Raw genomic sequence first — 249,576 nt, 5'->3', positions numbered from 1 at the left:
CGTAACGCTCAAGACTCGAAGTGCATTGTGGGACTGAGGGCAGCGCTCCGCGCTCTGGTGTTTGATGGACGTGCAGAGTTCGTCCGCTGTAACAAAAAAATACGATAATTAAAGACCATTTTATTGCCGGTTTAGCTTTAGCCTTATATTTTCACTTCATACACCCGAGTTCTTGTTTAAAGACCTTCTTGTTGAGCTAGTTCTATGAAATTCAGACTTTAACAGGTGGGTTACAAGTGACGTAACGATTGTTTTGAGCGATACAGGAGGAATAACGTATGCCTACCTTAAATTTTATTTTATGAGATATTTTTATTTTGGGGGGTGGAAAATGTGCACGGTAATCAAAGAAGTTTCTAATTTTGGCAATACTGTTCATTTTTGTATTTCTGCCATGAGAATGAATATTTTTCCTTATAATTTTTTGTTTTGTTTGCATAAGGTCATAATAGTCTTACTTAATGGTAGTGTCTTGTAATTGTATTGCAAATATTGCTTATTATTTCTTATTTTAAAGTTGATTATTAATAAGCGATGCAAAGCTATTTTTATTTGATCTGTTAGTGTGGTCTTTAATTCATTAATAGACAGATGAAGGAGCATTTAAGCAAAACATTTATGATTTGTTTTTCTTTCAACAGTAACTGGATATTGAAGAAAGTGACCAGAGTACAGATCGGGCATCGTCAGTCTAGGCAGGTATAGACTTGCTGCTCATGCATCTTTTGTTCATTGTCTGTCTTTGGCTGGTGGCATAATGTTCACGCTCGACCTGATTTTGCCAAGTGATTGATGTCCACAGGATAACATACTTTGTTGACCCAAGGATAATATTATTATAAATAAAACCTAAACCCACACCAAACCCCAATCCTAACCATAACCTACCCCAAAATCAGAGGGAAATGATAATGAAAAACAATGGTCTAGAAGCACCTAATCCTGGTTTGAAGTTTAAACTTAAAATGAACTGTAAACTTATTTCTGAAATCTAATTGGTTGATTTAAATGTTGTCCCAGGGTCAACATGATATTAAGCACTTGGAAAAAAAATGGAGAGTCCAATGTTCACACACACACTTCCGGATCAATATGTGCTGGTGCTGTAGGAATCAGCTCAACCTGCTTACATCTACCTTGCTGACTTTGTTTTACTCAGACAAACTGCCTGCTCCTGCAGTTGGCCTATGTTGTGTGGACTGCTATCCTGCAGCACGAGGGCGCCATGTGTTTCCCAGAATCAGCATTTGAATGTAATTTAAGCTTATGTTTTCTCTGAGTGGATGAAATATTTTGTGCATTGTGCATTTACTTTAATTCAGTATTCTGCAGGTATTTTTTACAATGAGTGAACTGGTCTACCATGACTAGCTTTAAATACTTAAATAACCCTTAAATAAGTACACTAATAGACATTGTCTCAAATTGTAGTGAAGTAATGCTTGTGAACTTTATCTACTAAAACATGCAGCTTCTACAATATGTGAACTTAACTGACTTTGACAGTCGCTGGGGAAAAAATAGGAGTTGACACTAAATGTCCTGTTAAAATGAAACGTGCATGGTACAGAAGTAGGGTTTCGTCACAAAGTAAAAATGTAGACATTTAAAACGTCTATACCTGTTTAACACTGCAAGGGTGCCTTTTTTATCAATCAGCTTTTGAATGTAATTTAGGCTTCAAATGAAGCCTTCCCCTCCTTGAACTGCCACCTTACCGTGGTGGAGGGGTTTGAGTACCCGAAAGACCCTAGGAGCTATGTTGTCCGGGGCTATATGCCCCTGGTAGGGTCTCCCAAGGCAAACAGGTCCTAGGCGACGGGTCAGACCAAGAGCGGTTCAAAAAAACCCATATGATGACTACAATTTCGAGGACCGTGACGTCGCCCGGTATGGCGCAGCCGGGGCCCCACCCTGGAGCCAGGCCCGGGGTTGGGGCTCGTATGCGAGCGCCTGGTGGTCGGACCTCCCCCCATGGGGTCCGGCCGGGCTCAGCCCGAAGGAGCGACGTGGAGCCACCCTCCCGTGGATTCACCACCTACAGGAGGGACCGTAAGGGGGCGGTGCAAAGTGGAACGGATGGTAGTCGAAGGCGGGGGCCTCGACAACCCGATCCCTGGACGCGGAATCTAGCTCTAGGGACATGGAACGTCACCTCTCTGACAGGGAAGGAGCCGGAGCTTGTGCGTGAGGTTCAGAGATTCCGACTAGAGATAGTCGGGATCACCTCTACGCACAGCTTGGGCTCTGGAACCACACTCCTCGAGGGAGGATGGACTCTTTACCACTCTGGAGTTGCCAAGGGTGAGAGGCGGCGGGCTGGTGTGGGTTCGCTTATAGCCCCCCAGCTCAGCCGCCATGTGTTGGAGTTTACCCCGGTGAACGAGAGGGTCGCTTCCCTGCGCCTCCGGGTCGGGGATAGGTCTCTCACTGTCGTTTGCGCCTATGGGCCAAATGGCAGTGTAGAGTACCTGGCCTTCTTGGAGTCTCTGGGAGGGGTGCTGGAAAGCGCCCCGACTGGGGACTCCGTCGTTCTGCTGGGTGACTTCAACGCCCACGTGGGCAGCGACAGTGACACCTGGAGGGGCGCGATTGGGAGGAACGGCCCCCCTGATCTGAACCCGAGTGGTGTTCTGTTATTGGACTTCTGTGCGAGTTACAGTTTGGCCATAACGAACACCATGTTCAAGCATAAGGGTGTCCATCAGTGCACATGGCACCAGGACACCCTTGGCCGGAGGTCAATGATCGACTTTGTTGTTGTTTCATCTGACCTACGGCCGTATGTCTTGGACACTCGGGTGAAGAGAGGGGCGGAGCTGTCAACCGATCACCACCTGGTGGTGAGTTGGATCCGATGGCGGGGGAGGAAGCTGGACAGACTCGGCAGACCCAAACGTACTGTGAGGGTCTGTTGGGAACGTTTGGCCGAATCGCCTGTCAGAGAGATCTTCAACTTCCACCTCCGGCAGAGCTTCGACCAGATCCCGAGGGAGTCTGGAGATATTGAGTCCGAGTGGACCATGTTCTCCACCTCCATTGTCAACGCAGCCACTCGGAGCTGTGGCCGTAAGGTCTCCGGTGCCTGTCGAGGCGGCAATCCCCGAACCCGGTGGTGGACACCGGAAGTAAGGGATGCGGTCAAGCTGAAGAAGGAGTCCTATCGGGCCTGGCTGGCTTGTGGGACTCCCGAGGCAGCTGACAGGTACCGACAGGCCAAGCGGACTGCAGCCCAGGTGGTTGGGGAGGCAAAAACTCGGGCCTGGGAGGAGTTCGGCGAGGCCATGGAGAAGGACTATCGGTCGGCCTCGAAGAGATTCTGGCAAACCGTCCGACGCCTCAGGAGGGGGAAGCAATGCCCCACCAACGCTGTTTACAGTGGAGGGGGGCAGCTGTTGACCTCGACCGGGGATATCATCGGGCGGTGGAAGGAATACTTCGAGGATCTCCTCAATCCCGCCGTCACGTCTTCCATTGAGGAAGCAGAGGCCGAGGGCTCAGAGGCGGACTCGCCCATCACCCGGGATGAAGTCACCGAGGTAGTCAAGAAACTCCTCGGTGGCAGGGCACCGGGGGTGGATGAGATCCGTCCTGAGTACCTCAAGTCTCTGGATGTTGTGGGGCTGTCTTGGCTGACACGCCTCTGCAGCATCGCGTGGCGGTCGGGGACAGTGCCCTTGGACTGGCAGACCGGGGTGGTGGTCCCCCTTTTTAAGAAGGGGGACCGGAGGGTGTGCTCCAATTACCGGGGGATCACACTTCTCAGCCTCCCCGGGAAAGTCTATGCCAGGGTACTGGAGAGGAGAATCCGGCCGATAGTAGAACCTCGGATTCAGGAGGAACAGTGTGGTTTCCGTCCCGGTCGTGGAACACTGGACCAGCTCTATACCCTCTTCAGGGTGCTGGAGGGTTCATGGGAGTTTGCCCAACCAATCCACATGTGTTTTGTGGATTTGGAGAAGGCATTCGACTGTGTCCCTCGCAGCATCTTGTGGAGGGTGCTCCGGGAGTATGGGATTCGGGACCCTTTGCTAAGGGCCATCCGGTCCCTGTACGACCGGAGCAGGAGCTTGGTTCGCATTGCCGGCAGTAAGTCAGACTTGTTTCCGGTGCATGTTGGACTCCGGCAAGGCTGCCCTTTGTCGCCGGTTCTGTTCATAATTTTTATGGACAGAATTTCTAGGCGCAGCCAGGGGCCAGAGGGCGTCGGGTTTGGTGACCACACGATTGCATCTCTGCTCTTTGCGGATGATGTCATCGTGCTGGCCCCATCAGACCAGGACCTTCAGCATGCACTGGGACGGTTTGCAGCCGAGTGTGAAGCGGCTGGGATGAGAATCAGCACCTCCAAATCTGAGGCCATGGTTCTCAGCCAGAAAAGGGGGGCTTGCTCACTTCAGGTAGGTGGAGAGTTCCTGCCTCAAGTGGAGGAGTTCAAGTATCTGGGGGTCTTGTTCACGAGTGAGGGAAGGATGGAGCGGGAGATTGACAGACGGATCGGTGCAGCTTCTGCAGTAATGCAGTCGCTGTACCGGTCTGTCGTGGTGAAGAAGGAGCTGAGCCGCAATGCGAAGCTCTCGATTTACCGGTCAATCTACGTTCCTACTCTCACCTATGGTCATGAGCTGTGGGTCATGACCGAAAGGACAAGATCCCGGATACAGGCGGCCGAAATGAGCTTTCTCCGCAGGGTGGCCGGGCGATCCCTTAGAGATAGGGTGAGAAGCTTGGTCACTCGGGAGGAGCTCAGAGTAGATCCGCTGCTCCTCCACATCGAGAGGGGCCAGCTGAGGTGGCTCGGGCATCTTTTCCGGATGCCCCCTGGACGCCTTCCCGGTAAGGTGTTCCGGGCATGTCCCACCGGGAGAAGACCCCGGGGAAGACCTAGGACACGCTGGAGGGACTATGTCTCCCGGCTGGCCTGGGAACGCCTCGGTGTCCCCCCGGAAGAGCTGGAGGAAGTGGCTAGGGAGAGGGAAGTCTGGGCATCCCTGCTTAGACTGCTGCCCCCGTGACCCGGCCCCGGATAAGCGGAGAAAATGGATGGATGGATGGATGAAAAAATGTACCACAGAATAGAGATTGCTATAGTAAGGTTCAAAAACACTATAGTATCTAGGAATTTTACTACAGTGTACAATAGTACTTTTTCAATGTAAGTGCTGGTAGATATAAAAAACAAAAACATTTAGTTGTTTACTGTTTTATATGATTTTGTTGTTGGCATGATGATGTTGAAGTCCAAATAAAAATAAAAGATACATTGAAAATAGCATCCAAAATTTAGAACAAAGTAAAAGCATGTTTAGTCATAGAGAAGGTAACAGAAGTGTAAATTAGGCCGATAAACAGATATATGTTAATCATTTTTAGGGATACATAGATGTGCTTGTTCTAAAGCAAGGATGGGATAATACTTGTTATTCATGGGCTTTATGAGTTTTGGCATTGCAAAAACAACAGGCATCCAGAAAGTTAAAAAAGCTAAACTGTTTTTTCGTCGGTAAATATAGTTGAACGAATTCAGTCCCTAAAATCAACTTTAAACTGAAGCTGAACTGTTGGCACTAACTGTGTGGCAGATGCTGGCATTAAGCAGAGCCCTCAGCTATCTAGATGGCACAGGGTGGCACAGGAAGGGAGGGGAAACAGGAGGTCAAACAGTGTGGTCTATAGTAGGTAGTTTCAGTCGGGCAGATTCTTTTCTCACTATCATGTGCCTGGAAGAACCATGTGTAATTCTTTAGTCTGTTATAAAAAAATATGACGTCAACAAGAAATTACTCACAAATACAAATGCAAATACAACTACAGCTCTGGTGGTTAGAAGAGCACAGTCATGTTTTTATTTTTCAGTTATCATTATTATCATCATCATTATGTTTCTTATGTGCATCCGCTACATGACTCACATTTAAGATACCAGTAGACGTGGAAAACAAAAGAGTTAATGTACCATGAGTGAAAACCAAAACTAATATCACAGCAAATCTTCAATAGCTCACAGTAGATTTGGACAGAAATTTCACAGAAAGGAGAAATCATTTGAAGAACAACATTAATTGGTTTAAAATGTATTCATAGTTAACCATGACAAACACCAGACACGGTAAAGAGCACTGCTGATTTCGTCTTTTTTTATGCTTATTTTTTGTCTTTTCACCTTTTTTGTTTATTAAAAACCAAATACAAGAATTGCATGTCACTAGAGCAACACCCATAACAGGTTCATTTATGGTGGACCCGCATTGTTTTTGGTAAAGCAAACTTCAGCGAGGAAAAAATAAACCTAAGTAAAATCTTAACATATTTTAACAATCCAATATAAAGTAATAAATAGAAAAGATTAAATTCTAGGCATTTCTTGTTCATATGAATACATAACATCTACACCTTGTAAAGTTAATAAAGTCGAGCTATGGTATATAAATACATCACCAGCATGCACAATATTGTATTATCTGTAATCGTCCTACACCGAGAAACAGTATAACAGGCAAGTGCATTTCAAGAAAAAAAGGGAAAAAAAGAATCACAAATCTCAAAGCTCAATTTCTAGTGCACTGTCAAAAACGCTTTTTTGCCAAAATAAATAAACCAAACTAAGAAAAGTCTATGGTACCTGTTATCGAGTGTGTCAAACCACAGGTCTGGGTGATACCTTAACAGTGCCAGGATTTTATTTGTAATTTCTTTTTGCAAATTGTATATATTTTTTACCTTTATTTGTCTATATTCCTGACACAGAATACTCAATTTAAATTTGAATTTTTTTTTACAATGTGGGTCAGGCTTGACGCAGTATTTCACTTTTGAAACACTGTCATCGATAATAATGATAATAATGACGAGTTTTCCTTTTTTGACAGGAAGTTACATGTAACCCGGGAAATCCAAACAGTGTTACTGCCGCGCACCTAATGGGCATAACTGTAATACTGTCGTTCAATGGTGAGATGTGTATTTTTACGTGGCACTGAAAACCAGTTTGACGTAAATGACTTACGAACATTACTGGGTGGAATTCTGAATCTTTACGTACGTATATTAGACATTAACGCGATCGTTCGCACCCGGTGCAGCCATAATGTACATTAATATATTCAGCCGTGTTACGAGAACAGTCTCTATGCCGTGTTTGTGTGTGTCGTAACCCTTCGTCTTCGTACAACTCCTGACGGACCGACTGACAATCGTCTTCCTCAGTGTTGTCAGAACTAACCGAAGAAATATTTCAATAAATTTTTCCTTTTAAGCTGCGTATATTTTCTTTAATTCGAAGCATACCATCTTTATTTAACTATCAATTTCTTACAACCGTAATTTTTTCGTGTGGAAAAATAAAGAAAACTGCGCTGCTTTACCATCGGCAAACGTGGCGGACTGCGATCCAACCATGCGCCCTTCGTGAATTTTTCGTTTAACGTATACTTAGATTTTTTGTTTTTCTTTATTGTGTGAGCACGCTTGTGATGTTACGGCTGAGAGGAAAGGGTCTCAAAGATCTACTGTTTTCCACTGCGTTTAGTTGTTGCCCTCACCGCCCTCGTCGTCCTGCTGATCGCTCGTCCAGAGCGTCAGGTTGTCTCGCAGGAGTTGCATGATGAGCGTCGAGTCTTTGTAGGAGTCCTCGTTGAGGGTGTCCAGTTCGGCGATGGCGTCGTCGAAAGCTGTCTTGGCAAGATGGCAGGCCTGATCGGGCGCGTTCTGGATCTCATAGTAGAAGACGGAGTAGTTGAGCGCCAGGCCCAGGCGGATGGGATGCGTGGGCTGCATGTGCTCTTTGCTGATCTCGTGGGCCTCGCTGTAGGACTTTTCAGAAGACTCCACGACTGTGGCTTTCTTCTCACCCGTGGCCACCTCCGCCAGGTAACGGTAGTAGTCGCCCTTCATCTTCAGGTAGAAGACTTTGCTCTCATGCTGGGTGTCGCTGCAGTTCTTGATAAGGAAGTTGTCGAGGAGGTTGAGCACGTCTTGGCAAACGGTCTCCAGCTCCTTCTCGATCTTCTCTCGGTAGGCACGAACCATCTCTATCTTTTTCTCGTTGCCGTCGGCGGATGTCTTCTGCTCGATGCTGGAGATTACGCGCCAGGAGGAACGCCGTGCGCCCACCACGTTCTTGTATGCCACGGAGAGCAGGTTCCTCTCCTCGTTGGACAGGGCCTCATTCAGCTCTGTTACCTAGGAGACATGGAGAAGGTGGATGGGTTATGTACCACTGCACATCAATGATATTTAACCACAATTTCTAGACAAAAACAGGTTTCACAGTCAAGGAGATATCATTAATAACTTAGCCTAAATGGTGTTCTTCATGGAGAATGATTTCATCTTGGTTGAACAAAAACGTTTTATATCCACAAGGCTGTACTAATGATAGTATAGCTTTGATCTGTTACGTGTATGTTGTCAATGGTAGCACATTGTGCATTTGTGAGTCATGGTGGCATTTGAATGAACAATTTGACTAACCTTTACTGTGGTGGTTTGATGTATAGCCGTAGTAAATTTATTCATAGAAGCATTTCAGAGTTTCTCCAATGCAATTTTTTTGAAACACTGATAATTACTGTATGTCGCTTACAGAATCACATGAAGGTGAAAGGTAGTCTGTGCTCTCTTTATAACCCAAAATGCTGGGTTGTTTAACCCACGGTTGGGTCAAATATGGACGAACAGAATATAAAACATTCTAGGCCATATTTGCAAACCAACATAGCAGTACCCATGTGAGAATAAAAACATGGCAGCGATTCAGCAGTGGGTGGCTTCAGATTTGTTTTATCTCTCCTCTACTATATCGGATGTCATGTTTTGTGGAGAAACTTTATGTTTGAATCAGTTTTTTGCTGTAGCATCTCATACTGCACATTGACCGTGTCTAATAATATAACTATATTTTATTTTATTTATGTTAATATTAACTGATATTACTATTTAATTGTTTAATAATTGTATTAAATAAAGGATTTGTTCAATGGGTCCCATATTTTTGTCGCATTTAAAGAAAACGTACAGTATCAGACATTGAAATCTAAATGTAAAATATTGGAGAGGCAAGTTTGGCCAAGTAATGGTTCTTCTTGGTTTCATTTGCTTGTTATTAAAAATAATCTACAGGCATTGTATTATTTATGAATGAGTAATGAAAGTTAAGGGCAGTCCACGAAAGCGCGCATGTCCAGTGACTTTTGTTTTTGTTGCTTTGAAACCGTATATGATCATCTGAGACACATCATAGTATGTTCCTATTTCTGATCATGCTAAGCAATACCTCTTCATTCATTGTGATAAGTGATACAATGAAAAGCTTCATTACGTTTTGAAGGGGTCATATGACACAGCTAAACCTAATACAATTTTTTGTTTTAGATGTAATGCAATGTGTATACATGATTTCCACATACCCTGCATGTTTGTATCTCTTCTTTGCCCCCCCCCTCTCTGAAATGCGCAGATATTTTACAAAGCTCATCGCTCTGATAAGCGAGGTGTGCTATGATTTGCCAGTTAACCAGTGCGTAGTGATTCCTGAAATACTGCAAGTATGTGACAGAAATGTAACGCCTCTTACATTTTTTGGAATATCAGTTCTGAAGCAATTGTACTGACAGATACGACCATCTTACTCGCGTTTACATTTGGGCGTTCTAAGCCAAATCATATCACGAACTGACGTAGATTTAGATTAAGAATGCATCTTTTGTTTCCGACAGTTTTTTTTTTTTGCAATTTTACGTGTCTAATACATGCATGGCCAATTTGTAACACACCAAAGACACCGAAAAACACTTATTCACGTCATATGACCCCTTTAAGTTTGTTCTGGTTTAGTATGTTTAGAACCAACAGATGTGGATCGTAGAATATAATCAATATTGTTAGATTGAATACGTTTATTGTTAAACTCTGTATTTTGGTTGTTCTTTATGCTCACATTCTCTTTCTCCTGCAGAAGATCAGTTTTACTGATCAAATATTCTAAAACCCACATCATTAAGCAATCTGATCCTGCCGGGGGACATTGGGATGACAGTCAGAGATGCATACAGTGCTTGTGTTGTTATGTTACCATTAACACGCGCGCATGTTATCTTATGCAGGCAGTGGGGGGTGTGTAAAGAGAAATCTTCTGTTTCCATAGAAACAGGGCAATCATCTTTGTTTGGACGCAATCGACTGTCTCTGCTGCTACCGTGGCAACAGCAGCAATGTCCACGCTTTTTGCTCATGTGTGTGTGTGTGTTTGATGATCAAGTCTTTTGATGTGTTGATGATTAGTGTGTGAGAATGTGATGGAATATTTGTGTGTGTATATGCGTGCACGTGTGTAGGCGTGTGGGTGTATGTGACCTGCTGTTTCGCTTGATCAAGATGTCAAGCATGAAATCTGTCAGGTATTTGTTGATCAAGCAGAGCATTTATAGAGTGTTACTGCTAAAAGATGCTCAGTATTGTAAACCTTCATATTTCATATTTTTCAAGAAGTACAAGAGTATGTGCAAAACAACAACAAGACGTGATTCTCCTGTCAGGTTTACATTCGTGTGGCCGAAAAAATGCACATGTTCATTTTTTGTAAACAAAATTAAGAGTATTTGTTAGAAAAAAACATTCCCTGCATTGTTTATCAATACCCCTCCAAAAATGCTTTAAATCTGTTGTGTTTGTGTCTTTGTTTGCGTACAGCTGAACTACTTTGTGGTACTTTACTGTCAATTGTTTGTGGTGAACACCCCAAGTTTTTTTATTCTGTGATGTTGTATATGTAAAAATAATAGATCTTATACATACTTATTTTTTATTTGACAAAAAAGAAGGTGAATAAATCAACTGAGAAATTTTACTTTTTTGTTGACTATTTTATTTGTATTTTAAGAGGAAAAATCCACTTCATGATGCTGTTTAAGTTATGATGGATGTTAAGGATACAAATGGATGGCAATGGTCAAAATATTTCCCTTTTTACAAAACCTGGTCCACTTTAAAGCACTTAACCGCTGTGATGCCTTGTCTTTATAAATTATTATACACAATCTAATAAAGCAAGCATGGTAAAGCTCTTCATTTTTTTCGCCCTATTTAAACGCAATGTGCAGTTTTGCACAACAGTGCTGTGACAGTACAGCGATATAATTGCGGCAGTGTCTTCATTCTGTCTGTGAGCCCTTCGAAGTCAACATATTGCTAGGGCACTTGAATTGTGTAGAATACCAAACAACTCATAACATGTTTGTTAACTTTGAGCCCTTGTTGTTGTAGACTATGACAGATGAGGGTTAAGAAAGTGAGGTCACGGTGAGAAGTAAGATATAAAAGAAAGGATATTGTAGTGAAAATAGCTCTGATGAGGGTAAGTAAGCTGGCAGGTTGTGTTATATGGACGCTTTGAGAAAAGATAAACCACAACGCACCTACCACGATTTTGCTGCATCACTTATTTTATTTATAACAATTTGTGTAACGTGATTAAATGTCAACTACCACAACTCTTGTTACACCATTTATACCATGGTACGTATATTTGCATGGCCGGCAATATATTTGCCAGGACTACTTTACTCTTCCAGGAACAAGTTTTTATCTTTGACCTGTTTCCTACATCATTCTCAAACGTATTTAGCAAAGTCCATCGTTCAGATGAGCAGAATGATTGACGAAGTCTTGCAAAATGCTGATGCGTTACTGGAAAATGAACCTGTGTTGTATCGTGTTGACATGAATCATGATCACACAGTGGCTCTTTGTTTCATACTGCCCCTCAGTTATTCAAAGCCACTCAAAAATCACATTTTATACATTGTAAAGTCAACTTGAAACAGCTTTCACAATCTCATAATTCATGTGATTTGATATATTTCTAATATTCAGGATAAATGTGAAGAGACGTTTTATTGCATGCCGGTTTGTGATGTCATAGAGTTCTGATGTGTGTACTTTCCTCTGTCTCTCAAACTCTCCATCGCTCTCAAACTGATACTAAAGATGATAATGATTACATCTCTTGTTTCTCTTCTCTTACTCACTAGAGTGCATGAAGACAACCATCCACAGAGAACATTATAGAACTGACGTACAGACTAAAGTGTTCTTATTCTGCGGTACAACTGGAGCACGAGGCACGAGGAGAAGGAACGGATGCTGGAAGGAGTGGAGGATGGGTCGCTTAGAGATGTTGCTGAGGTGGAAGAGGGGATTCTTGCTGAAAGTAGCTTGATGTTATATAATCACAGAGTGACTGGAGATGTTTTAAAAATGTTGGTGCAGCTGCTACAGGCTGCTAAAAATAAAATGCATAAAAGCTTTATAACCACACAGTTATGAAATAAACATCAGATACTGTTTTACAGCCACATCTATGGTAATATCAGATGAAAGACAGTGGATGGAGGTGGATGTGGGTGCACAGCGCAGAGGTTTGCTCTTCAATGCTCTGTACTTCAGCTGGCATGCAGAATTTTGCAATTGTTTAAAATATTAGCAATCGGAACACAACGGAGGCTCAAATTTAATGATGCATAGGCTACAAAAATAAGCCCAAATAAGCAAAAAAAACATTAAAGCTGTATAAATTACACCTTTAAAAATAAAAGTGCTAGTGAGGGTTTTTCAGAGCAATGTTTTAAAGGAAACATTTTTGGATCCCAAAAGAAGGTTCATGAAAAACAATTTATTTTGTAGCTTTATATAGTCTGTTGAACCTTTTGTGGATGTTAAAGACAGCATGACATCAAAATAAAAAAAATCTATTTTCTAACAGAATATTGTAGTTTTTTTAGGAGGCGGGAACATGCAAACATTCAAAAAAAGTTTAAATAAAATAAACAAACAAAAACACGGAAGTAAAAGGCCGGCAGCCACCTCACGGTCGACTGCCGGCCATAAGAACATAAATACAAACTAAACACATGTACGGGCCCGGTCCTCTCCCGGTCAGCAGTCCTGTCGCTCGTCCTCCCACCCGATTTCCTCCGTGAGATATGCGGGACCGGTGTGCGCACAGCTGATTCCAACTATCAATCACGCCACCGGCCCCGCCTCGTGGCTCTAGTCACACCTTCCTCACCACATTTATTTATTAATGCACCCTCATAATCTTTCAACAAAAACGTTAACCTCCTCCCCCCCTCAGAACGAGCTCTCTTTACTTCCGGTCACGAGGAGTGGCACGTGGAAATCAAATCACTCTGATACATGTCACGATCAATTGCTGCTTCTGTGTCATGGTGACGAGGTTCTTTATAGAACCGTACAGGCAGACATAGAACCTTTGCGCACCTTTATTTTGAAGATGTTAGAAGTGTGGCAATATACTGGTATTGACTGTTATAATAATAACCATGATTATTGATTGTGTTTATACTACACATTCAATAATATTGTAAATAATTCAGGACCTGTCTAAAATGTTGACGTTACAGCCACAATGGTTTCAAACACTCTCTCTGACTTCCTTTGCTCATATTTTAAGCATAAAAAAAGAGATAAATTTGAAGTTATTATTACAATAATGTAAAATTATAAAATTTATTAAAATTATTTATCAGAATTTACTAATTAAAGAAAATTTCCATAGATATTTCAAATATATTGTTATTGCGTATTCACTTGCCCAAAAAAATATTAATTATAATATACATAATATTTATAATATAATGTAATATTTTATAATTCTAGAAATCTAATTTAAAGTGTTTTAAATTATACATCACTGAATGTAGAATAATATGATGATTAACATTTATTTTGGATTTTAATTTTTACATTTTTCTATAAATATCAATAACATCTATAAATAGTTTTATTGAATAGAATCACGCCTTCTCTTTTAACAAAAAACAATAACATGATTCATAAAAGCAAAAGAAATGTAAGTGGTTTAAGCCAGATTCAATTCAAGGGATCGTAATCCCAAATAAGATATAGTTAATCAAATGACTGATACAACAGCGAAAGATTTAAAGTCTAATTTCTGAACAAACTAATTATCTAGGAACACAACCACTGTTATCATGAGAATGTTAGTGGTGTGTCTAGTATTGATCAGAAATATAAGCAGTAAAGAAGCATTTTACATCTGCATCTGTCTGCGAGTGTCTTGAATTTAATTCCAGTTTACTTTCTTAGACCGCTCTGGGTGTAGGCTGTCATCAGGTGCTGGGCATTGCTGCAGAGACAAGGGTGAACACACACCCCTCAGCTGCAATGGGACATTTCATCTAGCTTTCCGGTCAGCTGAGAAGCGGATCAATTCATGGGCTCATCGATCCGTCATCCGGTATATCTCAGAGAAAGAGACGATCCAGGAAAAGTTTATTTTTGTGTGAATAAGCCCGCAAAATGCTTAGGTTAAATATGTTGTCAATACTGTTTGCATGGGATCAAGCATGAAGCTGTTAAATATTTAAGTGTTGGATTTGGGTGAAATGAAGTTATTCTTGATTGGCATGGGAGCAGATGGATCCAGAGATCCATCCGGCGGGGGGCAGGGCAAATGGCATTAATGGTGTGTCAGAATTATTTATTAGTATAGATAAAAGAAACCTGTTCAGAACTGCAACAGAAACGTGTTGGGTCTTAATTATAATAGGCCTACCTAATATTTGTAATGTATGGGAGAGGAACCAGTTTGTCAAAGTAATTGTCAGAGAATGAACGTTGTTGAGCAGGGGGGATTATATTAGTAGCCTTATAATGGCAGTTCCGTGTATCAAATGCACAGTGCAGCAATATACCTCATCATATCCCCTCAGTAACACGCCATTTACCAGAAGCAGATGTCAGAAGATAGCACAACCAGACTATGACAGAGCACATTTAATACCAAACTGCATCCAGCTAAATGGAGCAATGCAGTTGAATCAAAACCTCACAATGCAATTTACTGATCAATGCTTTATGCATGATCCTGTGTGAATGAATGGCCATCAGGTTTGCAACAAGGTAACCGGTAGATGTCTTAAATGCTAAGTGTGCACTGCAACTATTTGTTTAGTCATTCTTAAAAAATCACTACGCGAGAGACTGAGAGATAATAGAAAGAGAGGTTTGTGATCTAATGGCAATGGATGGAGCATGATGAATAGGACGAAATGGTGCATTACAGGCGCTGCACCTTGGCACACGTTGCGACACGCCTATAGGAGCGAACCAGTGCGCTTAACTGCTTGTGAAAACCACACGCGTTCGCTTTAATCCGACTCTGATTTTGATAACATCGGGTGCCATTATGTTGCGTTATGTCAGCAATATGACTGTACTTTTACAGAATTGTTATATATGGACCTATGAAGACTGTCAGCGCTGCGCGTTTGGTGACTGTTGTTGAGACAAAGAGCGCAGCGCCGATGGGCCAAATGTAGCGTCCACGCATCCTTAACAACCCATAACCATCACGAAGAACACAAAAAAACGTTATAATATAATAGTAGAGAAACTGCGGTCGTTTTCTTTGAGATGATCGAAAATGTCCGCGCATTCATTAATTCGTTACATCCTGTTGTCTCCATAGACGCATACAGCATTCTGGATATCATTACATCTCAGTAGATTTCCTATCTAAACTGTCTTGTCATTGTTTCCATCTATAAAAATTACAAATACATCTTTCGTCATATTGTCTGGTTTGATTAGATTGAAAGGCACCGCCCCAGTGCGCAGTCACTCCCGTTTCCAGTTAATACATAAAAAGAGGGATTTAAATGTCTTTTAATGATGAGTTTAATGATGATGATGACATTAATGCACACTAATAATCTAACTCATCATTCTGTCAGTGGCTGTGTAACAGCTTAAACATGCCTTGCATTAAAGAACATGCCTTCACTCTATGGATTTTGCCATCAATGCCACAAAGTATCTTCAGAAAGATTTCATCACCAAGATCAGCAGCATTTCAAATACATTGCACTGCAGAAAGTTGCATTAGCTCTACATCACTGTTAGTTTAACGGGGACACAGAATCTCCACCCGTGCGTCCTCCTTAACGCAGCACAGTGGAATTTGGCATTTGGCGAATAATTGCAACAGTTGCACTTACCGATTTCATTGCGGCAGCCATATCATCATATCTCTCCGCCTGCTCCGCCAGTCTGGCCTTCTGCACCAGCTGCTCACGGTCCACCATGTTCGCGGTTACGGTGAATACAGACGTCTGCGCGCGTTATCAATGTGCGTGTTTGTGGAAGACGCGCGAGCTCCTCTTGCCGCTGCAGCTGCTCTGTGCTTTTTGCGCGTGCCGGTACGACAAGCCCCGCCCACGGCACTACTGCCCCCCACACGCTTTCACTGGATTGCGTCATCAGTAGGGTGATGCCACGTTGGGTGACGAGAGATAAAAGTATAGCAAAATATATTTTATTTGAACACTTTTCAATTTAAACTCGTATTAAATTAGAAGCATTGGAGAGAAAGCTACCATTACTGTAAGTGCAGTAATGAGAGTTTTACAATGCAAAGATGCCAAAAAATATGAAATATGATAAAAAAAACTAATATTATCTGTACAAAATATGATTTTTTCAAAACACAATGAATCTGTTCACAGGCTATTGTCCTGAGAACATGGTTTTTAGGTTTTCCTGTCATATATGCCATTTGTTTGTGTTAACTTAAATATTCAACTGTTTATGATAATGGGTGTTTTAGTTTCAAATCTCGAAAGCAGTTTTAATTTAAGAACTAGATGAGTCATCTCTATAGTTGGTCACCATTAGATGACAATTACCTCCTGTGAGTCATTACTCTAGTCAACACCCAAAACGTCTAATTTTCTCTCCAAATTCTCACTCATGGTTCTTGGTTTTGGAGTGACACTTTTACACTTGCATCACTGTAAAGCCTTTTTTGCATCTCTTACTGTACTTAATGATACCTACATCTAGGGGGAACTTTTCTTGCCACTGTCAGATTTCTATTGCTCACTGAGGGGTTGTCAACCAGGCAACCTGTTCTTTTCTTTTCCCTTCTTTTTCTAGATTTTTTTGCTAAATCTGCTGGACGTTTAACCAAAGAAAATCAATGCAGAAAGTGCAAAATGATGTCATAAAAATCATTGATCTATAGACTGTTTCAGCATCAACAACATAAACAAATGTAATGTGCCCCAGACTTAACTTCAGGTAGACCTTGACAAAGAATCAATTCTCATTTTTTCCATTATCACCGTAGAAAAGCATTTACCAGCAGTACAGTACATTAGTTTTAGTTTGCCGTATTTAAGTTGGTGTGTAAATGGCTTGGTGTGCTCCGTCTCTATCAGTGACATCCACATGACACTTATTATGATTCATTAGGAAAAAAACTACTGTTTTTTTACTGCATATTAACAGATTACAATATTTTCACTTTATTCATACACCTATGTGTACATGTTCTAAAAGTTTATAAAGTGCATAATTAGAATTTCCATCCTTAATATTTGTATAACAGTTATTTATATAACAGTGACTAGCATAATTTATTTCTTCTTTCACACCCAAAATGTATTTCTATAAACGTAAAATCTATTCTTCAGTATTGGTGTGAGCTGGTATTTACAAAAATGTATACAAGTCCTGGAATCAAAACCCTACAAATCCACTCCGACCACACAAACTGGACCACGAAGATTGTGGGCGGGGTCTGTGATGGGTGGAGTCACAAGAGTCCACACACGACGCTGGCATCCTCAGAGTGGTCACAGTTGTGGACGTTCCATGCTATGTGAGAGCACTGAAGGAGATTCGCTTCCGTGCCGGTGCATTTCAGGTTGTCCAGGTGGATTGTGCCACGACCCTGCCCGAAGAAAGCCTGCGCATGAGCGGCCCTGGGCAACCCACAGCTCATCTGCCTACACACTACCTTAGCATCTAGAATATCCCAGGCATCATCACACACTGTGCCCCATTGACTTCTCAGGTACATCTCCACACGGCCCTCGCAGCGATGCTGGCCCCCCACGAGTCTCATGGTACCTTGAGGAGGGAAGAAAAGGCCACATGTACATTTGCATCCCAAATTATAGTGTGAAAAGTATGTTTCAAAGATGTAACACATCTGTGCTGTGTTTTTACCTTCCACTGCTGTTGTAGTTGAAGCTGTGGTTGGAGTGATCTTCTCTGTTATTCCTATTCCAAAGTCTCTTTCCATTCCCCCAAATTCCTCAAATTGCAAAGGAGCTGAAAGAAAAATACATGCTTATATGCGTTGTTGAAAAAAAAGATGAATATCATATTTACATATAGATGTACAGTATAGTATATTTAATATGATTCATCAGGACTAGATAACTGTAAATGTGTGTTCATTTATTGATGTTATGGTGGTCTCCCTCTCTTACGTGCACAGATAACTCCGGCGTCCTCGTGATGTCCACAGTTGTGCTGTCCCCAGCCCAGATTGAAGCAGTCTGTCAGTTTCGCCTCGTTGCCCCGGCAGTCAACGTTATCCAGCAGTATGGGACCCGAACCGTAGCCGAAGTAAGCCAGAGGTTTGGCTGCAATAGGTGGGCCGCATCCCAGCTGTCTACAGACCACCAGAGCGTTATCCATGTCCCAGTCATCGTCACACACTGTTCCCCATATTGTGTAGTAAAGTACCTCCACGCGCCCCTGACAACTGCTATTGCCGTTTACCACGCGGATGCTAGATTTTGCTGGAGGGGTGAGGGATCAGAAATGTTTAAGAGATAGATGGAATACAAAAGAATAGAATAAAATAAAATAAAATAGAATCCATAGGTATCCACACTCTCTTTTTCTATTTCTATTTGTCTGCCTGTTTGTGTATTTCTATTCGTCTGTCTCTCTATTTGTATATTTCTCTATTTGTCAGTCTTTCCATTTGTCTATCTCTCTATTTGTATATTTCTCTATTTGTCTCTGTGTCTGACTATCTCTCTATTTGTCTGTCTGTCTGTCTATTTCTCTGTCTGTGTGTCTATTTCTCTATTTAGCTGTCTATCTACACAAGATTATAGGATCATTATTACCTTTCGTTGTTGAGGCTCTGGTAAGTGCAGTGGTAGTTGTTGAAGTATCTTTTACTGGCATTTCTGTCACTGAAATGAACAGACAAACATGGCTTACAGTGAGAGAGGAAGATGATGTTCAGAAACAGCATCATCTGCTGGTACTGTACAGTATTTCCACTGCATGGCCGTCATGTTATCAGTGATTCTACAGCAGTGTGTGACAGATGGTCTGTTTGCTTCAGCTGACAATAAATGCCAAAACTAAAGGCCAGGCACAGCTGTTTAGACTCAATTGGCTTCTACTTCAAGCATGTATAATTGAAAAAGCGGGTAAAACTATAGGCCTATGTACAATGGTATTTTGTTAATACCTGCTGTGCTCTCTGTTGGCATAGATCCTCGGCCCATAGTCTCTGTGTTGAGAGATGGGACTGTGGTGGAACTTGAACCTGAAATGTGAGAGAGATAGAGTATTATTGTTTATTTATATACACTGGGTTCCAAATAAATAAAATAAATAAAAAACACATTTTTAGCACACTACATTTTATAGTATTTATGTCTTGGTTTCCAGTACAAATATCCAAAATTGAAGATAAATTAACATTTAAGTTTTTTCAAAAGGAAGTGAGTTTAATGTTTACAGAAAAAAACATCTGCCAATGAGGATAAAAAAATAAGGCTCAATTAAATTCTTAATAAAGAGGTAGTGTTTGTTTTCTTTGGTATATATTTTTTCTTGTTTTAAATAGCAACTCCCTAAAGACTTTGTATCTTAATTTTGCTTCTCAAGTAAATGTGTCATGATTTATGAATTTATGAAAAAAAAAAATTATTCTTCCCTAATGCGTTCAAGGCCACTTATTAAATGTAAGCGAATTGTATGATATTGACCATGTTTTGATACTTCTTTGGACAAATGAAAATAACGATTCATGTTATATTGTTAGGCTAATCATATATTTTGCAATTAAATATTTTGCCCTAAAGAATTTTAGTGGCATTTCACCAGCAGTTTCAGATGTCTGGACTTTCCATTTTAAGTTACCAATCACATTTATCTAGCAAAATCTAGTTTAGTTCAACTAAAAGTATACATTTTCTTTGCATTGTGGTTACAGAAAGTGTCAAACACACCTGAGCAGATGACACCTGCATCCTCATGATGGCCACAGTTATGAATCCCCCAGCCCAGACTGTAACAGCTGGCCAGGCTACTCTCATGCCCATTACAGTTCACATTATCCAGCAAGATCAGTCCTGTGCCATAGCCGAAGTAGGCGTTGGTTGTTTCGGTGACCGCTTCCCTGCAGCCTATTTGTTGACACACGACTGCCGCGTCTTTCATGCTCCAATCATCATCGCAGACGGTTCCCCAGTTTCCCTGATAGTAGATCTCCACCCTGCCCTGGCACTGGTCCGGACCCCCCGCCAAACGTATGGTACCATCTCCTACACCACAGGAATGACTTTAAATATGCCATATATTTTTTAACACAATTTCTGGGAAATAACACAAAAACCTCTTGAAAGCGTGTAAAACTACCCCGAAACTTTATGAAAACATGAAATACCCTTTCTTTGTCTAACACAAATCCCGGTATAAATTGACTTTTGACTGGGAATTCATTTCATTTAATCTTGTGTTTAGGGTGTGGGCAGGTTTACTGTAATTTTAGTCTGCTGAGCTCAACACGCCATTCAAGGTAATGCACAACAGACGTCTACAGTTTCAACCACACACATGCTGAATTCTCTCATGTTCTATTCTTGGACTCAACTAACACTTGGAAACAAAAGGGTTTCCCATCACAGGACGAACTCACGATTCCATACCGTGAAAATGTCATGAAATTCCCATAGAACTCTTATTTTGTTACGTTTTGACATCATAACCTATGAATAAGATATGGGTGGATATGAAAAACAAAAGTATAGGACGAACAAAGATCTAAATCCACTCTGGATTTTTTAAGTAAAATAGAGGATGCTGGAAATTTGAGTTGTTGAACATGTAAATTGTATATTCAGTATCTGACAATTTGAATTTAGGTGTATATGTGTTAGATAACTTACTTGTTCCAGAAATGATTTGTGATGGTGTTGTCGGTTCCAGACCTCCCCGAGACTCCACAACACTGGCTGTGTTCAGAGAGAGAGAGAGAACTGTATTTTACTACATTTCTTATTCTGTAGATCTTAAAATATTTCTCTTAAAGGGACAGTTCAAGCAAGAATGAAAATTCTGGCACAATTTACTCACCCTCAGATTGTACCAAAACAACAATTGTAAAAACAATATTTGTAAGAATGTCAGTAATCGAACAGATCTCATCCCAAATCGAATCCCAAGTATTAATTTTTCCGACTATGGCAGAAAATGGGGATGAGATCTGTTTGGTTATTGACATTCTTATAAAATATCTTCTTTCCTGAGGATAAGTATATGATGACAGAATTAAATTTTTTGGGAGAGCTATCCCTTTCAGTTAAACACGGGTGATTTCTCTCATCACACCTCTACAGATGACTGCCACGTCCTCATAGTGGTAACAGTTATGGATTCCCCATCCCTGATTCCCACACTGACTCAGGTCTCTTTCTCCCCCTTTACAGTCCACATTGTCCAACAGGATGGGACCGGAACCCTGACCGAACCTGGAGCTGCTCCCCACGGTCATGGCTATTCCACAGTCCAGCTGCCGGCAAACCACGTTGGAGTCCACCATGTCCCAGTCATCATCGCACACCGTCCCCCAGGAGCCGTTATGAAGGACCTCCACACGACCTTCACACTGATGTCTGCCGTTGATCAGCCGTACTGTAGCTTTGGTGATTAACAACATCATTACAAACTAACTTTATAACAGTTTTCATGATGTCACCATGGTACTTTTTGATGGGTCATGTTAAAGCAATATTTCAGAGGCAAACAAAATTTCCCCATGTTTTACTCACCCTCAAGTAGGGATGCACCAATATGTAAATTTTCGCCTATAACCAATCATTCTTGAACATTGGAAGCCGATAACCGATAGATTGGCCGATATATAATATCTAAATAATATGGCGTTTTCTGAGACTGAATTTTTATTTTTTTCTGAAAACCATGTACCAAGCCTCCTTTTCACTAATTGAAGATTCATGAACTTTAAAAAATTTCTGGATATAATGTTTATTTAATAGACAACTTAAATATGTTCTTCCAGAGCAACCCAGAAAAGTATTCTCAATAGCCAGAAGTCTAACACGTCACAAAAGCATTCAGACAGCAGTCGGCTTCAAAAAATATGCTTTAGTTCCTATAATTTACATATCGGCATACTACGTCAACAAAGTTTTGCTAATAGCTGTAAGAGAATGATCATGACAAAGACAGTACTGTGCTGAACTTTAACTGTCAGCAGATGAAGTGGTTCAACCAGATGAAATGATTCATAATTCATCAGCTGTAATATATCGGCCTACATTTGACAAACATAAAAAATACCGATACCGATATGGCCGATAATTTATCTTGCATCCCTACCCTCAAGGCATCCTGACTCAAGGCATCCTGACTGAATATAACTTTGTTCTTTAAGAATAATGCAGTCGGAATTAGAAAACCACGTCTCATTTTTCAAAGTCTTTTAGTCAGGATGCCTTAAGGTTTAGGAAAACAATGTTTTTTAGCCTCTGAAATATCGCTTCAAGGCCTCTGCTGGTGAGGTTTGTTACTGTCTAACCCCAGATAAAACTCAGCAGCATGACTCTTATATAATGATATAATGGACTCGGTAAGAATGCGCCTAATCCCCTTCAATTTAAGGCGCAACAATAAGTCCAAATATGACATTTGACTCCAAAAACTGAGACGGAAAGAGAGAGAGGGCATGGTATAGTGAGCAAGTGGAAGTGACCTTTTTTCTTTTGTGCCTTAGAGGCCATCACATTCTGTTCTTTATCCATCTTCTCTCTTACAGACAGTGCATCGCTGCCAATGGGCGAGGACGCTCTTAACGTTGTGCGTGCTATATGAAGATGTTAAGATTCTCACAAAATGCTCACCTTGCGGTGGTGTTGTCATTGAAGACGTGCTGTTATTGACTGTGAGAAAAAATAGGAAGAGAAAAGAGGAGAGAGAGAGAAAACACAGCGATTTTGGTCAAATTATTTGTTGAAAGGAGGTTCTTGGCCCTCCATACCTACAGCTCTCTATATCTACTATATCTATTTTCCTGTAATTTTAGACTCTGTAAAACAGAAGAAAATTCTGCTCTGTCTGTGGTTTACCCAGATGGCTCGCTGAACAGCAGAACTATGCAGAGAAATACTATGTGTGGGATGCTAAAAACATATCACACACCTCTTATAATGACATATTTCTATCAAAGTTATTATACTTTTATTAATAATTTCAATTGGCTTTTATTTTGAGCTCATTTGTTTTTATGTTAATTTTAGTTAGATATTGTTAAATATTAAATATAGTTATTAGTGAAATAATTGTCATTTTATATATAGATATATAAGATTCATTCCTTTTTATTTTAGTTTTATTTTAGTTTTTGTTTATTATTGTAATTTTAGTGATTTAACTTATTTCAGTTTATTTTTGTGGCCACATTTCAATTTTTCATGTAGTTTAATTTTAATTAATAATAATTTTTAGATCAGTGTTTTATTTGATTTTAATGAACAGAAGCCTTTTTCAAATTGTTAATTTTAGTAAACTGAAACAACCTTGATTTATACAGACTATTATTCAAAAGTTTAAGGTCACTTATTGATTTTTTACACATCTATGGGAATGATGTTGTGACTCAAAAAATCTAGAAAAAAAAAAAAAAATCTAAGGTAAAAATCATTTTAATCACCTTTAGTGGAGTCAAACATTTTAGTATTGAAATGCAAGAAACTGTTTTCACAACTGCATCTTTTTCTACAAATTGAATAAGCTATAATTTCAGACATTTAAGCACAGACCAAAACATTCAGATCAAGGTTGTAAGGTTTTGCATTTCTGTAGCTCAGTGGTAAGAGCATTGCGTTAACAACGCAAGGTTGTGGGTTCGATCCCAGGGGATTGCAAATACCCAAGTATAAATGTATAGGATAAAGCAATGTAAGTAGCTTTGGATAAAAGCGTCTGCCAAAATGCATCAATGTAAGGTCAAGAGAAACAATTTACTCAAGTGACCCTTAACTTTTACCAGAAGAATTCACATAGTATGTGTAAATATATATACAGTATATCGTTGCTGTCCTTCTGATATTTTGTATGTCCACATAAGCTGTTTTCCAGGGAATGAAAAAAACAGTGTACTTCTACATTTTACATTTTATGCATTTAGCAGACGCTTTTATAGCATTGCATTATACTATACTGAGTTTGTGCAATCCCCGGGATCAAACCCATGACCTGGCAATGCTAACGCCATACTCTGACCACTAAGCTACAGGAAAGCATTAAAAAAATTGACTTTTTTCCCAGATGTGATGGCAAGGCTTTGCGTATAGTTTGTTTAGCCAATACTTATATTGCGTTTATTGAAATATGACCGTACCTGTAAGCATTTGAGACCGGTGATCCCGAACCGAACAAAGCCTAAAATTACATATGAGCCCACCAAATCACAGAGATCCCGATTCGCACGGGCTTAATATCACAGACAACCTCTGCAATTAATACAAATGACTAGAGGTCCCCAGGTAATACTAATCTCGGCGAATAGTGCTCAGGGCACATCAAGCGATCTCTAACAAAGCATAGTGACGCATAGTACAAAAATATTTTACTCACATTAAGGGTGACAAATAGTTATGATTTTTTGCAAAAATATGGAAATATGGAGGTACAATGTTTCAGAAGGACAGCAACGATATATATAAAAATACTGTATATTATTTAGTAAGTAAAAAGTACACATGCATACTGCCTAGGCAACTTTGTTTGTTTGTTCAGAATTTCTTTTAACAAATCCAGACCATTCTTTCTCCACTGACTCTCTGGTCACTTTCACTCAAGACATTGTGTTTCTCTGTTTTGAAGTTTTGAGAACGCTAATGTTAAAGGCTATACAAACTGTTGTATGAAACTGTGAATCAATGGTGTTTGATTTCAATGCCTGACAAAGACAGCGGAAAAAACACCTTTTACCTACATATCCCATGTAGGTCATTTCACAAGGTTCTCTGCTTATTAATGTCTGTCCCTGAAATATCAGTCCCTCAGTGTATGTGGCTTGTGCTCTATTCATATAAAACACTCTTTATGCATTTGTGGAACTGCACAGCTGAATACAAGTCAGCTAAGTGTTAGTTGGTTTAATTTGATTTAATTGATAAAAGAGCTGAGCGTGTACTGTACTGTACACTGAAAGTAAAGCAGAGGTTTTATTGTACTTACAGTAGACTGTTGATCTTCGTGTAAGCTTGAGATCCCCTGCACACAGAATATAAAAAATAAACTTCTTTTACTAATTTAACAATCAAACACACATTATCAGATTGAGGAGTCTGGGTCTTTTTTGTTGATGGCATATCTGATAGTTTCCATTTGTTCTCCATTTAATCTTACTTGAAAGATCACTCATCTCAACACATAACTTATTTGTGATTTTTCTTATGGGAAAATATAACTCAGGTTCCTCTATTAAAATCTGTTATTTTGCAGTAATATTGGAAAGATTTTAATATCTTTTAACCAAAAGTCAGAACACAGAAGCCAAAAACTGAAGGTGAAAATTATTCTTAAGGAACAAAATATACATATTAAATGTATAATGTAGGAGTGTCCTATAATTTAAGGTTCAGTGTCACACACAACACATTTTTTTTACTCACCAAACTGAAGGACGGCGATGACGGTCAGGATCAGAAATGAGACTAATAGACAGGTGAGGGTCCAGACAGCGGATCTCCAGCGTCTGCGCACACCGTCTGAAAAACGCTGACCTTGCATGGCAGAATGGATCTACACAAACCAACACATAAACTCCTTCAGTCTTGTTTGTGCCACCTTTCAATGTGCAATTTGTTCTCTTTCATATCTGTTGTCCCTCTGTTACTGCGCTCTCTCCATCTCTCTCTCACTATATTGGTTGTGGAATTCACAAGGTCACTACAGTATCTAGGCTACTACCAAGTCTGCTTATTAGTTATTGGTTAGCTTCTCTCCATCATGCAGAAAAGAACCCTGCATATAAACAGCATCAACAACAACAAATGGACACAGCCTGCAGGCAAGTGTCAGACATGTATTGATAGCAAACCAATAGTTTGTGCCCATGCGTTCTCTGTTCACGAGACCCCTCTAAAGATTTTGTAAATATAACATTTCTGCTATGAATCTTTTGATCTTAAAGTGTTTATATGAGATGCCGTGAGATGTTTTTAATGTTTTACAATGCATCAATTTTTAGCATGCGATGCTTGAATTGTTTTTTGAATGTTTCTGATTGATTTTGATGTTGAAGTTCTTGGTTTATGACTCGAGCATGATGTCAGACCATTTGCCTGAACCACTATATGCTGAGGTAAACACACGCATAATCAATATCTAGAATTACAGAGTTACACTTTTCGAACAATGATGTTTAGGAGAAATAAAAACACAAACAAAATGGACAATTATTAAAATACATGAAGGGTACTGAGGTGTGAAATCAATGTAGATTGTAAATTGTAATTGATGAGAAATGTTTGACTTCCATATTCAGATATTCAATAATTCTGACTTTTGATTGCAGACTTGACAAATCTGAGCTCAGAGACACATTGTTGACATTTCTTTAAAAACTCTAATGACATGTGTGAGATTTCTGACTCTTTTTCTCAGGAGAAATATCTGAGACGTAGGACGTTTAAAGAAAAGTTTCCATTTGCTCCTCATTTAATCTCATCAAGTTTAGGAGAAAAACTGAGACATAACAGAGATCTCATCTGAGATTTTTCTTTCTTATTGGCTATTAAGATTTTTGAGCTTTGAATTACATTTGGGATGAACTTCACGTTATCAGTATTTTATATCTCTTGTTTATATCCTGAGAATCAACAAGATTTTCCCCATTGTTTCCTTTTTCATTTTATTTGCCTAAATCCGTCCTGACCTTACACTGGAATGTGTATAAATGGTGGGATACAGCTCGTGATCGCAGATCTGGGAGAGAATATGATATTCCGTGGAGCAGATAGTGAACATTCCGGGCCGCGAGCACACAAAAAGACATTTCTGCTGTCTGTGCTCCTAAAGCGCTGCTTCCTGCGAATCTGTCACTGCGACTTTCCAGAACGCTCAGTGAGTTGATGACACTGCTGGGGCGCCTCTGGTCTCTGCCCTGGGACTGAAGCCCTGACGGGTGGAGGGGTGGCTGTGGGGGGCAGTGGAGGTAGGTGAAGGCAGAATGGTAGGAAGGAAACCTTGTGGCCCTATTTATCTTCAGTCTTTAAGGATGTAAAGATACCCAGAGGAAAACATATTGCTCTTTTATAACTTTTCAAATACGCTTCATTTTAATATCAACTTTGTCTGGTGTTTCTAAAAAAAATCTTAAACTGAAATTGACATTTCATTCTGACATGAGGTGTAATATTATAGGACTATAAAACGGTGGGGATCTCAGCTCTGTTTAATCGCTTGTGGAATATTTTATCTGTTTGATTATAAATGTTTGAGTTTGTATGAAGATATCTCTAAATGCAGAGTTTGGTATTTTGGTAAATTACAGTTTTTGTTGACATCTTTTGAGAAACTGTTGAGATTACAGGGTTTATTCTCGAAGAGCAGAGAAACCAAAGCCAATCTCAGTGTCTCTCTTTGCTGTTTAGATAAACAGTTGGGGATGTGAACAAGATCTGGTTTATCACTATTTCCTAAAGGCACTTAAAGGACACCTAAAGCCAAAAAACAACTTAAGCTCCTGGAAAAATCTTCTTTACATCCGACAGTCTTTAAGAACCGTCCACTTTCCTTTGCAGCAATTGCGTCTTGGATTAAAAGGCCCCTGTTGCTCTCCAGACCCTCAGAAAGTCTATTGTCTGGTCAATTAGCTGCTAAAGACTTTCTAACAATGTTTCTGTACTCGTCTCATGCAGCCGTGAGCCCGCAGGTAAAATGGTTTGGTTGTGAGGCCTGAAAATGAATCTAGTCACCAATATTATGGTTTTCAATACTCCATTCATGGCTGGATGCTGCATGGATTCACAAGGGAATAATGTTGTCTTTTGTGTTGCCTGATTTCCCCTCCCTCTCCTCACAGTGACCGAGAGCTGACAGATCCAAGCGCTCACAGAAATACACCGATAAACCCCAGAGGAACTGTCACAACTTTCTTATGCTTACAAGCTGGATTTTTTTTAATTTACTGTTTAAATTCACTTTGACATTCTTATAGCAAACTGTATCGATAATTGACCAATAAAGCATATATCCCTAATAACAATAAATAACTAAGAAAATTTATATTATAGTTTTATTTATGCATTTGGCTGATGCTTTTGTCTAAAGTAACTTGCATTCAAAGCATTTGTGTTATTGAAACATATTCTCTGAAAATTTAACCTGTGACCTCGGTCGGTGCTGCTGAAGGAGCATTGTTATATAATTTCGAATTAAAAATTTAAAAAGTCTTTAAATATTGTACACTTAAGACATTGCCTTATAGCATGATTGAATCTTTCTTTGTTGTCCTTAAACATGTTTGTATTTTTGTGAAATAACTAAATGATTCTCATCAACATTGAGCAAGATGAACGTACCTCTGATGAAAAGCAGTTTCTTCACATGCAAGATAAAAATAATAAAATTTCCCTCAAAAATGAGTTTGTCACAGATAAAACAACAGTCCTTTCAATTCAGTTCCTGAAGTCAGATGATTCGAGCTCACAGGACAGTGATCCAACTGTAAAAGTTTGGATAGAAAAAGCAAAAGCGTTCATCCGTCTGAGGAGCCAAAAGGTTTGTCATCTCCGTAACCTTGTGAGACTATAAGTACCTGCTTTCTCCAGTCCAGATTACGTAAAACACAAAAAAAGTCTCCAGCATTGTATGTTAATGTAGTGACACCTCATCCGTGTCTGCTGTGTGTGGAAAAGAATAAAGAGGAAATGGGAGGAGAAGTTAAATCCAGCCCTTCACAGTTATCCCAGCATCTCTAGTTACAGGTTACGCTCATGAAAGGTGCGGCCCTGTTTGTCTCAAACACTGTACGGTAACCGCACAGTCTGTGTGTGCGTGCTTCACATTTTCGGTGTACCCTTCACTCCCTCATATTTAACCTCACAAATTGTATGTTTTTTTTGTAGCCTGTATGCTCCAAACGTCACGTGCCATGTGAACGTCTTTAAATAAATAACATTATTATATTTTTGGAGCATTGCAGTTCCACTCCATAATCGTTTCCTTTTTTTTTCGAGCACCCACTTGAGGTTGATGTGCGTGCTTTTGTCTTCTTATTATGACTTTTTTCCACTCATTCCACATTTTACTTTGGACACCAAATATTCTATTTTTTCTTTATTTTTATGATTGCATATGTAATGCCTACATGTATATTATAATGCATATAAAGCATTCCACCTAAAACAATTCTGTACATAAAGATCCTGTTCATCCATTTCATAAAGAATTTTATTCAAAACATTTTATACTTTAAATCATAACAATATTTATTTTAGAGTGAATAGAATACAATTATTTTTTCAATACATTTCTTATAACAGTAAAATCCTAAAACAGTCTATTCTAACTATAACTGTAAATCTGTAAACGTTAATCCTTGTGCACATCAAATCCACAATGGGAAAAAAAATGTTCAGGTCACATCTTTAGGGTTTAATATTTGCTGAAATATTTAGTGTGTTGGTGAAGAATAAGTGGATGTTTGATGATGAATTAAAATCATACTTTTAAACACTAAATTTCTTGTTAATTGTACAGCAGACTTCTCATTCTTTGCTGTATTCTTGTTTGGCCGAACACATGTTTAACGTCGAACAAAGAATAGAATAAAAAAGTGGAAAATTATCTCTGTTATTTTGATCTCTTTTGATCCGCTTATATCATCAGATAATATGAAATGAGAAATTCTATCTTCAACAGGGAGTGTGATGGTTATTATTTGATGCAGAGGTTCCGTAATCGAAGATAATTGAGGAACTACAGAGGAACCTTTTAATCTGGATGTATGCCAGATGTGTAATTAATGATTATCTGTGTTTTTCTATTCTTCTAACACTGTTAAAAACAGTGCTTTGTCAATTCTGTAGTATATTGTTTTACTCTTAAAAATACTCTAAGACTCTTGGTGCTTGATTTAAATGTCTGCCAGAACTTCCACCCCCTTACTTTTAGGGCCAACCCTTACAAAAAAGAAGTATACTTAAGGATTATTACATTTTATTAAAGGTGGAGTGGTTGATTTGGAAAGGCGCTAATCTTAGACTGCTAGCACGGAAATTATAATTCTCTACATGGTTTGCCATCCAAAGCAACGCCTCCTCCAAACACATGAATGTATTTTGTGAATCAACGTAACAAATTACAAACTAAATCCATTAAAATCTTCTCGAAACATGGTCTATCACACCCTTTGCCTGCCAGAGCTGTCTCTGTCGTGTAAAAGCTGAAATGATGTTAATTCAAGTTTTTCCTCTGTCATGATCCAGACATTTTTTCCTCACTGCTTTTTCAAAAACTTACCTTCGTTTTGTAGATTTACTTGTTCTCAATTCCTGCAGGAAAGTTTGATTGTTGCTGATTGTCCGACATTCTCCCTACATTGACACAGCGGACGTGAGCGTGCTGATGATGGTGTGCACAGTAGTATACAAAATACTTTGGCTGAAAATGTACACATGACCAGTCAAGGCTTTTTTCACAGTTTTTTGGTTATACTCCTTTCACAGACGAAATATAATTATAAAAATATTGTTTGACCGCTATACTTCTTGATAGCTATCAGGATGTAAAAAGATTTCCAACCAGCATGACAAAAAAAATTCTGGACAGGATCACCTACCATGCCTTTAAGTTCAGGTAGCCTATATTTTTTATTGTATTATTTACCTCGTATAACATATACACACACAAACACACGTGTGTGTATATATATTTATATACAGTATTTACAGTTGTGTTCAAAATTATTCAACCCCCACTGAAATTGATTGTTTTGGTCGGTTTGACATTGATTATGATCATTCAGTCATCCTGCTTACAATTAAATCAAAGAGGTGTAGGTCAGACAAATATAACATAACATTTATAATGAAATAACCAAAAATGTCTTTTCTGAGCTCACATCATTATCAGTTTTATTCAACCCCCAAGTGACATTCAATCTTAGTACTTAGTACAACATCCTTTTACAGTTATAACAGCTTTTAAACGTGAAGCATAGCTTGACACAAGTGTCTTGCAGCGATCTACGGGTATCTTCGCCCATTCATCATGGGCAAAATCCTCCAGTTCAGTCACATTCTTAGGCTTGCGCACTGCAACTGCTTTCTTTAAGTCCCACCAGAGGTTCTCAATCGGATTTAAGTCTGGTGACTGCGATGGCCACTTCAAAATGTTCCAGCCTTTAATCTGCAACCATGCTCTAGTGGACTTGGAGATAGGCTTGGGATCATTGTCCTGTTGAAAGGTCCAACGTCTTCCAAGCCTCAGGTTTGTGACGGACTGCATCACATTGTCATCCAATATCTCCTGGTACTGAAGAGAATTCATGGTACCTTGCACACGCTGAAGCTTCCCAGTACCTGCAGAAGCAAAACAGCCCCAAAGCATGATTGACCCCCCGCCATGCTTCACAGTAGGCAAGGTGTTCTTTTCTTCATAGGCCTTGTTCTTCCTCCTCCAAACATAGCGTTGATCCATGGGCCCAAACAGTTCTAATTTTGTTTCATCAGTCCACAGAACACTATCCCAAAACTTCTGTGGTTTGTCCACATGACTTTTGGCATACTGCAGTCGACTCTTCTTTTTCTTTGGGGACAGCAAGGGGGTGCGCCTGGGAGTTCTGGCATGGAGGCCTTCATTACGCAGGGTGCGCCGTATTGTCTGAGCAGAAACTTCAGTACCCACATCTGACAAATCTTTTCTCAGTTCCTCAGCAGTCACACTGGGACTTTTCTCCACTCTACGCTTCAGGTAGCGCACAGCAGTCGAAGTCAGCATCTTCTTTCTGCCACGACCAGGTAGTGTTTCAACAGTGCCCTTTGCCTTGAATTTGCGAATGATGCTTCCTATGGTGTCTCTTGGTATGTTTAACATCTTTGCAATGTTCTTATAGCCATTGCCCTTCCTGTGAAGAGTAATCACCTGTTCTCTTGTCTTCCTGGACCATTCTCTTGACCTCACCATGTTTGTAACCACACCAGTAAATGTCTAGAAGGAGCTGAGTATCACAGTCATTTTAAAGCTGCCTAATTGGTGCTTATAAGCCTTTATTGCTGCTCCCTGATATCCACAGGTGTTTTCAATACCTGATTGAAAACACTTCATTGAACCTCTGTTCTTCAGAGTGGTAGTCTTTAAGGGGTTGAATAATTATGTCAATGAAGAATTCACAAAAGAAACATTTACTACTGTATTACAAAACTAATTGATGTCATTTTAGTTGCATATGGTTCTTTAAGAAGTCCTTGTAGGATTTCATTCTGAATACAATTACAAATGTACACTAAATTCCCTAAAACCATTTACAGCATTGGGGGTTGAATAATTTTGAACACAACTGTATATAGTATTCACTTGTCTACACTATGTATGTTGCTATGTTTGTGTGTGTGAGCGTGTGTGTTTGCGTGTATATACTCTTTATACTAGTAGTAGTACACACTTAAGTATTCTACAGCGTGTGTGTGTGTGTTTGGCTGGGTCCAAATACCCCCACTTGAGAGCGCGTGCATGAGACGGGAAGGAAGTTTGCAAGTGTGTCCAATGTCTTAAAAATGCCAAAGGGCAATGCGCTTAACGCAAACTAAACCCACACAATCTTGAATACCGCTTCGGAGCGTCATTAAGGCTAGGCTTATCCCATCATGCATCATGTTCTGGATACGAATCATGAGACTTTTTGCTCTGGTCTCGCGAGATGTTGTGGAAAGCTTTCTAATGCATGCTATACTATTACTTTTTAAGGTTATGTCTTTGTTTATTCTATGTTTGGCTAACATGTGTTTTCTTTTGTTTTAGTTTTTTTGATACAATACAAATAAAGTGCTATAAAACTGACTTGACTATTACATATAATTTCGTAGTAAAACGTTGTAACATATATTAATGGTGAAAACTCCAGAATTACGTATTTTGTAAAACTGCTTTTTATCTCATAATTGAAACCCCACATTAATTAACGTTATATGTTTGCACTTGCTAAGTGTCCCATCGGGTTAGAAATACTACATGTTCAATTTGGATCTTCACGCCCACAAGAACAATAGTGCCAAAAACAGGAAATACGTCATGAAAGTAGTCAAGTGGTCAAGTGCAAAGACCGCAAGTGGGAGTATTTGGATGCGACCATAGTGTGTGTGTGTGTGTGTATACTCTGTAGTATATACTAGTACACACTTAAGTATACAACAGTGTGTGCATGTGTTTGTGTGAGCGTAAATAGCCTACTCTACACAGGCGTACACTTTTTGACACTTATATTAATATCAAAAGGTGTCCCAATCAACCTGAATTCACCCCTACTAGTAGTATACACTTAAGCATACTACTAACTGTCAGTATAAGTCAGGTACGTTTAATCACTTTTTTTTGCATGTAAAGTACGTAAAACTTGCACTGAAAGTATACTTTCTTATTTTAGGTTTAAAAGAAGTATAGTACACTTGATTGAACTACATTTTGTAAAGATGAATATGCTACAATGTGAACCTTGAACAGGAAAAGAGCAGAAAAGGTGCCGTACTCTAGATACAGTACAGTACACACACACAGTAGATAATAATAAAAGTCATCTGGTTCCTCTGCAGACTGATCCATGATACCCTCGAAACAAGCGAATCTGTCTTGAGCTGGAGATGAGCGTGCCCATGCTAAGGTGTTCTTTTGTCCTGGCTGTTCACGGCTCCCTCGGACTGTAGTGTCCAGTCATACTAAAACTGATTCAAGCTACTTCAGCTTTTGCCTGGTTTTGAGGTGAGTTGCACTCTCTTTCCCAGAACACCATTGGGCTGGGTGGATGGTTGTAGGGAGTTTACAGCTGCGCTGTAAAACTAATCCTAGATTTCCTGCTACAGATGCATACATGTTCATTCAAAAAAATGATTTGTTGGCGTAACCACGCCCCCCTTGTCAGCACCTGGTCACAGATTTTCCTGCTCACAATCCCCAGACTTCTGATTACACCAGAACCTGCCCATAATTCCTAAAGATTATTTATACCAACTTGTTTTAGTGTCACTTCGTGGATGATTATGTTTCTGTATGTTCTAGTTCGCCTAGCCGGTTTACCTTTAAGAGTCTCTGTGTATGTTTTTTACTTTTTCTGACTCTTTTGGATTGTTGCTTTATATTTGGAGAGCTACCCTTTGTTTGTTCCCGGAGCATCTGATTATAAACTCTCTTCACTGGTACTCTGTTGTTTGATCACCCTTTTCTTGCCAAAAGTGTTATGGTTGGATTTACTTTACAAAAAAGTAGTGTCAAGTGGTTCAACACATATGATGAGTAGCTTCTACAATTAACAATTTAGTAAAACGATCAAAAGAAATTTAAGTACAGTTGACTAAACGATCCCAACCATCAGATTGTACCAGTCATTTTAAATTAATTAAACTCAATATGTATCCTTATCAATGGTCCCTTTTGATGTCAGCTATAAATTATGTACTGCCAAAACGTAATGAGCAAATCAAATGAGAGGCATTTCAGTACTAGCATTAGCGCAGTACATGTTCATTGCATGATGCAATAGATATCATTGACTCTAAAACCTCTCACAGCCTGAGCACATGTTCCACTTTTCTAAACAACGGTAACCCCAAACTCAAAAATACAACAAACTCTTTTAAATCTCAAAGATAAATGAACATTCAGCAGAAACAGTCTTTATCTTTACTGAAAAACACTTAAAATAGCATAAAACCTGTGTCCGAAATCGCATTCTGTGACAGTGGGCTACATACTGAATCTGAATAAGTACCAACAGTACCTATTGGCCATTAAAACATTACAATATTGCATGAGTGTATTAAAACATTTCAAACATACTGCGTCCACCATGTTTTATTGTCATGTGACCCGTATGCTCTTTGACCTATGACGTTTTAACAACAACCTATAGTGTTTACAAAAACACAATTTGGTCACGAGAAATTCATTTATTGGCACACATTAAATTGGTGTTTGGTGTTGTTTACAGTCTGCCTTAAAGTTTTCCACTATATTTACTTGAATTCCTTTTGAAATTTGTCAGTTGCTCAGCTCCTGTGGCATCATGGGATAGAAAAGTGTCCATCGATCCAGACTCACGAATCTTGGTGGAAGCAGTAGACCATCCGGGTTTTTCTCGCCTGCTGTTTTGTGCATACTGAGGTTTCGGACATACTATTCATGACTTTACTCATTTTCACCTATTATGGAAGTAGGCGATTTCAGAGGCAGCATAAATTTAGACATTTACTGCCTAAATGCAGTCGTACGCAAAACATGATGGGAACTAAAAATCCCCCAAACAAGTGGTGTTGAAATAACTTGTTTATATTTAGTAAACTCAACAATAGGTCCAATATTGCGTTTTACTCAACAATGTTAAGTTGACCAGTCAAACCCTTGCTAAGTAAAGCCGCCAGTACTATATTTTTTGTATAAATAACATAGTTAAGTTACGTTAATAAAACTGTTGTTAGTAAACTTAAGTAGTACATTCTTTATGTACTGTGAACAAGGATGGGTTTAGTTAAAAGTTTTCTATAAACAGCACCAAACACCAATTTAATAAACTTCTCTACAGTCGTGCACAATGGTGACATTGATAGCACAACTTCACATGTTTGATCTCTCATGACCACAGTTGTTTAGTTAAAGTATTTAGGTTTCGGGGACGTCGCTTCAGGGTGAAGTGTAACTTTCTTTCATCGTGTGTTCATTCTCAGATCTCTCTCACCCCACCTCACATTCAAGGGGAAAATTCTGATCTCAATAATGATCTAAAGTAAGTTTCTACGTTCTGACCCCATTCGATTTCTCACAGTAGACTTCAAAAAGGCCCCAAAAAATGTTAGGATCCTGTCTCACACCTCTTTGAGGTCGGAATGTTTTTGCAGTAAACAAGTGACAAGTGATTCTAAGATATAAGTGATTCATTGCATTTGAGGAGAAAGAGCCTTTTCATGACGCATTGTAATTTTTATGTTCTTGATGGATTTTTTTGCTGTTGATTGGTTACTTGGTTATTTTACATTCATTTTTTTCTTTTAAAATTGAACTAATTGATATCACAGTGACATTACTGTTAGACCTTACATCATATCATGTAGTATTTAGTACCTAATCTGCTTCATTTGTTAAATTCAACATTAAATGCTCATTCAGATCTGCATAAACCAAAAACTTTTGCTGCTTCAGTTCAGAAGACAGTATACCAGCAACCAACACACAACAGCGATCTACTGCATTACAAACGTCACCATTCTCCTATTGCTCTTTTTTAATCTTAAATGTGAAATTATATATTCACAGTCACACCCAAGATCAAACAGTAACGTGTACTGTACCAGATCCATTCTTTACCTGTGTCATGTCAAACCACATGGAAATAAAGCAGTACATTACAGATTACTCAGATGTCCTGCAATCAATAAGCATATAGTTGTTATGGAATCATTGGCCTGAAGCTACAGGATCTCTGCTGTGGTATCACCGAACAGAACGGTTGAACTGTGTAAACTTTTGTGAATTGCTACCGTGTTGATACAGTTGGTAAGTGGCAAAGCAAGAATCATGTGTGTCTTCTGGCTTTGCAGGAGGTTTAATTAAGACAAATAAACACAAGGTATACACTGAACAAAGTAACCTGCTATGTTGGAAATGTAAAGAGTCCAAGTGTTTTTGTGTTTAATATATGGGATAGTTTTTGTGAGTGAATTGTCTGTAAATGATCAAATATTTTTCCGGTAATGATAAGTGATTGAAATCATTGTGGAATTGTTTATTTATCAAAAGGTTTGAAATTCCTGTAATGAACAATAAACAGTATCATAATTTACTCCTATTCTCTTTTTTCACATTCTCTGTTGGCTTCATTCCCAGATATTCCCAGATTTGATTCACCCCCCACAACTTCATGTCTGCTTCTTGTTCTTCCTCTCTATTTCCTCCTCTTTTTTGTGGTCTCTGGAGCCTTTGTCTGGTGCCTTTCTCTTCTTTATCTGTATTGCTCTCTTCAGATTTGTCTATCAGTATCATTTGATTTGTTTACTGTCTCCTCCTCCTACGCTTTCTCTTTCCTCTTCCATTATCTCTTCACATTGTTCTGAACCCAAGTTGTTTTTCTCCATTTTGTTTCCTCTTAAAAATTATTGATCATCATTATTTTTTAAGAGATGTTGAGCAGAAAAAGTGAACAAATTAGATCTTATTCTAGTAAACTATATAATAAAGCTAGATTTTAATAAAAAGCTTGATCTGCGTTCTCAAGACAAATGTTAGAGCAAATTGTCACATGTATTTTGTTTTTTATTTTAAATGTTTTTATCACAGTATTTGACTGTATCTTAGCACTCTTGGTTTGTTTATGTATTAATAAAGTTCTGTATTTCTTAATTTTAATCTCTTGTTTTTTTTAATTTTACTGACATGATAACAGTATGCTCTTTTGGCCTTTGGGGCATGTTGTCACAAAAGATCAATATGTGCACAATGAACTGTACCCTATTTTTTTCCCTTTTCAATGAAAATTGAAATGATAAATTATTTAATCTCCTTTACTTGTCTCATTTGTTGTCTACTGCGTATAATTTTACTTCTTGTTTTAGTTCAAAATCTTAGTTTGTATTTAATAATACATGAAACATAAATCATGACATGTATAGATCAATATTTTGTCTTGTGTTTTTATGTGTAGTAGCCTACTATGGTTCTGGGGGAACGTGTCAAAACTGCTTATGACTAAAATCACATTACCTCTGATTAAAAATTTAGGAATTTAACACGACGCAGTATCACACAATGTCCACAAGTGGTCGCAATAGCCCCCCACACGTGCGCGCGCGCAAACACACACACACACACACACACACGCTTTACTGTAGCAGCCGGACATTGAGTGTAGAGGGCTGAATCAACTGGTGTTTTGAAGCTCAGGCTTAACTGTGCGTTTTCACAATTGAGACAAGAGAAATATCACGTCGATCGGTTTCTCGATTAGTAATCACCTCGTATATTCATCCAGCAGTCACATAAACAAAAGGAATAAGCTCATCTTTAAATGGTCGTAAGGAGGAAGGTAAGCGTGTTTATATCGCGTTATTTCGTCTCCCATAAGAGTCTGCGTGTGCACATTTTCTAACGCATTGAGGAGATAAAGCTTCCCTTATCGTGTAACGTTGATATGATATGATCGTGGATGTTTGATACATTGTGTCAGTGTGTTTGTGTATCAATGTAACGGGTGCACGCGGCGGCTCTTTAATCTACACTTGTTGCTTTAACTCATTGTGTCCCGTGCTTGACACTTAACCTGTTTATTAATAGATTTGTGTATATATTTTTTACTTCATTTCATTTTTCCTATATCCAAACAAAATGTGTTTAAAGTCTGCTTCACACATTCATTCTAATGTAGTGTTTACGCTGTTTAAATGGATAAAATGCAAATTCTAATGGATTTAATGTTTATAATGGGAATTCTATTGATTTTAATGGAAACTATGTTGCTTTCTGTGGACCTCTATACTGGTAATGTGTTTGGTTCTATTAGTGGGATGTTATCTGGTGGATGGGAATCAATAAAAAAACATTAAATCTTATCCTATATAAAAAAACTAAAAGACACCGCATAAAGACATTTTGTATTAAAGTGAAAAAGCTGATCGTTTATAATAACACTTGGTATGGTAAATAAAAGTTGAATTGTCTTTCAGCAAGGTAGAGAGAATAAAACCGTTATGAAGATACAAAACTTTACTTCACTCTATACTGCACAAAACTGTATCATTTATTACTGATGCTTCTATATGTGTGCAAGTTTTAGCCTACAATATATTTTCTAATATATTGTATACATTATAGTTCAATCAAGACAACCTTGCCAAACTGTCACTGTTTTTTAATATACTGTTACTTTATATATTATTGCACAATAATTATACCGTATTATTATTATTGCTTGGCTTTATATTTAGACTGTACTGTCTACTAGCTGAACATTTTAATTTTAAATTTGGTGCACTAATAATCTCTCTTTAGAAAGTATTCTGCAATGACATTTTGTATTGAACACAGATTTTTATTCATTGCAGGTTCCTGCAGAATGGCGACGTTAAACATTTGAGGAGTGAGAACAGGTGAGAACTAGTGTACATTCGTGTCAAGATCTTGAAACATTCTTCTGAGCGAGGATAAAAATAAGCAGCTACTTTTGGTTTAAGCAGTGGAAGTATTTTCTGAACCCCGCTGTGAAGTTTTGCATGTTTTTATATGTTTTCATAATATAGAATATGTATTCGTTTTCACTTCATTTAAATCTTTAAATAAGTGAATGATCTTTCTTTCAGAGTTTGGATGATGATTTTCATGTGTTTGCAGTTGGCATGTTGTTGGATCTCTCTGTGCATGCTGTGTGCTGTGTAACATTACATGCGTCCTGCATGCATCTCTGCTCGTGCTCATTCCAGCTGCATGTTTCCTGTCATCCATGAGTTCACATCTCCGTCACACCTTCCATTAACACCATCATGGACAAAATCTGTGATAACAATAATAACGCTAATGTTCTCTTCTCCAAGAAGGGTCTGACCAAACACACCTGCTGCAGGTCCCGACCCGGTTCGGGTCCCGATCTGTTGCGTGATGTGGAGCGCCTCCGAGCCGCGTTAAGCGTGGAGCACAGTCGTAACCAGCAGTCCTACCGGCGCTTCTCTCTGGAGCTGCGCAAGCAGCGCGAGGAGGCTCGGCAGGAGCGAGAACGAGCGCTGAGGGAGCTGACGTACCGTCTTGAGCAGCAGAAAGCGCTCGAGTTGTTGCGGCAGCAGGAAAGGTTGGGCCGCGAGCGAGCAGTGGAGGTCCGGCACCTGTTGCGCTGGCGGGGTCAAGAGAGGCAGAAACGGACCCAAGAGCTCCAGCATCAACTGGCTAATGAAATTACTGGGATCTGTAGTTCAAAGGTGTCCGCCAGGGAGTTTGGATGTAAAGGTAATGTGGCAACGTACCGTAAACTCGAGGAATTGTTGAAGATACTGTTTGCACAGGCAGATGGAAGGCAGGTTGCTATGCTTCAACGACTCCAGCAAGAAGTGGACTTAGAGAAGAGCTTCTTTCTGTGCCACCTGCTCGAAGCCCATGTTCGCCCTGTTTCGGAGGATAATGACGACCAAACAGGGTGTGTTATAAACCGAACCAGGCCGAGGTCAAAGAGCTGCGTGCACCTGCTTAGCAGCGTCCAAAGTCAACAAGAATCTTCAGGCAAAGGAAAGCTAGGTCTGTTTCGTTCTGGCTCCCTGTCCCAGACTCCTCCGAGTGCTTCTCCTCAGCTTTTGAAGAAGGACTCTGAAACGCCTCCTCTCAGTTCCTCTGCACCAGAAGAGGAATCATGTAAAGCAGATGTTTCAGGAGATAAACCTCAGCTATGTTCATCGGATGAAGAAAAGGACCTTCAGACTCCCAGCCTGTCGGAGAAGCAGAGGAGCTCGCCGTCCAGATGTTCAGAGGAAAATATGGATATGGTAAGACTTTTATTTTGTAGCATTTGACCAGACTTGGCTTAGGTGGAAAAATACACAAATGTTTGATCATGTCAACCCAGTTCATTGCGATGACAAATTTTGCCTGTTTGAGATCCACCCAGAAAATGTAAAAGGAGTTTTTTTTCTGCTAATGCACGGTTTCCCAAACTGAGGTTCGCGAACCCCTGGTGGTTCACGAGGGAGTTACAAGGGGTTTGTAAGGTACCAGTGCATATACAATTTTTTTTTAAATTAAAATAAATAAATGTTTTTGAAGATAAACATGCAAATGATCTTTAGAATTATAAAAAGATTTACTTTCTCGGGGCGTTCTTTAATTAAATGATTTTAAGTCAAAGGGGTTCAGCTGACAAAAAGTTTGAAAATCGTTTGCTAAGGAGTTCAGATATGAGATACAGAGGGAATGAGGCAGAAACACAGGCCTCCTCGTTTCTGGTCTCTTTGTGCTGACAGTGTGGTCCATGGAGCTTATGAATAATTCACATATGCCACAAAAAAGAACCCCCACAATTTCTGTGTACTGCCACAGCAATAAAAGACACATTAAACCATGAAATTCAAAACTGTTTTTATAAAACAGTTTGTGCTTCATAAAGGGAAAGACATCATATTTAGATGTGTTGATGTAGCATAGAAATATTCCATTTGTGAGCGTTTAGATGTTGTGATACTTAGGTTAATATTTAGGGATAGTTCACCAAAAATTGTCATAAATTATTTACTCATGACATTGAAATGAAAAATGTATGTGACTCTTTCTTCTGTGGAACAAAAAATATACTCTGAAAAATGTCTTAGTGGTTCAAAATATCTTCTTTTGTCCTCTGCACATGAATATAAGTCATACATGTTTGAAATGAAAATAAAAATCCTTTTTGCAGGCTTTTATTTGTTGTTTAAGCAAGACCTATATGGCTTTGCACACATGGATGTTGGATTCTGAGCTGCGCATGGAAAGGAAGTGTAATGATGTCATTGGCCATATTTTCCTATGATCTTTTTGTCCTGGAAGTGAATTTCAATGGCTCTAATGCTTAAGGAGTGTGTGTCTCGGATATCTGCATAAACAATGATGTCAGAAATGTTGAATAAGGTTCGAAAATATATATAACACAGCTTTTGCATGAAGTTGAATTTAGGAGAATTAACCAAACCTGCCAGTTTATTAATGCATGGTTTGTGAGAGAGATTGAATGATGGACTGTTTAAATGAGTTGGAGGTTAATGTAGACGTTTAATGGAACACAAATCTATCAGAGCGACTGCAGAAGAAACGGCACAGTTGGATCACATTAGATGAGATTAGATCATCTCACTCACTAATGTCTCTGATGGCAGCTCTTGATTTTATCATTAAAGTGTGCACTTCTAAATGTATCGTTTTGTGAAGTGTAGTACTGTGTGTGTGTGTGTTATTGATGAGGAGTGGGGGTTCTGTGTGTCGCATAACTGGGTCACCCCCTCCATCCTTATTCTTTGGGGTTACATTCTGCATTATTAATATTAGTTTGAGATCAGATCAAACATCAGTCGCTGTCACATGTCTTTACACGACAAAGATCAGATGGATCATTCATGTGGTTTTGTGCTTTCTGTGGCTAGAGATGATAAATCGTCTGTCTGGTTGTGCAGCGCGGTAGTGCAAGAATCAATTTTGAGAATTTTGTGAATGTTGTGCAGGTTTCAGTTTGTGTTTGAAAGGAGTTCGACCAAAAATATTTTTTTTAATAAATAACTAATAAAGTTTTGGCCTTTGTAGAATGTTTATCATTCTGTTGTGGGTTTTTTGCTGGTGTTTTTACAGTTTCTGTAAAAATATTCACTGTAGTTTGGATACAATTTCTGGTTTTGAATATGTCTCTGGTTTTGGCTTCTTCCTCTGATTGAATCTTTCTAACAGACCCATAAATGGATTGCTGGCTTTTGTGAAGTCATGGACGTTTGTGTGGTGCTCAAAACATCAAATGAATTCTCCACAGCTCTGGGATAAAAGACCAGTGGAAAGAACAAGAAACTCTTTCTGCTCTTTTATCAAATGCTTTTTAGTTCACATGATGTTTCATTTTACAGGCTGTACAAATGCGTTAATGTTAAACATGTAAATATTGTTATAGTACCATTCTGTCAAGTGTGTGTGTACGCATGCGCGTGTGTGTTATGAGTGTTGTGTGACTATTTGAAGTGCAAATAGAATAAGATCTGTATATTTGTGCGTGTAGGGGTTATTGTTTGTGTTTTGAGTGTTTTTGAGTTTGTGTGTTATAAGTTTTGAGTGCGTGTTCGTTTTGTGTCTGACACACAAAAACAGCAGCACTTGGTAAAGTGTAGAAAAAAATAAGATATCTCATCTGTGTGCTGTTGTTTATATGACAAAATTACCTTTAACCTGTACTTTTAGAACTGTTTCCTTTTATAAATTGTTGAGAAGTTACTATTGCCATGTTTTTCAGATGAGGGTTTTGCTTTCGCAGTGTCTAGTCAAGCAGATGTTAATGTTGGACGCTGCTGCGTTGGCATGAAAACAGTGAACATGATCTCAATTATGTTGGGTCGGCGATAAAATCTAAATCTTCTATCACGATAGATGCAATTTTATCTTCTAACAATACATCACAATATACCAACTTTTATATGAAAACACATAAATAAATATGAACATACTGTTTAGTCTGAGTTAATGTTTTAATGTTCCTACCTTACTTATTAGAAAAAACAGAAAAATCTTATGCATGTCTGTACTTCAGGTGACTGTACAGCAGCCCTCTGGTGCAACACTAATAATAATTTCCCTCATATTGTATTATTGAATAAAGCATTTGAGCAGACATCAGTGCATTAAACCCCACTGAATACAAACTGGTCATAAGTAATGAAGCAGCCAGCAGTGTGGCAACCGTCCCGTGAAATTGTGTCTCTTTGTATGAAGACCTGCCGTCTAATGAGATGTTAATGGACCTTGTGTTTTACCTAAGACAGCTGTCTCACACACACACACGCAAGGGGGGTGTTCATTGACTTCAAGTTATTCTCAACGGGAGGGTTACACTCTATCTGTGTGTGTTTGCTCAGTGGAAAGGCAATTAGAGACGCCTTTTTTCCATGAGAGAGTTTGCCAGTTCAGCCCCACAGAGATGGGCAGAATTACAAGATAATTTTATTTGAAAACCACCGAGAGTTTGTCAGTTTCAGTGGGTGATATTTAGTCAACATGTATTCCCAAGCCATTCAACTTCCATATTGTGATATTTTTTTGGAGAGCGAAACAGTAAGGAAGCAGATGGGTGATGTTTTTTCATTCGATCTTAATTTGAAGGGCTTTTGGGTGACAGAATAAAGACAAAAGCCCTCCTGAAACTCAAGCACACACTTTTGTTCAGGATGTGTAGACTGAAGGTCAAGTTTATCCTCCAAAGCATCCTCACGTGTCTCTATGGTAACACATCTTTTTTCATAATTCTTTTGCCCTTTTTTTGTAAAACAATGTGCATTAATGAATCGTGCAGGAACGTCTGTTAAGATTTTAAACGGGGTCCATTTTAGTGTCATTTTGGTTGCATCAAAACATGTGAATTGAATTTGGTATTGGAGAAGCCCTGTATGGCAGGTTGTGCTGTTTATGTGTCTTCAATTCCACATTCCAGATCGCAGGCATCATCTCCTGCTTTGTCTTTTCATGCTTATATCACAGAAAGCGCGCATGGCTTTCATACGGTCGCTTTCCGTTGCGTGGCGCTGCCTCGCTTGATGATCAATAGAGAGACATCATTCCAGCGTCATCTCTATGGCAACCGTCCTGATCTGCAGCCGGGATTGGCTCTTTCCCAGAGCCTGCGTGAATGTGATAGGAGGACCCAGCCCCCTCCTCTCATCACAAACACTCTTTCTCGCTCTCCTTCTCCTCATCTTTATGTTGTTATCACACCAAACACACGTTCCAGAGCCAGCGTGACCGCTGATGCAGCGTGGGATCATTTGCTGTCGTATTCCTTCACGATCGAGCAGAGGAGGTGATAAGGATGGAAGACTGGTGCAATGAGCCGAGCGCAAATCCGGTCTATAGAGAGAAATTAAAGAGACCTGTTTTAGAATAAGACGTCAATGTCTTGGCTTTAAACTCTTGTCTGTTCATGGCTGTGTCACATGGATGTCTGGCTGCTGACTCTTCTGTAACGGCAGCAGCGGAAGGTTGAGGAGACGTTACTGCATCACATGGGGTGGGATACATGTCTTGATGTGACTGAATATCATCAGAACATCATCTGTCAACCTCTCTGTGTCTCGGACTGTACCATGCCAGATTTTCGTTTAGTTTTGGAGATGATGTTTTATAAGACATAGACAGCAATGTTTCTGTCTTTTGTGAAATGCTACATTTGGAGGATGTTTTTTTATTGAGACTTGAGGTAATGTGGACGTCTTATTTCTGGACTGTGTCTTTAAGAATTGGCAACAGCTGTGCTGCCGTTTCGTATTGCGTCTTTGCTTTTTTACTTGCACAGATGAATCTCTGTTTTGTGGCTTTCTGATCTATTTGTGTGGCGAGGAAGATTTTTACACGGCTAAGTGAACTTATTTTTACCCTAATGTCAGTCCTGCTTCCTTAGTCGGGAATATATACTTGAACTTGTGTTATGCATGACCTGTGCACTAGGCCAGATCACCCCGAGCCCACACAGAATGGTTCCCCTACACCGGACACAGAGATGAGTAATGGTGATCCCGGATCTCCAGCTGGGCCTGGGCATCCGGACAGAGAAAATCCATCGGAGAGACCAGAAACTCTAAGTGTGACAAACCTAGGATCTTCTTCGATGAATGGAAATAGCATGACGGTGCCGGCCACCTTGCTGGGAAAACGTCATCATTCTCTGTACGAGGGTCTTAATGGATGCGAAGCAAGAGGCTTTGGAAAGGTACAGTATTTCTGTCGTGTTAACCCTCATTCATTCCAAACGTGTATGACTTTCTGTCTCCTGTGGAACACAAAAGAAGATATTTTGAAGAATGTTGGTAACCAACCAACACTAACCCCCATTGACTTTTATTGTGTTGACACAAAACCACTGAGACTTTTCTCTAAATATCTTTTTGTGGGTCACAGAGATGTACAACATGAGAGGCTGTAAAGTTTTGTTTAGATTATAATATGACAGCGGCTAAATTCAGACGAAGTGAGTGACCTCAACCCACATTCCCCGCTGCAGATTAAATGTAGGACAGTGCGGGATTCATTCCGTGGGGCCTCATTGAGAATCAATAACTGCTGCGGATTCACTTGTTTCTGTTAAAGACCTGATCACGATGAAGGTGTGAGCGATGGGTGGATAATGCATCCCTGTTGTAATGACATCATTTCCTGTTTCATCAGATTTACTGTATGGCTCAGGTAATTGGCTCATGTAAAACGTGGATGTGGTGCTGATCATCCATTGGCAAAGATGTCGGTGCACTGTTGAATGCACACATTTTTCTCCAGGTATTCTAGAGAACATTACTGAGTTTGTCTGTAGATTTTCAGTACCTAAATTTTGGTAAATCTTGTGTGTAATATGAAGCACTGATTAAAATTCTAGGTAAGATTGGATCAGTATGTGGATTTGAAAATCTATTCACTGAAAATCTTGACTAGTTTGGACTAGGACTGTGACGATATCAGATTTTTATCACTTCATGGTTATCGTTCCCTAAAGAATTCCCATTAACGATATTATCATATGTATATTTGTTAAGAAGTAAAAAAAATATGTTGTCAGTTAAATTCAACCTTATTTGTTTTGTATTTTCTTATTTTTTGCCAACATATCGCACTTAAAATTTGTGTGTAAGGAGTAGAAAGAGAGTTTGTAAACATTGTGGTTCCTAAAGTGATACTTCACCTTCAAGTTATTCCAAATCTGTATCATTTTCTTTGTTTTGCTGAACACAGAGAAAGATTTTTGTAAGAGTGCTTATAACCAGTTAGATTTTGCCCCCAGTAGACTCCCATGTAGGAAAATATATAATGGTGGTCAAAAGTGCCCCAGAACTGTTTGCTGTCCAAAATTCTTCAAAATATCATCTTTTGAGTTCAACATAACATAACAAAATAATTATTAAGTATATTTTCCTACTTAAGGACTCAATGGGGGCAAGATCTTTCAAGATATAAGCATTCTTCCAAATATCTTACTCTGTGTTCATCAGAACAAAGAAATTTAAACAGATTTGGAACAACTCGAAGTTGAGTAAATGATGACAGAATTTCCATTTTTGGGTGAAGTATCACTTTAAAGAAAATATTTAATCTGGTGTGTAATTACTTAAGATATTTTCATATATATATAAATAACAAGACATTTTTGTTTTGATATCGCGGTTAATACCGATACTGGTATATTGTGACATCCCTGGTTTATGAGAACACAAAGCGTTTGGCATCATTGATGTTAATTTGTGTAGGTTGTAGGAAATTCTCATTTTGTTAGATTTGTAACGAAATGTGGGTGAGTGTATTCAGATTTTGAGTGTAATTTTAATATTCATAATTCTAAGGGAATCAGAGTATGAAGTCTAGCTACAGGGCCAAAAACCAGGATTGAGGGATGAAGGGGGATATTTGGACATGAAGAATTGCGATGGTAAGAGAGGGCGGATAGGGGGCTTTTTGAGAAATGCTCCCATGGGATTCTGGAAATAGGGATGGATGAATAGAAAGATGGATTTTGGCTCATGCATGATGGAATTCATGGCAGGCGTGTGGCGTCCTTATATCGGCTGACCCCTTGCTCATGACTTCCCTTTCAAATCAAAAACGCAGCCCTGCCGGGTCAGCCAGAGTTCAGACACTGTCTGATATTTAAATGCATTTTTAGAGGACGTCCAAATCATCCAAAGGACATGCCAGCACTTATATTCTGGTGTTACACCTTCTGTTGTTCTCATTGATGGGGGTTCTGTGTAAGAGTGGTTGTGGAGTATATGGTCCTTTCTGAACATCATTGATGTCTGTTCTTATAGCAGCTCGGAACACAGCAGCGTGAGCTGATACCGTGTTTTTCTGTCTTTATTCTCTTTTTTAATCACTTGACTTAGATAATTGTGTTTTCTTCAGGAAATCTTGGGTTGCTCATCTCCACAAAGACAAGAAACAAATCCTCTCCATCCATATGTCTTGTATGTTTGTGTTTTGAGTGTTTTGAAGCCTTATGATGGATTAGGAACAGATTTAAGTACTTGGTTCTGCGTCTTTCTTTCTTTCTTTCTCTCTCTCTCTCTCTCTCTCTCTCGATCGCTCTTTCTGCCAGAAGATCTTTAGCAGTGTTTCAGGGTCCGGACGGGGTCTTAAAATGATGAATTAGGGATTGTTCTCTCGAGCTGTGAGCTCTGCAGGGGCACGAGACACAGCGTGGGGTGTGTGTGAATTCTTATAAGCATTAGCAAGTGTAATAATGAGCTTTTGCATTATTGAGCTGTATGAGCTGTGTCGTCTGTCTGTAGGTCACATGACTAAAGATGCCTTTTCCCACTAGATTCAGGTTTATCATAGTGTGGAAACAGAGCAGAGATATGTGGCCATGTCTTGCTTCTTTTTCAAAAATTCTTGTAAACAGCATTATTTGTGTGTGGCTACGTCTTTAATTTATAGTGAAACGTGGTTCTGTTAGATTTGAAAAAGCTTTGAAGTGTATTTGACCAGTTTTGATGTAACGCCTCAGGCCATGCGTAAATAGACCGCTCTCTTTCTTTCTCCTCTTCACCTCATGACTATAATATTTTGTCCCTCATAAACATGAAGTCTTTAAAGGAGTCCTTCTACGATGTCTTTGTCTTTCCTTGTAAGATGGCCAGAAACAAGCTTTAGCAGCTAGAATCACAAGAATCTTTAGCACTTTAAATCTTGAAGTGTGGTATTAACCAGCATTTTTGATTGAAATCTAGCATTTGGAAATCTTTATATTTACTGCAGGAGTGTGCTTGGGGCCATACGAAGGGACGTTTCAGTACATGACTGTAACCCGTAGTCTCGATCCAGAACAGCCATTGTCAGTTATGTTAGTGTTTCTACAATAGTGTGAAAATCACCCCTGTTGTATGCTTAAAACAATTTCAACAGAGCTAAAACTAAATGAGCTATATATTTTTTAGCTGTTACGAAAGATTACTAAGGTCAGAACAGAAGGAAGTCTTTGACATCACGAGCGATCGTTGTTATCTGATTACTAAAGTCCTGAACTGAAATACACCTATGGGAGCTGTGTGCGCGTGTGTGTCTGTGTGTGTGTATTGATCTGGATTTTCATTTCACGCTGGGAATCTCCTGGAGCTCTTGGAGTAGATTGATTTCAACTTTCCCAAAAACGCAGTTGTTGTTTTTTTAAATTCTCTTTCTTTTTTTTGCCACAAACGATTTTATAGCAGTTTAAAGCAAGCATCCCCTGCTTTCCTTCACCATTATCTGTATATTCACTCGGCAGCTGTCATGTTCTTCAGATTTGATGGATTCGGATCAGGACTGAATCAATGATATGTTTGACTGTGTTGGTTTTGAATTGTGTTAAAGGACATATTAGGATAAAAATTGACATTTCCTTAATACATGTACAAATATTACTGTTCTTTAAAAGTGAATATGAACTGGTTTTCTTTACAGTATTTGAGGTCTGAAAAAATACAGAGCATCTTTTCTGTTATTTTGACCTGTTTCTCCAGTTTTTATTTTCAGCGGATATATTCAGATATAACAGAATATTTTAAATTGAAATTTTGTAAAAAAAAGATTGTAAGTAGTTTGCAGAATGAAACAAAAATGAAAACTAGTAAAATAGTACATTTTTAAATCAGAAAAACTTGAAATGCTCTCTAAATTCTTTCCACGGCTATATATAGACAGGCTGAATGTGGTCACCTTAATTCAGGATGGATAGTACACAGATTCCCAGGAGGTACTTAGTATTAGTTGATATTATAAAGATGTTCTCCTGTTTGTTGTTTTGATGTTTTTCATGTATCTGATGCGACTGGTTTACTGCAGCGCTCTGAGAAACTGCAGTGACCCACATTTCTCTGCATGACACTCGCAAGACAAGTGGAGCGATGCTTCAAAACTCTGCTTTCATCCAGGTGTGTGTGTGACTCTGTGTGGTATTTTTATTCTCTGTTGTTCCACTGCCCGGTCAGTCGTGCTTCATGCTGTTACAGATACGCAGCCTGGCTGTAAGTCATCAAAGCTCAGCAGGTTTTACCGCTTCTCTCACTTCCACACACACACATGCTCAGTCATCAGACAACCCCAAAAACATTGCCCCCCTCCATCCCGCATAAAAAGGGCTTTTACATTTTGGGAAGTGAACTGTCAGACCAGTCGACTGCATCCTCTCCCCGTTTGGGAACGCATTGGATGAGTTTTGAAGGAAAATTTCCATAACTTTGATTAGGACTCCAAACGTTTCCCCGAATGCTTTAAAAGCCCACAGAGCACAACAAAGAGAATTCTGATGAGTCAGAGTGAATCTCATGGGAAATGTCTGGCTCATAGTTTACCTCATATTTGAAAGAAATAAAGGCAATAGGAAGTTGTGTTGTGTGGGGAAAGGAAGCCAGATTTAAGGATAACTAAGAACTACCGGTATTAGGATCCTTCCAAATTTTCCAAACTTTATTCTATTTTATGTTTTAATTAAGTACTTTATTTTTGACTCTGAGAACCACAATTCTTTATTTTTATTGAATACAGTATTACATTGTAGTAATAAGGATTTTTTTAAGTTATAGTAATGAGAATCTGTAAGGGTGTTATAAAGTAAGTTAAAATGAACTGGTTTGTTTTGTCCGTTTGTATAAAAGCTTCGGCTAAATAACTAAATGTCAATGTAATTTTGTCATGAAAATAATGTCAAAATGCAATAAATAAATAAGACATTTTTAAGTATCCTAAATAAACCTCAATTTTGACTTTTTCTTAATATTTCAATATTGAAAGAGTTTATTGCAAAACACAGATAACTATTTTTTTGTTATTATTAGTTAATCAAAACAACCCAAATGCATTTTGATTGATTTAACTTGGAACACACAATAAAAAAACATGATTTTTGAGTTACGTTATGATGTTTTTATTGTGTTAGTTAGCTGTATTTTTTTATAATGGCTTAAATCAAAACAAACCAACTTCAGTTTGATGCAGTTTTTTACTTTTTGAGTGACTGAGAAGAAGTTATTGTGATCAGTTATTGTGATCAAAACATAATCTAACAGACTAAAGGAAATCATGCGAGAGAGATTGAAAGTAATCTATCCAGTGTCAGTGAGGGGTGTAGTAGTCGGTGATACCCTAACTGTGGGGGCAGCTCTGATACACACACAAACTCATTATACGCTATTTAAGCTCTTCTCATTTATGAAAAATTCACACAGCTTAATTCTTTTCAAGAGAGATCAAAGAGCTTGTAGCATTATTTATTTATTTACACGGCACCTCAGAATGCAGCGTATGCATATTAAAGATGCCTCGCTGTGCTGTATATATCCCTCAATGATCTCTGTCTCTCTCTCACTCTTTTTGTCTCTCTCACTCTTCCCTGTCGTTTGTTTACCGTGCAGTGAATCCAGGCAGCTGAAATGTTAAAAATAATCTTTTTTGTAGGGCAACACACTGGATCGTGTGAAACACTTTGAACATCACAGCGATAAGAAATTGTGTTCAACGTGTGTTTCTGGAAACATCCACACTGCAGATAAATGCTTTTGTCAGTCTTTCTGAATGATTGATATATGTTGTCCATGCTGTTATTTATATGAACTACTAACATTTGTGGTTCTTACAGCTGTGAGATGCCAAAACATCTCTGAACGTGAACTCTCTTTGAAGTCTTGTGCGGGTCATGGGCACAGCTTCTGAATGCAGATCGTTTTCTTTGTGAAGCTTATTTTCCCATCAGGCCGTCAGTCACTGTTGATGTATTTAATGGGTGTGTCCATCTGTATTTTTGTTTGAATGGTTCACGAGGGATTACTTGAGACCTGAGGACCTTCACCACAAAGACTGATGATGTCAAGAAGAGAAACCATATCTCACCATGCAAAACACCTTTAGCTGATGTTCAGATCAGATTGTAGGGCAAATCAGGTTGGCAATTGTTCTTCAAAGAAGATGAACTCTTTGAGCAGTTGTGCTTTTGTACAGTAGTCAACAAGGAAACGGTGTTTTAAATTGCATTCACACAATAGTTTTTTATGGGGTGTCTGTGTCTAGTTTATTTAGAATATTGTGAAGCTGAATTTATGATCATTTGAATCAGAAGAACTTGTAGTTTTGTCTACGGACATAATGTGTGGGTGTTCCTTGTTATATTAAAATATGCAAAGGGGTGTTTCATCCTAAAGTAAAACGTTCTATCGTCCTTTAATCATCCTGATTTATTTTAAAGACCTGTTTGATCTACTTCTGCAGAACATAAAACGATATTTTGAGAAATGTGTTTTGTGCCCATACAATGGAAGTAAAGAGGGTCAATTTAGTTTTGGTGACCAACCTTTTTTTAAAAGATCTTCTTTTGTGTTTTGCAGAAGAAAGAAAGTCATACATATTTGTAATGACATGAGGATGAGTAAATTTATTTTTAAGTCCTTTTCAAATGTTAATATTTAAGATTTTAGCTTTTTTTCTCATATGAAGGGGTGACTAATGTGTTATGAGTGTGTAGGGGCATGTGTTGTGATGAGGGTCGATGAGAAGGTGTGTCATGACGGATCACCTAACCTCTTGGTTTTGTCATTCTCATTTGCTTTGTTCTTGATCTTTGACCTCATATGAGCCACCAATATCCTTACTAGACAAGAGGGCACACACGCACAAGAGTGGGGGGGGATTGAAATGGGAAAGCCAGTTTGGTGACAATAGCACCATTTGTTGAAGAATATGTTGTGTCTGTGACTATCCTGGAGTGACACTGTCTCATTGGTTATGCGTCTTGTGTAATGCATGAGTGGAATTTTATATCGCATTGTGAGACAGAATACACACTCGGGTCGTAATGTAGCATCAACGTGTGGATACTTCTGCCCACCCGTGACTCATAAAAGATCATTATTGGGTGTAAGTTGATGAAACTTCTTGTCTATTATGGCTGTAGTGGGAATATGTGTTAGTAATAAGCAGATGGGAAAAAAACGCCACTGCTATCATCTCACCGTAGACTCATGGGTAATATGTTGTTGCCTTCTGTCTGCTGGTTGGCACTGTGCCTGTGCAGGCGGTGATTATTAATCAGAGGTTTGCGTTCGTGCTGTCCGTTGGGTAAGATTAAATGCTCGAATATTCTCCTCGTTTGTTAAGTTATTAAGACGAACCCCCCATTTATGTCGGTCGAAACATCTGGTTATGCAGATTGATTCTTTTTATTTCATATAATGTCTAGATTTACCTTTCTTGTACTGTATTCGTTTCTGATATAAATATACAGAAGTGTTGGAGCCTCCTTAAAGGGATAGTTTAATCTAAATTCTCTCATCATATACTCACTCATATGTCATTCCAGATGTCAAAACGTAAATCTTCTGTTAAATATACCATCATTATCTTGGGGTTAACATTAAAGTAATCCAAATAAGCTTACTTGGCAATATGGCAACATACACATCAGCCTGATAACATATTAGCTTTGTTTTTTGTTTTTTTGTTTTTCAAGTTAATTTTGTTATTTACTTTTGTCATTATATGTATTTATTATATTTAATTATTTATTTATATTATTTTCAATTATTTATTTTTTAAATTGTACTTTTAATTGAGTTTATTTAGTTTTATTTATTTTAAGTTAAAGGGGTCATATGGCGCAAATACGTGTTTTTCTGTGTCTTTGGTTTGTTATAAGTTGGCCATGCATGTATTAGACACACGTTAGATGGCCAAAGTTAAAGTGTCGAAACAAGAGATGCATTCTATCTAAAAGAGAATGCTCACCCAGACCTGCCCAGAATGCCTCTTGTAGCCCCTCCCCCTTACAAATCTACATCAGTTAGTGGTTTGATTTGACTAAGACCGCCCAAATGTATAAGCAAGTAAGGTTGGCGCAGCGGTCAGTATAATTGCTTTGGAACCTGATGTTATGGTTAGAGGCGTCACATTTCCATCACACGCTTGCAGTATTCGACCAATCACTATGCACTGGTTATCTGGCCAATCGAAGCACACATCGCTTTTCAGAGCGATGAGATTTGTAAAAAAGTCTGGGCATTTCAGAGAGTCGTGACAAAGAGGAGATACAAACATGCATGTGGAAAATACAGCGTTTTTGAACCTTAAATCGTGTATACGCATTGCATTACATCTAAAACAAACGAAATTATTTGCTTTAGCCATGTCATATGACCCCTTTGATCATTTTATTCTCCCATTTTATTTCATTGCTGAGCCTAGATTTCTAATATTTAGGCCTATATTTTATGTGATTTCGTTTATCTGTTTCTTAAACAATCGTGAAGAGTCTTTGCTGGGATTTTGCCAGCGTTTCATGTCCAAATGTTGTTAAAGCGGCCCTAACACATGGGTTTCTGCCAATCTCATATTAATCTTGAGTACCTATAGAGTAGTATTGCATACTTTGTATCTTCGAAGAGTATTTAGTTTGATCAGATTATAAAAGATAGATACAACTGTACGATTACTTCCGTGTGGGGGGGGAGGGGTAGGCTGAACTAAAGCACATTGTCAACAAACCACACAGACATCAGTTTCACTCACAGCATGTGGTTCATGTCCGGCATCTTTAAGCACTGGGACGGCTCCATATATCAGTTTCAAACGATCTCCAAACCCTAGCATTATATCCACCATTTATATAACATTGATCACCCAAATGCAGTTAACAAACAAACAAACACCTGCGAACGCGAACATATGCTCTCTCTCTCTCTCCTGCATACAAGTGAAAGTGACGTCTGATCATGCTCCTACTCCTGCTCTCCATGCTACTGCTTGGGCGTGCTGCGTGCTTTTCCGGGTGAATTGTCCAATAAGGGAATCGTTTTTTTAACAAGTTGACCATGTTAAGCAAGAGAAGACAGCACGTTTAACATTGTAAAGAAGTCAGAATGCATGACACATCGTTACAGCACCCCTTTAAATTAATTCCATTGGCTGTGAGTACCTTTGTCTTTATCTGTCTCTCTCTGTTTTGGTCCATTAGAGGCTCATTTAACCCCACATTAATTCAGACGGTGCTGCTGGGACTCCCATCATGCATCAGTATTCTGTAAAGATTGTTCACATCTGTGCTGACCGCCTGTACTGAGCAGATCTGTACTGAGGACTAAGGATCCTGTTTTGACACTTGGCGATATTTCTCTCCCACACACACATAAACATGTGCACACACATATACACCCAGGTAATGGGCAATAATCGTATTCTCAAAGGAATTGCACAATAAGACCAGACACAGATGGTCAATGAGCTCTGCCTCTTTGTTATTTTCACAGGTTAGAGTTAAGACTTGATTTGTCTAATAAAGATGTTTGTATTGTACAGTTTGTTGTTTCATACATTCTGTAATGAAGTAATGAAATTGAACAGTCTTCTTCGGACTGAGCTGAATTCTGTTCCTACCTCCAGCAAAAGCAATCACAGTATTTACAAACCATGGTAAAACCAACTCACTTTTTATGAGACGATTGAGTTGCAGTCATTTGGTCCTTGAACGCTTTCAGAGGGGTTGAAGCAAAAATATTCATCATTATAAACGTAAGTAAATCTGCCGTGGGTCTGACAGCGTTTGAAGGATGATGATGTTGTTGTTGGCAGTCTCTTTGTTGACAGTGATGATGGAGTCTGGTATGTGTGATTGACAGCTCCGTTGGCGTCAAAACTGCTGAGAACTGATACATTTAATGGAACTATTTGTGTGATCTGCTTTATTTTGGTTCAGCAGGGGTCGTCTTTATTAGATTAATGGACCGAACTTGTCCTTGTGAATTCCTTATAGTATATCGCTTGCCGGTTCTAGCAAAATACTTTGGTTACCCAGGTTTTTGTTACAACAGTGAAATGAAATATATTTAATAATTTTAATTTCTTCCAAAAGTTTAAAGAATCTTTAAAATATATGTCTTGGTTTTTGTTATGATGGTTTTGATAAAACAGCAAGGCATAAAGTATATTTGGGAAGCAGTCTTTGGCATGATGTGGAGTAAACCAAATCCCGTTTCTTCCTGGCTGTGTTTTAATGACATTCGGGATTCAACATGCATTCGGTTTATTTTATACATAAATGTGTTATTATTAAGTGAAGTGAGAAGTTCATTAGAATAGGAGATGAAGACCTGCATCAGTGCTGCGATACTCCGATGGAGGTTCATCTGTTAAGAGCCGCAGCTGTGAATAATGTCTCGCATCCGTTACTGTATCATTACTTCATTATTTAGGTTAGGAAATGTCAGAAATCCCTCAAAAGAGATGAAGGGCAAAAAAGGTTGTGGGGTTGCAGTTAAATATCAGAGCTGTTTGAAATGCTGTTGGTTTAATGACCTTTGTCTTTAAACTATGTGCATATATTTAAAGTTTAAAGTGTGCTTACACCTCACACTTTTCATGTGTCGCCTGCCACGCTACTGTTACCACTCTTACAAATACAGTCACAAATATATGAGTGCGTGTGCATGAGTCACTGTAATTCATCTGTATGTCCAGCTGTGACGGTGACATTAACCTCTCAGTGTGGGTGATGTCAGGTGTTCTCTGAAACCCATGACAAGATTAGGGGCTTGTGTGCGTGTAAATCAGCTGGAGGTCTGGGGTCAGTATATGTGTGTGAGAAGGGTTTAGACAGATCATGAAAGATAGAAATTGACTATGTTTGGTTTGTAACAGCCGTCAGGCTTCTCATGTCTTGACCACAGCTTCAGTTCTGCTTATTGTGAATTGGTGATTATTTATTGGTGAGTTTGTCGTTGGCATATCTCTGAGCATTTATGTAAAAGCACACAGTGAACAATGGGTATATGCTCTTTCAAGAGAACGCAAAGACCACTGAGCCGTGTGTGTCAGTTTAAATTAGTCATTATTTAAGAAGTGTCTGTGGTATTTGCTTTATATTTGCTTGTGATTATGATCCAGGGACTGCAGTAATAACTAAATTATCATCTGCTGTGCCCGGCCGTTTGATTTATATGGTTTGATGGTGTCATACGTCATTATCATAATATGGATTTGAATTTGGTTTGAAGAGCTTCTGGAGGACTGAAAAAATCCAGGATAACTTGTTGATTGGCCAACTGAACCTCTCATTAAACAAAATCTATGTCAGTTGTGAATCGTAGTAAGGTACAATATTAAAAGAATAGTTAACCCAAAATAATAATCATTTAATTGCCCTTATTTATTGTGAGCCTGCTTGTATCAGTCATAGCTTTTAGTGGTTTTAAGGGATCAGAACTTAGAAGTGAATTGTTTTGACATTTCATTGTGCTTTGTGTGTGCTGCTCGCTTCAGTCTTTAAATGTGAAAGTGTGGTTTTAATAGTCTTTCTTTAGTGTGTTGTTTCATTTCTGCTTGCACAATTTTATTGTAACATTGTGAGTGACCAATAACACTGCGCTTCTTTCCATCCATACAGCAGTGACTGACACCCGTCTGACTGTGTGTTTGTGTGTCAGAGGAGATGGTGTAATCTTGAGCTTTCTGTAGTTCATCCTGTTCAGTGTGAAGCATCATTAGGGCCTGAGGGAAGTGTGTGTGTGTGTGTGTGTGTGCGTGTGTGCGTGTGTGCGCGCATGTGTGCCTGTGTATGTTTGTGATGGGATAAAACGGGATGGAGAAATATTGGATGAGATGTCTTTGTTAGTGATGCTGATGTCTGCATCTATTACACATACACACACAGTCAGGTGACGGACGCCTCTGAATCCATGAAAGACCTCAGGAGGGACCCCAGCAGCAGGGTCTCTCTTTATGACTTATAGATGAGTTTTGGGTGGCTGAGGTTTATTCTCCCCAGTGCGACTGTAACCCCTCTGATCAATACTTCACAGATTTAATTTCGTTTTATAGCTGGTGAGCTGCCTACCTAGACAGCATTTTATAGCATCATGCATCAATTACATATGTGCATTAATTATAATGTTAAATTAAGCTGTTGCATACATCAGCTCTTGTGCTTGAGTGTTTCTTTGGTAAAAAGATAAAATGTTCAGTAATACAGCACAGTTTGGAAAATGCTCTGAACCAGATTTTGTAATGAAATGGTTTAGTGCCTCAGAGATCTGACTGTTTGCGGAGGAGGATGCGCTCATGTTCATTTTATTGTTTATTTATTTTATTGTGTGGGGGTTGGTGTGCATTTGTACGGTGTGTGCATGATGTTGAGGATTTTTCAATAGCTCCTGGCTAAGCTGTTATTTAAAGTGCTGAAATTAATCATTTGTGCTAAATGTATCATTAAAATGAAAATATTCTTGTGTATATTTGACATACAATAGTAAAGAGAGTTATTAAATTGTGTAAATTTCTTTTATATTTTAAATATTTGAAGAATGCTTCTAACTAAACAGTTCTTGCATGGCCACAATTGATCACCATAGTAGGAAAAATTGCTTTCTAAATTTCTTTGTTCTGTTGAATACAACATTTTGAAGAATGTATGAAAGTAAATAGATCTGGGGCACTTTTGAGAACCATTGTCATTTTTCCTACTATGGTAGTCCGTGGTGACCAAGAACTGTTTGGTTACAAGCATTCTTCCAAATATCTTTCTCTGTGTTCATGAGAACAAAGATTCAGATTTGGAACAAATCGAGAGTGAGTAAACGATGACAGATTTTTAATTTGGGGTAAACTGTCCCTTTATAGTAACAATACAAGGTTTTTCGGAGGAACTATTGACAGAAATGCAATTTAATATACAAAACTATTTCTTCAGAGGTGTATAAAAACCTAACATAATGAACTGTTATGTTTGTAATACCTTAGAATAAGCTGTTCATATATACATACAGATCAGGCCTACAAACATTGAATTCGCCGCCATGTTTCGGACAGCAGCCCTAAACGGACAAACAACTCTAAAATGAGCGGTTCCTCTCCCAAGCGGTATAGTGGTGAAACGGATCGTGGAAGGTCCGTGATCCGTGGATGCATGTGACCGGCGGATTAATTGTACATTTATTCATCACTGAGTAAGAGAGTAAAACGCTCTTTCTCTACAGTTTTAGCGCATCACGCTCTCTTTCTCCAGTATCTCAACGAGAACAATATTAAAGCGGTTCCAGATAATCAACGCTCTGTCACAACATATCTTGGTTCTAACAAACATAAAAAACAATGTTACTCACATACTTATCCGAATCAAAGCAACCTCCTCAGGGGTGATTTTAAGACGATCTTTCTCTCCAACGACTCTTTGTTGGGAAGTATCTCCATAGATATCTATGAGTATCTCTGCTAAAAGCCTTAATACCGCGGGTTCTAACGTGTCTCTGCTGGAAAGACTTTATAAAATTAACGCAGGTCCTAGCTCCTGCCTGACTTTTATCCTTCTTTTTATCCTTAAAATCCACAGACCTTTTATTTTATGTAATAAATAAGACATCGCTCTTTCTACAGTCTTTCTAATACCGGTGTGATCTCTTCCTTGCGTCAACATGAGAATTACATCATTTTGTATTATGGTTGGCACCATCGTGTTTGGACTGTGCCATTCGTTGCAAATATATAATACAACGCTAGTGGCCGCTGTAATTCAAAAACTGCGCCTTTAACTGGCTTAAAACAAACAAACAATGAATAAAAATCTCTCTGCTACATCATATTATAAATATTCATTATATAAAATACAAATCTTACTAGATTTTTGCCATGTCACACTAAAGGACACATGCGTAATATATTTTTAAAACAGTATGTGAAACAGTATGTATAATGCAATATTGGGTACTACACTGCATTGTGCCACGATCCCAGTCTGTGTTCCCCTGTTATTTTGCACTTTTATGTTATTTTCTGTTGCGTGCCATGTTTGTAGTCCTTTGTAGTTTTTTTTCCTAAGTATCCCCTAGGTGCTTCTTGTTTCCTTTGTTACCCAGTGTATTTAAATCCTAGTGTTCCACATGGATCCGCTTCCTGCTGGATTACTCAGGTTGTTACAGCATGTTTAATTCATGAGTGATCAACATTGCTTTTTACGCTTTGCATAATATAGTTTTGTGTAATAATATATTTTTTCATGGCAATCTGATGAAATAATGAGTAAGATAATATCACAATGCGTTGCGGGATGAGATATATATTAACAGTGTGCTCTGCACAAAATAGTTCATCAGACGTATAGGCATGCAATGCATTCTGTTAATTGTTTTCTAATGCTTTTTTCCCTTGTTAAAATCTAATCAAAAGAATTGACTGTATTGTCTTAGATCTGATTCCGTCTATCAGCACAAAAGTAAGCAATATGAGCATTTCTGAACTACACATTATTCTATATGACAAAAAAAATCCCCTGTCTTTCTCTTCTGTTCTGTAATGCAGTTTAGTTTAACTGTAACATCACTGTCGGAACAAAAGACCATTACTAGGACATCCATATATTTTATTTTATATTTGAAGGGCATGTTTTCAACAGTAAATAATAACAGGCCGTCTTTAAAGTCTGGATAGGCTTTACTGGGCTTCCTCAAATTCAATTAATCTTTTAAATGAATTAAATTCTTCAGTGTCCAGACATTTCTTTTGTTCAGACGATTGTGTGGTGCCCGAGGCGTCTCTTCAGATCTCCCCATCTCATTCACCCACAGGAGAAGAGCTAGACTCCAGATCCAATTTAGATGGAGAAATGAAATTTCTCTCCTTCTAGCTAACTGAAGGCATTCTGACAGGATGTGGAATACCGGCCTTTATAGCAATTCCCTTGAGGGGAGGGGGGATTCTGGAGTCTCTAGGAAAGATCCCTGACGATGATGATGGATCAAAACACGCCGCGGCTCATTGATATGCAGATGTGAGAATTGCTCACATGGGGGGTTTTGATCCGTAGACACTCGCTCAGACTGTAATATTTAATCCTAATTTATATTCTGCCGCTTTAGAGGGATGCTGTGTGGCCATTAAATGGCAGTGAAATATAAGGACGTGTTTTGCTTGAGTAAAGCCATTTTGAGACAGTGATGAATATAAAGAGCTCTGTTGTCTGGTCATTAGACTTTGTCAAAGAACTTGTGGGGTCTTATCGTAACCGTGCAAGACTGTCTATCAAATTAAACACATATATCATTATGAGGTGTTCATGAACACATTAGTGTACATTAGCATATACAGCTGCGGAAAAATAAAGAGACCCTTTTAAAATATTTTCCGATTTTCTGAATTTACTACTGTAATTATAGGTGTGTCTTTAAGTTAAAGGGTCCTTTTTGATCATTCTATGAACTACTAACAACATTTCTCTCAAACTTCAAAAAAAATATTGTGTGTATATGCATTTATTTGCAGAACATTTTAATTGCAGAAACAGGTGAAAATAACAGAAAAGATTTTCTGTATTTTTTCAAACCATACAAAGAAAACAAGTCATATTCACTTTTAAGCAATACAACAGTAATAATGTATTTAGGAAAAGTTCCAAAATGATTTTTTATGCAACAATCTAAAAGGTTTTTTACAGTTTAGTTCAATGTTTACGTTGACATTTTTTCATTTGGCAGATGTTTGTTCTCCAATTAATGGTTTTTTTTAAACACTGAGTGTAAACTACAATCAACAACAATACTAGTGATCCTAGACTTACCAGAAACAGCAAGCTTTCTTCTTATTCAGTGTCTTTTTTAGAGGACAGAAGCAGAAAGTATAAATTCAGCTTAATGAGCCTGGACAAAAACCGACTGAAATAATTCATCTGTTTCAGGAAGCCACTGTAATAAAGAAGTTGGATTCTTGCGTCTTTGTCTTTTGTAAGTCTGAATCGTTCAGGACGTCTCTGTAGAATTTTATTGTTCTGTGAGCAGACGCTCTGCTCTGTGTTTCTCATCTCTAGGGTCTGATGTCGGCAGCACGGTTGTAAAACGCTGAGGTGTTTGTTTTCTTGTGACCTGCGAGACCCGTTCATATTTCCTGTAATTTAAGAAGAAAAGAGAAAGAGTGTGTGCATTCCTGATGTTGCTGTTGGTATGAAGCTATTGTGGTGTAGTTTTTTTTTTATAAGTTAAAGGAGCAATGTTGATATTTTTGTGACATCTCGTGGTGAGGTTTAGTATTACAACCAACGGCTCACTCCACCCCTCCATTTCGAAGCACTACGGTGCCTGACACAGAACTAAGATGTCGTCACCTTTTGCATCTTTGATGTAGGAGATGACGTATTTATGAAATGCGCTCTGTAGAGCAGTTTGTCCATTTAGGGCTACTGTAGAAACAACATGGAGAATTACATGTAAGGGGACCCACAGTGTATTTACATAGAACTTGGTCATTCTAATAAAAACATAACACTTCATTATGTAAGGTCTTTTTATACACCTCTGAAGACATACTTATGTACATTATATTGCATTTCTTTCAATAGAAAATGACACACTGGACCTTTAAGCGTCACTATTACAGTTACTCATACTGTAAGACTGGTTATTTCTTTGTGTTTTATTTATTAGTTCCACTTTATGCCATCATATCATACTGTTCGTTTCTTTAATCATGAGTATTTTTTCATTTATACCATCAAGTGTGCTGAGTCACGCACAATATGCCGCTATTATGAGCTCAAATACACTTAGACAGACTTTTGTTAGAGTTCTGGCTGCGCAATTTACTTCCCATAGAGTTCTTGGCTGAAATGTTGTAATTTGTTAATGGCTGAGTCTTTGTCTCAGGAATCCCGGAGGCCGACACACTGTTAGGAAAGAGCCCCGAAGCATTTGCGTGTAGATGAGACAGTTTTAACCCGAGCTGAGAACAGTTCCACCTGTGTCGCTGGGGGTCACCATCTGTGTTTCATTCATTACGTATTTGTTAATGTTATTTCCCCAGAGAAACAAACTCGATGGCCTTTAGCTGAAACAGACCATGCTGGCTTCAAAACAGCATCGCCATGGAAACCGCTTCCGGGCTTGTCGCTGGGTCAGGGTGTGTTTGGAAGCGGCACGCAGTCTTCAATTATCTCTGTTTGCATCTATGTTGATGAGAGAGAGAGAGAGAGAGAGAGAGAGAGAGAGAGAGAGAATGATGTCTTTGTGTGTGTTTCTGAAAGTAACAACAAATTCATACCTGTTAGTTTATCAGCTGTAATTGGTAATATGGACTGACCTAGCTACAGTAGACATCTCTCTTAAGGTGTCCTTATGTCTACATTATTCGGACCAATGCAGATGACAAACCCCTGCTGACTCCCTTATGGTGAAAGTGAAAGTTTGGTTTAAAATAGAGATGAGTTTAATGGAGATTCTTGGCAGTGTCAAACAGCCCAGCCAATCAATAATCGGCACAAAAGGATGACGAGCAACCACCACAAAGGCCTCAGTAATGAGAAGACATCAATTGTATCTGACAGTCCCGTAGAGGGATGACCCCGTCAATCATGTCACAGTTAAGTGAGCTACTGTTACCAATGCAGTTTGATTAACTGAAGGTACATTTGATAGGTAAATAATTGGATGAAATATAATTTGAAACTGTTTTTATTCTGTTAGATTTAGCCAATTGAGTGGGAAAAGCAAGTTATATTTTTGATATATATATATATATAATATATGACTATATTGTGGTTGTTTATTGTTTAATTCAAAAGAGACCGTGTACATTAATAAACATCCAAAGATGTTAATGTACCCAAATTGCCAGAAGGCTAGTCTTCATTAGTAGTCCCTTTGCTAGATGCTATTAGGCCAAGACACTTAAGAAGATAATAGAACAAGTCAATAATAATTGCACATAAATCCACCTAAACCTAACCACAAATTCAGTTAATAATTAAGGGAATATATATATATATATATTTTTTTTTTTACGTAATATTACAAAGAGAGTATTTGTATAGATATATAACAATATTAAAAGGGACCACTTCTGTGTTCAAATTTTTTATTGAACTAAAGACATTTCTTAAAATTATACTTAAACAAATTAAACAATGTACACTCTCTGATGGATTGTGGTATGGTTTTTCACTGATGTGATGCTCTGAAAGAAAAAACATATTGACCAAAATAAGTATTTGTATGTCTGTATGGCATCTTTACTTCCTGTCTGTGTCATCTGAACTTCCTGTCTATCTGGCATCTTGACTTTTGTCTGTGTGTCTATTCAATATTTAAGGAACTGTTCCTGGTCCTGTTGAAATTGGCTGCTTGCCTTTGTCCTTGAGGTTGTGTGTATGTGTGACAGTGTGAATGTGTCTCTCTGTCTATGTGTGTGTTTCCATGTAATGCTATCTAAATGTCAGTCACTTTATATTTGGCCACTCATCATTACACAGGCTCTTGATGATGCAGCTACTTTAAAAACTATTAAAATGTACATCTTTTAATTGTCCGTCAGTGCCAAATGATTTCATACTGAAAGCAAAGAAGCCACCCCCTCCCCATTCCTGAAATGATACCAGCTGGCATTACAGGAATGAGAACCCACATGCTCGACTGCGGGCAGCAGTGTGTAAAATCAAAGCTGTCACCCTTTACATTCAGCCAGCGGGCCGAGTGTCTTAACTGAGGAGAAATGCAAAGCACATTACAGAAATACAGCGAAAAGTTTTAAAACTAATGACTTCTGATGTTCATCTCGCAGATTATAAATCAGTATGGTCTCAAGCCATATGGTTTATTAGATTTTTATTTGCTTTGTTTTCCGTACTTTGTATGAGCATTTTTTTGTCATCAGAATTGTTGGTTTCCTCAGCATTCTGCTGTATATCTGTCTGTCTTTTATTCTCTTGCTGTCTCAGCAAATGAATTAAGCCGAGACGATATAGACGAAGTGATAAATGTTTAGGGTCGAGCACTAATGGTTGCATATGTTCCTCCAGACTCACTTTCTTCTCCTGTATGTGTCCAACAGAGTGTCAGGGATTATGGTTTTCTCGTGCGGCAGAACTCTGAGCTTCTACGAGCTCTTGAGGAGACGGAGAAGACCTGCAACAACCTCAGAGAGGAGAACAAGATCCTGGTGAGTCCCTTTGTCACCGTAAAGATTCTTTTAGCTCTTAGGATGGGCCAGGTTTATACATTTGTATTTATGAAGGGCTAATATCATATATATATATATATATATATATATATATATATATATATATATATATATTAGTGCTATTTAATTGTTATTTAAGTGTTATACTATGACTATCCATTATACCTTATAACGTTTTGTGTCAGTTTGCAGATGAGCTTGTCAGATTTGTTGTCATTGTTGTTTAATATAGTTTTCAATAGCAGTCTTGTTATAAAGCCTAGATTACATTGTGGTACATTCGGTATGTACATTATGTTTTAATCGGGGATGCTTTTTCCTATCTTGTATAATTAAGCACATGTATATTAGTTTAATTTAATTTACCATGTACCAAGTTCATCTTTAAAGTGATAGTTCACCCAAAAATAACATTTCTGTTATCATTCACTCACCCTCTTGTCATTTCAAACCTGTGTGACTTTCTTTCTTCCACAGAACACAAAAGAAGATATTTAGAAAAATGCTTTTAACTGGACCCCATTTACTTGCATTGGTTTGGTGTCCATACAATAGAAGTGAATGGGGTCCAGTAATGTTCGGTTACCAACTTTTTTAAATATAACTTCTTTTGTGTTCTGTGAAAGGAAGAAAGTCATACATTTTTGAAATGACAAGAGGGCAAGTAAATGATGACCGAATTAAAGATTTAGGTGAACTATCACTTTAAGTCAAGTTTATTTTTAAAGTGCCTTTCTCAGTTTTGCCTTGGGCAAGGCAGCTGTACAGAACACACAGTGTGGACGGAACAGAGAGCAAACAGGCATTAAATAAAGTTATAATATAGAAGAAGAAAAAAGATATCATAATGAAAAATAACTTAAAAATGATTAAAAAAATATCATTAAAGAATAGATATTTAATTGTTTTTGTCAATGCAAGTTATTGTATTTTAATAATAATTAAAATGATAATGCACGATGACAAAATAAGTCAAAAATGTGTTCTAAATAACTTTGCTTTAATGAATGTTACTGTCCGACATGCTGTTGGGACAGAAATGTGAAGATTTAACACATTAATGTTGTTAAACATTTAATTTTGTATTTCACTTCTGATCTGTCGTTGAGCCTCTCTAACTCTTGTTCACTGTCCCTCTCTTTTCTTAGAGGAAGAGCAGTTCTCCAGAGACGGAGGAGAAGGTGAAGCGCCTGAGAAAGAAGAACACAGAACTCGCCATAATCGCCAAGCGTCTGGAGGAGAGAGCTCGCAAACTGCAGGAGGCCAACCTGAAAGTGGTAAGAAGTTATTCTGCACCTTATTTTCCTTTCTTATATTGGACGATTTCTTGTAGATGTACTAACATAGGAATTTAACTTTTTAAACAGGTTTTAGTTGTCAGTCTATAAAATGAACATTCTGTAGTCAGCCCCATGTTAAGATGTTTAGCAGAATAAACATTGGCCATAAATTGAATGTATATGTCAACAGCATCAAAAAACACACTTCCTCACATGCAAGTCTTCTAAAACAATACATAAGATCTAGGTTAACAACTCTGACAAATCAATATGCAAGTCCTTTTGTGGCATTTTGTCTGTCTGATCTTTCTTCTGCTGAAAACTGAGACCAGTAATTCAGTGGCCGTGTCCCTCACACCCATTGTTTGCACTCTTTCAGTCCAACCCAAACCAGACTCTGAGGTTTATGAATAGTTGTTTGAACAGCAAAAGTCTTTTGTCCCGAATCGCCATGGATATTTGCAGTAGAAACATTAAAGATTTTTTTGTTTACAATGAGATTTACCTTCACATAACACAAGATGAAACTACCCACAATGTAGTTGAGAAATGGATGACGTTAAATTGTGTGTGTGTGTTAAAGAGTTTGGACAGAAAGTTTGTTCTGGTCATTTAAGTCCTTTATACGTGTGTGTTATGCTGAAACTCTAATCCACCTGTGCGGCCACCTGTCAACTCGCTGGTGCTCATGGGTAATGGTGACAGCGTGACACCTGTTGTCTGTCTGTGACACACGCACACACACGGTCACTCCACATTTATTTCAAGATCTTTTTTCTAGTTTATAAATAGCGATGTTAAAATCATGCTTTTTTTAAAGCCTGTTATAAATCAATTGATTTACTATTATAAATAGTTTGGGAGCATCCTCAGAGGTGAAAATGATTTATAAGTTATTAAAAAGTTAGCATCAGTAGTATCTTTAGTCAGTAGCTTTATAGTTATAAAGACATAAAAGTTCCTTTATCAATTGTTTTATATTAATTACACGTTTCACAACTTTCACAGAAAGTATAGTTGAAAGTTGAACTTGCTAGTAAAAATGTGGTCATTGTATTACATTTGTTACTGTAATCTGTGTTTTGATTGGTGAAATATTTTGTCTGACAGCTTGATTCAAGTTTGTCTTAAATTCTCTCTGTGTGTCTCTCGTGCTGTAAACAGGTAAATTCCCCCATGCCTGTGAGAGCGGGTGCAGTGGAGCAGTACAAGCGTGCATTTGCCCGTCAGAGAGCCAGAGACCTGGCGCAGCACGCTGACACGCTTCTATGTAAAGATAAACAGATCGCATCACTGCAGCACGAGTGCAGACAACTAGAAGCACAACTGCGGCCGGGGAAGGTGCTCGACACACACAACACTGTAGCCTATACAGACAACATGCACAATATACACAAAACAGTCATTACACACACTCTCTTTAGATTTCATGATGTTTTTAATAAACTTTGCAACATTTCTGCCTGGTCAGATGTTTGCAGTATATAATTAATTTAGTTGCTTATGCAAGTTAGTTGTTAGGTCCCACATGCCCTTTTATTATCATGACTGTTGTCGCCCCCTGCTGGAGAAATGTAAACCAGGCGTAAACTGCACACGCTTTATTTTGAACCTTTGAGACCATTTTCAGTTTTTCATGTTTTTGTTGAACTACAAACTATTTCTCCCAAATTATAAATACAAATATTGTATGTGTACATAATAAAGTGAAACTGGATAAATGTTTAAAATTATTTTTATGTGATAACCGGGATTTTGATCACAGTTTTCATGCTGTCAGTCTTTCACGTTGCTGTTGGATGACTTTGTCGCTCCTGAGGTTTGATTTTGTTGAAACTCAACAGACACTGGACTGGAATGGCCTCAATACATCCAGAAATGCTGCTTTTAAATTAAAATTTGGAATGGTCCTTTAATTTTTTCTTTGGCTGTATACTCCTCATTGCTTCTAAAGAATACTGCTAACTGTTTATACAGAATAATTCAAATATTTTGTGTTACCAAAAGTACAAGCATTAGATTTTAAACCGTTCAGGTTTTATATAAATGTAACCTGTGAAAAACAAAACAAAATGCATAAAAAAGAGAGTTGGTGCTGTCAGTTGATGTCTCTCTCTCTATGTCTCAGGTTCCTGTGGTAGTGAGTGACTTTGAGCGCCTCCTGAAGGAGTCTCAAAAGGAGGTGTTACGTCTGCAGAGACAGCTGTCTGTCACCTCCAGCAGAGATCAGAGCGGTGCGATAGGTGAAACCCCTTCAGACAGACATGACAAAGGGGTCGAGGTGAGACAATTAATGATGATGTTTTAAAGGTTTTGAAATAATATTTGTGTTTATTAAATTGTATTTATCCTCTAGAATATCAGCTGTAGCTCATACACATACTTACCATCCTGACATAATCTTCTCAATGGACTCAGTCATTTCTCTCCAGTCTTAAGTATTACTGATATCATTGCTCTTCTGGAGGATTCTTTTTCTCTTCGGAATAATTTCCTCTTTGAAGGGGGAGGAGGATAAGTGTGTGTGTGTGTGTGTCGGAGTTTATTGTGTGTATACAAGGCATTGCATGTTTTTAAATGTTTATGATCTTTGTTTTTATACTTATGTAATCATAATCTGTAAACTATAATCTGTAATACTTGCTAATGAGCCAAAACTCCATATGCTTAAGCAAAATCAGCGAATAAAAAATAGAGACAGAGAGACAGAGAGACAGAGAGACAGAGAGACAGAGAGACAGAGAGGTAGAGAGAGAGAGAGAGAGAGAGAGAGAGAGAGAGAGAGAAAAGCAGCAGATGCATTAGGATAAAGCTTCTCATAGGGCCTTCCAGTAGTTCCTCATATTCAGTTAATATATATATATATATACTGTTTATACCAAAATATCATTTTAATGTAGATTTAAAAATGACATTATATTCATTTTATAAATATTTTCACTTATTTGTTCAAACAAGTTCATGAACGTTATTTAAAGAGAACTACAAAAATGTTTTCATGTCAGTCCATTCTTCCAAAAACAGAAAAAAAGGATTACTACATAATTCCATGATAAAGAAAATATTATGTATAAATTAAGTATGTGTCTACTTTTGATTGATACCTCTATCCTCACATGACGCCTGCAGCGTTACGTCCTGCACACACAATTCACCGGCCGGTTTGAAGTGTCAGTCTCAGTTGTCCCTACTGTCCACGTAAAGCCCGGATGAGAAGGCCAGTGTTGGTAATCTGGTCGCACATACACATGCAGAACGGAGGCATGTTGTGTGCACTTTAATCCCCTGTGACAGCACAATGGTACGGTCCCATAATCCTCCGGCTGTTACCGTGGTACCGTTGAGAGGGTTTTGGATGGTAGGTTCGACTTTACCAAAAGCAAACTGAAGGTTTTTGCGGCCGTCCCTGCTCTGGGTCCATGGGATGAGGGACACGTACTACGACTGAAACGCTTTGCTATTCAAGGGCCTGCAGTAGAGGGGTAGGTCACATTCGTGTGTGTGTTTCTGTCTGTCTCTACTATGGTACATACAGGAATGCATACACACGCTATAAACTAGCAATTGAAATAATGGAATGATGCCATGAACGGTGCACTTTCACTCCGAGAGAGATTATAATGCTTATGTATGATTACAACCCTTTCAAGTTCTTCAGGCTTCAGTAAGTAGATTTGTGAGTCCAATCGTATGGATCTTTTGATCGCATAGTTTGGTGTCCTACTTTTGTCCCACGAACAGTTGCATTATTGCTGAAGGGATGCATGATGTTTGGATGATGCATGTAAAATGCAGCATTTTTTTTTGGAACAGACAGCGGTTGGGAACATGGTGTCACGTTGCAGAATGCAACAGCAAATCTAAGGCGTGTGAAAAGATGCTCGTAGCTTTTACCTTCCATAGGTGTCATGCACATACAGCAAGAAAACCAGCTGCAAGCAGGCCAATCCATTAAGGTGCTTTTTAAAGAAATGATCCAGTTACCTGTATCAGGAGTCCGTGGGGATTACAGCAATGTGCTTACAGCCAACGGAGGTCTGCGTCAGGGATAGAAGCGCCCTCGTAGCGCCGCAGAGCTTGAGAAAATAAGACTTGAAGTGAATGTTTGCATTCACATAAAAACCCAATTACCTCCTGTCTTTATTTGATAGTGTTCCAGGTCTTTACAGAGCTCTTGTGAGGGATGTTGAATGAGTGTTCGCATTAGTCACCCGCAGGCCTTTGACATGAGAGATGAATATAATGTCATTTAGGCCAAAACTGCTGTTTGTCATGGTTACTTGTGCTTAAAATTTACAATTAAACACCAGATTAACCTTATAAATTTGTCAGTCATCATCACTACTAAAATAAATGATATTTTTTTTAATATATGGATTTTCTCTAATTATACTGTTTCATAGCATTTCTTTTAGCATTTTATAGTCTCTACGTGTATGTCTCTACTGCTAAAATGTAATTTTGTAAGAATTCAGGAATGTAGTATAAAAGTACATTTGAATGGAATTATCCAGAGTAAATTTTTGTCTGTGTTGTATATGAAATCATATTTGGATGCCCTCTAGGTTAAATGTAGATTATGGTTAAGTTATATTTATGAAACGGTTTGTCCGTCTAAGGAAACAAATTCCATGCAAGGGGACCCACGGTGTATGTAGATAGAAATAGCTCATTCTAAGATATAATAAAAACTTTACGCTTCATTATGTAACGTCTTTATACACCTCTGAACACATAGTTATGTATATAATATTGCATTTCTGGCAATAGATCTTCCAAAAAGGACACACTTGACCTACATTTCTATAGGTTCTTCTTTATGGGAAAAACACGCATGTACTACAGTATTTCAGAGTTTGTTTTTTGGCTTTTACACAATTGCCAGACTCTTTTATCCAGAGCGACGTACTATACATTTGTTTCTGAGCACATTCAGTCCCTGGGAATCGAACCAATGACCTTGGCGTTGCTAGCGCCATGCACTAGCCACTGAGCCACAGGAAAGCTTTTATTTTTATTCTTCACTGTCAGAAGAAACGATCACAAAAAGCCCTAGCTGTCACTTGGCGGTACCCCTTAAAAAGGACCTTATGTGTACCATTTTGGTTACAGAACAGTCCATTTGGTACCAGTATGTAGTACCGCTCCAGTGACAGCTTAAGTTCATTTTCATGAACCTCTGAAGAGCCACTGAAGCACTAAGATATGGTTCTATACACTCTTAAAAATAATAGGTGCTTACAAGGTTCTTCACAGCGATGCCATAGACAAACCTTTTTTTGGTTCCTCAAAGGACCGTTCTGTCAAAGGTTCTTTATGGAATCGAAAGGTGTTTATATGGCATCGAAGACCTTTTAGAACAGGGGTCTTCAACTACATTTCTTTGAGGGCCAGATTCGAAAGTACAAATAGGATGCGGGCCAGTTTCTTTACCATTATTTTGTATTTTTGTTACTTAAAGCATTTTGTTCCTTTTATGCTGTTTTTTGTTGCTGTTACTTATAGGTCACATATTAAAACATGCACACAAATATTGCATTGCAGATATTTAATTTAAAGGGATATTGTCTTTTTAGTTTTATTTTGTATTCCTTGATGCATTAGTTTAGCCAAAAATGAAATTGCTGTTAAATAACTCACCCCCTGTCTTCCAATACATCCCCAGTACATCCAAGATGTGGGTGGCATTGTTTTTTCAAGAAGTTATTTATGAAGATATTTATTAGAATTAATTAAAATCAAATCAATAAAACTAAAAAATGCTAATACATTCAGCACAAAAGTTATCCATGCCCCTTGTGACTGGCAATTTATATAAAGCGAATCAATCTGTGCACGAAACGGAACGCTATTATCTCATCTTCTGGTGAAATCCCATTCATGTGCCAGGGCAGATCCTTTGTAGTGCGAGTTCTAGAGGGAGATGAACAGCTGTTTTTTCGTAAATATAGCCGTTTAAATCATACATAATGAACACATTAATAAAAACAACACAGTTTAACAACACAAACACAGTGACACAAAAACAATAAAAACAACACAACATAGTGTACCATTCCTGCGTTTTGGGACATGATTGCCTGTGGCTGTAGATTGCCAGTTATAAAGTTGTAAATAAAATTAAGTTTCTTAAGTTGCTTTATTGGACGTCAGTGTATTATTGTGAGCTGCAGGAATTACTTTTGTATTGAATGTAGCAGCATTTTGGACTTTCAAAGATGGCATCTCAGGACATTTCTTTAAGCCTATCGTACTTCAATTCTCTTCACTTAATTGATATGTTAAGGGGGTAAAGATGATTGGCGGGCCGCCAGTTGACTCGTCCTGCTTTAGAAGCATCTTATTTAAAAGTGTATAACACTTAAAGTGGTTCCCCTTTGATTACGAGCCAAGAACGACTGTAGGTGCTATATAGCACCATTTTTTGAAGTATAAGATTTTTACTAAATGTTTGTATTGGATATGTATGTTATATTTAAATTGAACAGTTATCTTTTAGAACAGTGGCTCTCAAACTGTGGTACGAGTACCACTAGTGGTACTTGATGAGACACCTAGTGGTACGTGACACGACAGGAAATTAAAAACTATTTATATTCATTTCGTGTTTTAAATACAATTTCAAATGTTATACATGATCGATAAATACGGAATACATCTTGTATAGCTTATGTGCAATTTAATTAAAGTGGTATGAATTTTTGTTTATTTATATTTTGTCGATGCGTGAGAAGCAGCTCAAACACGGAGCGGGAGCAGACAGATGTAACTCGTCCTTTAATTGTGATTCTGTTACTGTCTCTCTTCCAATGAGCTGCACGTAGATTAAGCTTCTTGTGTATTTCTGCACTTGAACAGCTGTTTAAAGCTGTTGTTAATGCTGTAAAAATTCAACACGCGTCTCCATCTAATCAAGGTTAAATGTTGACGCTTCGCTTTGACCCAAGCCGCTGCAGTAAAGTGTAAGTCTAATAGACATTAAAACGAGACAAATGAACAAATCACCACTTTATAACACACCTGTCCCATTAATTATCTGATCTCTAGATATCTGTTTGTTATATACAGCTGTTCTCTGCATGGATTTATAATTATCTTCCGTGTTCGTATTCGTTACACATTATGTGGCTTTTTATATTGGTTTATTGTCTTTCAGAATGACCCCAGAAAGCTTATAAATCCCCCATAAAAGTGACTACAGACAAGTGTTTTGTGGCCACTGCTGACTAAACTTGAAAAAAACAAAGTTTGAAAATGACTTGTAAATAAAATATGTATTATTAAATGACAATTGAAAGACGAGGTGTATCTAATCATGAGGCTACTATTACTATTAATTTGAGTGTTTATTCATGTGTTTTTTATGACGGTCATTGGATGGTACTTGGAACAACTAATTTTATTAAAGGTGCTACTTGTTCTGAAAAGTTTGAGAACCACTGCTTCAGAACATACAGTATTCTAGTCTGTCCTTTGTAGAACAAGAACAGGCACTTTTAGGATGTATTTTGTTGAAAGTGTGGAAGGCACTGGATGGTCAGTTGAATATAGCGGTTGGACTGATGGCTGAATTAAATCTGTCATCACGCAGGTGTTTCAGGGACATTAGCGTATAACCTGGTCGTCTGGATAAATGCCATTGCTGCACTTTAAATTGATTCATGTGGTTCAGCGTATTGCAAATGACTTCAAATGAGAGCCAGATATTATTATAGCAAGATTGGTATGTGAAATCGAACTAATTCATACAGTTTGCTTTGCAGTTTAGGGTACAATTACCTTGAAGAGTTCATATTCTTTTCATGTTTTTAATGTCATACTCACTACACAGTCGTTATATTCTATGATGCTAATACATGATCTGTTTCGTTATGAGAAATGTATGCAAGTCTTAAACTGTTTGCACTATTGTGATCCCATCAGTGCACAGTTTTGCTCTTATGGTAGCTGCTTTGGCATGATGCTAATAAAAATAAGGAATGAAACCACACGGCAGTACATTAACACAATTCTGGGTTCGGATGAAAATGACGTTCACATGCTAGATGTGTTGAGCCGTGCTTGGACCAGCACACTGATAAGCCTTCACTTTGAGCTAATGAGGATTTTTCATACTGCTTGTTCATATTGCAGCCGATTGTGAGCAGTTTAAGCAGATTTGTCACTTAAAAATGCCGTCTGCCTGTTATGGCATGACCAAATTATATTTATTACTACCGTTGTGATCGTATAACGCAGCTTTTGCCATGATTCACCGTTTGTCTGTTAGCCAGTAAGTGAGAGTGTCGAAATGCTTACATGTGACTTCTCTATTTCGCGTTGGCCATCTGATCCTGTTAGCAGGTTGTGCCGTTGGCCACCGTCAAATACGTCCAATTAGAGCTCGAGCAGAGGTTACTAAAATTAGCCACTAAGGCTTGACCCTTGAACTTTTGAGTCAGTAAGAGCGGAGTGACCAAATGACTGAAGTTTCAAACATTACATATAAAGAGTGCAAAGAAAAGTGAATCCCACAAACCTTTCGTAAATGTAAAAATGTTCTTTTTAGGTCGCCTTTGAAACCCCACCGTCAATTGTAGATGAGGCCCCTGTTGAGGGGGAGGAGACTCCTGGTGAGGAGGCGGAGTCAGAGAAACAACTGAAACCAGAACAGAACTCAAGCCCCACCCATCAGGAGGAGCAGACCGCAGAGGACCACCTGCAATTATTGGTAAGAGAGGTATCTTGATTTCAATATAATGCAAGTATATGCGCATTCATCCTGACGTCACAGGCATCAATCTTCTGTGCTGGTTCTTATTTAGAGCAGAATTTTGAAACCCAAAAAAGACCACAAATGACATTTCCATGTGAGTGAATAAGCTGCGATGTTTCCTCAGGAACGTGAGCTCAGCAACAAGAGGAAAGAATGTGAAGTTCTGGAACATGAAGTGAAGAAGAGACGGAAGCAATGTCTCGATTTAGTGAGTTTGTTTACATTTTAATATATATATATATATAATTTTAAATACATATATATATTACTAATGGTAATATGTTTGTCTGGATACCGTGTGTGTGTTACAGGAGAACCAGCTAGAGGACGAACGCTGCAGGAATGAGAGTTTAGTAGAGGAGGCAGAACTCCTCAGGAGGAAAGCTCAACTGCTTGAGCAGGTGTGTGTTTGTTTATGTTCTTTATTGTCTCCATCACTTGGCTTGTCATGCAGAATATTATTGATGTTGATACAAAGTTCAGTGCCACGTCCCAATTTACCCACTTTTACTATGAACTATGAGATTTCGTATATTTATATTAGTGCACAGTAAGAGTAAGCAAGTACTTGGACATATACGCAACAGAAGTGACTGCTGTTAACAATCAGGCACATCACAATACAACAATATAACTTGCATTTTAGCTTTTCTTCATTCATCTTTTCTTATGTACCGTTTCTATATAACTTCATTTATTAACTCTGTGTTGAATCACTAAACCCCGTCCACATGCAAAGAGTTGTGGGTAGTATGAGGAATTATAGTGTTACTGTTATCAGTGTCATCGGTACTTTTTCCAAATCGATATAATTATAATATATTATGATAATTCATATATATCTCTATGCATGTACACTCTAAAGTGAACATGTATGTCTTCTTTTACATACTAAAAATGCACAAGCACAGTGATGCTAGCCTCAAAATTGAATATGGCTTTGGTTGCTTTGATTTCATTTTAGGCATGACTACTTAAAGACAAAAAATAATCTACAGCAAACTGCAGTTTTAAGTGTTATTAAAATAAAAATTTAATAGCAAAAGCAGGCACATCAACTTAATATGGGTGCTCGACCAAAAACAACTCTATATATAAACAAAACTCCAAAATAATATCAATAGTTTAATAGACTTTCAGATAATGTGTGACAATCTGGCATTCAATTCACATGACGTACTACTAAAAAAATAGCAACCACCAAAAATGTATATAAAAACAAGGAAAATATGATCGCCAAGGAAAAAAGAACATAAAAAAAAAGAAACCTATAGTAATAACTTTGCCGTGTGGACAGTGCTCTATACATGTAGTGCATGTCCTTTCCCAATCCTGCCCTCTCCTCCCCATCACTTCCTATCTGTCTTTACTATATCTGTCCCATCAAAAATGGAAAAGCCCCCTCAAACAATTAATATAAAATAACTTTGCTCTATAAAGTTAGGTAATGTTGGTGTCTGCTAGGTCAAGCATCCCTATTTCTCTTTCTCATACTTGAGACTTGAACGTACCGCTGAACCCTAATTTAAATGTATGAGAATCTAGAATATATTTGGGACTAAAAAGCACAGGTTCCTGAAGTAATCAAATCAATCTGGTTCATATGGTGTATTTCTGTGTTGTGTAGTCTCAGGCTGAAAATGAGGAGCTAAAGGAAGAGCTCTGTGTGTTGAGCGCTCAGCATCGTTCTGTTCTAGAGGAGAACCAGCGACTGCGTGCAAAGCTGGATAACCTAGAGCAAGTCCTGAAGGTTTCGCTTTACACGAACAGCTCTTAAGACTGGCCAACATAGTGTTTTCAAAGCATTTTTGGTGGATAAATGTTTTTGTGTGTTTGCATGCGGCCGCAGCACATGCGAGAGGTCGCCGAGCGCAGACAGCAGCTGGAACTGGAACACGAGCAGGCACTGGCTATCCTCAAGTTCAAACAGGATGAAATCAAGAGGCTACAGCGGGTCGGTCACACACTGTTGTCATTCTGCCTTAGCTTTAGAGGGATAGTTCACCCATTTATTCACCCCCATATCATTCCAAACTTTTATGACTTTTTTTTGCAGGACACTATAGAAGACTTATTTTGTTGATTGACTTTGAAGAACGTTAATAACCAAACAATACCTGAACCTCATTAACCTCTATTATATGGACACAAAACCACTGAGACATGTATTAATAAAAAATTTCGAAGGTTTAGAACGACATGAGGGTGAATAAAGGAAGCCAGAAGTTTTGAGTGCACTATCCCTTTAATGCCACTTTGTTATATGTATATACTGTATACTCTGTTTTTTCTAATCCCCCAATAATAAATGACACAGATTTTGTTGACCGCCATTTTCTTGTAGATCTTTACTTTACTTTGTGTATTTTATGATGGATCTTATTTGATGTTGTAATTTTTTTTCATGGTTTTACAGGCTCAGTTATTTGCTAAGCGAGAACATGAAGGCGTCGTGCAAATGCTGGAGGTGAGTTTCAGACCGCTTTTCTTTTGTTTTGTCTTGTTGTCTATGCGTTGTGTTAAAAAACACTTTGACAAAAACTAAAGGTGTGTGTGTAGTGGACACTAGAAACAGATGGTGTGTATTGTGATGTTTAACTGCATCGTCTCTTTCTCAGGATCTGGTGCAGCTTGTATTGCACAGAGAGCTGGTACAGTACAAAGTGTGCACTTCCTGTTTGATGTATTCTACTTCCTGTTCCTCTCTCTCTCTCAGAACTACATCACTGATGATTGCATCATCATCCTGCAGATGGCTCTGTTTACCTATTTGTCCTATTTATTTTTCACAGTGCATTATTAGTTTTTACAAACGATTAATAACAGTAGCTGACAAGACTTAGGTAGCAATAAAAATAGTATATATTAAAATAATTAGTAGAATATAAACATTTAACTTTAATATGCAGTAAAAGGTTGTATTGTACTGACAGGCATTAAAGGGATAGTTGACCCCACAATGAAAATTCCTTCTCATTTATTCACCCTCATGTCATTGCAAACCTGTAGGACTTCTGCATAACACACAAAAAAAGGTGTTTTGAAGAACATTGGTAACCAAACAACATTGGATCCCATTGACTTCCATTGAATGAAAACAAAACCACTGAGACGTTTCTCAAAATATCTTCTTTTGTGTTCCACAGAAGAAAGAGTCATATACCAGTTTTAAATGCCATGTCAGTGTGAATAAATTATGACAGAATTGATCGGTTTTCCTTAAAAATAGCAACAGTTGGCATTTTATGGATTTGCTTAATGCCTTTATCTTGTATATCAGAAATCAGAAAGAATCAGAAAGAGCTTTATTGCCAAGTATGTTTGCACATACAAGGAATTTGTTTTGGTGACGGGAGCATCCAGTACACAGAATAAGCAACAACACAGAGACCATCAAACAATACAAAAAACAGTTACACAGATGATTTAAATAAGGGCCTATGGGTATAAAAATTAAGAAATACAATACATAAGGAACATAAGAGTAAAGCTATAGAGAGTAAAGTTATGTGTGTATGTAAATATGTACAAGTAAAAAATAGAATAGACTATTTCAGTAAAAGGTATGCGTTATATACAGCAAGATGAAATATAATTTACAGAAAAAGTTGTATAAAAAATAGATAGTGTATTATCTGAAGGATATTGAAGATTGCACTTTGTTATTATTGCACAGAGTTAATTGCACATAAGAAGTCTTGCACGCAAGAAATTTTTAAAAAATAAATTAACTGTTCAAGAGGTAGATGGTCTGAGGGAAGAAGCTATTTTTGTGTCTGGTTGTTTTGGTGCTCAGTGCTCTGTAGCGCCGACCAGACGGCAGCATTGTGAAGAGATGATGGCTTGGATGAGACAGGTCCAGGGTGATTTTCTGAGCCCTTTTCCTCACTCTGGATGTATACAGTTCTTGGAGGGTGGGCAGGGAGCACCGCTATACAGTTATATATAACTGTATAGCGACATCCGTTTGTGTTTTACTTTGGGTTTAGACCCACGACCATGACTTTGCTAGCATCATGCTCTGCCTGCGCAACAGGAAGAGTCATGCAGATCAAATTCAAATAATGCCGCAACACATACAGACTGAGTCTCCTTTCCTCGCCGTAATCGCATTTGTTTGCACTCTTACAAAATATGACCTAAGGTTTAAAAGCTTTTAGAAATATAATCTTTTTGAACCATACATAACTGAACTCTCATTCTGAGGGATTTAGATGCATCCTCCAGTGATGTGGTTTCACAGGTCCTGGATTGCAGCGTTAATAATCTAAACTAATATCAGATCTGACTGCTTTTGAAATGCATGATGTTTTTTTCTTCTTTTTCTGTCCTATACTCTGTGTTTGGTTGACCACTAACAAGAATACACTGGACTGCATGCAGGTATCAGACACCTATCAAAAACACTTTCATAATCCCTGTGCATCCCACACAGTTGACAGCCGCCCGTGTCCGTTTAAAGCTAAATGTGGCTTACTTTTTCCAATAGTAGAACTAGAACCTTACATCTACACTGTAAAAAAAATATCTGTAAACTGGAAAAACAGAAATATACCATAAAAAATCTGTAAAATTATAGGATACAAGTATATATATTAAATTGTTTTCCCCTTTTTTCTTATAAATGTGTTGTGTAATTTTATAATTTTTGACCGTACTTCAAAAATAAACTGAAATTTTCTGGGGTGCCAGAATTAAACTGTAAAATAGCGTAATTTCCCTGTGAAATTAAATTTTACAACTTCAGTCATTTTAAATGTTTTGCCCATATTTCAAATACTACATAAAAAAACTGTGAAATTCTGTTTTTTTACAAAAAAATTTTTACAGTGTATGTAACAGTTGTTGTTGTTTTTTGTTGTTGTGCACAAAAACTCATACCCTTTAAAGTCATTAACTCGAGCAATTGGTAAATCTTTAGTGCTCATATGAATTCGGTGTTGTACAAATGTTATAAATGTTATAAAGTTAAACATGACATGCAGATATCAGAGGTGAGAGTTTTACAGGAAACTGGTTTTATTTTTAGAGCTGACAGTGAGTAACAGAAGTTCCAGTCAACTGTGTGTGTATATATGTATGCGTGTATAGGTTTAGCTACATTTGTGAGGATCAAATGTTCTCACTAACATAGTAAAATATCAGGAAACCATCTTGTGAAGACATTTTCATCTCTTCATAAAAACGCACATACACCATTCAAATCAGGTTTATCTTTCAGTCTAATGCTGTATGCATGTTTGGCGAAGTCATAGAACATATCATAAGCTTGAAATTATATTAATTGAAGTCTACAGTATGAAATGACCTCACCAAGTAGAGAAACAATTGCGTGCGTCTGTGTGTGTTTTTGAGCCTGGTGCTCTCGGTTTGCCAGGAAACTAAACCACATAGCCGGAACTGAAAGCATCTCTCTTTATGCTCATAAACTCAACAGTGCACCAGAGTTTTTAAAGCCTGTACTGCAGACATGTAATTTACATTTTGCACATTGACTTTCACTCATTTCATTTGCTCACCTGCTGCCCACTTTTACTTACCAGTTATGTTACCACATCTCTGTTTTCCTACAAGACCTATTTTTAACCAAAGCAAGTTAAATAAAGGTGCATAGGTCAAAATTTTGTGATTCAAACACATTTGTTTTTCTTTAACATTGTCTGTTTATTATTATTAGTGTGGATTTTAATTGATCCCCCTGACTAAATAATAAACAATTGTGATTGTCAGATTGTTCTTTAGCATAAAGTTAATATCTTAGATCATTTTGATTCTAAAGTAAATAAAAGATATTTGTTCTAGACAAAACAATCTAAGTGAGAAAATTAATTTTTGCAGTGTGTATTGCCCAGTCATAAATCACGTTTATTGTCATTTTGGCAATCATACATGGTTTGCTAATGGCACCTGCTTTGCTTTATCAGACGAACGTATATGCTTTGCACATTAATGTAGCTTAATATTAATTCTATACAAATTGGTTTTTGCTTTTCATGCAGACAAAAGTTCGGGAGCTGGAGGACAAATGTCGCAGTCAGAGCGAACAGTTTGGACATCTCTCACAGGAGCTGGATAAGTTCAGAGTTCAGACATCAAAGATTGACCTGTCAGGACCCGGCCTGCTGTCCAACTCCAGTCTGGACCAGCTCACCAATGGCATGGGCTTTCCTGGTGACACAGGTATGCCCAACATTTTTGTTTGTTTTTTAAGATTTGTAAAGATATTCTCTTTCAAATCAAACTTTGTTTTGTGTGATGAGATTTGGAGCTTGTTAGTTTGACTTTAGGGTTGTGCAAAAATCACGTTTATCGTAACCAGATTAAAAGTCTGTGTTTACATAATATATGTCTGTATTTATAAACGCATACAGATACTGTAAATAAATGAAGGGTAAAATGCACATGTATTTATTTAAAATATATAAATATAAAAATCTATTTAGGATTTTTAAACACAAATGTGTACATGTATAAATTTATATATTTATATAATTATATTTTAAACATTTATTGATTTTTATATTTTTCTTAAATATATGCATGTACACGTATGTGTTTAAAAATACAAAATTAACATGCAAAGTGGACGGACATATATTATGTTAACGCAAACTTTAATCGCGATTAATTGTTGCACAACACTATTTGACTTAACGGGATAGTTCATAGAAAAATACAAATTCTGTAATTATTCATTTATCCTCATGGCATTGTTTGCTTACAAGCATTGTTTAAAATATATCATTTTGCGTTCTGCATAAGAAAGAAAATCAATGTTTAATTTTGGGTGATCTCTTCAAGGCTTATGACTCTTGATTTGTAGAAATCATTTTACAGATATTAAATGGCTGAAATAAGCGTTATTTAAGAGCAGTGAGAACAACAGCAGTCTTGTTTCCTCAGGACCGATTTATTCAAATGATTGACAGAAACTTCTGAAGATGCACTAGACAGAACAATGCCATGCATTGTTTAAATGAGAGTGTTTGGGTAAATAAATGAGAAGGAGGTCAAAATATAATAAAAGTTTTACCAAAAGACTCAGTCCTATCCAGACAGGGTTTGATTTCTCAGAGTTGGCCTAAGAACAACAGGTCCCTTCAGAGAGCCCTTGAGTGCATTGTGTTTGCATTATTCCCTCTTTTCCAGACACTAAAGCATCATGGGAAGACATCACATTCTGGAGTTTGGAGGGTAATGAAGCCCTCTGTGATGCTACTGAGCCTGGTACTATACCTCTTGCCTGCGTTCACACTGTTTTTGCCCTAAATGGAAGACAATGTGGTCTCCATTGTAGTTGCATGACTGACCTGTAACATGTCACCACGGAGTGAACGATGCTCTGTTGACTCCTTTAGAGGATCACGTGCAGTGGTCACATTTATGAAGAGCCTAACATAACCTGAATTGTCGATTTGTAAATGGATAAATGGTCTTTGTGTTGAATTTGACCAACTTTGCAGTCTTTAATGTGAAGCTTTGGTTCATATCGTCTGAAAACGGTCACTTTGGTAACACACTGCATGTCCCTCAGCTGTGTGAGAACGCAATTGTCTGTTTTATTTTGCTGGCTGCTGCTGATGAATGGCTTGGACATGTTTGGAATGGCACCCTACTCTACTACTACAATAAGAAAAATGTGCTTATACCGACTCTATTAATTCAGCGTGAAGGTAGAATATTTTTTTGGGAATCGCATATGAAAGATGATCATTGAAGGTCCTTGAGGAAATGGTTCTTTCTACTAAGGTCAGGACCTTGCTGGCTGTCCATTCCCAACATAGTCCTTTTTTTCTGCTGCATCATCCTGTACATGAGAAGAACCTAACTGCATGCAGAACCATTAACAACATTTACATTGATGCATTTGGCAGACGCTTTTATCCAAAGCTACTTACTTTGCATTATCCTATACATTTATACTTGGGTATGTGCAATCCCCTGGGTTCGAACCCACAACCTTGCATTATTAACGCAATGCTCTTACCACTGAGCTACAGGAAGGCTTTTTATTTCATGCTGCACATTTGTACATTATTGATTCTTTTTAAAGAACATAAGAGAAACTGGAAATTGGAAAAGTTGATCGGATTGTGATTTATGGTGGTTTCAATAGATGGTATTTATTGAATTTTCTCTGACCTTGCCCTTATGGGGGTAGGGGTCAACCACGGTGCACACAGATGTATCAGATATAAATATACACAGTAAATTTAAACGGATCTATGTTTGTATATTGTTCATCTTCATTTTTATTTTAAACACTCATACATACACTTCTTTCGTGAGATGTAGTAAACAGTCACATGGCAGCATCCAAAAGGTCTTACGATTGGTAAGATCTAAAGACACAACTGTCTTTTGAAGACAACTAAACAGACTTCATGTGAAATCCAGTGACGAAGCTAAAGAGTTATTTGAAAGAATTATTCACATTTCTAACATGTCACGAGATGTTCTCTAAAGCATCATTTTATCTCATGTTCATCTGCATTTGTGTTAGACGTTGCTGCCGTCCTGCGTTCGAGTTCGACTCCGCATGCAGCAGAGCTGTCGCGGCCCGAACGCTCGCCGACCATCAGGCACAGAGAGCTTCCGTCCATCAGTGGGAAATCTGGCTCCACGTCCAGCCCCACGCCACCCAAATCTGACTCCACCCACCTCTCGCCAAAATCTGCCGGGTCTCACCCTACCAGTCCAAGAAAGACCAGCCCTACACATGAGGTGAGACACATGCACGGTTGAAATGATCTGGTTATGTCTGGCTGGATTGTTCCTTTCAAGAAAAAGTTGTGCTTTCTGCTCAGATTTTTACGATTATTTGTGAGTTGTAACTGTTCCCGGGTCAGATTGCAGTGGCAACCCGGAGCGTGCAGCTGTCTAAGCTGATATCGAGTGAGATAATCTGTGCTGTGCTGGATTATGAAGGTTGTAGTAGTTGTAAGTGATTATCCGTAAAAGGGTTTTACCCTTGAGCTATAAATACTGCCTGCATGCTTTACTTTTACTCCGAGTAATATCACTAGATTCACACGCTGAAGAGGCTTTGCTATATTTTGATATACACAGACTGGTTGTTGGGGGGTGGGGGGGGGGGGGGGTGTGTATGTTTGTATTAATGTTTGTGCATGTGTATTCGGTCCTGGTAATTCTTACACCGAAAATACCGGCAAAGATGCGACAACCAGTCATTTTTGACCTTGAGTGCCATTTTTAATGCCCATGAGGAAAACCGATTATAATTCAAAGTAAATGATGTGCATTTGGAAATGTGAAAATGCAGAAAGGTTCAAGTTTGGTTAGCTGTGGGGTAGGGTGAGGGGATAGATCATAAAGTTTCTTGCAGTTTAAAATCATAATGTGTATGTGTGTACATCTGTGTGTTTGCGTGCGTGCGTGTGTGTGTATTTATAGAATTGTTTGTGTAGAATATGCATGTGTGTGTTAAGGATATGTCTTTGTGTATTCTTTCTCCAAACTGGAACGTAGAATGCATTTGATTCGACATCTGACCTTTAACCTTTCGACCACATACAGAAAAGTGATATTTAATATGTATAAATGTGTTGTGTGTGTGTTTCAGGTGGACACTGCTAGTGAGGTTGAGGATCTGGATGTTGACGTTTCTCCAGCGCCGTATTCGGTCAGTAGAGGAGTGGCTAAACTTCAGGTCTTCATCGCACGTTACAGGTAACCAGCATTACAGTCGTCTTGCATCGTGTTTGGTAAGGGACGTTGTACAGGCAGCTGGTTATTATCGCGGAAATAAGCCCCGACTGTGTGATCAGTCTTGTCCGGCTGCTTGTTCATTATCCTGCTTATTACACGGCTACTTGCCACATGAGGAAAAAGTTGAACACGAAAGGTGAATTTTAAATATTTTATTAGCTCATTTTTACCGAACGCAGATCTTCCGCGAGGAAAAGCCGTTTACTTTTGGGCTTATGGTAAAAAACGACATTCAAATGTCACAAGGCAGGCAATTTGGTTGAATCATTGGTAAATATAATGTCATATATGTTATAAAAAGACATATTTAATTTGTCAAAAAAAACATTCAAAATGATTGGCTGCACCCGGTTACTGTGCGTTATTATTTTTGAGCAGTTGTTATCTGTGAATAACGAACCTGCAAATGTAGCGACTGGCAAATCAGAACCAAGCATTCCAATGAAGCCATGTTAAAATATTCAATTCATTTTTCTATACAGAAATCATGTGCTTATTATTGTTCTGCTGTTATGAAAATGTTTGTTCTAATATAATTCTTTGTTAAATGGCCATTTTGTAATGTTTGGTCTCGTTTCCGAACGCAGCTATAATCCTTATGAGGGTCCTAATGATAACCCTGAGGTGGAGCTGCCCCTCACAGCAGGAGAATACATTTATGTGTATGGAGATATGGACGATGACGGCTTTTATGAAGGTGAGTTTCATCTTGTATCATTCAATTCATGTACGTAAAAAATAAAAAATAAATTCAAGCTTATTCATGAAATAATATGTAAAATTTATTATGCGGCTCGAGTCAGTATTAAAATTGTCTGTATAGAATTGTATTGAATGGTTCATAATTGTGCTCTTTGTAATTTGGCTGCTGTAGGCGAACTGATGGATGGTCGGAGAGGTCTCGTTCCCTCCAACTTTGTGGAGCGTGTTTCTGACGACGACTTCATGAGCGGGCACCCTCACCAGGCAGGTGATACATCCCATAATTCCTTCCAGGAGAGCAGCTTCCACAGTGGCAGCGAGCGGCTACACCAACATCACTTACGATTCGCTCAGAGCATCTCGGAGAGGACGGAGACCTCCACGACGGCTTCTGTCCCTGGTGACAATGCCAAAGCGAACCCCTCCGCCCCCTCTCCGGTCGGCCCGCTCACCAACGGCTTGGACCTGGATCTAGAGGAAGTGGGGGTGGACAGCGTGCCTTACCCCCGCAGACTAACACTCATCAAGCAGCTGGCCAAGAGCGTCATCATCGGCTGGGAGGTTCCGGTAATACCAGCCGGCTGGGGTTCTATCTTCAGCTATAACGTCTATGTGGATCGTGAATTACGACTCAACGTGCCGTTCGGTACCCAAACCAAGGCGGTCCTGGAGAGGCTTGACTTGACGCAGAAGTCGCATCAGATAGCGGTGCAGAGCGTTACGGGGCGCGGGAATTCAGATCAGCTGCGCTGCAGTATGCTCGTCGGGCGGGACGTCTGCGTGGCACCGACGCATCTGCGTGTCGAGCGCATAACTGCTACCTCGGCCAGTCTGACCTGGCTACCTAGCAACAGTAACTACGTGCACATTGTGTCGTTGAATGACGAAGAGTGCGAGTTGGTCAAAATGGGATGTTATTCACTGTGCCTCAGTAACCTCACGCCCAGCCTGCATTACAGCGTTAAAGTGGAGGCCCGGCCACACCGAACAGCCTGGGAACTGCCACCGGAATGCAGAGAACGCAAAACCGCACTGACCTCTTTCACCACCCTGACCGAAGGTGAGATATAAATCATCGCTGTAACACAGTTTACCAACATGTTTTGTGATGCACCAGCTGTCGAGATATCAGAACTTCACTACGCAATTATGATGGCCAGAAATATTGACAATAATGATATTATGCAGTTTTATTTTTAGTAAAAAAAGGGCAATTATGGAATGTGGGATTTGAAAGACTCTTCGTGTGCTTTGTGACATCATCTAGATGTCACAAAGTTGTTGCATACGCAGAACAAGCTCTTATATTTTGCTGAAAGATTATGAAAATAAAATAGTGTTTTTAAAGGAGACATATGACACGGCTAAAACGAATATTATCATTTGTTTTAGATGTAATGCAATGAATATCCACGATTTAAGGTTAAAAAACACTGTATTTTCCATATACTGTGCATGTTTTTATGTCCTCTTTGCCCCGCCACTCTGAAACCAACAGATTTTTTACAAAGCTCATCGATCTGAAAGCGAGGTCTGCTATGATTGGCCAGTTAACCAGTGCATAGTGATTGGTCGAATAATGCAAGTGTGTGATGGAAATGTAATGCTTCTTACCATATTTTGAACATCAGGTTCCAAAGCAATTGTACTGACGGTACACCCACCTTACTTGTGTGCACATTTGGGCGGTCTTAGTCAAATCATACCACAAACTGACGTAGATTTGTTTGCCTGTTGTTACACGAGGCATTTCAGTCAGGTCTGGGTGTGTATTCGCTTTTAGATAAAATGCATCTGTCGTTCCAACATTTTACATTTTGCAATTTTACATGTCTAATACATGCATGGGCAACTTATAACGCACCAAAGACACAGAAAAACACGTATTGGCACCATTTGACCCATTTAAGTCATTTGGCTTGACCTTTGACCCTAACCTGTAGGTCCTCCTGATGCTCCTCTGGATGTGCAGCTTGAATGCGGTCCGTCTCCGGGCATCGCTCAGATCAGCTGGCTGCCCGTCACCATAGACGCTGCCGGGACGTCCAACGGTGTCAGAGTCACTGGCTACACCATCTACGCAGACAAGAAGAAGGTCAACAAGTTTATACGTTTATTCCCCCCAAAAATCTACATCACTCAACCCCATAAGAAAAGAAACATTACAGATGAGATCTGTTTAAAATCTCATAGACATCACTGAGATTAATTGAGAGCAAACAACTCTCAAAAATGTCTCCATTAGAGTGTCATAAGAGATCTGAACAATGTTTCAAACTGAGTTTAGATTTGTCAAGTCTTCAATTAACACTCAATATTATTGAAGATCTCAATATAAACAAATTTCTCATCAAATTGACCCAAATCCAGATTATTTTACCTCTATAATCTACATTCATTTTACACCTCTATCACTCTCCATGTATTTAAAGAATTGTGGTATCTTTCTTTATCTCCTTAACAATTTTCGGAGCAATATCTGAGACTAAGTTAAGACTTAAATTAATAAGTTATTTCTTTATGTTATTGTTTTAAACACATATATTTTTTTAAAGGTCCTACTTTGGTTTATGGAGTGTCCAAAAACAAGTTTACGTGCCACATACACGGTGTAAAAACACTTTCATTTTCTAATAATACACAGTTATTGTTACCTTACTTATTGACTGACTCTCAAATGATTCCTTCGGCGATTCATCTGTCTAATCCCCTCCATTCTGTCAGCCCACTCTGATCTGATGGGTCAGATGGTCTAGTCTGCTCTGATTGGTCTACCGCGTGCAGTGTCGTAAATGTAACGTATGTTGGCGTTACGAGTGACACAAATCTGACCCGGAACTGAGTTAAGAACGACAGACGACTTGTTCGCATGATTCAGAGTCGACTCATTTTTTTCCAAAGCCAATAACTCAATAACTCACTTTTGGCTTTACAACAGACCGCTCACATTCACACACAGAAACATACACACTGCCTGAAATGTCATTTTAAGGAGAATACTAATATTTACTTTAAATGTCTCCTTTCAGGTGTTAGAGGTGTCGTCACCCACAGCAGGCAGTGCTCTGATTGGCCCATCACAGATACAGACGTTACAGGCGGCCCGTGAGCTCACCGTACGAACCATGTCTGCATTTGGTGAATCTCCGGATTCATTGTCCGTGAATGTGCCATTCAAACTGCCTGCTATCATGTCCGGAACCTCACTGCCTCAGTGCCAGTCTGTGCCAGCGGACACCAGTCTCCTCAACACCGGTGCCAACCCAGAGCCTGCTGTGTGTGCCACGTTATCTGCTGCCAAAATGCCCACGCTGCCGCATGCTGCCACACTGGAAGAACACTCCACCGGTCCTGTCAGGGGAGCCTACGTCAACACCCCTAAAGTAGTCGCCCGTGAGATGCCTCAGCACTCTGCTTCCTGTGTTGAAGCCTGGGCCAACCCAGCATCTGGTGCCATGGCAGCACAGGCGACTCCATCACCATCTGCCTCTCATAAGAACTCAACTGTGAGCTTTGAGTAATCATACATGACATCTTATTACAATTCTAGTAGTTTTTAAACATAATATTTGTGTTTCTGTGATGCATCAACAGGTGAGCGTGCCTGTGCCCGTCGTCGCACCTGCATACATGGTGGCTCCCCTGACCCTGCCAGCGCCTGTGGCCCCATCAGCCGCTTCTGCCCCTCCTATGCCCATCGCTTTACCAACACCTGTGGCCATGCCAGCGCCCCCATCAGCACCCCCGCAGAGCAGTGCACCCCCCGCTGTGCTGAACCCAATCAGAGAGACCGACTGCTCGGGTGCCCAACGTACTGTTGCCTCCATCTCCGACTTCCTGGAGGACTCCCGTGCCAAACTTCACACTCCGCCATCTAGTTCCACTTCCAAAGTCAACATCCCAGGAAAGGACCCTCTGGATGTCCCGGATACACACCCTCTGAGACCTCCCAATGCATCGCCCTTTGAGTCGGAGACAGAGGAGGAGCGAGAGGGCAGCAGGCTGGTGTCAATTGAGGAGTTCCTGCGGCCTGTACCTCAACCACGAATTAAAGTCAGTCTCCAAACTTCCAAATCAAACTTGTCTGGAGATGTTTCCATGGTTTTAAAAACTGCAGAGTTATGAAGTAGTTGTTGTAACAAAGTCTGTTGTTACAAAGGTTGTAAAGGATGTCCGTGAATGGTCTGAAAAATCACACTAGTTTCTGCAGTTGTAAAGTTATTTTTCTGGTTTCAGGTGTATGCCGGAGGTCTCCTGGACCCTCCCCCAGACTACCAAGGAGAGAGCAGTCGATCTGATCTGTCCGACATACTGGAGGAGGAGGAAGATGATCTGTACTCTGAGCCCCTCACAGACGCCCCCTCAAGGAGTTACAACAAGGCACCTACAGGCAGAGTATGTTCACACATCAGCTCCATGAATTGAAATGAAAAAAACTGCATTCATTTAATTGTCATTCATCAGAAACAGGTCTGTAACGATATATTGTAGCATGATATATCATGATGCAAAAGATTAACAATATGTTTTACTGGGCTATGGCATTTTTTAACGATATGATGTCTATTTAATCCTATTGGTTGGGCTGCGTCAATATAATGTTTTTATATATATTCTTTTGTTTTGTAATTTTACCACAATAAGAGGTTCTTTCTTATGGTTTAGCTTTCTTAAAATCTTAAATTTTACTTTTTATTATTGACAAATCTATTCAATTGTATTATTATATATTCAGAACAATAAAATAAACCTTGACTGCTGTGAATTTAATTGAACTTTTTTTTTAATTTTGCCCAAATTTTTACATTTATTATTAAAATGTATTTCTTTCTCTTTATATTAATTAAAATGTATCAGTTTCTTTAAATATTTTTTTTTTGTTACAAATGTAAAATATTTTTATTTATTTTGTAATAGTGAGCCCAGTATTACATGTTGTATCAAAACGTATGCCATGTTTATTTTTACACTCCTTTGCGTGACAGAACAATTGTCTACTCTCTCTGTGACGTCAGCCTGAATAGCAACTCCGACAGAGAAATCTCATTGGTCGAATAAAATTGTATAGTAAGGATAATATTTGTACTGATTGGCTGTCATATGGACAGAAACGAATTGACAGATCGATGGATTGTGTGAGGGATGCTGTGTGTCAGCCGTATATTTCAATCATTTTCCTTCTTTATGTTCTTATATTTCCTCTGTTGCATTTTAATTTTCTTCTCTTTTTTCATTTTCTACTTTCACACCGATCAATATCAACTTGTACCTCACCTGTATGTGCGTACACATACTCGCACACTTCTCAATCCCTTACCACTCTGATAACCCCATCACTCCTCTTCAAAAATCCAGTCAGAATATTGGGAAACGGACAGTGATGAAGAAATCCTGGAGAGGATTATAAAGCTCCCCCCTCAGGCCTACCACAACAAGCAGCTCTTCAGCATCCCAGAGGTCACAGAAGAGGAAGACAACACCGAGTCTGAACCCCACACCAGATCATCCCCAAAACGGACTGCCTCGGGCGACCCGCGGCACCCACGGGGACGTGAGGGTCGTCGTCGATCCCCCAACCACGCCAGTCAAGGACACAAATCTGTTTGGGCTCTGGTAAGATACGGAGGCAGAGAACCGGTCCGGGTCAGACCTAGAGTGCACTACGCTGACGCGGTAGACACCATCAACTATCTGGACGAGGAAGATGTGGAGTTGGACACCGACGGAGGTCTGTACTCCCCTCTCCGTACGATGCACAAAGGACATGGCGATAGACTCAGAAGAGAGGCTCTGCTTCGCAGCAAGATGACCTGTCACATGGCCGGGGTCGGGCCTTGCTCGGAAACAAGGCAGGGGCCGTATTTACTAAGCAAGACCGTGCACCGCATGAAGTCGCCCACCGGACCTTCGGCGGAGATCGATGTGGAGTATGGAACGGATACAGATGAGCCTCAAGTTTTTGATCCTGGAGAGATGGTATCAGAGCAGATGACCTCAGAGTGGTGGGTGGAGGGCGGTAGACATTACAGTCGCCATCTTCCCGTGAGATGCAGACCGCAGGCAGAGCTCACCCCAGGCGACCGCTCATGGGTGTGTTTTATGTCCAGCCATCTCAGTTAACCACATCATCCTTTTTGAATGTGGCTGAAACCTTTTGCACCTAAAAGTGATGAACTTGTTCTAACGCATCTCAACACATTCTGTTTAAGAGCTGGGTCTTGATTCTCGCGTTCAATATTTTTATGGATTGTGCCAGGACACAGAGAGCATGTGCTTTGCATTTGTCTGATATAGTAACTGCAATATGTGATTCATCCAGGCACACAAGCTCTGATTTCACTTTTGCAAAAGGTTTAAGCCCAAGCGTCTGTGTTCCCTAAACCCTGTAGTGATTTTGCTTTTGGCCGTGTACTGTGTATTTGTCGTATTTACAGATATTCAGTTAGAACAGTGCTGTACGGAGATTTGTAGTTGTGTATTGTGCCTTTATGTATGCCTCTCTGTATCTGGACCAAAAGAAAATGCTTCTGGCTTGTCTGTTGAGTTCAGATTGTCCAGAGATTGCTGCTAAACTGGACAACACAGATGTATAGGAGTGTGTTCCACCTGCTTAGAGACAGAGTTCCTTTTCATCCAAATACTGCCTTTGTGTTATCACTACCAGCTAGGGATGGAAAACGATTTTTCGCGACTACTTGTTTGCAGAATAACAGTTTTCGTTTACATAATATATAATGGTGTACATTGTGTTATGTAAGGGATGTTGTACAGGCAGCTGGTTGTTATCGCAGAAATAAGCCAGTGTGATCAGGTGAAATATTATATTAGCTCCTTTTTTCCGAAGCATTAAGCAACGAGCCGTGATATAATTATGTACATATAGTACACACACATGCATGTATATATTTATGAAATATTTGAAGAGTGTGGTTCCAAAATGAGATTAAAAACTCAGTTTAAAAAAAATCATGTTTATTGAATTAATATCAATCAAACTGCAGATTTGATTTAAGCAATAATTACTCAAAAATTACAGGTAAATATCACAATAAAAACATGATTTTTAAAATTGTATTATCTCATTTTGAAACAAAACCCTTCATTTACATGTGTACATACATTTTTATATTTATACATAGTTTATATTATATATAATATATATATATATATTAATATATATTATATATTAAAAAACATATTATATTTTTTTTCTTTAAATTTTACATGCATGTGTGTGTGTGTATTTATACATACATAATTATTATACACAGTTAGTCAACATATATTGTGTATGCAAAGACCTTTATTCTGCAAATAATTAGTCAAATCGTTATGCAGCCCTACTACCAACATCTACCTACAACCAACTGCTTTCATTGCTGATCTCAGATCAGATATTTCTCAAGAAATATTGTGTGTGTGTGTGTGTGAGATTGTTCGTATGAATTTCCAGGGCTCTTGAACTGAAATGTTCAGATATTCCTTTCTAAAGAAAGTAACAAAAAAATAGGCATACATCAGACCTTCATGTCAAACATTTATTTCATTATGTTGATGCGTTTCCCATTGAAACAGGACGTTGATGGGCAGCGTGGATAGTTGAGGGACATGCTATTCTGTATAGTACATTTTTTAACAATCACCTGTCAATGTAAAAAAAGGCTAAACTTGTGTATATCAGCCAGAAGTTTCTGTTTTCATCTACTTTTATGTGTACACTAATGTAGAGATGCTGACTTCATGGGGTGTTAAATTAATTCTTTGATATGGACTATTTTGATTTTGTAATTTAGTGACCAAAACTCTTTTAGCCTTAAATATGTTATTTTGGTAGCAAGTGGCTGACAGATATTTGTATTTGTTTGTGTGATGTTTATATTTATTTGTGAAGGTGTTGAGGGAAGTCTCTTCTATCAGGCTGTAACCGGATGTTTGTCTTATATCAGGAGCTTGGAGGTAGAGAAGAATCTCTGGCAGGTGCAGCCTGGTGCGGTCCATGCGATGTTACTCCTAAATCCACACGCTCTAAAATTAAACTGGCCAGAGGTGAGACTCTTTGTGTCGTGTACAGTATATGCTTTCATTACTGCAAATATTATACACGTGTTGGTCACTTGAAATAAACATTCTATGTGTTTGTGCGGCAGACCTTAGAGGGACTGAAGAAAATGAGGCGAGGATGTTTGTTGCACTGTTCCCATACGACCCTTCGACCATGTCACCCAATCCTGATGCTGCAGAAGAAGAGCTTCCCTTTAAAGAAGGGCAGATTATCAAGGTATAAAAACGTCAATCTGATGACTCTTTCACATGTTTTAGATGTTTAACTGTATGCTTGTTATGTGTAAAAACTGTAATCAAATTAGAAAGAGATGGATGTTAGAACCAATGTGGGATAAAGTAATGCAATAACAAATAATTGCGATAAATACATGTTTCTGCTATGCTAATTGAATCAGCTAAAAATAAACATTTGAAATATTCTATTCCAAATACACTGCTTGTCATTTTGTGGTATTCTGAAGTTTGTTATTGTTGTTTGATCTCTGCAGGTTTACGGGGACAAAGATCCAGATGGGTTCTATCAGGGTGAGGCGGGCGGTCGTCATGGTTACGTGCCGTGCAATATGGTTTCAGAGATCCAGGTTGAGGATGAAGAGACCAGAGATCAGCTCCTGCGGCAGGGTTTCCTCACCACAGAGACGTCTCTGGAGAAGATAGGTGTGATTTTCATTGCTTACACAACACTCCTACAGTCACATCTGAGAATAAAACTGGTTTTGTTCCAAATCTTAGTGTTCTCTTCATCTAGACAACATCATTAGGCATTTAGGCTTGTGTGTCGAGGTAGGCAATTTTGAGCTCATATTAATAATACAAGCATCTCAATTATATCCTTTCCTAGTTATTTATGCTCCAAAATCTAAACATACTGTAAGTTCCTGTGATGATCTGATATGTCCATCAATATTCCATTTCACCCAAGAGTTTTGTCACACGCAATCGACAACATGATGCGTTTTTACGGTGCCAACATTCTGCTGCTGTCGTGGTGATGTTGTGGTTTTTGTGGTCACTGTTAGAGCACACAGCCGTCCCAAAGGAAAGATTCTGAACAAGCAAAGCTGATAGTGGTCACTCTTTGTCTCTCATCTCCCAGAATGCTTTGCAGCTGTGACGGTTCAACACTTTCCTCTGGCTGTGGTGTCTCGCTGCTAACGCTTATTCTCTTTCTTTTCAGCTGTATTACTTTCTTTCTAGAGTTTGAGTTTTATTTTGGCTTCTCATTCATTGTTGTCTGCAACTTTTGTTTCCTCGTTTCCTGTTTAAATTTCATAAAGACGCCCACTTACATGCTCAGCCTCCACGCCGCCCCGTCCCACCGCCGAAACCTAGACGCTCCAAGAAAGGTGTGTGTCAGCGTTCCTCCATCTTTCCCTGGAGAAAGTTTGCTTTTCAAACTTGACATCAGCTTTTCTGCATCTCGCGCTCTGACCAGAGGGGATCATTAGATATTCACAGTCACAACTGTTTTACAGTATAAAATTTTAACATACAATAAAAAAAGGAAATAAGAAAGTAAAACCCTAAAATTAAATCATGTAATACTGTGTGTTATTTTGAGTTAAAATGATAAACTACATGATGCAGGTCACGTTTTTGCAGATTATACAGATGTCATATTTTAAGAAAATCATAATTTTTAAAAATACATAAGATCCCCGTTGGTTAACTGAGCATCTCGCTGTGTGTGTGTGTGTGTGCGCGTTTTTGCGCGTTTGTGCTGAGTCTGTGGCTCTAATGGATGCTTCATTCTTCATTTTTCAACTCGCTTTTAGCCATTTTGTTTTTTTCCGTAAACCCAAGTGTCAATCAAGGTTAGGGCAGCCAATCAGATTGTGTCTAACCCTTCCCTCGTTCCTCACCTCTGTCCCTTAACAGTGGAGTCAGCAGCGGTGTGGGAGAACACGTCTGTCATCGACTCGTCCTGTCAAGGTTGGATTGGCTCTGCTGTCTTTCATCACCTCATCCCGTTTTTTCTTTTTCAGCCTAACCGTGTGTCTGACATTTTAACCGCATGTTCATGTGCCCATGCACTCATGCAGCGCTGCATGCTGTTACCATGGAGATGCCCTCCTACTGTTCTAACCATTGATTGTCTTTCACATTTTCGTTTGACAGTTTCGTTTGCGACTTGTTTGTTTGATGATATGTTTTGCTTCACTTTGTGACATGCAATTTTTTCCCCCACATGAAAAAATATAGTAAACTATAGTATTTACTCTAGTAAACTGGTAAATTGTAGTAAAGTAAGTAGTATGAAAAACATCTGTTAATACTGTGGTACAATTTAGTATGTGTTATAGATGAGTTTCACTGAACATACATGACTGGCCCGAAGTTCACTTTTGGTCTGTGTTATTTAACCATTCATTTTTTTCCTAATTTATATTCATATTCATTTAAATTATCATATTAAAATTATAACTACTCAACATTTAACGATTCTTTGCAGAGTTCTACCGGAAGTTAAATTTGGTCCACATAACAGTTGTTTATGTTGTTGACGCTGTTACGATGTATAGTAAATAGTAATAAACTTTCCAAATTACAGTCGTTTTTTTTACCTTACTATAGTAAATACTACTGTGTTTACTACAGTTTTTCCATTTACTCCAGTTAGTACTACAAAATAGTAAGTATACTATAATTTACTACAGTTTACTGTAATATGTACTGTAGTATACTAAGTATTTGTTCATGTGGGCTCTTTCATATTTTTCTTGAATTATGAGTGACATTTTCATTTAATAAACTTGTTTGCAGTTTGTTTGTCATGCAAAGGGCGGAAAGGCCTTTTAAGGTCCATAAAGATATGAAATCTGTTTTTGGATATTTTTTCTTCAGTTTTTAATTTTTCATGATGCCTGCATACTGAAGACATTCTTTTCTAAATGGAAATTATCCATGGTTGTTTCAGTGTTATAAAAAAGTATTATATTTAGATCGATTACCGTTTATTACCATAGTTTAGTAAAAAATACCTTGGTTAACATGGTAAATTAGAGACCCATCGAGTTAGATCAAAGTACATCTGTAAATTACATTTTACTACAAATAAAACCAAAAATGTTTTAAACTGTAGTTGCCATAACGAAACCATGGTTAATTTTTAAGGCTCCTCAGTGTAATATGCTGATATATACCACAACAGGAGTTCATTCTAAATATTTTGGGGGTCCTTCCCTGACGCTTCATTTTCCGTGATGATCAGTGATGCGTTGTTTGCCCCTCAGATCTCAGTCACTCCGGCAGCCTGACAGGAAGCTCGCGACCTCGCAGGATGGTCGCCATCTTTGATTATGACCCGAGAGAGAGCTCACCTAATGCAGATGTAGAGGTGACACACATTACACCTTATCATTCATTTTATTCATAGAGAAATTGATTATCACAACACTGTGATTGATGTAATACTTTCTGTCAATCACTCCAGGCTGAACTTACCTTCAGCACGGGCGACATCATCTATGTGTTTGGTGATATGGATGATGATGGCTTCTATTACGTGAGTTTCTTTCTCAAGGTTGAAAGTTTGAAAAACGTTTCTCATTCCTGTATGATAAGCTGAATGCGGCAGCAGTGCATGATGGGAGTTTGTGACGTTTCAGGGGGATCTGAACGGACAGAAAGGCCTTGTGCCGTCCAACTTCCTACAGGCCTTTCCAGAGACAGAAGAGGAAGCCGCGAGGTCTGAACACACGACGGCAGAGAGCCGCAGAGATTCACAGGTGCGTGTTCTGTGTGTTTTCATGTCATGCGTTGCATGAACGTTTCTATCATCAGTCTTTTCATAGTGTGCCGTTTTGTTTTTGCATGTTGTCTTATGTGTGCTGTTTCTCTCTCTCTGTGTTTATTTAATTTGTCTTGCATGTTGTTCAGAGGCACAAGAGAGCAGTTCATTTTGAACAGTAAGTGTTTCATATATCTGACCCTCTGTAGTGTCTCCTCTTCTGAAAATCTCAAAGCAGCATTTTCTTTCCTGATTTAAATTTCCAGTCAAAATTCGCACTTCTGTCAGGACCACTGTCATCAAATATTAACAAATACCAATATTTAATGTTGGCGTAATGAAACCATTCTGGGCAAAGTCTCCGCCTGTCCATGCAGCCTTGCATGGACAGAGCAGGAATGCAGCAATACATGTCCCCCCACCTGGGCAACCAGAACCGTTCATGATACGAACAGGTTGAAATTAAAATGATCCGACAGATACAGGCAGATATGGAGGAGATGGGGATGAAGGTGGGTTTTGAGTGCGTCACGATTAGGCCCTATTCACATTTCAGGTCTAAAACCTCGTGAGCCGCTTTCTCTCTTCAAATGACCCTGGTGCACGTGCGGCACTCCGAAAAGATGAACTGTTTCCATCTCGATGCGGCACCGACCCACCTAGAAAAATGTGCATGCCACACGCATGCACCCCCTATTTGCGCGTGCCTATCACACTTCTACATTTACAAAAATGAAGAAAAGACGCAAAATGTGAATCGGGAAATAAGCAAAGAGGGCATCTTAAATAGGACGCAGTATGTAGGATGACCACCACCCAACAAACCAAATGTGGGACAGGTTATATGTTTGTGTGGGACAATGTTGGACGTCACTTAAACTTAGCTTAAAACTGTGATATAATAACAGAATATGCCCTACCTTTTAGCACTTAAAAATAATTGGTTATTTAGTCCATGTCAACTACAACATAATAAAGGCATAGATAAAATGTTATTTAACATAAAACAATTTTAATGGCGATTACAATTTAGGTTAACTGTTTCTTTAATTTTTGAGCATCAGATGCGGACTTATCATAGGCTACAAAGGTTGTACACTTTTCAAGATCTTTTCAAAAAGAGAAAAGTGAAGGAATAAAGAACGGACGAATCATGAAAAATACTTTCTCTTTAAAATGTAGTAATGTAAAATAATGTATTTCATTATTTGCAAATATTTTTATTTTAAGACGCTTACTACAACCTAGAAACAGTTTTAAAGCCACACAGTTTACAATGTTTTAGTGACTTATCCAGCAGGTTGACCTACAGTTTGATTGACAGATATCGCAGCCACTTGATGACCAAATTCACTGCTGTCTTATCCACTGGATAAAAGCTAGACTTTGAAAAATAGTTTTGTTTGTATGAGCTTGTGGAGACTCTTGTGTGCACAGCGCTGTTAAATTGTTGACTTGACAACGGTGCAAACAAGCGTCTCGTGTGTGTTTGTTAATGTGACATCTAAAAACCAACACTGGTGAAAAATATGAATTTTCTCAGTTTGCGACGTGTGGGAAATGGGGTGAAAATGCTATGCGGTACAAGGCGAAGCGAGATGGGTGGTCACCCTACTAGTATGTGTTGTTTGACTATTGGTTAACGCTGATTAGCTGCACCTGATGTCATCGACTGATAACAGCTAGACTCACGTGACCTGTCAGAACTGATGCTACGCTTGATTTGTCTTATTTCTCCACCATTGCTAAATGTTTGATCATTTTATTGTTTTTCAAAACCTGCTGAATTGATTATCACTTTTAAGTTTTTAAAGTCATTTTAAAAGACTAGTTTATGGATAAATTAAATCATAAATAAAACAATCATTGATTATTCACCTTTATGTCGCTAAAACCCCCAAACGCTGTCTTTGTTCTTTGGAGGCAAAACCATTGTCCTTTTTTAAGTGTTGTTTTGTTTCATAATTGGATTGGATTGTGACATACTCTTTAAGCTTCAAAAGGACAAAAAAGTGTCATTAAATCACTCAATCCAACTTCATGCCGTATATCTCAAGAGTCCTTATAGCATATGAATTTTTTTTGTGAAAAACAAAATTCAAAATCTAATCCATTATTTAATGCTGAAAAGTGGGTCACCATCTGCACACATTGTAAACAAAAACAAACTTATATTTTGGTTCTAAAAATCTGAGAGGAGCAATAAGGGTTTAAAAGAATTCAGGGTAAATAATCACAATGTTCTCATTTTGTTAAACTATTCCTTTCAGCATTTAATCATAAAACACTCCGCTATCATTTCACCATCACTGTGTGATGTTCTCACAGGTGAGCCAGATGGAGTCCTCAGAAACGCCTGATCCTGTGAGCTCCTCTCATCCTGACCCTGCTCCCCCGGTCCTGTCAGAACTGAAACCGGACCCGAGCACAACTCCGCCCGTGACCTCCACGCTCCCCGAGAGCTCTCAGCCGGAGAAGAAAAAGAAAGGGTTCTTCTCCAAAGGCCGGAGGCTCTTCCGAAAGCTCGGCTCCAGCAAAAAGGAATAAAAGCAGCGGGCTGTGACCTGAAGGGATTTGCAAATTGCACATTTTCATGTTTGAGAGTGTGTGTTTGTGTATGTTTGTGTCCACAGAGGCACTCTATGCTTCTGCAACTCATTGTGCCCAAATGGTTTCGTCCTGGGCTCTGTGAAAATTTGCGATGGACGTAGTTGTATGCGTGATTTGTATGTCTACTTGAATGTTAAGAGATGTTTATGAATCTCTTACTTTTTGTTGTAATGACTGGGCAGAGAATCAGCAGCACTCCTGTGTGTGTGTGTGTGTGTGTGTGTCTGTGTGTGCCTGTGCGATTCTTCTGAAAAGTTGTTTGTTGCTATTTAAAGCTGTGACTTAGGCTCATGTCTGTTAAAAAGCTTCACATTCGTAAGAAAACACAAATTTTAATAATACCACTTGTAAAAAGGAAGTGAGATATTAATAATCTCTGGTGTTACAATAATGCAAAGTCATGCAAACGTCAATTACAGCATGTAAATGTATTTTATTAGACTTCTTCAGCTAGTATTCACAGCAATCGCAAGCACACTTAAGAGAAGACAAAATGATGGAAATGCTGTGAAAAATGTGAACGAGTGACAACATTTTTGCACTATAAGTGGGTCCAAAACTCCAAAAGTGTGTGTTTCTCCTGGTTAACGCTGCAGGATGTGGTGTCACTACCGCAAATACTAACCTGCTGTTTTTATCAAAACTATTTTGAGGTTAACACTCCATCTTTCAAACTAATATTTGAAGGATCAGGAAGCAGAAAGCTTCTGGTGTGTTCGGTTGTGTGGCACTTACAGTTGAATTTATATTTTCTCATATTTCTGTTCTAAAAAAATGATGTGCGACGCCTCCTGATAAGTTTGGTTTTGTTTATAGGGATGTAGAGACGTTCGGTAGAATTTTTGTGTGTGACTACAGTTCGCAATATTTTTTTATTTATTTAATTTGCTTGATGTCAAAAACACATGTTTATCAGCATTGTAGGTAAAACTATCATACTATGACAGCGTTTGACCCACATTCGCTCTGTTACTCCTCCATGATGATTCAAATTGAAACTCTTTATCGCATCATTTGTATGCAGAATACTCATTCTGAACTACAAACTTTTGATCTGTTTCTCTGAAAGTGCACGTGTGTCAGATGAAGGTTCACGTGTGTCTGGATGCTTCATGGTTTCTACAGATCTCAACTGCATCTCCAGCTGGATTTGACTTCAGCTTTGCCTTTTCTGAAACACAGTGACGTGGAACTCTTTAAAGATGTAGCATGTTAGAATAACCCTCTTCATCATCAGTTCCTGCTGAACTTTATTGCAATATTATCCGCAGTAAACGTTTTGTTGGCTGCCTACATTCTTATTCTGTTTTTTGGCATACATGTGTTTTGTTTGTGTGGTTTACAGGGCTCACATTGAATCTCATTTCTCGGGTTTAACTGGCTATAAGTTTTGCATCTTGAGCAGATCCTCGCTGATCTAGACAGTCCAAACCACAAGATTGCCAAAACCTTTAGGTGCTCCGCATGTCAACGTCTAGAGACCAATCAGCGAACGACAGGCGCTTAGAGGGCGGAGCTAAGGTTCAAACATCACGGAGCGGAAGTAGGCCAAGCTTTCAACTCTTAGTTAGTTAGTTCAACTCTCAATAGTTTTACTTTGTTTTTCCAAGAGAAAAGTCACACGGCAATGAATTCATACGCTTGTTTTGATTATATCTAAATGAAATATTTCTGTGGGTCTAGTAGAGACCTTCCTCCTAGCTGCAATATATCTGAATAACACACTGTAATCCCTGCCACGGCTTAACTCCACCCAAAGGCTGCAGATTGGAAAGTTTTCATCGCTATATCAGCAAGTAGATCCCAGGCCGTGATAAACAACTAGCCTTACCAGACTTTATTAGTCTTTTCATACAGACTTGTGTCGATTGCATGCATGATGGCCCTCCATCTATATTCTGCCTTATTTATTTAAATGATGTGTAGTTGTATTACTGTAGATGCACGTACTTTTCTAATAAATGTTTTTGAGGCTCTGGTATTGTGGGAAATGCATAGGCGGTCACGTCTGCGGTGTGAGAGCTGTTGGTTTTTCTGTATATGGTGGGCAGTGTTGAGTTTGATGTATTTTTGTGATTCTGAGGTGTGATACTTTCATATAGTGAGAAAGAGACTTCATTCTTGTGTCTGGGATCTTTGGCAAAGTTGACTGAACATTTTTGTACATTTTTGTAACAATCTTTTGAAAATCAAACATGTATATAATGCTTCTAAGTCTTTGTGTTTGGTTTGTGTTTGCATGTCGGAATCATGATTTTGGATTGGTGACATGAGCAGTCCGCGCTCTTGAAAAGTTTAACTTGAAGACTTGTTGCAATATGGACTTTTTACAGAAATAAAATATATTTTCACATAAAATGTCTGTTTATGAGTTGTGATTGTTTGACTCGGAAGAAAAACACTCTTTATCTTTTTTTATTTGTTTTTATTGAAACTTTGAACAACTTTAAACATTGGATTTGAACAACAAGACACGCATCAGTGAAACATTCAGAGGAAGCTGGCTTTGGTTTCTGTAAGCGTACAGCCATCTCACGTGGACTTGCATGAACACACTGTGAGATCTGCACAACTTTATGAAACAAAGCGAGTTCCTCTTTTCTCTATTCCTGCATGAAGTCTTCGTCTCACGACGTTCTCCCAGCAGCAAACAGTGCACTCATCCATAAAGTAGGAAACACTACACGGTGGCGAGCGGTTTAGTAGTGCTTTCTACTTTATGGATGACTGCACTGTACATCCAAACGCTGTCATCTACTCGCAGGTCTTCTCGGAGGTCTCTGGAGATCTGAAAGCCACCGTCACACAAACGCAAACAGTTGCACTTCTGCCATGTCAACCCCACCCAAACTCTGTACTTACATTAAACACGGCTAATATCTCCTTTCAAATATAAGTGATTATAATTATTAAACATTAATGCAAACCTAATGTTAGAAACACATTATTCTTCATTGAATTAAATTGTCAACTTGTGAATTATGGGTACAAACATACAACAAATCTAAAGCAACAAACTTTGTCTTCAATTGTGTGATGTTTAGTTGTTTTGTACAGGAATCATGTTCATGTTTGCAAATAGGTGTTTGGTATAAAAATGGAAGAATATGGGAGAACACGTCATTCGTCTTTGCACCGGCTGCGTTGCTCAACGCTTCAGCCATTTTGATCTGCATGAGTAAGCTTTTCATCCAAAAGAGACAAACTTTTGCTTTCATATTCTATTTAACCTATTGTATTGCTTGTTTTTGTTGAATGTTTGTAGACGAAACGGTAAACTACTACACAAACTATAATGATAAAAACTAAACATGATGATTTTTAAAAGTAGCATTTCAAGGGAACATGAGCAGGTTCTTGTTTTAACTAATACTTAAAGACAAGTTTGACATGTTTTCATGTTTTGTAAAAATTAAACAGAAATTAAAATAGGAAATTCCACTGCATGGAAAAATATATATAATATCAATATATTGATTTTTATAACAAAAAAATGTTTTAAAGTTAATTGCATTTAATATGTACAAATCCAACAAAACCATTTTCCCTTCCACAAAGTGAGAATTCAAATCGAAAGGCAAAACATGTTTTACATGAATGAAGAAATAAACTAAACTAACACAAACTAAAATGAATGTCTACTGACTTCACACCAACTACAAACTTATATTTTTAGTATTAGAAATGTGAACCCTCAGTTTCATACATACCTCTTTCAGTCAAGCCCATCATTGCATTTATCGTCACCATGTCTCCGTAGATGTGTTCTCAGCGGGGTCTTTGGTGTCTTCCTCCTCAGCCCAAGAAGAAATGGGCCTAAGATGGAGAAGTCCTCTTATTTAACCTTCTTGTCAATCACGTGACTCTGACCACACAGGAAGAGGTATAACAGTCACTGCCTCACGCTTTTCTCGCTGCTCTTAGCATATGTTAATGTCCAAACATATGAGGATATGCTTCAGTTGACCTTTTGAGCATTTCTTTGACTCATGGTGTCATACAATGTTTCAGGTCATTCAGGTGAATGCAGATCTTTACGATTAAATACTAAATGTTTTAAACGTGTTAAAAAAGTATAGACTATAAATGTTTCATTAAGACTTTGGGTCTGTCAGTTCTGTAGTGATCGTAAAGATCTTTTCCCCCAAAATAAAAATCCGGTCATCGTTTATTCACCCTCATGTCGTATAGCTTTTTTTCCTCTGTGGAACAGAAATGGAGATATTTTGTGATGCTCGGTAGTTTTGTGTTCATACAATTGAAGTCGAAGGAGGTTTAATGTTGTTTGGTTACTAACGTTCTTCAGATATTGTTTGTGTTCTGCAAACGAAAGAGGAATGTTTTCAACCTTAAGAACCTGTTTGTGTTAAACAGAACACTTGCACAACACAACCTAAACCAAACTGTTAAACACCGTCAGCGTTTCTTTTATCATAAAGCCAAACAGCCCTCATCTGCTACTAATAGTTTGTCTCCGCCTGCACACGGTCTTCTTATCCTGCGTGGTGTGACGGGTTTTAATGCGTTTCTGTTCTCCTGAGATCTCTCGCTTTCTTCTCTTTGTTTCTTCATGCTTAACAGTTGCAACACAGGAGGAAATGCCAATGTATCTCTGAAATGCCCTTCAGAGGGAAGTGATATATGACCAGTGTACCTCCGGGTGTGTGAGTGAGTGAGTGAGAAACTTCACATCTGAATGTGTTCAAGAGGCCACACAGAATCTAAATGAATGTATTTAGTTTATTTGTCAAACAGTCATATATAGAAAATAAAAATGCATTTTGTTCTGTGAGTAAATGATGAAGAAAACGGTGCAGATATGATCAGATCAGGCACAGGAAGTAGCCGTAGAGCTACTCGAGCGTGTTATTTCCTGCGTGCACGCCTGCAACACCTGCACTGAAGAGTCTCTGTGCATGCAGTTAAATAGGGCTGCTTACTGTATGTTTGGTTACAAACATCTTCGTTGTGGCATTTAGTGTTTGTCCAATCATTGTGCCATTTTTTGTTTGTCCTATCAGCAAAAAATGCTATTCTCAGCAAACGGTTGCATGGAAGGAAAATGCGACATGAGATTTTGATCATCATAGATTGACAGTCTGATGAGATTTATAACTGACCCCAGCCGTCTATGACGTTATTGACATGTACTGTATCATTCATCATCGCCTCACCATGCCGGGCCTTAAAAACTGATGTATTATCTCAACTGAATGGAGAGAACTGGGAGAGAAGCATGAGGTGACACGTGATGTACTGTAGATGAACAGCAAACAATACAAAAAACACACAAGCCTGTGTATTTATACAAAAGTTTGTGATTATTTTAAGCTGTGATCTGTGCAGTCTATGAATTCTCTTTTAGTAAACTCTATTGTCATGTCTCAAACCAATGCTAGTATACCTTGTACCGACGGTTACCAATTCATTCAATGTTCTAATGATTTCTCCAATCTTGTCGTGGAGAGTGATATGACCTTTCTTAGTGATTTTTGTCACCCAAACATCTCCGACACCTGAATACGACACAGACTCAACCTTTTATCTTAACAGGAGATCTGTGTATGTAAACAGACTAAAGAGTTTGGGGCCGTTTGTGTTTGAAATGTTAGTTTTAATACAAGGAACGGCGGGTGGGTTTCAATTCCCCACCTCAACACTGTCAGTCAGCACAACCTTTAGAATCTGTTTGCAACCATGACAACCCGACCCAGCGAGGCCATAGTTTGAGGAGACGGGGTTTTTCAAGTGTGTGTGTGTGTGTGTGTGTGTGTTTGAGGTCAGAACCACATGGGTTTTGAACAATTATTAAAAGCAGCATGGAAAAAGGTGTGGTGTGTGAGAGATGTGTTCTGTCGTTGAGTTTAGTTTCGCTATGAGACACTTTCCGGCAGCCAGGTCGAAGACCTTTGTGCCTCAAAGACGAAAAACGAATTGACAGGTTTGTGAAGAATTACACAAAGAATTGTGAAATGATCATAAATTAATTTTGGGTTTCTGTACATCACTTGGTAAAGTGCGGTAACAACACAAAGGTCATGAGTTCCATACACTGTAAACACACGAACTGAAAATGTTTAAGTCAATTTAAATAAAAGCATATGCCGAATGCGTAAATGTTAAATATAACAGATGCATGAAAATATTGTTTAAAAAGAAACCATGAACTAGAAATGTACATTAGATCATGTAAGATTTTTGCCACATGTATGTTCAGAAAGATGTTTTTATTTTTTATCTAGATGTTAGAGTATTACAAGAGACTGTACAAATCTTGCTTCCGAAGAAGATCAGTTTGATCTGTATATACACAGTTAAAAGCTATGATGCAACAAACAGAAAGTTTAAAGATGAGGTATGACATGAATATGTTGGTTTAAATACAAATTCTCTAAAAACTGGAAGATACTTTCATGTAAATAAACAGTTACACAAAACTTTGAAAACAAACTACTCTATCGGACTCTAATTATTTAAATGTTAAACTGTTCTAAATAAATCTTCTGTAGTAAAACTATAAAACTTCTAGAACATGTGTCTTTGTTTGCCCATTGCAGGAGATATTTTTGAGTCCATCTCACTGGCACAAATTGCTTTGTGTTAGATGTCATCATTTTGCTTGTTTTCCCTCACATGCCAGGAAAACAAAGGTAAACTGGAACAGTCAGACAACCATGGTGAGAGTTTGTCTGTCACCACTTTCTCATGAGATGATGAGCTACCTTCTTGATGTCCGGTCATGTGAGGCCAGAAAAAAATGGATAATGATGATCATCCTGAAATATAAATACAAATAAATATTAATTTATAATAATACATAAATAAATATTTGTTTCAAATGAAGTTTGAAATTATGAAAATAAAAGATGTACATTCATTTATTTACAATTTGCTATTAAATTCACCTTTATAGAGCTTTATCTAATGTGTCTTATGTACATTTTCATATCATTTTAATCATTTCATTTATGCATTTGGCAGACGCTTTTATCCAAAGTGACTTACATTGCATTACACATTTGTTTCCAAGTATGTTTAAAGCATATACTGTACCAACTGTCAGAGCAGGAAGTGACCTGTTTGTATGCTGAAAGCTGATTGGCTCACGGTAAAGTCTCTCTGTTTGAGCTGATAGACTTTATCTGCTTTGGCAACAGCTTCCCCTCAGCCCCCCCTTATTTCTTTATACATCTTTGTTCCCTTCTTTCGTTTTGTCTTTATCTTGGTCTTATAACACAGAGCTCTGACCACTGGTTTTGAAGACTGGGCCGATGATTCATCATCATTTCTTACTTCCTCTGTTTATGGACCAATGTTCAGGGTTAGGGCGCTTGTACACATCTTTTTATTTCTCTGTAAGTTTAAAGCGGATTGTTCTGGTTTTTGGGTCTGGTTAGAGATTGGGTTCGATTACTTCGGCAGAATTGTATATTCCAGGACAAGGAAGAGATGTTGAACCCATAGTCTTACTTAGCAAAATCATGCACCTGAGCCAGAAACCTGAACATGACATTTCTGAGACATTTTTTGATAAGGCCTGTAAGCACAAAGCGTTTACACATTAGCAAACGCATACAATGGCTTGGTTACCACTTGTGACACCTTAGCAATGCCAAAACCCCTAATTGCAACTGAGCATCATGCTGACAGGTTTCACACGGTCAAACATTCACATTTATGAGGTGAAAATCTAGTTCAAATCAATCGTCTGCACTTTGTGTTCACATATCACCAAATATGGGCATAAAAGGAACTGGCCAATAGCATCTTCCTTCTCATTGTCGATAGAGAAGTGACCGTCCGCTCGACAGGAAGGGACTCTTGGTTACAAATGACGACTGTCGTTTTACTTCAAACCAACTTTTTTACTTGCACCTGTGGTTGAAACACTTATTTAGATAAGTGGTCAGATACTGAGACCTGCTGATGACCGTGTATGTGTTTGTGTGTGTTTGTGTGTGATTGTGTGTGTGTGTGTGTGTGTGTGTACGTTTGTGTGTCTGTGTGTTCGTTTCCTCTCCAGATGTTAAAATGATGTAATATACTATATACTGTTTAATAAACAGCCTGGAAGCTTCGACACTCATCCACGAGAAAGAAACGTTTAAGGTTGAAGTGAAAATGAATTTGAGATACAAATGTTAACACTAATGTATTAAAGACCATGTTATTCTGTTAACTTTTAAGTTTATTCCCTTTAAAAAAAACAATATCACTTTTGTCAGGTTTGCTTAAAGTGCTTTGGATTCTTTTAGCTGATTGGCTTGTTTCACAAAAAACAAAATTCTTTTGTGAAGATTTTGGTTATTTTATATTCATTTTATTTCTCGAGTGAAAAGTGTCTTTGTGTATAATGAGGTCAACTAGAGCACGCTCAGGGAAATAACATTCAATGGTTGATTTTGAAACAGGAAGTTGATGCGGATCTGAGCTTCAAGTCTTTTTTATTTGATTATCAATCATGCTTAAAAAACATAGTGTCGTTTTTATGAAATGTTACAATCCATTGTAACTCTGTTGTCAAGTTGTGTGATATTTATTACAAAGTACCCTGTTTTGCAATATTATGACATCACCTTCAGTTGTTGAAACATTCGATGTTTTAATTTCAAGCACGAGTGTGTAAATACATTGTGGAATTCCTCTGTGCTGAGTTACTGCTTTTTTCTGTGAGTAAAGTGGTGCTGTAGTGTTATCGAGCGGGTGTGTTTTGCACTCTGTGTTGGGGTGTAAACCTGGGTGCAAAACAAAAAGCACTTTGAAGTGCACACATTCAGCCTACATAGTGAGACGATGTTATGTACCTGCGGTTAAACCCAACAGAACTCACAATGGAGGGGAGGAACGCTTCGCCCAAATGTGTGGTGCGTTTGAATCTTAACAAGATTTCAACGCTCCGGTTAGAACCAAAAGTCCTTTTGAAGCAGACCGGGGTTATTGACTTAAGCTAATGAAACTCAAATCAACCAAGAAACGTCCAGTTCATTGATTCACTGTTGCCAGTCACTTTAGATTCAGGTGTCTGCTAAATGTTTACATGTTCAACCAGAAGTGTCTGTTTATCACCGTTAGAAACAAGTCATGCTTTTTGAGAACTTTTCTGTTGTTCAATTTTCAATCCAAACATGGACACATGAACAGTTTGGAATCATGTGGTCAGATTGATCTGGTATGGCAGAGCTTTGCTTTACAACTTACAGGCGAGTTTTCAGACTTAAATCTTGTAAATCTATGCAAACATCAACAGGCACATTAACATTTTATTTATAATATTTATAATGTTGTTTCTGAATCACCTTTAGTTCATCGTTGAGTTGATAATGACAGAATCATTATCATGGGGAATACAGTGTAGCAGGTTTGTGACCTTGTGACCAGCAACTCAATAAAGTTCCTGTTCAAATGTACCTTCCTTGACTCATCTAAACTCAACCAGAAACACTATCAAAAATAAAGTTTGATACAGAATGATCCATTATTAAAACGTTTTCTGTCATAAGAAACATCAGATATTATAGCTTTTGATCCCAGTGGATTGCACATAGTCAGAAACAAAAAAATATATAATACAATGCAATGAAAGTCGCTTTGGATAAAAGCATCTACCAAATGTGTGAAGGTATACTATATTAAAATTGTAGGTAGTTAAAAGGTTATTCACAGCAATGCCATATAAGAACCATCTTTGGTTCCACAAAGAACCTTTCAGTCAAAGGTTATTTAAAGAACCAGCACTTTTTTACCTTTTTATAATCTGAAGAACCTTTTCACACCACAAAGAACCTTTTGTTATGTTAAAGATTCTTTATGGAACCATTAAGACAAAAAATGTCTTGGAAGGCATCGTGAAGCACCTTTATTTTTAAGAGTGTAGCCATTAAAAACTGAAAGAGGATAAACGTATATATTCTAGAGATTTATAATCTCTAGTTCTTTAGAAACACATCTACTAGGCATCAAAAATCTATTTGAACACGTGTAACATTTACGACATTTCTTAACTGTGTTAGATTAGTAAGAGCTTTTTAACAGCTGTTCTAGAGGTTTATTGGATGTATGATGTCAGTCCTCACAACGGTGGAGCAGAATAACCACCGGGCGTCACAAACAACACTGCTTCTGTTTAGCATTTTAAACCGAACAAACTTCTGTTTGTGATGTGTGATACTATACGTTAAAAAAAAATTGCCCATGTAACATCTTGAATTTTTTCATCTTCATAGAAACTAAACACTTTCTGAAATCTGTAAAATGCTGGAAAACAATGTGTAAAGTTTGTGCTGTTCTTTGAGCTTGTCAGTTTGCAGAACCATTAAATTGTGCAGCTGCCGTACCTTTAAATGTTAAACAGTAATTATATAAATGTGCCTCCTCTACTCCAAAAAAGGAACATGGATCAGCAGATTTTTAAGTATACCAAGCTAAAGACACAAAATGCGCACTTTTCCTGATCTGTTCAACCTGAAGTACTCCAACAAACCACTGACAAATTGAAGACAAATATATTCCTTTTTGTTCCAAGGGTTTTGTGACACATCTTTGTTTTATCTCATCATTTGGGAGATCTGTGACATTCCTGAACATCAACTGAATGTGGAACTGATTTTGTGATTTAGGACCCTTTATGAGTCACATAGTAACTGTGATAGTAACGTTATTGGTGTTTCTGTAGCTCAGATGCTGGAAAATGATCCTACAATGGTAAGATCATAGGTTTCGTAAATGCGTATGTTTAAATTTTAGTGGTTTGTACTAGTTACCCTAATTATAAGCAAAAAAGTTGTGTTCCTCACTTTAGAAATCACCACTAATTCTTAATCTGATGAAATGTTCCACATATTGCACTATAGTTAAAGTCAGCAGATATCTGAAGCGTGATAGCGCCCTCTACTGTTGCTCTGTGTCTAACACTTTTATTCACATTTAAATCCTTTACATAGAATAACCAAAAAAATCTGTATCAAATGCAAGCCCAAACCCTAGCCCCCGACCAATGGTTGAATATTCAACATTATTTAAGACGTGAAACACTGAGATGCATGGAAGAATAAAAAAAACAGGATGTTCAATATGCAGCAACACACACTACTTTACAAAAATCGAATTCATAATCTGTAATGTAAATCATCCTCATGTTTTCACAGCAGTGTCTCTGGAGCGGTAGATGACCCCTCTGCTCTTCAGCTCTCGCACAACACCTGATAGAAAACAGAATAAATTTTAGTTCTAGATTATAAATAAGATTTGATATCAGATTCATTGTTTGATTTTTGGTATGTTTTGGGTTACTCTGTTTTTATGTGACTGCATGTTTAGGGACAGGTCAGTCAAATCATCAGAGGATTAAAATCTGACACTTACCTGGTGGTAACCGGCCTGTAACTGTCACCGCATAGACACCTGGCTTGAAGTTGCCTGAGAGAGACAGAGCAGTGAGGCAGGTAAGCAAAGGAGCTTATCCTGACGGTAGTTATGGACCCTACGTGCACTTAAATACTCACCAATTCTTTGCCATTTTGCCACCCAACTGTCTTCTGGGCTCATCATTGCAATAACACTACGAAATAAATTACACATATGAGTGGTCAGATTCTGTATGGCTTAGTAGGAATACTAAACCCAAATACATGAAGTTACTCTCAATCAAATTATTCGTGTTTGGCTTAATAGTTACGTAAGAACAAAAAAATATGTACACACCCATCAAAGGAAGAGCTTGTGCATTCATAAACCATCTCTCGATTGCCCTTCATCTGTAGATATGACTCACAGTTGTCACATCCATCGTACTCAAACTGATCAATAGTCTGGAAAATAATGTCACAGATTTCAATCAAACATACACATTTCCAACATATCCTGCGACAACATTTACTAGCACGACTTAGATATGGTTTCTAAAGTTCAAATGCAACATTTAAACTAATTACTGTGTTAGTGTGATTTTTTTAATTGTGGGCTATTTATAATTTTAGTATGGTGATACGCAATAAATATGCATTTTAGGACAAGAAGAAGAATAATGAAAAAACAATATAACGTTATGCTAATGATTCATTTTTGTGAATACGGGTGCTATCTGTTTACCTTGACCAAAGAACACAGCAGACACGCTCTCAAATGACGAAGGTCTTTTGGGACAGTCTCCAGAGACATTGCTGTACGTTATTGAGATATATTGCAATTTACAAAAGAAATTAATAAATGTAAACGCTTCAATACAATGGAAGTTGTAAAGAACAAGATTGTAGCATTAGCACTGGGTCCACATAAGTTAGCACTTCCGGCGAGGACTAATGACATCATAGACACGCGGCGCTCGATCGCTTTGATAAACTGATTTTTTAATTTTTTTTATTAAACGTCACTGGACCTGTACGTTATATTTAAGAATTTAGTACATACATCTTTATTATAAAAGCAAAATACACAGTACATTTTGAGACAAAAACACTACATTTCTAAATCCAATACCACAAAATTCTTTTCAACAGAATGATAGAACTGAGATGTAAGAATGAATAAAAGCACAAAGACAGATATTTCCTTATTTAAAGAAAACATAATATATCAAATCTTTCGTCAGCTTTCGAATATGACGTGTAGTTGTCATGACAGCCTCTAGCGGTCGTTCGCTCATAACGGTCCCAGTAACGGTTCTGCAAGAAAACGGTAACGTAACTAGATAAAAAAGATTGAAATCTAGAAAAAAAAAATATTTTGATCCATCTATTAATTTGATCCTTTAATATTTTTTATTCTAATATGACCACATAATTATTTCGATCTTTGAATAATAAGATTAATATGTTTTTATATAAAAACACACTGCCTTTTCTGTACCATGTTGTTACCTTGTAAATTGATATTGTTTCGTTATAGCCTATATCTTTATATTGTTAACATTGTTTATATTCTTTTTTGTATATCTGCAGATTATTAATTGACCGATTAAACATGGCAGATATGAAGATTAATGTGTCTGAGTCAAATTCGTCCACAAACGGCAGAAATTTCCCCGCTAGATTATGGAATCTGGCCAACGATCCCGAAAAAAAATCTGTCCTCTGGAGCCCGAGCGGAGACGGAGTGATCATCAACCAGCATAAGTTTGAGATCGAGCTGATGTCTCCTGAACAAGAGTCCAAATTGTTCAAGACTACCAACTTCAACAGCATCGTTCGACAGCTCAACCTGTACGGCTTCAGGAAGGTGACACACGGGCCCAAAGACCCTAACATTCATCACTTTCAGAATACCAACTTCAAAAGGAGTCAGCCAGAACTTTTGCTCAATATGAAGAGATTAACTATTATTAATAAGGCCAAGATCCTGTTAGAAAAGAAGGTGACATGTCGAGCACCCAAACCACTTTGTCTAAAATCTCAGCAAAACACCGCAACTAAGAAAACAGGCCAGTTCAAGTTCATACTTTTTGTACGATATGAGTTATGCAGTTATTCTATTGAAGACTTCATTTTTGTGAACACCTGATGTTAACATCCCATGTCCTAATTGCCTGACAATCACATTTTATTTTAGGTTCTGTACAGCACCACAGCACTGACTCCCATCAGCTGTATGCGTATGACCGAACCCCAATCCACCCCGATCCTGGATGTTTCACCACGGTGATGTATCCCCGTTCTACACCAACACGGGCTTCCCGTTTTATTCTTTCAGGGGATATCCACCCAACATTCCTCATGGGATTGTGTCTAGTCCCACCACCGTGTTGCTTCATCAAGAGCCTAAATACACATACCCCTCAAACTATTACCCACCAGGTATTTTCTCTCTTTCTCGCTTTCATCTGTCTGCTGTTTATCTGATTATTATATTTAATAGCAAATAGAGATTTTTGCTGAGGTCTCTTGCTTTGGGTTTTTAAGTGGACCACAACCGTGTTTTAAACCATGAGCACATTGCTGAGATACAAGAAAGAAAAGTCAGACATCTCAGAACTTAAGATATTTTCTTACAAACCAAAAATTTTTAAGAATGCGTTTCTACATATTTTTTAGCCATATACTTTAACAGTATGTCAGCTGTTTAATTGGAAGTCCTAAAGTCTAATGAATGACTATCTCATGTGATTTTAATCTGTTTGATTTCAATTTGTATGATTTTTTTCCCTCAGCTATTTGTCAGTATTTCGGAAGTTGCATCATGGAAACAGACAGAACCGTCTCTGATCAATATTCATATTCGCGTTACCGTTATTTCCCGGTGAGAAGTGCAAGCAATATCCATTTAATTTTGAGCATTAATGTAATAATTGATTTGATATAAAAATCATTATAGACCTAAAATGTAGCTTTGTTTTCCTTATGCTTCATTTCTTTGATGCTGAAGGAAATATGACCTTCACATGTTTTTATTCAACGTTTATTGGAATTAATTGCCTAATGCACTTTCATTATCTTTTTTCTAGCATAATTATTCATGAGTGAGCCTCAGAACTACATCCAGACTCAAGCACAGATTCCAAACAACTGGGATGATGCATACCTTGAGAGAGCGTTTCACATGGTGGATGAGATCCAGAGTTCACCTGATATCAGCATGGTCAGAGTGGGTTCTCCTGTGAAAGCCCACCACTCCTCCGGCTTACCCGAGTCCTCTGAAGCCGGTCTCTACACATCCCCGGTTGCATCCAAGCTCGACTTTTTCAGTTCCAAGAGCTTCTCGTCAAGTTCTGTGTTAGAACTGGATTCCTATGACATTGCTTGTGGCGTGAGCACTGCTTACATCAAATCAGAGCAAAGAGCCAATCAAACCAAAGGAGAGTCAGCTGCATCTTTTCAGTCTCAGGAAAAGGTTAAAAAGTACACCTTTAAACTCAGGACAAAATGTTTAATATAGCCTTCTTTAGTTGTTAGGTTTACATTAGAAATATTTTAAGGACATACTCTACATACAAACTGATGTTGTACTGTGTGATTTAGGTCTTGGATTCGTCTGTTAAAGATCAAAGACCGGACAGGAAAGCAGAATTCTAGGAAAATGTTCACTGCAACGGCACGGTAGGACGGTTTTAGGAGTCACTATTTTTGTAAAGTATACATAAGCTTTTTATAATGTTGTGGTTTTGATTCCCAGATGACAAGTGATGTTCTCCAAAATATGCTCATGACACATTAATATGAATTTAAATATTTAAACATTTCCTCAATATGTTTCCATGTTAACAAATCAAAACCAATATAAAAGTTTGCAATTTATTGTACAAATTATATGATCTCAATTTAAATAAACCACAAAAAAATGTGTCATTGCGCTTCAAATGGTCTGGGGTATTTGGTTTTCTTATTTTGTACCCATTAAAGTTACGATTTATTTTTATTTAATAAACATTTGTAAAATTGAATGCAGTTAAACCACATGCGAGCAAAAGCAGCAAAGCAAGACTTCAAATAGTTTTACATGCTACAAAGTTTATTAAAGCACAAGTGAATTTCAAAACACCTTTAATACTCTTCCTCATCCTCAACATCATCTTCAGCAGAATCGGCACCAACCTCCTCGTAATCCTTCTCCAGTGCAGCCATGTCCTCCCGTGCCTCGGAGAACTCTCCTTCTTCCATTCCTTCGCCCACATACCAGTGCACAAAAGCCCTCTTCGCATACATCAGGTCAAACTTATGATCCAGACGGCTCCACGCTTCAGCAATGGCCGTGGTGTTGCTCAGCATACATACGGCTCTCTGCACCTTGGCCAGATCTCCTCCAGGAACAACAGTGGGCGGCTGGTAATTAATGCCGACTTTAAAGCCCGTGGGACACCAATCTACAAACTGGATGGATCTTCGCGTCTTAATGTTGGCTATGGCAGTGTTAACGTCCTTTGGAACAACATCACCACGGTAAAGCAAACAGCAGGCCATGTATTTGCCTCGGCGAGGGTCACACTTCACCATCTGGTTTGCAGGCTCAAAGCAGGCGTTGGTGATCTCCGGCACGGAAAGCTGCTCGTGGTACGCCCTCTCCACAGAGATGATGGGAGAGTAGGTTACCAGCGGGAAATGGATGCGAGGGTACGGAACCAGGTTAGTCTGGAACTCCGTGAGGTCCACGTTGAGGGCCCCGTCAAAGCGCAGAGATGCTGTAATGGAGGACACGATCTGGGCGATGAGCCGGTTTAGGTTGGTGTAGGAGGGACAGTCGATATCGAGGTTTCGCTTGCAGATGTCAAAGATGGCTTCATTATCCACCATGAAGGAACAGTCGGAGTGCTCGAGGGTCGTGTGCGTCGTGAGGATGGAGTTGTAAGGCTCCACCACAGCGGTGCTGACCTGCGGGGCAGGATAGACGGAGAACTGCAGTTTGGACTTTTTACCATAATCTACAGACAGCCTTTCCATCAGTAGAGATGTGAAACCAGAGCCTGTTCCTCCACCAAAACTATGGAAGATCAAAAAGCCCTGAAGACCAGTGCACTGGTCCGCCTAAAGGGAAAAGGGGAAACCATTTTAAATATGGTCAAGGATCCTGTAAAAGTCTTTAAACACTCACACTCACCATTTTTCGCATGCGGTCAACCACAGAGTCTATAATCTCTTTACCGACAGTATAATGACCACGGGCGTAATTATTAGCAGCATCCTCTTTCCCACTGATAAGCTGCTCAGGATGGTAAAGTTTTTGATAGCTCCCGTTACGGATCTCATCTACAAATAAACAGTCACCATGAAAAAAAAAGCTTGATCTCAGTGGTTTAACAATGTCACACAAGAGAACATATTGACAGAAGGACTTACCAACAACAGTGGGCTCAAGATCGATGAACACAGCTCGAGGAACATACTTCCCAGCACCAGTTTCACTGAAGAAGGTGCCAAAAGAAGAATCTTCCAGTGAGGTGCCCTCAACAATAACGGTTCCATCCGGATTGATACCGTGTTCCAAACAGTACAACTCCCAACAGGAGTTACCGATCTGGACACCCGCTTGGCCAATGTGTACTGAGATACACTCCCTCTGGGAGAAAAACACAGGTTACTACATTACAGGTGCAGAAACACTAATAGTCCCAGTGATATTAGCTTGAGAAATGAATCTCACCATTGTGCTGAAGGGACCCAGTTAACACATAAAATCAGAACCTAAACACTGGAATCCTTATTTATTTAAAAACTAGTCAATAATTGGTTATTGTTTGAGGAAAAAAACACTTCACCTTCAGCTCTATTCCAAAGTGATCAGCTGGCCTTCATTTACTTCCATCAGAAGGGTGTGGCTTTCATTAATGATAATGACCCGGTCACCCTGTGGATTCTAGAGAACCTCACAACATTTTGTTGCATTTTATAGCTCACAGTGTTAAAATAAAGAGGATAAAATGTAGCTCAGTTTTTATGGCTTTCGTAAGATTAAAAAGTGCTTTCTTCACAAACAGATTCATCATGGGTGAGTTTAAGGTGAAGTAGCTGTAGTTCACATTTTAACCCCATTCTTCCCTGTAGTTTATTTTTGTTTCAATGTGTTGTAAGAGATTTATTTGAATTTATTTAAAACAATAGACTATTACAAACAAGGAAACAAATTACTGTGACTAAAATTATAACGGCTCACAATGTGCTTGAAGTGACAAATGGTTTCAACCAATAAACACATCTGAAACATGAAGATGCTGATTTCATTTTCCAGCAGAACTTGACACCTGCCCACACTGCCAAAGGTACCAAAAACTGGTTCAATGTTCATGGTGGTACTGTGCTTGATTGGTCAGCAAACTCGCCTGACCTGAACCCCATAGAGAATCTATTGGGTATTGTCAAGAGGAAGATGAGAGACACCAGACCCAACAATGCATATGACCTGAAGGCCGTTATCACAGCAACCTCGGCTTCCATTACACCTGAGCAGTGCCACAGTCTGATTGATGCAGTAATTCATGCAAAAGAAGGCCCAACCAAAATTGAGTGCATGAAAATGACCACACTTTTCAGAAACCTGACATTTATGTTAAAAATATCCTTTTTTGTGTTGATCCTATTTACAGAGACACTGAATTTTGGGTTGTCATTATCTGTAAGCCATATATTCATATATTTCACTGTATGTGTAATGAGTCTATATAATGTATTGGTTTTACTTTCTGAAATGAGTGATAATACATTTTACAAATGAGTAAAATATTGACCTTTTTAACAATATGCTAATGAATTGAAACACACCCGTATATAATATAGAAATACAATTTCTAAAACCGACATCAGTATATTTGTATTATAACAAAATTGATCATTCAGATCATGTGTTTTGCAGCTGTTTTTATAATTTCTTTTGTCATTTTTAGTATCGGTCTTAGTCTTTATTCATCAAAAATATTGTAACATTTCCTCCAGTAGAATTCTGCGCGCACACACAAAAACATACGTGTATATAGCTCTTTAAAAACAAATAAATTGATAATTATACTACTAGGAGTCCTTAAAAAGGCCCGTTTGAGTGTTTTTCGGTTTTGTTTACAAAGTTAGGTATGATGGGAAATATTATTGACCTCTTGTTTTTATGACGTGGCTGAGATGTCCGCCAGAGGGCGCAGTGTCTGTGGCCTTAATTGGTGGGATCAGAGAAGTTCTGCTCCACCCTCAGTGTCAGTCCCACAGCAGGTACACTCTCACACACACATACACACACACGCCAGAGTTACTCACACTTCAACTTTACACTTTTCCAGCGATCCTTGCCGTTCGGATAAGCGACACGCGGCTTATATATCAAACCAAGAACACCGCCTTTGGGATTTCTGCTCAAGAAATCACTGGATTTCAGGACATGAATCTGCTGAGAATCTGTTTTAACGTGAGGAAGAACTGAACGGCGAACGGGCTTGTAAAGGCACAACAGATTGTTCATCTTAATTCATTCACGACCGTGGAAGTAAACGTTCGTCAACATCGCTCTTCAACAGGCGAATCGCTCGGCAAAACGTTTAGCAGTTTCGCCGCTCTTGTTTTACTCAGATAATACTTTTTTTCTACTTTTTTTTCATTTTTCTCGCGGGACCTGACGGGGAAACTTTACAAGCTGTTATTTTGTCGTAGGCTTTGAGTCGAGCAACATTGATACAATGTCGCATTGATGGATACAATCTTTCAACCTGTCGCGCGCTGGAATGTCTGGAATCCTTTGAAGTGGACGCGACGCGAAAATGAGTAATTATGGCGTGACTTTATCAATCACTGCGCGCGGGAAACCAGACGGAAATCATAATGTGCTTCTGATCATATAGATCTGACCTCAGGTGATCGGACTCTATGGGTCACCTGTGCGCGATCCCATCTGTCCACTTTGGATTAATGTGCGCATGTCATATTTCACGTTTAGCTGTCAGTGACACGGGCCAGCTCACGCAAACTAACATTTAATCGATACTAAACTGCCTTTTGATTACGTGTGTGTGTGATAACAAGTGATATCAGTTTTATAAACAGTATAATTGTTTATTAACTATGCTTTTGTTTGAAAGACACCACTTTAAGTAGGTGTTGATGAAAAAGACATTAAAGAGACTTCAGAAGCCACTGACATCTCTGGGCACGTTCAGTGGATAGCTGGGAATTCTTTATTTTAATTTTTTTGCTGGGCTCTGATTGGCAGCTCTGTGGACAGTGCATCATGGATGGCCGGAGCCCGCCCCTGCGCCCGGGACAATGAGGGTTCCTGTGTGGCGATTGGCCGGGCTCTGGCCGTGGCTACTCATGGCCACCTTGCAAGTGGCGTTGGGCCACACGGGTTTGGAACTGGCTGCTGCCGTGGAGTCCGAAAGGTCGGCACCCAAAGCCGTGATCAAAGTGACCCTGTTGAAGCAGGAGCCCACCAGCAGGCCCATCACACTGGAGGGGGTGTTTGCCGGAGGCAGTGCTGGCTATGCCGAGGGAAAACTGATGCAGGTAAGCATTGGATGTTGGTTGCAGTGCTTTGCTTTGGATGCCTAAACCTACAGGTGATCTGGAAAAGGGTCTACACTAGATTTGTGAGAAGATGAGCCCATTTTAGCAGATTAACATAGTCTACCTATTTAACCCACAGTCCTCTGTGCTCTCTGAAACACGTCATCCTTCATCTGAGAAATGTTGCTGTCCAGTGTGTCGGCCTCCTCGAAGAGGAAGCCTTTGTGTGTTGCTTTGAGTGCCTAAAGCTCCACCCAGGCTTATTGGAGGTGATAGATTTGTGGTCTTGAAAACCGTTTGGTCTGTTCTCCGAGGCCATACTGCCAGATGTTGAGTCTTTGAAGGTTGCGTGCAGAACAGTTCTCTGCGAGAGCGATCCAGATAACGCCAGAGGGAATGCGCTAACTGTAAATGTATCTTGAAAGCTTTTTCCCTGAAGGAAAGAGATATTACACCATAAAATAGAATAAAGACCAAGTTTCCACAGTGGGGTGTGAGTTGTTGTAGTCCATTTTATTTATTTTAAATTTTTACTCTATCAAAATAGATCACTCCAAGTCTCTTCACTTTACCTTACATAACCAATCAACCTTAAACAAGCCACATGCTTATAGGACTCATTCATCCCTTTCCAAGCGCTGCTAACTAGTATCTACATGCAAAATGTAATTTGCGAACGCAAGCCCGAGCAGAACAGAATTGTTACAGAACTGGGCTAGTAACTCAAAGGTTGAAGGTTCAGGCCTTCTCTGGGGGTCGTAAGTGTGATCTGCATTGTGTGGAAAATAATGGGTAAATGACACAACTTACCAGAGTGTATGTTTGCGTGCATGAGTGTTAAAAGGTGCTGCTCTTTTTAGCGCAGGGCTTCTTTACAGAGTGTGTCGCTGTTTTTGTTGTAGCGTCGGCCTGTTGAAACAGGTCTGGGTTGCCCCGGCGTTTTGTCCTGCTGCACAATGTTCCTTCCTTTAGGGGAAAAAGTGATAGATTCATGTGCTTTTTTAGCCAGATCTCTTTAATGCTACATTAGGGCTGTTGTCTGTTTTTAAGACGAATGATGTTGAATTATCTTGAGCATTTTACTTGTGTGTGAAGGGTTGGGCGATACAGCTTACAAATATAGTCCCATATTCTTCTATGGAGGGTTGAAAATATGATTTATGTTTTGATCTAAAATGGCTTGATTTATTTTTTAGTTATGTAGTTGTAGGAATGCTGTTAAATATATTAAAAGTGATATAATATGAACATCCTATCAAAATTTGAGAATTTATTGAAATGAACAATTTGAACCGATGTATGACCATTAATACAACACACCAACTTTAATGGCAATATTGTGACAAAAGATATTAAAACTTTTGTGTAAAGGCTTTACATGGTGCACAAGGATCACCAAATTTAAAAATGCAATTCTTTATCGTCATGTCTGTTTGAAACATAAAATTGCAGTTTACTTTACATCTTTGTGGGTTGAATGACGTCAAACTGACTCTTTCCCCCAAATCTAATCCGACATTTCAAATGATAAATCACTTTTAAAAGCTTGAATCAAGGTTAAACCAGGCAACAGTTTTAATCACTTTAATGTTCATTTATAAAAATAAAGATGCTTCACAAAACAATAACCTTTTAAAAGATAAGAACCTTTTTTGTCTAAATGGTTCCATAAAGAACCTTTAACATCCAAAAAAAACTTTGTTTCACAAAAGGTTATTTGTGGCGAAGGAAGTTCTTTAAATAATATAGAGGTGGTTCTTCAACTGTGTGGTTCTTTGTGGAACCAAACATGGTTCTTCTATGTCATTGGTATGAAGAACCTTTTAAGCAGTGTATTTACTTTATAATTTTTCTTTAATTTTTACAGAAAAAAGTTACAAATTGCAGCTTTAAAATAATACTTTTTTTAATGGCCTGCACTAAGGATCGGATAAATCGCCCAGCTTTACCATGCAACGTCGGTCCAGAGAGTTATTAAAAACTTCACGCTAAACAGGGCGACCGTCGGATAAAAGGTTTTTTTTCCCGTTTCGTGCAGGCGTGTCAGTCTGGCTGTCCTCAGGCTGCTTTGAATTTGCCTCGTAGAGAATGACAGCCAGTTTTTATAACCACCAGTAATTACACATCCACTGGCCCATCTGATGTTCGTGAGCGTGTTGTTTCTGCAGGCCACAGGTTGGCGAGCTGCTCTCCCCAAATTTAAATGTCTTTTCTGGGCTGCTCGGTGGATCACAGAGCAGGAAAATACAAGATCAGACATGATGATGATGGTGGAAAGGTTTTATTTAGGGAGAAAAGGCCTCTCCTCTGAGCCACTGCCCTTTAATGCAGGCACATCTAATGTGCTCGGTTTATTTTATGATATAAATGTGGAACCTTTTTATTTCTGTGTAAAATCGTTGTATGTTGGTTTATATATATATTCTATATTCATTTTATGCTTCAGAATTTGTGCGTGTGGTTGTGTGTCAGTGTTGACAGCGACTGTATATAATAGTGACTGTATAGGATCTCAAGGAATTGTTCTTGCTGTCAAGGAGTTTAACAGAAGGTCCTGTTCTGAGGTCATTGAAGGCCAGCTTCAAAGTGTTTGGACATGTCAGAGGGGTCAGGCGTTCTGATGGTCCCCTCGTGAAGTGCCAGCACTTTGAACTTGGATGGTTGTCCTCTGAGATCAGCGAGTGAAAGGCTCCAGAGGTTTTGCCTGGCACAGCTATTAAAGTTTTACTCACTGATGGCAATTTATTCCCCCCAGCCAGTTTCATTCAGCTCAACATTTTTCTCACAAAGATGCCTATTGGTTTATCCCAATTGTTTCATAGATGTCTGTTCAATGCTGGATATTTGTGTGGACTTGAGTGCTTTACATTACACATATGAGTGTCACAAAATTAAATACAACACTACATTACAAAGTTGCTAAACTGTGTTTTATATTTATTTCATTTGTGCTGTTGCAGTGTGTTTATCGTCTGATTTTACATAAGCTTTGTATGTGACTCATTCAATCAGATTAAATGTATACATTTCTATTTAAATGTATTGGCTTTAATGAAGGACTGACCTCATTGACTTTCCATAGTAGGAATAAACATTACTATGGGAATTGAATGGAGGGAATTTTGAAATTTAAAGGGATACTTCACCCAAAAATGAGAAATTCTGTCATCATTTAGTCGAGACTAAACAAGACTTGAAAGGAATACTTCATCCAAATTCTTGTTTTTAGCTCAAAGCATAATTTGTCTTGAATAATCGTATTTTTTGGCTTGATTATATTATTTAATCACATATTAATCAAATATATATATTTTTCATTTGTAGGATTTACTACTTAGTATGTCTTAAAAAATGTTTTTTTCTGGATTCCATGTTTATATTGTAACATTATGTATAGCACAATCTGCACTTTGTTAGCTGTGCAGCACTACTTTCTGGCTAAATACATTTGCCAGATTCCATGCCAATCCGTGTTATATAGCAAATTTAGTTTTTATTTCTGGATTCCGCATTTCTGTCCACGTTTTCCGCATCGCGGAAATCAAAGGGCCCTACCAATACACAGAGTGGATTACATTTAAGAAGTGATTTTCATTTTTTATAATGTTATGTACAGTAATAGTGATTTTTAAAGCAAAGCATTATTGCATGCATATTTCATAAAGCATTATTCAGGAAATGATCACATTACATTTTTCTTCAATGTCATCCAACCATACATGTACTATTACAGTATTTTACAATTAGTCATACCGTAACCAGACTGACAGGTAATGTGTGCAGTGACAGAAATCGATTATTGAGTTAAACCGAGCGTGACAGCAGACGTACACATTAGCTAAGCAAACATGTTGCCAGCCTCTTATCTATCGTGTAACTCTCCACTTGTAACTAATGTTCAGTTCAAAGAATGAAACTCCCTGTCTGATGTCTCAGGAGTGCAGATGATGGGGAGGAAGAGATGGACGGGTTCACGAAAGGAGAACTTCAAAGAGCACGCAGTTGAAGAAGCGAGTCTAGATGATTAAAAAGAAGTTTGTTTACTCTGTGTTTCCGATAGGCTTCCCCTCCCCTCATTCAGATGGATTTCCTGTCTGTATTTCCCCTCTGGAAACTGATAACAGCCTGCCCGCCCCTCCGCTCGCCTGCCGACCTGTTGATGTTTGTCTTGTTGCTGTTGTCATGGTCGGCGTGCTGGTGGTTGTTTCTCTGTGAAATTTGAAGGTTTAATTCGAACAGCTGCTGGAGCGTTAGCATCTATAGTAAAGACATAAAGCAATAGATCTTTGATCTTTGAAGAGCATTTTAATAGGAAAACCATCAGATCCAGTTACAAGGGTAATGGGAAACTTGGACATTTAAGGGAATAAAAAAAAATTGGTGCGGCCAGGCTCGGACAAGTCTTGCAAAAATACCATGAATCTCAAATTTTCCTCAAGAACTATTAATATTAATAATATTTTTAGATTTTTTTTAAAGAACGTTGGTAACCAAAGAACATTGGTCCTATTGATTTGCATTATGGACACAAAACCAAGACATTTCTTCTTCAGTATCATCCATTGTGTTACACAGAAGATATAAAGTTATATAGACCGTTTCATCGGACACGAGCGCACCTGACCCCAAGTTAACTTCCGGTTTGTGTTTGGCGAGTGTCTAATGAAATAACTATTTATCTTTTATCTAATATATGTTAATATTAATTTGTATTATTATTTAACTGTATCATAATTGTATTAAATAAACTGGTCCTGTAGTTTTGACGCATTCAAAAAAACGTATGGTTCTTTGACATCTAGCGGTGGTATCGCAGTCTAAATTCTAAATATTGGAGAGACAAGTTCAGCCAAGTAACGGATATTTTTGGTTTCTTTTGACTGTTTTCAGAAGTAGTCTAAGGGTGCTCTTTTGTGTGTGAATGTGTAACGGAAGTTAAGTTGAGGGTCGCTAAAGTGCGCATGAGCAGTAACGTTTGTTTATGTTGTTAAGATGAAACCTTCTATAGGTTTTGAATGATGTGAGGGTTAATAAATGATCGATTTCTTATTTTTATGTAAACTATCCCACTTAACTCGATGGCTGATGGCTAGTGTTGTATTAATGTTGTGTCGTATTTTCCTGCAGCTGGAATTACGTTTCACGCTTTTATTTCCCAGTAACAGCTTGTTTGCTTTGTGCCATTGAGGAATTTGTGAAGACGAGAGGAACAGGAAGATCTTTCTAGACCCTGCTGTCATCTTACAGAAGACCCTTTGTTCCTTTATCATGCCGTTGTGTAGCTGGTTAAAATAACATTTCTATGTGCTGGGATGATGTTTTCTTCTAAGGGGCTTAAGGTTTTATCATATAAATGGGCTTTTTGTGAACCGTAGATGTGTAAGGTATTCGGTTAGCCGTGCGCGCGTGTGCTTGTGTGTGTGTTATGAAGGGTTGAAGTGGAGGGCAGGCAAAGCTCTTAAAGACACTGGGCCGTAGTCTCTTGTTTTAGTCATTAGAAGAGAAAGGAATGCTGGGATGTATTTGTGTCTGTCAGTGGCACATTGTACAACACATTCCTCAAGGGTTTTCAGGCAAACAGTGGGAAAGAGGGGCTTTATCACATTGTATATGCGGTAAACATAACTGTATACTGTCCGCAATGCAGCTAAATGCACATAAAGCCTTTATAAACTTTAATTTGTTTTTCAGCCAAGGGGCATTTTTAATCACGAGTTAGTAATTCATATTGTATATTTTAGGCGCTGAATAAGATGTAATGTCATTAGAATACATGCTTGCATTACAATAGTCACGGGTGTTTGAATGGTGCAGTTCCAGCATCTGGCCGCAGGGGTTGGAGGTCAACTCTCCGACTTGGCCAAAGTCTGTTTCCGGAAGTCTTGCCACTCGATGTTCATGTTTGTAACGTCTCTGGGAAATTTTTTACGCCATAGTAAATCCACAGTCCCATCTACTTGAAAAATCACAATTAAACAGCTTATTTACATTTACGCATTTGGCAGACGCTTTTATCCAAAGTAAAAGTGGTGTGAAAGTGACCTATTTGTCAGGTATGATGACCCATACCCGAAATGTGACCTCTGCTTTTAACCCATCCAGTGAGTAGTGAACAAACACACAGCAAGTGGTGAACACAAGTACACCCAGAGCAGTGGGCAGCTATCACTGCAGCGCCCGGGGAGCAAGTAGGGGTAAGGGCTCGTGCTCAAGGGCACCTCAATTGTTACCTGCCAGCCCTGAGGATCGAAGCGGCAACCTTCTGGTCACGAGTCCGACTTTAACCATTAGGCCCACTTTTTTGCCCACTTACAGCGACTTGCATTGTTAACGCAATTCTCTTACCACTGAACTACAGGAAAGCTGATTTCCAATCAATAATAAACCATGAGATGAACTGTATCATAACTAGGGATATAACGATTCTATCAGCTCACGATACGATTCACGATTCTGATCTCACAGTGCGATTTAATCAAAAGATTTTTTACAGAATGAAAGATGGACACCTGCCCTTAATATTTGTCTACTGCTGCACAATTCTTTCTAAAATAATTATATATTATAATTTTTTTTTTTTTAAACGCCTCGACTGATTTCGTCACATTTTATAATCGATTTTCAACCGGCTCATGGTGAAAGGTTACATCCCTAATCATAACTTTGGTTTGTTTAGCTTAAGTAAAAAACACTTTTTTACTGCAAGTGCCGCACGAGAGCCCTGTCCCAGAGAATCGTCCGTCTTTATTGATTGCTGATTGGCTCGTTTTACTGGAAGGCAGGACTTCCTTCGCTAGAGCAGCCATATTGAGAGTTGCATTCCTCCCCATTCATTGTAACCGCATTGGTGCAAATTGTTAATATAAATATCTTATCTGGCTAATCGCACTGTAACTACTTTTACAAAAAGGCAACACTTATTCACCAACAGCTGACCACTTCCTGTAACTTTTCTAATCCAGATGTAATAGCGCTGTAGTTAAGCATGTAGGAATGTTTCTTAATGCGAGTCATTTGTCTGAGTGCTTGTAGGTCCAGTAAGATTGCTTGGGTTATTAATAGGCGACTTAATTAGTTCTCTCCCTTCCTGTTGTTAATTATGAGTTGATAGTTAAAGAAACATGTTCTCATCATGTTCTCATCATGTTTCTCATCAAATCAGGCTGAAGTTAAAGACCCAAAATGCTGCAAATTATTGGTAATTTAGATTCATTAGTGTTCGAATGTGTCTTAACGCCTAGATCACAGACGATTTGTAATCCCCATATTATTGCCACTAAGTCAACATGAAGAGGTATTTTCAAGGGCCTTTTTCTGCACGTGGTTATAATTTCTTTTTTCATTTTTTGAATATTTCTCATTGCTGTCTCATTGGTGATATAGATCTGCATCATGTTCACAGCTGTATATCTGGTGGATGAAGAAGGTGTCTGCTTGTGATTGGCTTAAATTTAAAGTGGTATGTGATGGTCTTAAAAACATTTTTTTTTTTCATCACAGGTATGTGAATGTACAGTAAATAACTGTAATGTTGTTGTGTCTTCTTCATGATAGCTGTTTGAGAGAACTGTGCAACATGGGTTGTAAAATATGATTTTTGTAGTATTGTGATCTGAAGAACTCAGTCCTGTAAGATCAGCAATGTTTCTGGATCCCCGACTGTAAGGGAGGATGAGATTTATATATGTTATGTCGGCGTTTATTGAATCATTTATTAAATGAAGTGTCAAACACAAACTACTCTAATCATGTTTTGTATTTTTGTCCTGTTTTTAAGTAAAAATATCTGAAAGTCTGAAAACAAGTAACAGTTTAACTGCAAGGAAAATACAAACTTAATTCAATATATAACACCAGCTGGTCTGGTTAGGCAAACAAATTTGTTTGTAAATTTGTTGATCTCTGTGTGATTGTCTAATCGTTTTATTAATAGCCCTAATCATCTTCCTCTGGATGTGTTTTTCCATTTGAACTGGATGACTATAATACAAACAATAACACGCATTGTGTAACTTTCTTTCATTAGCAATCATCAAACGCAGAGTTAAAATGTAGAAAGATGGTGATTAGAGAAGGAAAATCAGGACACCGGACTGTGTGTGTACATCGGTATTGCAACACAATGGTTACAGGTTCCAAATGCAGGTAACGCACATGCTGATAAAATGTACAGCTTTAGTCACTTTGGATTAAAGCATCTGGATTAAGAAGCGAGAGTCACACTGAAATGTGGTAGGGATTGAATTTTAAATTTGGTTTAAATCAAGTGCGGTAGCTGCTTTAACCAAGTGTCATAGATATATTTGCTTGAGAAACGTGTGTGTGCGTGCGTGCGTGAGTGAGTTTGGTTGGTCTTTGCCGTGTATCATTTACTAAACTCAATTACCTCACATCAAAGCATCTCAGATCTTGTGCAATTCTAACAACTAAAGCCATATTGTGCTGAAAACGCTTTATGCTTCTTAAAAGCACATGCTCGCCGAGTTGCCGTACAGACGACCAATGGCGTGCGCTCTGTCCCACATCTGACCTTTCCTCTCCGTTTCTCTCCTTGTAAAAGACTTCAGAGTTGACTGTCAACTCATTTGTGCCAACCGTGCCTTTCTCAAACACTCCTTCAAAGTTTCCAAACAGCCCCGGTTCAGGCCTCAGAAAAGGTGCCGTCCGACGAGGCGTTTGTAACCATGGTAATGTTTTTTTTATGCTTAAGCAAATAACTGGGATTTGATGCAGCTTGCGCTAGCAGCGAGAGGTCGACGTGTTGGAACAAACTGTTAGGTTTGCTTTAGTTTTTTATGTGAAATGGGCATTAAGTTGCCCGAAACGTACATTACATGAATGCAAATGTTTCAACTGAAACAATTTCAGAAAGATTTGGTTGTTTTTTTGTATAATATTATAAGAGGCAGATGTTCAACAACCGGTCTTTGGCTGTAACATTGTGAGACTGAGGATAAGCTCACATTTGTGTAGTTTACAATGAGACCATATTATTTTCAGGTCTCCAAAATCTTGATGCCGTCTAAATGAGCGGATAAAATGCATTAGGTTCTTTTCGTTTTTAGTTGAAAACACTTGTGTAAACGCCCCCTGAGATATTCGTGCTGTGTCACGGTCTGAAGTGGCTGTTTTTACACTCAGGAAACTATGTGGGGATTCCTGAAGTATTGATTTTGTGAGCTACTTCTAACATTACAAGGATCTTCAGAGAGACACGATGAGCACGGACAGAAAATCTCTCTCCCAGTCGCGCCCCCGAGTCACATGATCCTGACACTGGCCTCTCTCTCTCGCTCTCTGTGCTGGTGTTGGAGGTGAATGCTTTGGCACACCTCAGGAATGTTTAAGGACCGCTGGTCTGTTGGCTTCTGTTGCACAGCTCAAATGATTGTAGCTTCACAAGTTACAGACAGCACACACGTTTAACCCTCTCCTTACGGGAGATTTCATACTTCCCTTGTCGTCTGAGCTTGTTAGTGTCTATTTGTCTTTAAGCACTAATCTTTCTTTTTCCCTCGCTCCAAAGTCCAGAGCGAAGGGCCTGGCGGGCATCGCGCACTGCGGCCGCATGGCATGTGAAACCTGCAGCTGGTGTAGAGAGGAGCGACTCAAGCTTTGCTGTTTTGTGTCTTTGTCTCTGCCACATCAAGGCCTTTGTTGCATGAGCCAAAGTGAGTTACAGTGTCACACTGCACTTTCTGGGTGAATTTGAGCCGGAATAAAAATAAGACGACATTCATTATTTCGAAATGAAGCCTGATTTAAGGCTATTAATATTGTGACCTTTAGTTGTTTTCTGTATTGCTAAAAAAACATATTACATTTTTGTTTCACGCAAGTCACATTTAACAATCTTTAACAATACTCATGAGTATTCTGTTGACTTCTACCTCATTAAAATTACAGAAGATTTTGTAAGAATTTAAAGTGATATTTTATGTAAAGTGATGGTGGATGTTAAATGATTGGTGCATTTAAATTGTCTTTTGGAGTGTTATATGTAATGGAAATAGAGAGGGAAATGTGAAAAAGTCACTGAGCGGTTGACCTGGATGTGTTCTTATTCTTCAACCGCACGCGTTTTGGTGTTAATCAGTTGTGTGTGTGCGCGTGTTTTTCCTGTCCCAGTTTGTTCGGCCGGTTCTCTTCAGATAATGATATGTCTCCCAGAAGACCCTGGACTGTCTGGAACGTCGGGCAGCACATATGGCCTCCACGGGCCTGTATTGCATTCCATACACGCACACACACACACACACACACACACACACACTAGCCTTCACCTGTTTATTTACACAGACACGGTTGAATTTCATGTTATTGAAGTTTTGTGCATTTACTTTTTGACCTCTATAATCTGGTTGGGTGACATGTAGCAGTCAATTGATAAAAGAGATTACCTGGTGAGATTATTAAAGACGATTAAAAACTATTATTAAATAATTATATAAAAAAAGTTAGTTTTTAATCTAAGAAAAATATGTCAAATGTTGCTTCCGTAGCTGTCACCTGTTCCGTTTACGAGACACCTAAATTTGCATCAATATTGTGCATGTAATCGAATAATGACAAACTATATATCATTGGAAAGTTCTAAGACTCTAGAATAAAGATTTCTTTATAATTTATGTAGGGAGAGTAATTGATTCTTTTTTATAAAGAGTGTGCTTAGTTTTTTTGTTATACTTTTGCGACCCGTATTTTTTAATGTATTTTTTTATCAAAGAAAAACATAAACTTTTTTAATTTATTTTTTACAATAAACCAAACAACATACCTGTAATTTACTTTTTGTCTGTTTAAAAAAAAAAATACTACTAAATTTTAGTTCCAACATGCGTTTTCATGTGTAGGTTTCAATTTACTTTTTATACTAATGTATACTAATATACACGTTTTTCATGTCTGAAACTCATCAAAATAGGTTTTCAAAACTTTTTGTTAAGTAACCGCAACGCGCCACTCGTCAAACTTTAAAATAGTAAGCTGAAATGATTGTATTTAAATAGATTTTTTTTATAGAAAATATATTTATGCAAACATTTTATATGTATTGTTCAGTATTTAAGCAATTTCGATTCTTAACTATTTCCGGTTTCGATTCCAAAATGGTAAAACATGTATTAAAGCATTTAGATATCAACCTGTATAGTCATTCAGCCTGCTTATTTACTGGTTTGCTATAGGTCTATATATATATATATATATATATATATATATATATATATATATATATATATATATATATACTGTAGTATGACTATAGATAAATCAAATATACATATTGTAGTCTTAAAATAGGGTCCCGAAATAAAAAGGTTTGGCAACCGCTGTCAGAGAATGTTTTTGAAAGATCAGCTATTCATGTAAGCGATTAAACTACAGTGAAGGAGTTTCAGGTATTCTGTTTAGTATGTTACCTACTGTAACATCACCTTTTAGGTATAGAACACTGATTAGAACTGAAAACCTAAAAAGAGTATTTCAGTTATGGGGTTCTTTTGAATTTGTTTGCTGATGGAAATGCTATTAATTCCTGTCTAGAGATTGTGTGTTGAAACACCTTAATGTTTTTTTTTTCTTTGGAACTGTCTATTCCCTCTAGGTCCTCTAAAACCCGTTTCCCTGGTCCGGATCTGCTGCAGGCGTGGCTAGGTGGATTGCTGTAATGATAAATTTGTCTTTTGATCTGAACATTCCACACTTTTATTATATTAATGCGGGGGCTCAATTAGTGATGAGTGCGCTGTCAAATTTGCATTCCTTCCTTTCGACACACGTTTCTGGACCTGCGTCTGTTCGGACACGCTCAGAATGTTTCTTCAAAGAGCTCCTGAAAGTTTGGCCACGTTGATGTGTGCATGCTCGACTCTGACAGCGGCGAAACCATTCGTGACGTGATTGCTTCATACTCGGTTCAGGTGGCAATCCATCTTCTGAGCAGATATAAGAATATAGTGGGAAATCTTTGTATTCATTAATATGGAGGAATGGAGGTTAGAGGAGTTTTTGTAGTTGTTGAGCAGAGAATTTATTGTACTTAACAGATTTGGTTGAATGTGTAGCTAAAAGGAAAAACAATGACTATTTAAGTCTAAATGGGGTGTTTTCGGACAGTACAATAATTTTGATCCTAAATTCCCTAATTTTAAAACCAGATGCTTTAAATAAACTAAACTAGTTAGACCGTAGTTAAATATATCTGTGAATCAATTTTTCATCAACCAAGAAGAAAGAGAATCCGGTAATAATCATAGATTGTGTAGGATATCAGTTTTACTTGCCCTCTTTCTCTGTGTTTGCCGACTGTTAACTATTACCAAAGCATGTGTAATTTGGCCGAATCCCAACACGGTTACACACACACACGGGCAATATCAAAAGACTCCGACATTATGGACCGAAGGCGTTCAGAAAAACACCCCCATTGAGATGCCATTGTGCCACGTTCTTCCTCATTCACCCACTTTGGTATGCACGTTTGTGTAAATGTCTGTTGTTCTAAAAAGTCTATAAACACACACAGATGTCGCTGTTTGTCTCACCTGTAGCTCCGCCCACTCTCTCTCTCCGGTTACTGATGGAGGGCTGATCAAAGGCTTGCCGCCGGCAGCACAACTTTACTCCGTTTACTTACCCTAATATCTCCTGTGTTACATCAGCCGAACTGTTATTCATTAATTTCTACTTTCCCTCGTGTCACTGGGCTCTGTCTGGCTTTTTCTGCTGTCTATTGAGTCATACAATTTTGACATTTTCAATAAAACGGCTTTGTCAATACTTTCAGTGTATTTAAGTTTGACAAAATCTCTGTTTTGTGTGTCATACCGGTGGACCACAGCTTTAAAAGATGATGCCGATTATAAGTCTTGTAAGGTCTCATAAGCCTCTGTCGTGTTGCCGTGCGTGTCTTTGTGTCTTTTAACACTGATTCAACACATCAATCAGTCAACTTGTGATAAAGATCCTCTGGGGAAAACCCTTCCTGGACCCGCTGTCTTTCTCCCCTGCCTCCCCGACCATCTATTTGCCTTCGGGGCTTCTTATTGGTTGATAGCACAGCTTTATCGCTTCAATCGTTCTCCACTTCCTTTTGCTAGTGCCGAGGCAGTTTTCATGCAAAAAAGACTCAAACTTCATCACTTGAATCTCTTACCTGTTGCTTAAATCAATGGCTTTGAATGTGTACGTTAAGTCACCGCGGGCTAGAGGAAATGCACTGTAGGTTGAGATTTTGTCTTCTGTTTTGTTTAAATTCTTTCAATGTTGAACGTTTACATACACCTCAAAGAATCTGACAGATGTTGATCATTTGAGAAAAACAAGAAGTTTCAAACTTATCACATATCCGACCCGGTCCTAAAGTTTACATGCGCTTGATAACCGGGATGATCAATGACTGTTTTTATGTTTTTGATAGTTGTCTATGAGTCTCTTGTTTGGAAAATCCTCCAGGTCCGGCAGAGTATTTGCTTTTTCAGAATTTTTTGAATATTTACGATATTGAAAACACATATTTTCACATCAAGGAAATGTATAAACTCAAATGTAACTAATCTATGACGAAAGATAAATAGGAAAAAATACGCTAAGAATCCAGCTGGATGTAAATGTCTTCTGGATCTTTTTTAGCTTCTGAAAGGCATTGCGAAATAAACATGAGATCTTCAAAACGAAATCATAATTTACACCAATCTTCCTGTTCATCATTTCATGTGGTACTAAACCATTCATTTCATCAGGGTCTATATATTGTCTGTAAGATCTCTACCACTTGCTTTAGGACAGGCGCTTGTGTCACGTTCTGGTTGACCTTGACGTTCATTGAATTGTTTTTCTTCGTCAACATGTCACGAATCTGCTATATAATATTTCTAAAGTGCCAGCTGCAGCCTGCCTTTGTGACAGACTGCTGAAAGGATACCATGTCACAAACACTTTCAGAAGACATTGTCCTCGATTGAGATTCTGATTTCAAACTGTAGTGTTCGCAACTTGTAGAAGGATCCAAACAGACTGCTTATGTATTCCAGACAAGGAAAAATACTATTGCAAAACAAACACAATTGTGTATAATTAAATATTTAAATATTATTTTGCATTCTTATTGTTTACAGTTATGACAGCACTGTTAATGTTGCTGGTTTCTAGATCGAAGGTTTCATTGGACGCATTGTGTTTGCTTCTAATATTACTGATTATTATATAAATTAATAATATTAAAACTACTTTATTATTGTATTTGATTGAATATTAATTGTATTAAAGGCATAGCTCACTCAAAAATGAAAATTCTAGAGTTGAACCAAACATTTTGTTGTTTGGTTGAACGCAGAGAGAGATATTTGGACAAATGCTTGTAACCAAATAGTTCTTGGACCCCATTGACAAACATAGTAGGAAAAATGTCAATGGTAGTCGAAAGAACTTTCCAACTTTTGCTTTCCTACATTGTTCCACAACATATTATTTTGTTTCAACAGAACCGAAACAATTATAAAGTAATTTTTCCTACTATGGTAGTCAATGGAGTCTAAGAGCTGTTCAGTTACAATCGTTGTTCCAAATATTTGTGTTCATCAGAACAAAGAAATTTATACAGATTTGGAGCAACTTGAAGGTGAGTAAATGATAACAGAATCTGTATTTTTGGGTGGACTAACCCTGCTTAAAATTAAATCAAAACAGTTATTGATTCTTTGCGGAGGCCTCCCGGAAGTTAAGTTTTGGCCACGCCCACGTAACATTTTTTTTTTTTTTTTAAACTGTCTATAGTACATTTTATGTTTTTGTTCTTATTTCTAGATTTTTTTTTTCAAACAGTGCTGACATGCAGGGTTGTCTCGCATCCGTTATTTGTTTTGGGGCATGTTCACCCTCTTTTAGAACAGTGACAGTTAAACTGTTACACCGTCTGTCTGATACAAAGAGAGAAATTTCCATGTGTGCTGCACGTTAGAAGTGCCGTCCCAAGTGAATACCTCCGCCTGTTTTTCTCAGCTAAGATGTGCTCGTCTGGTTATGTTATGTGAATGGTATGTGTATGTTAAACAAGGTTACAGTAGGAGTCACCGACAGCTGGTTGTGTGCATTGATGGTGCATTATAAGGTCAAAGTTTAAGAGTGTTTATTTTTATTTATCTTACACTGCGTAATGGAGGAAAATCATAGGCTAGTCCCTTTAAGGTGATAGTTCACCCTAAGGGTACGTTCATACAGTCACTTTTTAGGATTGACAACCTTATTTACTTACGGGCGGTAGTCTCGAAATGTCCTGTTCACACACCGGTTTAAAATTGCAGCTTATATGCTATCTGTTTGAACGAGCAACCGAACTCAAGCCTAAATGGTATTCGCACGCGGCGCTTGTTACCATAGTGACGGACGTATACATGAAAGATGGTGCATACGTCACTCATTATCGCAATGGATTTAGTGCTATATAGCAACATAGGCACAATTTTAATCGCAAACAAGTAATAAACAGACACCGATGACGGCTGAGACTATTTTTTTTTACTTTAAAACATTTTGTTTTTATACACAGCACCAACGGCTGAGTGCACAATGTGGGTTGCTCCCATACAGCAAAATATTGGGAGCAACTCTGGTGAAAAGAGAGTGACTGCCAAATTAAGGCCTGGAAAATAAATTGACAGAGAGCGAGAGAGACCGACACGCCCTTGTGATGAGGATTGGGTTTCGGTAGCTGCATTTAAAAAAAAGACAGCGCAGGTAACTGGAACCACATACATTTATTTTGGCTCTGGCACAACACGCATGCATTGGATGCAGTTTGGATCACCTTCGCTCTCGTTTGCAGTTAACACCTCTCTATTGTGTTCATATGTGAGATACGTCGAGTGTTCAGCTCAGTTGTATGGCCAGATTGCTTATAACATCAGGATAAATCTCACACTGGCTTTGTATACAAATGCATTACGTGCTTTTCTGTGTCAGGAGGGCTACATTTTCCAAGCTGTCATGCCAGGCTCTTAACAACAATGATTCTCAGCTAGCGGCTAATCACCAAATAAATCTGCTCTGATTGCGTGACGGACAGTTAATTTTTTTTACATACATTTTAATTAAATAAAAAAAATCATTGTGTATTCGTGCTTGTAATTGTTAGCATAGAAAAATTGACAGGCTTGTCATTTTTAGCCCCAAAGGCCGTTGTCATATGATAAACATTTGCTCTTAAACATCATAAACATCGTTCTCCCACATTGAAATTAGTCTGACATGATAGTGAGAAAATGATGAAATGGTATTGCAGACCTGTTTGACTTTCTTCTTCAGAACACAAAAGATTTTTTGAAGAACCCTGGTAACCAAACAACATGACTTCCATTATATGAACACAAAACCACTGTGACATTTCTCAAAATATCTTCTTTTGGTTTTCAAGAGATTAATATACACTACAGGTTTTGAATCAATTATTAGGTGCGAGTTCTTATTTTTGGATGAACTATCCCTTTAAAAGAATTTAAGAAGTAAAATGAACTAAATTGGATTTCTCACTTTCTTAGTCATTTTACAGATTTTCTTTAGTCGGACATGTAAAAAAAATCCTACATTTTAATCAAATTTATACATATTAATATAAATTTAATTAAAAACAGTATTTAGTTGACAAATTATATTTTTAATATAGTCTTAAATGGATAGTTTACCCAAAAATGAAAATTCTGTCATCGTTTACTCACCCTCGTGTAGTGTCATACCTGTATAGATATCTCATTATAAAATTTACTTTCTTTTTTGGAGTTTAAATTGTTTTACATAAAATCACAGTTAAATATTTAGAGTACATTAGACATATTAACATCGGATACCATGTGCTGACGGTACTGTTGGTTTCTGTAGTATTTTGAAGTCTAAGTTTAAACGGTAGTCCTGAAGAATAAAGATGAAGTTCAAGAGCGTTAATGTCTTTGAACCCGCAGACAGGGTTCGACATGTCCTTCGCCACAGCAGCTGTATAAGATTGAGTTTGATCTCCTGCCAGATGTGTTTCATGAGCGTTTGACCTGTATTCTATTCCGCTCGGCCCTTATTTCCCTAACCTTCCCCCTCGCTTTTATCTGCGATGTGGCTGTGCACCGTGCGATACAGGACGACATTCAACCTCATTGTTCTTTGTTGAATTGAGATCTTAAATGCTAATCTAATGTAAATAGAAATGAACCGTGTGCTCCATTTACGACCGCCATAAAGCCAGTGCATCAGAGAGAAACGTAAAAACTTTGAGCCAGATATTCAACTTGAGCGTGGCCTGTTCTTGTATAAAATGAGAACGACTTTTTCTTCAACAAGAATCGCTAGACTAAATGGAAATTGGAGTGGTACTGTACCACATGCACCAGTTGAAATATTCAAATAACCACGTCATATTTTGGTTTCCTCCATCATTGATGTTCTGCATAACGCAGTCACGCATGATGGAATAACACGCTTCATCTGCACGAAAGATCAAGATGAGAACATCAAAAGATTTTTTTTTGCATAAACACACCGCCGTGTCCTAGCACAGAGCTGCATTACAAACAAACAGACAAACATCACGCTCGATCTAGTATTTGATAACCTGCTTATAGCCAGTAGGTATGTTGATGGGTCTGTCCCGTGTCAGATCTCGTAACACTTTCTTTATCAAGACTGATATACTGTATACAGACTCGCTATCTGAAATTGTCATGACAGGACCGCGTAAACAGACATCTGTATGTTTGGACATCTCAATATAAACAAACAGACATTTTACTCTGTCTGCCATGTTTGTCTTTCTCCATCTTTCTCTACTGTATAATAACAGACTTTGGTGAGATCAAGTTGCTTTTCTGCTTTTCGTAATCTGGCAGGTGTAGATGCCATTGCAAACAGGTATTGTGAGCCATTCAATGATGTTTCTATTTCGTTAACAGACCAAATTTGTTGTATAAGTCACGATCTGTGTTTATTGACTAATATACTTTTTTTCAGCAGTTATTTGCAATAGATTGGTGCAGGTATGACATAATTCTGTAGGCCAACATGTACTGTTTTTTTTTTTTCTTGACCGAAAGCCTTTGGATTTTTCCCATAGACTTCTAGAAGATCGTAAAAAATAAGCTCTGTGATAGACAAAATATGTAAGTATCATAAACCTTTGTTAGTCAAGTTTATATTTACAAATTAACATAATATTTGCCTTTTTTTAAGCCTAAATACAATTCCCCGTAGGAAAAAGCTAACATGAGGCTATAAACACTACACCCCTATCGCTCGTAATTAACATCATCGCCACCAAGCCTTCAACTTCATTGAAAAAATGTATTCCCTGGTAGGTAATTCCTTTGAATAAATCCCCATCCACGATATTACCGTTATCGAAATTAAGTCTATCACAATAGATATTGTTATCGAATTATTGACCAGCCCTTTATGAACATCAACTCTGGCCGTTACAACACCTAACTGGTCGAAATAACAGAATACAAATAATTGTTTTGGTGTTGAACGGAGTGTGTATGAACGTTTGGGATTGTCTGAGTTAGGTTTACAGGAGGGATCATTGAATGGCCGTAACATGTAGACTGATTTTGTGTGTTGTATGATCATGGTCCTATTTATGGTTAGATTGGTGTTTGTGAGGCAGGTGATGTGATAAGGATGTCTGTGCCCTTGTGTGTGTGTGTTTGTGCCACAAAGCGCCACAGTCGATCTGAATCCCAGAAAAAGGCGGCCTTGATTTTTCTGCTTGATAGAAGAAACACATGCACGAAAGGCTCCAGGTTTATCCTAGGGTTTAGTTTAGAAGATCAAAATATCATTAGCCTGATATGAAGTCTATGAGAGTTTCTCAGTGACATGTGCGTGAGCTGAGGTTCTAGGCCTGCCAATGTCACCCCCGTCTTTCTCAGCTGGTCTGTATGATGCATTTCACACACATCCAAAGTCTTATTCCTCTCACGCTCTCCTTCGCTTTTGTACGGGTGATTCAAGGGTTGTCATGTAAGACCAGCGACTTTATTTTCCAGCGGGGCGACTGCTATGATCCGGGCCTGTACGGGCTCATTTATTTACCCTGATGACTCTGCACTGCGAGACAGCCGCCAATATGACTCTGGAGCCGAGGCCAGTTCGTCTGCTGCAGACATCTTATGAATATCTCTGTTTACCATTGATTTTCTTTTATGCAACATGTTTGACAATAAAGAGATTTTAATCTAGCTTTTTATTTTTTTGCATGTAGTTTCATATGTTGCGCACTGAGAAACTAAAAGACGTCCTGGTTGAGTTTATTCAAAAGGTCATTACACGAAGAGATCAAAGCTTTTGACAAAGATCATATTTTAATTTCCTCACACGTTTTGTGTGACGTCTTGATTTCATGTATAAAAATGAAGCTGTTGATGTAGTCATATAAGCATTATGTGATGTTGTTTACACGTTCAGTAATATGATTTATAATGTCACTCAGAGCACCGAGTTCTCTTACATGCACAATGTGCTTTTCCAAGTGCATCTGTCATCTGTTTTGCTTTCGCGCGCAGTTGGCTTGCGCTGTCAAGAAGCCAGAATCCGTATGTGTGCTGTTCTCACACACACTTCCATACACACACACACACTATTGGAGTGAAATATTAACTGCCTGCATTAAAAACTGGTCAATGGAGGACCAGCTGTTCCCCAGAACACGCACGCTTCCCAAATCTCCACTCCAGTTATGCCCAAATTCCTCTGCCCGTCTTTTGTGCTCTCTATGAGTCTAAAGCCAGAAACATAGTTTGCACAACCATGTGAATGCAGAAGCGAGTGCTTGGCATTGCAAGCAATTTGTACATATCTGAAATGTGTTCCGCCGTTGCTGTGATGGTAGCAAACTTTGAAGCCGAAGCCGGCCGTGGAGTTCCCTTCAAATGGCATTAAAGGGGATAGTTCACCCCAAAATAACAATTCTGTGATCATTAACTCACCCTAAAGGTGTTCTTAACCCTATATCAATTTTGTTGTTCTGCTGAACACAAAGGAAGATATTTGGAAGAAACAAACTGGGTTGCTATTGACTACCACAGCGGTTCCCAATCCTGGTCCTCGCGACCCCCTACTCTGCATATTTTGTATGCTTCTCCTACCGCTTCAGAGGTTTGTTTAATACGCCCATAAGAGCCCTGCGAAGTAAACATCACTAGATATTCTGCCATAAATCCCGTTCGAAATGTGGATAATGTTGCGCAAATCTCAAAATTACGGTTAAATTACCCTTCAATCTTCCGTAGTAAATTTTGTTCTTCGTGTTCTTAAGTTAACGTCAGCCGATTTCATGTGTGCAGGGAGTAGAGAGCAATGAACACAGTTCAGGGAACACGTAATCGGAACGCGGTTCATTCATTAAGCTCTCTTCTAATGAGCTAGAGATTTAAATCAGGTGTGTTAAACAAGAGAGATACACAAAATATGCAGAGCGGTGGGTCGCGAGGACCAGGATTGGGAACCGCTGGACTACCATACTGAGAAAAACTACTATGACAGCCAGTAGTGCATCAAATTGGTTTCCTCAGAATAGCATATTTTATATTCAACAGAACAAAGAAACTTATTCAGGTTTGAAACAACTTGAGGGCGAGTTAAGGATGACTTGAATCAACTGTCCCTTTAAGACAGATGTGTGGTTGTGCTGAAGATACATATACAGATTATTGTTAATAACTATTGTTTATGTGAATTTAATGTTTTTGAACGTTCTATCCAAATCATATCTTTTTTAACTGGGACAAAAGAAAATCACATTTAAAACAAAACCACAACCAAAAACATTTTAAGGACCATTCATCCAAAAATGTAAATTCTGTCGTCATTTACTCACCCTCTTGTTATTTCGAACCTGTGTACTATCTTCTTCTCTGTTCTGCAGAAGACAATCAAACGATTTTTTTCATTTTCTGGTGAACTAGCACTTTAAAGCATGTACTTTTTTTTTGTAAAAATAGAAAGAAATTAGATCATGTTTTACGCATATCCCTCAGCCTTTCTCACTACTGTTATAAACAAATATTACATTTAACTAAATTCTCTATAAACTCTATGAAAAAAGTCATGAAACAGACCCAAAGAAGAAAACTAACCTAGTTAAACATTCACTTTAGAATTCTTACAATGTATATTTGTGTTGCATAAACGTTAATTTAAGGATCTGTTGGCCAGCGTGGTTCCGTGTCTCCTGAGAGAATGACTTTAACCATCGACACATCATCCGACGATCTGTTTTCTTTCTGTCTTTCTTTATGGTGAATTATACAGTAGTTTGTGCAGGTCGTCTGTACCGTATGTTTAACTGCGGGGTCAAAACTGCACTATAGACTTCAGTTTAACTGCAGGCGCTTATTGTCTCTTTAACTTTAGACAGCAGTTAAGGATATATTGCTTTCTGCATGTAAAGGTTGTTATTTTTCGAGGCCAAAAGCGGAAAGTTGGCAAAGGAACAAAGTTCCTTAAATTAAATGTTTTTATATGCAATACTTTTTTTCCCCAAATATATTTTTATAAATGTTTGTACAGTAAATATTTTACATATACACTTCCGATCAAAAGTTTAGGATTTTTCCTGTATGAAATATAGAGATGTATTTGTTGAATATTGTGTAGGCATGTGTGTTTAATATAATGTTTTGTGGTAGCCTATCTCAAACTCATGCTTGTAAATAGATGGCAGTATTTTGACAACTTGTCCATTCGGCTGTGTTGCATTGTGGGATGGCTAAAAGCATCAGAGATTCGAGAACATCTTTTACACTGACATTTATGCTTCTGTTTTCAATTGATTTGATGTTTCTCTCTCTCTGTCGGTTTTGTTTTAGTTTTTTCAGTCTGGCATATGACGGCCGGCTCAGTCTTTTGTTTCTGAAGTGTCTGTTCGCCTGCAGCTGTCCGCTTTGGCAGCGGGCCGCGTTCCACTGCTGGAGAAAGAGAATGAAGGATTGCTGGAGAAAAGACACGATGAGGGCTCCTTTTGTTTTCCTTTAGAGTTGATCTCCAGATACGGCCTATCTAAGGGAGTCTAACACTGTTGAAGTCTGTTGAAGAAGAACATCATTATAGCACCCGTTACCAGCAACTACATTCATAACACACTTTTATTTGTTGACAGTCTCATTATGTAATGAGGTGATGGTTTTACTGGATAATATCACAGAAACATCAGTTAACTTGTCAGCACGCGGCATGTTTGAATTTGTTCAAAGGACTTGTAAACATATTGCCAAACATAGACCCTAGACTTACAATGGACGTTTGTTTATTCTAAATCAGATACTGTCTATACAAAAATGTTTTATCTCTCTGTGTGGGTCTGCTGGTATAGATCTGTGATTTCCACTGTTCTCTGTACGGTCACACACATGCTTCTTTTACATTTAAAGTGATAATTCACCCAAAAATCTAAATTCTGTCATTACTTGCTCACCCTCATGTCATTTCATACCTGTAAAAAATATTTTTATCACAAAATGTTGTTCTGATGAACACAGAGAAAGATATTTGGAAGAATGTTTGTTACATCATTGACTGCCATAGTAGGAAAAATTAAATGGTTGTCAGTGTTGCCCCAGAGCTAATTGTTTTCCTAACTTCTTCAAAATGTCTCACTTTGTTTTCAACAGAACAAAAAAAGATACAATATTTCTTACAAATATCTTTTTTGGGTTTAACAGAACAACAACATTTATATAGGTTTGAAACACCTGAGGGTGAGTGAATGATGAAAGAATTTTTCAAACTTCCGTTGTTTTATTACAGCCTCTATCTCTTAAAGGGATAGTTCATACCAAAATGTAAATCTTGTATCATTTGCTCACCCTAATCTCATTCCTGTATGACTTTCATTCTTCTGCATTTGTCTCACACAGAAGAGTCATATACAGGTTTTAAATGACATGAGGGTAAATAAATGATGAAAAATGGCTCCTTCTTCCCACCAATGCAAAAGAGCACACTTTTTCCGAGATCTGTAGCAGATGTTAATGGTGTTGTAGTTCCAGTGACAGATTTCGTTCAGGACCATCAGCACATCTGAAACGGGCTAAATTACACATTCAGACCGAAGCTCAGAGAGGAAGTCAAGCCTACCGGCCGTCACCTCCAGCAGAGCCCGGTCACCCGCTCACTGGTGAAGGAACGCTCTTTTCATCTGCAGCTTTCATCCACAACGTCTGTTCTTCAGGCGGCCATCTCCTTTCTCTTTTTCTTTCATATCTCCTTCCCATCTGTTGCTCTTGGTGCGTTTTTGCAGGTTAAAGCTTTTGTTATTTATCAGCGCCATCTCTTATCACCCTGTATTTGCGAGGTCTTTTTCTCTTTATTTTGACTTTCTGGCAGGCTTTTATTCGAACTTAAAATCCATCTCAAGGTCTCTAGAGAAAACCTCTCCTAACAATGCTATTCAAGAGAGTCGGCTGTACTGTTTACACTTTTTTACATGCTGCATGAGAATACTTCATTCTGATTGGCTAGCGGCATAAAACTTTCTGATCGGCATATGACATTGAATGACTTCACTGTCACACTCTTCACAGCACTGCATGAGGTCGAACATAACTATTATTTCGTTTCAGGACATTTTGAAGATAATTGGAAAATCACCATAAACGTCACTGTATGGAGAGGATGGTGAAGTTTTGTTATATTTTATTGGGTGAGACATGGGTAAACAATCACCATATTCAATTTTTGGAGACGCTGTTCCTTTAAGTACTGAGAACTTGTTTGCAGTTACAGTTCAGCGAGTCATAAACAGTCCCTATGTCGTAATGTGAACCTAACGATTATAAACAATGATTTACTGTGATCCCACATCCAAACAGCACCGCACAAGAGTCAAGAACAGAGGAAGTGGCTGTTACAGTGTTTATCATTGTGTGCTATGACCTGGAATAGTTCTCTGAATGAGTTTCACCCTCTGACCTCTTTCCTATGATCAACTTTCTTCCAAGTGCAAGGAATCATGGGAAGTTAGATAGGAACCGCCATGTGCTCGGATGCACTATATGTTTGTTCATTGAACAGTCAATGAGGGGCAAAATCTGTCTGGTTATAAGCCATTCTGCCAAATATATTTCGTTGTATTCATCTGAGCAAAGAAATTTATACAGATGTGGAACAACTCAAAGGTGTGTAAATGTCAACAGAATGTTCATTTTTGGTTGAAGTATCCCTAATATTGAATACTATTACGTTGTATAGACTCATGAGATCTTTAACATCAGTGGATGTGGACTCGATCTTTCAACCCCCCCACTCATCTGCCCCACAGACTCCACCGCCTCACCCCCGGGGCACCTCCATAGACACTCGGATGACGGGTTTGTTTTGTGAAGTGTTTATAGAGGCCCTGGGCTTTTTACACAGCGACTTTAAGCTTCAGAACTTGCATGTCTTTTTTAATGCGGTCGCAAACCGCAGGGAATAACAACGCTGCAAATAATACAACTGAATTTATGGTGCACATAAGATAGCAATCTAAACATTATTTGGTTTCGACATGTACACGTGATGCAAAAATACAGATGGGAATCACTAATGCATTTCATGCAACGACACATTTAAAAGAGCTCGAGTGGATAGAAGTGTTTGTCATACTTGTGTAGAGTTGTGGTGATCCTGAAGCCGTTGTGTAGTTGTAATGCCTTTAGATATTTTGACCAGTTTACGTTAGTGTTGTTGGCTGGAGTTGTGGTGGTTAAAGAGTGGATTTGTGTTTCAGAGTTTGTGTGTGAGATTTTGATGGATCCTACAGATGAAGTTTCATATGTGGCATCCACACTGTGACAGCTGGGATAGTGATGTGCTTTGATATTGTGTGTGTGTGTGATGTGGAAAGCACCCTGGCCGACATCCTGTTCGTCCTCTGATGTTAGGGCTTCACTTACATTCCACTCCATGGACAAAAACAAGGAGTACCTTCAGAACTATGGGAGATATTTTCCTGCCTGTTGTTGGTTTTTCTTAGACGTGTAGTATTATTTAATGCTGTGCACGTGTCACTAAACAGTGCTGTAAATATAAAGACTGTTACTTATTTACTGTGTTACAGGTGTTTTGAAAATCTTCGGTGTTTTTTTCTGATCCGTGATTGATCAACTGATCTAATTTGATCTAAATACATTCTCATTCCTTCACACACACACACACACACTCACTGTCATACACGCGCTCACATTTGTCATACACACGCTCACATTCTCTAACACCCTCTCTCTCATACACACACATTCTCACTCTCTTTCACACTCACTCGTGCACACTTACTCGCACACAAACACTCATTGACACACAAACACACACTCAAACATATGCACACACTTTCTCTAATACTCTCTTTCTCTCACACACAAATTCTCTCTCTCAATTCAATTTAATTTCAAATAAAGTGTGCTTTATTGGCATGACAAAATGTACATTCGTATAACAAAGCATTTGCAGCTGGGCTACGTACAAATAGTGGAAGTATTTAAACCAGCTGACAGAGAGGATTCATTTCTTTGCTCACCTCATCCTTTTCAGGGCTTTATAATAATATGAGTTGGGGTCACTGTGTTTGTTGCATGCATTGTTTGTTCTGTGTTGGTGCACTCGTAAGATATATTTTTACAGAGTTCTAATTTTACAGAGTTGGATGTTTTTCCTCTTTAGTAAAATGGGAATTCTCTATTTCTCTCTCTCTCTCTCTCTCTCTCTCACTCTCTCACATACACACACATTCTCTGCGTTTCACACTCGCGTACACCCACTCTCTCACAGACACTCGTACACACATGCACACACTTTCTCTAACACTTTTTGTCTCTCATATGCACACTTACTCACTGAAACTGTCTCTAATTTTCTCTCTCTCTGTCACTCACACACATCTCACTCTTACACAAACACACACACTCAATCTGGCACACACTTTCTCTGACACACAAATTCTCTCTCTCTCACACAAACCGCTTGTCTGGTTAACTCCATGATCACGTCAGTGAGTTTTGTTCTTGTTTCAGAAATTTTTTCTTTCAGGTCGTCTGAGATTTTGAGGAAACTTGTCTTTGAGGTTGGAAACACACACACAATGATTGAACAGGTTAGAGGAGGATGTGCACCAGACGGCCGTGTTTAAATGCCCAGAGGTGTTGCATGCTGGGACATACAGCAGCCTCATCTGTCCGCCCCTCTCCTCCTCTCTATCCCCCGTGGCCACAGATCTCTCTTAAAACTGACTTTCTACCCCCTCCTGTGACTCAAGTACTGTTGGCATTTACTGACACTTTCAATTCAGACATTTTATCGGTTTCCTAAATCCAACAAGACATCTACTGCTGTCCTGTGCTCCTCATTTGAAAAAGAGTTTCATCAATATAATATGACATCTTAAAATTCTTTGACATCCTTTCAGTTTTCCCTGCTTCCATGTTCCTCAGAACCTCTGAATCTCACGTCCTCCAAAGCATGGGTCAAGGGGCCGTGTTATAAATCCGGGAGTTAATATGTTTGAATAAATATGTTTGAGTACTAAAGGCGGGTCACGGTCACATGTCATCACGCACATTGAGACCAGTGTTAGTGCTCGGAACCGCAGAAAAGAGCCGAAATAATCATAGGACACATGAATGTGTGGAATCTCACCTGAGGGTCTCAAATGAGTCAAAGTGAGTCAGACGGTACTGAAGGTTACACCACATAAAAGCACAACTAGTCTAGGGACTCGCAAGCTAACTAGATTAACCCAGACACACTCATTCATACACAGCGATTCATTCCTGTTTTTACAACTCAGTCATTTCATCACAGAGACGCGATTCATTATCTTCCATCCTGTTCAGCGATATAACAATTACCGGTTTAACAATAAACCAAGATAAAATCATCCAACGGTTAGTAATACCATTTCATATTTTAGTTATCATTAAACCGTACCAACCATCATACTAACTGTAAATACTTTCCAGCGTCAGCCAAAGTTTGCAACAGTATAAAAGATGTGCAATATGAAACACGGGTTTCCATCATTTATGTTAGGAGTTCAAAAATAAACAAGCTAAATAATGTTATTGATATGAGACATACATTAACATCCCTGTCTGCTCCCGTTTATTTGTGATCAAAGGGCTTTTAATCCAAAATGTGCATATTGAGGAAAATATAGATGTACTGAAACATGTTTACTTCATATTTCGGTAAAACTTTATTTTACGGTGCCCTTGTTACGCATGTGACATGTCTTTACTATAGTATTTACTACAAATGATGCATAATTACATGTAACTAACCCTAATCCTAGCTTTAACCCTATAGTAAGTACATGTAGTTAATATGTTTAACTCCATACTTAAAAGTATAATTACACTGTAACACGGCCACTGTAAAATAAAGTTGAACCCTTATTTCTTTAGACAGACTGATGATTGTGTCTGTTTCTTTGGTGATTGCTCTTATGACTGCAGGTGTCTCCTGGGTCCTAAAGTACACCCGATTATACAGGACACATGCAGACAGATGATTTTCTGATTTGTGTTGCGTTTAAATTAATGTCTAATTTACTTACGGTTGTGTTCAACCTGAACAAGAGAAACATTTCCCTAATGGTCCCATTGTGCCAGAATTAATGTTCATGTTATTTATTTGATGTTTATTGCAAGTAAAAGTGCTTTTAACAAGTAACATCAATGTAAAACTTTGTATCAGAACTTTTTGGATATTTCCAGCACATTGTAACAAAAACGCGATAATGCTGATAACCGTGATGAATGTGTTCACTGAAACCGTGACGTGAAATTTTCACACCGTTTCATCTGTTTGTTTTTCATGTTGGTTTGCGTTCTTAAGGTTTGATATATGATTGTATTTCATCATCTCTTCTCATGTTTTTTCCCTCTCACATCTAAACAGAGAATCCGAGACGTTGCACGTGACAAGAGTTTATTCTGTCTGCGTTCGGTTACGGACAGTAATGCCGCAGGGAACGCTTCTGTATGTTTTCCTAACCTTTCATAACATGAGTTTCTGGCACCTCTGTTGTTAAACTCTGTCCAGTTGCCAAAATACACACATGCACAATCTTATCGCCTGTAGTCACGCTGGAGAAAGTCGTGCACTATCTGAAGCGGCAGAGTACCTCGCCGACCTGTTAACATCAGAAGTTAATATTCACCGCAAACAAAACTTTGAACTGAAACATTTGCATGTTGTGCACGGATTCGCACCATGGACAAAGATTTGAATGTTATGACCAATCACTCGCAATCGTTCAGAGCCGTGCAGTAAACGTGTACACGATACCTACACACGTGACAGCTTAACTGTTATGATTGACAGTTCAACTTTGGTTTTAGTGTAAACATCTCTCCAGAAATCACTGTTTTGTGTGTTTTGCAACGTGTATAATTATTTTATGATTAATCGCGTCCAGAATAGAAGTTTGTGTTACATAATAGATGTCTGTTTACTGTGCATATTAATTTTGTAATTTATAAAAAAAAAACATGTAGACAAATTTAGGAAATGTGTAATATTTACATGAATTTCTTTATATTTACCATTCATTTAAGTTATTCATACAAATTTAGGAAATGTGTAATACTTACATGCATTTATTTATATTTACCATTCATTTAAGTTTTGTATACAAATTAAGGAAATGTGTAATATTTACATGCATTTATTTATATTTGCCATTCATTTAAGTTTTTTATACAAATTTAGGAAATGTGTAATATTTACATGCATTTCTTTATATTTACCATTCATTTAAGTTTTGTATACAAATTTAGGAAATGTGTAATATCTACATGCATTTATTTATATTTACCATTTATTTAAGTTATATATTAATGTTAATTAATTTTCAGAATTTATATTTTTCTTAATCGTATGCATGTACTTGTATGTTTTTATAAATACAAATACAACATTAATATACACTGTACACAGACATGTATTATGTAAACACAAAATTTTGTTCTGGATGCGATAAATCGCGATTAATCGTTTCATAGCCCTGACAATTAAATGCAACTTCTTTAAGTTATATACACATATTGTGTATTTTTTGTGATTTTTGTTGCGTTCGTACATTAGGTCATGTAAAGATCGGCAGGCGGTCATTGAAAAGAAGTGATAGGTCGTAAGGTCAAATCCCATGAGTAGCTTGTGATCTTAACCCCAGTCTGAGCCACTTAACCCTTAGTTAACCTCCTCTAATAAATCTGCTGTGATCAAGTGAAGCATGCTTCTGTCAGCAGGTCGTCCTGACTCAACCCAATCCAACCCCACCCCACCCTCCCCTCTCCTCAGACGCCGCACGCTCACAGAAGTATGGAGAAATGCTGAGCTTTGCCACATTAACGGAACTGAAATATATCTTTCTCAAAAACATTGTTTTCATGTGAGATTAGTCCATAAGAGCTTTGCTTACTGTAAGCATCCCTCTAAGTTCCCGTCGCAAGCATTAATGAGTCTTTGTTTAACTGAACGTGCACTTGGTGAACGAGATTTCCATATGAACCGTGACCAGGCATGTAGAGAAGTGTCATGAGTCAAATGTTCTTTGCCAAGCCACCAGGAAGGAGAGAAAACCTTCTCAGCTTCAGTTCAAAGCGCTCTATTGTGTTTGTCTTTCTTGTTTTTTCCCCCACCAGGAACGTTCTATAGTTCTGCATTTCTCTTTTGTCTGTGCTGTCTTGTTGTCTCTTGCGGTGAGCTCAGCACAGGTGAAGTGGCTTTTGAAACAGTTCTGGGTTTATTCAGACTCTGTTTGATGTGTTGGTCTTTTGCTGTGGTCTCAGGACACAGCTGTGGGAACATTTTACAGCTTGTAATGTGCGTTTTTCAAATATGCGAACAACGTGCAACATTCAGAAATGCATAATATTTCAGTCAGTAATAAATGTGTGTTAAAGGTGCTGTGTGTTATTTTTTCCAGGATCTATTAACAGAAATGCAATATAATATACATAACTATGTGTTCAGAGGTGTATACGGACCTTACATAATGAAACATTGTGTTTTTATTATATCTTAGAATGATCTATTTCTATATACAAACACAGCAGGTCCTCTTATACATGAAATTCGCCATGTTGTTTGTACAGTAGCCCTAAATGGACAAACTGCTCTACAGAGCGTTTCATATATATTTGATCTCCTTCGACAAAGAAGAGAAAACGTGACGACATCTTAGTCGTATGTCAGCCACCGTAGGGCTTCAAATGGAGGGGTGAGAGGGGGAGCCATTGGTTGCACTCCACAACCTCACCACTAGATGCCGCTTAATTTCATCCACTGCAGCTTAAAAAGGGAAAACAGAAATGAAATAAAATGGCAATGTTTTTTACAGTTGAGTTAGCAGTTTTGCTCATTTTATTTTGTGCCAGCAGTGATTGAGAGTGAGGTTTGTGTTGTGTGTGTGCATGTGTGGCCTGTTTGTGAGATTTGAGGAGGGTCTTACAGCCCACCCATGTGCAGATTTTCTTCACCTGTGCACTGATTCATGATTTACTGCGTTATGAAGTTTTACTGATGTGATCTCTGTCATCCTCTCACTGCCCGCTGGTGCAGGTGTGTGTGTTAGATCTGAAGTTGTGTCCTGGCATGCCTACAAAAGCTCGGGGTTAAATTGAAGCTGGAATTTTCTTGAACGTGTCCCTTTGTGCCCGAACCCCCCACCATGTTCCATAACACCCTGGAACCATAAAGCAGAGTCTGTTTTTTGTCAATGTGTCTTGTTTTAGGACCATGCAGCACAAGCACACCCAGATTAAAAATAAAAGAATATTTAGAAATAAATTAATTTTTATTATAGAAATAAAAGGTGCCATAAAATAATAATTTTCCTATCCAAAGAACCTTAAAGGAACAGTTTATCCAAAACAGAAATTTCGGTCATCATTTTCTCACCCTTGAGTTGTTCCAGATCTGTATATATTTTTGTTCCGATGAACAAGATATTTGGAAGAATGCTTGTAACCAAACAGTTCTTGGACCCCATTGACTACCACAGTAGGAAAAAAATATTTATAGTTGTTTTTGTTCTGTTTAAAGGAAATCAAACAGTTCTTGTGCACTTTTGACTACCATTGTTATTCTTCCTACTATGGTATTCAAGAACCGTTTGGTTACAAATATCTTTCTCTAGGTTTCTTTAGAACAAAGACATTTCGACAGATATGTAGCAACTTGAATGTGAGTAAATGAATACGCAATTTTCATTTTTGGGTGAACTGTTCCCTTTAAGTCACCTTTGTGTAACAGCACCAAAAACTAGACAGAAAATATATTTCATATACGATGGTATGTTTTTCCTCTCTAAACTAGCCTATCACATTTTAAAAGTCATCATTTTTTCCCTCTGAATATCCTGATTCGGTTGTGAAATGAAGGGATAGTAAAATTGTCATCATTTACTCAACCTCATGTAATTCCAAACCTGTTTGACTTATTTCTGCATGACACAAAAGAAGATATTTTGAAGAATGTTGGTACCAAACCACATTGCACCCCATTAACTTCATTATACAGGTTTTGACAAGGTTCTAACATGAGGGTGAATAAATGATGACAAATTTGTATATTTGGACGAACTCTCCCTGTAAACCAATGAAGATAACTTAAAACAAGAAGTTACGCAAAGTTGTATTATTCTGCTAGATTTGCTCTTGTGCAAAAGAATAACTGGACTAAGTTTATTTAAAATACAATAGTGTGTTTTATATTCCTGTAGGCGACGAGCAAATCATGAAAATTCCACAATCATGTTACGCCAAATGTTATTTCTAATTGTTTCTTTTCTATTTAAGGGTGAAAAGATCTCATATTTATAACCATTCACACACACACACAAAGTCAAAGTGTTTCAGTCGCGGCGTCTCCATCGTCCATCCCCTGAGGACATGAGAAGTGCTCACTCATGGAGGAAGTGAGACGCTATAAGTGATGACCGCCTTCAGCGAACAGCTCTTCTCACATTACAGAAGCTGACTTGAGATCAGTTCTGAAGGTGTGTCGGAGGTCAAACTCTATCCTGGCTTCCTTCCCTCTGCAGATGCCCTGGTTTTACCTGAGGCGAAGGCAGATTCTGACCCTATTGTCTCCGCGTGGTCTTTTGTATTCTCCGCGACGAATGACGCGTGAAACCAGCACCTTTTCACAATAGAGCCGGTCCGTAACTCGCAACTGTTGACCCGATCTGAACCCGCTTAATATCATTTATCTGTTCCCCGCTGAGATGAGCCGGTTTCTTGTGCGGCTTGTTTTAGAACGGCAGCACAGGTTTGACGTGCACGTTGGCATGCGTTCAACTGCGGGATGGGCTGTTTTTCGCGAACGTGTTTTCAAAATGAAACTTGAACCCTCTAGCTATTACCGCTGAGCGTTTGACTGCTGTGTTTTCGTCCCTTTGATCTGCTTTCAACCGCGAAATGGAAAGAGAATAGACGCTGAGGCAAGATGACTGATTTTTGGAAGAATGATTACACACAAAGTTCCTGCTTGAAACCCGTGCGGTTGGTTCTGGGGATGTTGCTATTGGCAGCAATTGTCAGAAGTGTTAGCTGGGTCTTACTACATAAGAGAGAAATTCAACAGAACCCGGTACATGTGATCTACAGCAACCAAAACAAAGTTCTGAGAGTTATTTATACATTTGTGTACGCTCTGTATACAACTTGTGTAGTTTATTCTGATGATTTTGCTTCAATAGCAGAACATTTTATAACAGGTCGATCTGTCATTTAGTTTAGTTAAACTGTTTTGGTGTTTAAAGCTGTGTACTTTCCTTACACCTGATAACAACAATAAGCTTATAATGAGGATTTATAAGTGAAGTTGTTAGGTCATATCTTGTGTCGAAATGTCAGTTTAGAATTATTTGACTTCGTCCCACGTAAAATTTACCTGCAAATTTATGTTTCAAACTGAGATGGCGACAATGAGTCTATAGTTTCAGATCGCAGCCGTTTTAGACAGTTCATTCAAATATAAACATTCTGTTATCATTTACTACCAACAAGTTGTTCCAAACCTGTTTACATTTTCCCGGCTGTACAAAGATTTTCGGAAGAATGTTTGTAACCAATCAATTCTGGGGCACCATTGACTAACACTGTAGGAAGAAAAACTATTATGGTAGTCAATAGGGCCCCAGAATTGATTGGTTTACCGCATTCTTCAATATATTTTCTTTTGTGTTCAACAGAACGAAGACATTTCAATAGCTTTTGAACAACTTTAGGGTGAGTAAATTATGACAGAAAGTGTATTTTGGGGCGAACTATCCCTTTTAAAATAACTAGCCGGTTTTTAACATCTTTAAAGCGATACATCACCCAAATATGAAAGTTCTTTCAACACTCGAAACCTTCAAGTTGTTCCAAATCTGTATAAATTTCTTTGTTCTGATGTACACAGAGAAAGATATTTTGAAAAATGCTTATAACCAGACAGATCTTTCTCCCTATTGACTCCCATAGTAAGAAAACATACTTTAACTTTTTTTTTGGTGTACACATAAGAAGAAATTTTGAAGCATCTAGGACAGCAAACAGTTCTGGTTGTTTGTTTTTCCTACAATTGAAGTTAATGGGGGGCAAAATCTGCCTGGTTATAAGCATTCTTCCAAATATCTTTCTCTGTGTTCATCAGAACAAAGACATTTATACAGATTTGGAAGAACCTTAAGATGAGTAGATGGTGACAGAAATTTCATTGTTTGGTGAACTATCACTTTATGTTAATTTCACAATGCTACATACTGTAAGTCACAAATTCAAACTGATTTTCTGAAGTTGCTCTTGTTTTGTGCTTAAAAGCCACATTGTCGCCAGGTTTGGTCGGCTTCCTAAAATACATTCAAATCTTCGACCTGTGATATTCTGCAGGCTGAATTTCTGACCCAAAATGGTGATGAATCTCTCAATACTTTTGAAGCGATGTGAGTCTCTTTTAGAGGATATACAGAAAAGGAATTGCGATTGAAATACATATGACAGAATGAAATTAGTTAAGGAGCCCTTTGGAAGCATCCTGGGCTGGTTTTGTCATATGTCTGACCATTTTTATAGAAGCAGTGAAAGTGTAGACTGTTTTTGTCTGTCTTTGTTTAGATGGTAAAGGAGGATACAGATTTAAAAACTGTTTACAGAGAACACCTGGTACACACGCTGCGCCGAAAACATGAGGCGTGTGTGTCTGCTTTTGTCGTTATCCAGGAATCTTGTCTATGAGAGAAAGTATTTTACCTTTTGTGCTCCAGAAATGTCTGGCTGGGATGCGTAAGAGGTTTATTCGTGTTGTTGTGTTACAGTCATCTGGGGGATAGGCTGTCATTAAAATCAGTTTTTATTTATTGAAGAAAAAAAGTTATCTGAAAAAACTGCATTTTTATGAAAAAACTGCATCGGTCACAACATGAATTTGAGTTTTCTTTTTGTTTTTACGGTGGAATGCGTGTGGAACCTGTATGTCTTTTTTCTGCAGAAGACAAAAGAAAATATTATGAAGAATTTTGTTAATCAAACAACACTGGACCCTATTGACTTCCATTGAATGAGCACAAAAGACATTTCTCAAAATACCTCCTTCAATGTTCCACAGAAAAAAAGAGTCATAAACAGGTTTTGAGTAACACGGAGGTGAATAAATGATGACAGATGTTTTATCTTTGGGAGAACTTTCCCTTTAAGATGCAAGTGATACAGTACATGTTGACCATTTTATGTACAATTTTACTACGATTAGTTTTCCTGTAAGTTTTAATTGACCAAATTTGATGCTTGTAATTTTTAGACAGTTTATTTGGACAGCACCCAGACTTTCGTTCCAAGCAGGCAAAGAAAAGAAAAACAAGTGCTGAGAAGCCTGAAGCAGCAGCAGGCGGAGAGGAAAGTGCTGGTATGGTCAGAGGAGAGATGAAGGCCTGTGTTTATGTGTTTGTCGCTGAAGAGGGACGAACGTTCCGGTTCCTGAAGATGACTTAAGACGCTTCGCTCTCTTCTGTAATTATGTCAAAAATACACTTTAAAGCGGAATGATGTGGGGCTGCGGGTGCAGAGGGGATTTTCATACGGATTATTTTACCCTGCGCCTCTGATGGGGTTTGGGAACGCTTGCCAGAATGGCCCGTCACACATGAGGATGGAGGGATCATTTTATTTTCTCCTCTTATTCTTTTATTCGTTTTTTCAGCTCTGGTTGGGCCGTCTGCTGGTGAAAGGCAGACGCGGTGTCTCCTGTTTCTCTCGAGGTGGTACAGAGCTGTGAAACTGAAAGCCGTTATGAAACCGGTGTGCGTCCTGCATAGCTGCAGCTGTTTATATGTGGGAGTGTGTGTGTCACAAGCTTTAAAGTTGCAAAAAAAAAGATTTTATGATCCAAACAATGTAGAGGAGCTTGGCAGTTTAAGAAATGATGTCATTGAGATCCATGTGTTCACAAACAACGTTAAAAGGATCGTTCACCAAAAATTAAAAATTCAATTTTGAATGATAAATGATTTACTCAGCCTCAGGTTGTTCCAAAGGTGTATAAATGTCATTGTTGTGATGAACATGGATAAATATATTTGGAAGAATGTCTGTAACCAAACAGATCTCATCCCCCATTACAACTACGGGAGTCAATGGGGGATGAGATAAGTTTGGCTACTGACATTCTTCCAAATATTTTTCATGATATGAGAAATCCTGCATCTTTACTCTGCGAAACTCCTTATTACTTGTGATTTACCTTGTTTTTCAATATAATCATGTATACAATTGTAGAACTTAATATATTAACTTGAGAAGCACAGAATTACACAATAAATTGGAGTGAGGTTTGTGTAATTTTGTGATGCTTAAAACAGGAAAAAATACTTTCCATTTATTTGTGGTAAAAACAATCTTGTTTTTCTTGTTAAATTGGATTATTTTCCGTACCCCTTTGGATGTTTCTGCAAGAACATCACAAAACTTTGTATGCTTTCAAAGAAAACTAACAATCTTGTGTCCTTGTGGCACTGATGTGAACACATTTTGTTTTACAGATGGTTAAATAAATAAATAAATTGGAAAATAAGATGATAAAAAATGTGTGTACAGAAAATAGATTTATTCACATTTTACTGGTCTGTAATATTTCTGTTAGCATCTTGTTTTAATCTGTTGATACTTTTGAAACAGTTAACACTTTAATCAAGTAAATCTGTTTTGTTTTTTATAATGAATCCTTTGTAGTTTTATTGTTGAATGAGTAAACCTGGCTCTCCCAGTGAACAGATATAGAAGTTGACATGGTGTTAGAAAATATATTTTTTTTATTGGAAAACCACAAATAAAATGGAGAGTAACTAGCATTACTAGTGCGGTGCAGTGTATGACCACATCTAATGCTTTAAATAAATCACTAATCCAAAATCAAAGCAATCCTGATAGTGATGTTTGATTTAGTAAATCTCGAATAATTGAGCAATTTCACACAGTTCACGTACACACACGCTTCACAATTCTACAGTATGTTTACTGGGGTCGTTTCAAACGTGTCTTCCTCATAGAGAGAGGATTGTTCTGACCGCTCCGTAAACTCCTAAGCCTCCTCTGAGTGCTTGCGCAATAGAAACAGGTGCAACTGTGAGTGCGTGTGTGATAGATACTGTAATGAAGAATGAGCTTTATTTCCTGCTGTGCGCTGCTGTTTTTCTTTCGCTTCAGTCTGTTTTGATCGTGGGCGAGATAAAGAGGATTTTGTTGTAGCGATAAACTCGGAACATCAAAGCGCGGTGGCAGCATTCCACAGTCCAGCAGTGTTTACAGTGGGAGAGCATTCCTGTCGCTCAATTTTCCATGCCATTCCCCTATGTGACTCTCCCTCCTGCAGCAAATCCGCTCGGAACATTTGATACGTCCCTCGTAACGTCCATCCGTATGAGCAGATTTATTAGAAAGCAATTTTAGACGCGTAACATTGTATTTGTGTCACACCTCAAGAATTGTCTTATTCTTATTGCGTAAGACAACACAATACCAGCATAAGTGACATTGTCAAATAAAGAAAGAGTGCATTTTCAAGCAAAAATAGATTTTTATTTATTTATTGTAATGTAGAGAAGTAACATCGGACTGCAGTATGGTTGTCACAATACCAGATTTTCACTACGTGGTATTACGGCCAAAATCATTCACAATACAGATATAACCATCATATCTATTGGATTATAAAATAAATACTTTCAATTCATCATTTTTTTTTTGGTCCAATCAAAAGACATGTAGAAACATTACAGTGCATGTCAGTCTCATCTTACGGTAAACCTCAATTTCCTCTTTCGTTATATCTTTTTTTATGAATGTGTCATTCATGACCACAGTAATGTTTGATTTATCAGCCACTACCAATAGTCGAAAAAAAATTGGAGATTACTAGTTCAGCTGTTAATTGTCTTGTTTTTGTAGGTCAGATGGTTGTTTAAGCATCCGTGATTGGTCGGTTGTCAAAGGTCAGATGGTTGCTATGGAGTCTATTTGTGCAAGCAAGCCGTGTTTACACTCAAAAATATAACAACAATAAAACAAGCAGCCTTTGATGTGGTTGTTTTGGATGGTGCTCTGTGTACGGATAGAGTTTACCACGACTCCAAGATTCCCTCTGACACTCCCCGACAAACAGAGAGAGAGAGAGACTAAGGCTGCGTCCGAAATCGCCTACTTCCATACTATATAGTCTTTGAAAATGAGTATGAATAGTATGTCCGAAATCTCAGTATGAAAAAAACAGTAGGTGAGAAATACCAGGATGGTCTACTACTTACGTGGAGATTCGTGAGTGTGGATCGGATGGACACTTATCTATCCTAGATGCCACGGGAGCTGATCAACGGTCAAATTTCAAAAGTAAATCAAATAAATATTGCGGAAAACTCCAGCTTGGACGCAGCCTCAATGCAGTGGAGTAAAATGACAGTGATGGGGTTTATACTTATAAAACTTATGAAATAAAATGATTTTAATGCATTATTTGAAAAAACGTTTCACAATTTTGCAAAGTGAGAACGAACAAAAATTCCAATGGTGTCGAAAGTGAAGAAAAAACTTGGGAATAAAGCAGACCGAGAGAGATGCATAAGAGCTGTTGCAGAGGCCGTTTCTCAATTCCAGGAACGCAAAGAACGGACTTGTGTTGTAGTGAAGACCGGCCTTGCGAGGCAGCCTCGAAAGAACGATTTTGGATGGACACGCCTTAATGGCTGATCGGACTTCAAGCGGATTCCGTTGGCATGCAAGGTTGCATACGATGCATCCTTGATATTGAAAACACATCCGTGTACTTTTATGTGTACCATTCTCTGTTCTTGTGTTCTTGAGTATTGGAATTATGTATAAGAAAATGTTTTTGTTTGCATTTGAGGCAGGTGTGCATGCTTTTGTGTGGTGTGTCGGCGGTTGAAGGTAGCTGATGCATTCATTTGTGTCCTTGTTTTGACCCTGTGTGCATGCATGTGCACGCATGTGCAGTACCTTCATACCCCCCTCTGGTGGATGGTTTTGTGCATATTGAACTTTAACTCCCATTGTGATCACAAAGTTGTCTGATCAATGATGTTTTCTCTTTATATTCTTGTTTTAAACCCTACCTAGACACTTTCAATGCATCATATTGAAGCCTCAGTATGAAGGCTATTCCAATCGCATAATGCACTGTGGTTTTTGACAGAGCCTATTTCTGATCTAGAAGACCCCCAGTCTGAGGAAACCAAAGATTAACATTTTAGCCTGAAAGTCTAAAACAGAATTCCATGAAAGGCCTTGTGCTGTAGAGTGATTTAAATATGGTTATTTAAATAGAGTTTATGGTACTATTTATTGTGAAATAACTGTAGGGCACTACCTCAAAGTCTGATGACTCAAAAGCAACAGCACACCTCTTCTAACAAACCACATCAACTGAGGTATAATTTATGTCCGTAGCACAAATAGTGCCGGATGAGTAACACACTACTTAGGGTTCTGGATTTATTTAAGTCACTAACCCGGATGAGGGAGTCATTTGTAATAATTTAAGGATGGATTTATGTTGTTTTGGATGTATCATTGTGGCGAGGCGCCGACCGAGGATCAGCGTCGCCCTGGAAACGGCCCGGCAGCTAACGCTGATTGCGTCCAGCTGACGCTGATTAGCTGCCGGGCATAAAAGAAGCGTGCTCACACCACTAAGGGTCCTTGGTTAGTCGCACCCACCGCTGTCCTCGTTTGACCCCCAGCGCGAGAGAGTGAGAGGACAGCGAGGGAGACACGAGCGTGAACGACCTAACTGCACGAGCGCGGACTTTATGTTACGAGCACCCTGGGTGAAACCTTTTATTTTGTTTATTGTGGATTTGTGCAATAAATGCCCCAGTGGGGTTGTTGTTATCACCCCTCCTGTCTGTGTCGTGTCTCTCACCCCGTTACACTGGTGGAGAATGCGGGCAAAGAGAGACCGACTCGGCAGGCGTTCGTGTGGTACGTGTTTCCTGGGTCCATCGAGGGACGGACACGCTCTCCTCATCAGCGTCCAACCCGGAGGAAACCGAGGACGACGAAGAGAGAGTGACAAAGGTATCGATGGCGCCAAGCGGAGGGACAATCCCAGCCAGCAGAAGATGCTGTGGAGCCGACCGAGAGCGCGGTCCAGGTACCAGATAGTGCCGCCCAGCTGCCCGACAGAGCTACCCAGCCGCCAGAGACCGCTACTCAGCCGCCCGACCGAGCTACTCAGCCGACAGGAGATGCGGCCCAGCCGTCATGGAGCGCTGCACAGGTGGGAGTCCCGTTCGGATGCCAGCCGGCAAAGTGTACCAGGAGTGTGCCAGCCGGCGATCCAGTTCCGTCCTCCAGCCGGCCTTTCCAGTCCGTCTTCCAGTCGGTATGGGTCGGACTATAAGGCGATATTTTCCCTCCCACCCCTACTATCGTCCCGAGGTTCCTGTAGGAGCTGCCCGGTTACCAGGTCGACGCTTGGGGGGGGAAATGTGGCGAGGCGCCGACCGAGGATCAGCGTCGCCCTGGAAACGGCCCGGCAGCTAACGCTGATTGCGTCCAGCTGACGCTGATTAGCTGCCGGGCATAAAAGAAGCGTGCTCACACCACTAAGGGTCCTTGGTTAGTCGCACCCACCGCTGTCCTCGTTTGACCCCCAGCGCGAGAGAGTGAGAGGACAGCGAGGGAGACACGAGCGTGAACGACCTAACTGCACGAGCGCGGACTTTATGTTACGAGCACCCTGGGTGAAACCTTTTATTTTGTTTATTGTGGATTTGTGCAATAAATGCCCCAGTGGGGTTGTTGTTATCACCCCTCCTGTCTGTGTCGTGTCTCTCACCCCGTTACAATCATCTTAAAGAGACAGTTCACCTAAAAAAAAAAATTAAGTCATCGTTTATTCACCCTCATGTGGTTTGAGACCTGGGACCAGTTGCTTAAACTTAGCTGCTAAATGAAGACTCCGTCTTAACAACTAATCGCACTTACTAGCAATTATTTAAGACCAATCAGTCTTTCTTTTCAGATTTCGATTAGACCGATCTTCCTTTTTATGTAACTGACTTTAAGAAGTTTTTTAATAAAAGTAGTTTATGCAACCGACCCCAGTATAAGACTGTAAAACACAAAAGAAGATATTTTGAAAAACGTCTCTGGGGTTCAGTGTTGTTTTGGTTGCCAGCGTTCTTCAAAATATCTTCTTTTGTTTTCTGTAGAATAAATGAAGAGTTTGGTTCCAAAATGAGTTAACTCCGATTTTTTTAATTTTTTTTATCATGTTTTTTATTGTGCATTCCAGTAATATCAATCAAACTGCAGTTGGTTTGTTTTGATTTAAGCCATTATAACAAAAAAAATACAGCTAACTTACACAGTAAAAGCACGTTGGCATAATTAAAAACATTTGAAAAATGAAAAAAGCCGTAGTTAACTCATTTTGGTACCAAACTCTTCAAAAGAAGTCATACAGGTTTGGAATGAAATAAGGTTGACTAGATGAAAAAACATTTTTTTTTTTCGTTTTTGGGTGCACTATCCCTTTAAGACCATTACATGATTGTGGTACGTTTGGCAATACTGCATTTATTTGATGTGTGGTCACCCACAGTTTTGCTTTCAGTTAAAAGTGAGTTCGCTCATTGCATGTGATGTTATCTGTTTTATGAAGACTCGAGCGGTAATTCATTGCAGCTGCAATTCTCTGGCTCATTCAACAGTTTTCTTTCAGCGTCTCAATGAGAGAAACTTCCTGACCGTTTCTGCAGGTGAAGTTACCCAGACTCCTCTTTCGGCTTCCATTTTTGTCATGTCTCCTCCTCTTGTCTTGGAAGGCACCACAATGCCATCTAATCCTTTTCATTGAGTCAGTAGACAATCTGACTCGCTCTCTGTCATTATGGCTGGCTCATTATGGTGTGGGTTTCCGTGGCTCAATGGGAGACTGAACGAGCCAATGAGGACGACAGCTGTAATCTAAGCCCGCTCCTGTTTTGACAGCACTGGAGCTCTAATACCATCCCACAACTCATTTTTCAAGACTCTACCTCTCTCTCATGCTCTCTCTCGTGATCGCCGTAGTTCAGCGGTTCTGTCAGCAGCCCTCTGATAGTGTCAATGCAAATAATCAAATCTATATTATAACCTTATTTAAATCTTTTTCAAGATGACATTTTCCGGACTGTATGACATCAAAAGCTGTGCATCTATTCAATCTCAACAGTATTTGATAGCGCGTTCCTGTCTCAGTTAGTAAAAAAATGAGGTAATATTAAACCAAAATAGATGGATATCAGCACTTATGTTGTGTAGCGTGCTTTCAAATCATGAACAACACAATGCAAGGCAACAAAGAATATGACTTAGACGTTGAATCAAATATGGGTTGGGTCACATTATAATTCAGGTTTATTTCTAAAGCTCTTTTCTCGGTGTGCATTGTTTCAAAGCAGCTTCACAGAAAAGGTTTTTCTGTACAAAAAAATTCAACTATTGATGTGTACTTCATTTGCTGGTGTCACTAGTATAAGTCAAGCGTCACTAATTTTATTGTTCATGCTTGTATGAGTTGCAACAGCCATTTCTGCTATAGACATAAAAGATCCTCAGATGCTATTTTTGTAAGTGAGCAAACATCAGGCAAGAGAAAATCTTGCACTTGAAAAAATCTTGTGAACTAGAATATCACAAAGGCTTGAGGGTGGGAACGTTCAGCTTGGGTGAGTCAGCCTGTAGACTTCAGTCAATCTTAATTCATATAGCAGACAACCATCTGAATAACTTTCTCGCTCTCCCTCTCTCTCCTTGTGCAGATGTTCTCATTTTAAACACTGGGCCAGCATGATGCTTTTTCTTGAAATCTGTATGAATTGGCTACTAAACAAACAATACATGACAATCCCAAGTTGTTTTATGAGATGGTCTGTAGTCTTAGTGGCATGACCAAAAACTCCTCGCTGACTATCTCGTACGTCAGCTCCAATCTGATTGGCTAGATTTAAACTACATTTATTTATCTTGATTCAGACACTGCATCCGAATTCGATCACTTGTTCATTCATTCACTATTCCCTTTATAGTTCCAAATAGTCCACTATATAGGGAAGAAGTGAAAAAAAATTGTGAAAGAATTCGAACACCGACTTATACAGCCCGCGTCGGACTGTTGCAGACATTCGTTTTTAATACTTAGCTTATATTAAGCCTGTGTGGCTTTATGGATTGTTTTGTTTAATGCTAAAGTTCATTTTTAACTTTTATTTGCCACGTTTACTGTATTAGTAAATGAACGTGACAAACAGTACAGAACAATATTGCTCTTTATTATTACATCTAAGAAATATATTTAATATATTTAAAAAATATATAATTTGTACAACACAACATGGTTGACACCCGATATAGTGAACTATTTAGGAGATCAAACGTTTGCGTATAAATAAAACACTACTTAACACTTTCCGATTCGATACAATATATACGCCAAATTCAAATTTTGAAAGCATGTGATCGATATTCCTTCCCATTAACGTCTGTGGAGAGCAAATGCGTGCAAAAAAGATTTTATAAATACGTATTATTCGTACTTTAATAAAACGATAGTTTTATTAGAGTTTTATGGTGGACGGAGAAGGGGATTGCTTTTAGGTCTGTAAAAATAGCATCTGTTGCCGTACCTGCCTGCTATGTGTTGTGTTTTATTGTATAATATACAAACTATTAGTCGCGTCATTGGATGCATCTGCGGTCTACAGACGTTAATGGGAAGGACGTGCGTATTGCATGCATGCAATTTTTTTTTTTGCCATAAGTAGTAAAAACTTGTTATTTTTACGCAGATTTATGAGATCAGGATGAAGGGATAGAGACGCTGGTTTGAAAAGCTTCGTTTCATAAACTCTTTTTTGATTTCTGAAAGTTGCAGTATGTTTTCCCAATGCATGTTTTCTTAAGAACAGAAAATTTGCTCATCCTTTAGAACCTCTGACATGTCATTGTGTTTTGATCCCACTATGACACAAGGTTTAGTGAGAGTCACAAAAGCAGGTTTTAATAGAGGAAAAGCGTGAGAACAACCTCCCTGTCTGTCCGCCTTCAGCCAAGTGTAATTGAAAGGTTGAAATGAGAGGTATAGAGAAAGTGGGGCATCTGATCTTAAGCAAGAGACTCGTGCGCTTAAGCCCTGGCTGGCGGTAAATGAACAAGCTTCTTTACTGGCAGCAGAAGAAAGAAGTTTCAGAGGGCCAGCGGAGAGAATAGATGTCCTCGCCACAGTCGCTATTTACTATCTCTCCTGTGTTTGTTTTCAAGGCTGGTGGATCTGGAGTATTTTTAGCAGGTGGACTGTGGTAGAGATGGCACTGGAATGTCTTATGTGCCACTACAAAGCTTGAATCATGCCCTCCCAACCCGGCTGCGGTTGGAGCGTCAAGATGGATGGCTCGCACTATTGTCAATAATCTGTTTGTGCGTGCCACCGTTTCATTTTTATTTCTTTTATAGCTCTCTGCTTTCGAATGTGTCTTTTGGGGTCAGAGAGATGTTGTATGTCGATGTCTGAGATAAAAATACCTAGCGGAGATGATAGTCTCCTGACGGTAAATACAGTTGGCATTCGCGGGACAGAGATAATGATTAGCTTACACCAGACGTCAAAGCGTGCCTGTGAAACTTCTGGCTGGTTTAGTCGCCCTACAGCCTCGGGAGAATCAATGAAAACGGCCCTTTAAATGAGTTCACTGAGGCTCTCATCCGTTCCTCTTTCTTTTTTTTGGACATAAGTCCAAATTTCCTCTAAGGTTGGTACAAAAAACTTGGAGAGAAACTTCAAGCCTGGAATTTTATGGCTGTCAGTTACTGAAACAAGTCAAAGTGAAGAATCTCTTTAGCGCTGGTGCATTGAAAACAGATGCGGTTTAATGCCCCTGACATCCTCGAGCTTTTGTAGACAGACGTTAAACTGGAGTATATACTGAAGTCAAGTCTTCGTGAAGTTTATTCTGACCTTGATCATACACAAGGCCTTCATACAGATGCTTTTAGCAACAGATGAGTGCATGACCAATAGAACGGAGCATGGAACATGACGGAGGGATGGACGGATGGATGGTTTTGATCTATGTTTTTCACGTACTGATAAATGTAAAGTTTATTTTATTATCCCCACAACTATTTCCATTTTCACTCTTCCTCTATCTTTTTCTGTGCGTTGTCTCTCGCTCTCTCACTCCCTCCTCTTGTTTTGATTGACAGGCACCAGCCCATCTGTCTGAATGACATCAGCCTCTCTCTGCTGATGTGCCAGGTGCTTATGTCACCCCGCGCCCCATCCCCGGGCTCAGTTTCACGTTGGGATTTCCGCTCGGATGGGTGGGATGAGGGGCACTGGCGGGTGTCTCACCCAACCCCCAGAGCTGAGTAACGTGGGTCACGGCCCGTCGTTGTGTCCCGCGCGAAGCTTCCCACCGCGGGAGGCTTGTCTTTTCAGTCTTCTGTAAATGCACGGCTGTGTCATAATTTGCATATTTTACTGCACAACCAAAGTATGTACTTCACGGGTGATGGGAAGAAATAAACTTTTGTACATCAGTGTTGGAGCACTTTGTTATATAGGATGTCCAATGTTTTGGCCTTGTATTTGCTTTTATACAACTGAATCAAAGGGTACAATTTATCATCCTCATTCAATGTTCTTTAAGATCTTTTTGAGTCATTACTGCATTTAGTCAAGGGCTTGTAAAAGTAAAATGCTGAGTTCTCAGAGAGCATTTTATGGGACACTTTTTTTTTATATATTCATAAACACATGCTTGGAAGGACAAACTACTCCTGAACCAGAATGAAATCAACTTTTTTTTGTCTAAATTGCTTCCAGAAATGAAGTCCATTTGTGTTGAATCATGAAATGACAACAAAGATATATGATGTCCTGAAACTTCTTTATTGTGGCTATTTCAGTCCAGCGTTCATTGAATTTCAACAATACCAAACCTCAGAAGTGACATAAAATCATCCAACATTAATGTGAAAACATAAAACACATGATAACTTTTATAAGTTTTATAAGAATATTTTTCTTTGCATAATTTGAGGGCTGAAAAAATACAGAGCCTCTTTTCTGTTCTTTTCATATTAATTAATTTTCTGCAAATTAAATTTAATCTAAACGATAATTTTATTGAAATGTGTGAGAAATTTGAAATCCTTGGTGAGATGCCAGATCTTTCATTGCAGAATTTGGTGTCTGAGTGCTGTTTGAGCACCCAGCAGTATTCATTAAGTTTTTGTTTGTTCTTTATTGAATCTAATTGAAATATTAAAGTGATATTGTCACTTTTCAAACATCACAGCGTAATGTTTCATCACGCACCTGCAACCCTTATAATAATATTTTATTATAACTGTAAAACTTGAATGCAACATCAGTGAAATAATATTTCATAAGTCAATACGGTTTAAAATTTGTGCCAGTTTGTTGTGGAGTATGATATTCGTGTGTCTCCTGATCTCTTTCCGTTGTACCCTGATAAGGGGACGATTAATCAAATGTGCACACACAGGAAGAGGATGTTTATCTGTTCATCAAGAATATTAAAGACTGATCTCACGAACAGTTGGAGTTATTAACTCTTTCTGTGTGTGTGATTTAAATCTGCCACTTTTCATTTTGATTTAGTCGAACTTCGTATGTTTGCGGGCAAATATGAGTGGCCTCATTTTCTGCTTTTATCAGCCAGTGTTTCTGACATCATATGTGGTGGTCTTGCTTTCTTTTTAGCCTCCTTTTTCAGAGATGTCAATCTACTCATATTGTCTCATTTCTGATTTCTATTTATTCTTACATTTTAAATAAAGCCGAAATATTGATTTCAGTTTAAATAACTGTATCATGTGAAACTGGTACGAGAGACGAGAAATGCACACCACTTTGTATGAAATCGGTCGCCTGCGGTCTGTTTGACATCAGTGTACAAATGTACTTGACCACAGAACCCAATTGACCAATCACAATTAAGCATAATAAAGAGCTATTACCCATGTTCTGTTCTCCATTAGCTCATGAGTCACTTTTGACTTTATACAAATCCTCTCTCTCTCTCTCTCTCTCTTCAGTCTCACCCACTGTCTCTGTGTAACACCAGTGAGGACGAGCGACAGGAGAGCATCTTCATCAGCATCGTCAAACTCGAGAGTCCGGAGAGCAAAGTGCCACAGTGTCAACCGCTGCTGGACAAAGTAAGAGTCACATTATACCCTTCTCTAGAAATGTCAGTACATCCATGTGTAAAGTTTTACTCTTTCTCTCTTTGACACATTAAGTATATCTAACAAGACCGCACAACAGAAGTCTATTTGTGTTTCTGATCCCAAGGTTCATTAAATAATGTTGTTCACTAGTGAGGGAACTTAGCTTTTTGTCTAGATAATATGTCAACTCTCCCTGTGCAGACGTCTGTCTGGTTTAATAGCGATCAATGTTGACTGTAACTAGTAACTAAGTAATTAGTTACTGTAATTTAATTACTTTTCCCTTGAAAAGTAAAGTAAGGGTCATTTTGAAGTAAACTATCCAAAACCACTAGGCCAATGTTATATATTTTCATCTGAGTACTTACAATATCTCAAATGTTTCCTATTGCATTTAAATCTTGATAAATTTAATATCCGCGTTAATTTTTGTTATGGCCATTACTGAAGTAGCAACTGCGTGACACTGTCGTAGACAGATGCAGAAGTAGTTTTTTCCGTCGGTCCGGCATTATTGCAAATGATGTGGGTACGTTCAAAATAACTTTTACTATGATTGATTTGAACACTTAAAACTGCACAGTGTTATCACACCATCGAATTGGACAATTACTGTAACATCTATGGCTAACAATTTAATTTTTAACCTTACATTACTCTGGTGTATGAATATGGAATTAGTAACTAGTAATTAATTACTTTTTTAGACTAACTTACCCAACACTTAGAGCAATACACACAATTCTATTATAATACACAGTATTTTTTGTAGATGTTTACATACAGTTCATGTATAGTTTGCATACTTAAATTGTAACTTGTGGTAAACGACAGAATTCCCATCACCGCTGAGCATGTGGGAAAGATGGTTATCGTTATTTCTCACCCCTGTTCTTCCTCTCGCTTTTGGCACACTAGCTCCACCTAAGATCTCTGTGGCTGAGTAAAGGAGGGTGCCAGGCAGAAGTTTGGCATCCACAGAAAAATGTACTCATGGCAGGAATGTTGTTTATTGAGCTAAGATTAGCCGGGCATCACCACAGTGAAGCTGAGATGAAAGGAGTTCATGGTGAGCTCATGATGAGTTTGGAGTGAATGTATGAAAGGAAAGATGATTAGGATATGTTTTCTGGATTCTGGTGGACGTGAGAGATTTCAGTCTCAAAACTTCTGTTCCAAAGCTTAACAACCTATACGAAATTATTTATAATGGGGTATACTGGATGCGCACGGGACCATGACGTACTTCCGGTAAAATCTCAGCCAGCTTGATCACTTCTGCTCTCATAGCACTAAGGTGTGTTTTTCACCAAGTGATAACGATGTGTTTAGTAAAAAAAAACTTTCATATTTGGGATGGGAACAAAACAGATGTGATAGACTAGTTGACATTTTAGCAGAAGTACGTCATCGACCTGTATCCATATACCCCATTCAACATTTCCCTTCTAAACCAAGCTCAGTGTGATGCGTTCATGAATTATTGCATCCATCAAGGATCTTTGTAACATCACCCTAGATTTTGGCTCGGATTTATTTAATTTATTTACATTTTACTCGCATCAAGGCCAGGAGTTTCCATAAGGAAAGTAAAGAGTGTCACATTAACTTTCATCTTGACTTACGGCATGTTCACACTAAGGATTCTAACTATAAGTTTAAACATGTATACTGAATTTAAGAGAATATCAACTTGCTCACCCTAACTATAACAAAACAGAGGAACGGTATTATTACAATATTATTAATCTCTCTACGGGTTTCTTTTAACCAAGCATTGGATCAAAAAACTTTTTTTTACCTGTGCTGGGTCATTTTAACCCATTATTGGGTGAGTAAACTCTCCTTTTTTGACCAAATACAGGGTTGCAAATAAACCAGCATTTTAAAAGTGTACAATCATTTCCAGCTTGTTTTTCCCCCACCTGGTTGACATTGAACCATTGACTGGCAATTCAAATCTTTTCAAATTGGAAGTGTGTGTGCATTAAAAATGTGAAACTGCAGGTCACGAGTTTAGAATAAATATGACGTTGGTATGGACCCTTAAATCTTTATAGTTATTGTTTTTGGTGTGAACGGCCATTAAGGTGAAGTCTGAGCTACATGCGTGGGCATCTCACTATGTTTAGGATCAGATCTGAGATCTAGATTTAAAGGAACAGTTCACCCAAAAAAAGAGAATCTGTAGAATCTGTATAAGACACAAAAACGTGGGTTTATGTCCATCCATTGAAGTCAGTGCTGTTTGGTTATCAAAGTTCTTTAAAATATCTTTTGTGTTCTGTAGAAGAAAATAAAGTCATACAGGCTCGGAATGACATGAGGGTGAATCAATGATGACAGAATTTTACATTTTGGTTGAGCTGTGAACAGTTCACACCCTGAACATCACTCAGTTGATCTACACCTACGAATAGACCAGCAGAGAGTCTGAACAAGTTAAGCGCAGTTAATAACCCGTCTCACACGCCGCGTGTGCAGGCGTCTTCTTCATTGTTACTCTTTGTGCTTGTTTATGTTTTTTATAACCGCCTCATCCTAGGTAGTTATGTTCACCTCAAAGACCTATCAGATTACAGAAGACTTCATTTACTGAACCAATTACTATAAAGACTTCCCATTATAATCGTCCTCGATTCACTCAGTAAATAGATACATGTAGAATTTGAAACATATATCAGGTTGTATTAAGGAGTTTTTTTAGTTACGTTCACATGATGTGACTCACGGAAGCCCTTAAGATCTCTTTTTGGAATGTAGACATCGCCTGTCATAAGAGTCGGTGATATCCAGACAGCGTTTTCTCTTTTAATGCTGATTTACGTTTTCGTTGTTTTATTTTGCATGAGGGCTCTAGAGATTTGATGGTGGGTTACATGGTCTTGGGCCACAAACAACCTGGAAACCACCCACTAGCACAGGCATCTTTTACGGTCCCTCACATCAAGGCGGTACCGTGGATAATGTTTGTCCCCCTTCATAAAATGTCCCACCCGAGCTAGTCCAGCAACGCTTGTGACGGAATGAAAAGAGTTCCAAATATTTACCTAGAACTCTTATAGTCTCCCACACAATCCAAACATCCCCTGCGTTGCGGGTTCGGAGTTCCGCTCAAAACCATCAAAGGCGTATCCCTCCGATTCCAGCGTTTTGTGAGCGTTTCTCCAAACAGAAGCAGATTTGTTTGTTCAGTACTTGCAAAAAGGTTTAATCCTCAAAGAGGCGTTTTATATGGAATGAAAGGAGCGAGGGCTTAAGTGTGTTTTTTGTGAGAACATGAGTCAAAGCAGACAGGAAAAGACAAGAGCCGTGTGCCTCCACATGCTGCTCTTAATAGTAACGTTTGTCTGTGACGGCCCCTTTTAAACAAAACGCACCACTGGCCCGCAGCCAGACCCTCTTTACCTTTACAAACCAAATGTCAAAAGATTGGAAAATGAAGACGTGCTTGTGTATCTGTGTGTGTAGTGATGTGTTATATATGTGTGCTGACGTGTGTGCGCTATGTGTGTGAATATTTGTTGTGTACTAGCAACTCAGGTCCAGGCCCAAAGGCAAGAACGTTTAACCAGGCCCCATCTTTCCGTTAGCGACATATTACTGGACATCGGTTGTTTACTCGGGTGACCCCAAGGGAGTGCGAACTCCCAACCCCCAGAAAGAGTGAGAAAGCGACGAGGCCAGCGTTTTGCAAGTTTTTACACGCAACATGGGAACGGCCCTAACATTTATAGTTGTCAAACATTAAACATTTAGTTACTTACATCGTGCTGGCTCTTTCACTACTTCACGCTTTGTGTCTGACAATAGCAAATCCCGCCTTCTTTCATTTGATTGGACAGTAATCCTTGCCTTCCTTTAATTGTTTGGCCACCTCGATCTGATTGACATTGACGAGCTCATTCGGAGTCCATATAAATTAAACTTCATTCCGTTTTGACACAGCAAGGTAAACAAACTACATTATACATTACACAATAGAGTGTAAATGATTATATTTATTAAAATAATTAAATGGACGGCAACTAATTGGGACAATAAAGATCTCCCTACTACCCCTAACCTCACCATACACTTTGTTTTTAAATATTTTCTTCATTTAGTTGAAAATAAATACATGTATGATCTGATATGTGATGTGAAAATAGTTGCCAATAGATGGATTAATTTTCCAGTATTTTCAAAAATAATGCTTTTCTGTAGCGGTTGGCGCAAAGGTCATGGGTTCCATCCAAGGGGATTGCACATACTCAGATACAATGTATAGTATAATGTAATGTAAGTCGCTTTGGATAAAAGCATCTGCCAAATGCATTTAAATGTAATTGATTCAAACTTCCTATATATACCATCAGAACTACTTGTCGTGCATCTTACCAACTACGCCTCCGAAGCTGCTGGTATAGCGTCGTTGTTTTTACACTCTAAATCTTGTTCTGGGGTTGGACACACTCATATATGTCAACATACCAGATCTCAGATCAGTTATCTAGTTATTTTCTGCAGTATTGTACGGCCATGAATAAAACTTGGAAGCGGGCCCCCAATCTCCCGGGCCCATATGCACCTGCATACCCAGACGCTATGCCACTGTGTAATGTGCTGGTGGGGTTTGTGTTTTGTGTGGTGTATTGTCTATGTAGGGTGTGTAAGTTGTAGGCTTTTGTGGGAAGCTTGCTGGTGTGTTACAGTTTATGTACTTTGTGCATGTGTCTGGTTTTTGAGCACTTGTGTGGTGTTTTTTCTGTGTGAATGGTTGTTTGTGTTTGCAAATTTGTTGTTGTATGTGTAATATGCTGGTGTGTTGTGTTTATGGGGTGTATTTTGTATGTGTATATATGTGGTGGCCTTATGTGTGTACTTGGCTGGTGCATTATTTGTTATTTTGCGTTATTATGTGTTATTTTTTTCTTGTGTATTTTGTTTGTGTGTGTACGTACGCTTGTGTTTTATGTGTGTGTGCTCCCTGTTTTTCTGTGCGAATGGTTGCTTGTGTGTGCGCATTTGTTGTTGTATGTGGTTTCTCTGTTCTTGTGTTCTTGAGTGTACTTTGTGCATGTGTATGGTTTTTGTGCGCTTGTGGTGTGTTTTTTCTGTGTGAATGGTTGTTTGTGTCTGCAAATTTGTGGTTGTATGTGTAATATGGGTTGTTGGCTGTATTTTGTATGTGTGTGTATGTGGTGACCTTATGCGTGTTGTTTGCTGGTGCGTTATGTGTTTTCTTTCTTGTCTATTTTGTTTGTGTGTGTATGGTGTTTAGGCGCTTGTGTGTTATGTGTGTGTGCGCTCTGTGTTTTTTCTGTGCGAATGGTTGCTTGTGTGTGCGCATTTGTTGTTGTATGTGGTTTCTCTGTTCGTGTGTTCTTGAGTATTGGAACAGACTTTGAAGGTCATTGATGATGTAGAGGGAGAACACAAGGACACAAGACCGCTGAAGAACGCATATTGAGAAACGGCCAGTGCTTCACTAATTTGGACTTTAATCCAATAATGTGCACATTTGTGGAAATGTAGATATACTGTGACATGTTAACTTCACTTTTCTTTATACAGACCCATCATTTCTATACATTTTTCATTAAATGATGTGATATGATGAGTTTGAAACTCCATTCAGCTTGTTTCTTCTGCTATGAACGGTGTTATGAGCGCATATGTCATTCCGCTTTCTCCTGGGTCCTAAAGTACACCCAATTTCTCACAACACATGAAGACAGATGATTTGGTGAATTGTGTTGTTTATATGAAATCTGATTTACTCACTAAAGGCTGTTAAATCTGGAAACTTTAACCTCATGCCACCAACATGCCATGAATAATAATAAGTATGGAATAATGTACAGGCGGCTGGTTGTTATCGCAGAAATAGGCCCTGACAGTGTGATCGGAACCCAATGCGAAGCGGAGGGAACTTGTATCACACTGAAGGGGTTTATTTAGACATAACAGCTAGCTGCTTGTACATTTTCCCGCTTATAACACGGCTACTTGCCAGATGAAATGTGAATTAAAAGTATTTTATTAGCTCAGTTTACTGAATGCAGACCTTCCACGAGGAAAAGCTGTTTACTTTCGTTTTTTAGGCAAGAAACGATGTTCAAATGTCACTAACAGGCAATTTCGTTTAATCATTTGTAAACATAATATCAATGTTATTAAAAGATATATTAACATTTAATTTGTCCAAAAAAATATCTCAAATCGTCAAAATGATTGGCTGCATCTGAGTTGCCATGTGTTATTAGTTTTGAGAGGTTGTTACATTTGATTTGTTTATTTGATTAACATCAAATGAATAAAACATTATACACTGCTTGTTAGAATGCTTGTTTCTGATTGGCCAGTCGTGACATTTGCAGGTTATGTGTGTGCTTGTGTGTGTAGTATGTTGGTGTTTTTTGTGTGGTGTATTTGTCTGTGTGCATGCTTGTGTGTGTTGGGGACTAGTGTGTTATTTGTTTGTGTGATGTATTTTCTGTGTATGATGGTTCGTGTATGCATGCTTGTTTGTGTGCGTGCGTGTGTGTAGTACGCTGGTGTGTGTTTGTGGTGTGCTATGTTTTGTGTTGTATTTTGTGTCCTTGTGTGTGCGCATGTATGTATGGAGTGGCTATATAGATGTATAGTGTTCGTGTGTTTGTATTTGCATCCCTGTGTGTGTGTGTGTGTGTGTGTGTGTGCGTCCCCGCTTGTGTGTGCATCTGAATGTCAGTGTATATTTATTTTCCATTGTTTAGGAAATTCACTTATGTGACATCTGTCTACAATACACATGCTTGTGTTGTATTCAGGCCTTCAGATACGAATAAGATCTGATTTGTGATATATGTTTAAGATTGTATGGATGTTGTGCATATGTGTATACTGTATATGTTTGCGTGACCAGTGGTGATTGAGGCAGGAGGAAGCGTTTTTAAAGAGGGATATCCTCCAACAGAACCATCAATCTCTCTGTTTCTCTCAGCATGAGGCAAATCATACCTGATTCTTTACTTAGATGTTTTAATGACCTATTCTTCTTTATTTATTTCACTGTCATGGAAGTGGAAATGACCACACGCCACCTGAGGTCACTCAGAGGGGAGTTTCTTCACACTCATGTCATCCCTGATCTATATGACTTACTTTCTTTAGCCGAACACAGTTAAAGTTATATAAAAAAATAATTTCCTTTGTAATGCCATGGTTTAAAGCTCCACAAAGCACATTGGTCTGACATTAAAGACTCCAGGTGATTCATAAGTGTCTTCTAAAGTGAAACAATGAGTTTGCGTAAGAAACGTATTTCTATTTCAGCCTTTCAGAACTACAAACATTATATTTCCGGGAGTGACAACAATACAGTAGAAATATGTATATTTTACTTACACAAACCCATCATTTCGCGTCAGATGACGTTTATTAACCCACTGGAGTCCCACGGATTACGTTTCATTAGCACAAATCTCAACCACACCTGTGTAAATATCTAAATAATTTCAGTATTATAGTGAAATTATGTTTCACTGGAAGTTTTTGCAAGAAAATGGAATGAGAGGAGTCATCTAAACATCAAAGAGTAAAAAGTGTTTCCTTGTTGTCATATTAAACGGTGCTCTTGCTTTCTGCTGTTTTTTTTCTTTCATTAAATAACTGGGTTGTTTTGTTTTTACATATATTTTGCAACTCCAAACATATCAGGGAACTGAACTTTGGAGACGCACGTTTGCCTGCATCTGTGTCAGGGGGTGATCTGAGGTCAGATTCATATTTCAGATGTTTTAACAGGGCTGGAGGCTTTTTAAATATTAGAAAACATCTCGACTGTCAAGCACTTCACATGCGAAATGGGGGCTTTGATGTGGATTTGGTATTTTGTGGGTCCATTCTCTCTCTCTTTCTCTCTCCCTCTCTCGCTCTCTCTCTCTCTACACAATTATCTGGAATGATTTCACTTTATGACTTTACTATTATTCTTCATTTAGTAAAATAAGAGCAGGCATGTCCGAACTTTTAACTGGTCATGTGCATTATCATCATCAGTGAATATAAACAAGATCGTAAAAGCATCCGTATTTGAACGTTCTACTTATCTTACCCGGATTTGTTGAACTCAAAATAATGATTTATATGTTGTTGGGTACAGTTGGGTAAGTTTGACATCATTTACTTCAATCCACGTAAACATACGTATGCAAAGTAACCTGAAACGTTGTACAAGTATTAATGATTGTAGTTACAGATTGTAGCTTAATGAAAGTTCACTATAAAAGGATACACTTTTAAGAGATTTTACTGTTGGTATGTTTGTGTTTCCAGTTAGCTCTCCTCTCAGTTTTTGTCACGGGCTGATGGTATCAGAGCAGTCGAGCCGTTGTGTGATAAACAAATAAGAATGAAACGCTTTGCAGATTAAACGTCTTTATTATCACTCCATCCGAGTGAGACAGAGAGAGAGACGGAGAGAGAGTCTGACTGCAGATGGAATGCATTCATATGGCCGTACGGGAAGAGCCGTGTTTGTTTTGTAGGTTGTGGCTAAAAAGTTTGAAATGGTCCCATGCATGTCTCTTTCACTTCCACACTTCTGTGTATGTGTGTGTCTAATTTTGTGTGTGTGCGTGTTTTGGTCCACGGGTCGCTGGGGAAAGGTCTCACAGTTGTTGTGGATTCCAGAAGTTCATCTGTTGTGTTTGAAGCTCAAGGTCGCCCGACGGGGCGATAAGTCTTGTGTTGCTGTTACATTCAAACAAGCATTGACTGTCACACACTTTGTGTCATGTGTTCACATTGGAATGGGTTCCTCTCAAGTGAAACACTCGGACCCTGAACTCTCCTATTACCCAAATGATGATTTTGCCAAAACACTCTCAATGCTAAGTCTTTGCAGTTTTATTACAAGAAAGTTACTGTAAGTCTGCGCTCGATTAACTGCAACATCACACATTCGAGTCACATGAGTGTTATGGGTCTTTACGTCCCGTGTCCGTGATCCATACAGGCGACCCAGAGCTGTTTTTCAGACAACCCAGTGTCCTCTTTTATTGAGTCTGTGTGTGTATTGTATTGCACTAACAATAGTATGAATGCTACTGAGAGCATGAGCGCCTTTGTGTTCTCTTCAAAACAAGCACATATCTCTCTTCTTTTCAATAGAGAAGAAAACTGGAGAGATTCTGTGTGTGTGAGTGTTTGTGTGTGTGTGTGTGTGTGTGTGTGTGTGTGTGAGAGAGAGAGAGAGAGAGAGAGAGAAGAGAGAGAGAGAGATAATCTGTCTATTGACATGTGCAGGTGTTATAGAGGGAATGTTCCAGTAATGGATGCAGGAAGCTATCTTAGAAGAACCACAGAGTAAAATGGTGAAATGGTAAAATGGCCACTTTTTGAGTGTTCATGGTTCCTGAAGTATATTTACTATAGAGGTTGCTTTTAAAATCACATTGAAATATTAATTCTAATGGTTTTCATTACAAACACTATTATGTACTATCAGCTGTTTACTATTAAAACCACTTCAAAGTTTTTTAAAGTATGTGTTTAGGGGTATTATTCCAGTAGGATTTAATGGTATTCTATTGGTTCCAATCCACCACATAACATCCCACCAATAAAACTCATCACATTACCTGTAGAGACACACAGAAACCATTATAGTTTTCATTAAAACCAAACCAAATCCCATTATAACGATTACACCCCTTAGAATTTCTCTGATGGTTTAGTTTGGTTATTTCAGTGGGGATATTTGGGTTCTTTTAACCCTTTTTCTGAAAGATATAGAGTAATGCTTGACCAATGAAAACCATTTTCACTGGGTTGCTAAATTGTTCCTAAATTGAGGTGGACAGAACTTAAGTATTTTACTTGCAGGTACATTTTCAAGTATCTGTACTTTACTCACCAAGGCTGTGATGTCCGATCTCTTCCATAAAGTCTTAACATTCAACATTCTGTGAATGAAGACTTGAAACGAGTCGGATACGTTTTGTTTTTTGCGTGTATGATAGTGCATAATCGGCTCTGTGCTGCCGTGTCTCCTAACACTCACGTGCGATCACTCCACTGACACGAAATGAAGTCTTCAGTGTTAATGTTTACACTCTCTGGATCAACCCCTATCTCCCATCTAGTGCACTATGTGTCATTCACCATGTAGGACATAATAAATGTGTGAACAAGTGGCTGATATGAGGCAATGCTTCAGCAGCTCTCATAGTAAAGGGGGCGTGACTCTAAAGCGGATTTGATTGGACAAAAACTAAAGAGGCTGAAGTGTACCGTGATGTCATAGAATTTCTAGATTTGTTTGAGCACACGTGCCAGATTTCGGTGTTCATGAAAAAATAGGCATTTCACTGGGACTTTAAGGCTCACTCATTTTTAATAAAAGGAAAAAAAATGTTCTTTTGATTTCACTGGGGCTTTAAAAATGTACTTGCAAGAAAGAACTGTCCACCTCTGTTACAACGATCCCCGAGATGTAAACTGATCATCAAACATACTTAATATTTGTAAACAGTACATATTATATAAAGACAAAGAGAGTGAGAGACAGAAAGAGAGACAGAGGTGTGAGGAGGCTGCATTTGAAAACCGGTAATATAAAATGTTTGCACCTAGTCTCATTCTTGCATAAATGGATGCATGTGTGTTTGGGAGAATGCGGCTCTTAATATAACTCCACGAGGCGTGCAGCAGGGACACAAAGTGAATTACTACTAGCATTTAATCACTGTTGAATTACAGCTATTAAAATACCTCCCATATTCTGCCGCTCAACCTCGCAGCTCTTCCAACTGCCTGAAAGCTCAGGGCGCATTTCACAGCGCGTTTGAAGCATGCAGAGAGAATGCGCCTTTGCCTGCCTGCTCTGGTTGTTCTATGGCGCCCTGCAGGACCGGTGGATGGTTTGTACAGTCGTCATTTTTCAGTCTTTGAAGGTGCAGTGAGTGTTGGTAGACGAGCGGTGTTTAATTGGCTGTGAATGTGCAGATCAGGCCCAGGCCTGCGCACAAGGCAGAGAGAATTAAGGCTCACAGGAAGAGGAGCACTGGAGCGGCGGACGTGAGAAAACAGGAGGATGCTTTAACCGTGGGTTAAAAGTTTACACCGCTCGACAACAGGATCAGCTTTGTAACCAGGGTGCACATTGTGTGGACACGATTGAAAATTAAATGTTTTATTTCATGCTCTCATGTTATATAAAAGCCATATGATATTTAAAAAAAAAGATTGTGCAAAATCCTTCTTTAAACTAAATGCCACTTGGTCTGATATTTTGTCATCTTATGCAACAACACTAAGAGTAGACGTCTAAGTGTATTTTAATTTAATCTTACCACTTTGTTTTAGTGGATCATTGAAGTCATCTAACTGTATGTAAGGGAATCTAATGCATCTTCTAAAATATACACGTTATACCGAGCTGGTTTTTGCTGGTTTGAAGGGTAAATAACTGGGCTGTTGCTGTAATAAGCACAGGATTTATGGAGGTGATTTTAGTATTCTTTTTCTCCTGACCAAACAGACTCTCCATCACTCTACAGTCTGTATTTCCAGGAGTCAGTGGCAACATCTTGACATGTGAAAAGGAGACTGAACTGCAAATCACAGATTTATTTATGTCGCTTTTTCTTTGAATTATAAATCTAAAGTCTGCAAATTAAATCTGAGTTGGAGATTGATGTTTATTTGAAAAGTTTTTTTGGATCCTAATTCTAAGAGACACATGTTTGTAGATGTTCAGCTTTCACTTTGGGATACATTCTGCGATTGGACATTAAAGAGACAGTTCACCCTCATGTCTTTCCGAACCTTTATGACTGACATTCTTCTGCAGAATACAAAAAGTAAATTTTGAAGACAGTTTGTAACCGAACAACACTGGACCCATTGACTTCCATTATATGGAGACAAAACCACTGAGACATTTCTCAAAATATTTTCTTTTGTGTTCCACAGAAGAAATAGTCATATACAGGGTTTGAATGACATGAAGGTGAGTAAATGATGAGTTTTATACTTTAATACCAGAGGGGAAGAGAACAGAACACAATGTGTGTCAAGTTCAAACCTGTACCTGCTAAATGAGCACCACGTCCCAGAAGCAAATCTTTTTAGAGAATTATTCAATCGTAACAGCAGCCGCATACTTTCAAAGATATTAGATTTGATCCGAGAATTTTTGGCTGTGATGTCGAGAAAGTTATAGTGTACACGAATACACGGTTGTTTACTTCTGCTGCAGTTAGTTTACAGTAAAATCAAAGTGTGTGTTTAACTTATAAAATCTCGGATGAAAGTGAGAACAGATGCTGTGTGTTTGGATCAACCCATCAGGTGTGTACACACACATACGCACACACTTAAAGTGCTCGTCTTTTACATACACATGGAGCAAATGATATCATTGGTTTATCAGCGTTTGATGTGTCATTACCACATTAAAGAGCAGCTTAGAAAAGCAGATTCCTGAGCTCTGATTCCTCTGTGGCCGCCATCTCTCTGCTTCTCTCTCTCTCTTGCTCTTTTAAGATGGAATTCCTGAATCGATTTCTAAAGGAAAACAAGTTAAAGCCCTGTGGAGACGTACAGAGAGAAATGGAGATGGTTGTGGCAGCAGGGAGAGGGATGATGGATATTCCTCACGGCTGTTGGGAATGGGAATTATTCTCAAACCAGTGGCATGTGGTGGATTTTTTTAAAAGAGGAGATAAAAGCCACGGTCCAATTGCTAGTTAGTGCCCTATTTAGTGAACCACACATGATATTTAGTCATCTTTAGGGAGGCAATGTGAGCAGTTTATGACAGAAAGTGGATAGAAAATTAGCATTGAATTTTGAAGTATTCCTACAATAGAGGTTTTGTCTTTGACATGGTGTATGAATTATGTTTATAACATTACATACATGTGATGCATTAAAAGTGAAATGTTTCAAACATTCAGCATTGCAACTGTGATACATAAACAGAATAGAACATAATAAAATAAAGAAAAATATATGTATAACATCGAAAATAGGAAGAGAATGTATGAGGCATTAATATAGCACTTTATTGTGTATTGCTGTACACCCAAAGCACTTTACAATCATATGAAGGGGGTCTCTCCTCACCCACCACCAGTGTGCGGCATCCATTTGGATGATGCGATGGCAGCCACAGTACAACGGCGCCAGTGCGGTCACCACACACCAGCTATAGGTGGAGAGGAGAGAGATAGAGCCAATTCAGAGGCTGGGGAATATTAGAAGGCCATGATTGACAAGGGCCATTGGAGAGAATCTGGCCGTGACACCAGGGTTACATCCCTACTCTTTACCATGGGATTTTAATGACCACAGAGAGTCAGGACCTCAGTTTAACATCTCACCCGAAGGACAGCACTTTTTTGACAGTATTGTGTCCCTGTAACTATACTGGGGCATTAGGACCATAGGGTGAGCACCCCCTGCTGGCCTCACTAACACCTCGTCCAGTAGCAACCTAGCCTTCCCAGGAGTTCTCCCATCCTGGTATTGACCAGGCTCTGCCCTGCATAGCTTCAGTGGGCAACCAGTCATGGGCTACAGTGTGATATGGCTGCTGGATGTATAATATATCTATGTATAATAAATATAAAATATGTAGTAAAATAAATGAAAGATTAAATTAAATTGATCGCATGATGCCTTGTCTTCACTATTTTATTAAAATAAATGTTTAGTATTGTTAAAATAATGGTATTTGTAATAAATGTTTTAATATGTTAATAGTATGCTCAGTTATATTCTGTCTCCGATATAATTTTAAAGATTTAAAATTATTTCATTTTAAATAATTTAAACAGGTCATATGGCGCGAATATGTGTTTTTCTGTAACTTTGGTGTGTTATAAGTTGCCCATGCATTTATTAGACAAGTAGCATTGCAAAAATGTAAGTGTCTGAACAAAAGTTGCATTCTATCTAAAAGCGAATGCTCACCCTGACCTGCCTGACACCCCTCGTACAACCACACCCCCACAAATCTGCGTCAGTTAGTGGTATGATTTGACTAAGACCGCCCGAATGTATACGCAAGTAAGGTCGGCGTACCTGTCAGTACAATTGCTTAGGAACCTGATGTTCAAAATATGGTAAGGAGCATTACATTTCCATCACTCACTTGCAGTATTCGACCAATCACTCCGCATTGGTTAACTGGCCAATCATAGCACACCTCGCTTTTCAGAGCGATGGCCGTAACTCAGACAGTTTCTGCATATCTCATGTTAATCTTGAGTACTTACAGAATAGTATTGCACCCTTCAAATATCCGTAGAGTATTTGGTTCGATCAAATTCATAAAGAGAGATACAGCTGTATGACTATTTCCGAAAACATACGACGTGTGCGGTGGGGACTTGGAACTAAAGCACATGTGCATCCATTGCCACAAAACACAGACAAATCACTCAGTTTCACTTCACGCCTGCGGTTCATGTCCGGCATCTTTTAACGCTGGGACGCGCCATCTATCAGTTTCAAACGATCTCCAATTCCAGAGTTATATCCACTTATTTTCCATATCATGACCTATAGTGAAACAGAAATGACAAAAAATGTAGGACGGGACTTGATTTCATCCACAAAGAACTGATGGGATTGTTGGAAATGGCCCTTGCAAACAAAATGGAGGCAGATTTGAATGCAATTTTCCAGTCAATCGTGGAGGATTATTCCCGACCAGACTCACCATCTGCGCCCACATAAAGAAAGCTCCGCCCTCGCGCCATTCCTCGTGATAGGAAGTGATCAGAAGTTATTTCGATGGGGGCAGTAGGGTCAACGTTTTTGATTAAAAAATTATAAGGACACATGATCTACAAAAAAAGTTGTAAAAATTTACATATAAAATCTTTGATTGAATAAGCATTTTTAGTTTAGCGAGTCTAAAAAGTTGACTAGTAGTGTTTTAGTCTTGTAGTTTTGTTTTGATACTTTGAAAATTGTCATACTTGAACGTTTGATGTCAGTGCAGTTATTCCAAACAAAGGTATTTTCTCAAGTATAACAAATGTTCAGTGTGTAGTGAGCAGTGAATGCTGCTGAAGACTCCTTCAGCATCAGAGAAAAGGTTCAGTTGCTCTTTGGATCTTCTTGTGTTGATTTTGCAGCAGGTACAGGCAGAGACACGCACAACCGAGCCCACAGACGGCTTCAGCTCCTCCGAGGAGATTAAGTCACACCTTACTATGAAAAAGACGTTTCCCCTTTCTTTTTTGCCCTCATGCCTGGGCAAAAACTCCCACAATCCCCCTCGAGTGGGTACAGGAGAGCCGCCCTGTCAACACGTTCTCCCCTCTGCACCTCTCGGAGATTACCGTGGGTGGAATGTGAGGGAACCGAGCCCATGATGCCTGCTGTGATCTCCCGTTGAAAGAGGATTGCGCACTAAAACACGCCCGTGGCGCATTCGTGTAGAATGCACGTTCACAGCTGTGTTTGTCATTTTACAACAGAACGATGATCAAACTGATGGAAAAAATGATGCATCACGTCGCTCAGCCGAGCTTTAATGTCGCATGCCTTTTTATGCTAATATAATTGATCAACTCTCCTGTCGATTTCTCCCTCACATTCGGCACGTAAATTGCTGGGAAACAGTCGAATGTTGGGTGGCTCAGATTGTCAGTTCTGGACGAAGAACAGAACAGTCGGGAGTGTTTTCATGTGAGGAATGAAAGTTCAGAAATTGGTAATTAGTTTTCAGCTCAGAGTCTGAGCCCGCGGCAACACTCATGACTCATCACACACGCTTGATGTGTAACTATTTATGCTGTCAATGAGATCCTCGCATCAAACAGTTTATCGCTGAGAAACACAGCAGGAAGAAAAACTCAGACTGCAGAGGCAAAGCTTAAAGTGTCGAGAATCGCTAAACACACCGTTTTTAACTGAAACATTATTAAAGGAACACATGATGTTTATTATTCATTGTGTAAGATTATAATCGCTGTTTAAAGAGCGTTGTGTGTCTTATTGGTCAGCGTGATGTTTTTTGGCTGTAGCACTTTAGTAGTAACTGTTTTTACAGATTGGATATTAATAGGACTTGTTGAGTTGACTAATGAGTCCTCACCAGTGTTGGGTGTAACTAGTTACTAAGTAATGAGTTACTGTAATTTAATTAGTTTGCCCTTGAACATGTAAAGTAAGGGATTACTCATATCTTTCCTGTAATTTAATTATGGTTACTTCTGATGTAATTAAACTTAATACTTTGTGTAATATAAGTGTACAATTGACATAAAAATTCAAAGTCTAAATTTAAAATCTGTGCTTTAATGTATAGTTCTCACATTTGTAATACTTGGGTATATTAAAAATACTACTTTATGTAGTTTTAGATTATTTATTTGAATGAATTAAATTTGCAGTTCCATGTCTTTCCTTAAATCACTTAACCAGTCAAGGTTGATGTAGGATATAGAATGTAACTAGTAATAAGTTAAGAAATACTTTTTGGAGAGAGTAATTTGTACAGTAATCCAATTTCACTTGGGAATATGTAATTAATAACTAGTAATCAATAACTTTTTCCAAGTAACTTGCCCAACACTGGTCCTCACATGAATTCATGTGAACTCTCCATTTAAAAGCTCTCTTGATTTAAATGATAGATTCATGTGAACTGTTTATTCATGTGCACTCTTGACCCGTGCAAACTCTCAATTCATTTGAATTCTTTATTTGAACTCTTCATTTGAACTCTCGATTTATGTGAACTCTTGACTCGTGAGCTCTCGTTTCACTTGAAACTTGACGTGCCCCCTCAGATTTTTGAACAGTCAGTTTGCATGCAACATCCAAATGACGAGTTAGGCATCTTGGCAATTCCAGTGTTATGGACGTGACATAAAAATGCTCAGAGAATGAATTTGTAATGTTCATATTGAACCATCTGTTTATATTTTACTGAACCCTTGTGGATAGAGTCTAAACATCAAAAAATGTCCGTCTAAGAAAAAAAAATCTTAGCAAACTTTAAACGACAAACTTTGTAGGATTTGCACAATCCTGAAGCAATAATACCCAATGAATGGATAAGGGATGGCTCTTTATAGAACATAAAATAGTTACTTAAATACATTTTCATGTGTCCATTTAAGAGGAATATGTAGCGATGTGGATGTGACAATCCTGAAAATGGCCTTACCTGACTATGAAAACTCATACACTAAAAGATCTCACATGGGTATTTGAACCACCAAATGTTAAAATCTGTGCTGTTACCATAGTAAAAACCACTGGTAAAAACTTCGTGGTAAGGTTGACATTTTCACGGAATTGCCCATCTATTTGCTTTCAAATGGCTCGTTGGTTTAGTATGAGCAGTCAAACACACCTCTTGGCAGTTGGCATGCAGGTAGCATCGTTTATAGTGAATAAAATAAAATATATATTTCTCTAAATTACATATTAATAATTTATAAAAATCAATACATATATTGCTACATTAGTTAAAATAATATATATATTAGATTTGATTTTTTTGTTTCACAATTTTATAATCGACAATAAATTTGAATTAAAGTAAGGCTGAAACGATTCCTTGAGTAACTTGAGTAATTTGAATATAAAAAATCAACGAGGCAAATTTTTGTTGCCTCGAAGCTTTGTTTAATCCATTTAACAACAGTACACAGAGGCACTGCGTTTCCCCACGGACCGTTATTACTAACGCACCGCCTGCTAAACTCTATACATGTACAGGGCTCAAGTCTCACGGAGATGCATTTTAGTCTATTCACATGCTCACATGTATTTCTCATGCTGATAAATAACTTAAAATAAGTGATTGCCTATTTAACTTAGTTTTAGTCTATTTTGCGAATGAAACTTATTTTCCGGCAGCATTGAGTCCATAAAACTAGATGCGGAGTAGTGGAGACGAATCCTGTTATTTACACCTGTATGACATTTGGCTATTCTGCGTGTATTAGTGAATGAACTGCACAGTTTAAGTGCTACATGCGTGATGCTCATGAATTTGTCTGCCTATGTGCTTTATGAGGACATGAACAAATGAACTTCATCTCCAGAGTTGCTCTGAGTGCTCTGAGTTTATTTCACGGACATTTTATTGTTTGAGTGAAGAAACAGAGATACAAAGAATAAGCGTCTTTCGACAAACCGCCAAAATAAAATCCAGTTAACTCTGTATTTTGTGTGGACAGATATATTACTATTTAATAGTAAAAAAAAGAAACTTAAACAAATTTAGATAAACTAAATGCATCATGCATAAGCTGAAGTTAGTTGTTTACCTTTGAAAATATTCTTTCTAGTTTCCAGTATTAATGTTTCTTATTTATAAATTTGTATTATATTGCATGTTGAATGTAATATGGCAATGTAATGTATTAAATGGGTTAACTTTTCACAGATATTAATGTATGCAATTTCAGCAATATATTTAAATTTTTTTTAAAATGGAGAAGATGTGTTGTTCATTTTTAGAGACCTGTCTTATTTTCTCTTGTATATGTAGTATTGCTCTTTAATAAAGAAAAGGTGTTCATTATCTGAATACCCGATGGAAAAATCGATAGAAAAATCAGTAGAATACTCGATTACAAAAATAATTTTCAAATTTTTTGTATACAAACAATGACTCTTTTGCTTCTAGCTTAAAATTGCATACAAGATATTTGTTTTCAAAATACACCATATTGATGCCTTTACCTAAAAATGCACATCTTTTTTTAACAGGGAAAAAGAAAATTGAATAATTTCAGAAATCGATCAGATGGTGTTATAAATGAAATTATCTCAATGATTTTTGCGATGTTTCGATTACACTCAAGAGATGTACTCAATAATATTGCTTTAAATGTATGTATTTCTACGTGCAGGACATGTTTCTGTGTGATGTGCACACTGTGCCCCCTTAAAAAAATTGGGTGCATGACGCCCCTGCTTGTGATTATAAAGTTATTGTGCAGTTGCGATCTGTGTCGGTAAATATTGGTTCATTCAGTGCGATTGAGTAATGAGTAGTTCATGTGAACTCGCGATTGATGTAAACTGTCGATTCATGTGCGCTCTTGATCTTTGTGAACTCTTGATTCATGAAAAATCTCAATTCATTTGAATTCATGATTCATTTAAACTCTCGACTCATGTGAACTCTAGACTGGTGAACTCTTGATTCATGTGAGCGCTTGATTCATATGAAGTCTTGTCTAATATGAACTCGACTTGTGAACTTTTGATGTGAACACACGATTCAAATGAACTCTCAGTTGATGTGAACACTCGACGCACGTGAACTCTCTGGTTTATTGTTTGCTTCTTTGCAGATTCTTTCAACTGTCTGTTAACACTCTGCTTTTGTGGTAATCACAACCTCATTCAACATTTCTTTGATGTCCGTTTATCAGACTAGTTTAACTGTCACCTTTAAATTTCCTTTTCAAATCTTGGTTAGATAGTAAAGAATTTAGAAATTGATTAAATGGCGGACAGTGGGCGTGTGCATATGAGAGGTGCTTAAAGGGGAGGAGCTTATTGCAAGAGGGCTTGATGATGTCATTTGAAGCGAAGCAATTTTCAGAGCAGGAACAAGTGAATCTTCTCAAACACTTCATTCTGAGCCTTATAGAAAAGAGAACATGCATGTATGAACATATTTACTTATTCTTGAATCATTCAATGATATTGATCAGGATTTCTGTTATAATACTGGCAATGTGACTCGATGTCGTAATGCTGGGAACTCATTCTGAGATCTCAGCGTTTCTGTCGTCCAATAGAGACGTCAGTTTGTGTGGTTTGAGTTAAATACGCATGTGAAACACGCCAGATTAGTAAAGTGATGGCTGGTGACTGTCTGTCATATAATATTACTAATACACATCTGAAGTGGAACCTGCGGTTTCCTCAGTAGAAAGTCAAACCTGGCCCGTAATCCACCATATAATCCATGTCATGTGTGAAACATTGAGCGAGCTATAGAGACATCAACGACAGACAGAAAGTACATGTAGATTGATTTTATACATATTTATTTGTGACAAAAGTCTGATCTCGGCTGTTTTAACCATATCGGTCAAAATGAATTCAGTTCCATTCATTGGAAATCCTAAAATAACTTCTCAACTGTAAGTCTCTCTGAATAAAGTATGGTTTTAATGTGAGGTTATGTGTGTCTTTCAAGTCACTACATCCTTTTACAAACCTCTGTGACTTTTACAAACAAATGTGTGTGCACAAACTGAGCGATTGTCTTAAGCATGACAGTCATACGGTAAACTTTGAACTCTGAACTCTACGATGTTTGGCAGGAAAAAGACTTTCAGAGAATTATGGTTTGTTTTGCAGAATTCCCTCCTGTACACGCCAACATATGCAAACACACATGTAAGATCTCGTGAAACAATTCTGTCCTAGCGTGATTTTAATAGTCTCTTGTTGTTTGAGGTGTTAAAGTCAGGTTATACATGTCAGCTGATAATAAATCATGGTTTTGTGGTTTTTATTTGTTTGTGCATGAAATCACGCAGAGAGACTTGATTCAGTTACACCTCAGCATTTTCTGAAAATGACAAAATATAGTTGTGTGTGTAAAATCGATTAGTGCACTTTTGCGTTTTGCGCTAAACTTTCCTTTCTTAAAAATATGGTTTAACTTGCATAATATATGGATGTTATATTGTGTTACCATTTTTTTATATAATGTAAATGATATATGTTTTTAATTCCAGTGTTAACCTTTCATTTTAACACACTCACTCTTCACAGGGGTCAATAGCTGCTCTGGATGAGATGAGCAGGACACGCTGTCTCTAAACACTGCATATGACTGCCATCTGCTGGCTAATGGGGGATGTCTGCGCATCTAATAACTTCTGACTTTCTCTCTCTCAGGCTAGATTGGCTCTTCAGAGAGGGGCTCAGGCTGTTATCTTTGATATTACAGATGATGGCAGTGCTGCTCAGGAAGTGAGTGTCTCACAGAAATGTACCAAAAATCCATATGAACCCTATTTTCTATTAACAGGTTTCAGAATTATATTGCCATTGTGTGTAGGGTTGGGTATTGTTTGAATTTTAATGATTCCGATTCTCCTTACTGATTTAGATTCTTATCGATTCCCAGTTTCGATTCCTAAGTTGGAGTAATACATTTAAATATCAATCTGTATATTCATTTAGTCTACTTATTGACTTCTGCTAAAATACATACAGTATATTTTTGAGCACCGTTTGGTGTATATACACATAACAACCATGTTTTGTCTGATTTATTACAATTTGTGTTGCCATAGTTCAGCTACATCGTGTTTAAACTGTAGTTACTATAATGAAACTAGGGTCAATTTGTGGTTCCTATGCTATACTGCAAATACTAAAGTTAAACTATACTAACTATTGTAAAAATATGGTTCATTTTCATAAGGGCTATTATTGAGGAATCAACAGGTTAACACGTGCACATTTCTGAAAATAGACACACAGGAATTGATAAGAGGAATTGCCAATTTAATATCAAGTATCCGATTACTATTCTTTCCGTTCTGATTCCGAGTCTTTCGAATTGGAATTGGAATTGATTTTCGATCCCCAACCCTAATTCATGGGATGGTTTTCGTTACAGTAAAATCGCTCTAGTGACTGTAAAAGTTTCATATTTTCATAATATGTGCTCATTGTTGGTCTTTTATTGAAATTATATTTTTATTTATTATTCATTATTATTTGACTTATATCATTTTTATTTTTATTCATGTTATTTTTAGTATAATTTTAAACTCTTATGATATGTGCTTTTTAATTAGTTGTCTTTTTATGTCGGCATGTAAATTTAATACATTTTATTCCGGTTATAGTTAAAAAAATTTTTTTTTATTATTTACCTCCTCATGTCAAAATTATTTCAGTTTATTTCCGATTTCTTTTTACATCGTTTTTGTTTAGTTTACGTTGTTCAAAAACTATTTGGGATTATATTGTATTTGATTTCAATTAATAAAAACGTTTTACGTGTAATGACTTTAGTGTTCCATTGACTTAAAAGTTTAACCAGTGTGCTAAAACGTTTGACCAAACGTGTCTATAGACAGCTGAGATTCCAGCCAGAAGAAAATTCAGAAGAAAAAAGTCTTACAGATACGATTGAGATTTCATACCTAGTAGACCACATCGAGAGATTACATAAAGACGTGATGAACAGATGATCTTAATTATATCTCATTATTCTAAAATTCTCTTGTATTCTCTCACAGCTGCGTGACTCTGGTTCTCTGCCGCGGCCGGTCGTGTTGGTGAAGTCAACAGACGCTGAAGAATTGATGGGTCTGGTCAATAAGAACGAGGAAGCCATGGTGCTGATAGACATCATGATGGAAACTCCTAAATGGGTGAATAAACAAACACAGAATCAATTATGTTTTGGCCATGTAATGGAGTTTTGTGTTTGTCGTTTAACATCTACTGTATCTCACTTCAGCCTCACTATGATGTTGGCATTCTCCTGACCGTCGCTCTGGCTGTGTTGGCCATCATCATGATCTTTGCTCTGCGATTCCGCTGCAGATCCAACAGAACCTGGGTAAGAGTTATTCACTGATGCTTTCCAACGTGTCTCTATTTGTCTTTGTAATCACATGGTGATGAATGAGAGACCTCTCCACCCGCAGGACTCCGTGCACCAGCAGACCATGAGAGCCATCAGCAGATTGGAGACCCGCACGTATACGTCTCCAGGCTGCAGCGGATCCCAGGGTTCCCATGGAGCTCTGGGGTCCAACAGCAGCTCCGGATCCAGCCCAGTCTGTGCCATCTGTCTCGAGGAGTTCATGGATGGCCAGGTATCATTAGCGTTCTGTTTCTGAAAAGCATCGATGCCGTTTTTGAGATTATTTTGATAGATTGTCCTTTTGTTTTTGGTGGTAGGATTTGAGGATTATCTCCTGTGCTCATGAATTTCATAGGGAGTGTGTGGACCCGTGGCTCCTGCAGCACCGCACATGCCCGCTGTGCATGCACAACATCATGGGTAAACAGCCTCAGGGTACATATACTGGATATTTCTCTAAATCTCTAAAACTTTGGAAACGTGTCCATACAAGATTTATAATGTCATGAAGTTCTGCAACAGGACCAACGTAAATGTTTAATGCTTTTCTAGAAACGTCAAACCAAATTTTGATAATGTATGTTTGCATGCTGAATATTGATTTAGTTATCTCCTCTTCCAAATACAAATGAACTTCTTTAGTTCTTTGATGTGACTACTTGATTTCTGTATGATTCTACTGTTGTTCCGCACAAATTAATTACATAAAATAAAAATCTATAAAAATTATGTCTCAAATCAGGTCCAGAGGTGACATCCCGTCAGCCACAGAGATCCCGCCTCCCGCCCCCTCCACCGGACCACCACAGCCAGGCCTTTCTCCTCCCTCATCACTATTCAAACCCACACCCTCACCCCCAGCACCAAATCCCCTTCTCCATGCGGCATCACTATCCCCGCACCCCCTCTGGGCCATTACCCCAGTTTGGCCATTATGGCAACTCTCCCCCACTCCATCCCCGCACCCTACGATGTTTTCCCAGCACACCGTTGAGCGCTAGTTGCGTTTACCATCTCGGCCCGGAAGCCCGTCACGGACGCCCGCACAGAACAGGAGGGCACAGGTGCCGGGCCGTAGGGCATCACTACGGTCCTAGACGGCCGTGCACCCGCTGCCCCTCAGGGGTCCCGCGGAACCCTTCGGGCTCCCGTTCGTCACCCGCAAACCACGCGGCCCACCATCACGTCCCACGCGGTGGAGGCACGCACGGTCGCCAAGACGACGGCAGCTGCTCAGGAGGGAGCTACCGCACGGATCGCAGCGGTTACCTTCCCGACGTGCCAGTTAGCGATTCCAGTTCGGGATCGTGCCACGGCTCGTCCAGTGACTCAGTTCTAAATTGTACGGACATCAGCCTGCAGGGCGTGTACGGCAGCTGGTCCACGTTTCGCAGTTCGCTCAGTAGTGACTATGACCCGTTTGTGTATTGCGGGCCGGGCAGAGGGAGTGCAGAGGCCACGGAAAGACCTCGATCTCTGGACTCGGTAGTGAACCGCTCGGGAAACGGACCTGGCGTTGATGGGAACGCGATGTGCTCGGAGGAGCAGCAACAACAGGTGGCTGTTTTCAGTCACGTCCACTATCACAGACATAGACACCACTATTATGAGGAGGGAGAGGTGAGTCAAGGGCCAGGCCGGGGCTCGGATGAGGAACAGGGGGCAGCGGGTGGCCCTTCTAATGCAGCTAAAGACAAAGACTCTACAGGGTGTCAGATGCAGCATCTTTCATGCAACTGCCCCAAAACAGACATGGGTTCGAGGGGTTTTGAGGACACAGACCCCTCCGGCCACTCCGTGGTCGTACCTTCCTCTTCTTTCACCTCTCCGTCACCCTCTTGTTTCCACAAGGGCACAGCATGGCCCACCAGACGGAAAACAACCAGCTGTACGTTGGAAGCGACTCCCGGACCTTCGCCGGTTGTTCATTTCCATCAAAACTTGGACCTTCAAGAGGATTGTAGCCTTCATATTCACTACGGACAGGGAGCGGGAAGCTATTGCTACTCGCCTCCTCCAGATGTGGCCCCCACGCTGCTGCCGGTTCCTCTGATTTTGGACTCTACGGGAATGACGGACTGGCCGTGTTGTGGGGGGGCTCACGTGGTGTGGCAGAAACAGGTTCAGCAGGCCTGTTCAGAGCCTCAGCTTCAAAATTCTGCCTCTGCGGTGGACAGACCCCTGTGTAGGGCTCATCACAGGCCAGGGGACGAACTTCCTAGAGACATCTGCCTGTACTGCCAAACTTTACACAATAGTCAGGGTGAGTATGCTTTTTTATATAAAATATATTAAAATATCTCATTCTGAAATTCTTTTAAAATCGTTTTTTGTGAGGTCGTTCATGACTTTTCAAATGCAGTTCACATTAAATGGGACACTCATAAAGGGATAGTTCAACCACAAAAAAAATCCGTCGTCATTTACTCACCCTCTTGTCATCCTGTATGACTTTCTTTCTCCTGCAGAACAAGAAGATATTTAGAAGACTGCTGTTAACTGGCACCCATTATTTTGCATTAGTTTTGTGTCCATACAATAGAAGTGAAAGGGGGCTATATTAAATAATACAATTTTAAGCCGATATCAATCTTTTTTGGTGTAAAATAAACAAAAATCAAAAGGTAATTGATCAAGTGCATAAAAATTATAATCATTTGATGTTGATGCATGTGAAGATAAGTATGGAAAGTAACCTGCAGTTTTATGTTTCAAACAGAGATGGCGATGACAAAATTTCAAAACTTTGCTCATATGAAAGTTGATTTTTGCAGCAAACTGAACTGTTGATTATGGAAAACGAACATCAGAAATCCCATTCATATGCTGTGTTGTTTGTCTCTTCTGCAAAACACAAGAACATATTTTGAAGAATGTTGGTAACCAAACAAACCCAACTTCCACTGTATGAACGCATAAACACTGAGACATTTCTCAAAATATCTCCTTATGATATAGAGTGATATACAGGTTTTGAACAACCGAGGGTGAATAAATGATGACAGATTTTTTTTCTGTGAACTATGCCTTTAACAAAACTGTTTTCTGTATTCTGATTTGGATTCGTTTGATTCTGCAGGGTCAGAGGAAGAGTCTGGTGTTTGAGAAACACATTGTCCCAATCTCCTCACGCTGCTACACAAGAGCCGATACGGACAAAACTCTTCGGCTGTCTCTCTTGCTGTCTTTTTCACACACACACATCTGTATACATTCACAAACATCCTTTACAACATCAAACTGCATTTTCCAGAGCACCCTGACCTCAGAATATCCTTCATCAGCTATCTGTTCAGTCAATTTTTGACTTACATCATCCATCCCGTACATTGTGAAAGCCCACACAGTCATCTGCCCATATTTCACACAGATGCCACAATTGCTACCAAGTTCCGCGTTGGAATACATTTTCTTCTTCTACGTCCGTTTTCTCCTTCAGGTCAAGAAACAGTTTCACGACAGAGACATGACATATTACAAGAATGTATGTTAAACTGCTTGGGCGATTGCATTCGAGTAGAGTATGTTTAATAGCATCCATTTGTTATCTCGCATGCCCACCTGCTCATTCTGACACTACCTGCCCCTTCTGTTTCATTTCTTAAAAGTTATACACCAGTTTAGCTTTCCTGGGCCGGTCAACGTTCAACCGTCCGGCTCACAGATAAGCGGTTTCCAGCACTACCTCAGATAAGCAGAAAAGTCCTGGTACTTCAAAGGTACATATCCAGTAGCCTCTCTTTACCTTTGATAGATATAAACTCAGAGCAGAGATAAAGATCTTCATATAATCTGTCCCTGGAGAAAAGAAGCTCCAGTGCTTTCTCACGGGTTTTCCACGTTCAGTTGTGGCAGCTGTTATTTACTAAATGAATTGACTGAATATATGGGGAATGTTGTGAAGACGCTTTCCGTTTCGGTTCCGCTGTCTGTCATTTGTTGCGGCTAAGGACTACGTTCCCATAGTGCTTTACCTTCAAGTCCCTTTAGTCACGTAACCTATTAACCTTGTTGTGGGCCCTTAAAGGGACACCGACATTTTACAGAACGTCACCAGCATACAAGCTCACAACTGCCTGTGTCCTTTAAAATGAACATTACATGAAGTTTGTACATTTGATGTAATCTACTGACATAATGCAATGCCCAGCCGACCACCTAAAAACTTGATTCTCTTTACACACACAGAGTGTAGTAACATTTATCTTTGCTCCGTTACCCAGAAGTCTCTATTGCCAAATATTTAAATAAAATCTCTCAAAAACAGCCCTCCCATTTCAATAGAAGCATCTGTGCCGTGTTGTTCATTACCACAAAAAATGTTCAAAATTAAACAAGTATTTTTAGCAGTATTGCATCTCCAATGATAAGCCACATTTCTATTTTCAAGTTAAGCGTTTAATTTGTCTTTTCTATAATGTTGAATGTTTCAATCATGAACACGGTCATTTCTGGATGACACATGAGGCTCGTATCCATGGTTTTACTATAGTAAAAGTGTATTTACCATGTTTTTAGCAGATTCATTACCACTTGTTTCACCACAGTTCAACTACAAATAGTGAGACTTTTTTGTGGTTGCTTTGGTTTTACTACAAATGAAGAGTTTGGTTCCAAAATATTTGTTTTTTAAAAATCATGTTTTTTACTGTGCATTCCGATTAAAATAAATCAAACTGCACTTGGTTTGTTTTGATTTAAGCCATAATAACAAAAAAGCAGCTAACTAACTCAATAAAACACAATTAAAAACATGATAACATAATAAAAAAACATGATTTTGTTTTATTTTAAGGACTCGTTCATTTAGAAAAGCGATACTGTATTTTAATAATCTCTTATAGTTTACACACACGGGTCATTCTGCGGTCAGACTATACTTTGAACATGCAAAATTCTTTCTGACAGTGCTGCGAAAATAGGCTAGAGCGATTCTTCCATCTTTTACATTTCTGTACCCAAAGGTAACTCTGGGACATTTAGATCTTCTATTGGGCTCATGCACTCACGTGGAGTGAATTTGCAGGTCAGAGTTCACCAAACTTGAACTTTGCTACGCAGCGAAATGTCTTTGGACATACTTGCGTTTCCCGTCTGATGCATTCGCATGTGTATGAATAGAAGTCAATGGAACGAAAAGTCTACTGTGACCATCAAATTCATTTTAAGAAACTTAGGTCCTAGGATCCTTAACAGGCTAAATAAAAGAATTCTTGTACAGACAAATCCATTGATGCTTTTATAAAAGTTAAAACTTTTACAGATGTGTTTCTTAACCTTCTGGTATACCACGTCTATTGTTAACACGTTAATGTACACCTGATTCTTTGACTCATTGATGGGCGGTTTCCCGCACAGGCATTAAGACTAGTACAAGACTAAAATGAATGTTAGAGCGGTCTAAACTGACAACAGCTTGGTCTGACACATCTCAAAATACAGTGCAATTGTTTTGTCTCAGAATGCAGAAAATTAATGATAAAATGAACTACTTAAATGCCCTAATTTAACCAAGGCCTAGTCCTGATTTAAACTAATCTCTGTCTGGGAAACCACCCTTGTTGGTCTAAAACTGTTTCTTGGTGATAATCAGCATGACACAGATGCTTGTCATAGGCTTTCACTTCTATTGGATACATTTATTTTATGGAAAAAACACTGGAAATCTTGCTGTGGCAAAAATTCATTTCATTGTTTATATATTTGCTGTAAGATGTCAAATGAAAATGTATGCACATTTGTAGCTGTTTTCTCACTAGCTGAACCACATTTTCATTGCCATATTTCTGTATGTAATCATTTTCTTTCATGGTCAAATGGTCACTCTTTCATAACTCCCATTTTGGTCAAAGGGTAAAAGCTCTTTAAGGCTTTTCTCTAAATCCAATCTTTATGACAGTTTTTTTTAAATCCATAAAGAGATGGTGCATTTCTAGAAAGTTCAATTTCTAGAAAATTGATGTAGAACTTTAGATTGACTGATTTAGAATGTTTTATATCTATGCAAAGTGTTCATGTCTGAATGGCCACGCTGGATTGGCAATTACTTTATCAACCAAAGACACAGCAGGTGTATGTGTGTTGTTCATTTGTCCAAACAAACTACAGGCACACGATTGTCTTTCATTTCAAGTTAGTTGTCGATTATTGCCTTTGTCTAGAAATGATGCAAACTGCACTTTGCCATGAAAAATATGCATGTGATTCAAGAGAGGAACTCAAAGTGAAAGCAGTATGTAGCTACTAATTCTACACAATATAACGTCAATCAATGTAATGTCACTAAACAATAATGTCTGATTTTTTTTACCTTCGGTCGATGTGTTTGTTGTCACTCATGTCTTTATTGTTTATTTGCTCTTTTTCGACAGAGAATTACCTGAAACTGCCTTTGTAATAAAGCAAAGTCCCTTCAGAAATCCAGGGATATGCCAGTATATTTTCAATATGTTGTGTTTTAAAAGAAAGATAAAACAGTTCTGAGATAAAGTGTTGTATTTTATATATTATAGAACATTTCAATATGGCAATGTCGCTAATATATTTATTTACTAATATATTTATCCATTTTCGTCCAGGTCTGAGAAAGTTAAAGATGTTGTTTTCTCACTTTTGGAATGTTATCTTTACAAAACTTACAGCTGCCATCATAGATGTATAAACCTGGCATCATTCCGATTATATACAAATAAATTATTTTGAAATAAAAATTGTGGTCAGTTCATTTCTTTTCTAAACGTCTCAGATTTAAATTCAACTAAATGATAGATCAAGAAAAATTTGTTCACATCCAGTTTATAAACAATTTATATTTTCATGTCCATTGTTAATGGCAACTTTATAACTCTAATTGCTTCTATTATCAATATATTTTTTAAGGAAATGATCAGTGTCATACATTAGAGATCTTTATTCAATATAGATGAGATGTTTTAATGTGAAGCACTGTTGTGTGCTCATGCGGTCGCATGTTTGTGGGGTTATCGTGTGTGTCAGTTGAAAGCCTTTGGGTTGCCCGGACCATCTGCTGTGATGGCCGTCAGGTTTCCTCGGGCATCCTGGTCTTTTTCAATGGCCTCAAACAGAGATTTGAAGTTTCCAGCTCCAAAACCCTAAAAAACAAGGTAACACGTGGTTAACTCGCCGTTTTTACAATGCATGTTTCTTTCGTGCATTAAATGATATACAGTTAAAAAAAAAACATTTTATCATTTGTCTGGAACTTTTGGCAGGAAGTGATGGGTGGTGTGTATGATGGTGGTGGGCGGGGTTTGAAAAATTGTCGTGGTGACATCAACACAATGGAAAAGTTGTCTGATGAAAGATAACAATGTGAACTGATAAATCACGCAAAAAGACCGCAGGAATGTGTATTAAAAAAAATAATTTAGATGCCTTTGAAGGCAATCTTTCTGTATTGTTTAGTTCCTGATGCAAAATTGTGTTATTATTTTTGAATATTGGAAACAGAGTGTCTTCAGTGTGTGTTGAATGGAAATTTCTGGGCTTTTCTTCTCTTCAAAAGTTTAAAAAATCTCCTGTCTAAACTGGCAGTGACTATATAAAGGATGAACATACGAAGTGGTTGTGTCTCTGGATGACCTCCAGAAATAGGGTCGGTCTGTCTTGCACAGGTTTGGTGAAGATCTGCAGCAGGTAACCCTTATCGTCAAAGTCTACTAAGATTTTTAACTCCTGTGTTAAATCATAAAAATGAGAATCAGTTTAAATCTGCAACATTATATTTGGAAAAGCCTTCAGATATGTCCATAAATACTCTCTGACCTGCAGGGTTTTGAGGTCTTCCTTCACTTTGATCTTGGCTGTCTTGAGTTTCAGTCTCAGGGTGTCATAGTAACTGTCAGGTGCACACAGGAACTCCGTCCCTCGAGCTTTGAGGTTCACGATCTAACTCGGAAACAAATCGCTCATGAGGTTTGATTTGTTTCACCGTAGTTTGGGTGTGATCTGAACTAAATAGTGTATAGATATTGTTCGCCAGTTTTGTTACATACGGCTTGAATGATGTCGGACGTGTTTAAGGCGATGTGCTGAACTCCAGGACCCCCGTTGTAATCAATATACTCCTTCACAAATGAACAGAGATATTCATAGGATCTTTAAAATAATAAATGCATTTTTACAATAGATTTATATTTACAGTAGATATCTTTCCAAACATAGCTTCAAAAACAATTTTTGCATGTTTGCTCACTCAAACTTAAACTTGAAAATAAGAAAGTGTTTCAAATTCTAAGAAATGTTAGTATTTGATTAATAAAAACACTTGTAATGTGTTTTGTGAGAAGTTTGGCGATGCAGGATGAACCTGGATTTGTGATTTCTTTTTCCCTGGAGCTGGTTCATTAATGGGCATCTTGATGGTTTCCTCATAATTTGTAACTACGATGGATCTGAGTGAGCTGAATTCTGTGTGGATTTGTTTATCATCGATGGACCAGAACCTGTGGAACATCATACACTTCTGATACCTGCAGAACAAGAACACAGACGCATTGTTTGATCTGAAAGTTTCCTGGAATATGTCTCATTGATTTGTTTTCTGGGAGTGTGACCCTCACCAGTCCGATACTGGCACCATTTTATCATCTGGCTGGTTTCCCACAATGTGATCGATAAAGTTGAGGTGTCCCGGTGGACTGTTGCGAGAGAAGCAGGGTAGAATCACTCTCTTTCAATAGCATGTTCTTTAAGAAACGTATTCATTCAAGAATACTCTTGCAGCTAAAATATCTCACAGTTTTGGTAACAGCGGGTCTCTGAACAGCGGCTCCTGGTATCCAGGTAGAAATAAACCCTTATAAGGTCCCATGTACTCAACAAATGTGTGTGTGGTGTCCCCGTACTACAGAAAATAGACACGTAAAGCAATGTTTACACATTTACATTTATGCATTTGGCAGACGCTTTTATCCAAAGCGACTTCCATTGCATTGTATGATACATTTGTCCAATAGCCTGGGATTGAACTCATGACCTTAGCTTTGCTAGCTCCATGTTCTAACCACTGAGCCACAGGAAAGTTTTATTCTATAAAAAAAAATTGTGTGTGTGTTTGCGTCCGTGCGCACTTGTAATGAAGTGTGTATTGGACTTACTGTTTTTACAATGGCATATTTAACTTTGCCGCCAGAGTCCTGCTCTACCCACGGCTCTCTGACTATCACTGCTCCTCTCTCTTTGGCTTTCTGCCAACACAAGCACAGTTTGAACAAATCAAATACAATTTACATTAAGCACATTAATATAGCTCAGGAGAATTCATTGAGTTATGTATCTTTCCAGTATCTGAAGAGTATGGAGGTGTGAAATTAATGTACAGTAGATTGTAAAGGTCAAATAATCTAGATTTAGGTAAATTTGATGATCTTTTTGATGTTCATATTGAGATCTTCAATAATTGACTTTTGATCACAGACTTGACAAATCTGAGCTCAGTTTGAAACATTGTTGACACCTCTTCTGAAACTCTAATGACAGAGACATTATCGAGACTTTTTCTCAGAACAAATATCTGAGGCACGTGAGACTTAAACAAAAGATTATATGTGCTCTCCATTCATTCTCATTGATGTCTTGGAGAAATAGTTCAAATATTAAAGAGATCTCATTTTTCTCTTCTTATGGTTTAGGTGAAACATAAATAAAATAAGGGCAGAAATGAAGCACATCTGCTTTACCTTGACTAAAAAGTCACAGTCCTCCACTTGAAAAGCAATGTCCTTCACCCCATCACCATGTTTAACAAGATGTTCACCCATTTCTGCGGAAAGAAAGCTTTTGGCTTGATACTCTGTTTCCATTATTCTATGATCTATTACAGTAAGAAAAATAAGATTCGGAGAAACTTATGGTTATTAAAATAAACTTCAAAGTAATTATTTTCTTTTCATTAAGTTTGATCTACAGCACTGTAAAAAAACATCTATAGGATATAGTTTTTAAAGTAAAGTTTCAAGTAAAATTTAATTAAAAAAACTGTGTTTAAATGTTGCGCAAATTTAAGAAAGTAAATCATGTATTTGTTTTTAATCAGTGTGAATTTAACCCAAGAATATTAAAGGATGACTTTCAGAGTAAAATAATTCAAACCTTCATTTCCAGGACTCAGAGCTGATGCAAAGACAAATATTATCTGTGAAAATATAAAAAACATTAATAACAAATATTGTTTATTGTTATTCTTGTGTTAACTGTTGAATATATGTGTGTGACACACACACACACCTTGTCCTGTTTTACAGCATGAGACACGACTTCTCTGCTGTTCGTCTCCAGACCTTTATATGCCAGCGGTTCAAACCCAAACTTATCACAGTAAAACATTGAGGCCTAGATGAGGAAAAGAAGAATAGGTGAGCTGTTTTCTGCCTTCATAGTGATCTTTTTCCATGTCTTATACTGCCTGATCTGCAGGGTTCAAGTGACCACATTAACATCATCTGGTCATGAAGGGCCATATTTTGGATATGTCATATTTATCCCTCATTTCTTTTGCGTGATTGACTCTGTGGTGCTGTACCTCATTCCAATGGTCAGACAAGTTCATAGATTGTTTGTTTTCAGTGTAAATATGACTTAATTAAATTTTCATGATTAAATGCCATTATACATCATCAAAAAACTCTTCTATGTGTCTATAATGACTTCAGCATATTTAAAACCGTCTCTGATCATGACCTAGCTGTCATTAATTTAGCACAGTGGTTCTCAAAGGGGGGCCGACTTCCAAGGGTGCTTCAGAATGAATAATAATTTAAAATTAGACCAAATAAGCATTAAAATACGTTTTAAAACAACTAAAAACCAAGATATTTCTTATTATTGGTCCATGTTTTATAAACACCTTTCGAGTTAATATTGTGCTCTTAAACATCTTATTGTGTAGAAATTTTGAGTTTTTGGAGGCCTTTGAATATTGTTGGATAGTGGGGGGCCTTGGAGTCAAATAGGTTGAGAACCCCTGATTTAGCGGACACAAGTACTTTAAAATCATCTAGTATTAAATGATCAAAGAACTCTCACCTGTTTGGCATTTCCAACCCAGAATGTCAAATGATGAAACTTTACAAATTTCCCTCTCTCTGGCTAAAAAATATCACATTGTATATTGTAAAGAAAGAAAATGTTAAATAATAAAAAATGCATTCACAAAATAAGAACATGTGGAAAGAAAAAAATCTGATATCAGATGCTTATATTATGGTTGATTACCAAAGTTATTGTTTGTGTCTTTCAATGCTGAAACAAGTTAACAAGTGAAATGTATTTATGCTTGTTGAAAATACCTTTTCTCCTTTGTCGGTATAAGACGTCTAAAAATAAATTAAAACATGATGTTATATTTCCAAATAAAAACACAAACAGCTTTGAAAAGACCTTCAGAATTGAAGACTTTGGACTTTACTGTGTAAAACCTTTGAAAATGTAACTTTAAAAGACTGAATGACGATGATGCTAGATTTTTCAAAATGTATTTGACAAAACACAGTTGTACATGACTGCTATATATAAGTGACTATTTGATCTATATACAATGTGAAATAGATTTCAGCAGACTCACCATCTTAATGGTCTCGACAGAGCTGATTAGAAATGAAAGAAATTGAATCCACAGATACGAGCTGTTTTATGTGCTGTGGTGAACGAACGTCAGGTCACAGACCCCTCCATCCAGCAAAAAGACTCTCTCTCCACACATATAACTCCAGGGGTGAGGGTCATAGGTATGATATTTGATGTATACTGTACACTTTAGTAAGACTTTAAACTGATTTAAAACACCTACTCAAATCAAAGTCATGGCAGAAATGTCCTAAATGATATTTGTGAAGTTAGTTTTTAGAAAAGCTTGTGTATCAACACATGATACGCTATATTATCACGTCTAGTGTATTTTAGATGTGCATTGTTTCGGTGTCTATATAATATTTTATGATATTATATTATAATAACATATAATCGAATATTTCCTATAATATTAATTAAACATATGCTCCCCTACACTTGCTGACAATGTATCGGTTTTTACACTAGAGGGCGTCATGTTACTAGATCTCCTGCCCATGTAATGCAAAAATGAAGGTTCCAGAATATCCAAATAGAACTTATGGAACTGACATGAATATGAATGATGTTGCTGTTTTTGTAACAGGACTGGCGTTTATTCTGAAACATAAACATGGAACCGATCAACACTAAACGTTGACCCTTCATGACAAGTCAACTAAAACAAAGAATAGGTGAATATATAGTCAAATGATACTATCTGAATATCACCTGAAGAAACTTGAGGACACCAAATACAAATTGATGTTTTTTTTAATAATAAGAAAGTGTCTATATGAGTTATGTTGACCTGAGCTTTAAGGACACTGAGATCATTATCACATTTGGCCCAGTTCAGTTTTTCATGACGTCCAGACAGAAACAAGGTTAGAAGCCACATGATTGATAACAGGCTCATGTTTCTGTAGCTGTGGGCGGGATGTGAAGCACCAATCAGCTTTCTTTACAGTCAGCAATATGACCTTTACATGTGCCAATACTGTAAACATACCTGTATGACAACACAGAGTGTACCATGCAAAATTCACAACATGCAATGTACATTTCTGTCAATTCTAATTCAAATTTAAGTGGGAGTGTTTCTTTCAAATTGCACTTGTTAATTTGAGCGAAAGCACATTCTGAAATTTTGAGCGACCCAAGACAAATGACAAACCAAAGTGATTTAAAAGGTAACTTAAATGATCCTGCCCATGCTGTCAGTTTGTTAATATTTACTCAATGTTAACTCGATTAAGATGAACTCAGTTGTATCAGATGGCGGTAAAGGTGAGCACGCACTGGTGCTCCAGTAGTATTGGCTCATGGTTGGGGCGGTGCCATGATGCTAGACGTCAGTCTGACTGCTGCATGGAGGCATCTGATGTCAGACTGATGTCAGACAGCAAATCTGTGATTAAAGAAGACGGAAGCCTGTTCAGAAATAACTCTGAGCTTTACCTGAACACACATCAGTCACAGTGAGGTTACCCATGAGACACCTGCACTGACTTTCACCTGAGGTTGTGTTAATGAGTAGAGAGAGAATCTTTTAATTCAATTAATTTTTCAATTTAATCTTCTGTATTCAAAGCACTTAACATGTTAACTTTGAGTTAATGAATAACTGAGTTCTGAACTGATCCAATTTACAGCAAGGTTACATGTTTCCAGCATTATAAGTGTATTTATATAATAATATATATATTATATTATATTATAAAACTATTCACATTATATTTGGTTGCAAATAGCCTATTTTTGTTTCCAACAAATGAAGTCTTTGTGTGTAGTGTGCTGTCAAAAAGAACCAAAAGGAGTCATATCATTACCATTCCATTTCATTTTGTAAAGGTTTCCCTAAAATAATATATTTTTGCATTATTGCATTTTAAGGCATTGTTGTGGTAGTATGGTACTCTTTAAAAAAGTAAGGTAACTTAGTGCTATGATATTACTTTAAGTCCCTTACAATACCATGTAAAGTTGATACTTTAAGTTATATGTTATCAAATTAAATACTTAACAACTACATAACTAAAAATGTAAATATTTACGTTTTTCCTGTTTAATACTGACAATTTCTATGTGACATCAACAACGTCAAAACTTTTGTTATAGCAACGTAATAGAAGACATTTTAAAGTCCTTCTTCAAATGTAAAGTTCCTTATTCCTATTTGTTTTTTTAAATCTACCAAGACCATTAAATAAAAAAATGAAAGTACTGAATCTGAGAGTTTTTGTTGTAATAAATAATATTTATAATATGATGGAACATATTTATATGTTACTTTTTTCGAACTAACTCCCATCAAATGTTTCAACTCAAACACATTCACTTAAAAGATGTGCAACTGTCTTGTCTATGCCCCTAAAAGAACATTTTCCCCAACACCTTAAAATTATTTAGAAAGTCTGACATATTACAAGATAAACATTTATCTTCGGCTCAAACTCTTATTTCACATTACGCGCAGTTCGCCGTCCGACGCCACGTCCTGCCAGAGGCGCCGTAAATCACGTGGACACATAGTGCCGCGCTGTGATTTTCTATTGGCTGATATATCACTTCCTCCCGTCCTCCAGCTCGAGCCTGGCTCCGATTGGTCGTTTTGTGGGCGTGTTTGCGCCCATTGACGCGTCCTGTTGTTCGAGCCGCTGTCCTGCCGTAGTCTTCCATTGGGTGATGGGCCTTTCACTCATGACGTTCCCATTTACTCCCTGGCGTCATTTGTAGACTGCCAGATCTGGTTGATCGTGATTGGCTGTCGCATTGGTCATCGCCAGTGAATGCGGAAGTAGTGGGCTCTACTGAGTCACCGTTGTGTCAGCTGATTATTTCACAGTGAGTATCCTCATTATATTTCATCTTCTTTTGCCATAATCTTATTATTCATGTATATGTTTGCGAAAACACTCATCCGCATATTGTATATTATAAATACGTATGTTTTGATGTTTGTTTAAGTCAATTTTTATCTGGTTCATGGCAACCATGTGTGTGAATATAGATGCTATGGCCAGCTGGGCTGTTACGTTAACGTTACACTCCACCCTTACTAAACACACACGAGCCGGTGTGATATGTTGTAAAGTCACATTAGAACACTCTAATGAACTAGATTTAAAGAGGGAGTATTTTAGACACGATGCTGTCCACATATTGTATGCACTTCTCACAATGTGTGGGCAAGCCTCTTATGTGCGGACAAGCAACTTTGCTTTAATCCGCTATGTACACATATGTTTGGACGTCTTTTGTAAAAACAATACAACAAATTATTTTATAAAAATGTAATGGGTTACATAACTTTCTTTAGTTTGTCAATTAGAGATTTATAGTGTATTAGAGGCACATTGATACCTGCATGCCTAAATTACTGGCTCTGCATACTTATTTATTGCTGTGAGTAATATTCAAATGTATTGAGGACCATGCATGGTAAAATATTTTCATTTAGTTATTCATTACCTATATGACTTGAGTTAAAACTCTGCTATGGTCTTAGCATGTACTTTAAATGTTAAGACAGTCTTTGTGTTAATAAAGTTTGCAACCTTTTTTTGTGTGTGTATTTTATATGATAATTGCCATTGCACATGTGTTCACATTCAGTTAATCTTAATAAGCTGGTGGTCTGCAAGCAGCTAATGAAAACATTTTGCGACTGGATTCTTGCACAGAAGGCTCATTTTTACCCACAACCCTTCATTTATCTCACGGAGATCGCTCTGGTTGTATTTGATTTGTAATCAGAGAATTCAACCGTAAGCACCAGTAACTGCCAACTTGAGCTTTCTCATTCCTCTGCCTGGGAAGCCCAGTGTTTCATTCCACTGCATTGGGTGAAATGTCTAATGGATAGGCCATGCTCACATTACAGGTCAGACTGCACTTTAAATAGCCCCATGACTGCGCACCGCTCTGAATGTAGGTCCCTGTAGCCTAAGAAAGAATGTTTGAATGTCTCTATGGTAATAACTGTAAACTCGCTCCCACAAGAAAGCTTGGGATTTTTGGTAGCAGCTTATGTACCGCTGTAATTTAGTCTAGCTAAAGTACAAATTTTGGGAGAGTGATATAGTTCATGATGTTGTTCCTTCAGTGTGATTTTTTTTTGGCATAGTGATTCAAAATGTATCTATAGATGATATCTTGCAAATGGCTATGAGCTGTTCTGTATCGCATCTCTGCGGGAACAGAATCTTCAGGCTCTGTTTGTGACAGCATTAATGTGTTCTCTCTATATGGCTCTTAACTCGAGGCAGTGAGCAAACTGCATTGTGATTTTCTTCAGAAAATGTGAAAAATAGACTAGCAGTTTTCGTCACAGTCGCATGCTGTCAATTTCTCCTGCAAACGTTGGCACACGCTTGAGTGCGCCTTTCCATAGATTTATAGTTTTATAGCTTAAATATCACGTTTTGAATAGTTTTACCTCTCAGATCTGCACTTTGACACATTGTGTTTATTTGTTTATGTTCCCTCATATCTACGGAATGATATGTTGACTAGAAGAATGTCAGTGTGATTTTTGTACTTTGAGATGTAGAGTTGAATGAGGTAAATAGCATATATCCTATAGTACAGGCTGTTTACATCATCTAAAGTTGAACCCCAACAGAGAAGTGAAACTTTCTTTTCTTGGTTTAGAGAAGTGAAAAATAATGTTTTTGAAAGGGAAAATTATGGTTATTTACATCTTGTGATGAAAACCATGAAACTGCATTTGGATATTTCTAAGAAAATGGAAACCGTGTTTACCCCTGCAAAGTTCATGATTGTGACAACAGTTCTGGGTCATAATGATACTGAACAGCACAAACATATTCTCTGTGATATTCTGGTCTTCAGTGGAAGTCTGAGATTTAGTTTTTTATAATTTGAACATACATAATTTGAAACTCATGGCTTTATTAAGCTATGCCACAGTGTGGGGTGACTTGAATCAGTTTAGATTTAATACTTAAAGTTTCTATTTGTTCGTATTCCTGTATTACCCCTGTGTTTTATTTCTCTCATCAATGTTTGTTCGCAACATCTGTGCAGAGGACATCAATTAAATCAAACTGCTGTCTATGCTTAACACAGGGTCACAAAATCCAATTTTCACAGGCCAACAATTTCAGTGTATTGAATTTGCTTATCAAATGACAGTGTTTGTGTGTCTGTTTTGAATTGAGATCCAGGTAGATAAGTCTCAAGAGGTCAGCAGGGTTGTGGACTTGTAAACCTGCTCATGCAGTCTATTTGAGATGGAAACTTGATCTTGGATCAGGTGCCTCCTCCTAACACATTAGTTTTAGCCAATAACATATTCTTTGTGTTGTAAGATTCTCGGTTTCATACACTTGGCTGCTGGTCTAATGTATCAGTTGGAATAAAACAGCTTTATGTTGCCAAATGTTCACAATGATTGAGCAAAAGAATGGTGTTCAGAGTTGGACAGAACTCCGTTTTCTCACTTTAGCTATTAAGTCTTCTACGACAAGCTATACAATTTTAACCTACATGTTTTACAGTAGTTTACTGATTTTAGTTATTTAACAAATTTAAAACATATTGAGAAACAAACTGCATTTCTTGAGATCACAACCAGTAATCTGTTCTCGTGATTGTTTCTACCACAGCATCATTTAAGCGGTGCAGCAGAACTTTGTTCTCTCAGTCAGCATCTGAGGTTAAAACAAAGTTGCTAAAAGGAGTGTGAAGTTACGTGCAGAGTGCTTCTTTACATCAGTAAAAATAATTTAAAGTACAATTGCTCTTGAAAGTAAACATAGTCATAGAGCCGTGAGACAAGCTAATATAGTAGATATTTCACCTGTGAGTGTGACTTTTTTTGTTTTGGAACATTATACTTTAAATGCAGCCCTGGTTATTTATTATATCATTTATATATTATCATTTGAGCTTCTTTGGAGGCAAAGTTCAACATAGAGACTTCAGTGTGTGTGTGTGTGTGTGTGTGTGTATGTGTGACAGAACTGGCGTGTTTGGACATGTGTGCACCGCTGCTGTGGGTGCGGCTGTGATCTTTTAAGCTTCGCTCTTCTGGAAGTGTTTGGCTGTTGTGTGACAAACAGGTGACCACAAACAGTTAGAAAAAGTTGTTTGGAATTGTAGGATTTGAAGAATTGTTTGAAAAGTAAGGAAGTAACCAGATAGTTTTAAATCCAAAAGTTTATTGGTCGCAGAAAACCCATTTTAACCACCGCTGTGAAATGTAAGGGCCGTTTCCACCGTATTGTCCTTTGTGGTTTGTTTGGTAATTTGCAAGTCTGTCAGAAACTGGTTTTAACTCGGCCTTACTTAAGGGGAGTTTTTTGGAAATTTGTGGGAGATATAAACAGTAAACGGAAAGTTCATGGTGGCAGGCAGAGGAACATTCGCCCACGCTGAGCACAGTATGAAAATATTTTCAGATGTTCACTGCATCTCTGGACTTCTGTAGAACAGTATATCTTAGACACACCTGTGACAGGTAAGACACAACACATGACTTCCTATCAGAAAGATGATGGCAGGTTTTTGCTTCCATAGAAGGTTGTGGTTTAAAGGGGGTGTGTCTGAAATCATGAAAAAAATATGTGGAAGTGTGGGTGCGTGTTTTTTGTGTTGAAAGATAATGACAGTGGTGTTTGCACTTATACAAGAACACAACATAATACAATTTCTCTTTTCCAGTGCTCATTTTTTCACAGTCTGATAGATTAAACCGAAGCAGTCACATTGGATTTTCAAATCTTTCATGGTTTGTTATTTGACTGGACTGTGAATAATATTAAGTAAAAAATTTACAGACCGTAAATAAAATTAAGACATTTCGCAGAAAACAGTTTGAAAAATTATTGAAAATAAAAAGAGGTTTATAAATGACTATATATATATATATATATATATATATATATATATATATATATATATATATATATATATATATATATATATATCTACCATCAGTGTGTGATCAGTTCATACTACAGCAATGTAACAATGGTATTTCAATTGATCAGTGTGATATATTGTTTACTTATGAATGGAAGTTTAGGGTGTGTGTGCTTCTCACGTTACATTTGCCTTTGTCCATGTATCTGTAGTTTTCCTGTAGCTCAGTGGTTAGACCATGGCACTAGCAATGTCAAGGGTTCACTCCCAGGGATTGCACATACTCAAATACAAATGTGTTGTATCATGCACTGTAAGTCGCATTGGACAAATGCGTCTGCCAAATGCATAAAGGTAAATGAACACAGTATACTCTAAGTTGATCTGTTTAGGATTTGTTTCATAGAAAATAGGTTTTTGTATTTCATGAACAATCAAAGGTTGTTAATTGAATTAATAGTTTCATGCCAATCACAGAATTTGTGCATAATAATGCATAAAAATTCAGATGTTTTAGCCATTTTTTGCATATTTTTAAAGCATAAATGTATATTTTGCCTGAACACGTTGCTCATGTAACCCAGATAAACTGTATGCTCCATAACGTCACCATAGTGGAATTTTTCATGTCACGCCCCCATATACCAAGGCCCACTTTTCAGACAATCAGGCTTTTAAAGTTTACACAGTTCTATAACTAAAAACATCTACTATTAAAGAGCCAAACCTTCTCTCAGTGAGTAAATAATTCCTGTCAAGATTTATATGCTCTCAATTTTAGTTTTTTGGTGATGATCCATTTTGACGCCATTTTAACCTTGTCTGTTTTTTGTATGTAGCTTTCCTGTAGCTCAGTGGTTAGAACATGGCGCTAACAACGCCAAGGTGATGGGTTCGATCCCAGGGATTACACATAATAAGAAACAAATCTATAGTATAAAGCAATGTAAATCGCTTTGGAGAAAAGCGTCTGCTAAATGCATAAATGTTTGTATTTATAGCACTAATGCTCCCTTTACGTGCTCTCTGAAATTCTTGAATAAGTCAATTTTACATTAACATTTATGCATTTGGCAGACGCTTTGATCCAAAGCAACTTGCATTATACTTTATATTTTTTTCTGAGTTTGTGTAATCCTTGGGTTCGAACCCGTGACCTTGGCGTTGCTTACCCCACACTCTAACCACTGCGATTACGTATTATTTACATATTTCACTGGGAAAACATCAGTTTCTGTTTGGAGAATTCATTAGTTTGACACAATTGAATTACTCTGACCATAACAATGAATGTTATTAGAAATACATATATGTGTGTATGTTTTTATATAATAAGTGCTCATAATGGCCAGCATTTCTCTATTCATTTCTTATTTTCTAATGCATCTGTTGCTTAACTGTTGACTTATGAAAACCGCAAACCGAGCTAAACTATAGGCATGAAAAGTGTAGGATATCTCAGGAGTCCGGCGTCTCTGTTGTGTTCCCTAGTTTATTTGGAGTCAACGGGATTCTTGTCGAGCATGAAGTGGATTTCTCAGATATGCGCCTGTGTCTGTGCGCCTGAGATAACAAAACAGACCCGCATGTATGTATTAAAAAACATGCCGATGTGGATGCAAACAAAGCGACGTAAACTTCTGCAAATATTTCTTGAGGACAGCGCTGTCACGTACTACACGCCCCGCGTACATTAAACCCCGCCCATACGTTAAGCCCCGCCCACCGCGCGCGTGCTTTGTGTGTGCGAGTGCGGTGTGTGCGAGTGCGGTGTGTGCGTGGACAGGTTGAACATGACACGAAATCCACTGGAGTTTGTGAACACACAGAGTCGCGCACGGGTAAGGGCTGTATGATTATTAAACTGCACTCAGGAGCTGTTGATACACTGCTGTGTCTCGTGCGTAAGTGTTAACGTAGCGGTTCGTGTGAGGATTGCAATGTTCCGTTGCTACAGTGTTACACTGATGAATATTCGCGGTCTTAAACTTTTCTTCCGTGTTGTAAAGTTATTATGTGAAATGTTTTCGAAGTGTTGCTCCGGAGTGTGGACGCTGCGTGTCCTTTTGTGTCTGTCAGAGTGCGCAAGTGTTTGCAGTCTTGGAATAAGTAGTGTTTGTGTCCTGGAGTGTATTAAAATCAGTGTATGTCTGTGTTCTCTCTCTCTCTCTCTCTCTCTCTCTCTCTCTCTGTCGCTCTCTCTCTCTGTCGCTCTCTCTCGCTCTCTCTGAACTTCGATATTTTATTTTAGTGCAGTCTAATTTTTAAAATAGAATTTCCTGCTCATCTGAAACCGAGTGGGTGTGTCTTATAACTGGTAAGTTTATAAAAAGTTGTCATGTTCTTGGTTGATCAGTGCGTGTTCCCAAACCCCGCAGCTCTAGGCACTTGTGGAGTTTTCGCTTTCCTTTGCTTGTAAATCAAAGCTCATCCTATTAGTGAGGCTGTTGCTGGAGATCAAGGTCGTCTCAGCGTGGGGCGAGAACTAAACGCAGCATGTGTTGCCATGAGTGTTTACATGCACACATGCATACGCACCATGATCACACCCCATTCATAATAAAACTGAGAACATCTTGGACAATTGGGTTAGTCGAGTAAATAATGTTGCACATATAAGCAATTCATTCGTTTTACTGATTATACACTTTTTGTAAAGTTTTTTTTCTTCGTTACACAAAACCATTAATTATTGGATTTTTGTCCCATTTGCAGTTGCGATTTAACATACTGTGGGGTGACCAATTAAAAAATCAAACTGAACCGACCAGCTCTGCTTATTCAAGTGTGTGTGGAGTGTTTCGGATACCCGATTCTGCGATGATAATGTGTGTGTCTATGTGCAAGTACATGCCTGTTTGTGTCTTGGACTTAAAGGTGGAGTGGTTGATTTGGAAATGTGCTAACTTTAGCATGCTAGCACTGAAATTATATTCCCACCCTCTGTGCGATTCGCCGTCCAAAGATACATCTCCAGACACATGAATGCATTTCTTAAATCCACATAACGAATTACAAACTAAATCCATTAAAATCTTCTCAAAGCATGTACATTCCTGTCCAAAAGAAAGAGAGCAACCATGGTATCATCTTTTAGACCCTGTGCCTGCCAGAGCTGTCTCCATCGTGTAAAAGCTGAAGTGATGTTAATTCAAGTTTTTCCTCTTTCAAGATCCAGAGGTTTTTTCGTCACTGCTTTTTCAAAGACGTACTTTCGTTTTGTAGATTTACTTGTTGTCGGTTCCCGCAGATTGCCCGCCATTATCCCTACATTGACATAGCGGACGTGAGCGGGCTGTGGCGCTGATAACGTATGATGTCTGCGTGAACAGGTTGCACAGTAGTATGCAAAATACGTTGGCTGAAAATGTACACATGACCAGTCACAGCGTTCGGCCAGAACGTTATGATTGGGCGAACGTTTATTGGTTCTTCTCCTTTCACAGACAAAATATTATTATAAAAATATTATTTGACCACCATACTCCCCTATACTTGATTGCTATCAGGATGTAAAGAGATTTCATGATAAACATTTTTCTGGACAGGATTACCCACCATGCCTTTAAGATATTTTTCTGTCGAATTTAGTAAACCACTCAGATTCTAAGCAGCAAGAATGACAAGCATTGGACATTCCAAAGAGAGAGAAAGAGATGAGGGTAACTCAAGATTTGAGATAAGCATAACAAAAAGCCATTGTATTTCAGTTTGAGGGAATTTTGTACATAATATGCGTGTTATTAGTTGTGTTTTTCTAAAGCAGTCTTAGCTCAGAAGACCCTAGTAACCAAACATCAACCAACAATCTTAACATTGCCGCAGCAAGTTTTGTTCCAGCAACTTCACTCATAAGATGAAGAAATCTAGATGTTGTCACAGACAGCTTAGTTTCTTTTGCGGTGTATTTTCTGCTTTTCTTTAGACTCAACAAATTTTTTTCTCTCTTTTTTCCCAGATTGTGTCTCGTGAGCTGTCGCTGTGAGGTGCGAGGCCGGTCAAAGGCTGGAGGAGCTGAAGCTGAGACTAAATTAAAAACAGAACCACAGAGAACATGGTGGGTGTCATTCACATGAGCTGCAGGGTGTGTGTTTGTGTTTTAGGATTATGTGACCTTTGACCTGTGGCAATGGAATGTTGTTTATCTGCTGAAGAAAGGTAAAAGTTAGGGTTTCACAGTGTGCGGTCAAAAATATAATATTCAAATTTGCACCCATCTGTTTTTCATTACTGGGGTTTTGCTCCAGGGTCACATAGCAATCAAATGCTTTGATTTAGTTTTTTATGCTTCATATACAATAATCCCCCGCAGATGCACTGCGTGTTTCAAGTGCTCTCTCTGCAGGCTGAAGAGGAAGTTAACTATACTTTTTGGCTCGGTGAACGCTGGAGAAAATGGCTTTCGGCTGTAAGCACATGTCGAAACGTCTCCTGTTACCTGTATGAACAAATCTCTACCTTTATTGCTGGATCAGCAAATGATGAAGATTGCTCTCTATATATATCTGCTCTTATATGTTATCACGTGTTGGTTTGTTTTCTGAAGAGCAGCGTGCCCCCTGCGTTTTTGAACAACATGTTGGCCTGCACTCTGCCATCTTCCTGTTGTTTACTGTCTGTTCAGATTTACTGTCAAGAGATTTTCCCAGTAAAACGATGACATGGCAGAGAGCAGATGTTGAAGACCTTTGACATATCGTATGCATGATTAAAGAGAGGAACACCTTTGTCCAATTTTAAATACTGGATAGATAACCTGAAAAAACTCTGTCATCATTTATTCACCCTCATGTCATTCAAAACCTGTATACGCCTCTTTCTTCTGCGGCCAGTGTTGTTTGGTTACTGACGTTTTTCAAAATATCTTCTTGTGTGTTCTGAAGAAGAAAGAAAGTCATACATATTTGGAATGACATGAGGGTTAGTAAATGATGAAAGAATTTTCATTTATAAGTGGACTACTAAGATGTAAATAAGATGTCAGCTAAGTTTGCTTCTGCTGATGTCATTTCTCGAATGCTACCTGTTCAGTTTGTGCACGTGTGTGTTTTGAGGCTCTTGAATAGTCTTATTCACACTTGATTGAAACACTTGTATTCATTCACAATCAGTATCAGGTTTTACACTGGAGTATTGCAGTATGATGTCATACTCCGTGTGGAGCTCCGAGCATACGAGCACATTCCCTGGATGCTCATTAAACACTTGGCGTGTCCCGTAAACAAAGAACAGCTCTGCGTAAGGCCATTGTAAATCACTGCTGGATCTGTATTCTGTACTTTACACTACTACACTGCTGTCCATCAGGAAACCGAGACGAGCCGATAACATTTGCTTAGTATGTGGAGCTTCATAGAAACTATGTTATTGTCCATTGTAGTGTGAAATGAAACCCGGGAGGAATTCTAGACATGAGGCCGGTTCTGTGTTGCGGTCCAGTTGCTCTTGTTAGTGGTTCTTAATGGCCCGTGTCGGCGTTAATTTTCTAGAAAAGTCCTGTGAATTGAAATTTGTATCAGCCAACATTCAAAATGTATTATTTGTTTCGAAAGCTACAGAAAAGGAACTTATTACATAATGGGCATTAACCAAACATTTCTATAGACGCCGTTTCGGTTGTAAATGCTCATAAGGTGAGACACCCAAACCTGTTACTGTTCGGCTGTAATTCTTTCACTCGCAGTCAGTCGGCCCTTTGTTTTGTCGTAAAGCAAAAGCGTCAGTATTGAGTTCAGCAATGTCACTTTGACTACAACTTCTTTTAGTTAACAATAAGGATTTTTACCTTTGTTTGTTAAATGTGGGTGGGGCTAAACTGTCCCAAATGATGTCACCCTCTGTGCTCACCAAATTCTCATTTGCGTCTCACCTGCAAAGATTATAATCTTTTGTGTTGGTTTATTGCTAACATTTCAGTGGTGAAAATTTTAATCCAGGCTGAGCTGTTTTAATTGCCCCGGGAGCTTCACATGATGAGTTTTGTTAAAGCTCCTAGAAACAGTAAATGTAGACTTACGTACTGCGATCTAGAGGATATGGAGACAACAGCGATTTATAAAACACAAATATGATGAACGTTTATTTCTGTTATTCCCCTTGTGATTGAGATATTGTACAGTCAGATTATCATTACTGTGAAAATCTTGGGATTATGACCAGTTGACAGTATGCTGTGTCATGTACATCATTTGTTATTAAAGTGATTTGTGAGTTGCATGTCTGTACAAACTGATCTTGCATTCATGTTTAATGCATTAATCATTTGTGTGATGCAGCAGCGCCTGCTGTTTAGTTATTCTTGAATGGCTCTGACCTGTCCTTGACCTTATTTTTCTGATGCCGTTTTGTCTATAAATGAATGTCAGTGTCATGAGAAATTGTGCAATGTTTCGTGACTGTTAGCTTAAATCAATCAATTTTTATGCCCTGGTGCTCTTCCTCACTTTCTGCACTTAGTGTACGCCCCTTCCCACCTCAACTGTTAAATACAAGTTTTTCTGCATGTGAGAGATTCAGAGGGTTATGATCAAAGGTTTGAGGTTTGAATTGATTGACAGGTTGTAATGCCAGGAGTTATTTCGCTTCTGCACCATTTTTGTTCCTGTTGTACTCTGTAGGTAATATGTACATAAAATAAATATTTATATTAAAAGCGTGAACTTGTACTAATCACAATTTGATTCTTTAATATTAGCAAGAAAATGAACAACATAGAAAAATAAAGTTTGCGGTTTGTTTGGCAAGGGGTTGACAGTTCACTTATACATGGGTCAGCCTAAGTTTTTAAAATGATATCTTTTGAAACTTTCTATTGGACGTTTTGAAAACTTTTGTGTAAAACAGGCTGGATTATTTTAAATTGAGATAAATCAACTAATACCGCAAAATAATGGGTAATATACCTATAATATGCATTTTTAGGTATATTACCCAGCATTATTTTGTTATTAATTGGTCAATCTGTTTAAAATATTATTATTTCACGCCCCCATTTCTAAATGATATGTAATATTATTTCTTCATACATATTTCCATACTTTAAATGACGGAGTACAGTGGCAAGCTGACAGGGTAGAACCCTTAACATTCTAAGAACCTTTCTGTTTCACAAATGTATCTTTGTGGAACCAAAAATGGTTCTTCTATGGCATCGCTGTCAAGAACCTTTTAAGCACCTTTATTTTTAAGAGTACAGGTGCCGTTGTATAATAATAATTTAATAAATGTTATCAAAAAATATTTATAATCAGTTTGATAATTTGAATAATGAATAATCAAGTTCAAACATACAAAATGTTTAGTGTAGAATGGCGTTGTGCCGTCTCCTTATGGAATACCTGATGGAATTAGCGCTATTAAGAACGTAACTAGTTTTCTGACCAGTCTATTTCATAGGGGCATAAATATGTTCTGCATCCTAGTAATGACCCTCCTGCTGGGGTATACTGACCTAGGAATAGCACATCGCGGCACGTTCGACACGCCTCGGGGCGCTTTGAAGAACGACGTGTTGCTCGCTGTCCCTCTCAGAGCCAGGACTATTACAGCACGTCCTTTTAGAGCAGACCGCAATGCATGCTGGGAATCTGCAGAGAGAGACTCCCTCAGCGTGTTACAATGGTAGCGATCAAAGCCAGGGAGGGGGAGAAATGCTGAAGAATGCTGTGTCATTGGTGCACGCTGCATACTCTCTCTCTCTCTTCCTGTGTCTTTCTGCTGTATTTTAATGTCTCTCGTTCATCGTGACTGCTCACTGATGCATCCCCCCCTGCCGCCGCAGCCATGCAACACAACGCCGCATCGTGGCAATGTGAGAGTGAGAACTGATAGAGAACATACATGACACATGTTCACGACGATGTGTTGTGTGTAGAGTTCTCTTAGCATGTGTGTTAAGTGGAAACATTTATTTTGTGAAATGATTCTTGGTTAATCCACAAAATGAAAACAAAAAATAATTTGGAATAAAACGGAATATATGTTTTAGCCCCAAAAGTTAGCATTCTTGTGCAAATATGCAGAAAACAAAGACACAGATTAAAAATCACTCAGATGTAACATTTTGTTTACAGAGAATGAAACTTTTTAAACCCGTTCATATTATTTCGGTCCACCAGATGTTTTCGTAAAATTGGGTGTTTGCCACCTTAACAAAGATTGCACCCATACCAAAACTAACCTCTATAATTATTTCTGATACGGTCCCAAGAATCAGATCGTGAGACGCCTGAAGATGCCCTCCCCGCCGTGCCATGCTGCTCTTGCTGAGGCTGCAAGCTGGCATAGAAAAAATCTCGGTGAAGGGTGAGTGCAGGAATAAAGAGAGGGAGGGAGAGCGGTAGAGCAAGTGTGCACGTGAGTGGGGGGGATGCTGCGGATGGGAGGCGGAGCTTAGCATCAGGCAATACCCTTTCTTCTCTTTCCTCTGCACAGACGCACCAGTGTATCTCTCCTTCCTCGTCTTTTTGCACTGAACCTCTCCGGTCGTTCTGGAATATTCTGCTGCTCAACTGAGCAACGAGAACTGCTGGACTGTGTGTGCGGGACATTTGGAAATTGCACAGGAAATTGTCTTTCTGTTCCGCGAACATTGTGTGTGTCTGCCGGTGGAGGTAAGAGGTGTGTGAGGTGGAGGAGCACACGCTTGTCTTCACCGAGGGAAGGATGGTTTTGCCGGTTGGTCTTTTGGTTGTTCTTAGAGTTCGTGTCTCCCGGGCAACCGTGGCCACCCTCTTCGCGCCATGAGCAGAGCCGGCCGCGTCTCCTGCTCCATGCTCAACTGCTTCGTAAGTGATGCTCTCCGCGTCTGTGTGTATTTGTAACGCAGCTGAGATTGATTATTACTAGAAGTATACCTTTATTTAACCAGGTAAGTCAGTTGAGAACCAGTTCTCATTTACATTTACGACCTGACCAAGAGGCAGCATAAGGAGCATTTGTTTGCCATTTTCAGGTTATGGTAGACTGCGTGACTGTGAATTGGAGTCATTCTAGTGTGAAGTGTTGACTTAAGTTTTCTTTATACGCCTGACTAGGACATTGAGGAAGAACAGAAAGATGTTTGATAAACGGCAGAAAAGTTGAGAGAAGTGAAGGAATAGGTTGCTCTTGAAGAACCCATTGGATTCAGGACATTTCTTAAATATATTTTGTGTACCACAGATGAAAGCCATTCAGGTTTAGGTGAACAATCCCTTTAAGTTTTAACAAAAGTCATACATGTTGTTAATATATCATTTCATATATAATATCGATTTTTGTACGTTTGTTTGCCATTTTCAGGCTGTTTCGCTTGTCTCTAGGGTTTATTTGTGTAGATTGTGTTAACCTCATGGCTCCTATAACATGTGGCCTATAGAATTGGTTATATAACACAGTTTAAGAGATAAACTTTACATATGATGAGACCCAAATTCAGCGGTAGTGTTGCGTTGCTTAAGTTTCTCTCTCGCTCGCTTACTTTCTTTACTCTGTCAGGATGTTAATTAGCGTGTTAAGTTGACTGTGACAGCCGGTTGGATTTTTAGTAGTTTTTATCTCCCCCATCAAGATTTCACAATGACCTTGTGACTGTTCCGAATCGCCATTGTCTGGTTTGTTCATCAGGAATAGATTTGCATTAAATGCTTCCAGTTTATTGATTAGTTTAACAAGACACAGAATAGCAGCAGTAGCGAAGGTTACAAGGGCAGATGATATGGGTGAAGATTTACTGTAGGTCTTTAAGAAAACATGACGCGTATTTGTTTGGCGTTTGTCCCTATACGCTGGGAAACCTCAAGACCAACAAGTCTTGGATTTAAATATGATTGTTTACATCTCTAATGAAGGTGATTGATGTTTTATAAGTTCACAGTATAATTTCATTTAACGCACAAGACTTTAACCACGTCAACCACATGAAGGTTAACCATTTTTTATATCCGTTACCGTAATATTGCCTAAATTTGCTCATGATTTTAAATGATTGTTTTTCTTCGGGCTGCATGTGGAGTGTTGTAGGAGTGTTTCATCTGTCTGCCTTCACTTGTGTGTGTTTGAGAGAGATGGCCCCCCACTCTTTGAGCCATGGTGGCAGCAGTGATGTTTCATGAGGTGGCATCGTGCCTGCTGTGGCCCTGTGGATGAGTCGTAGTTAAACCCCACCGGCAGATGGGAGGTTGTGACTAACGCGCTTCAGTCGGAAGCTGTTTTCTCAGGAATATCTCACCGATTCCTTTTTGTAGTGAAATCTTTGAATAAAGGAATAAGCCATGAGAAACCATGTTTATTGTATTTTAACACAGATATGATAAAACAGTGGTTCTCAAACTGGGGGGCGGGTAAGATGGATCCAGGTGGCCCCAGATTTTGTAGCATTTATGAAATAAAGAAACTTATTAATTTTATGCAATCAAACATCAGAAAAATAAAACCACCAAAAACAAAATAATTGATCTTTCAGCATTGTAAAGCTAAATATGTCTTTGAATTAATTGATATTCTAAGTTTATTCAACTTGTGAGTCTCTATAATTATTTTTGGCAAGTTATATTGTTGCCAAGCAACTTGTGCAATATCTTTAATAATATAGTGCATTAATAATAAAGACCTGACGTGTGGTCAGAGGTGCGAGCATAGTGGGAGTTTGTCTTTGAATAGATCTTGTCCAGTAACGTTTTACAGTTAGAGTTATATCTCTATGGTAGTTAACTTGGTTAATGTTTTTCCAGGTTTTTTTATTCCTGTTTACTTGTTAGCTTGCCATTTCTTTACTCAGACGAAGGACATTGTAGGTCATTGTAGTCGCTGTGTCAGGTGGAATAGTTATGAGTGACGAACGCATGGCTGTAGTTTGAAATGTTGATCCGTCTATTTGAGCTGTTAGTCAGGTTGTCGTCAACATGCAGAAGTGTTTGTTAATCTGACCCAGATATATCTGTACGTATCTTGAGTGCTTCCTGTGCTGCTTGGGCCCTGGTGCCGCTGTGATCTTTTCAAATATTCTTGCTTCTGAAATATTCAGTAGCAGCATGAAAACATACAAACACTCCCTTCTCTCTCTCTCTCTCTCTCTCTCTCTCTCTATCTCTCAGACTTTCTTTCACTTCATCACTGTTTCGCTTTCTTTTTCCTCACTCTCATTGTATCTCTGTCTATTTCTCTCAAAGAAATACCTGAGGTTAGTGGATGGATGTATTTATGGTTCTGCTTGAATTGGGCTAGATTTCCCTAAAGAGATTTTGTAAATTTGTGTTTCTTTAACAAATCTGTGGGTGGATTAGCTACTATTTTACAGTATTTTTACAGATAAAGGCATCTATGTACTAGAGAAATCTCTGGAGAGTTGGAAAGATTTGAGTGGTTTCATGGGAAATTGACTTGCGATTAAGAAGTAATTCTTTAACAAAGAAAGCTAAAAATGATGTACCAAGCATACTTTACACTAGTCAAAGATTCTTTAACTTTTAAACTTTTCTGGATAAATGGGGTGGTTTCCCGCACAAGGATTAGTTTAAACCAGGACTAGGCCTTAGCTAAATTGTGACTTAAGTAGTGTTTACAAACATGTATTACAAACAAGCATTGTAGTTGTTCATCGAGACAAAACAACGGCACTGCTATATTTTATATTGTGTCAGTGGTGCAAGCAGTTTTCAGTTTAGACTGCTATTACATTTATTTTAGTCTAGGACTAGTCATATACCCGGTACAGGAAACCACCCCGTAATGTTTATTTAATAAACAAATTATAGATGTTCTTGCAACCCAGAAAAGTGTCTCAAGACAGAAATCATTCAACCAGAGGAAATAATTTATAATTTATCGGCGTTAATATATCGGTCTGATATTATTATCAATAATCAATAACGCCCACAGAGACACTCACTAACTACAGGGTATCTCATTAGACTATGTACATGTAATGACAGACAACAATATCAGTAATCTGAAACTGTCTGTTATCCCACACCAAGCTTTTTATGAACAAAAATAACTTGACCTCTCTTTTTTGAATTGGCCACGTTGCAACAGAGATTAGAGACGGAATTTCAATATACACTATTATAGAATATAATAGTAGAAGGGTCCTAGGGCGGGATCCACGGCAACAAGACTCCTCATTGATGTGTAAGTGAAAGTGTTTGGATCCTGGTATGAAATTTGGCCCTAATACCGACAGTGACCATCCAAATCATAATCTGCGAAAGTCTTTCTGACTCGTGTGCTTTTTCAGAGGGATTATAGTAGATTGTATTGATGATTTCAACTGATCACAGCGATCTCTCCAAATGCCTCTGAATAATTCAACTGTGTTGCTGACCTACTGTGACTGGGATGTACTGACGAGAAGTCAAGCCGGGCTGTGGAAATATGTCACCCAGTAAATATTCTACTATACATTTTTGAAATAATTGATTCTGAGATTAAAGAAATGAATTTACACTACAGACTATTACAGAATTGATTTTGGTCTCAATGTGTAGCAAATAAAGTAATCTGAATTTGCTTTAGATGTATGGTGTTCGATTTTGGCCTGCTTTAGAACTCTAAACTATTGCGTCACCAGACTGGGCCGAACTCTTTGTGATGCATCTAGTCGTGTTACTCTATTTTGAGAGCGTGCTGTGCTTTTCTCTGTGCACAAATGAGGTAAAGTGAGGGATAGTATAGTGCGGGGGGGTCTATAGAGCGTGACGAAGCAGAAAGCAGAGCGTCCTGCACACTGCGCCCTTAAATCTTAAATGTTCTCCGTTGTTTAATATTCTAACTAGACCACTTCATATAAGTTGAATGTGTTTGTAGAGCATGAACTAATGCTTAACGCATACATCAGTGCGGATGCTGCGAGTCACACAATCTTATCAGCAAAACACTTTTCACCGTATCATCCTACATTCTTCTACTTTTGTCATCGCTTCTTGTATGTTTTTGTTCCCCTTTTCAGTTTTGGCCTCATTCCATGTCCTACATATGTCCTGTGACCTGTTCAAAACGCAGCAGTCTTTTCCTAGCGTGTGTTTGGCTTCTCTGTGTGATTTCTGTACAGCCCGGTAGCTGTCTGAAGCTCTGAGGTTTTTATAGCATCTTTGCTGGCCGGTCCTCATTAAGAGAGAAAAATCTTTTCTCGTTAGACGATTCAGAGGCTCAAAGAGGCTGTTAGGGAGGTTTGGGAATTAGACACTGAATATGAAACATCTGTCTTTTGATAGCTTGTGTCTTATTCGAGTGTATGTTCAGCTGACAGAACTCGCTGCAGAACGCAGATGCAGCACAAGCGAGCTGCCTGTAGATTGAAAATGGAAGACTTGGATTCAATATGTGGAGTGATGAACGGCTTGCCGGATTGAGTGATGGAAAATCTAGACCCGCAGAGAGATTGATCTTAAATCAGTCCTCCCTCCCTCCCTCTCTCTTGTTCAGTAATTTATTGCTTTTATATGGTGCCTCTAGATCAGAACATTACCTGTATATATGTATTTTTTTTTTTATTCCCTTAAGGCCTCATGTGGAATCCAGAAGACTTGTCGCATGCTCCTGCGGTCGTCCTGAACAGAGTTTGATGATGTATCTAGCGGTGTTTTTAGACCTGGTGTGCGTCTCTCTCTCTCTCTCTCTCGCTCTCTCGCTCTCTGGCTCTCTGGCTCTCTCGCTCTCTCTCTCTCTCTCTCTCTCTCTCTGGCTCTCACCCTCTCTGGCTCTACGCCTGGTTGAAAAAGGCGCTCCATTCATCTGGTTAATGGAGAAAGTGCTGGTTAATTTACAAAGAGAGGCTTTAGAAAGGAAAACTTAATGCTCTTTTCCAAAACCTTGTGTCCCTGCTTAGACAGCATCTTAAGTGATCATAGGCATATCGTTGACCCTCCTTCAAAACGTTTGATGGCAGAGTTATTTCTGATAAATATTTTTATTCATATAAAGTCACAGTTTTAACTCTGCGACATACTGCGGTCACCATTACTCTTGAGTTTCCTGTGTGGTTTAGGTGTGCAGTTTGAACATTGTTTGATGTTGGTATATAGCTCTATATGAAGGCAATAGACAAGAAAACTTTTTTGTATGTAAAACGGAGCCTTAATTCTCTTTTAAAGGTTTGTGGGTTATTGAGACTATTTAACTTTTATCAGAGAGAACATTGCTTTACAAAAGGTAACCATAATTTAAGCCAAAATACCACTTTACCTAAGAAATGGTTTATTTTTTAAAATCTTCTTTTGAATTCTTCTTCTAGTCACACTAACTTTAGTAACTATGGTATTGTAATATAAACAGTTTCTTGTTATCATGGTGCAGTTATGGGAAAACAACTTCTGAGAGTAGGTTACCACCATGACTTGTCTCCGGTCACCTCACGTTGACGTAAATGTACAGCACAGAATTAGAAAACAGATGCTTGTGATGTTGTTGTTCATTATATTATCTACTGACAGTCGCACAGACCACTGGATGATGTCTGTCGGACGCATAACAGTTATTTAGAGTGTTTCTTTTTAATAGAGAAACTGAATGTAAATGGATAGATCGAGAACGTAGTTCATTACATTTCTCCTCCTTTTTTAAACTTCCGCTTCAGCGTTTGTCTTATGGCTCCGTTCACCTGTAAACCAAATACATACAGATGGATGGATAGACTGATAGACAGACTACTCAATACGCTAAAAGAATTGTTAACAAATGAAAAATTACAGAATTTATATGATATTAAGCAGTATATTTTCTTTCAGGTTACAGACAAACACATCACGGGTTCAAACATCCTTTCCCTGAGTTAAAGTTGGAAATTAGAACTCAATATTTAATGTGTCTGTCTTACTCTTTCCTTGAACAGTATCATGTGTTTCTGACAGGTGTTTTATAATTACAATTTTATTAGAAAAGATATATTTTTTTATTTAGAACAGCATGCAGAGGTTGAAATTTCAAAGCTTTAAAAAGGAAAGAAAGTTTTAGAATAACTATTGGTATATAATAGTTTATATGCTGGATGTGGTAATTAATCTTCTGAACTGGGTCATGGAATATCTTTGTGTGTGTGGATACGTCATGAAATACAGTTTTATGTAACCGTGTTCTAGGCCGGCTGCTGAAAGACTGACATGTTATATATATTAAGTATTTTATTGTAAAAAATAATGAGAATATCTGTGACTTCAGTTTGTAAAACTTGATTATGCGAGGTGTTTTAGTACTACGTGTTTATCATCTGATCACTGTACCATGGTACAGCCACAGTGTTTTTTCAAGGACTTTTTTATAGAAGCCTTTAGTTTATCTAGTGTCACTGAATTTGTCTCATCAAAACCTGTAAAAGTTTTTGAACATCTGCAGTGTATATGTGTGCTATGTGTGTTTCATGGCAAAGCTGGCTTGGCTGGTTAGATTTGCTCCCTTCACACACATGCCCTTCTTCCATCTGGTCGGGTGACTAAGGGTTCGAAGACGGGAGGTGTGATCCCCTAGACAGATCTTCACAGACTGTCTGTCTAGGTCTTATATCGATAAAGGAAAACCACAGATTAATTCAAATATTTATCAGGTAGTCAGCATATATTCTCATAGGACATAAGTGGTGTGCGTGCTCTGACATTTGACCTTCCTGTGCTACATTTTTGGGGTGCTGTAAGTTGCTGGACTTCATATTGGTTGCTTCTCCACATGGATCGTGATTGGTGTGTAATTTCGGTTTCTTCATGCGGTCATCAATTTTTTTTGAGTCTTCGGACTGTGGCGTCCCTATGACGGGTAGAGGTATCAAACCACAGCAGTATCACTTCTGATGTTCTTTAAATGTCTTGACATGCTGGCTGGATCATGAAAACTGGACACGGGTTTTAATATGAAATCACTTGGGGTTGGGTTAGGTATCACAAAATGTATTTTGCTTTGAGGTGTGTTGTGTAACCAAACCATTGTTTTTTGTCAGGTTTTGGAGACCTTTCAGAATGGTGTGTGTTTTCTGGGACTGCCCAGATCACAAAGCCATCCTTTTCAGTTGTATATCAAAAGAAGATATTTTTAGAAATGTCTCACAGGTTTGGGGACAGTGTTGTTTGATTACCATCGTTCTTCAACATATCATCTTTTGTGTTGTGCACAAGAAAGTCATACATGTTTAAAGGTAAATGATGAGAGGAGTCATTTGTTGGGTGTACCGTCCCTTTTATGTCTCTAATTTATGGCAGTATGTTGGTCTATTTCTTCACTTTTGTCTGGTGCCAGACGAAGGTCCTTAACTTATTTGTTATGTATTGAACAAAAGCTGTGGATCAATGTTTAATCTACCAAGTGATGCCGGTGAAGACCACCGGCAAGTGTCCTACACTTTTTAATTCTCCTCTAATACGACTTCCTTTTCTTTGTTCTGTGTTGTATACCAGCTGGAATGTAAATATCTCATTGCATGTGTGTGTCTTTCTGGAGATAGTCATCAAACTTATTATAAGAAAATCATCTTTGCTGAAAGTAGTTTTGTGAGATGTAGTCTCATGTTGATTGTAATATCGGAGGCAGGCAGATGTGATGGTAAAAAATGCATCATTCAATTTTTCATCTTGGTGCATGAGGACGAACGCCACACTTATATGTGACCCGATGCTGTCTAATGTTACATTTCCTTAAAGTTAATGCCAGTTTGCATAGGTTTTTACAATGATGTCAGAACAACAATGAGAAAAGACAGAATTATTTATCTTGCTCTGCTATTTGCTTTCGCCATATTTGCAGTTTTGGGTGTGTCTTCTCCAGAAGAAGGAATTGTACCTTGTATTCTTACTGTCAGCTGTATCCGTTTTATAAACTTTATTTCTAACACCGTGTTGTGTGTTTGTTTGTTGCAGGGTGAGGAGGGACCTCCTAGTCTGGAATATATCCAGGCCAGGGACCTGTTTCCCCAGAAAGACCTTGTCAAGGAAGACGACACCCTACAGGTCAGTTTCACTCATGGCTCTGCAGATGTCTCCTTGCTAGTTCCTATAAGACACAAGTTGTTTTCAATCTCCAGTGGAAATCTTACAGATCACCGAGCCAAATCCTCTGCTCCTAGCCATATAGATCTCATGACATTTATTGTCTCGTTGGACACATTTGGATCCTTATGATTATTTAAAAATAGTAGTAGAAAGGATTAATACAGTGCATGCTTTTTGGTTAATGGCCCGATATTTCTTGCATCCCTTGTAGCAGCAACCCCTTGTGGTGTCATAATAATAATAATAAACTTTATTTTATATAGCGCCTTTCAATGTTACTTCCCGAAGAGCTTTAGATAAAAAAGAGTCCAGGTCAAAAAATAAGCAGTAAAACAATAATAACCAATAGGGGTTGGAGAAAATATTGATTCATGTATGAAGAAGCATAACCTCTTTGTTTTCTATATTAAATTTTGAGCCATTCACACTTTTTTTCTCTGAAACGCAATGTTCGAGAAAAGCAACTGCTGTGTAGTTACCTGGTTTGGAGTGAATGTTAATCTGTGTGTAATCTGCATAAAAATGATAACTAAGACCAAGAGATCTGAGGCGATGACCCAGAGGAAAAATACTAAAAAGTAATGGACTCAAAATCGATCCTTGAGGCACTCCATATTTGAATGAGACAATGTTTGCCAATTTTTGAACACGCCCATGTATACAAACTGCTTACGGAATATATTTTGGTAGTATGTACTATTTCTGGTGTATAGAATTAAGTTTTATAATTTAAAGGGACCGTTCACCCAAAAATGAAATTTCTGTCATCTTTTACTCACCCTCATGTTGTTCCTTATCCGTATACATTTCTTTGTTCTGCTAAACACAAAGGAAGATATTTGTAAGAATGTTATAACCAAACAGATCTCATCCCCCATTTACTGCCATAGTAGGAAGAATAAATACTATGGGAGTCAAGGGGATTGAGATTTGTTTGGTTACCGACATTCTTTCCAATATCTTCCTTTGTGTTTAGCAGAACAAAGAAAAGTTTACGGCTGGGAACAGGAACAACCTGAGGGTGAGTAAACCCTTAAAAAAAAAAAAGGGGGATTGTCCCTGTAATAAGTGCACTGTAAGTCGCTTTGGATAAAAGCGTCTGCCAAATGACTAAATGTAAATGTAAATGTAAATGTAAATTAGGATTTTGGGGTAAACTTTTCCTAATAAGTGTACACTTGTCACTAGTCAAGTAGATATATAGTAGATGAATGTCTATTTTTAGTTTTAGATGTTGGTAAATAGGACAGTTGTAGTCCAAATTGTGGCTTTATTGTTCTTTATGATGTTACCGTTTCATGACGTTATTCATTAACAATGTAACCCTAATGTGACAGAAAGTGGGTTAACGCACTCTCACACACACTAGATTTGAGTGTTTGTTTGTCCTTTAAACTGCAATAAAAGAGAGGTGAAGAGAAAATAAATGTTCTACAGAGTGCTCTTCTGGAGACCAATGACAGCAGATGGAGATTTGAAGTGTGAAATCGATCAAAAGGACAGTGCAATGACAGACAGACGGCAAGATGGAGAGACACAGAAGACAAGAATGATATACAGACAGACAGACAAGACAAAACGCACAAACAGACAATTAGACACGTTGCAGGACATATAGAGTGAAGCAAGTAACACCAGACAGAAAGATAGAAGAAGCAGGACAGAGAGACCGAGCCCACAGAGACCGAGAGACATGAGACCGCGCAGAGGCAAACAGAAATAAGGAATAATAGACAAACTGCAAGACAGAGAGAGATAGACAGACAGCAGGAATGAGAGAGAGAAACAAAGACCGACGGCAGGAAAAAGAGACTGAAGACCAAAACAAATAGACAGACTGAAAGAGAAAGAAGGATGATGGGAACAGACAGACAGGTGTGGTTTTACAATTGGCTATGTGCTCCTGTAGTTAAACACTTTAGTGCAGATCCAGAATCAGTTCTCCAGTCTCTCTGTGAGTTTGTTCAGACAGCAGGAGACATTCTCCTCTGAATCACTTCTGCTTTCATGGCTCCTTAGGCGTCACCTGAATGACACGCTGCGCCATGAAATATAGATGAACTTTCCATGGCTTAGTATTACAAGACACAAGAGTGTGCCGGCACCAACACACAACGAACACACACAGTGCATTTTTCATTTTATTGTATACTTGTAGTAAACGTTGTAGTTTTGTTTTTGCTGAGCTACAGCTCGATTATGCTATAAATATCTTCTTAATATCTGTTGCACTTGTAAGTCTGTGTAAATCTCACTTTAATGAGTGTATTGTGCTGTCGGCTCACAGTAATTCCACAACATGCTGTTTTCAAGTTTATCGTTTATTGAAATAGCATGAACAACTTTATTGTAGGCTACGTACTACAAAATCTTAATAACAGACAATAAAGGGAAGTATACCAAAATACAAAAATACTGTCAGTCAACAGGATAAAAACATCTTTGGGTGAATCATACCTTTTTCACTTTTATTGATTTACATAGGGAAACAAGCAGCACATGTGATGTAAGTGAGCTCATGTGCTGGTATAGTGTCTCACTCTCTTTCTCTCTTACACACACTCCTTGCGGGCCGGATAAAACTACTTCCAGAGAGAGCGAGAGAAAGAAACAGTAGGAGATTGATGAGTAAAGTAACTGTGATTCATACAGAGGACTTGGGATTGAGAGAGACTTTAAGTCTGCAGACAGAAAGCGAACTGATGCACATAGGTAATGACAGAGGTCATGACTGAGACTGTGTGCATCACTTCTACGGCCCTCTAACATGCCATAGTGTTAATTTCAGTTTTCTATGCATTTTACTTTGGTTATGTAACATTTCAAGTTTCATATATTTCTAAAGCACATTTAAAACAACCCCGTTTGACCAAAGGTGTTGCACAAAAAGCCATAAAAGTCTTAAAATTAACATCAGATCACAGATAGCAAAGAACAAGAAAGACAGATTACAAGTTAACAAGTTAAAGGCCAATGAATTAAAGTGTGTTTTAAGACTAGTTTTAAACACGGACAATGTAGGGACATCCACATTGATACCGGTAATGCAATACACAGTTTGCGGCCTCTAATGCAATACACAGTTTGGGGCCTCTACAGCAAAGGCACGCTCTCCCCTTTGCTTCAGTCTTATTCTGTGGAGTGCCAACAACATAAGGTCAGCAGAACGAGCCCTGACTGACACCAACATAGAGGGCATTGCAGTAATCTAAAAATGATGAAATAAATACGTGTATGAGCCTTTCAAAAACATTAAATGATAAAAAAGACTTGACCTTAGATAAGAGCCCTAAGTGATAAGACCTTGACTTTACAACGGAGTTTATCTGTTTGTCTAGTTTAAAATCCCTGTCTAACGTTATTCCCAGATTTTTGGTTGTAGACTTCACATATGGACGCAAAGATCCCAGATCACTGTCTAAGGACTTGTTAGTAACATTCGAGCCAAATATCATTATTTCTGTCTTTCATTAAAATGTAAAAAGTTAGAGGCTGAAGACAATCAAAGAGAAGTTGTAACAAACTGGCATTTTCCTGTTTAAGTGGCAGATAGATTTGTGTGTCATCTGTGTAACAATGGAATGAAATATACATTTTCCTAAGAATAGACCCTAATGGGAGCATATACAGAGAAAACAGCATAGGGCCAAGGATAGAGCCCTGTGGGATGCCAAATGGTAGGGGAACAGATGTGAAATGACAGTCATTTAGGCGGACAGAAAAAGTCCTATCCGTTAGGTAGGACCTGAACCACACCAAAGCAATACCCTGAATGCCAACAACATGTTCCAACCGGGAGAGCAGAATATTATGGTCAATGGTGTCAAATGCTGATGTCAGATCTAAAAGCAATCGAATGGCTGAATCACCTGAGTCAGTGGCCAATAAAAGATCATTAATGACTTTTACAAGAGCCGTTTCCATACTATGGAGAGCTTTAAACCAGATTGATATATCTAAGATTTTATGAGAATCTGAGAATGATGGCACCTGGATGCAGACAACTTTCTCTAATAATCAAGCAAAGCAAAGGTTGAACCACAGCATGTTTAAAATCACCTCGAGCCTAACTGGCTTTAATAATTGTTTATACTACAGGTCTACAATAATCTTTTGAACTACATGGTCATTGTCTTTCCAAAACATTCATTATTAAAGCAATACATTTTCAAGCAACACAAATAATTTACTTATCATTTTTGTTCATGAAATTAGTGTTGTAATAATGTGTTGATATGTATAAAAAAGTTATGTTTGCATGTTTTTTTATGACATTTTTAAAAACATTTCATATATTAGGAGGCACAACTTTGTTCAAGTTGTGCATAAAAGACTTTATTTATTGTTTTATCTATTGTGCAGATGTTCATTTTAGTTAGGTATATGGTGGTTAATTCTACAATTAATTCTAGAGATAAGTAAGGCTCAGATAACATAATAATGTTCATTATTGTAATTTAGCCTGTCTACATTGTTGACCTTTGTAAAATGTAAGGCATTAATCGCATTATGAGGGTTCATGTAAACATAGGTATTAGGAAGCTAACAGTTAGCACTGCTGGCTAGTCTTTTTTTTTTTTTTAAGTGGAAAGTGACCTATTTGTCAGGTATGGTGACCCCATACCCGATATGTGACCTCTGCTTTTAACCCATCCAGTGAGTAGTGAACAAACGCACAGCAAGTGGTGAACACACGTTGAGGATCGAACCGGCAACCTACTGGTCACAAGTCCGACTCTCTAACCATTAGGCCACGATTGCCCCAATTGTCTTGTGTCTACAGCTAAATATAAAAAGAAACTCTTCAACAAAACCTAAAACAATAAAAAAAATCCTGTAGTTTGAGCTGCTCTTCTTGACTAATAGTATCAGTAACAGTCAACATTGAGGTTTCTTTTAAACATTGTTTTACATTGTGCTGTTTCCTGTGATATTCCCGTCACTGAGGACCCTAGCCACATGACAAAAAAACACTGATCCCGATTGGTCCACTTTTGTGGCTCTTGCAGATAGAACCTTATAGCACCAAATTATAATTATAATTTGATTTTGTAGATAGGATGATTACTTTCAAAATTCCCCAAATGTACACATAAAATGACATAATGTAAATAAGTTATCACAGAATAAGAATTTGTGAATAACTCAATTTAAAAAAAAAATGTCAGATAGAACCTTATAGTTCTAAGGCAATTCTATATGGCAAAAAATATAAAAAACACAAAATATGGTGATACAAGGTTTCAGAAGGACAATAGCAATATTTTACTTTATTCAGAAGTATTCATTATACTTCATTCACTCATTCATTACGAAGATATGTTGGCCAATGACATGGCTTTTGAACTTCATTTCTATATCATATCATCATTGACGTCAGTGGTTTGACGTCATCCTCTGTAACATCATCTGGTCTGAGACGGTTGTTGGGCTGCATGTCCGGGTGCTGAAGATAATGCGGATATTTCTGGCATCCATTAGACAGTAACATCTGATGTACGGTTTCTCAGAAGTTTATTTAAAATTCAATTGAAACATTGGGCTGGTATCCAAATGTGCTATTGGGTTGGATTTCATTGAAAATGTCCATTAAATGAGACCGTTATAAGTGAAGTGTCTGAGAAGTTATCGTTCACAAGTCTTTACATTGTCACTATGAGATGTCTTGGTGCTGTCTGAGGGGTTGTGTACTGTAGTGATGATCCTGGTTATGTGTGCACAAACACCTTCAGAAACCAACTGTGCCGCAGCATCTGATCATGCAGAGTTGTAGAACAGCAGAAGAAACTTCAGTGATTATTTTGGTTCAAGGCAGTCTGAATTGGTTTCTTTAATGTGGTTTGTGTTGCTGTTGCTGTTTGTAAAAAACAGTTTTCCACGGAAATGTTGTTCCATTGAAACATTGGGTGCCTATTGCTTCAAACAAAACTCTCTGTTTGGAAGATGTGATTTCACAAACCAGGCAAACTTTGACATGTCCAGTGAATCAATTTGTCCCCTTGGGTACCTTTTAAAGTGAATTCCAGTTTTGTTTCCCTATGAATTGATGTATATTCCACTTTGTGCCTTTAGACATTCTGATTGGTGCTTGAGATTTTATTTCTGCTTTTTACTCTTTCTGCTTCATTCGTTTATCAAACAGACTCTTCATCCATGCTGATCTGAGTTACCGATGTAAAACTTCTCTGTTTATTCTCCCCACAGGTCCCGTTCCCTGTCTTGCAGGGCGAGTGGGTCGAGTTCCTTGGTCGTGCGGATGATGGCATCATCGCAATATCAAACTACAGACTTCACATTAAGTTCAAAGACTCCATCATCAATGTAAGATCACCCATCAACACAATGGAGCGTGTTTTTCATTTTCTGAAAAAAGAGAGAGAGAGGGAAAGAGAGTTAGTTTAACAGTGTTAATCCTTAAGGGTATTTTGATTGACTAAAAATGTAAGGCTTCTCTCTGACCCCAACAACTCTGATCCTTTATTCCTCCCTTCGGTCACAATCTCTCTCCCTCCTTTTCTCTGTCTATGCCTCTCTTGCGCTTTATCTCAGTCTCTTTTTTTTCTCTGTACGTCTTTCACAACCTTCCATCATTTATATCCTCTTCCTTTGTTTTGTCGTTTAGCTATGTCACCTTTTCATTTCCCTCTTGTTTTTCCACCTCTTTTTCTTCCTTGTCCTCGTGTCTGTGCTGATGTTGTAGATGTATCCAGGTGTGGACAGTGAGATATCTGTGAGTAATCTACACCCTCACCTCTGCCTCTTCATCTCCTCCATCCGTTTGTTTTCTCCTCAGACTCTTGACTGTCTCTGTATCTCTCAAACTGTGTGGTTACATTCAAGTCCCAGTGAAATAAAAAATGACAATGCCAATTTTTTCGTGAAATGCTGCAGCGTTTATTGTAAGTAGTTTATCAATATAGGGCACTCTCGTATTAAAAATTGTGTGCCCTCATAATCTTTAGTTAAAATCTGAAAATGATCTTCCTTCCTGTTAAGACTATCCATCTTAAATTCCCTCTGAAATGCGTCAAAAAACGATTGCAACTTCCGATTCACGGGGACTTTAATACTCAAGCTGTATATTATTTATAGGACTGCTAACCTTCAAGGGGTACTCCACCCAAAAATAAAATTCGGTCATGACTAACTTACTCTCAAGTTGTTCAAAACATTAAGAAATATATTTGTTCTACTGAACACTTAAGATATATGGAAAAATGTTAGCAACTGACATTTCTCGGACATCATTGAATACCATAGTAGGAAAAATCATTTTTTTCCACTCCTGCTAAAAACAAAATTAGATATTTTGAAGAATTTAGGAAAGCATCCAGTTCTAGGGTACCATTGACTTGAATTTTAATTCAACTTCCTACTATGGTAGTCAAATTCTTTCAAATATCTTCCTCTGTGTTCAGAAAAACAAGGAGATTTATGCAGATTTGAAACAACTTGAGGGTGAGAAAATCATGACAAAATGTTCATTTTTGGGTGAACTGTCCCTTTAATGTTGGAGATGTATAAAAATGTAATTTTGCCTTAAGAAATGCTTGACTGTGATTGGTCAGATATTATTGTATAATGACCACTAAACTGTAGTATTAACCATTGACCACTGTAAAGAGTTTTAATTTTGTCTTATCAATTAACTTGTATTTTTATTTTTAATCTTTAGCCTTTTCATTTTGTTAACCGTTTTTTTACATTTAAATATTGCTGTTAAGGTTTAATTTATTTTTCATTTAAGTTTTAGCAAGGTTAATGTATATTTTTATTAGTGGTGGGCATAGATTAATTTTCTTAATCTAGATTAATCTAGATTAATTCCAAAATTAATCTAGATTAATCTAGATTAAAATGGCTCATTTGAATTCTGCCGAAGGCATTCAGAATATGTGTGCTACCCAAATAATGACTAAAAGTAAGTCTTTGAGAACGGGTTTCTCAAGCCAGGTGGCGCAATAGACCAGGGGCTCATCTCCTGTTTCCAAAATGCATCACAAACTGCTTGAGAAAGCTGTTCTACTATGATAATTGGTGATGAAAATTAAATTATGTTCAATAAGATGAACTTGTGTTTACTTCCGCATTAGCTAAGGGATGATTTCCGTTTAGGTGGTACTTGAGACTGGAAGAGCTCCTACAGTACATTTACATTTAGTCATTTAGCAGACGCTTTTATCCAAAGCGACTTACAAAGAGTGAGGGAGCAACAAGCGACCTGTCATACAGGAGCCATAATACATTAGATCTCAATACAAAGTTACTGGTTTCAACTAAAGCTAGACCAGTACCTGTTGAGAGAAAGTGTTTTTTTAAACCAATTCCGCATTGCACAAGGTGCAAACAACCTTAGTCTTGTCGATGTTTCGATTGGGAAGCTTCTTAAAAATTAATATTACCTGAAGCAAACCCGGCGGCTTCATAGCTGCATCCATGTTAGCACGTCACGTTTGATGCGGTAATTTCACAGTAACGTTATGTTGTGTTCAGACCAAACGCGAATGGCGTGTCAAGCGCGAGTGATTTATGTGTTAATGCAGAGAGCCAATAGACCTACTTGCGGCGCGAATCGCGCGAATGAAGCCCTGGTTATGAGATGATGAGGCGGCTTCTGCTTCCGCGAATGACGCGAATCACGCGAGTTGAAAAATCTCGTTCTCGCCCCGTACAGTGCAGTTAAGCTGGTATACATCCGCGCTAAAATATCAAGGTGAAAGTCATCATAGCTTGCGTAGTATAGACCCAGCTCCCAACCCAACTTTGAGAATAGATTAACGGCGACATTTTTTTTAACGCGCGATAATAGTCTCACTGCGTTAACGGCGTTAACGCCGTTAACGGCCCACCACTAATTTTTATATATATTATTTTGTGCATCAACAAATGTATTTCAGTTTATATGAACGAACTGATTAATTTATTTGTAAAACGACATCTAATAATAAATAAAATCAAATATTAATAAGGGCTAGACTGTGTTATCAAATGCTCGCAATTAGTCCAAAGTTAACTTCCGGTCTGTGTTTGATTATAGGTCTAGCTAGTGGCTAATAATAGAACAGTGTTTATTTCATATCGGAGTTATATTAATGTTAATTAATATTCTTTTTTTTTTTTTTTTGTATTTAACTAAAAGAAAACTACTCAACAGTTATTTATTTTTGTGGAGGTCTACACTGAAACATCTATATCCTATTTGATTTAAATTAACAGAAATGTTTTAATATTTTAAGTTGACACTTATAACCCTGCCTGCGTCATGCTTGTAATGGATCTAAACATGAATTAGAGCATCTTATAACTAGTTAAATCCAAAACAAATATGAGCTTTCGCAGTCTGTTACATTCTTATGTATGTTCCTGTTTATGCTTACGATTGGTTGAATCTTTCATTCATCCTCTGGTTTCTGATTGGCTGTCGTGTTGTGTGCAGGTTCCTCTGAGGCTGATTGAGAACGTGGAGAGCAGAGAGATGTTCCAACTACACATCATCTGCAAAGACTCGAAAGTAGTGAGGTAATACACACACACACTCACTCACACACTTTACGCTCCATTCCATTTTCGAATAACCTGCATTTGTTCTCATTTCATATTTTTTCCTCTCCCTTCAGGTGTCATTTCTCGACATTTAAGAAGTGTGATGAGTGGCTGAAGAGACTGAACAGGGCTATAGCACATCCCGCCCGTCTGGAGGATCTGTTCGCGCTGGCGTATCACGCTTGGTGTTTGGGAGGCAACACTGATGACGAAGACCAGCACCTGCACATGTGCAGACCAGGTGCTGTATCACCTCACCCTCCACATGCTTTAGATTGTCTCTGCAAATGCAGAGATGATGATCATGAGATGTTATAATGATGTTGTGTCTGTCTATCTCAGGTGATCATGTGAGACACAGATTGGAGATGGAGATAAAGCGGATGGGCTTTGATATGCAGAACGCCTGGAGAGTGTCGGATATCAATGCCAACTACAAGTAAGATATTTCACCTCTTAACAAATCATCTACACAACCTATAATACATACCCAGATAGATAGACATGTCTCTTCCACAAGAGTGTGTGTGTAGGTTTGTCTTTCAGAAAAAAGTGTGTGCGCGTGTGTGGCCTTTTTTTATATCCCAATGGGGACTTACGCATGAATTCACCCCAACTCAGGGCGACTCTTGTCACCCTGGGGACCAAAATTGAAGTCCCCACTTGCTAAATAGTGTAAAAATTGTACAGAACGATATTTTTTGAAAATCTAAAAATGCAAAAGGTTTTCTGTTATGTTAGTTGTAGAGTAAAAATATACACTTTGTAAAGTATAAAAATCATGGACTGTCCCCACGGAGATAATAAACCAGACATAAGTGTGTGTGTGTGTGTGTGTGTGTGTGTGTATCCTCAATATTTATGTTGCTTATATTGTATATCTGAACAAACACCTAACCTGAAGAATTCAACTCAGTAAGTCTTATCTGACATTGGCTTGTTCTTTTCTGCAGGTTGTGTTCGAGTTATCCTCAGAAACTGCTGGTGCCTGTTTGGATCACAGATAAAGAGCTGGAGAGCGTGGGTTCCTTCAGGTCCTGGAAGAGAATCCCTGTGGCGGTGTACAGGTGAGACCACCTCGCAATTTCCACAAACATTTTTCTCTGAAGCTCTCGCTGCGCGCTGAATTTTTTTAAGATTGTAATAGGTTCTGTTTTTTATGCAATTCAGTCGACTTTGAGTACCACTTGTGTTGTCTTCCTCAGGCACCAGCGCAATGGGGTGGTGATCGCTCGCTGCAGTCAGCCCGAAATCAGCTGGTGGGGTTGGAGAAACACTGAAGACGAGTATTTGGTTACGTCTATAGCGAAGGCCTGTCAGCTGGACCCCGGCCCAAGGGCCTGTAGAACCAGAGGAGACGGGCAAGATTCTGACAGTGACTTTGGTAAAACGCTTTTTAAATGCCTATTCATGAAATGTAAAGAGCACACCCACAATTACAATGACACTAGTGACACCTTGAGAAAACAGATGTCTGTCTGCTCACCACATCCAGATGACTCATCACAGACTAAATGTGCCTGAGTCAAAATTGTTGTTTTATATTTAAATATATAATCTTTATTTATTATCCCGGAAGGGTAGCATCATGACTTCAATTCTGGCCCGTTTCTTTAAACTTCTCTTATCCTAATGGAAGTTTCTCTGCAATGGTCATCATTGATTTTCCTGCCGGACAGGCTGATGAATTATAACTGCTCTCTCATAGCATTAATACCACACTGTGGTCCAACTCATCACTATCGATTTGTGCCTCCTTCGAGCTTTTCACTCTCTTTCTGGCATACTGCACGTAGTGTCTCTGCAGTATGCGGTAGGGCTGGCTAGTTGACTAAAACCGGACTAAAATTCAAACGATGGCAATGACACAAACTTTTTTTTTTACAAAAACGTTGAATAAAAATGAAAAAAAAAACTATTGGTCAGACTATTGTATTACACATAACATTTCTATGATGGCAGCTAAAGGACTGAAACAACAAGATCAACATCATCATTGTTCTGTCTCTCTCTCAGACTCGTCTCTTACGGCTTGTCCCGGTTCTGACACCAGCGCTGTGGCTCAGAAGCTTTTGATTCTTGATGCCCGCTCTTACACTGCTGCCGTGGCAAACCGTGCAAAGGGAGGAGGCTGTGAGTGTGAAGGTTAGTGTCCAAGATGTATCCTAATTCTTAAATCTTGTCGGACATCATGAGGCGGTTTGTTGTTTAATGTTTGTGTTCTTTCTGTGTGTAGAGTACTATCCTAACTGTGAGGTGATGTTCATGGGCATGGCCAACATTCACTCTATCAGAAACAGTTTTCAGTCACTCAGAGCCGTTTGCAGTCAGATCCCAGACCCTGGAAAGTAAGTTCTGCATCTCTCCGTTTTTATTCATTCACATTTTCAATTGCCATAGCATATCTTCAGATAGATACAGCAAAAATATAGGAAGACATACAGAAATCCTGCATGGTCATATAGAGCTGCAGTAATTAACTGGCATGATTTAGCATTTTATTGTCATGTTCCAAATCAGGTTACAATGCACCTCGCAAACATTTGACACTGCAATGTGGGGTTAACCCTGCAAAAGCAGTGCTAACCCGAGTAAAATGCAGGGATAACACCGCGTCAAAATTACAAATTTGAAACGTTTGTTTACCCGGGGTTAAAAATGGGGTTTAGAATGAATATAACCCAAAGCCCTTATGTTAGAGACTACAGACCTTTCCACTGACACCATCATGGATTTAACAGCCGTGTTTGTAACCCCAGTTTCTCCGTTGGTTCTCCTCAGTTGGCTGTCTGCTTTGGAAAGCACCCGTTGGCTGCAGCACCTGTCCGTCATGCTGAAAGCAGCCACTCTGGTTTGTTCTGCGGTTGAGAGGGAGGGACGACCGGTGCTGGTTCACTGCTCTGACGGCTGGGATCGAACTCCACAGATCGTGGCCCTGGCAAAGATCCTCCTGGATCCTTTCTACAGAACCATAGAGGTACATTTAAACCACACACGTGATTCTGTCTGGGGTGCTTTATTTGCATCAATCTCATTACTTAACGTTCTCAATAATATCTGTTTCTGATAAGTTTTTGATCTCTGCGTTCCCAGGGTTTTCAGGTACTGGTGGAGACGGAGTGGCTGGATTACGGTCATAAGTTTGCGGATCGCTGTGGTCATCAGGAGAAGGGCGATGATGTTAGTGAGCAGTGTCCTGTGTTCCTCCAATGGCTGGACTGTGTGCATCAGCTGTTAAAACAGTTTCCCTGTCTGTTCGAATTTAACGAGGCCTTTCTGGTACGTAGCCTGTTGGAGCAACATGAAAGGAAGAGATGCATCAGTATGTGTGTGAGATTGTGTCGGTCACATCCTGAGCGATGAGTGTTTGTTGTGTTTGTAGGTGAAGCTGGTTCAGCACACTTACTCGTGTCTCTACGGTACCTTCCTGTGCAATAACGCAAAAGAGCGAGATGCCCGTAACGTTTATAAACGCACATGCTCTGTCTGGTCTCTCCTGCGCACTGGAAACAAGAACTTCCAGAACTTTCTCTACATCCCCTGCCATGATATGGTAAGACACGGCTATTTTTCACAAGACGGTAACAATGAGAATACTGTTTTTCTGTTTAATGTGATGCATTTACAGCTGTGGGAAAAATTAAGTGATCATTCCAAATGTTCATGTAATCAGCTTTTCTAGATGTATTGTGGTCATTCCAGCTGAGTGTCTGTTGAATTTCAACAAAATCAAACCTCAGGAGTGACATAAAGTCATCCAACAGCATCGTAAAAGACTGACAGCATGACAAGACGCATGAAAGCTGTGATAAAAATCCAGGTTATCACATAAAAACCTTTTTTCCAAATACATGCAGAAATATATTGATTAAAAGTGAATTGTTTCTTTGCGGTATTTGAGGTCTGACAAAATACTAAATTTTTCATTTTCTTTAGTTCAAAGAATGAAACAAAAATGATACTTTTATTCCACAGCACATGCCTAAAAATAGTACATTTAGAAAAACTGAAAATAATTTTTAAATGATCTCTTCATTTTTCAACGGCTGTATTTGTGTAATGTAGATTGTTGTGTGCAACAAATCATCTTTTTTTCCTTGATGAACCAGCTCTTCTTTAATCTTGAAAACAACACATTGGATTGTTTGTCTTGGATAATGGATGAAATGTTTCTTTCATGGAAATGTGATTTGTTCTGATTTTTCTGGCTTCAGGTTCTGCAGCCGGTGTGTCACACGCGGGCTCTGCAGTTGTGGACGGCCGTTTATCTGCCGACTTCATCTCCGTGTACAGCAGCCGAAGATGCCATGGAGATCTACCTGAGCCCCTCTGCACAGGGTGAGGAGTTCACCTCCCGATCTCTGGACAGGTAACCACAGTGCACACTCACCTTAGATTTTCAAAGAACAAAAGCTTCATGCAACTGTAAACTTATCCATCCCTAAAGTCCCCGTGAACTGGAAGTTGCGATCGTTTTTACTTCGGTACCTTGATGGATTTTTAGGTGAAATGGAATTTTGAATGAGAAAAATTGTGGGTGTGGCTTTCGTCTAGGGATGGGCTGGTATGAGATTCTGAAGGTGTGATAACCTTGAACAAAACTACCACGGTGCACGGTATTATTATTACATATCTCCAATGTGTTATTTTTAAATAAAAACAAAGTTTTTTCCACTGAACACAATGTTTTATTTAAAAAAAAACATATAGAACATTCTGGAACACTAAACTTGACAAGTTAAATTATTAAAATACATATTTCAGTTCTTATTATTTGAATTAAAATAAATGCAGTCAGTTAAGTGAGCCTTAACCTTGATCTCAACAACAATCAGAAGCTCAGAACTGAAATAATTTTCTGAAAAAAAAAAAATTTACTGGTAAAAGTCACGTAAGTGAGCCTCAACCTGCAGATCAACATTTAAATCAAATGCATGTAAAAAAGCAGTCATCAAACCTGCAGCTGAAAAATGACAGAGACCTGTCGTTTCCATAACAAAACGCAAGGAACGTGATTGGTCGAGAAGTTTATAATTCAAATAGACTTCCTTTAGGCTGCATATCTGTTTCTCTGGGGTGCCTTCGTGCATAGACGCTGCCTCTGAAGTCATGGCGTTCGGCAAAACGATGCCAGCGTTTTTTTTAACTGAGTCTTTTTCAACGGGTAAATCCTGCACACAGGTGACTCTCACTCACTGACTGCTTGCACCTACCGGAGGGGGAGGGCACGTGACTCGTTACGCTCTTCACTGCACACAACCTGAGGGATTACTGCACTTTCCGTCTTTTAGGCAACCGCAGGAACGGTATAACGGGAAATTTTATTGATTTCAACACCACAGATCTTGAAAATCAAGGTATACCTTGGAAACCGGTAATCGGCCCATGCCTACTTTTGTCTTTCTCTGCGATTTGATTGGATGTATAAGAACAGCCTTTGCATTTTTAAATGGAACTGGCAGCAGACTGACAGTTGAAGGGGAGGAGTAAACGAATGCTCCTCCCAACACATTTTAACATACGTCATTTAATATGGATAGTCAATACAGGATGGAAGTACTTTTTTAGATTTTAACCAAAGATTATGAGGGCACACAATTTAAAAAAAGCGAATGACCCACATTGATAATCTATTAACAATAAACGCTGCAATATTTCATGAAAAAATAGGTATTGACATTTTTTATTTCACTGTGACTTTAAAACAGGACATAGATGAGATGTGTGGTCACAGTCTGCCCTCTTCTGGGGAGATTATGTAGTACTCACTAATATTTATCTTTTTTCTCAGGGTCCCCAAGACGCGCTCGATGGACAACTTGGTGTCTGCTTGTGAGAACGTGACGCTCACCCGCACCTCAAGTGACCCCAACCTCAACAAGCACTGCCAGGAGGGACGCACGACGCACGAAACCAGCCAGCCCATGTCCATTCAGAGAACCCCAGAAGACACACCAGTCGTTGGATTGCTAAGTGACGACCAGGAGTTGGAAATCAGTCCTTTGGCTTCTCATGAGGTTCAGGAAGACGACGTGAGGGCGGAGCCTTGTCTGACGACCCAGCCCCTGCCATCTGTGCCCCACCCTTTAACTTTAGATCAGGCTCCTCCCCTTCCTATTTTAAATCAAGCTCTGCCTCAAATCTCATCCTCTCCACCCTCACCTTTACAACAGGAAGTGCAAGCTAGGCCTGATGATGTAACTTCCTGTGTGGCCACCACTCCAAATCCACCTCCTGTCTGTAACGGTTTTGCACACTTAGAGAACGCTGGTCATTTCCAAAACTCAGAGATCGAGTTTTTTAAGCGATTTACTCCTCTCGCGCCAATGGACGCTTCCGTGGAAACCCTGACGGAGGACAGCCTCGTCCCTCCAGTTTTAAAAGCCATTTCAGAGGAGACAAAAAGAACTGAGGCTGTACAAATCGGCGAACTCATTCCTGTAAAAGAACGGCCCGTCCCGCCGCCCACCGAATATGCCAAAGCGGCACGCAGGTTGATCTCCCAGAGCCAGCTGACCGATCTGTCACTACTGGGTTCTCAATGGGACAGCATGCAGGGTCTCGTTCAGTCGGCATGCGGAGGTGCCATCCAGCACGGGAGCTATCACGGACGGCGCTTGGCAAACAAGCTCCTCCGGGCTCAGGGCGGGAGCTCCAACGGCGGGCCGTGTTGCCGCCGGGACCCTTTGTGCACTCCTGGAAGTCCAGTCCAGTCTGGCTGGTTCTCAGCTGTGAAAAACACAAGCTACGCCGCTCTTTGTTCGTCGGCCACCTCTTCGCTGGCAATCGGACCATCTTTCCGACAACTTCTGCCGTCGCATTGTTCCCCCTCGGGTGGATCTCCGGCTCTGATGCCAGCGTACCTGGATGACGACGGTTTGCCGGTCGCCGTGGATGCAGTGCAGCAACGTCTGCGTCAGATTGAAGCAAGTTATAAACATGAGGTGGAAATTTTGAGACGGCAGGTTAAACAGCTTCAGTTGAAACTGGAGAGCAAACAGTACTGCTCACCGCCCTCCGAACCGGATGTCGACTATGAAGATGACATCGTGAGTTCAGATTCATACACAACGTTTTTACATTCGTCTTAATTAAAACCATCGACATTTGTAATCTGAGTGCTACTAGGTGCTTTGTATATAGAATTTTTCATAGGATGAATATCAGTAATGCTCTATATTACTAACAGTAATTAATTGTCTGTAAAAATGTAATTAGTTTCTATGTAGAATTGATGACAAACGCATTAAATTAAAACTTTTCAAGAAATGGACGGGCACCAGAAATACTTGCTTTTTTATCAGAAGTCAATGTACTCGTATTTTGCCAAAATATCCTTAAATTTTATTTGCATTTGGAAGAGACAGTGTTACTAGTGTGTGTTATAAGTGTCCGTGACTCTTGTCCCGACAGACGTGCCTGAGGGAGTCAGACGGCAGCGATGAAGAAGACTCGCTGTCCAATCACAGTGAAGATCGCTTCAGCGAGGGCAGCTGGGACCGTGTGGAGAGGAAGGACACTGAGGTTAGTCAACAAAAAAGCCTGCTGGAGATCAAAAACATCATTCATACTGTTAAATATTTCATGCAAACACTAGCGTTCTAAATATTAGGGTCACTTGAGTAAAATGTTTTAAACCCCCTTAAAACATTTGAATGCATATGTCTGAAATTAGTTTAGTTTTGTGCAAACTAACATTACAAAGCAAAAAATGTATTTAGAAATGTTATTCTAGACAAAGGATGACTAAACTCAATATATTCTAAACTAGGGGTTTTCAAACTTTTTTGTCAGCTTTTGTCACTTTAACTTGATTTACAAACCAACAGGGGTTTCCGAGCCCCAGTTTGGGAACCTGTGCTAAACTCTAACCGTTTGATTTCATTTTTTTGGTCACTTTTTTTTGTTTGCACAGACTCACCTGCTCATTTTTCCTGATTCTCAGGTGACCAGATGGGTTCCCGATCACATGGCTTCACACTGTTATAATTGTGACTGTGAGTTCTGGATCGCCAAAAGACGGCATCACTGCAGGTGAGTCCCGTCACCTCACGAGTTTGCATCCGATCTGATACTTGCATTAAAGAGTGGAACATATTGAATAAACAGAATAGATTTGAGAGCATATGTTGGTTTGGTGTTTTGATCTTATTAAATATTGCATGGATGAATCACACATGTGGTTGGTTGCTTTATAGACTGTTATATTGATTGAATGTTTGATTTGATGCTTATTTCTCGTAGGAACTGCGGAAATGTGTTTTGTAAAGACTGCTGTCATCTGCGGCTGCCCATTCCAGATCAGCAGCTGTATGACCCGGTTCTGGTGTGCAACACTTGTTACGACCTTCTCCTGGAGTCACGTACGCGAGAGTTGTGCTCGCAGCAGCTCAAGAAACCCATCGCCACAGCCTCCAGCTGAGACAGCCAATCAGCGATCACCGAGCGGGCCGCCGAGGTCCCCCGCAGAGGTGTCTGTACAGATGCCCGTTATTTAGCGGAAGAGTCGCTCTCTGCGTGTAGAGAGACTGGAGGAGAGGACGGTCAACCACAGCTGAGACTGATCTACGGATGGAGTCCACACACACTGGAGGAAGAGTGTGGTTAGTGATGAAGAGTGTTTTTAATCGAAAGCCTCTTTGATCGAGGACTGCTGTGAACCCGTGCACCAGTTGGACCTTTAGGTTCAGATGCCCAGCGGGACGTTTCTTCATCTCAGAATTATCACCCACCTTCTCCTTTGAACCCTACACGTCACTGAAAAAAACACATACGCTAATAAAAGAACAATCACCTCCCTCAGAGCGAGTGACTCCAATCCCTCTGCGTGTCTATCGAGAGGCTCTCTATTTAAACGGAAGAAGCTGCTACAGTATTTAAAAATGGAAATAATTCTTCTTTTCTATTCTTATGATTTTGTGCACTAAAGAGGGTGATTCAGACCAAAATGGAGAAAGCGCAGTTGTTTACGTGCCGTTGTCTGTTGATACGTGGCTGTACGAAGCTTGAATGTAAGTTGTGTCGTTCAGGAGAGTTATAGGGGCGGTGTTACTGAAAAGATTTAAGCTGCCAGTTTGCATTGATTTGATTGCAATTTTGTGTCGTCTGTTGTTAATGGGTTCAAACACAGAACATTTCTAAAGTTTGTCTTTTTCTGAGCGCCTATAGTGGCGCTTCAGATCTGCTCTTTGGCTTAAATGTAATTTTTTCTTTTGTGATGCAAAATACAAAAAAAAGTTAAATCTTCAAATGCCAAACCAAATCCAACATCACATGAATTATATGAGGGAGTAAAATCATTAAATATATAATTTGTTTAGACCTCATGCTCCTCTGGTTGGTTGTGCCATGTATTCTGATGTGCAACTTTAACAGGAAACAACTGAACATTTATGCACCGTTAATGTGTCTGTTGTGTAAGTGAAGAGAAAACTATAGCTATGTTACACTCTGTCTGGTATTTCAGAAACGTAATAGTGTACTATAACTAGTTACTTTTTATGACGTTATTTGAGCAACGATTTTACTTTACAATAACTAACTGGACAGATGGAAATACATGAATAATTGGAAACTGGTGGCATTTGAATGCTTTTGTGTTTGAGGGCTTCACTGGTTAGTCTTGTGAATATTCCACAACAGCATTACATGTTCAGAATACATAAGTGCTATCATTTATTTTCATGTTGTCTCCCTTTTCTTTCCCTAAAATGAGTGTAATGTTAAATCGTAACTTCAAAAACAGTGCCATCTGTTTTTCCTCCTTTTTAACGGATTATCTGTTTTACTTTTTTGTAACTACTTAACAGGTTCAATGGTACAATAGCTAGATGCTTAAAAATGAAGAATTGATTTGTTGAGATGCGACATGACTTTAGAAACACTGCTAACTAGAGAACCGCTTTGGTTCTGCATTTCCTGATGATCAATTTTTTTCTTTTTCATGGTGTTGATGAAGAAAACATATTGATTTAAATCTTTGAAAAGGAACCCAGAAATGTGATGTATAGTTATTTGGTCTTTAATAGTGGCTTAAATTTGTCACTTAGTGAATAGTTGTTGTAAAGAAATGCACTGTACAAGTTCAATCCCGCGAGTGAAATTAAAACATATATGTCTTTATCAGCCATCTGTGTCCGGTTGTTAATATACATCCAAAATAAAGTCGAAATGTTACGAGAATAAAGTCGAAATAAAATAAATACTTTTACCACTGAGTTAGTACTTAGTTCATGTCTGATTTTTTTCTTCTGAATAAATTCAATTTCCTACATAACCGCTGCAGTGTCCTTTTACTAATTATAACTCCGTGATGATGCGCCAAAAGAATTTCCTTATTGCTAAATCATAATCTAAAGTAGGATTTAACCAAATTCTCCACAGCCATTGTTTCCAGCAATTCTGTTATTTTTCTCAAATAATTACGAGTTTATTCTCGTAACATTTCGACTTTATTCTCGTAGCATTTCACGACGCCGTCGTAGCTTTAGACTATTAAAAAGGTAAGGAATTTATTCTTATTAGAATATTTTGAGCTATTCCCAAAATTGTTTTTAGCAATCAAGTATACCTGCAAAAGTGCAACAAGTTTAATAAGACATTTTTCCTTTACATTAAGTGTTATACTTCCAGAAGCGGACATTTTTAGGTCCATTGCTGTTAAGACTTTTATTTTGAAATTTTATTTTAACGGGCAAAGACGCGTATTTCGTGACTTGAGCAGTTGTTACATAAGCGAGGCAAACGTCCCTAACAGTTGATAAATATTTGACTCTAAGTAGTTTCTACTTCGTTTGACTGCCTTCAGGGAATAAATTCGTGTTAGGATCATTTGTATGCTTATTTACGGGAGGAAGAGAAACGAATCTTTCAGAAGCTTCGAATCTTATTTTAAATAATTTACTCTTTTGAATCACTCGATACCAGGTAAACTGAGGACATCTGCTGATAAAGTAAACGCGTGTATGCAACTCGAAAAATAAATATTATAAAATATTATATTAATTATCTTCTTAGTTGTCAGAAATACACACACCTACATAACATATTAAAAACTACTGAAATGCATGTTACATGTTTGCTCAGTATGTAAAATAAATTGTAAATATCTCAATTTATGCTACTTATGTTTAGATACATTTTTTTTTAAATGTCCTTTGTATTTTCAGCACATCAAGAAAAGTTAGGCGTGGGAGAGAGTCAGTCAGGATTAACCCATTTAACATTCTGTGTTTTGACTCATTTTTAGGAAATTTGGAATCTTGCTTCCTCTAAAAATCCTCTTAAATCTTTCATTTCTCATATATAAATAGACTTGTTTAAAGGTGTCCAAAATGTAAAAATTATATTCGTAATTTATTGACGGCACACTGAATTAGTTAATTTGTCGGGTGAATCTGTCCTGCCTTTATTTTTGTCCTTTACCTTTGACATGAATGTATGAAAACCACACCTTTGCACTTGATAAAACTCTATAAACTAGGTTAATCATTACACCCGATAGAATAAATTTGAGGGAGAGAGAGCGACTCTCACACTCTCTTTTACTTTCCAATCATGAGACTTGTAGCTTGTTTCCTTTCCTTTTTCATTTTGTTTGGCCGCGCAGAATGTGGGAACATCTTGGTCTGGCCAACCGAAGGCAGTCATTGGATTAATCTCAAAATTGTGTTGGAAACATTGATGGACAGAGGACACAGCGTAACGGTGCTGGTGCCGGACTCCAAAATGTTCATGAGCGTCACAGAATCGGATCTCTTCAGCCAAATGCACTTTAACATGTCCATATCTTCTGAGGAGATGCATGCTTTCCTTGAGGAAATGCTGCACTTCTCAATGTATGAAGTTGACAAATTGAGCTTACTGCAGATTGTGAGCAAATTCTACCAGCTTGCCTCCAAAAATCTGGCTATCGGTCTTTCATACTGTGACGGCATTCTGAAATCTCCAGGGTTAATGGACAGATTGCGACGTGGAAAGTTTGATGTCGTTTTGTCCGACCCCATTTTCCCGTGCAGTGATATAATGGCAGAACAGCTGAACGTCCCCTTGGTATTCACATTCAGATTCTCCATCGGTCACGCGGCAGAGCGCATGTGTGGTCAGATACCCGCACCACCATCATACGTACCTGGAGCCATGAGTAAACTCACAGACAAAATGACTTTTACTGAGCGAATCGCAAATATGCTCTTCTACCTTTCGCAAGATGCTTTTGCCAAAATTTTGTGGAGAACATTTGACAACTACTACACTGAATATTTAGGTGAGACTCCTGGGTTCTCGATATTTATTAAACTCAATATATATAGTCTCATTTTTCAACATTAACTCCCCTAATGTCATTCCAATCCTGTTGACTCCCTGTTGTTGTTGTTGTTGTTGTTTTTGTTTTTTAAGAACGTTGGTAACCAAACAACATTGGACCTCATTGACTTTCCATTGTATGAACTCAAAACCACTGAGACATTTCTCAAAATATATTCTTTTGTGTTCCACAGAAGCAAGAGCCGTATACAGATTTTGAAGGAGAATAAATGAACAGAATTTTACTCTTTATTGCAGGACGACCCACTTCCTTCTGTGAGATGTTGGGTAAAGCTGATATCTGGTTAATCAGAACTTACTGGGACTTTGAGTATCCACGACCATTCCTGCCCAACTTCAAATACGTTGGAGGGCTTCACTGCACCCCAGCCAAACAGCTACCCAAGGTAGGTGTCTTACAGTTCTTTATTGACTTTAGATAAAAACACACTTGTATTAAAAATAACACGACATGAAAGAACAATTCACCCAAAAATATCCTCACCCTTGAGTTTTTCCAAATCTGTATACATTTATATGTATTAGAAAAATATTTGGAAGAATGCTTGTAACCAAACAGTTTTTGGCAACCATTGACCACCATAGTAGAAAAAATTGCTTTATAAATGTCTTTGCTCCATTGAACGCAATTGTTTGTTAAAGAAGATTTTTATTAGTTTTTTAAGAGAAGATATTATGAAGAATGTAGGATAGTTCTGGGGCCCTTTTGTAATTTTTCCTACGAGTGAGTAAATTATGACCATTTTTATTTTTGGGGGAACTGTATTTATGTGCATTTCAAAGAATATGTAGATAAAGTATTATGAAATATCATGAGTTTGTTAAAAGAAACAAATGAGGATTTTGTGTGTGTGAAGGATATGGAGGAGTTCGTGCAGAGCTCTGGAGATGCTGGGATAGTGGTGTTCTCGTTGGGGTCCATGGTAAAGAATATTACCAAAGAGAAGAGCAACATGATCGCGTCAGCCCTGGCACAGATACCTCAGAAGGTTACTTAACAATCTTATCTCCTTTGTTATTTATCATTTTTTTGATGAATAAATGGACCTTGTGGAACACAAAAGAAGATATTTTGAAGAAAGTTGGTAACTGAGCAGAACTGAACCCTATTCACTTCTATTGTATGTATGGACACAAAACCAATGCAAGTAAATGGGGTCCAGTTAATACCATTTTTCTAAATATCTTCTTTTGTGTTCTGCAGAATAAAGGAAGTCACAAAGTTTTTAAATGACAAGAGGGTGAGTAAATGATGAATGCTTTTTTATTTCTGGGTGAAGTAAAATATCTCTTTGATGTGATAGGAATATGTTTTGTAACCTTAAGTTATTTAATGATTCTTAAGGAGTATTAGTAACTTTCTTTCTTAATAAGTAATTATTATACTGTTTGTACGATTGTTTGTATTGATTGTAGGTCTTGTGGCGATATGTTGGAGAGAAGCCTGACACCCTTGGACCAAACACTAGAATCTATGACTGGATCCCTCAGAATGATTTATTGGGTCAGTGTCGAGATTTAAAAAAATATTTTGTTAATTTAAATGAACAAATCTTGAAATGTACTGGGTTTAACTCGTAAACCTTGTAAAAGAATCCATGTACAAAAACAGTCCCACTTTTTTTCAGGTCATCCCAAAACCAGAGCATTCATCACTCATGGAGGCACTAATGGCATTTATGAAGCCATATATCACAGTGTCCCGATGGTTGGCATCCCCTTGTTTGGTGACCAGCCGGATAACATGGCTCATATGATAGCCAAAGGAGCTGCTGTTGTCATGGACTATAACAGCATGAAGACTCAAGACCTGTTAGACGGACTTAACGCTGTCATTACAGACCCCTCGTAAGTAACGATATCATTGACGACAGGACTTTTGTTTTCTTAATATTTCTAAATGTGTTCTTAATGTTTTTGCAGACATTATAACTTTTGTCTCATTTTCCACAGGTATAAAGAGAAGTCTGCACATTTGTCCAGGGTCCATCATGACAGACCGGTGAAGCCTCTGGATGAGGCGGTTTTCTGGATTGAGTTTGTCATGCGCAATAAAGGTGCCAAACATCTGCAAGTTGCGGCTCATAATCTTACCTGGTACCAATACCACTGTCTGGATGTGTTTACTTTTCTCATCACCATTATGAGTGTAATCACCTACATACTCTTTAAAACTTGTAAATGCTTCATTATGCGTTGCCATTTGAGATCAATGACTAAAAGCAAAAGGGAGTGAAATATACTTTGAAAAAGCCTTTGATTCTGTACTGAACATTCTGTCTCTACCTACACATGAGGACGCCTGATCTTTCACATATATTTTGGCTAATTTGACAATAATTTTTGCTACAAATAATAATGTAGAATTATCCGTTTTATCTAAAAGGTTTTAGCATTTCAAATCCATTCTGTAGGAAATTAGGAATCTGTATTTCTGTATAAATCACAAATCTGTATAAATCACAAATTAAAATCTAGCTTTATTGATTAGAAGGCAAATTAATGTAATGTGTGCCTACATTTTATTTAGTAAACAAATATTTTCCATGTTGTATGTTTGTCTAATGTGTATTTAAATGTCCAGAACTGCATAATGTATCTTAATTCCTTCTAAGGTTTACTTGGCATTGTTGGTTTTGATTAGCTTATTATGGGATTGTCGGGGACTATTCTTTTCAATCTTTTTTGGATCCACTTGTGTTGTTGCATTATAGGACACACTAAACTATAATAATTATTTGAAATGAATAAATCACTTTTCTACATTAAAAATACTACCATAGCTTTTAATGTTTATTGTTGAATGCTACATTAAGCTGTATTGCTACAATTTTGTTGTTGCTGCAATTGTGTAAAGTGTCCTCATAAGACTTTTATTTTGAAATACATGTTTTATTTTGTTGCTTTTCTTCACACACAACGCGTCACGAACCACCGGTTACAAGCAAGCGTCTCTGTCTGTGAACCGGTCAATTTTCCTTATATGATCGGTTAAATCCGAAATGATTAGAACTGTTTTGGTGATCGAGACATTTGCTGCTTGACTGATGGTTAAATTGTATTTAATTTATTTTTGTTCCGTAGATTTTTAGCGTGCAACTATAAGCGTAACGAGATTTGGTAGGTTAAAAACGTAAACGTCAGTATTATTCTGAATATTACTTAGCGTAATTGTTTTTGGGCTAGTTTTTCTTTTGTC

General features: G+C 38.5%; 10 protein-coding genes across 16 annotated transcripts; 5 read left to right on the top strand and 5 right to left on the bottom strand.

Annotated features, from left to right (window-relative positions):
- Positions 1-5,817: 5,817 nt before the first annotated feature.
- Positions 5,818-16,249, bottom strand: ywhag1 (3-monooxygenase/tryptophan 5-monooxygenase activation protein, gamma polypeptide 1). Its single transcript, XM_056746600.1, has 2 exons — positions 16,041-16,249; positions 5,818-8,181 (listed from the first exon to the last, which is right to left on the bottom strand). The coding sequence occupies exons 1-2, from the start codon at positions 16,125-16,127 to the stop codon at positions 7,525-7,527; spliced, it is 744 nt and encodes a 247-aa protein (XP_056602578.1). The 5' UTR covers positions 16,128-16,249; the 3' UTR covers positions 5,818-7,524.
- Positions 16,250-17,638: 1,389 nt separating this feature from the next.
- On the bottom strand, positions 17,639-28,813 carry LOC130420001 (scavenger receptor cysteine-rich domain-containing group B protein). Its single transcript, XM_056747045.1, has 9 exons — positions 28,695-28,813; positions 25,782-25,911; positions 21,472-21,780; positions 20,834-20,849; positions 20,091-20,422; positions 19,325-19,402; positions 18,972-19,040; positions 18,321-18,635; positions 17,639-18,042 (listed from the first exon to the last, which is right to left on the bottom strand). The coding sequence occupies exons 2-9, from the start codon at positions 25,897-25,899 to the stop codon at positions 17,639-17,641; spliced, it is 1,641 nt and encodes a 546-aa protein (XP_056603023.1). The 5' UTR covers positions 25,900-25,911; positions 28,695-28,813.
- Positions 28,814-38,233: 9,420 nt separating this feature from the next.
- LOC130419366 (RIMS-binding protein 2) lies at positions 38,234-102,214 on the top strand. Of its 2 annotated transcripts, XM_056746041.1 has the most exons (34): positions 38,234-38,398; positions 39,414-39,458; positions 39,700-40,835; positions 64,864-64,971; positions 66,141-66,269; positions 67,437-67,613; positions 68,401-68,553; positions 74,821-74,982; positions 75,152-75,235; positions 75,339-75,428; positions 76,655-76,777; positions 76,877-76,981; positions 77,444-77,494; positions 77,646-77,678; positions 81,027-81,207; positions 82,177-82,254; positions 83,531-83,751; positions 84,611-84,717; positions 85,344-85,453; positions 85,631-86,518; positions 87,402-87,553; positions 88,488-88,964; positions 89,053-89,511; positions 89,695-89,853; positions 90,814-91,548; positions 93,405-93,504; positions 93,606-93,736; positions 94,011-94,179; positions 94,800-94,868; positions 95,401-95,454; positions 96,756-96,859; positions 96,956-97,027; positions 97,131-97,250; positions 99,581-102,214. In XM_056746041.1, exons 3-34 carry the CDS (start codon positions 39,849-39,851, stop codon positions 99,797-99,799), a joined length of 6,807 nt encoding a protein of 2,268 aa, XP_056602019.1. In that variant the 5' UTR covers positions 38,234-38,398; positions 39,414-39,458; positions 39,700-39,848; the 3' UTR covers positions 99,800-102,214. The 2 variants fall into 2 exon arrangements, with proteins under 2 accessions (XP_056602019.1, XP_056602020.1); XM_056746042.1 differs by lacking the exons at positions 38,234-38,398; positions 39,414-39,458; positions 39,700-40,835 and adding an exon at positions 44,791-45,769.
- Positions 102,215-110,759: 8,545 nt separating this feature from the next.
- supt4h1 (SPT4 homolog, DSIF elongation factor subunit) lies at positions 110,760-112,145 on the bottom strand. Its single transcript, XM_056747265.1, has 5 exons — positions 111,950-112,145; positions 111,563-111,669; positions 111,364-111,419; positions 111,224-111,277; positions 110,760-111,060 (listed from the first exon to the last, which is right to left on the bottom strand). The coding sequence occupies exons 1-5, from the start codon at positions 112,016-112,018 to the stop codon at positions 110,993-110,995; spliced, it is 354 nt and encodes a 117-aa protein (XP_056603243.1). The 5' UTR covers positions 112,019-112,145; the 3' UTR covers positions 110,760-110,992.
- A 113-nt stretch (positions 112,146-112,258) lies between these two features.
- On the top strand, positions 112,259-115,134 carry hsf5 (heat shock transcription factor family member 5). The gene is made up of 7 exons (XM_056747043.1): positions 112,259-112,534; positions 112,798-113,276; positions 113,405-113,649; positions 114,003-114,091; positions 114,313-114,682; positions 114,811-114,888; positions 114,965-115,134. The coding sequence occupies exons 2-6, from the start codon at positions 112,820-112,822 to the stop codon at positions 114,862-114,864; spliced, it is 1,215 nt and encodes a 404-aa protein (XP_056603021.1). The 5' UTR covers positions 112,259-112,534; positions 112,798-112,819; the 3' UTR covers positions 114,865-114,888; positions 114,965-115,134.
- Positions 115,135-115,332: 198 nt separating this feature from the next.
- LOC130420148 (tubulin alpha-8 chain-like) lies at positions 115,333-116,856 on the bottom strand. The gene is made up of 2 exons (XM_056747264.1): positions 116,384-116,856; positions 115,333-116,310 (listed from the first exon to the last, which is right to left on the bottom strand). Exons 1-2 carry the CDS (start codon positions 116,393-116,395, stop codon positions 115,333-115,335), a joined length of 990 nt encoding a protein of 329 aa, XP_056603242.1. The 5' UTR covers positions 116,396-116,856.
- Positions 116,857-118,492: 1,636 nt separating this feature from the next.
- LOC130420146 (E3 ubiquitin-protein ligase RNF43) lies at positions 118,493-195,747 on the top strand. 2 transcript variants are annotated; one of them, XM_056747262.1, is made up of 9 exons: positions 118,493-119,763; positions 166,380-166,502; positions 187,389-187,463; positions 188,747-188,881; positions 188,971-189,072; positions 189,161-189,331; positions 189,417-189,519; positions 189,842-191,362; positions 192,179-195,747. In XM_056747262.1, the coding sequence occupies exons 1-9, from the start codon at positions 119,524-119,526 to the stop codon at positions 192,202-192,204; spliced, it is 2,496 nt and encodes an 831-aa protein (XP_056603240.1). In that variant the 5' UTR covers positions 118,493-119,523; the 3' UTR covers positions 192,205-195,747. The 2 variants fall into 2 exon arrangements, with proteins under 2 accessions (XP_056603240.1, XP_056603238.1); XM_056747260.1 differs by having other exon boundaries at positions 189,417-189,534.
- Positions 195,748-195,994: 247 nt separating this feature from the next.
- hpda (4-hydroxyphenylpyruvate dioxygenase a) lies at positions 195,995-200,783 on the bottom strand. The gene is made up of 14 exons (XM_056747263.1): positions 200,684-200,783; positions 200,409-200,435; positions 200,146-200,208; positions 199,348-199,452; positions 199,213-199,255; positions 198,801-198,883; positions 198,219-198,308; positions 197,859-197,965; positions 197,682-197,759; positions 197,429-197,591; positions 197,115-197,186; positions 196,885-197,007; positions 196,678-196,794; positions 195,995-196,211 (listed from the first exon to the last, which is right to left on the bottom strand). The coding sequence occupies exons 1-14, from the start codon at positions 200,684-200,686 to the stop codon at positions 196,092-196,094; spliced, it is 1,194 nt and encodes a 397-aa protein (XP_056603241.1). The 5' UTR covers positions 200,687-200,783; the 3' UTR covers positions 195,995-196,091.
- A 2,608-nt stretch (positions 200,784-203,391) lies between these two features.
- Positions 203,392-244,267, top strand: mtmr4 (myotubularin related protein 4). Of its 5 annotated transcripts, none has more exons than XM_056746110.1 (19): positions 203,392-203,514; positions 211,517-211,615; positions 224,376-224,465; positions 230,712-230,828; positions 233,944-234,026; positions 234,125-234,291; positions 234,393-234,489; positions 235,004-235,117; positions 235,256-235,434; positions 236,067-236,195; positions 236,287-236,398; positions 236,832-237,027; positions 237,144-237,329; positions 237,433-237,603; positions 238,265-238,419; positions 239,842-241,099; positions 241,464-241,574; positions 241,966-242,084; positions 242,295-244,267. In XM_056746110.1, exons 2-19 carry the CDS (start codon positions 211,613-211,615, stop codon positions 242,470-242,472), a joined length of 3,465 nt encoding a protein of 1,154 aa, XP_056602088.1. In that variant the 5' UTR covers positions 203,392-203,514; positions 211,517-211,612; the 3' UTR covers positions 242,473-244,267. The 5 variants fall into 5 exon arrangements, with proteins under 5 accessions (XP_056602088.1, XP_056602089.1, XP_056602090.1 ...); XM_056746111.1 differs by lacking the exon at positions 203,392-203,514 and adding an exon at positions 209,286-209,399; XM_056746112.1 differs by lacking the exon at positions 203,392-203,514 and adding an exon at positions 209,424-209,462.
- A 493-nt stretch (positions 244,268-244,760) lies between these two features.
- On the top strand, positions 244,761-249,159 carry LOC130419398 (UDP-glucuronosyltransferase 2C1-like). The gene is made up of 6 exons (XM_056746113.1): positions 244,761-246,315; positions 246,615-246,763; positions 247,235-247,366; positions 247,794-247,881; positions 248,006-248,225; positions 248,331-249,159. Exons 1-6 carry the CDS (start codon positions 245,607-245,609, stop codon positions 248,611-248,613), a joined length of 1,581 nt encoding a protein of 526 aa, XP_056602091.1. The 5' UTR covers positions 244,761-245,606; the 3' UTR covers positions 248,614-249,159.
- Positions 249,160-249,576: the final 417 nt, after the last annotated feature.

This window comes from Triplophysa dalaica, chromosome 4 (genome assembly GCF_015846415.1).
Source record: "Triplophysa dalaica isolate WHDGS20190420 chromosome 4, ASM1584641v1, whole genome shotgun sequence".
Taxonomy (NCBI): domain Eukaryota; kingdom Metazoa; phylum Chordata; class Actinopteri; order Cypriniformes; family Nemacheilidae; genus Triplophysa; species Triplophysa dalaica.
The sequence above is the reverse complement of the archived record's forward strand: the minus strand, read 5'-3'. Positions and strand labels throughout refer to the sequence as shown.

Coding starts and splice junctions, on each gene's coding strand:
- LOC130419398 (XM_056746113.1), top strand. CDS start 245,607: ATGAGACTTGTAGCTTGTTTCCTTTCCTTTTTCATTTTGTTTGGCCGC. Junction 247,367..247,793: donor TGGCACAGATACCTCAGAAG/GTTACTTAACAA, acceptor TATTGATTGTAG/GTCTTGTGGCGATATGTTGG. Junction 248,226..248,330: donor GCTGTCATTACAGACCCCTC/GTAAGTAACGAT, acceptor CATTTTCCACAG/GTATAAAGAGAAGTCTGCAC.
- ywhag1 (XM_056746600.1), bottom strand. CDS start 16,127: ATGGTGGACCGTGAGCAGCTGGTGCAGAAGGCCAGACTGGCGGAGCAG. Junction 8,182..16,040: donor TGGCTGCCGCAATGAAATCG/GTAAGTGCAACT, acceptor CATGTCTCCTAG/GTAACAGAGCTGAATGAGGC.
- LOC130419366 (XM_056746041.1), top strand. CDS start 39,849: ATGGACAAAATCTGTGATAACAATAATAACGCTAATGTTCTCTTCTCC. Junction 66,270..67,436: donor AGGAGGCCAACCTGAAAGTG/GTAAGAAGTTAT, acceptor TGCTGTAAACAG/GTAAATTCCCCCATGCCTGT. Junction 89,512..89,694: donor TACCTCAACCACGAATTAAA/GTCAGTCTCCAA, acceptor TTCTGGTTTCAG/GTGTATGCCGGAGGTCTCCT.
- supt4h1 (XM_056747265.1), bottom strand. CDS start 112,018: ATGTCTCTGGAGACTGTCCCAAAAGACCTTCGTCATTTGAGAGCGTGT. Junction 111,670..111,949: donor TGCTGTGTTCTTTGGTCAAG/GTAAACAGATAG, acceptor ATTATTTTCCAG/ACTATTGATCAGTTTGAGTA. Junction 111,061..111,223: donor TACAGGCCGGTTACCACCAG/GTAAGTGTCAGA, acceptor GTTTTCTATCAG/GTGTTGTGCGAGAGCTGAAG.
- mtmr4 (XM_056746107.1), top strand. CDS start 216,300: ATGAGCAGAGCCGGCCGCGTCTCCTGCTCCATGCTCAACTGCTTC. Junction 230,829..233,943: donor TCAAAGACTCCATCATCAAT/GTAAGATCACCC, acceptor TGTTGTGTGCAG/GTTCCTCTGAGGCTGATTGA. Junction 234,027..234,124: donor AAAGACTCGAAAGTAGTGAG/GTAATACACACA, acceptor CTCTCCCTTCAG/GTGTCATTTCTCGACATTTA.
- LOC130420001 (XM_056747045.1), bottom strand. CDS start 25,899: ATGCAAGGTCAGCGTTTTTCAGACGGTGTGCGCAGACGCTGGAGATCC. Junction 18,636..18,971: donor CAGAGCCTCAACAACGAAAG/GTAATAATGATC, acceptor TCACCCCTCCAG/CAAAATCTAGCATCCGCGTG. Junction 18,043..18,320: donor CGCCGGAGTTATCTGTGCAC/GTAAGAGAGGGA, acceptor GTAAAAACACAG/CACAGATGTGTTACATCTTT.
- hsf5 (XM_056747043.1), top strand. CDS start 112,820: ATGGCAGATATGAAGATTAATGTGTCTGAGTCAAATTCGTCCACAAAC. Junction 113,650..114,002: donor CTCAAACTATTACCCACCAG/GTATTTTCTCTC, acceptor TTTTTCCCTCAG/CTATTTGTCAGTATTTCGGA. Junction 114,683..114,810: donor CTTTTCAGTCTCAGGAAAAG/GTTAAAAAGTAC, acceptor TGTGTGATTTAG/GTCTTGGATTCGTCTGTTAA.
- LOC130420146 (XM_056747260.1), top strand. CDS start 119,524: ATGAGGGTTCCTGTGTGGCGATTGGCCGGGCTCTGGCCGTGGCTACTC. Junction 188,882..188,970: donor TGATGGAAACTCCTAAATGG/GTGAATAAACAA, acceptor ATCTCACTTCAG/CCTCACTATGATGTTGGCAT. Junction 191,363..192,178: donor AACTTTACACAATAGTCAGG/GTGAGTATGCTT, acceptor TTGATTCTGCAG/GGTCAGAGGAAGAGTCTGGT.
- hpda (XM_056747263.1), bottom strand. Junction 197,592..197,681: donor ATGGTGCCAGTATCGGACTG/GTGAGGGTCACA, acceptor CTTGTTCTGCAG/GTATCAGAAGTGTATGATGT. Junction 197,187..197,428: donor AAAAGAAATCACAAATCCAG/GTTCATCCTGCA, acceptor TCATTTGTGAAG/GAGTATATTGATTACAACGG.